This window comes from Melitaea cinxia, chromosome 16 (assembly GCF_905220565.1).
Source record: "Melitaea cinxia chromosome 16, ilMelCinx1.1, whole genome shotgun sequence".
Taxonomy (NCBI): domain Eukaryota; kingdom Metazoa; phylum Arthropoda; class Insecta; order Lepidoptera; family Nymphalidae; genus Melitaea; species Melitaea cinxia.
Genome location: NC_059409.1, coordinates 10,477,386 through 10,731,987, shown reverse-complemented (window position 1 = coordinate 10,731,987; position 254,602 = coordinate 10,477,386). Strand labels below are relative to the sequence as shown.

Genomic DNA, 254,602 nt, shown 5'->3' with positions numbered 1-254,602 from the left:
TATTGTGCATGCCCGCGCGAATGGGGTCTCCTCGCCCCATTCGAACAGTACGATAACCTTTTCTTGCAGCTGTACGCATCGATAGTCCAAGCCACTCACCATCCGCAAGTCCAGAGCATCAATCTTGTCACGCTTAATGCTCGTTTTTGCGGTACTCCCTTTTAAGAGCAGGGCGAGTCCCGGCGACACCGTCACCCGATCCGAACTCTCCGAGCGACAGAAACTGATACCTATTTTTTCTGCGGTGTCACTCATGAAAAGGGCTACACCCCGCGTCCTTATACTTGGGTCGCCACGTTCTCCTCTTTCTCTAATTAGCTCTTCAAACGTGGCGTATAGGGTGGTGTGTTGAGACGTTGTCGGTGTTTTTGCCCTCCCAAGAAGTCTCCGCAGCAGTTTAGGGACAGCCTGCAGTGACCTCGCAATTGGATTTTTTGGAATGCTGGATTGTGCAACTGCTGCATTCTGTAATGTGGGCTGTGTTGTATGGACGGCAGATAGTGCAGCGACCGAACCATTTGCTCTGGCAGCCATTTGAGCGACCGTTCTCGCGAATTTGAGAAAAGGCGATCTTGTAGTCTCTTTCTCCAAGATAGTGTTTAGAGAAATTTGGTCTAGTTTTATCTGTAGCTGGGTTTCCAACTCCAGTCTCCTTTGGCTAAACCGTGAACATTCTAAAAGAATATGGATCACCGTTTCCTCGCACTCCGAGTCGCACACACATGAGGGACTACTTTTAAGGCCGAAGCGATGCAGGTACGCCGAAAAGCCCCCGTGACCGGTTAGAATTTGGACATCGACTGGTGTTAGTGTCATATTCTTGATTATAGTCCTGGCGGTTTTTACGCACGGTAAAAACACCTTCGTGACCGAACCAGCCACAGACGACTCATAGCGCCGCTGCCATCTCCTCACCGTCTCCTCACGTATACGCCTCCTAACGTACGATATTGGGACTTGATCGTAGTCGGGGGCCAACTTATTCATTAGTGCTGCCTTCTTAGCTAGTTCGTCCGCTCGCTCATTGCCCGGCGTGCCTGCGTGGGCTCTGAGCCAGAAAAACCTCACAATTCTGCCGTCCTCTTGCATATCACGTATGCACTTTTTCATATCGAGAGCGAGGTGGTGGGTCACTGATGGGCTTCTTAATAGGTCGAGCGAGGATCTTGAGTCGCTTAGGATGTTGATCGAGGTCCAATTTGACCGCTTTGCCATAATTACCGCTCTGTAGAGTGCATACATTTCTGACTGAAAAACAGTATTGTGGGGCTCAAGTTGAAACATAGAATACCCGGACTCCCTATCCCCCTCCCACCATGTTAGGGCAGCTCCGACTCTTCCCTCTATCTTGCTGCCGTCTGTGAATATAAGGGGACCGATTATTCGGTGATCTTTAAGAGTTTGGTGATCCAGGCTCTCCAAGCACTCATACTCGGTTGTTATGAGTAGAGATGGGTGGGGATTTTGTAAATATCCCACCCTGCGCTCCATTTCTTTTCCTGGTGGAACGAAGTCCACGCAGTGCCCTTTTTTGATTTTAAATAGGGTAGCAGCCTCCTGGACTCGAAGATCAAGGGGTAATAGACCCGAGAGGACCAAGGCCGATGCCAGAGATACAGTTCTGTACGCTTTGCATAACTTTATAGCGAAACCTCTCTGAAGCGAGCCCAACTGTCTTATAGTCATCAGTTTTTCGGCTGCCGGAGACCATGCGCTTGCTGCATAGAGAACTATAGGCTCTATTACCGCCACATATATGGTCCTCACTATCTCACCATTCAAACCCCACGTAACCCTCACCGCGCGTGCTAGTTGTTTATATATATCTGCGGCTTTTTTACATATAGCAGACACATGCGCGTTAAAGGTCAATTTAGAGTCTATGACCAAGCCCAGCAATTTGATTTCGTTTACAAAGCCCAGCCGAGTGCCAGCCATATGAATTGTGGGGAGGTCATATTTGAGCTTTCTTGTAAGTAGCATCGCTTTGGTCTTGTGCGGTGCGAAGCTCAACTTATTAAGGGTGCCCCAATCATGAACGGCAGCAAGGATCGTATCAGCTTGGGATTGCAATACGCTAGTCTGGTGGTGAGAGAACACAAGGACCACGTCATCTGCAAATGCTTGACAATAAATCCCTGACATTGCCATTTTTTGGAGTAGCGGGTCCAGGATTAGGTTCCAGAAGGTTGGTCCACCAACTGATCCTTGGACGCAGCCTTTCGATGTACCCTTTTCACTTGTCGCTCTCGCATAGTTGATTCTGATCTTCCTGTCCGTTAAGTAGGACACTACTAGGGCATATAAGTTTCTGGGGCATTGTTTTTCTATCATCCGTTTCTTAAGGGCTGGCCACCATGCGTTGTCGAATGCGCCCTCTATATCAAGCGAGATTAGAAGAACTATCTTTTTCGACTTTATTTCCGCTCGTATATGTTCAACCAAGTCGTAGAGCGCGTCCTCAGTTCCACGCTGCGGCACAAATCCATACTGGCTTGGGTGAAGAGTTGGAAAGAAGCGCCACTGAAGTCTACCCACGAGGAGCTTTTCTACTATTTTTCCTAAGATTGACAGTAGGCCTATTGGTCTATATGATTTTGGGTGGGTGTAGTCTTCCTTTCCTGGCTTGCGGAGAATGCGCACGTGGGCGACCTTCCACTGTTTGGGAAAATATGACAATGATAGACATCTATTGGCTAATGCCAAGAATAATTCCCTGTCGCAGTTAATGGCCGCGGTGCAGATGTCCGATGTAAACCCATCTGGGCCCGGAGCTTTTTTAGGACTGAGATTCGTAAGAATCTTTTCCAATTCTGGTATTGTAAAGGGGGGGTCATCATCTGAAAGGTCTTGAATCTCCGCAGGAGCTATGCCTTCCGTAATCGCTCTAATCGCTTTATGTTGTTCGGTTTCGGCTTCCACAGAATCATCAGGATAAAACGACTCTGCCAGGAGGTTAGCCGACTGCTCCGGCGATAGTGTCTCACCATTTGCGTCTCTTAATAGCATATCGTCCTGCCTCCCCGAGGTCCCTCTAATGATTCTGTAAATTCCATCCCAAACGCTCTCGCGGTTTTGAGTTGTGCAAAACTCTTTCCAGTTTTGTGTGGCCGCTTCGTTCGCACTATTTTGGTATATTTCTCGAGCCCGTATATACTCTTCGACTGTGAATTGCCTCCTAGTGGGTGCAGCATTTCGTATTCGACGTTTCTTCCTCAGAACGTCCTTTTTTGCCTCGTAGATTACGTTAAGCTGTCTGTCCCGGCTGTTTTCATATACATCTGGTAGCGATCGTTACTATCTATCCCTTCATTCACCATATACAGAGTAAGTTTATATGTATATTTTTTTTGTGTCTGTTATATTTTTTATGTATTTAGGTATATTTATGTTTGGATGTTTTACTCATTCTAGCAGAACTATGCCACGAAAATATAAAAGAAAGGAAGAAATGTGAGCTCGAGTATGTTCTTGGACTATAGAAAACCTACAGTCAGCTTTCGATGAGAAAGTATGATTGTGCAATGTTGACACTTGATATGAATATTTTAGACCAACGATTAAGAATTTATACTTTTGTTGAATAAATGCTTGTAAAATTTAATTAAATATATATATATATATATATATATAGTATAATCTGTGTGATATAAAAATTATATTCTAATTATAACAATTAAAAGATATAAAAAAACACAAAATTTTTTTCATTGCTATGGCCCATGTTTCTTGGAGACAATCGATGTTTTAGGAGTAGCCTAACCTAACATTTGGTTTTTGTTTTTTCGTTTACACGGTTTAAAGGGCATCTATCCTACTCACTATTTTCATGGTGAGGCAACTATCCATATAGGTAGGCAACTATCCTCAAAAAAAAGGGTTCACGGAAAGCTAATTTCTGCTTAATCCGCATTGGCTAGGTTGAAAAAAAATAGTCATAATTCAACATGAAGGATTGAGCTAGCTACATTAATAAAAATTATTCGTATAAAAATCATATTTTTAAAATTAGGTGGCTATTTCAAAAAGTGAGGCATCTATCCCGGTTTTACCCTATACGTATCGTGTATACATCCATATTCATTTAGTAAAAAGCGTTATTTTAATATTAGAAACAGGCACTCCGATTTTATTTATTTGTATAGATTATGCGAAAATTAACCGCAATCTGCAGTCATAGTGATATTCTGATTAAATACTAGAAAATATTATTTTAAACACAATTATACATTTAGATTACGTATTTAAATGCTTTAACTAAGCTTATATTTTAGCGAGAAAAGAGTTACTTAATGCCTCTCTTGTGTCATCATTCAAAACTCGAAATTCTAATTTCAAGAGGTATAGTTATAGTTATACATATATACTAGGTTTCCCCATGTAGATCACAGCAAAATAATACTGTTTTCAAGCAGTATTGTGTTTCTGTTGGTGAGTAAGGTGACCAGAGCTCCTGGGGGGATTGGGGATTGGGTCGGCAACGCGCTTGCGATGCTTCTGGTGGTGCAGATGTCTATAAGCTACGGTAATCGCTTACCATCAGGTGAGCCGTACGCTTGTTTGCCGACCTAGTGACATAAAAAAAAAACTAGGTTTAGTTTGATAGGAAGGAGCGATTTTGATAAAATAATAATTGAATATTATCTTACAACTTTATGCTTTAAACTAGCTGTACTCGCGACTTTTTCCGCGTGGAATTTAGCAAAAAAGTTATTGTTCAGTTTGTAGAGCTATAAAATATGGCATAGGCGTTCTCCCCCATGTAGGAGAAGGATCAGAGCTTAATCCACCAAGTTTCTCCAATGCGGTTTGGCGGATATATTGCCTACTATGAGTAACGATCGCTATCAGGTGTACATGATGGCCAACATCTGTATGGCCAATATAAGTTTTACATGTGCGGGGATCGAATCCGCAACCGCTAGCGCAATAGCCACAAACCGCAGTGCTGTGACCGTTGCGCCAAAGCGTCAAAAATATGATCTGATATGTTTAAATTTTTGTTTCTTAATAAATACTTTGAAGTTGCTTTTTGTTGATAAAATATTATTAATCTTCGTTTAGACAGCATACGCCCACTGTTTTGAATACGAAATCAAAAACGATAGGAAAGAGAAACTAAATTTGTAAATGGATATTTATTCGTAATCGCGGAGATTGCGCAAACATCTTAAAATTAGTAAGCATTCAATCGGGCACTTATATGTTTACAAAAAACCGTATTTGTATGTATATGTGCATTGAATAATAGTTTCGGCTTAAAAATGTTATGTTACTACTTATGGAGCGGAATAAAATTTATTTGTCGTAACTGATTCGACCGCGAAAATTAGCAGACTACAAAAAAAAATGAATAAATAAATAAATTATAAATTGTTTATGTAAAAAAATATATATTTTAGGTGTTTTGTCTCAATTATTTCAGAAAATATTAATTTTATTTTTATTGGCTACCCTGGTGGTACAGTTTGTGGTGCCCTGCTTTCTGCAACGGGGATTGTCTATTCGATTCCTATTATGACTCTGGGTGTAAAATGTATATGTATGAAGTATTTATATATATGTTTATCGAAATACAAATGTAGGTTAATCATTCGTCTGTATAACACAAGTATTTTCACATTTAATTCCCACATTAAACAATATGCTCCATATTTTTTTCGGTTTCAAAGAAACTGAGATAGACATAATATGCCCTATTAGTTTATTTGTTGTACAATTTTAATATGTACATATTTATTCACTAGTACGTTAAATGTTTAATTCATATTTCTATTTTAAGCTTATCCCTTAATTTTCGTTAATTTGAAAAAAAAAAAGAAAAAATAATATCACTTACAAAACCTATCCCAAAATTGGCTTATCTTTTACCTTTTATATACTATCTATCTCGGCTACCTTGTAATTTATATGAGCTAACTTAAACTTATCAAAGTAGACTGTACATTAGGTACTTATAACAGAGCTGTGGACATAATTATTTTAAAGTCAAGTAAACTTACAACGACTTTACGTAATGTATTGGTTCACAAACTACGCATCGTGACTTTATCTAACAGAATATCAATTAGAGACAATCTATTGAGTATCGGTGAAATTATTGTGACTACCGACTTTCGCAATCCCCCCTTTCGCTGCACACTGACTCAGTTTATGCATTTCAAAATCAGTTATGTTCAAGGAAATTAAAACTAGATCATCCCCGATTACTCAAATTGTAATAAAATTTGATTTGTTTATATCTTAGGATAGAATATTTTTTTACATTCGATTCAAATTAAGATACGATCTCAAAGTGTTATATTGAAATAGTGGTCCAAATCCAACATTATGTAACAAGATTCATATTGTTAAGCTCGACAAGCCACGAACGTAACAGCGATGCTTGAATCACCGCATGTTATTTAACTGGACACCTACTTAATAGTTATTAACACAACATTGTTATGCAAATGTGTGCTCATTCTTGAAGATTTAGCAGCAAAGTTGTTGTAATAAAGTTTGACTACTAATAAAAAAGTGGGATGACAGCCAATGTTATTAAAACTAATAATGTTAAAGTTTTCGTAATTAAGGGGTTTAGTAAAAAAGTTTCGTATATTAAAAATTCAACATTTTATTAATATCACAATTTCACTGGGACTCATCATACGTCCTTAAATATAGTAATTAAAATAATATACAGAAACAAGCAAGGACGACACACTATAAAAGGGATACATTATACATATCATACATAATACAAGTGCCGACACACATTTGCCTCAACATTTACACCACTAAAAGAATTCACGGGTTACCATAATTTTATTTTTAACCTATGTATGTCAGGTACGTTTTTATTAACTTTTGAAGCATTATTAATCACAAAGCCTCTGATCAGCATAATTATCATATGTGTTGTTTATTATGCTAATAATATTTAACAGGCAAGAAGAACATCTTAAAGTAATTTGAGACGGTGGATTATTACCCACACTAAGCCCGTAAGGAATTAAGTTAAATGCGATTAATAGTGCTCAAATTTGTAGCCTTCTTCGCTGCCACCTGAAAGACCATGAGATTCAGGATAGAAATGTCCCTGGATTTCAGGCTGGGACTCAGCGTATGCCTTTAAGCCTTCACCGCCTTCGTAACTGCCAGCGTAATGTTCAAAACCGCCCTGCTGTTCAAAGCCACCGTGTTGAAGACCGGCATGTTCTAGGCTTCCTTGCTCTAAAGATCCGTGCTCGAGACCTCCATGTTCAAAATCTCCGTGACCATGGCTGGCAGCAAAATGTTCAGTGTCTAGTCTGTGGTCTTCCAACACGAGACCACCGCCATGGCTGTGCTGAGTTTCGGGGTGAATCTGTTTCAGGTTTTGTTCAGATTTACCCTTTTCGAGTGGGTGTTTAAGAAGATGGCTGTGCTCTTTCTTTACATATACTGGTACTGGGTGAAAATGTTCGAATTTGATGGATTGGTGTGACTTTGCGTGTTCATGTTGGACTTGGTGATGGTGTCCTGATTCGCCAATAGCGCCTTGATGGTCGAAGCCCTCTGCACTTTGTGAAGCCTCCTGGTGGATAATACCAGGGAAAGCTGCCGCAACGGCGAAGAGTCCCAAGAATATCTGCAAAACAAGAATAAAATTTGTTATGATTATATTATTTTAATTATTTTAATTCGGTATTTTATCAATTAAATAGAAAAATATTACAATCTTGTTAAAAAAAAATATTAAGGCTTACGCTGCTTTTTATAAAAAATAATAAAAATGCGATTTATATATTTTGAAATTAGCAATACTAGGAACACCACTTTCTTATATAAGAGAACGGCTTCCTATAATAAAGTTATTACAATAGCTAATCGATATACCAGGAAGAAATTATTCTGATTAGCGGTTCGTTAACTTTACGTAAATGAAAAAGATTTATACACTTAAAAATTTTACTAAACTACTAATATTTATGTAAATATTTTCATTTATCCAAATGCACCATAGATTTTTAATTAGAATCACAAGCACAATAAACACATTACGCACAGTGTACTTCATTGCTGTAGGTTTGAGTACTGGTCACAACTCCACGAAAGGGTGGTGGGTAATGCAAGCAATTGCTATTTGCATCGCTTATATACTCAATTTCACTGACATTCGCGTGTGTGAGTGCTCTGCTTTGATATTACGTGTACTTAGAACGGTACATTGGCATTTCGTCCGCGTCTTAAGAACAATAGATGGAAATTTATCTAGAGATAGTAGAAAAAGTCGATCGAAGTGAATAAAATATTTAAATATAATTGATGTCATTACTATGCAACTCCAAACTTTACAAAAGTTAACCACTTGAGATTTTATTGGATATTTAGATATTCTATTAAAAATGAACATATCATATGGTTCCTATAAATAAAATAAATAAATAAATATATATCTTATATCTTATAACACGGTCGTCTGTTCCTATGATAAGCAATTTAATGTTTGTGCTACAGGTGCTGACTGTTATAACTATACTTTTTTTGGATAAACATACCTAGAAATAATACATATATAAATACAAAATATTACACCCAGACTAAGGCGGGAATCGAACCCGCAACCCATCGAACAGAAAGCAGGGCCACTATAAACTGCGCCAACGGGCTAGTCAAAATATCTATAAACTTAATAAGTAAAAATATCATTAGTTAAAAATACATAATATCAATGATGTAGAAAATGTAAAATATATGTATCTAAGTAAGATTAGTGTAGACTTCTTTTTTGTCTGGCTCATTCCCCATTATTTGGGAACTATTGACTCTGAAAGTTTAATTTATTGAAGCATTCTAATAATTTCTACGGAATTAGAATATAAAGTAAAAATGTTATATAAATCTATTACACTGAAAATTTTGATGAAATTTATAATATAAAATTCTTAACTGCTTGTATAAGAATTATCATATTTTAAATGTAATGTTTTAAAAACTTGTTATTTTTATTACTAATTCAAAATAGAATTCATCGTGATTTCACCTGCAATAATGCAATTGTAGGCCAAATTTTCGTTGGCCAATGATTTTTTAAGACGAAACCGGAAATCAACAAAATTTACTTTAATCCATTTAATGAGCACTAACATTATTTAACGTTTAACATAACTTGTGCATGATTACATTTTTTTAAGATAAGATTTCTTTATATTATATGTATATATTATCGCAGTTAATAATTTATATAATTTAAAATATGGTTAAAAAACTCAAAAAAAAAAAAATTAAAAATATAAAGGAGTTATATTATGAATTTTAAAAATATTTTTCTATATCTTGTATTTCTGCTTGATTTAGACATTGTTTTTTTTTTATTTTAATTACCGCAGAGAACTGTGGTAGATTTTACGAGTTCAGAAACATGCAAACTGAATAAAATACTACTATTTATGTACTAAACTTATACTTTTTTTTTATGTACTACTCACTGATAAGGTTTTAAGTCGGTGCCAAGCCCTAACAAAATATTTTTTTTTAATAGCTTAAATTAACTATGGCGAGAATTACATTTGGCTTGGCACCGACTTCAAATCTCTCAGTAGGCACATAGAAACAACAGTATTTTATTAAAGGTGGTAGTTTGCATAAGACGACGTGTTTCAAATCGAATCTTTAGTTAAGTTAAGTTATGTTAAGTTATTATTTGCTTTCTAGTTTTTGAACTCGTTTTTATTAAAACTCGTTTTTTTAAGTATAATTTCTTTACGCACGCTTGACTTTGGGAGTAAGCAGGTGAATGCTAGACGAGAACGTCACCAAAAGTGTGATCAGGCGAGGCGAACAGAAGTCGAAGGGTAGGTATAAGTTAGTGAAGATAGAAAGAGAAAGAGTTAAGTTTCGTAAGTTTTAACTTCAGTCGTGTGTTCAAAAATACTAAGCCAAACTGAATTAAATGTTAATGGGAACAAATGGCAAATATTCCGCATCGAACAAAAACGGAATCACGTAAATCGGATGAAATCTCGTCGTAATCGGTGTACATACACAAAAACAAATATTAATCGAACTGATAACCTCCTCTTTTTTGAAGTCGATTAAAAAGTAAGCCTATACAAAAAACCGACAATTTCAATTATCTCGTGTACATTATCACTTACGACATTAGCGAAAGACTTAAGTAATATAAAAATAAAATCGTTGCGTTACACCGTTGTAAAATAATTACACCAAAAACAGAATTCTACTTATTCGAAGTTGTTTGTGCATTCTATCGGTTTTATTGTCTTAAAATATTGAACTTTAAGTGATGTGTCATTAATATAAATAATAAAAAATGTTATATTAATCTAGTCAACAAGTTCAAAACGTGTTAGATGAGATAAAGCTCCCAAAAATATAAGCCACAACTTATCCAATCCGGAATGACGTTTAGAAAAATGGGTCGGGAGGATTTTCTAGCACGCAGAAAAAATTGCAAAAGTACCTAGTTAAGAAATTAAGTTGCAAAAAAAAGGAATTTATTTTTTGTTAATAACTCCGAAACTATCAATACTTGAAGAATTAAAAAAAAAAAACTCCTTAAAGAAGAGGAAATTTCCAATGAAAAAGTCCTGACTTCCGAAGTTTGTCTATTAGGTATATAATTTCGTGTCATAAAAAAAATCCTTAAATAAGAAATACATAAAATCAACCATAAGTTGGGTAGAAATCATTCTCTTATTTATTTATTTATTCTAATATTCTAAGTACTTTTACCGAACCCTATACACATATACTATATACATTTTTTCTTTAAAATATATAAAAATAGAAAAAAATAATTTTGAAATTGCGAACGTGGGAATTTTGCTTAACGTCACATTCAATAAAATATTTTTCTCCACCTTACTTGTATATTTACTTGTAACTATTTTTTTATCATATGTAAATAAAAATTATGATTCTGTGCTTTGAAATTAACGGAATAGTCTTTGCAAAATGAAACTTCAATCGTTAATAACGCAAATGCAATTAGAGTAAGCTAAATAGATAATGTTATGTAATTAGAAAATACTCAAGAGGTTAATACCAGACGATGCAAATTATGCACTGCAATGCTTCCAGACTATAACAATACGAGTTACTGAATTAAATTTTGACGTTACAAAATAATGTGTCAATACTTAACAGTGTTTGTAATATAAGTAATTAAAAATATCACTATCTACTTTCATATTATTTCTTCCATTAACTTCATTATTAATATCCTTTTGTTTTTTTATTTATTTTTTACAGTTTATAAACGTTCCAAATATGCCCATGCCATTGTGTCCTATGCCCAATGGTTATCTGGAAGAAACCCATCAATCATATTTGTTTTTTATTAATATGTATGTTTGTATTTTGCTGTACAATACAGAATCGTACTATTATTCATAACATTGCCACACTAGTCGTTACTATTTTATTATTGAGTGAACAGCATGTCATAATATCTACTCTCAATTGAATACACAAGTAAGGAAAATTCTTGTTAAATAGAGCAATAGTTAATTATTCGGTATAGAACTAATCGTTAAAGACTTTTACACAGAATATGTTGGTCATTTCGCCATCGTCCACAAATAACTACCTAGTTTGACGACCATTCATATCTATCATATTAACAAGATTTGCAGAAATTTACTTACTAACCGACTTCAAAATTTTATATTTTACGTGTGTTACCTCGTAACTTTTAATGAGTGTACCGAATTTGATGATTCTTTTTTTAATCGAAATCCGGTGTTTGTCAATTTTTTCAACTATCTACGTATTATTTATATTTTTACTTGTCAATATAAATTGAAGTCGGTTTTTTTTGTTTGCAAGCAAACACAATCATTGCTACGTAATTGTTTTCTAATGTTTACGCGAATATCACTCATTATAATGAAACAACTATACTTTACAGCAACCATAGTCACGCGAGGACTCAGTCCTCGGTCCACCGTATCCGAAACGTCGGGTATCTAAAAAACTTAGAATACCTCGATAAAATCCGAAAAATTTGTTTCATTATAATTGCTACGTAATACAATCAATAATAAATCTTTATTTCCACAAATGAATAAGTACAAAAATACTTTTCAAAGAAGTTAAGTTTACTAACATTATAACATTAAATCAGTAACAAAAGCATTTACAGCTGAACTAGGAAAACCTGAGCATCAGCTGTCAGCGACTTAGCCATGGTGGTCCTATGATATATAGCTTGAATATTAAAGTTATACATCACGGAAAAACAAATTAAACAGATTTTAATCCGTAATCAATGGTAAGTTGTTGTATTTTTTTATTATTATTTTATTACGCCTGACGCAACAGTAGTAGATACCTTACCTTACATACCTTATTTTAATATAATATATATTTGTATACTATTATAAAATATTTTACTTAGCCAGCAAAGCAATTATCTATTAACTACTATTTACAGCAGAGTTGTTTGATTTATGAATGATGTTGCAAAATACATCTAAGTAATCACAAAAAATTGTTTTATTAGATACATATGAATTATTATTATTGAAATATAATTCAGTCAGTTCAGCCTATTGCAGTCCACTGCTGGACATAGGCCTCCCCAAGTTCGCGTCAGACATCCCGGTTTTTCGCAATCGTATCGATCGTATCATCTTACGTAGAAATATAATTACTATACAAATATTTCAATTAATACCGAAGAATTAATAAAAAAGAGAACGATAAGTACTTGTTACTTGTTAACGATATATTGAAATATCTGTAAGTGCGTCTTTAAGGAATGTCAGCATTACTGTGCACTATACTTAAAACATACACTGGAATTACGAGTAAAAGTAAAAAATTATATTATACAAAAAAAAAAAAAAAAATATCGCATATTAAAAATATCTGTAATAGTAGGCAGTATTTACTGAAAAATTTTATGATATTTTTTCTCAACTGAAAACATTATAATGCTATTTTTGTCATGTATACTGTTTTTCCTCTACAATTTCACCTCTTAACGTTTTGAAATTATATTCCTGTCCCTACGCCTTATTTGTTTTTAATTTTTTTTTCTAATAATTCATTTATGAAAGACCTCATCGCATAAAAATTCTTGGAAACGAAAATAAATACAAAATATGAAAATAAAAATTAAAATGATGTGTACTACATCTTTTGGAAACTTTTAGTAAAGGTGAAATAAATACATAAATATTAACGTATTAAAATTAATTTAACTGCCTTTCTAAAATAGACGATAACTTTATAAATGGAAACGTTAATTTATGTTTAAAATATTTTTAATGATCTATTCTACAATAAATTTATCTTTATATATTTTATGTTAAAAATTATTCTTATTGTTAGACAGTAAATATGTACTAAAATTTTAATCTTAATGCATTCCTCAATTATATTATATGCGAACTGTATAACAAAAACTATTTAGTTACTAACTGCTCGATTCTCTTCGGCGTGTTGCTTCTAACAAAAACTTATGTTAGAAGCAACATGCCGAAGAGAATCGAGCTGATGCAAACAATCTTTTCGAAACAGAAAATTGCAGTACTTTTTATTATTTACGCCTATTTTATATTCATAATTATCTAAGAACGAGAACGAGTAAAGCAGAAACTCGATATTACAGACGATATTACGTAAATCAAGCCTAAGGTTGACAAGGAAACCGTATCACACTCACTGTTTGAAATTTGAGTCCCAATATTGTACCTTGAGCAATATATATCGATTGCAAATTTATCATCTATGACATTTTTATTCAAATAAAAAGTAATAAACTTAAAATAGTATTCTATTATCATGAAAATAAATTGTGAAACAATTTACTAAATTGTCTTATTATAATTATATAATTGAAGCGGGCAATAAAACACCAATTAAATTCGAATATGCTGGAATGTAAATTAAAATAAATGTGTACACAAATTTATTTTTGAATTTATTGTTAATTTTTTCGTGTGAAATCCGTGAAATTTCATTATTAATTTATTTAGGTAAGTATTTAAGAATTCCAAATTTAAATAGTTAAGAATTATAAACATTAAAAATTAGCAATAGCATTCAGTTACAGATTTTGATAAGATATTATTACATTTGAGTAACCAGTCGTCGTTAAAAAACCTGATTTATGTAACAAAATAATAATAGGTTCTTAAGCCGAACATTTCGTGTAAATGCAATTTAAATTTCCTGGTTGATAACTAAATTTATGTATAAAATATAAAATGAGAACAGCCTTCATTCCTAGTAGCCTAAGGTATGAACTGGACGTGATCTTTACCCATCTGCCTAAAAGATAAAAATTAAATAATTATCTTTTTTCACTATGCTATAGATATATCGCGAAATATTTGGCTTGAAAATCCCTAAACAGGCTATTTTATTCTCGGCAACCGCCATTTGAACCAGACATAGCAGACAACCCTATATCATCGTATTCGCAATGAAACAGCGCTCATTTTGATGTAAGATTTATTTATTAAGCACGTGGGTGAAAGTAACTAGAACAATATATATATTAATATACGTATTTATATTACCACCCAGTAGTTATGCCAGTAAAATAATAGAGGACCTAACGTTTGTATTTTCTACGGGTTTCATACTGTCGGTAGGTCTTGATATTAAAGTTAGTCTTTAAACTCGAAGGTGCATTTGTAAATGAATAAAAAAATCAATTAAAAAGTTATGTGGTGTCATGGGACACCAGGTAGGAACGAAGTTCCTTTGGATAGTATAGAAGCAACACAAATTGAAAATAAATGTTGAATTTTATATATATTTTCTAGTTCTTGTTTTTTTTTTTTAATTTTGTTAGTTGGTTTTTAATTAAGTACATAAAAGTATTTAGGAAATTTAGTATTTTAGAAAATAACAAATACCGTAAAATAAAATAAATCGAACGAAATAATAATTATAATAATAATTCAAACTATTAAGTGAAATAAAAAAAACATGTCTTTATTTATTTTTGTCGACAGTATAAAATTACATAAATAATTTAAAAAAAAGTTTACTGGTAATATTTTAGTTTTACATACAGTCGTGTGACTGATATTACGTCACTTCCGTTATATATTTTTCTTACGGTTTTAGTATCACATTTTTTTCAGTTCGGTCGCCCAGCCAAATGTCAAGCCTGCCGTAAGGAACTTCGTTCCAATAATCGTGTTACGTTAAATAAAAGTTAATTGCATAAAATCAAAATCAAAATCAGCTTTATTCAAATAAGTCCCAAGAGTACTTTCATCGTCATTTTACAAATAAAAATATTAAAAACAAATTTTTATTTTTGTAAAAGTAAAGCTACCACCGATTCGGAATGTAGTTTCATAACATTTACTTCAACGAACGAAATAAGAATATAATTAAGAATTTTTATTAATTTAGAAAGAAAGGTATTGTAAAGTTAGTGTAACAGTTTTATGAGCGATTATCATATATTTTAAGACCAAGATGAGCAAACGGATATTTGTCTTAAGATCCAACAATAACCATTTCATTCTTATTAAACTACTAAAATAACAACAACATTCAAATATGCGTCGTTAGATTACACGTTGTTACAGAATGCGTTGAAGAAATAAAGATTCACTGCTCGTTCCCCGTAGGTGATAGCGTGATAATATGTAGCCTATTTATGTAATGTAAACCTTGACAAATATTTTTGAATTTTTTGAATTTGAGTTATTAATTATAAGCTATATTGACAATTATGAATGTAATATAAATACCTTGACAAATATTTTTTTATTTTTTTGAATTTGAGTTATTAATAAAATTATTAGCCTTATTGACAATTATGAGTGTAATGTAAAAAATACCTTGACAAATAGATATTATACAGTCAATCAGACAAAAATTATTCATAAATGTGATATTAAAAAAATCAATTATTAATTATTTTTTTACAACAATAGTTTTTTAATAATTTGTCATTATATCATAGTTTATTTATTTTCAGTCTGATAATGTTATTACATTTTTTCAACAATTTTAATGCAATATTTTTAGTCAAAAAATCTGTAATGAAATGACGCAAGAAATAAAAGGCTTTTTTATTTATTTATTTTATATGTTGACCCGACTTCTTAATAATATTCGTGCCCAATTTGAAGTAAATCCATGCAGTACTTTTTGAGTTTATCCCTGACATACATACACACAAACAGACAAACAGACAAAAATTGTAAAAACTATATTTTTAGCTTCGTTATCGATTGTAGATCACACCCCAAGTATTCTTTAAAAAAAATATTTAATGTACAGTTTTGACTTTCCTACCATTTTATTATATGTACATACATACTCATAATTCTATTAAGTAACAATGTTCGCACGTATTGTGATTTTCTAGCGTTACATTCAATAAGTGTGACGTGACGAGATTTTGATTCGTTGGGTAATGTAACCGCTCTGATCTCTAGTCATTTACATTTATAGTGATTATTATTATGTGATTTATATTAATGTGTGACTTTGTAGTGATTATAGTGTAATTAAGTTAATCTTATATACAAAATTCTCGTGTTACAATGTTAGTTAAAATACTCCTCCGAAAGGGCTGGACCGATTTTTATGAATTTTTTTTGTGAATATCGGGTAGGTCCGAGAATCACCCAACATCCATTTTTTACACCCCTAATTTATAAGAGAGGGAGGGCGGGGATTAAGGGGTTAATAACATATATAGCAAAACAACGCTTGCGGGGTCAGCTAGTATTATTTAAGTTGGTATAGTTTATACGAACATCATACACGTATATACGAACATCATACATATATATATATATATATATATATATATATATATATATATATATATATATATATATATATATATATATATATATGTATATATATGTATAATAGAACTGAAAAGAAAGTTTTTTATGAACAAATTATTTTGTCATTTGATTTTAGCGTGGCATAAGCCTCTCATTAAACATATCCTCAATTGAGAACATTTGTATAGGACTAATAGACAAGACTTATTACAAAAATTATCTTATTAACTGACTTCCAAAAAAGGAGGAGGTTGTCAATTCGACTGTATTTTTTTTAATGTATGTTACATCAGAACTTTTGACCGTGTGGACCGATTTCGACAATTTTTTTTTTAATCGAAAGGTGGTGTGTGTCAATTGGTCCCATTTAAATTTAATTGAGATCTAACAACTACTTTTCGAGCTATATCTAATGCGTTTTTACTTGACGCTTTTTTCGTCGACCTACGTTGTACCGCATAACTTTCTACTGGATGTACCGATTTTGATAATTCTTTTTTTGTTAGAAAGGAGATATCCCAAGTTTAGTACCATGATAAGGAAACCAGGATCTGATGATAGGATTCCAGAGAAATCGAGGGAGCTTCTTGAAAATCCGCAATAACTTTTTACTGGTTGTATTGATTTTGATAATTCTTTTTTTGTTGAAAAGAAGATATCCCTAGTTTAGTACCATGATAAGAAAACCAGGATCTGATAATGGGATTCCAGAGAAATCGAGGGAGCTTCTTGAAAATCCGCAATAAATTTTTACTGGGTGTACCGATTTTAATAATTTTTAATTTAATCGAAAGGTGATGTTTGTCACGTGGTCACATATAAATTTTATTGAGATCTGATAACTACTTTTTGAGTAATCTTTGATAACGCGTAGTTACTTGACTATTTTTTCGTCGATCTAGGTTGTATTACTCGTCGATGTAATTGAAGTCGGTTTTTTTTCGTTTGCGAGCAAACACAATTACTTTTAATTTTAGTTGTGGTAAGATTGTGTTAAAAAACGCATAGAAACTACTAATTTGTTTGTATTATTTTTGTGTAATACCCATACATGTGGAAATTACAAACATTTTTTTAAACTATCATATCATATAGAAATTATCATATAAAAACTATTAAGCAAAATACTTTTACTCTTACAGTAAGTGTAATTTAAAATATTTTTATATAATTTAAAGGTTTGTAGGTGGACGTAAATGGCGAAATTAGGTGTTAATAATAATAATAATAATACACTTTATTGTACAACAAAAACAGAAATAATACACATCAAAGAAAGAAAATAAATATTGACAATATATTCATTAGATACAAAGAGCGGCCTTATCGTTAAAAAGCGATCTCTTCCAGGCAACCTTAGGGCAAAGGAAATGGTCTAGCGTCAGCATAGGTAGGTAAATACAGAAGTACAGATATAAGCAAAATGCTAATCGCTAGCAAAAAAGTACTTAACTACATAGGTAATGCTATGTCACACCGTATCTTAAATATTGACAGAAAAATTTGTGACAATTATTTTATCCACTGACTCTATCTTATTTATTTATTTATTAATACTTTATTGCACAATACATTAAAGAATTGTATAAAAGGTGGGCTTAACGCTAAAAGCATTCTCTACCAGCCAACCTTAGGACGTACAAGAGCAGAGGTTTTTAGGTGTGCAAAATCGAGTATTAGTAAAATTCAGATAAAGAAGAAAAAAAGGGAGGAAGTATAAAGTAACGTTAGTGGCTTAGTATATACTTGAGCAAATAAATTCATATTACCATACAAATATAAACATACATAAACAGATACAACCTTGGATGGATACATACATATACATATAAATACATACTTACATACATACATACATACATACATACATACATACATACATACATACATACATACATACATACATACATACATACATACATACATACATACATACATACATGCATACATACATACATACATACATACCTACATACATAATACTTAATAAGCTGACGACAATAATAATCAAAACACAATTACCGTGTTTATTGAGTTCACTAAATTAAGTTAAGTTTTGGCTAAGAAGAACCCCTTAACTTGCCTCTTAAATGAATCACGTGAAGGAGCTTTACGGTTGGACTCAAGTAACGAATTGCAGAGACGAACAGCAGAAGCAGCAAATGAATCAGACAAAAAGCCAGACCGATGAATATGAGTAGAAAGAGATAGATTATTTGAAGAGCGGAGAGATCTTTCATGAGATTCGGAAAGGAAAGTGAACTAACATTTAAGGTAAGAAGGGGTAGTAGGATGAGATAGAATAGTGAAGAATAAACAAAGAATTCTCAAGTTCCTACGCTCACGGATTGGTAGCCATTTAAGGAGAGATCTGTAATGGGAAATATCATACTTCCGCAACCAGAAAATGAAACGAACGTAGGTGTTGAGCAATCGATCAAGTTTGTTCAAATGGACCTGATTGAGGTCCAGACAACACATATCGCCGTAGTAGAGTATCGATCAAAAATCAGGTTCGGTAAAGAATTTGTATCAATCAAGGCCAGTCCATCTTATAAGGATGATAGCATAAAAATCATTAAACCAATCAATCGATATCATAAAAAGTGCAGAACGTAGGTAGGTACCTGCTTAAGTTTTTTTTCTTTTCAAATTTTTGTTTTTAAAAATAATTTTACGACTTAAATTTAAAAAAAAATGTAGAGATAAAACATTATTTATAATTTTATTTTAATATAGCCTGTAGGAGCATATAGAAGGTTTCTACAGTCAGTCAGACATTTAGTAAACCAGTTCTACATTCAATCAAGAAGCTAATAAAAGTTATTTTATAAATTTAACAGGAACACAACACTGCTTGAAAGCAATCGATATAAATTAGCTACAATTTCCTATGAAGTTGAGAAAGTACCAAAGTTTGAGTAAGATATTTCCTGCTGTTCCCAATCTCAATAAAAATAAACGCGATAAGGACACCCAGACAAGAACATTCATTTAGATTAGAGACAAAGATTTGTACAAATAGCATCCCCACCACACAAATTGAACCCACGACAATCGGCTATAATGAATTTTTCGTCACCACTGTACCAGAACGAACGTTAAGATGGGCTAGAGGCTTAAAATTAGTGAGCGAATAATAAATAAAGGAGCATATTACTTATATGCTTTTAAAGGTACTTTTAAAGGTCACTTACAACATTAAATAATTCCTAAAGTGCCTATTAAAGATGTCAACAAAGGAAGTTTCTTCACGATTTCCACGTCGAGCATGTCTTAATAATGAATGTGCAAGCGAAATTAAGTAGTCTGAATAGTCTTTTGTCATTGTGTAAGAGAAAAAAGCCTAAACTGTGTTTGTTAGCAATTAAAACAGTATGCGATAATCCAATAGATATAAAATACGGGAAAGTTGTCATAGAAGAATTGGTTTTTTTATTATTAAAAAAAGTAACATTTACAGCTCGAAATCATCTGATATCACTGTTAATATGATTTTAATCAGCATAAGTGTTTTGAGCCTGGATATATGGATTCGAGACAAAAAATCTAGTCAATGAGGTTAATCGTCAAGTGTTTTATAGTAAAATACATTTGCTAAGCGAAAATATAACAACGACAAACAGAATTAATGATTATTTTCAAAGATATAATTTAATTTAAATGATAAAATTTTTATTTATAATTTTAGTTATAATTCCTTTATGTTTAAAAAATATATATTTTGATTGGTTCAAATAATAATAATTATGATAATAATAATATTTATAAATTTAATTTTAAATATTATGACTTTTTGTTTTTATTAGCAAGTTGAAGTGGCAGTGGGCTGGTCATCAGTGTCGCAGGACCGATGGCCGTTGGAGTAGACGGGTCCTGGAGTGGAGACCACGTCTTGACAAACGCAGTGTAGGACGTCCTCCGGCCCGTTGGACCGACGATCTACGTAAGATTGCTGGTGTAGGCTGGATGAGGATTGCGGAAAACCGGGATGTCTGGCGTGAACTTGCGGAGCCCTATGTCCAGCAGTAGACTGCCATAGGCTAAAGTGATGATGATGATGAAGTGACAATAGTAAGAACTTAGTATGACGACCTTAATTATAATCGTAAAAGGCCGAAACGTATTTACATTTACCACATAATGTTAAACTATTCTAAAATTGTTAAAATAATTATCCGTTTGGTGTAGGATAGAAATTATATCGACCCAAGTTCTATAGCATACAGGCTGTAATACCCCACAGCTGCGCATAAGCCTCTTTCTCTATGTAGGAGAAGAATTAGAGCTTAATCCACCACGCTGGTCCACTGCGGGTTGACTGATATATTCTCTACCACGAGTAACGATCGCTATCAGATATTTAAGATAACAACCGGGACCGACCGCTTAACGTGCTTTCCGAGGCACGAAGATCTATAGGTTATAAGGTAATCGTTATAATATTATTGGTAGGTATACCTAGAAATTTTCTTTAACTTTTTTAACAGTATAACATACAACTTCTTAATTCTGTATTATTTGTTCTAGAGAACACTAACGATTTCACTTGTTGTTAAATTATAGGTAATCAAAGTCATATCTATATAGTTTGACTTAAATGATTAGGTAATTATTATTACTCTGTTTCTATGAGATGTATTTATAATATTTTGAAGCGAACTATCTTCTTCAACGCACAAGGTTTTTAATGCAAAATAATTTTTAAAGGCATCACAACTTTTTTTACCACCACCCGCCATTACAGCCTATACAGTCCACTGCTGGACATAGGCCTCCACAAGTTTACGCCAAAAATAACGTGAACTTATGTGTTTTGCCCATAGTCACCACGCTGGGCAGGCGGATTGGTGACCGCAGGGCTGGCTTTGTCGCACCGAAGACGCTGCTGCCCGTCTTCGGCCTGTGTATTTCAAAGCCAGCAGTTGGATGGTTATCCCGCCACCGGTCGGCTTTTTAAGTTCCAAGGTGGTAGCGGAACTGTGTTATCCCTTAGTCGCCTCTTACGACACCCACGGGAAGAGAGGGGGTAGCTAAATTCTTTAGTACCGTAGCCACACAGTTGCACAACTTTTTTACCTTTCACAAATTCTCAAATTGCGGATTTAGCGAATCTCTTTTAATTATAACAATTTAAATTATTATAAACATACAGTTAAATGACTTTAATACTATACTGTGTTTGTCTATTGTCTGCTGTTTCAATCGATGAAAGTCTGTTTTATTGGATACTTACTCTCATAAAACAGTCATGTTATTAAGTACGTACTTACACAGGCAGTTGTTTCGCACGCTCTCGTATGTTAATAGAATTTAATTAACTTATGCATTATTTTTACTTGTTAATATTGGTTATTAAAAGATTTAGAAAAGTTAATCTCAAATAATTGTGTTTTTTTAAAGTAATATGAATTTTATTTTTAACTGAAAGACCCAATGAATAATTCATGATTGTACTTAAGTACCATTCATATGTAGTTTTCTTAATATTAAAAACGTAATAGGTATATCAAAAATCATGAGTTTAAATGGTGAAGCCACACCGGTCATTAAATATAATAAAAATACAAAATACAGTGAAAATTAGGACAAGTAGATTTTACTTTGATGTAAGTAGCTAATAAAAATATATATACCTAATATTGTTTGCTAGCAAACAATCTTCTTATATATAAAAATAAATCGCAAAATGTGTTGCTAAGCGCAAAACTCGAGAACGGTTGGACCGATTTCGCTAATTCTTTTTTTAAAATGTTCCTTGAAGTACGAGGATGGTTCTTACGGAGAGAAAAATTCAAAAAAAAATTTAAAATTTCCCGAAAAAGTCTAAAAACAACACTTTTCTATACTCCCATACAAAAGATTTGTGATAATACTTAAAAGTCAATTTGAACTTTAATACCATACGATAAAGTTTGTGTTAGGCGATACGAAGTTCGCCGGGTCAGCTAGTAATCAATACAAATAAATAAAATTGGAGTATCTGTTTTTAATATTAAAAAAACCGCTTTTAACTAAATGCATATGGTTATATACACGGTACATATACCAAAATAACATTTTTTACAATTTTTGACTCATACACAGATGTCTGTCTGTTTGTTCCGGCTAATCTAAAAACGGCTGGATCGTTTTTAACGGAACTTTCACTGGCAGATAGCTGATATAGTAAGAAGTAACTTAGACTACTTTTATTTTAGAAATTTATTTATTTTATAACTCTGCGAACTGAACAATAACTTTTTTGTTAAATTCGACGCGGACAAAGTCGCGGGCACATCTAGTCTATAATATAAAAATGAGTCGCTGAATGTGTTGCTAAGCGCAAAACTCGAGAACGGTTGGACCGATTTCGCTAATTCTTTTTTTAAAATATTCCTTGAAGTACGAGGATGGTTCTTACGGAGAGAAAAATTCTAAAAAAAAAAAATATTTCCTGAAAAAGTCTAAAAACAACACTTTTCTATACTCCCATACAAAAGATTTGTGATAATACTTAAAAGTCAATTTGAACTTTAATACCATACGATAAAGTTTGTGTTAGGCGATACGAAGTTCGCCGGGTCAGCTAGTATTAGGTATATATATTTTGTTAGCTGTGTTGCAGCTACGATTTGCGAGGGTTTCCCTTGATTTCTCTGGGATTTCATTATCAGATCCTGGTTTCCTTATCATGGTACTACACTTTAGATATCTCCTTTCCGACAAAAAAAGAATTATCAAAATCGGTTTTTAAACGACGAAGTTATCCCCAAACATACACGTAAAAAAAAATACATATACCGTCGAATTGAGTAACCTACTCCTTTTTTGAAGTCAGTTAAAAAATAGTTTCTGTAGTTTCAGGATTAGTCCCTACAAACAAACTCACAAATTTTACACTTTATAATATCAGTGAAGAGTATTAAAAAACTATAGCACGTACGAGTAGGTAAGCTCTTTACTTACTAAAGGTTTTATTCTTCATTGATTTTGACGATCGCTCTACTGTAATTGTGTATACTGCGTATACCGTGTCGGCGGGGTCTAAACATCGGCGGTTGCAAGTTTGATTCCTGCTCAGAGTGGATATTAGTGTCTATACAAATATTTATATTCAGTCTGAATTTCTCTCTTTGTGTTTATATTACAGAGCTCAAAAACTGGTAGATTATTTGTGTACACGTGCAACATTATTTGTTCAAATTTAATATGAATAATAGTGTAAATAAAATTTGTACAAAATGCGCCAACACTTAGAAAAGAAAGAAATAAAACAAAATATCGTAAAAATTACTTATGAAATAAAGTACATATAATTATATTTAATATAATGGTAGCATTTTTAGTCAAATATCATAAAAAAATACTTTTATAGAATGAAGTCTATGGTCTACAACACTACGGCATAGACAAGAAACGAATACGTCATTAACCGAATTTGTTATCTGTGCACAGAAAATATGCGATGGCCAATCATGTTGAAGCATTGGGACGTTTTGTTTGTAACGTATTGAATTTTGAAAACTTCAAACGATCGAGTCTCCTTCATGACTATTGTTGCATTATATTGTTGAAAATTCGGTTTATTTAGACATTAAAGTATTAAAACCAGTTAGGTTTGTTAGTCGTTATTCTGTGTAATAAGTGTCAATTATAAGACAGTGTTGTGAGTTAGTTGTAACAATGATTACATTATCCGAGGATGTCGGTAAACTCTTGTGAGTATTTCTGTATTTCATACTAACGTATTCGTTTAAAACTAAATGTATGTATTTTATATCATAATCATTATTTTTTTAAAGATTTAATTTTCAAAAGTTTAAATGTAATATGGTACCAGGTCTTAGGCTGGAGTCGTTACAAAAAAAAATTTAAATTGAGACCCGTTACTTTTTTACGACTTTGTACAGTTCTCATTACAAAAATCTTCTTACACTATTATAGCAATGAGGTTCTTCAAGAAATATCACAAAATATTCGTCATATGATGGAAGAGCTATGGCTCAACTGGTCACATTTGGGCGTGGACGACCATACTAAAGTTAACAATATAACTAAACTTGTACAAATTGAGAAAGAACTCCACCGAGATGTGATATCTGAGACCAGGCAGAAACTAAAAACTATGCAAGCGCAAGTTGACAGTAAGTATCAAGATTCTAAAATATACATTTATAAAAAGTAGTTTAAATATTTCATATGCTGATTTACACTGTGTATTGTACATAATCCTTCTCCTACATGGGGAATGAGGCCTATGCCCAGCAGTGGGATAATACAGACAGACATACATAACATTACAAATTTCTTCTAAATTAATTTGTAATTTTTGTAATAATTTAAAATTAGCATAAGAAAATCAGTGTTCTGTTATGCTAAAATGCTATATTGTTACAAAGAAAAGGTATCTATTATTTTATTTTTTTAAGAAACAAAACGACATATGCCTTAATTCTTTAATTTTCAATTTCTTATAATTGTTGTGTTATATGAACAACAACAATACTACTTGTTGATAATTTTATCAAGAAGCTTACTTATTTAGCATAAATCTTTTAGTATGTATTTTTTATAGTAGCTAAACAAATCAATGCTGACACATTAGCGCAACATTCACAGCACTGGTTTGTGGTAGTTGCAGGTTCGATCCCCACACACAACAAACATTTGTATTGTCCATACAGATGTTTGCCGTGATCTGGGTGTTTTTACAGTCCTTGTGGGTCTCCCCACCGTGCTTCGGAGAGCACTTTAAGTTATCGGTCCCGGTTGTTATCATGTACACCTGATAGCAATTGTTATTCGTAATAGGGAATATATCTGCCAAACTGCATTAGAGCAGCGTAATGGATTAAGCTCTGATCCTTCTACATGGGGAAAGAGACCTATCCCCAGCATATTACAGGCTGAAGCGAAACAAATCAAAGATATTAAACCATATGAGATAATTGTAGTACATTATTACTATTATTATTAATTTCACACACATAACTATTAATTTCAGAATTAAAAGAGGAAACAGAAGAACTAAGCCGATATCTATCGGTGGATATAACAATATTAGACTTTAAAGAAGATATGATGCTGGTTGAATATAAGAGAGAATTAGAAGAACAGATTGCTGGGTACTAATTATTTTGTTATTTTTATTAATATTTACTTTTTTTTTATACAATTAGGTCGCCAAATAAGCATATGGCTCACCTGATGGTAAGCAATTACCATAGCTTATAGACACCTGCAACATCAGAAGCATTTCAAGTGCAAGACAACCCTACCCCCACCCTCCCCAGGAGCTCCGATAACCTTACCACAGGAATACAACAATTTTAAAACAGTATTATTTAGATATGATCTTCTGTAAGGTGAAGGGACTTCCCCAGTCGACTTGCTCCAAATGATTCTTTGCATTGTAGTTTGTTTTATAGAATGAAATTATAAAATGTATATATTTCTAAGGTAATTAAGAATATTAGAATATTTAAAACATAAATTTTCCAATAATATATAAAACAATGTTTATTAATAATTCAATAATAACAAAATTCTAATAATCACTATGTGTGCATATAACATTTATTTGAAATTAATAATAAACAAATAGATCTTTCAATCATGCAACTCATATGTGCTTATGCAAGCATAATTCTACTCTGTATTAAAAAATAACTACTAATTAATATGATATAGGTATAGAGAGCAAATGGAACAGCGTAAAATGAAAATGGACAGGCTTCTTGAATGGCAGAGAGACCTTACGGAAAAGCTTGGCGTTACAATTCACGAGTTGCAAGAAATGCCGTTACCTTCTGAAGATGAGTTGGATAAACTAAAAGACCATTTGGAAGTCTTGCAAGCAGAGAGGGATAAGAGGGCTGAGTTGTTCCTGAATACTCAAGTTGAAATTAAAGATATAATGGGTACGTTTTATATTGATATTGTTAGATTATATAAAGGTAGTATTTAAAAATATGATTTTTTTACCCTTCCATTCATACCTTATGTAAAATGTGATGTAAAAGTGCAGTGGGGAAATTATACACATTTATTTTTAAAGCTAAGCTAAGCTAAAGTAGCAATTAATTTGTTGCATATTCTAAACTTCCTATTGTGAAACCTAACGATTTAAAGTAATTTATTTTTCTTGCAAAAATTTACTATGTTTATTAAGTAAAACAAATTATTTAAAATATTCCTTTCTTTTCAAACAATTGGCATAATGACTAACCATATCTTTCATTAATACTGTTCTTACTAACTTATAGTTGTTTCTTACCCTTTAGATAAGTTGCAAATAAAACCACAAAATAAATTTGAGCAGTCAGTTGTAACGTCTCTATCCGTAGACTTTAAAGTTACCGACCTAAACATGGATAGACTTGCTAAGTTAAAGCAAGACTTGCAAGAAAAATATGATCAAACTAATAATCGGGTAAGCCATTTTTTATTTATGACTTTTTTAAGTAAAAATCTTTTTAATTATATTTGTTCAACAGTTAAGTTCATTTTATAGTGAATATAAATTTTGAAAGAAGTTACATGATCTATATGTCGCTTTGATACTACTTTGATAAACTTTAAAAAAAAGTTAAAGCTATCAGTATAAAAGTATTACAAATTTTAATCTGCGTTATCTTTGTATCCATAGTACCTGTACAAGTATCCTATGAACAAAACCATTAAATATTGCTAAATAATAGGACACTATTTAGAAACTATTTTTAAATACTTAAAGGTTTTTTTAAATAATTCATTCATTGACAGGTTTTAGAGTTGAGAGAGAGATTAACAAAACTCTGGGATTGTTTGGAAGAAGATTATATCTATCGTGATAACTTCCTACAAGCACATCCTGGTTGCCATCCCGCCACTGAAGTTGCACTCAAGGAAGAAATTAAGAGATGTGATCAAATAAAAAGACAAAAGATTGCGGTAATTATTGATTATTTCCATTTGTAATAAACAATTTCCTTGCATTGTATTTAAAATTCCTATTTAATAATGGCACAATTGTAAACATGTAATGGAAATATTACCAGAAGTGTTTAGTGTGTTATTGTGGTTTAAGATTATATGTAATTTAAATATTTTATTAGAAGAGCAGTAAGTGAGAAAAAAATGATAAATTGTTGTGTAATAAATATAACAAAACACAAATCAAATTATATTTTAAAAATATGTTATAGCTTTGCTTTTGGGGTTTTACTTAGTCAACAACTTATTAAATGAGTATAATTTGTTTATAGATAAGACTATGATTTTGGTGAATACAATAAAAAAAACCTGTATTCTTAAAGATGAATATATTTTATGTTACTAGAATTATTAGGGCTATTGAGTTGGTGTATTATATTTATGGACATCCAAAACAAGAGTAAATCCTAATGAAGGCTATTGAGTATAAGACATTTACTTATTTCTTTACAATATACAAGTACAGAGTAACAATATATACAAGAGCCGGCCTTATAACTCAGGAAGCAGTCTAATCCATTTGTTTTTTCTGCTCTGGTAAATTTATTTTTAATTTGGTTTTCAGGTGTTTGTTGCAAACGTCCGTACAAAAATTAAGCTAATGTGGGACAATGTGATGTACTCGAGCCAAGAGAGAGAGGAGTTTGTACACTACTATCAAGACATATTTACTGAAGACACACTCACTTTACATGAACTTTATTTGGATAAAATAACCAAATTCTACAATGAAAATAAGTAAGTTACTTTTTTGTATATTATTTCATTCTTCATTTATATAATGTTAATATTAAAATATTCAACAAGCTTATCCTACAACCTACCTGAGTTGAAAATCAAAACATTAACTGTATAAGATATAGTTATTTAAATTCCATCACAAAAACTTTGTGTACCAGCTACTGTTTTGCTGAGGTTTTTATTAACTGTGTATTATATATGTGTATTTTGGTAAATGATTCTACAGCAAAAAAAAATTATCATTATTGCATATTGCAATTATTTTTCAAAATTTACAAATGTCGTCCTATTACAATTCTAAAGACATGGATGGACTCATGCCAAAAATTATAATAAGCAGTCCATATTTATTTTAATTTCATGATACATATAAATAATATTTTAAATTTTATGACTCAGACACATCTTTGAGTTGGTGGTTACTCGAAAGAATCTTTGGTTGAAAATGACGGAATTAGAAGCTCGTTCTACAGAACCAGGTCGCTATCACAACAGAGGAGGACAACTACTACGTGAAGAAAAGGAACGGAAATCCATAGCCAGCAATGTAAATATATTTTATTGTTTTCTCAAATTCTACATATACTTTAGAATTTTATTGTTTTTTCATACTTTTATTATAAAGTTACAAAAGTCACAGTCACCTGATAATAGTGGGATGAACTTATGTGGTTTATAACAGTTTGTAATTGTAACTAAACCTTTTTTGTATACAACCAAGTTGGCAAAAAAGCGTATCGCTTATCTAATGGCAACCGGCTACCGTAGCTTATAGACGTCTGCAGCACCTAAAGAACTGCAAGGGCATTGCGGTACTACCCCCCGAAGTAGGTACTTCCAATTCCTCTCAGGCGCTCTGGTCACCTTACTCACCACAGAAACACAAACCTGCTTGAGAGCAGTGTTATTTAGCTGTAAGGTCGAAGTACTACCCTAGTCTGGCTGCTCCAGATATTGAGCAAGATATTTCCTGCTGCGCTCTATCTAACTACCAAACCTATCAAAGTATTTTTAAAAACATCTAAATAGTTGCTCAGATTTACATGTAACACATTATGTGTTTCAAATGTCTGACATTAACTTTTTTTTTTTCAGCTACCTAAAATCGAAGCACAAATTCGAGACCTTGTAACAGAGTATGAGGCAAAGACGGGCAATACTTTTACTGTTGATGGAAAACCTTTATTGCAATTAATACAAGATGAGTGGGAGACACGCAAAGCGGTTTGTATAACTATTTAATAATTAACAAAAAATAAAATTATCATAAAACAATATAATAATAATAATAATAACACACATATCAACATTTTTTTTTTTATTGATAATTTACGCTTTTGTCGAATTTTACCATCAAAAAGTAAATCGATTATGTGTACATAAATAATTGTACGAATTTTAGAGAAAGAAACGCGCTCGAAGACCTATAAATTGTTTAAGGGTTCTCCTTCATAATAATTACTGCTATTATCCTTCTATATGTATAATCATTGTTAATATTTTATAAATTCTTACTCTTCGAATAATGAATCAGACTAGGTCTTAACATTAGCGTGTGAATAGACAAGTAAGCAAAATGAGCGCGTTTTTAGCTAATATTCAGCTAATAATATTAATATAGTTGTGTATGTCTTTCAGGAGCGTCATAACAAGCTGTCAGCTCGCAAACAGGCTCTAACACCCACCACCCCGCTCTTCAGATCGCTGGCCACCTCGCCACTGGGCAAGCGGAACCGTACCGCTGCCGGTCTAGCAGCCACTGCCGAGAGGAACAGGTAATAAATAAATGATGTGTTACAAACAATACATTTATCACGAATTGCTCAAATAAATAAAAAATGTGTCTTGTGAACTCTGTAGATCCTTACCGATATCCTATGTCAAACGAAGCGAGATTCTCATACTCTGTGGTGAAATCCTACCAACAATATATAGAGCAACTTTAGGAAATTCTTACTGACTGCGCATGGGGCTTCGCGACGTACAATATTAATTAACCCAACTGCATCGCTGGATGTCGTAGTTGGTACTTTCACCTCGGTATCAGTGAATCTAGTGACGCTGTCACACATAACCAGATAGACCACGTTCTTTTCATTCTCCGAGTACTACCGCAGTTAGTTGTTACATTTGTATCACTCACTCATGAGTTACCCAAGTCTATACTATACGGCATGCGTTTCTTTTTTTTTTTACAATATCTAGTGTTCCTAAGGTAGGCAACTTAATGCTTTTGTTATAGGAAACAGCTGACTGATATAGCTACATATTCATTTAGATAAATGTATGTACAAACAATACATATATAATATTACACCCAGACTAAGCCGGGAATTAAACCCACAACCCCTGGAGCATGAAGACACTACAAATGCCAACAGGCTAGTCATCTATATAATATATAAATCATGATTTGTATTCAAACAAAAGAAAAATCTACTTCAATTTACATAGAAAAGTAATAATGAGGACATCAACATAGTCGACATCAATTACATATGCATTATTAGGGATAACCCAAACAATATTATCAGATCTTGCTCAAATTTAAATGGGACATGTTAAACACCAGCTTCCGTATAACATAAGAAACATCAGTTTTTAGACTCAGTAAAAAGTTGAGGAAATTCACATAAAAAAAAGTTAATTTGAGAAACTCTTCCTTTTTGCAGTTTAGGAAAGAATCAATAAAAATTTGCAAAAGCTACGTCATTTGATATTTTTAAAGGCATTACAAAACTTCTCCTGCTTTGCTAGCTGAAAGCTAGTTTTTAAAAAATTAAAAAATACATTAGGACGATTGTAATAGTGAGTGTAAGCAGGTCATTTGATTTCTAGACCGCCGAGCAAACGACAATTGATCACCGGCAGTGCTGCTAAGGCTGTGTGTACACTGTCATCTAACTTGTCAGCACTTAAACGATCAGCTATGTCTACTGTTAAAAGGTTAGTTGTTCATATTATTTTTAATCAACTATAAGGGAAATGCAATTAAAAATTATACTAATTTAAAATGTTGAGAGAAAATGATAGCAAAAATTTCAAACTTATAATCTTATATATATCATAGTTAATTACACTATTATTAAATGCTGAAAAAAGATATTCCCCATGTTTTTATCATTTTAAGTTCAAAGTACTTGCACGTTTCAAGTCATAGTCACGAGTACACTAAAGTCAATTTGGTTGAACAAACATGGCAAATGTCTCTATACCTATTAACAACAAACTTCTAATAACTTCAAACACAGCTTAAACAACAGCTGAGTTTGATTTTTCTTTTTTTTTATAAATATAAATGAAACATGCATATGGCCAGTATTGATGAAGTTTTAACAATACTTAGTAGTACTTTTAAACAGTATATGAAGATGTTTATCAATTTTGTGCTCTTCATATTCATCAGTATTTTTTCATTAATAAGTAACAATTTTTATATTTTTAAAACATTAATATATGATCTAGTATAACACTTTAAAAATACTTGTCATCCCTTCTACTCTTTCAGCGCTCGCTTTTAACTAAATTAATGAAGTGAAAGTAAACGAGTAATGCAGGCAAGTTTTATTATTGACATGTAGCTAAAACTTAATTATTCGTTACATAGGTAGAGGGAATGAGAAGTGTTGTTTAAGTAGAACAAATATAAACTAGTGGCCGTCCAATTAAATTGATTAATTATAGCTTAATTAATACGTTGCTCTATGTTAACAATTATTGTAGCTATAATTTGTATTATGTAATTAGTGTGTAGGTAATAGCATTTATTATTGTTTTGATATGATTCAATTTATGAAAAATTAGTGTATATGATGGTATGATAAACTTTTAACAAGATATGTTTGTAATAGTGAGAAAGTGTAGTAGGTATTTAAAGTAAAATTTTATTGTATTTGATTATTGTATTCGATTACTGTTTCATTAGTATTTATTATAGTCTCAGTAATAAAAATGCAGTTACTTCTTTAATACAATAATAAAACAATGTCCGAAATGACGTATTCTCCTACAACATTAATTGTTAATTTCCTGCCATCAAATTATGACAAAATGTAGCCTATTTTCATGTTCGAAATAATGTCATATAGTTGCCAAATATTAGTCATCAGTTACGGTATAAAAACGCGCTTCGGGAGAAAGTACCATGTATAAGAAAAATATTTTGAATCTTAGACCGATATGTTGGTAATGTTGAGTCTATGTTTTAAGTTTAAAATATAGGACGTTAATTTAAGAATATACAGATATATCTAATATGGAAAAAAGCTAATATACTAATATTATACTTACATATACTTTATTGTATATCAGTGGGTGTAAATCAGTGGGAACTGTTGTGTAATCGACTTCAAAAAAGGAGGAGATTTCTCACTTCGACAGTATATAATATTTGTATATGTTCACGGATAATTTTGTCATTTATGGACCGACTTTGAAAATTCTTTTATTTTTGAGGAAACAAGATATCCTAAGGATGGTATAATGATAAGGAAACTAGGATCTGATGATGGCATTTCAGAGAAATCGAGGGGAACCTTCGAAAATCGTAGTGGCGACTAGTGTTAATTTTTGTTTGTCTACTTATGTTCTATTACTTCTCGATGTAATTGACTTTTTAGAAGTGTATAGAATTTATTAATAATATGAAATTAAATCAATAATATATGTATTGTAATATTTTTAGGCGTATCAGCGGTCGGCTGGCGGCGCGGGTGGTGGCGGAGGGTAAGGGCATTAGTGACCACGCTAAACGTAAACTCGACTACGGTGAAAGTAAGAGGACTCCGAAGGCCACCGTTAATGGCAGCATTCTGAAACACAAGCGAACCGTAAGTAAACAAATATAATCGTGTTCTCATGAAAAAAAGTACTTCAAATGCTTCAATTGTTAGGGATAACTCAAAACTACTTCTTGTCAGATATCGCTCAAATTTAAATGGGACACATGACAAGCACTAGCTTACGAATACAAAACAATCATTAAAATCAGTCCACACAGTAAAAGTTATGAGATAACACACAAACAAGACAATTAAATTGTGAACCTCCTTTTTAAGTCTGTTAATAAATAAAAGTGTATTAATAAAATATATAAATTGAGGATGGCTTAGTGCAATGGTCATAGCATCGGCTTATGCGTAAAAAATCGCAAGTTTGATCACCTCATACTTCTATAGACCATACAGATATGTGGGGAATGATGGTAAATAGGGGATGGCTTAAGGTTTTTTTTTTTTGTTTATTTCTGGAACAATGATGTTTATCCCAATGAGGCTCAATGCTATTACTATTACAACAAATATCTAGTCATGTACATAGCCTCGTGCCATTCTACAAAGAAAAACAGTAATTTATATAACGATGCATTGCAATTTAATAAATACATAATTAGTACAATAGATTTCATCATCAGTCATTATTATTTTTATGTATCAAAACTTAATAAGAGCGAAACTGCAATAGAAGCTTGATTATACAAGAAACTTTAATGTGTAGATCACCTCTTACAGCAATACTATCGCGTATATTTTACAGTTCCAAGAGGAAGGCAATGTAATTTTGTGCTAAGGAATGTGTAGTTAGTAGGACATTAGTTAATTTTGATGAAATGTAAAATGAAGCTACCAATGAAATTAAACTAAGTTTCATATTTTTAATTTCATTGTTTTTTTTTTTTTAATCGTATGTGTCGCCTATATAGCCTCAATCATCAATCAATCATTACAGCCTATACAGTCTACTGCTGGACATAGGCCTCCACAAGTTTACGCCCAAAATAACGTGAACTCATTTGGCTACGGCACTAAAGAATTTAGCCACCCCCTCTCTTCCCGTGGGTGTCGTAAGAGGCGAATAAGGGATAACAAGGTTCCACAATCATCTTGGAACTTAAGAAGCCGACCGATGGCGGAATAACCATCCAACTGCTGGCTTTGAATTACACAGGCCGAAGACGGGCAGCAGCGTCTTTGGTGCGACAAAGCCAGTACTGCGGTCACCAATCCGCCTGCCCAGCGTGGTGACTATGGGCAAAACACATGATTTCACGTTATATAGCCTAATGTTTATTAATAATATTTATTAGGGTTTGAATAACTTAGAATTTTAAATGGCAATTTCAGTCTGCGGGGCGGCGGCGCAGCGCGGGCCGGCGCTCCACCGGCGTGACGTCCGGCGAGTCGCGCGACCCGCTCATGGAGACCACGCTGCTCACCACCTACACAGACTTCAAGGTAAACCTGCGCCGGAGACCTATCATTCTGAGCTAGGGCACAGCAGGACATATCCTACTCAAAATCTGGAGCAGTCCAACTGGGGTAAAACTTCGATCTTACAGAAGATCACAGCTAAATAATACTGCTCTCAAGCAGTGTTGTGTTCCTCTAGGTGGTATGGTGGCCAGAGCTCGTGGATGGAATTGGGGGTAGGGTCGGCGACGCGCTTGCGGTGCTTCTGTTGTTGCAGGCTTCTATAGGCTCCGAAATTCGCTAACCATCATTTGAGCCGTATGAATGTTACCAACCTAGTTGTAGAAAAAAAAAATTGTTTCAAGATCAGTTCTTATATTCAAAAAAGTTTTCTGAATATAAGGACTGGCTATTAGGGTAAGAAGCTCTAACTATATGTAACTAATCATTTATTTACATATCTAATATACTAATTGAGTCAACTAATTTTGTCATGATCCTATTAATAGTGCGACGGACTTTAAATAAGAAGAGTTAGGGTTTTTCCTTCAATCTGTTTTGTGTAAAAGAATGAATATGTACTTAGCAAATTAGGTTATAGTAGAGGGACAGACTTATGTATAACTTGTGTATAATATATCCAAAGACTATTGACTAATATTGACTTTCAACAAAATACACTTATTTGAAACGAATATCAAAAAAAATCTATTTTTTATTATCAACAGGATGGTATAAACGAAAAGCAGATCAGCCGAAGCTCAATGGCAAACACGAAACCACAGGAAGTGAATATCCCAGCCATCGTCTGTCAGACATTTGAAGACAGACAGGAAACCCCAAAAAAATTTTTAAAGTCTAACCCCACTCCACTCACACCGAAAATCGGGAAAGAGAACATTCAACATGTGAATATGATGACACCTAAGAGTAATCTTCTATGCACACCCACAAGGCTAACTCGATCGGCCTTGAAATTAAACAACGATGGCTTCGCAACCCCCCGTGCACCCCTCAGCGCCAACAAAGTTAACCTACAAAGGCAAAATACAGCTACCAGTATGTCAGTAAAAACACCAAACAATGTTAGCAGGTCTAAGTCCCATACACATTTAGTTCGAGTCAAAAACCTCCCACCGTTAATATAAATTGTACATGATGTGTGTATACTATTATAATTATATCACTTTAATTTTAACATTTAGGCTGGCCGCATATTGTCTGGCTCTATCTCGCGAGCGTAGCACGCTTTTTTAATATTTATGTTACATGATTATAAGAAAATTATTAGTGTGCAGTGTCTAGTATAAAATGTATGCGCTACTGATTTCCGGTTCGCGTTAGAGTGTTCTTCTAATAGAAACTTCTGATAATATGTATTCAGCCATACATACGGCACAGTGATGTGCACACATTCAATGACAAGCTCAGATTTAAAAATAAAATCAAATGTAATTTATGACATACACCAATTAAAATATTTCAATACATTGATTCTCTATTATTGATTTTTTGATAGGTTTAATTGACATTATATTGAGGTAATTTAATATGTTAATAGATTATGTTATTACTAGTATATTTTTAAAGTAGTTTTATATATTTTTTTGAAGGTATTCAATTGGATATAATTTTCGTTTTAGTTATGTCGTAGTATTTCACGATTTAGAGTATTTTTGAATAAGACTATAAAATTTTTTGAATAGATGATTGAAGTGACAGAAATAATATTACAAATTTTTATTTTAGGTCATGTTTTTTGTTTTTGTAATTATTAATACTCAATAATTATTGTCTCTGGCAGCTTTAACTGCTCGTTTGTGTGATGTACTTAATACTGGTCAGTATTGAAAGATTGGAGGAAGGATGTCTTGCACGTGTGGTTCACTATTTTCACTCACTTTAAATATATTATAATTTTCGATATTATGTAATTGTACTAATTTCAATTTGTAAATTATGGTTGTAATATATTATTCATAGTTTTACTTCGTGTTTTATTGAAGTCATAACCTACTAGAATTTTCCTAAAACTTGTAATCAATAAAATCTTAGACATTTAATATTAGTCAGAATGTCTATATTTTTCGATTTTGAAACTGGACCAAAAGGTACAAGGTTTAGACGAGCAGTCGATGGTGATAAGCAAGACATTGAAGCGATAATAAACCTCCAATACACTGAACCACTTTTTGGTGATTTTAATGTCGCGAAATTGATGTAAGAAAAGGAAAAATTGAAATAGTATACTTTCTCGTAGCGTTCATAACCTAAAGCGTAGTTTTGTATTTTTTTTAAATATTAATTATCAAAATCAGTTTAGTTTCATTGCGTAAATTAATGTAAATAACCTTAGAGTAATTCTTTCTAGAACGAATTTTCCATGCTTTTGAAGTTCAGCCTGTATTGTGATTAGGTACTTAAAGAATAATAAATCTAACAATGGGCATATACGGCATTTCTGTTTTACAAATTTTTGTTTTTAGAGAAGTGTCAACCCTATCAATTTGTATGATAAATGATAACAAGGATGTAATTGGTTTCATGGCTCTATGCGACCATCCCAACATACCTGGCGTTGACCCTTCTGATTGGGAAATATGGATGAGAAATATGTTTCAGTTTGTTATTTTGCTTAAAATATTATATATTTTTTTTAGATAAACATGAGTTTTTAAGCTTTTATTAACATTATTGAGACTCATTTTGAGATTTCCGATGTTTCGGAGACTCATGCCTTGACCGCGTTGTCTTCGACAACGTCAGGGATAAGATTGGTTTTAAATTGAACTTAAAGTGCTGTATTTATTTGACAATTTTTTTTGTGCGTAGCTTATAAATGGTATGAGTAATATGTTTTAATTCAATGCCTCTTGACAGTACCTAGTCATGTATAAATATTTTAATTGCAGGAAGTATTATTTGTCAAGGAATACACTGTTCATACATTTCATGTGTTGCATCGATGCCGTCAAAGACAGTTTTATCGAAGAATCTTTCGTTTCGATCTTTCGTAATGATGTTTATCTTTTAAATATCATTTTGGTTTTTCCGCTTCGTTGTCCGGAAAGTATGTCACTGTTTTGTTAATATGGTAATAGGTACACGTGAGAAAAATGTGTATTGATTGACCTTTTTTATTCAAGATGATTATTACAATGTTCTGCTGTGTGGTTACGACAGTAAAGAATATAGTCATCCCCTTTCTTCTCGATGACGCGTTAGCGCAACGGTAATAGCTCTGGCTGTTGCACTGGCGGTCGCGGGTTCGATTCCCGCTCGCGACAAACATTTGTACGACCATATAGATGTTAGTCTTGGTCTGGGCGTTGTGTTTGTGTATTGTATGTGTTTCCGGACCCCTAAGACAGGAGAAAATCCTAGTAGGGGATCCGTTAAGTGTGAACCGTTTATTATTAAAAAAAAGTTTATTAATTCTTTTCGTGGGTGTCGTAAGAGGTGACTAAGGGATAACACAGTTCCACTACCACCTTGGAACTTAAAAACCGACCGATAGCAGGATAAACATCAAACTGCTGGCTTTCAAATACACAAGAAAGACGGGAAGCAGCGTATTCGGTGCTACAAAGCCAGTCCTGCGGTCACCAACCCACCTGCCTAACATAGTGACTATGGGCAAAACATGAGTTCACGCCGTTTTTGGAACGAACTTGTGGAGGCCTATGTCCAGCAGTGGACTGCGATAGGTTTATGTATGTATGTGTGTGTGTGTAGGTTAAAATTCTAATCGAACCTTCTGAACCGAGATAGGCATCTCCAGCAGTGGCTGAAGTATATAGCAAAAAATCAACGAGTAAGATTTTATCAAATTTAGGGATTTAAGTAAAATAACATGTTAAGTCGAAAGATTTTAAAATCGGTACCAGTTTGTTGCAATAATAATTTGGTAGTGGGATCGAGTAATACTAAACTAGTGTAGGTAGTGTACTTACGTGTTTGTATGTTTGTTATCTTACTGGCAAGTGTTAAAAATATATAAAGGTATTTTCGACGACTTGTTTCCATTAGTCTTTACTAATGGAAACTAAGACTTAAACAGATCTTTAACTTTAGTTTTTGAACCGACTAAAAAAGAGATTTCTAATTCGAGATTTTGTTTATAAAGTTCGACTTTATTTATGAATTGACTTGTAGAAACAATAATCTACACACTGCATATTACAGACTGCATGCTCAGATACCAAACATTTAAGAAACGTAATATTTACAAATTCAAGCCTAAAATAAATTGTGATTCCGAAGGCCTTATGTATCTATACGCCGCTATGCGCTCGGAATTCTGCCCAAAACTTAAAATTCGTCGAGCTGTGTTAGTTGATTTACAGTTCACAAATTGTTGTTTTAAATACTATATACCTATATGTATAATTTTTTTAACGTTAAAAATTATTAGATTTCGATTTAAATAATGATTAAAAGTCTGTTTGTTTATTTATAACATAGGAATAGGAATACTTACCGAATTTAAAAACGATTTTAAATATGATACAAAAAAATCTGCATTGTAAAATATATAATATGGTTTAGCAAAATAATTCGCAATCGTTATAGACTCTTAAATTAATTAATCTGCGCCTGGAACTTAAATATTACAAATACTCATAATGCGCACATAGTTATTACTATATTCTATAATTCTATATTAATATTTACTATTTTATTGAAAAGAGAGGAAGACAATGATGACATCGTACGTATTCTGGGCAAAAATTGTCCACGTTTACAAGAAATATATGGTGACTATTACATAAGTGAAATTATTGGACGTCATCTAGATATGGACAGAAAAATCGTTGTCGCTGATGTACGTTTAAACTAATAATACACAAGGAACATATGTTCCAAATCAATCATCTTATCATTATTTATTGTTCAGCATCGTGATGAAGCAGTCGGTGTTATGTGCTTGAACTCTGATATTAATTACGATAATTTGCAAAACACTTATGAACTTGACACTCTTCGTGGTCTACGAAAGGCAACGGCCTTAGAAAAAGAACAATATAAGCGATCTAATACACTCTTACATACATTTGGGTATCGTTATTTTACAAATTTCTTTTTTGTTCAATAACATTGCTGTAGTTGATTGTTTTACTCGATTGCTTGACTATCTTTATATTTTCGATATGTATGTAGTAAACAATTTAAATTGATTTTGATTATTTGTAGAGAGCCGATAATGATTGGAAAATGGAGTCCATTTCATGAACCGCAATATGAAACTGATAAAATAAATAATAATGTAAGTTGTTAAGAAGTGTATAAGTACCTATAAATACATATTTAGCTACTAAGGTAAAATATAATCCTATTTATCTTATACTATTAAACGAGCAATTCTTGTATATATATATATAATCTGAATCTCGGAAACGGCTCCAACGATTTTCATGAAATTTAGTATACAGGGGATTACGGGGGAGATAAATAAATCTAGCTAGGATTCATTTTTAGAAAATGTCGTTTTATCCCTGTTTTTAGGCAATGAAAAAATGGCTACAATATCGTTAGAATAAGAAGGTAAATTTCGCATCTGTCAATAAAGTTGTAATAGCTCAGGGGAAATCGGCCGATCGCGCTCGGCCGAAAAGATCATGGTTCGAATCCTCACGTATTCCAGATCGATTATCCTTTTTTTTTTCTTTTTTTTTCTAAAAAAAATAAAATTATTCATATTTTATCAATATGTAATTCGTATTTAAATATGATTTTCAAAAAACACGATTTACTAAAAATACCGAGCTAAGCTCGGTCACCCAGGTCCTGATATAATTATGTAACAATTAAACTTGTGTCCTTATATTTTTAGTCAAATGAAAAAACATCTAAAAAGAAGATCAAATCACAAAGTAAGGTTTATTTCGACCGTAAATCAGCTGTTAGGCAAAGTTTTGATCATTTTTATTACAATAATTCCGAAGACTATAGCGAAAGGGAGATACATTCGCCAACACCTTCGAATACGACCAATTTGTCGGTTGCAAATCTCCTAGACGACGATCCCTTTGACTACGAAATTGTTAATATTGATCACCGTCTGTTGACTGTACCGGAAGTGCTTTCTTGTGATTTTTTGTTGTAAGATTCAATGTTTGTTGTATGATAATTTTATAAATATCGTTTTTCATTTATTTTTATTTATTCTAGAGCCAAAATCTTAATTGCCATAAAATTTTCAAATTCTCATTAGAGAGATTTATTTTCGAATAAGTTTTTTTGTACCTACAAATCATTGTTTTATAGTATGTTGTTTCAATAAATGGAAGCTGTATCAAAAAGCTTATATGTAGGTAAATAGCCATATGGTTTATCATTTCATATTTTTCATTAAATGCAGACCTAACAAAACAAGCCAAGGACCACGGTATTCTCGCGCATATCAGATACAAGATAACTTTAAACGTAATTATAAAGAGATTCTTTAATAATGTTACCACTCGAATTTATGACAGTTTTTATTTACTGGATTAACATTACGTTGCAGGAAGACATTCTGTATGTAAACCTAAAAACATCGAAGATGACAATTCGCAGAAATATGCAGGCGAACCAAATGCCTTTATGATAGAATTGTTTGGACTTCGGGACGATATAGATGATAGGTGAAACGTAAAATAATATTTAAATCTTTAAGTATCACTTAATCAAAATCAGACTGAAGATGGGCAGCAGCGTCTTCGGTGCGACAAAGCCAACCCTGCGGTCACCAACCTGCCTGTTTATTTACCCAAAAATTTTGAGTATTCATTAAGCCCGCTAAAATAAATTTCATGGCTATTAAAATCATTTAGTTGCTTTGAATTTTATTTAATTTAAATAAATTAACTATAGTATATTCACTTCGAAGATTCCGCAATGCTTGAAGACAAAGGTCTTCGAGCAATGTTGACGAAGACACTGACGAAGGGACTGGTCTACAAGTTTAAAGTCGCTCAAAGTGCAGTGGAACGGGCTACACTTGGGGTTTCTCTCAGAGATAGGATTAGAAATGAGACTATCCGCGAGAGAACGAAAGTAACCGACATAGTCCACAGAATTAGCAACTTGAAGTGGCAGTGGGCTGGTCATCTGTGTCGCAGGACCGATGGTCGTTGGAGCAGACGGGTTCTGGAATGGAGACCGCGTCTTAGCAACCGCAGTGTGGGACGTTCTCCGGCCCGTTGGACCGACGTTCTTCATAAGATTACCGGTGTGGGCTACATGGGGATTGTGGAAAACCGGGATGTCTGGCGCAGACTTGGGGAGGCCTATGTCCAGCGGTGGACTGCAACAGGCTGAACTGACTGATAGTATACTTGAATAGTTTATAATTTCCCGTCAATCTCTATTATATTCAGCGTCAATATCACGTAAGGGGGGTGTCCAAGCAAATCTCACTATCTCACCTAAGGGGGAAGGGGGAGGGGTCAAACTGATCGAAAAATAGCTCACGTGATGTATGTCCTCTTATCAGGTGCATATTTGGATTTTCCAAACTTTGTTAAGTTTTAGACAGTCATATATTTTTTGTTTAATGAAACTCTTCAAAAATAAAGTTCTTAAACAAACAATCTAGGCTGTTTTATAATATCTAGGTATTACAATATTGCTTCAATTGAAAAACTCCTAATAAAACTTTAAGGTAGAGTATAGAGATAAGATAAAAGAAAAAATAATAAGATAGAGTATGTTGTTAATATGCCTACTATGCGATTATAGTAATAATAATAGCATTTTTCCAAAAAAGATTTACATTTGTACTTAGTTTATGTAGTTACAATGATTATACTTAGAATACCTCTGCTGCCATACCAGGAAAACCTGTGTATGCCGTATACCTACAGCGAATACCAAATAATAAGCTAAATTTAAATTTATGTAATATATTGTTTTCAGACAATCTTTCTACTTGTTAGAAGGAGCGTTCGATATAATGAAGGATTTTGATTATTGTATTATTCAGGTGCCTTGTAAAGAAAAAAGTTTTCATTTACTTCAGCATTTTTATGTACGTGTGTTTTTCATTTTCAGTTCACATTATTTATACATTACATTATTTATACTATAATAAAATAGTTTGCTTAATATGTTTCTGCGGTGTAGTAATTCGAGTTTTTGTCTAATTTATTTAATCAAATTAAAAATTATAAATGTTTTGTAGTTCGTTCCCGCCAAAGAAAATGTTTCAGCTGATCACGCTCTTTACGTTGCTCATCGAAGTTCTGTGCTGAGGTACTTTGATATTATTTTCATTAGTCAGTTTGTTTTTGGCCGAGCAACATACGTATTTTTAACTACTAATAATTTTTATTACGTGATAATTTTTAGCGTGCTTTGCTGTTTTTGTGTCATCACAGTTTTTGCATACTAATGATTAGGCAAGCTGCCTGAACTATTTACAAAACTAAGGCATCGATTTTCGCAAACCGCAACTTTAACGTTGTCATCGAAGTAGTAAACGTATGAAAGATAATTTATTATTTACAGTAAAATAAGGGTTCGAAGGGCGGAACTGATAGACGTACCTCAGATTGCACAACTTCTAGGAAACTTAGATGGGAAGGAAACATTATGGACTATAGAAAATACTATCTTAAAGAAAAGCCAGCTTCAGTGCTACGTATTTATGAGCAGTGTCACTCTTATTGGTGTTGGTATATTAGAGTAAGTTTTACCTAATACTGTATTGTAACACCTTGCATAAATATCTAATGGCAGAGTAAGGGCCCTCATCTTATATTACGTAAAAAGAAAAATACATACGGTTCAAAATTTCCCCATAGACATGCATTATTATTTATTTAGAATCCACGAGTAAAGGAATTTTGATTGCCCATCTTTTAAAGAACGAAAGAGAAGAAAGAAAAAGTATTTTATTCCAGTACCTGCGTATTGAGATTCATATATACCTATCTAATGCATGTCCATAAAGATAACACAAAGTAAGAGAAATACAAAACTTACGAGTATTGATTAAGGAATCGTCACTATTCGACAAATCATCATCATAATCCATTTATTAATTTTTAGACAACCCGAACAATTAGACTTCATACGTGCACAGTTCAATGTAGACTCATATAGGATTCATAAACACCACACCAGTCAAGGTCTGGATTGTGGTTTTGCGACACTTAAAACTGTTGTAATGTATCCCGTATTTGAAACACATTACAAATTCTTCGCTAGAGAAATGATGAGATTATCTGGTTCAAACGCACTTATGTGGCTGACTGCATATAGGAATAAATGGGTACATAAAATAGTTTTCAAAGTATTTCAAGGACCATTATCACTGGATTTCCATAAAGTTCAGATAGCTATGTAATGTTTTACAATATCCAAAAGATAGAATATTCTGTTTTTATCTTTATCTACATTTTGATGTACTCTACTTTGTCTGCTAGATATTTTTAATCTATCTGTGGTGTTAAGAGATATAGTTGATCTCGCAAGTACCACAGTTACTGAAAGGCTATCAGACACTTTATTGGAAAGTGAAACATGACCTAATAATTGTACTATCGGTAGTTTGATATAAGTTAGTGTTAATAATTTACTAAAAAAGACGATTACTTTTTTTGGTTTAGTTTCCACATTGTTCGAACATCGTAATTTTGATAATAAAATTCTAAAACATAAATGAAAATACCTATAATGTTTATGATAATTTTGTGTATATAGATATTACGAGATTTTTGAATTTTTATACAGATATGAAATATATATTTAAGGTAATTCATAAAGCCAATACGCTGGCAATTTCTATGATACCTCTAATGCCGAGAACTTCAGAAATCGATTGTATATCTGTACCAGAATTAAGAAGGATTCGAAAACTATCCAACACTGTGTGAGATGATTATTTTTAGTATCTCATGATTGATATAAATTTTTTTAATTGTAGTACCTAGATGTAGTAAAAATTAATTTATTTAATTTTATCCACAATATATCAATGCAACAGAAGTAGAAGAATTCTTTTTACACACAATACTTATATATCTGCTTACTGTTTAGTAAGCCTTATTATTTTAGCATACCTACTTTTTTAAAGTCGCTCCAAATATTAATTGATTAACCAAATGCCTAATAAATAACCCTTTCTAACAGAACGGCCTTTAGTACTTGGTTTATAAACAAGAAACTAACAAGTGTACCTAAAGTAAACGTCGACTCTAGAATTCTAGTTGTTGGCGCTTCAAGAACTGCGATGGCATTTCTCAACCAGTTGCTTTTTAGGTAAAAATTATTCGATATTTATTATTATTAATCTTTATGGAAACATACTTTTCAGAAAAAAAACATAATAACTTAAAAAACTTAAGTGTTTAACGCCGAGTTGCACGAAACAAAATTAAAATTTAAGTAGAGATTAAACTAATTTAATCACAAGAATTTCATACGATTCTTGCGATTAAATTAGTTTAATCACTACTTAAATTTTAATTTCTTTTCGTGCAACTCGGCGTTAGTCTATTAGATGACTCATACCTATTTATAAAACTGTAATATCGGTCGGTGACTTACTTATTACAAAGAAACTAGCTATACCCGTGCGAATAATTCGCACTAATAAGTTTAATAATACTTAAGTATAATAATTATCACTTTATAAATTTACAAAAAAGTATTTATACGTGATTTGATTTGAAATTGAACAGAAAACTTACAAACCGTCAATCTTGTTGACGTTGTTTTAAAATTAAAGCCGTCAGGTGGCAGCATTACTGTATTGTGTCTCAATGTATATATATATATATATACATTGAGACACACATATATATATATATGTATATATAATTTTAATAAATAATTAATTTACAAAAACAAAAGCAAATGTATATTTTTTGTTGTGGATGCCGTAGAGCAAGCAAATATCTATAAAATGATATATAATTTATGTGGAGTAATTGTGAGGTTTTTTCTAAAAAGGGAGGCAAACATCTTAACCTTAGCGTATTAATATACATAATATACTTTTTCAGCGACACAAGTTCCTACCTGTTCTTTACTAACGTTACCTTAGTATCTCCCCATGGTTTGCCATACACGAGACGATCGAAACCACTCTCTGAAATGATGTTTCAAAAATATCATACTAATTCTGATAAATATCTCAAAAGCATACCTTACACTTACTACGTGAATGTTATTCAAGATACTATGGTAGAAATTAATAAGTAAGATATAAATAATTGTGTTTCTTCTCTAACAAAAAAAAAAAAAAATGTTTTTTTATTGTCCCAATCAAACTCTATGTACTGTACTATAGAGGAGAGGTCACGTGAAAGGGACATTTTCGTTTTACATGCCCTAGAAACAGGGGCGTACCTACCGCCGTATCAGCCGTATCAATGATACGGGCCCCCTAGCGTGTTTAAGCAAAAAAACTTTATTTTAATGGGATTCCCAATTTCTAGGAGGAAGTGATAACTTATAGTTAATAATTATTTATTTTAATTTAATGTAAGCATTTTTGTTTCTTTTGTGAAAAATTTTTACCCTTCTTTTGGGCTCCCTAACTAAATGTGATACAGGGCCCCTCAAAAGCACGCCAATGCCTAAAAAATAAGTACGACGTCTTTTTATTTATTTAATATAATAAAACCATCCATTACCATTATAATAAAACCATCGTTATTTTTTATAGAAATAATAATGAAACCTCATTTCATGTTTTATATATTTGATAAAATATTTTTTGATAGATGAGAAAAGAATTCAAAAAACGAATTTTTGTATTCTTCTATATAATTGATATTTTACATTGTAATAATTCTGTTTTATATGTTACTACGTGCACGTTGTTTTGAAATTCTATATATATATATATTACAAGGAGTACCTACATCTATACAAATATATAAAAGTGGAGTGTCATTTTGTAATATTAAAATAACCACTTTTTACTACATGTATATGGATGTATAATCGGTACATATACTAAAATAACATTTTTTACAATTTTTATCTGACTGTTCCGCCTAATTTCTGAGACGGCTGGACCGATTTTGACGGAAGTTTCACGGGCAGATAGCTGATGTAATAAGGAGTAACTTAGGATACTTTTATTTTAGAAATTTATTCATTTTATAACTCTGCGAACAGACACAGCTTTTGCTAGTTAGTAACAGCTAGTTGCTTTATATTATTATTAAGCTTTAATAAAAAGTCGGTGGAGATAGCGAAGATCTTATCATTACTTCATCCGTAAAGTAGTTCATTCGCTAAATGTCCCTTTTATAAAGACACTATATTGAAAGGGACGCATGAATTTTTGAAAGGGACACAATTTAATATCACAAAAAAAAACTTTATAAATGAAATTACATCTAGATTTAGGGCATAATCAGTGTAATATTAAACTTTATGTACGATTTTATTTTTGTGTTACCCACACATTTAGGAATTCTAAACATTTTTGAATATCATATCAAAAATAGACCGCTCCAGCGCGGTACGAACCCGCGTCTCCGACTGACCGTGTCGGCGCTCTAGCTAATTAAGCTAGATCGAAATTTTTGATATGATGATTTTATTTTCGGTTTAAGCAAAATCCCCGCTGGAGTGGTCAATTTTTGATATGATATTTAAAAATGTTTAAACTTTATGTTTTAAAATCGCATGTGAATGGAACTTTAGATAGTTTTTTAAGCCTTGCTGCTGTTAATTTTTTTTTATAATTTTTTACGGCTTCTTATTGTTGTGTGCATCGATGGAATACATTAAATTAAAAGGTTAAAATCGGTTTCTAAAATGCGTTTTTAAGGTGTCAGGTATCTATTATGTCACATTTATAACCATTTCTTGTGTCTCTTTCATAAATATTATAACTAAATTCAAAACCCAGATATAAAATCTAAACTTGATCGAAACGTTATTGACGATTGTTGATCACAATAAATGATAATAAAAAGAAAACAACTTATAACATTTGAAAGAACACTTTACATTGGTAATAATAAACTTAAAGTGCAAAAACAATTGCAAGCTCAGTATCTTTGAATTGATAAAAGCGTGAAGTTAGGAGTGAAAGGGTATGCATCGGTGCAACTATATAACAAATGTTGATTCGAAATTGTTTTTATTTTGCAGGTAATTCGAATTGTCCCTTTCCTAACCTATCCCCTACTCTATCAGACATGTCTTTTCGTCACGTATAATTTTTTTTATACAATAATAAAATAATAATATAATTAGAATCGGCTGATAATTCTCTTAACTTATTTTATAGACGAGAAAAATACATATTATTATCAAATGGTCGCAGATGTCATTACGATATGTTGCTTTTGTTATTTGGAAAACAATACAAACATCCTGATTACTTGAAAAATATAAAGCAAAGAGAAAAGGATATAAGGTATAAGGATAATAAGTTCAATATTATCTATATACATAGAAATAGGAAATAGCAAGAAATATTCTGCTCAAAAACTGGAGCAGCTCGACCGCGGAAGTACCGCAACTCTACGGAAGATCGCAGCTAAATAACATTGTTCTCAAGTTGTGTTATGTTTCTCTAGTGACCAAGGTAGTCAGAACTCTAGTGGAATATCGGGAGTAGAGTCGGTAACTCACTTGTGATGCTTCTTGTGATTGATTATAACACAGAACTGGAACCAGAAACTCACAACTTGTGAGTGTCTGATTCTGTGTTTTTCATAATTTTCATTTATATACCAATTAGCAGTATTTAACCATATTTACAAAAACACAACAACGCTTGCTAATGTAATAATCTTACAGAAGCGGTAAAATTCCTCAATACATACGTCTCGACATACCCCAGCCTAGTTTGGAGCCAAGACTTACTAACATTACTCCGGCTAACGTTTTCATTGTAAACACGATAGCTGACGCTAACAAGGCACTTAACTTTGTGCAGACTTTTATGTGGCAGGACGTGGATTGTAAATACATTATTATTTTAATTGGTTATGTTAGAAATAATTAATTAACAGAGTTACCTAGTTCTTCATCTTGATATATAATCGTTTTATGTTAATCTCGTTAACTTGATTGATGAATGCACGGCTTGACTCCCGTCTTTAAAGGGAATCTAATGGTTTTTTTATTTATTTATTTTTTTTACAAAATATGATTAAGGTACAAAATTGGGACCATAGGAAGGTCTTAACATAAAAATAAATAAATTAAGGTAAACTACTGCTCATTTTTGTTAACGTTTAACTTAATATAGAAAATTTCAGATAAAATAATAGTTTATGGCGCTACAAGACATGCTTACTGCTGCTTAGCTACTTTATTAGAAATGCAAGTACCTCCAGAAAATATAGTTTTTATCGAACCATTTCCACCGCAAAATGAGAGAAAAGCAAGAGTATCGTTGTTTTGTAATGTATATGTAAGTTTAACTTTTATGAAATTGAGAGGTTGGTTTTATTTGTCTAATGTTTTAGTATGCCAAATAAATAAATAAATAAATAAATAAATAAATAAATAAATAAATATATAAATAAATAAATAAATAAATAAATAAATAAATAAATAAATAATTAAATAAATGCCATGTCTCATAAAAACTGAATGGTAATCGTTAACGTAGTTCTGAATTCCATTTTTACTCACTACATTGAAAATTATGACACATTTTATTCTTCAAAGGTATTAATTTTATATAAGTTAGCCCTGAAATATTACATTTTTACAGGTTGATAAGTCGGTGCGTGAAGTCCTCAAAAATCTTAAAATTAATGTATACCGTTCATACTATTTTCACCGCTGGAACGTGGATGCTGACAATTTGGTTACTCATGTCGATTTCCTCTCGAAGATTCATCTGTTACGACTGCAGTGCTCTGCCATGTTCTATTACGGCAGTAAAGGTGTAAACGAAGAGGCTTTTATTGGTATGTTTTAGTTTTAAATTTTACTAATGAGGCTTAAATTGACGTGACAAAATAATATTTGTTTTTTATTATTACTAATCTATAATAGAAGGTAAATACGAAACTAGACTTCTACTAAAGAAGGAGTCGTATATCATACATCGATCATGACAATATATATTTCTGTAGTAGCCATGTCTATAGTACTTTTGGATTGTATTATTATAATCGTCCAAGAAAAAATTTGAAAAGATTTCGTAGTTTCAAATTTATCACACATAAATAAACAAATCTTGATTTGACTTTTATGATTTCTTACGATTGTCCTTAAAAATTGTGTTTATTTTCAAGCAATTAATAAAAGCGGCATGGCGTATGATGGAGGAATATTGATAGATCATCAGTTTAGAACAAAAGATCCTTCGATTTATGCGGCTGGTCCAGCCACTAGATATTGTAGAAAACATTATGCCGATACAAAACAGCAAAAATATTTTGATGCTTTCGAAGTCGGAACTAAGGTAACTGTAAAAAGGCAAGACGACGAGAAGGTTCGATTAGAATTTTAACCTACACCCACACACTTATACAGACATCAGCCTATCTCTGTCCACTGCTGAACATAGGCCTCCATAAGTTCGCGCCAAAAATGGCGTTAAATCATGTGTTTTGCCCATAGTCACCACGCTGGGCAGGCGGGTTGGTGACCGCAGGGCTGGCTTTGTCGCACCGAAGACGCTGCTACCCGTCTTTGGTCTGTGTATTTCAAAGCCAGCGGTTAGATGGTTATCCCTTAGTCGTCTCTTTACGACACCTACGGGAAGAGAGAGGATGGCTATATTCTTTGTGGCCGTAACCACACAGCCATTACACACACAATGACATAGCCGTAATACAGTAATTTTTAAACTAATAAAAGTTAAAAAAATATGAGTTGTTCTTGTATAGTAGCAATAGGATATAGCAGCTAAAAACAATGTGTTTAAAATTAGTTAAGAGCAATAATGTTTTAATAAGAAAATGTTAAGGATAAGAAATTTTCTTAATGAATTAAAATTTATTTAATTACAGCTAGGAATCCAAATAAGTAATCAGTTAGATCCATTCTTCACGGAAACACAAAAAGGTTCTGTGAAGCCTCGAACACGTTCAATAAAAAGTGTTAGTTTTGATTTGTCGTTAACTTCAAGTAGAGACAGTTCCGTTACAACAGAATTTGCTACCCCTGGTCCTTCTGAATCAATTCATAGCAAAACATCGTAAGTTAATTTAAATACATAGAAATACGATCAACAGTTAAAATTCCTTTGATAATAAAATATTGTCTTATATGCCTTTAGTAAGCAATCGTATGATTTGGACGAATTTCAAAAAGTTCCTACATTTAAGAAACCTCATGTGGCATATTACTTACTGCCTGGTGGTCTACAGTACTTAGAGGTTCGACCTCCTGGGATGAGGGTACCTCATCACTATTTACAGTCTTTACAGTATAATGTGAGTTTATATGTCTCAGTCAATTACTAAAACTAGAATTTTTGAGAGCAGATATTATCTTGTATTATTAAGACTATTAAACCTTCTAACCTTTACGTATTTTGCCACAGTACCAAGTCACGTTAATACGAGTATAAGTAAAGGTTTAATTATTTGTTTTAATTTCAAAAATATACTTATATGATAGTTAAACATAATCTATATTTTATCTGTTCAATTTGTATACATAAATAGATAATAGATAAACGATTTTTATTTAAAATCATTATTTCAGGGTTTTGTAATGGAAACCTTTAAAAATGGGTATTTCAAACTTCATGTTACAAACGATTTAATTGTCGATGGAATAACGTGTTTGACTCCAGAAAAGTTTTCACTAGAAAACTTTAAAAATCTTTACGGACTTTCTGCAACCGTATTAAACAATGTCCACTTACGATATACTGTAAGAATAATTATTTTATGATGAACTATTTTGTTATTTTATGTGTTATAAAACCATCCTGGTGTAGAAGTACAAATGTTTTATTAACTGATAAGTAGATCGTTTACAGGCTTTGACTTCTCATTATGTTCACTTTAGCCTTTTACTTTATTTTACGTCTTAAGACGATGTAAAAATAGTTTTTTTTTAAACGAGTGATTATTTATTGTATTATCTAGCTATTTAAAAAACAACATCTGATTCATCAGTATGATCAGATCAGTAGATCTTAAGTATGTGTTATTCCCTTTTATACACAAAATACCTAAGTTTCGAAAAATTTTTGTACGCGCTGACAAATATTTGGTACTTTCAGGCTAAAAAATTAGACAATTTCTATACTTTTTTCCGAGAACCGTGGGCTTACTTCTTATATCATGATCAAAGTGATGAGTTATTTGCTATGGTCAAAGAAATACTTCCAAAGGTATATATTTATTTAGTAAATGATTGCTATGTTACTAAATAATTTTATGACTACATATTTTCTTAGGGACAACGACACGGAAAGACTTTGGCTGAAACTATGCGAGAAATTGGAGACAATTTGAGTAATGAGGTAGTTTATTATTTATTTCTATTAGTTACTTGGGTTCTTAAATAAAATAAACTAGTGTATTATATTAAAGTGATTATTACTCACGTAAATGCATGCATTGTAACGGCCACGAGCATGTTAGGACAAAAATTTGTTTGAGCCTCAGTCCAGATTTTATGTACAAAAAAAAACTGAATTCATTAAATTTAATAGGTAAAAGCAATAAACACATCTATCTGTCTATCCTCATAAACTATGGCACTTTTAGTATTTATACGAATGTCAACTTTACTTATAAATTTCAGCCATTTAATTTCCAAGCAAAAATGAAAATTCGATCAAGTTTTGAAAAGTCACCTCACGTGGAAGCCATTACGGACTATGTTTTAGAATGGCTATCGGAAAATGATATCCTACTGCCCATGTACTTGCAACCTTGGCAGACGACTCAATACCATTATGATTTAGATCACAATCCGGTATTCAGAAAAAGAAAAAATACGATCGCTAAAATGTTATCAAAGATCTTCTAATTTGTGATTTATTAATAAATTTCTAATTTTAACAAATATGTGTATTTTACTTCATAAACATTTTGATAAAATTAAAAAGTCTGGAAAGATCACCATCGGGGATCATATTAATGATTCTATTGCTACATCTATTATTAATATAATATTTGATAAAAAATTAATTTAACTTAGCGAAACAAATTTAACAAACTTAAATTGCAAGCATTTGTGTCTGATCAACAATTTTACATTGTAGCTAACATCTGAATTTTATAGAAAACAAAGTATATGACTAAACAACATAATAGTACATAACATTGTAAAGCTATTTATTTTTCTGAGTACCTACGCATAACTTTTAAAACAGTATCTATTGAATTTGTTCATTTTTTATTATTGCTATTGCTTGTCATTACAATCTGTCATTAAAATTAAAATTAAAACATTTTATTTACATTTTTGCAATAATATTTTATACTGTGATTATCTACATTGTTAAAATTTGTTTTATATTATACATATATACCTAATCATGGCAAAATCTAAGGCCAGCACTCCTCCAGTTCTCAATGATCTATTGATACAAAATGTGAACACTTGGGGAAACGTCCACTACAACATTCCTCTGCGACTATCCAACACTGAAACCAGAACGGGGACGAGTATTGCTCACCGTTACATACCTGCTATACCTCATAGCTTGGACTGTGTAAGTTTAAAACAAAGAATTATTATGAATGCGATCTTCTCTTCAGAAAACTATGCATATGTATGTAAATTTGAGAAATTTCATAGCCATCATCATCACTTACGATAATTTTCATCATTAGTTAGTTTAAAACACAGATTTCGCATTTTTAAACTCACTAGTTCAAACCTGCATTTAAACCCTCAATCTTTTTCGCTAAACGTTTTTTATTCAATGCAATTTGATGCTTGTGCTCATCATCAGATTCAAGGTACCAAATTAAAAAATTAATCATCTTAAACTGTTTGTAGAAAATTAATGATCCACTGCCCGAGCGAGTGACAGGACGAGACATGGTGGTAGAAAAGGAATCATACAAAACTACCACTGGAGAATATTGTGTTAAGCCAAATCCAAATAAAGCAATGGAGAGATCCGATTGCGCTATTAACTGTCGAAGAGTAATATTTATGACTGGAGTTGAAAAAAAGGTGTCTGCGTTTTCTAATTTTTGTGGTGTAGTCACAGTCATATATAGAGAATGATAGGCGACTGAAGTAATCGCCGTTCACCCAAGCTGCGAAATTATTGAGTATAATTCAAATACAAATTACTCTGCTGGATTAGTGCCATACTATTATTACAAATACTCGTAATGGGAGAGAACTATTCACTGTTTACTTACAGTTAGTAAGAGTACCGCAACCAAGACATCTTTTCATTTTCTTTTAATTTAGTCTCTGTCTTTTCGCTTGATGATCGATGATTGATCGCTTTAATGAAAGCGTCTTAATAAATACTCTTTATTGTAGGTAGACAAGAACAATCAACACAATAATTAAATAGTTTTAATTAATTGATAAATTTAATGTTACATATTGACATTGATTTTAATTTTATTAATATAAATGTACTAATTTGTATTATTATTATGTTTGTTTTTTATGAATTTTATGAATTTTTTAAGTGTGATTATTTATTGATTATTTTATATTTCTTGATTTATATTTATTATTTATACTATTGATTATTTTATATTTTTTGATTATTTTGTTTTTATTGAATTGTTTAAATTGTTTGTTAAATTTAATGTTACTTGTTGTGATAAACTTAACTAACGCATTGGGTTATCGTAATGTTAGTTCTAAGTTTTTTTTTAATGCATAAATAAATAAATAAATAAATAACACATTACAAATAAAGAACAATGTACAAAGGTGGTCTTATCGCTAGAAGAATAATCTATAATGTTAATAAACATATAATTCTTCTTTTCGTTTCCAGGCTGCATTTAGAAAAAATAGTTAAAATAAAATCCGACAGTAGCACTAAATTCAAGCATTTATTTTCAGTTACAAAGTAAAACCATCGTACAACCAGTTATGCTGTCCGAAATGAAAGAAAAGTTTAGAGGCGTCTCTGCACCGCCTACTGCACCTCCGGATATTACTGTTAAGCCACCAGATCCTGAATATATTTTTGATGTACGGCTTAAATGATTTACTATGATTTTATTATCAACAAATGTATTGTAAGGACAAATTAAAGTGGTTCTTGAAAAGGCAATATTTCATCATTTTTAATACCTTATATCCGTCGCACTAATATGGCAAATATAGTTATGGCAGATGGTTAAATCCGTCATTTTCTTTCAGAAAACAAGTCAAATTTAAGAGTTATATACTGATATATGCTCGTAAAACACATATTTCCTTTGGTGGATAGGTTACCTATTTACCAATACTTATTTATGATATTTTCCAGGTAGTTGCAGCTGGACGAAACGAAGCCCCTGTGATTTTAAATAGTGACGGTGGATTTCGTAAACTACTTGATCCTTACGTATCAACATACAGATCATGCCACAGGCCATTTAAAATAGATGAGCAGTACGGAATAGGGGCCAAGGATCAAATAACATTTTATTCTGAATTTAATTTACCTAAGGTAATAAATAGGTAATTGAGTAAAATTATTACAGGTAGACAATTCTGTGGTTGATTTCTTCTCTTCTATTTATATTTTTTCTTACAAGAGATAGTACTCTAGTTAGTCAGCAAAGTTAGACTTTAGGACCAGATCGTAGGTAAGTTTACTTTTAACAAGTTTTAGAATATGTATGAACCTAATTTGTAATTACTTATATTAAAGGTTCGTGGTTTTGGTCCAAGGCATAAAGAAATATGGATGCCCTTGACTGCTAAAGTACACAGAGGTGTATATGACAGAATTCACGTAAAGAAAGAATACAAAGAAGTGGCAGCTTGTCATAATCCTGTTAATAATATAAAAGGGTACATTCATGTCATTTTTAATTTTTTTAAGGATAAAAAGCAAAAAATATATGTATGAGGTGTTCTGTTACAGAGTTTTCGAATCAGAAATGAAAAAGAAGTACAAAGTGCCATTTGCATATTCGTCGCTGGCTTCATGGGACCACGGGGAAATGTTCGACTTAGCTCCCTTTCCTCCCAATCCTTATCAAACAAATATTGCCCCTTTTATGTATTGTAGTGATTACTGTCATATAACACAAGGTACATCACCGTATACTGTAATCGATCAACACAAACATGACCGAACACCTCATAAAAAATGTGTTAGAAATTTTATTGTGTCCAGAGATTTTGTACCGTGAATTATTTTTTCATTAATAAAAAAATATTATTTTTAAATTTTGTTTTCAAGTTGAAAAATAATTTGCATTTGTTATCAAATCATTGTGTTTGCTCGCAAAAGAAAAAAAATCGACTTCAATTCAACATTGACAAGTAATACAATGCAAGTAGACGAAAAAAATTAACAAAAGCACTAGTCGTCACTACGATTTTCGAGGGTTTACCTCGATTTCTCTGGTATTCTATCATCAGATCCTGGTTTCCTTATTATGGTACCACACTTGGGATATCTCCTTTCCAACAAAAAAAGAACTATCAAAATCGGTTCATAAGCGAGGAAGTTATCTCCGAACACACATAAAAAAGAATATATATATAGTTCGAATTGAGTTACCTCCTCTTTTTTTGAAGTCGGTTAATAAAAATACATCAATTTACATCGCTTCAGCCTGTAATATTCTACTGGGCATAGGCCTCTTTCCCCATATAGGAGAAGGTATACATCGATGAGTAATAAAATGAACAACGTCATCAACGTAAGTAGCCGACAAAAATGTCAAATAATTCATTCAAATTAACTCAACATTTAAATGGAACTACACGACAAGCACCAGCTTCAAGTCAAAAATAATAATCAAAATCACCCAGTAAAATGTTACGAGAACAAACAAAATATGGTATCGAAATCACTTAGAATATAGATTAAAGTGAAACAAAAACAATTTATCAATATTATTTATTGAGATACAAGATAAAATTGAGTATAATGTCGATAGTCTGTGGTTATGGGGTTACCTGAAATCAAATTCTTTATGAAAATATTTTTTTTTTTCACAAAACGAGGAAAATTATCCTTAGCCTATGGTATTCTAAGTGCTAGGTACGCGAGCCATAGACACTGTAAAGTTATTAAACAACGTGATGCTAAAAGTATCGAATATTTGTTAATATTAAGTTTTTCCAAATTACTGGGCCTTATTCAAGTATCTTAAGGCTTAATTTGATGACACCCGCATTATATTGTCGTATTATGTTACATTGCGTTATTTATGCACACTGACTAACATCAATTAACTAAACCTATGATTTAAGCTAGAAGTAAACTTATTTAATTCTGAGCTGGGTCGAAATTTAAAATATTGCTGAGCTAGCCAGGAATAAGTTAGTGTAAATAATTGCGTATGTGCTGATTTACAACCAAATTCGACAAACATAATTTACCACAACAATTTTCAAAATTAGATCATTCAATAGCGCATATACATAAATAAGTAAATTGACAGACTAACGAAGTAAGAGAACGTAAAAGTGATTGATCTACCGAACCAATTAATCTTCAGATATATTTTATATGTGCATACAGGTATGGATATTTAAAAGAATGATATAATATTTGTACATACCTCACAAATCTTTTGATAAGAGTGATCTCGAGGTCGGCGGTTAAAAAGTTAACGCACATGGTGGGAAATTGAACTACTGGGACGCTGATTCATTCGACTTTACGGCAGTAACCTGTATTATTTATATTATTGGTGGTGAGAAAAAATAACACAAATTATATTTATATTATTAACTACAACAATTACCGACGAAACATTAATATAAAGGCAAAACTATACATTAAATACATGATTTGTACTTCTTACTTTTCTGACTACACCATTCTGAAAGAGTTTGATTATTTTACAAAAAATCAAAAATTTAAGACAAAAAGAGAAAAAATCTAATAGCACACTTTTAAATTACTTTCCAATGAGTCGCATAGATAAGAATTATTAAAGTTCTTATTACCTTTGGTCTTTTAACGAAGCAATTTGAGCATTTAGGAGAGTCACATTCGCAAGTTGATAATTTCTTATTTTTCTACAAAAAAAAAAAGTTAAAAATTAGCGTAATACATTGTCAATTTATAATAAAGGCGTAAATTATATTTTATTTATTTATTTTATTATTTACAAAAAAAAAAAAAACATAAATCTTATTGTCTTGGGTATTATTATTATTATACAATTTCAAAAGTAAATAGTGCCTATATTTTCTTTTGGAATTATATAAATTTCCAATAATAAACATTAAATATTGCGACAAAGTCAGCCCTGCGGTCACCAACCCGCCTGCCCAGCGTGGTGACTATGGGCAAAAACCCCCATGAGTTCGAACCTAAAAATAAGGCCCTCAGTTCCCGGCAGCCCCACTATTCCCGGCTACGGCAGCGGCCGTGGTAACGGTGGGGTAGAGGGTGCTAAGAATCACCGGGGTACGGGAGGCTGCCATAGAAAAATATTCCTGGCTACGTATAATGGACGCACGCTACGGTTGGACCATCACCTCACCGAACTTGAGGTAGAACTTAGTCACATTAAGTGGAGCATACTGGGGTTGTCTGAAGTCCGAAGAGAGGGAGAGGACACGATGATCCTGGACTCCGGGCACTTGTTCTACTTCCGTGAAGGTGATGGGCTTTCCCAAGGTGGCGTCGGTTTTCTGGTTCACAAGACTCTCACTAACAACGTTGTGGAAGTCAGTAGTGTGTCGACCCGGGTAGCGTACCTTGTACTTAAGCTCACCGACAGGTACTCCCTGAAAGTGATACAGGTATATGCGCCGACCTCGGCACACTCTGACGATGAAGTCGAAGCCTTGTATGAAGATATTACAAGGGCCATACATGGCACTACTTCGACCTTCTACAGCGTTGTTATGGGAGACTTCAACGCTAAAGTGGGAGTACAAGGCCGCGACGGATCGAGCATCGGACCACACGGATTGGGGCACAGGAATCACAGGGGGCAGACGCTTGTCAACTTCCTCGAATCGGAGGGGCTCTTCTTGATGAACTCATTTTTTGAGAAGAAGCCCCAAAGGAGGTGGACATGGCAAAGCCCCGATACTGTGACGAGGAACGAGATAGATTTCATCATAGCGGATAAAAGGCATATATTCAGAGATGTCTCAGTGGTTAACAGGTTTAACACCGGCAGCGACCACCGGCTAGTACGGGGCACTCTGAATATATGTCTCCGAAAGGAGCGGACCCGCTTGATGAAATCTACTCTCCGACCTACGCTGCCCCAAATACTATGTGGCTCCGAGCAGTTTCAGTTGGAACTCCAAAACCGATTCGATTCGCTGGAAACTACTAGCGACGTGGACGAGATAACCGACAACGTGGTGAAGACGGTGTGTACACTGGGTCGCAGGCACTTTCCACCAACAAAGCCAACGAAGCAGTCCAAACTTTCTCCCGAAGCCTTGGATCTGATGCGGCAGAGGCGCGAGTTGCCGGCTGCTTCGCCAGAACAGAGGGCTCTTTCCAAGAGGGTACGGAAAATTATTCGCCGAGACCTCCGCTGCTCAAATACGAGAGAGGTTGCTACTCTGATTGAGCAGAATAGGGGGTCCAAAGTTTTCCAAAGACCATTGGGGAGAAGCCTTCTTGCGAAGCTTAAAACAGCAGATGGCAGAACCGTCTGCTCTCGCCCTCAGGTCCGAGAAGAGGTTGAGAATTTTTATGGACAGCTGTACTCGTCGAGCGCACGCAAGCCTGCGACTTGGGACACCGAAGATCCACGGGCACCATTGTTGCGCCATTATTCGGAGTGTATCCCGGACTTCGAAGAGGATGAGATTGGTGCAGCGCTCGGGCAGCTTAAAAACGGAAGGGCCCCGGGGGATGACGGAGTTACCACTGAACTCCTTAAAGCCGCAGGGCGACCTGTCCTGAAAGCCTTGGCAAGACTATTTAACGCCGTCATCCACCGAGGTACCACGCCGGAGGCGTGGTCCAGGAGTGTGGTGGTGCTGTTCTTTAAGAGAGGCGATAAGTCTCTGTTAAAGAATTACAGACCGATCTCACTTCTGAGCCACGTCTATAAGCTGTTTTCGAGGGTTGTTACGAATCGTCTCGCCAGAAGACTCGACGAATTCCAACCACCAGAGCAGGCTGGGTTTCGAAATGGCTACAGCACCGTGGACCACATCCATACTGTTCGGCAGATTATCCAAAAGACGGAAGAATATAATCAACCGCTGTGTATGGCATTTGTGGACTACGAGAAAGCCTTCGACTCCGTCGAGACCTGGGCTGTCCTGGACTCTCTGCAGAGATGTCATATCGACTGGCGATATATCGAAGTACTAAAATCTATGTACGACGCGGCGACGATGACCGTTCATGTCAATGACCAAAGAACAAGACCTATTTCCCTCCGGCGCGGGGTAAGACAGGGTGATGTAATATCACCGAAACTGTTTACCACTGCGCTAGAGGATGTTTTTAAGACCTTGGATTGGGGGGAACGGGGCATCAACGTCAACGGTGAATTCATCTCTCACCTTCGTTTCGCCGACGATATTGTCATCTTTGCGGAGACGCTGGATGAGTTAGGCCAAATGCTGGCCGGCCTAAACGAGTCCTCCCGACGTGTCGGTCTCTGTATGAACTTGGATAAGACGAAAGTTATGTTTAACAACCAAGTCATACCGATACCGGTATCGGTCGATGGTACCCTTCTCGAAGTTGTTCAGGATTATATTTACCTAGGCCATACTATCCAACTAGGCCGCAACAACTTCGAGAAGGAGGCCGATAGGAGGATTCGGTTGGGCTGGGCGGCGTTTGGCAGACTTCGTCGAGTCTTCACTTCGAAGATTCCGCAATGCTTGAAGACAAAAGTTTTCGAGCAATGCGTCCTGCCTGTGTTAACATACGGAGCCGAGACGTGGACACTGACCAAGGGACTGGTCCACAAGTTTAAAGTCGCTCAACGTGCAATGGAACGGGCTATGCTTGGGGTCTCTCTCAAAGACAGGATTAGAAATGAGACTATCCGCGAGAGAACGAAGGTAACCGACATAGCCCACAGAATTAGCAAGTTGAAGTGGCAGTGGGCTGGTCATCTGTGTCGCAGGACCGATGGCCGTTGGAGTAGACGGGTCCTAGAGTGGAGACCGCGTCTTGGCAAACGCAGTGTGGGACGTCCTCCGGCCCGTTGGACCGACGATCTACGTAAAATTGCCGGTGTAGGCTGGATGAGGATTGCGGAAGACCGGGATGTGTGGCGCGAACTGGGGGAGGCCTATGTCCAGCAGTGGACTGCGATAGGCTGAAGTGTTGTAAACATTAAATAATTGGTAATAACTACTATGAGTATCGATCGCTATCAGGTATTTATGATAAAAACCGGAGGGAGCTTAACGTGCTCTCTGAGGCACGGTGGAGAGACATCCAAACCGGAAAGGAATGTTTGTACAAATAGGAATTTCCATCCCGAGCAGTAATCGAACCTGCAAACCAGTGTTTTAGGCGACTACTCGCACCACAACAGCAGAGAATTGACCTTCTTCTCCTACATGGAAAAAGAAGCCTATGCCCAACAGTGGGATATTACAGGCTGAATGCTAATGCATGCTAAAGTGGTAAAAGGTGGTAAGATAATTCATAGTGTGTATTACCTTAGTTATGCCTTTCTTTTTCTTCTTTTCAATTGTAGATGTCTCTAATGTTTCTAATGAGTCAATTTTATTTGCCTAAAAATAGTTTTTAAAGTTAAAAAGTATTACAACATTGCAAAACATTTTTTGTTACAAAAAATATATTTATTTTAAGCAGTATATTATAGTACGGCAATGGCATTAGTTACTTGTAAATAATATGTAAATACCTCTGCGCAAGAACAAGAACGATGATAAGACATCGGCTTCACCATTATTTTTACTTTTTCCCTCCAAATCTACTTTCGATTGCAGCTTTCATAGATGGGTTTTTCTGGTAAATTATTGGATATCATTACTTTGTAATTTTAAAAAAAAATTGAAGTTTTTAAGATAAAATAGTTTAAAAATTTGGTATTACTTTTTAAATTTTTCAATGAATTTTTGAGGCGTTTAGAAATCTTATTATTGAAATTTTTAAAGTAGTTAATACTATATTAATATATAGATATTAAAATTTTCAAATAAAATTGTAAATAAGAAGACTAAAATACAAAAAACAGATGTTTATCATTTATCTTTTAAAGATTATCTTACCCCAGGACACGTCTGATTAGGACATTTAGTATTCTTCGATTCATCTTCACATTTACCAGACTGTAAAAAAAATATAAATATTACTGATAATAATAATATTACAAGTTAAAATAACACGTTAAATAAACATACATAAAAGAAACATGAAAACATAGCATACATTAAAACGTATTAAAATTTGACAAAATATAAAATATGAATAGGCAATAGGAAGTGGCTCAGCTTCAGCTGACACAGGACTAAAGTCCCATGCAGCACTGTTTTTCAGCCAATCCCTTCTCCCTGTGATACTGGGTGGGAATAAGCGGTGTGCTCCCCGGTTCCCGTACAACTTTGATAAATGTATCCAAAGCACCTGATCAACGAGAACCTAGGTATAATGAAATACAGTGATATTTAATCAAAATTAATATGTTGACAACTTACAGTAGCACATTTTTCATCAGGGGGTATTGGATACTTTCTTTTTCTTGGCGGTCTACAGGGTGGGTTATGGAAACACCGTGATGGGTGGCTACAAGGGGCCCCAGCTCGTGCTGGCCAGTAACACGGCATCAAATATGGAAAACAGGATGAGGGTGGTAGACAGTGAGGTAGATGATGACAGGACCGAGCAGCCATAGGCTGAAATAAGATTTAATGGAAAGTCAATAAGAATATTTCGGTAAGTTAAAATATTGCCTGATGTAGAGCTGAACATGTAAAATATATGATTTTTTGTTCCTAAGCAAAAGCTTCATTTTCCACTTGTCTGTTCTACTAAGGGTTAAATATGTTTCAGAAGTTCTCTCATGACATTCATGTTTCCTTTCGTTGTTTTAATTAACAACATGACATGAACTTTTAAAGAAATATTTAATTTCAAATCTTACCTTTTGTAGAATGCAACTAGACCGTGGAGTCACCTCGAGCTAAAATAGAAAAATATATCATAGTCATCATCACTTCAGCTGCAGTCCACTGCTAGACATAGAACTCCACAAGTTCGCGCCAAAAATGGCGTGAACTCATATGTGAAAAAAAAATATGAAAAATATATGGATTTTTTTTTTCAAAATTAATTAAAGACGAAAACACTATCTAAAATACTTGTATAATAAGGAGTTTCCTAAATTGCCGTAAATTCTTGAGGTATATCATTTACAACTCAAATGATTAAAATGAGGATTACTTGATTTCCATCAATTTGTAACAAAAATATACACTTGTTTAAAACTTTTAAACATTGAGTCGGCGGCTGCATTTTGTGGTAATTTTCCCTGGGCTTCTTCTATACCCTTTTATTTAAATAAATTTCTTGGTCGTACGCAATCAATAACTTATTAAGAGCTTTATCAGCAAATAAAAAATTATACGAAAACCCAAGGGCAATGACATAAAACGGCATTTTGTGAGACTAAGGCCTTTGACCATTGTAAGAAATATCGATGATGCTATGAAATACATTACCTAACGATAATGATAAAAAACTTACAGGCGATGGTTCGAATTTAGGTTTTCTTTTAAACGATACCTGTAAAAAATATTTTTATATTAGTATCATGCGATAATAATGCCCTTGTTTTCATTAATTCAGTTGCGGAAATGATTTAACAAAAACTTGTAATACAAAAATAAAATTTGAATTGTGGTTTGAAGCAATTATCTTGTTATTCTATAGGTATGTATTATACGCACTTACCCTCATACCATAATAGTTAGAACAATCTATTTTGCATTTGGAAGGTCTACATGACATCTAAAAACAATTGAAAATATATTGTTAAATTAGAATTCGAGTGCTCAAGTTGCTAGACACAGCAGTAGTATAAATTTGCACGTTTATTACCTTACAACTACATTTTCCTCTTGGACATTGATTACACTGAAACAAATGTATAACTTAGGTTCTCACATATTCGAAATTTTAAGTCACATATAAGAACTAAATGAAACTTACAAGGGATGGACACGGCGGATCCGCCTAAAAATAAAAGTAAAATTATTCGATGTTATTATTATTATTTAATAAGAGTTTATTTTTAGTATATACAAAATCACAAAATCAATAGCTCCTGGGGGGATTGAGGATTGGGTCGGCAACGCGTTTGCGATGCTTCTGGTGTTGCAGGTGTCTATAAGCTACGGTAATCGCTTACCATCAGGTGAGCCGTACGCTTGTTTGCCGACCTAGTGACATAAAGAAAAAAAAAACTTACACACGGAGGTCCACAAGGTCCAACGCAAATTGAACAATATGGATCGAAACAGCAACTGCGGCATCCACCACACTGGAAAAATTACTAAGTAAATATTTTATAAAAGAAAAAAATACTAGTATACTATAAACGATTTCACGGTCACCATTCATATATTTTTTTGTGCTGTGTGGCTACGGCACCAAAGAATATACCCACCCCCTCTCTTCCCGTGGGTGTCGTAAGAGGCGACTAAGGGATAAGAAGGTTCCACTACCACCTTGGAATTTAAGAAGCCGACAGATGTCGGGATAACCATCCAACTGCTGGCTTTCAAACACACAGACCGAAGACGGGCAGCAGTGTCTTCGGTGCGAGAAAGCCAGCCCTGCGGTCACCAACCCGCCTGCCCAGCGTGGTGACTACGGGCAAAACACATGAGTTCACGTTATTTTTGGCGTAAACTTGTGGAGGCCTATGTCCAGCAGTGGACTACAATAGGCTGGAATGATGATGATGAATAATGATGATGAATGATGATTCATATTTTTACTTTAGACTTATCGCAACTATCATTTTGGAAGTTATAGTTTATAATTAAGTATATAGTACATAATTATATTACCCAGTCTTACGTACCTTCAAAGAAGTTGGCAGGTCGGTATTACTCTGTAAAAAATATTTGAACATGTTATTATATATTTTGAAATATTTTATATAATATCTGAAAATTTGTTATGTTTAATATTGTCTTCTGTAAGACAAGAATGATCTTAAAATGCACTGGCACCGGAGATACCGAGAACTTAAATGACGAAAAAAACAAAAAAATACCTCGTATCACACATACATTTATTATTTCAGATTAAGTAATTTGAGCTGACTTTGCACTAAACTAGTTGTAAAATATATACATATACCATGCACAAATTATTTAAAGTTATTGATAAAAAAAAAACTTATAAATCGTAATAATCAAATTATTGAGAGACGACATTGTTGTATCAATGTCGTGTAGATGTCGTTTAGTCGTACATAATAAATTGGTTTTACTTACTAACCTTGTGTTTACAACACCCATTAGCGCAGCATATCTGAATTATAGCTGTTTGTGGAAACACAGGTTTAGCGTCTTCTTTGCGTATCTTTTTTGATGTCTTTTTTCCAACTATTGCGATGTTCGACATTCCAAACATATTGTGTTCTCGATCTAATTTAAGTATCGTCGATAGACACTTTTCGCCGAAACTGAGTCGAGGATCGATCACCTCGTAAGATTCTCGACTGCATATTGAGTTTGCTGAACTTGTTGTAGATATTGATGGTGAGCTGAAATGAATTTTTTTTCCATAAAACAAGTAGCTACTAAAATAAGAAAAAATGACATTTTTGATTTGGTTTTATTTAATTTATCAGAACTGTTTTACATAAGTGTTTTTTAAGTTACATATCGAATAAATACAGGACACAAGTACGTAGTATGGACAAAATTAATATACAGTCCAAGAAATAAAGCTTTATGTAAAAATAAGACGAACTTTCATACAAAATGTCAATTATTTTGATGTAAGCGATTTTACCTCCATTTCAAAAATGCTGAAATACGAAAGTTTCTAATTCTAGAAATGACAGAATTCCGTACAAATTTCATGCCCTATTTCACACATTTAAGGTTAGAATTTCCACAAAAGCTAAAATACGTCCTTACTTGTTAATAGACTTTAAAATAAGAAAGTACTTATTTTCAATCAATAGTCCAGAACTAAAATTTAATGTTTGCAGATTCAAAAATGACGAACTTTCCACTAAAACTTTAAACCTCTATTTCACCCATTCAAGCTTAGATTGGCCGCAAATGCTGAAATTCTTCTTTATTTCTTTTTAATAAGTTATTCAAAAATTAAATTTCATGCTTATTCTATGGAGTATAGAGGTATCATTTTTTAAAATATATTCTTAGTGGACGTCTATCAACTATAAACTTATAGTATTTGTAGCACAAAAACTGAAAAACTGGACCATCTTAATCCAGACTTGTTGCAAAATTCCGTAAATAAAATATCTTTTTGTGAAATTTCAATTCAGCAGCACAAAAAATTAAAGACTTTTATAAAATCTTTTAAAAGCTCTTAGAACTATTTATAGCGGACCTATCGCATATTCCGTTCTTAGTAGACGTCTGCTAACTATTAACTACCTCTCTGTCAAATTTACTGGTCGTAGCACAAAAAACTAAAAAGTTTAGTAGAAATTATCGTATCGTATCCAGTAATCGTTCATGTAATATTAATAAATATTACTCACTTTAGTCAATTTAATTTTTGTCACAGTATTTTCGTTTATTCCTTACTTTCGCGCCTGTTAAGGCATTAATCTTTCTGGAAGGACAGTAAATCTGAACACTAGAATATAAAATGAAATAACCTACCAAGGCAATATTCTTTACCTCGAATCTAGCGACCCTTCTCTTCCTTCAGACAACCACTTCATTTTTGTCAGCTTAAGCTTCTTTGGATTCGCGAGTTGATTGTATTCTTCACTATCAGATACATCGCTTTCTTTTTCATAATACGTCTATTAAAAATAATTATTAGTATTGATATGAATAAATTAATTATAAACAAATTTGAAAATATATATCTCACGCTAGGTTTTTGTTCATGTTCTAAAGCACGACTATTTCCGACGAGTTCATGAAGAGCTTTCGTCCTTTCTACTCGTATTGGCTGTTCTCGAACAACCTAAAAGCAATTTGTGAGATTATTATGAGTTATCGTTTGAAAAGGGATATTCCATGTTTGTTGTTGGTTATACCAGTGCCAAAGATATCAGAAACTTAAAACTACTAACAACAGATATAATAAATTGACGTGATAACGTCTTTTAAGTCGATGAACACCAGCTGCACGCAAGAAAAAGTGTTACGTTCCGCCTGAGCCTGAGCGCAAGCGAGTGCGCGGAACAAGCGATAGAGAGGCACGATCAGCGCAAGCGTTGGCTTGTACATACATACATACATACATATAATCATGCCTCTTTCCCGTAGGGGTAGGCAGAGACCACTTCTTTCCACTTGCTACGATCCTTACATACTTCTTTCGCTTCGTCCATTTTCATTCACATTAATTCATGCCCTTCATACATGCTCTTCGGTTCAGGGTACTCTTGACCTGGCCTTTTTTCAAGACTTCCCCTATTTGGTCTCGAAACGTCCGCCTAGATCTATCCTTTCCAACCCTTCCATTTAAACACGCCTTACACACTTTTTTCGTCAATCGTTCTTCACTCATTCTCTCGACATGGCCAAACCTCTGACCATAACTTTCGCAATTTTTGTCACTACATCTTCTTTCAGACCACAACGTTTCCTTGTCTCACTATTTCTTATCCTGTCACTCAGTTTAACTCCTATCATACTTCTTAACGCTCTTATCTCAACTGCATTTATTCTGATTTCATGTTTCTTCTGCCATCTTGCACAGCCAAAAGAGCCTTGGAGTGCAAAGTCATTCACCCTGTTTCCTACATTCACTCTTCTTTCAATATCACTCTCACATTTTCCATATCTTGTAAACTTTGTACACAGATACACAAACTCATTCACCTGTTCAAATTGTTCATCTCCAATCACGATATTGCAGTCTGTCACTGCCTCATCTCTTTCAAACACCATCACTTTTGTCTTCTTTACATTCATCTTCATTCCCTTTCTCACAAAATCTCCACTTATAGCAGTTACCATCTCCTGCAACTCCTCGCCCGAAGACGCAAGTAATACTTGGTCATCAGCATAGAGAAGACATTTAATGAGTAACTCATTTATTCGCAACCCACTTTCACTCTCTTTTAAATTTGTCAAACAATTGTCCATGAACAGATTAAACAGCCACGGTGGCGCTACACATCCCTGTCTAACACCTTTTTCGATATTAAACCATTCAGTGTATACCCCGTTTATCCTCACACAAGCACTAGAATCCTTATAAAGAGATTACAATGCTCGTATGAGGATACTGCTCACACCATTTACGGACAATGCTGATCACAATTCATTCCTCATCACTCTATACATTTCCCTCATTCCTTTTCTAAATCCCGCCCGTTGGCTTGTGACAAAAACTTATCTTTTTTTCTAGTGTGACGTCAGAGCTAGCAGCAGTTCGAAATAATTCAGTAATAATAATTTAATTCAATTCATAAAAGTATGCAATTTTTCATCAATGTTTCTTCATGACGTTATCATGTAAAACTATCGTCCGTAAGCCAACTTTACAGACAATCTTTTTTTTTATTATCGTTTATATTAAAATACAAAAATATATATCATGAATTAACTTTAGTTAGTATCTTAAATAAACAACATTTTTCTATAACACATGTTAACTTTCAAATAAATTTCTTTATTACGAAAATTATTCGAAAACGGGATATTTACCATGTTTTATTATTTTCGCTTTGCGATTTCTTGATCACGAGACAGAACATGGTAAATATCCCGTATTCGAATAATTTTCCTAATAAAAGTAACCACATTAATCTAAAATCTTAAATCTCTTTATGTTTTTTCCTTCAAGAAAAAAATAGAAAGTGGAAAAGTAATAAGTACTCGTGTTTTTTTTACTAACTTCATCGGAGTTTATGACATGTAACGATCTGCCTTGTCGGTCCATTGAGTTCACGTCATTATCATTTCCACTCGCTGATGGTCTTACTTCATTGACCAGGCATACATACGTGAAGAACACATTCTGGTCAGATGCGCTGCTTGTCAATTTCATTGGAGATATGAGAGTCATGTTTCTTTGTTGTAGGTTGATTAGGTGCATAATTATTATGTTTCGACTAAATTTTTTTATTAGTAAGCCATGCTATTGCTATTATTTGATTAAAGACTGATGATTTTGAGTTTACGCCATTTCAGTATGGTTCCATTACAAATTTTAAGAGAATATGATTAAATCTGTCCGTTTTATCGTTTTTCTTTATCTGTCAACAAAAAGTGGTGTGAAAAGAATTTCATGTTATAATTTTCTATACGACCTTTTTTGAATTTCCCCTGATAGTGGTAGTGTTCGACAGTATGATTATAAAATAAAACACCGTGGGATAAATTGTTGTGCATATAAAAATGACGTGCTTATGTTTTGTGATTTAAATAATTGGGTGTGTTTATCGGATTAGGAAGTAATTTATGTCATGCTAGTTAATTATTGTCACGCAATGAATAGGAAAATGAGGCTTTTGAACTTTAATCCGGATGTGAAGCTTTAATTTGAACATTTACATAATAATCACTAACAGTTTCATGTTTGGCATTTATATGTACTGAAAACTACCAAATTTATATCTATTATTATATCTAATTTAAATTATATCTAATATATAAATGTAACAATATGCTATTATTTCTACACAAACTAATAGAAATACAAGAAACAGGAGATACTGGTTTCCTAGTTGTTCGAGTCAAGCTTAGACGGTTATCCAGAAAAAAATACTAATTTAAAATGATCGGTAGATATATACCTGGTTCAGTGTCCAGTGACCGAATGTGAACGACACCGGGTCGCGCAAAAACAGACTTCAACAATGGAACAGCAAAAAAAATGATTTTCACTCAAGATTAGCGGCCACGCTCTGATCGTCGTGTTGAATTCAGAGCCTTTTTTTATTGAATAACAACTTCGGAGTAAATTAATACATAATATTTTATTAAATTAATATGCACTAGGTAAAGATATTATTATTATCAAAACTCTTTCTGTATTAAAATTAATACGTTAACATTAAAGGTGTCATAGCTATTTTAATTGTTACCATTGCACGTGTGCATCTACTTACAAATATGTGACTTTGAATTGTCTGACGAGACGAGGCAGTTGTGATCCAAACAATGTCTATTTTCATTGATCACTTTTACGAATATAATAAAAAAAAATGACCGTTTGATGCAGCGACTTGTTATTTTATTTTCAATTAATAATAATAATATATCGATATGTCTTATATGCACTTGGCTGTAACTATTATGCACTTGGCTGCAATACTTTAAACCTAAACCTAACTATTGCCAAATAAACGTAATGATAAACTTTAAAAACCTTAAAATTATGTATTTTAAAACGAGATGGAATGGGTACATTATACGTATTTAATTCTGTATACGATGTGAGGTAATAACACTTTTTAATTTTTGTAACATATGTATAAATTCTCTGCAGAACGCTACATGTATTGCAAAAAATATATTAAAGTACAATATCTTAATCTTATAAATATGTATAAAATACACACACACACACACACACACACACACACACATATACACGCACGCGCATGCACACACACACACACAAACAGAACAGAACAGAACAGAAACAGAGGCATACATAAATTAATTACAAAGATTCATTATAATACATAATCAAACTATATTTTATTAAATGTTTTACTATTAGTCTACAAAGTATTATGAAATAAAATCTTTTTATAATTGCTTTAATGTTCTTTGAATCGCATTAAGGCCTCTAGCGATATAAATTGATGTGCATGATGGTACTAAATAGTAGTTAATACTCGTTTGATAACTCTAAAACGCTACCTATGTAGAGGTGAGTCAGAATACAGGTGCTGTTAACTATTTGTAACGATTGTACTTTTATCAAATCGTATTCTTGTACGTTTGTTCATTATGATTAATTTTAAGAATATTTCAATGACAAGTTTGCTTTATACATAACTAGCTGTGCCCGCGGCTTCGCCCGCGTTGAAATCAGTGTGTCACAAAGTTTTCCCGGCAAACTTCAAGTGAAACTCTCATCAAAATCGGTTTAGCCTTTACGTAAACCTTCCTCTTAAACCGCATGAAAATCCGTTCAGTAGATTTTGAGGCAATCTATCACATACGCTTTTGGAGACTTTGTCTTATAATACACTAACTGTTGCCCGCGACTACATCCGCGTGGTTATAAAGATATGCATTACTATTAAGATGTTTAACGCAAATTATTGTTTTATTTCAGTTACTTGAAATGCTTATAACACTGAGTAACTTTTTAAAAGGCACAATTTAGTATAATTTAATAGTTGTTTTTATAAAACCTCTCTATACACCACATTCTTAGTTTTATTTTCAGGCAGCAGTATAAATAACCTATCAGGCGAACTTATATGTTTCATACAAACTATCAACCCCAATTAAGCCCCTTAGCGGTGGAATATCGCAAAATCCGTTCTTAGCGGACGTCTACTAACTATAATCTACCTCCCTGCCAAATTTCATCTTTGTCCATCCTGGATGGATGAACCCTCCAGCGGTTTTTGAGTTCTCGTGATGAGTGAGTCAGTGACCTTTCTCTTTTATATATAGATTACGATGCATTATTTGGACACCATCTCATCATCTATAGAGCACACATTTTACATTTCAAGTCTCTTACTTCAAAAATATAGAACTTTCATACAAACTTCCAACCCCTATCTTAGCAGATGTCTACACCCCATAAGGAAACTACCTGCCAAATTTCAAGTTTGTATCTGTTATAGTTTCGGAGATTTCGTTATGAGGGAGCCAACCTACCATCCCCCGGTTTAACCCCAAAAAGGAGTTGATTTCTAAAATACATTATTTGGACACCTTTTCACCATCTATAGAGTTTACATTTTAAATTTCAAGTCTCTTGCTTCAAAAACATAGGACTTTCATTCAAACTACCAACCCCCGTTAGGGGTCGAGTTTCGTAAAATCGGTTCTTAGCAAATGTCTACGTCCTATAAAAAACCTACTTGTCAAATTTCAAGTTTGTAGGTATTATAGTTTCGGAGATTTCGTAATGAGCGAGTCAACCTACCATCCTCCATTTTAACCCCAAAAGGGTGTTGATTTCTTAAGATACATTATTTGGACACCTTTTCACTATCTATAGAGCATACATTTTAAATTTCAAGTCTCTTACTTCAAAAACGTAGGACTTTCATACAAACTACCAACCCCCGTTTCACCCCCTTAGGGGTCGAGTTTCGTAAAATCCGTTCTTAGTAAATGTCTACGACCTATAAGGAGCCTACTTGCCAAATTTTAAGTTTTTAAGTGTTATAGTTTCGGAGATTTCGTGATGAGTGAGTCAACCTACCATCCCCCGTTTTAACCCCAAAAGGGAGTTGGTTTCTAAAGATAGATTATTTGGACACCTTTTTATCATCTATAGAGCATACATTTTAAATTTCAAGCCTCTTACTTCTTAAACATAGGACTTTCATACAAACTTCCAACCCCCGTTTTACCCCCTGAGGGATCGAGTTTCGTAAAATTCATTCTTAGCGGTAATTTACGCTATATAAGGAAACACCTTGCTAAATTTCAAGTTTGTAGGTGTTATAGTTTCGGAGATTTCGTGATCAGTGAGTCAACCTAAGATCCCCCGTTTTAACCCCAAAAAGGGGTTGATTTCTAAATATTCATTATTTGGTCACCTTTTCACCATCTATAGAGCTTACATTTTAAATTTTAAGTCTCTTATTTCAAAAACATAGGACTTTCATACAAACTTCCAACCCCCGTTTCAGCCCCTTAGGGGTCGAGTTTCGTAAAATCCGTTCTTAGCGGATGCCTACGTCTTATAAGGAGCCTACCTGCCAAATTTCAAGTTTGTAGGTGTTATAGTTTCGGAAATTTCGTGATGAATGAGTGACCTTTCGCTTTTATATATATTATAGATTACAGAGACGCCGCGTTGGCACAACGGTCACAGCCATGGATTGTACCTGTTGCGCTGGCGGTTGCGGGTTCGATCCCCGCATATGACAAACATTTGTATTAGCCATACAGTTGTTTGCCGTGGTCTGGGTGTTTGTGCAGCCCATGTGGATCTCCCCACCGTGCCTCGGAGAGCACGTTAAGCCGTCGGTCCCGGTTGTTATCATGTACACATGATAGCGATCGTTACTCATAGTAGGGAACATATCCGCCAACCCGCATTAGTGCAGCCTGGTGGATTAAGCTCTGATCCTTCTCCTACATGGGGAAAGAGGCCTATGCCCATTAGTGGCATGACAGGCTGAAGCGAAAATAATTACACACTGTCAGATTAAAATACACTCGTTCTTTACATTAATAAAGTTTTTTACTTTAATTAATGACATGATAAAAAAACATCATATTAATTATTTATATTTTATTTAAAAGTATGATCCCAGATACAAAAAGTAAAATTTATTTAATAACGTATTGATAACCTTGCTTGTTTTTCACTGACTTATTTATGTAATAGCTGTGCTTGTCGTGTAATAGTACTTTACATGTTCAACGTGATTCTTTAAATTGGCATAACTTTTTTATTTAGGAGCCGATTGACATGAAACAAACACTAAATGTTACGTTAGGCTTGCCACAATAGATTAATAAAAACCACATCTAAATTGAATAAGCTATATCTGAGATTAGCGTGCAAAAATGCACAGACAAACAGACAAAAATTCTGACAATCATTGTTTTGGCTGCTATTTGCGTAGATAAAGGTCTCAATAATATTTTTTCTCATATATCCCAAATGATACAACCCGACATAACAATACAGACAGCCACCCGTTACATTTTTTTTATATGTATGATTACTAGTGCATAAGGGCGAAACCGCGTTAGTCGTCTTGTTTATTTGAAATATACCTGAATATTGAGGAAAATTAGAGAGATAATGACAATATTTAGGAGAGGGGTAATAAACATAAATGTCAATGCAAGCTAAGATTAGTGCTTCAATTAACGAAGTCAAGAAATATTTATTTAAATAAAACCAGAAATAAATGTTTATAGCACCTGCGTCGCGTCCGTCGAAACAGAGGCTTTGTACCGTGTCATTTCTGTTGTGACCATGGTGTCGGTCTACAATGACAAACATATTATCAACCAATAGCTTTTTATAATTATATATTCTGTTACAATAATTAAAAATATAAAAAAAAATTGCGGTGAGATAAATAATTTACAAAATTGTGAATAACGGTGAATTATGAACACATGAATCATGACAAAAGTGAAAATGAATACCTGTATTGTATTATTTTTTGTGTTTTTAATTAAGTTAACAGTTAACGCGCAATTTGGAAGTAAGTTTTTTAAGAATTGTATTTTTTATTATTCAAAGATATGATTTGTTATTAATCTATTTATTATAATAAGATAGATGATTATTACATATGAGAGCTATATCAAACGGATATTTTTCAATAATTTGTATCAAAAAAAGATAAAAACTTACCTAAATCTTCCAATATTATTTTACTGTTATTAATTTAATTAAATATTGGTACACTAATATTAAAAAATAAACCATATTTTTTAATAATTACGAGTATATTAAAAGTATACGCTTTTATGGGTTGTTCAAGAAGTTTTGTTTATTTATAAAACTAACAATAATTACTATTTCACTGTAACCTTAAAAATGATCTCGAATACTTTATCTTATTAGAATTTTAGATGTTTGCGTGATGTTATGATGATTAAAATCAGTCATATCAATTACCGCGTGCAATATAAACGCATAAGCGCTACTGTAGCCTCGATGTTATGATTTCTATTATAGTCGATTTCAGGGTTATGCGAAAAGACAAGTGTTTGTTTACACATGCAATTTCAAAAAACGATCTTGATTTTTTAAAACTATTTTTTGTGTGTTGCTGATTGTTGATTATAGAAAAACAAATGACAAATCAGAAATAAAACATACACGTGTTTAACAGGCATTCATTAATTACGTAAGAACGATTTTGAACCTTTTGAGCCCCGTGTAAGGGTATTTAAGATTTTTCGACCCTCCCCTTCTTGCATAAGATTCCATTTCGTTTTTCAAAATAATAAAATGTTGTTAGAAAAGGACACTAAACATAAACATACATCAGTTCAACAGTTCTTTGCCAAATGTATACGAATCTTACATCACTGGAATAGTTTTTTGTTATTGAGTTCACTATTATGAAATTATAAAAAAAAAAAAAACTAAAGAAATATTTACTAAAAAGTTGGAATCAAGATCGAATGTTTTTTTTTTTTACTTTTTTTATGCGATACTAATTAAAAATACAACATATCGTACATAATGCGATTTTTTAATTATATTTTACACTATTCATTCTTTGTAAAACAATAAACAACAGTCCATCCTGATATGTTTTTGACCTTCCAGACGCAAGTGAAATATAAACCCTGACAAACCACTTGACCGCGTGATTTCTAATATAAAATATCGACTTAAAAATATGACACGAGAATCAGTTAAACCCCACCAAAAGTAAGGGTATCTACAGATTTTTCCAACCTCCCTTCTATTTTGGGACCCTTATGTAATTATTGAATATAGGGGGCCACCCTATGTATGTAGGTAGAGGTAGGAATATTGTATGTTTATGTACAGCTGCTTAAAAAAACAACTCAAAACTCATATCTAAGTGTATTTCATATATATTATATTTATTGTTATCTGTTGACTTTGTTTATTAAGGGGGCCATTGACGGTCAGTTGGACTGATCAGTTGGACTGATCAGTTGAACTGATCAGTCCAACTGATCAGTTTTTCGCGTCAGTTGAAATATTTGCCCATTGACTGGCGTCACTCCGGCCCTTCAGTTTTCGTCCGACCGGGCTGTTTAAAGGACGTGTAGGTATTACCTATTTTTGTCGAGAAAAAAAAATGGATTCTGATTAAGAAGAAGAAACATTAATTCTTAAACGGCTACTGTTTGTTGCCATATACTGGTCTACAATGATCTATAATTTTATATGAAAAGTTTTTATTATTAGTTGTACCTCATTTGTAATAAGTATGTCAATGGGCAATCGATCATGCACGGTGTCGTTAATGCCATTAATTATAAATGTATTTATTTATTTCTAAGTGTTATTTATATGTATTTATAAAAAAAGTATCTACATCAGCCGGCAGTTACCTATACCACAAGCATTACATTGATTACTGTAGGAAGAAACGACCATGTGTATATGTTATAAATATGTATTAAAAAAAATAGTAGGTGTAAAATAAAACTTTTTTTTTAAATGTTATAATTTTCGTCCGTTTTTCACAAACATTTTGAATTTTCATATTTTTCAATAAATTCTGTCGTTATGACTCGTCTAGGGGACACCGTCGCCGACGTTTTAAATACAAAAACTACACTAGTACACTCTCAATCACCGTGGACGCTGCGAGCAAAATGACGCGATTGGTTGGAATGACGATTACACACACACACGGGCAGTTGGGCGTCGGGTTGTTGATATTTTTTAAAATATCGATATATCGATATTTTTTCGATTTGATTTAATCGCCTTTGTTTAAAAAAATAAATAAACATAAGTCGGCTCAAAAATAATTTACACAGTTTATAATTCAGTATATTTGTAAAACAAATTAAATTATAAGTGTATTAAAATGTAAGCTTCTAAGTAATTATTGTTCAATTTTAATAAAACAATAATGTGTACCAATATTCAGTAAGAGTTTTTAAAAATAATCGTTGTTTTATATGCGCAGTTGTTTGACTATTACGATTATGAGGCACTAAAAGATTGATTAAAGAAGTAATTCGTTCAAATGCTACAGATGTAGCAAAAGAAATCGAATATTTAACAGCTTTATTTTTTGTTTTTTGATTAAATAATATTCAACAGCTATATCCGATAGCACCAGAGTAAAATGTTTACTATCAATCCAAATTTTTAGTGCATTTAATGACTTTGAAATATTTGGTTGATCTAAATACTGCTTTAATTCAGCAGGTATGTAGGTAACAAAAATTGTGACAAAAAGTCATTAGACCAATTTTTCAAGAGTAATATCATATTTTCATGTCTATCCCATGAGGATGAAGTTGTTTCTTTTTCTCTGCGTGGAGGATCGCCTACGAAAATTACATTTCGTTTAAGGACAATTACTTCTAATATTATAAATGTGAATGTATTTGTTTGTTACTCTTTCACGCAAAAACTACTTAACTGATCATCATGAAACTTTGTATATATATTCTTGGAGGTATCAGAGCAACATAGAATACTTTATATAAAAATATATATATTTTACGAAAAATAAGATCTCTCTACTTATTTAATGGGTTCAAAGCGAGCGAAACCGCAGGTAAAAGCTAGTATATAAATAACTAAACTAAAAAAAATAATAGTATTTGCTCGCAAACGAAAAAAAACCGACTTCAACTACATCGACAAGTAATACAACGTAGGTAGACAAAAAAATAGTCAAGTAAATACGCGTGATCAAAGATAACTCCAAAAGTTGTAATCAGATCTTGACGAAATTTAAATATAACCGCATAATAAACACCAGCTTTCGATTAAATTAAAAATCATCAAAATCGGTACACGCAGTAAAAAGTTATGCGGTATAATACAACGTAGGTCGACGAAAAAGTAGTCAAGTAAAAACGCATTATTAGATATAACTCCAAAAGCAGTTGTTAGATCTCAAATAAATTTTAGTGGGACCAAATGACACGCAACATCTTTCGATTAAAAAAAAATTGTCGAAATCGGTCCACCCAGTCAAAAGTTCTAAAGTAACATACATATTTAAAAAAAAATACAGTCGAATGCGAATCTCCTCTTTTTTTGGAAGTTGGTTAAAAAAATAATGTAGTGTAAATAAAGTTCAGTAGATTAGAAGAAGTTAGTGGATTAAATTAGAACATAATAAACTTATCATTATGTTCTAGTTTAAATAATTGACGAGAAAAAATAAAATAATAAAAATGTACTTAAAAAAAACAAAGCGTTACGAAACATAAGTCTGCCTCTCTTTCTACTTTCACTAACTAATGTGTCCCTCTCAACTTCCGTTTGCCTCGCCTGATCACACTTTTCGTAACACTCTCAGTACGTATTTACCAACTTACTTCCCAAGTCAAGTGTGCGTAAAGAAGTTTTACTTCAAAATATCGACTGTCGATATTAAAATTTCAATATCAAATTAATATTAGTAATAAATATCGATATTTCGATATATCGATATTTTATCAACAATCCTAGTTCGGCGCGACGCGCCGGGATGGATTTACGTGGCGCGTCGTCAGTTAAAACTCTGGAGCGATGGTTCTACACTCACGATCAAATTTCGGAGAGCGCGCAAAACTTATCAGTTAAACTGATCAGTTGAACTGACCGTCAATGGCCCCCTAGAGTTTTTTGAATTAAAATCACAAAAGTATGGATCTCCAATATTGTTATGTATCTCCCAATTTCGTACTCAACTTAAGTGGGTCTATAAACCAAAAACAAAATGATTTCAATTACATCGACAAGTAATACAACGGTAGACGAAAAATTTGTCAAGTAGATACGCTTTATCAAAGATTACTTAACAAACGTTTTACAGATCTTAATCAAATTGAAATGAACCCAAAAGACAATGATTAGCTTTCTATTGAAATAAAAGTTATCAAAATCGGCCCCTTTTGTTATCATGATAGGGAATATAACCGCCAACCCACAGTGGAGCAGCGTGGTGATTAAGCTCTGATCCTTCTCCTACATGGGAAAAGAGGCCTATGCCCATCAGTGGGATGTTACAGCATAAAGCGAAAATTAAAAAAAGAGTTTTGATTTTTTTTTACCCGGGAACGGATCTATATCATTTACAAACCCTCCATTTGAAGGAACGCAGTTAGGAGTCGAACACTTTATATATTATACAAAAGCATAAATAAATATGTAAAAATTTTCTGTAAAGATGAATAGACAACACATTAAATTAGCTCAACAAAATTATTCGCAACTTAATTTTTTTTCCAGCCATGTCTCTCAGTGTTGATATGAATCCACCTGCCGATGACATGATTTTAAACGTAAGTTAATTTTAGTATACTATTATTTATACATAAAAATATACGTTCAATTATAGGGTATAATTTATTATTTCGTAAAAGTTATTGTTAGTTAATATTGTAGGATCGTAGGCTTTGTTTAGTTGAACGTGCATAAAAGATAATTTAACGTCGGTTAGCGGTCGGTTTAGTCGGTTTATCGAGAAAGGCTAGACAGTATAACATCACGCTACGACGTTTTTATAAGATATATCTATTATACACTTTTCATTTTGTATTTTAGAGTCGGTGTCCCGCAAACATGTCGTGTGTACCGATAAGCTCGTGTCCATTACTAGAAGACCTTATGGACTTTTCATGCTTTTCTTCAGATAGGTAAAGTTCTTTTGTTACAATTTTTACTTTTACAATTGATTTTGAAATTAAATACCAGCCGAAGTCTTCGGAATCCTGTTTTTTGTGTCATATGTATTATTATCTTATATATTTTTAAATACGTCGTAATAATATAACTTATTTTATAGGTACTTTCATCGCTTAAATTCTTTAACTTGCGGTAATGTGAACAATGAAGACTATGTGTGCTGTCCCTCATGCGACTGCGGGCAAGTATACGCTCCGGGAACACGGCCCTGCGGTAAGAGCATGGTACGAGGCGTGGACAGCGGAATAGGTGCACATCCCTGGGTTGCGAGAATTGGTTTTACGAGTAAGTTTTATTTTGTAAATATTTGACCAAACAATAATCATATTTTCAGTACGCTTATACTCGTAACACTGCACTCTGTTGTATATCTATACAAATAAATAAAATTGGAGTGTCTGTTTATAATATTAAAATAACCGCTTTTTACTAAATGCATATGGATAAATACACGGTCATATACCAAAATAACATTGTTTACAATTTGTGTCTGTCTGTCTGACTGTCTATCTCTCTGTCTGTCTGGTTGATTCGGCTTATCTGTGAAATGGAATCACATCAGCCTATAACAGTCCACTACTGGACATAGTCCTCCACAAGTTCGAGCCAAAAATGGCGTGAACCCATGTGTTTTGCCCATAGTCACCACGCTGGGCAGGCGGGTTGGTGACCGCAGAGCTGGCTTGTCGCACCGAAGACGCTGCTGCCCGTCATCACGCTGCTGCCCGTCTTCTCTTCTCTGAAATGGAAATAAAAATTTAAATATATAATCGTTAACAAATTCGCCGGTAGAGTTTGTCCGATATATGTAGTTTTTTACAGATATCAAATGTTTGCTTGATAATAATAAGGAAAATATAAAAAACCCGACCCTTAGAGCTATTTTAACGCTTATTTAGCCTAGGACTTATAATTTACTGACAGCTAACTTCAAAATATTATAGTTACATTAAACTTGATAACATCTTTACTCATATCAAAACATTTTCCAGTGAATAGTCTCTAAGTTGGATGTACGTAATATATACTTATATATTTGATAAATAAATTATATACACTTTGATACTTGCAAATTATTGTAAATCTAAAATAATGAATTCCAACTAATAATACGTTTTTCTTTTTCAGATAAAGATACAGGCAACGTACGATTTGCTTGCAGCGGTTCCATCATAGCTAAACGCGTGGTCTTGACAGCTGCACATTGCGCTTTAGCTAAGCCTGAAGGATATAAATTGTGAGAATTACTCAATCACTTATGTGATAACTAATTAGCTATGTCCTAAACAAGAAACTCTATGAACTATTTGCCTCAGTGAATTTCTTATCGCCTTTTTTATGAATTTATCATAACTTTTTTCCAATGCAAACCTCCTCCTGACAACAACGAACACAGCAAAACGTGAATAACCAAATTTGGTGCAATTATTCGAAAGTTGTACGCGTACATAAATTTCAGTGATTCATTTTATTTATATAATAGGCAGTTATTAAAAGTTGTTTTTAATTATTAACTGTATCATTCATCAGATCAACAGTGGTGATCGGCGAATGGGATATTAGTCGCAGTGCCGATTGTAACGAATATTTCTGCGCCCCCGCAACTCAGGCGATAAAGGTGGAAAGCGTTTCCGTACACCCTGGATATGAGCAGAAAATATTCAGACACGATATAGCAATGATTATATTGAAAGAGGAAATTAAGTACTCAGGTAGGTTACGTTAGTTAATACTGTTTTATTGTACTTATAATAAAATATTACAAAATTTTGTTGTACATATATAGGTACATATAGATCATCTAAATTTTACGTAATCATTATTATCTAAATATTTGTAATGCATAATACGTCCTTGGACAAGGTCAACCCATTATGTTAGTTGATAGGAGATCTTGACATTAATTTGTACTGCTTTTATTTCAGTGACAGCTGCGCCGATCTGTTTGAACGATAAGCCGGAAATAGTGATCAACGAACGCGCTTCGCTGGTCGGCTGGGGAAAACTATCTGGACAAAATAATTTGGTATCATACAATTGTCTAGTTTTTATCGTCCGCAATTTCGTTTACCAATAATGTAAGAAATAGCTGATTTCCATTATCAAGAAACCATCAGTTGTATTATGTCAAATCACGTTTCGTAGAACCAAACGTTCGTTGAGTACTTTTGTCAAAATAGTCTTTTATATACAATGAGTGAGGAATGGAGTAGAAGCTAAATAATCGTGACGGTACTTAATTTTTGGGATTGAAGATAAGTATTATTGTATATATGATTTAATTTCAAATTGTACAGTTGTTTTGTGATCCAATAAACAAAATAAATTAGTGTCTTTAATGACGATACCATGCGAGGCGCTGGTATTAGGTTGGCTGGCAGGTAATTTGAGCTGTTTTATAATCATTAGCTTTTTGTATGTTTTTTTAAATGTCAGGCGTATATAAGATTTCAAAACACATATTCATATTTTTTCTTTTGTGATGTCTAAATACTGACTAGATACAGCTCAAAACAAATTTCTACTTTTTGGGTTCCTTACATTTCGAAAATATTTAAATCATACATTAGCGAAGTTGATAAACGTTCTGTTTTAGATTGGAAGTCAGCAGAAATTAGATGTACCATTAGTGTCGTTGGAGACTTGCGAGCGCATATTTGGTGAATCGGTACCTATTCACGAGGGTCAGTTATGCGCAGGCGGAGAGGAAGGGAAGGACGCTTGCTCCGGCTTTGGAGGAGCGCCTCTGATCCTGAATAGAGATGGACAATATGTGCAAGTATGCATCATTTCATTCTATAATATTGACTGCAAGTGCAAGCCTCCACAAGTTCGCGCCTAAAATGGCGTGAACTCATATGTGTTGCTCATAGTCACCACGCTAGGCAGGCGGGTTGGTGACCGCAGTGCTTGCTGGCTTTGTCGTACCGAAGACGCTACTGTCCGTCTTCGGCCTGTGTATTTCAAAGCCAGCAGTAGGATGGATAGATAGATAGATGGATGGATAGAGATAGCTTTATAAGTTCCAAGTTGGTAGTGGAACTGCGTTATCCCTTAGTCGCCTATTACGACACCCACGGCAAGAGAGGGAGTAGCTATATTCTTTACTGCCGTAGCCACACAGTTTAACTTAAGCAAGTTCTACCAGGTACTAAAAATAAGATATCAAGCCCTTTTGGGACGGGCAAGTCATATGTTAATCATATGCTCGGTGTAGGAAAAATTGAATTGTAACATCCAGGCTTCTTCTTTAGAAAGGATATGATTGTTCTTTAATTTAGATGGTTGGGTGGATTTTTATGCTTAAATTACTGAACTATTGAAACTGATACTATTTAATTTCAGGTCGGCATCGTGTCTTTTGGTTCAGAAAATTGCGGCAGTGAAGGAATCCCTAGTGTGTACACTAACATCGCGCACTACTATAATTGGATAGTTGATAATTTGCCATCTTGAATGTAATGATATTCTTATTTGCCAGTTTAAATCTAATAAATAGGAAACAAATCACATTTTCGTATTAAATTTACCTTAAATAGAATAAAAAGAATTGAACTTAGTAAAAAACGTAAGTATCACGATTTTAATAAAATTTATAAAACGAGGATAAATGAATACAAAAAATGAACTGAAGAAGAATTCATTTAATATTATCTTTTCGGTAAAGAAATAATTTAGTATTTTTATCTTAATGTATATTTCGAGTTTGTGTATTTAAAAGGTTGTTCAAGGCTAAATAGTTGTAGTACTGCGCGCATGGTTGAGAGTCTGTCAGTATTGAGCAAAGGGTGCCAATCAGATCTACTTGGGCGTAGTCCTGTATCTCCTGGTTGAATTCCTGAAAATATATATAATCGGTATAAAAATAATTGTCATAATTTGGAAGGATGGATGGTGGAACTGAACGGATTGTAATATAACTTGGTAATTTGATACGAGTTAAGGCCCAAATTAATACCTAATTTACATAATAAACTAGAATAAGAGAAGGTTTTAAGACTTCTGTGGGATAAAACATAAAATAATTATGTATTATAAGTGTGCGTAAGTACTTTACGACTAAACAAAGAATACTTTCGAATGTGAGTGTAGCAATAGGACACCAAAACTGTTTATTATTAAAAATATTGCAATAAAGTCGTCTATCTTTTTTACGCATATATGTAATATTAATTCCATTATTGCTAGGTACAGGCAAAGAGCCTTTTGCTCAGCGGTGAGGAAGTTAAGTGAGCCTTTGACCAACTATAGGTACATGTATAATTATATACACATAAAATCACTATTAGTGTTAAGGCCGCCCTTGTACTTTGTTAAGTTAGAATATTGTTATTTCCCTCATGTAATTTCAAATGAGCAATAAAATGTAAAATAATTAATTAAATAATACACGCTTTTTATATAAAAATTTAAATATTAAAAAGCCTAGCATAGTGACTGATAATTTTAAATGAAAGGATTAATGTTTCAATAAGATAGAAATTCGATACTTGGGACTTATACTTGTACCTACCCCATCAATCGTGACTGTTGGAACAAATGTTAGATTTAATAAACTAGTAAAGTATTCAGATTCGAGTTGCAATATTGTCCCTTGACCTGACGTGACACACTGTTCCACTTGTTCAGATGATAGACTTGACTTCTCTACACACTGTAAAATTAATAATTAATTATGAAATATGTATGGGGGTGGCTATATTCTTTAGTACTGTATGGCTACGGTACTAAAGAATATAGCCACCCCCTCTCTTCCCGTGGGTGTCGTAAGAGGCGACTAAGGGATAACACAGTTCCGCTACCACCTTGGAACTTAAAAAGCCGACCGGTGGCGGGATAACCATTCAACTGCTGGCTTTGAAATACACAGGCCGAAGACGAGCAGCAGCGTCTTCGGTACGACAAAGCCAGCCCTGCGGTCACCAACCCGCCTGCCCAGCGTGGTGACTATGGGCAAAACACATGAGTTCACGTTATTTTTGGCGTAAACTTGTGGAGGCCTATGTCCAGCAGTGGACTGTATAGACTATTATGATATTTAATATGTGCTTTGATAGATTTATTTCGAAATAAAATGTGTATATAAAATCAAAGTCAAATTTCTATGATTTGCATAATTATTACTTCAAAAATATATATTTAATATTTTCAACAGAATTCGTAATTAAATTAATATTTTGTAATTAAATAAAAATATGTTAGACAAAAACCGTAAAATAAACTAACTTTTACATAGCTTTAAAATTGTTTATTTAAATCTTTCTGTCGTAACACAACGGTGTGATGGTAAAACCAATTTAGAACAATAGTAATTGTTCTTTTTAGGGCAATGACAAAAATTTAGTTCTGTGTTCATTTGAAGAAAACGAAAGGAAATATTGTGTTTTAGTACTTAAATCAATGTCAACTTATTATTATAATTGATTAAAGGTGGATTTATATTTGACTGTCGTGTCGTGTCGTGTCGTGTCATGACGTAATGGCTAGCGTTTACATTATTATGTCATGTTCTGACTCAACACAACGATATTTTGAATCAATACAGCCGCAGCTCTAGAAAAGGTCAATCGTTTGAAATGTTTTTCTATGAGTCATTGGATTCTGATTCAGATTTTGTAGAAGATATTCAATTCTTAAATCATGCGACTCTTTTTAAAAAAGAAAAAAAGAGGAGGAGATTTTGGGTTCATCCAATCAACAGACAAATATATATTATATTGCTTCCGTTTTATATTATAAATAACATTATATTGTCGTACAATTTCAATTAAGTCATCCATTTTTAAGTGCCAAATAAACTATTATTTTAAAATTTACGTAAATAAACAAGCGACGCTGATGCGTCATAACACAACACTGTTCATATTCATCTGACGTGTCGTGATGGCGCCGTTTCAGCACCCCCCGCAACCCGCTTATCTGACGCGAATCGGGATCGGTTCTGATGCTACACATCAGAAGCTATCACGACATGATACAACACATTGTAACGTATATTTTTATTCTTCGTTCATTCTCTTAACAATTATTTCGTTTCGTCGAATTGCTATTCTTCATTGCTGGACGTTTCGCTATTAGCGTATTTCGTGTGAGTTCGTAGGGCTGCGTAAGCAACCATTGGTGGGGATCGCCGTGTAGAGTAGGACCAGCACTATTTAGGCGCTGGTGCTGTGCGGCTCCTTCCTTTTCCTTTGTCTTCAGCCTCGGTCAGGTTCAGGGTGCGATTTTGTTGGGTGAGTTGTTGTAATATTAAACACTTTTATTTAATTTTAATTACTAACTTAATTTTGTTTTAATTGCGAATATGTGAGTAGATTGTGTGTGTTAGATTAATTTTATTTGCTCTAAAGTTTATTGTTTTATTAAATTAAATTATTGTTAAATGTTAGGATGTGCTTGTCTTTGTGGGCCATTTCCGTGTCAACCCAGAGACGTTAGGGGTTGACTACGGAAGGGCTCACTTCCTGGTGTGACCTTCCAGGGTCCTTGGCGTGGCGGACACGTGTGGTGCCGTTGTTGTCGGTGATACCACGTGGCAGGATTTTGTGGGTTGGCTGCTAAGACCCCCAACATCTACGATAAAGAACTGCTCCACCTTTTCGATCCTTCTTGTGGCTCGTGCTGTGCTTGAGCACGGATCAGCATCGGGATTCTTCCCTCTGGCTGAGCAAAAATTTTTTTAACCCCGGCTGACATCGTGATGGAGATGGTGTCGTGGAGTTTGGACAACTGAACTACAGAGACTGGCGATCATCCAGGGAGTTTCTGCGGAGCCACGTGTCACGGAGACCCGCTATGATAAGTGACCAAAGTTAACCTTCATCCACGTGTCAGAAATAATTCGAACCCTCAGTGTAGTTTAAATTAATAGGTATTGGATTAATCAAAAATGTATTTCGATCCATATTGTAGATTTAAAATAATTTCGGGTTGTGTTAAACTCGTTCGTTTAATCCATAAAAGGAAGATAAAGTTGTTTGTTCATTCAAATTTGTATTAAGCTTAAAATTGTGATTCCTTGTATTATAGATTATATATATATGTTTGTTTATTAAAAAAGCTTGGATTTTCAGCCACTTTATATATTCGATATAAAAATATTATGAAAAGCTTGTTTGAAAATATGATACAAGCTTTGCCCATGTATAATTCTGCTAATAATAATCACAGCAGAACAGGATTTTTTTTAACTTACGTCAAATTGTCCCTGAGAACCAGCTTCAGAGTGCATCTCACATGCAACATAGGCCAGTTTCTTTTTATCACTTTCCTTCTTTAATTGGTCTAAAGCGCAGTCTTGAACCATATTGCCTAAACATTCTGCAGATCCATGCTGACATTCAAATCCCTCATCGCCATAGCTAATACTCTGAAATTGATCAATGTTTTCTGTTAAACATAATTTATTAACGTATTTAAGAATTAGATATATAAGTAAATTAAAAATAATGGCTAACAAGACTAACAAGAGTAATTTTTACATGAATTACACAACAAAAATAGAAAGAAAAAATTGCTGAAACTACTTATTCTTGCGAGACTACTATTCTACTTATTCTTATTATGGTGAGGGCGTGGATATTAATACTTAAGAGGAAAGGGTACCGAAGAGACTTTTCAAAAATAGGTATTTGAATAAAATGTTTCTGTCGCGCTGCATGCCGCTACCGCGCCCCGCGCCATCTCCGCCCCGTTTTTTCTATGTGTGACTGTCGTGTTGTTAGTGTGCGTGCGCCGGCTATTCAGCTATTAATTGTTGACGATATTTTAGTATTCGCATCTTTCGTTTGTGATTGACTACGAGTACATATAGCGCATAGTGCTATTTTTCTGAATTTGGCTTGTTTTATTGAATTTGTTCTGCATCGTATTGCTGTGACTCGGCATACTATTATTGAATTTCGTAAACTATTATTTTGAATTGGATACTCTTTGTGACTTGATACATGTCTATATTTTTGTGGGTAATTATCGAAATACTTATGTACTTTATTTATGAATTAGGTATGTAATTACATGGTTGAGGTGTGTGTAAGAATGGGTAATGAAATACATACATAATTATAGTGTATACATGTAGTACATAGTATAAGTGTAAGTATAGTATATATATGTAATATAGTACATACACAGTATAAAATGTTTGCCTTAGTACCTATATAATTTGTAATGTCTCATGTTTGTCGCAGTTATTAATACATGGGTATAGGTTATATACAGAGTGGGGATGACAATACGACAAAAATTGATAACACGGGTAATACTAGTTTATAGGAGTATTTCAAAACCATCAAAAAAGTTCTAACGTCAAAATCAAAAAAATGATTTTTTCAAACAAACTAAATAAGAAAAATATAATAAAATTATACTACAACATGTGTGACTATAGGTTCACTGACCTGTTATGACGCGCGGTGACACAACGAACTACTACTACGAACTAGGTACGTTGGTTTGTTTGGTCGGTCATAGTAGGTTATTCAATTTTTAAATTCTATCTAAAATAATTATCTTCTCATAATTTAATTCATTAATTTTGACATGATGTCGCCATTAGTGGCCATATTTTTTAATTTATTAAAAGGTCTAATAATTCTATTTTTTAACTCATCAACTGTATTTACGTCTGTTGAGTACAAGTCGCTTGTTACAAAACTTCACAGAAAATGCGGGATTAAGCATTGATCTTCCCGTATCCTCTGAAAAGCATTTGAAATAGTGCGGCCATCGGTTGGACAAATACGGGTGTTCCCATATCTCTCCCGGTACTTCTGTATTGCTAAATTAGCCTTGCCGTGGCATTCTCCGTAAACAAAAATCATGTACTCCGAAGCTGTGTAATTATAACGTGGCATTTTAAATAAAATAAAAACTATTCTTACTATTAACACTAGCGCCTAATTTCGCACAATTCACCCAATAACTATTAAACTAGGCATTTATTCTACGTTAATGTTCTTGTCACTATAAAAATAAAGCGTTAAAATATCGCACAAGCACTCCAAGTCTTTCGAGATAATCCAATAATTAATTAAAACGAACAAAACTCGTGCGCATATGTAGAAAATTGACAAATCAACGCGTATGACATCAAGAAACATGAGTACCTACCTAAATAAACGGCACAGAGACCACTGACCGCTTGTCGCGTACGCGGCAACTCAGGGAAAAACTAAAAACAGGTTATAACATGTTTTGTTTACGCTAGCCTACGCACCAGGGCTGACAGATGTACGATTTTAATCGATACGATTTTTTTTTTAATTTTTACACATGTACGATTGCTAGACTAAAATCATACGCAAAATGTACGATTTTTATATTCCTATTACCTGGAAGCATTTCATGATTAAAGAAACATCATTCACCGGCAAGCTTGAATTTCGTTAATTTCCCTTACTTGAATGAACCTACCACTTTTATATGAATGAGGACTCTTTGAAAAATCATATAAAGGCTGTATTTGTTTGCTTTCTAATGAAACTTATAATTTATCTTGTGGTAATAATTGCGACTTGAAAAAAGAATACATTTTGAAATAAAAAACAATTTGAAAATTATAAAACACTGGCTCAATTTGCTTTAAATTTGTTATGTTTTCCCCATTACAGTGCAATCTGTTATGTGAACAAGAATTCAGCGAAATTAATTTAATCAGAACAAAACTTAGAAACAGTTTATCCAATGATACCCTTAAGGGCACATTATTAGCCTAGCAATTAATAAGAAGAAACGAAAATGATACGAATTTTAAGCCAACAAATTCTTTTGTTAAAAAATATGACCACAGAAAATTTTGTATGAGTGTGACAAATTTTTCTAGCAGCCCTGGCACAGCCAGTTGTCCTTTACACCGTTAGACGTTCTCAGGGTCATTGCAACACACGTGCCACGTTGATTGTTTTTTTCAGCTGTTGCAAGATTTAATATTTTAATGTAATAACGTGGTATTTTATTATTAATAATTGTTGTTATTGTTATTTGTTGTCTTTATCGCATTTGTTGAACTGCTCGAGCAAAAGTTTCGCGAATATTTTGATCTCGAAATAAATATAGTCAATGAAATACTTAAATTTATTAAATATTGTTGATATGCCATGTCTGCTCCCCGTGATATTACCTACTTGCAAAAACTATGTTAGATTCAGAATTTAGATTTTCAGAATTTAAAATTCAAGCATTAAAAGAAACAATAAATTTTTAAAAAACAAAAATTATAAAAAGAAAATTATTAGAATCATACTGAATATTAAAACTATTTAACAAATGTTTTTAATATGTCTTAACACAACACTGACCTACCAAAATAGATAACAATTTTGCACGTTTTTAAATTACGCGTACGCCTAATATTATGTTTGTACCGATCGCGCTCAAAGGGTCGTTAACCTGCGGGTGACCGTTTATTAATGTTATACAACACGTAGTAATTTTAAAAAATGAAAAATCATATTTTTTGACTAAACTACTGGATGTATTTTATTGATTTTTTGTATGTGGGCTTGGAATATCATTACATATACGATGTCAAAGTTATTGTCGTATTGTCATCCCCACCCTGTATATTAATTAACATATAATTGCGGCGATATAACAATGGTTAAAAATAATATTATAAATAAAAAAAAAAAAAACAAGAAAAGCCGCCTGCGTGAAGAACAACTATTAGAAAGTCAATTGAAAAAGCTGGAACAAGATAAAAATTCAATAATTACACAAAGATAGCTAAATAAATTACACCAATTTCAAACATTATGTACTGTACACTTACAAAAATCATGAAGGCGACTTTTTCAATTATTATTTTATTTATGTTTTTTTAGTTAGGCAAATTACGTAATCGATTGAATTTTTTTAAAGAGTGGTTGATTAACATGACATAACATAACAATACACTTTATTGAACACCAACAGAAAATAATAATACGTATCAGATTGATTTTTAACCGACTTCCAAAAAAGGAGGAGGTTCTTAATTCAACTGTATTTTTCTTTTTCTTTTTTGTATATATGTTACTTCAGAACTTTTGACTGGGTGGACCGAGTTCGACTTGTACGCAAAGGAAAAAAAGCCGACTTCAATTACATCGACATGTAATACAACAAAGGTAGACGAAAATATAGTCAAGTATAGTTCGCGTCATGTAAAAAGAACGCTGGCCTTGAAGCTGCGCAGAAGCGATTTATCGGTCTATTTGGTGGTACGGGTAGGGGGACGGGAGTGTTTATCAGGTGTCGCATGCTTGCCGGTGTGCTATTGGTTAACAGCGGTTGACAGTTCGATGTCGACTCAAAATATTATCGTGCACAAAAGTTTTAAATTACAAAATTCTCCATTTACTATTTATTTCACTAAAAAACAATTATCAATTTATCATTTTAAACACATAAAAACTATTAAGATACGAATATCGGGAGTACAGATAATAATTATTTTTGAATACGACATTTCAATAACTAAAAAATTTGTTATTGCTTTTGTTTAAAAAAAAATTGTGATTTTGTAAAGTGATAATTATTATACTTATTTAGTCCGAATTATTCGCACTTGTATTTCTAGTATTTTTTAATGTACCTGCCAATAACCATTATACGAAGCCACGAGTAAAAGCCTAATTAAAAAATAAAACAGTAGTACTTGTGCGCGAGTATACCCATGCGCAAACGCACCCCCTCCAGTTTCTTTCAGCGTTCTTTTTACATGACGCGAACTATAAATACGCGTTATTAAAGATTACTCAAAATTTTTTTATCAGATCTCGATGAAATTTAAATATGACTACACGATAAACATCAGCTTTCGATTAAATTAAAAATCATCAAAATCGGTACACCTAGTAAAAAGTTATGCGGTATAATACAACGTAGGTCGACGAAAATAGTCAAGTAAAAACGTATTATTTATATTACTCGAAAAGTTGTTATTAGATCTCAAATAAACTCAAGTGAGACCAAATGACACACACCACCTTTCGATTAAAAAAAAATTTGTAGAAATCGGTCCACTCAGTCAAAAGTTCTGAAGTAACATACATAAAAAATACAGTTAAATTGAGAGCTTCCTCCTTTTTTGGAAGTGGGTTAAAAATAGAAACCGATTTTACACGTCTATAGAATTCTTAAGTCGACAAGCTTGAACAGTGAAAGATTTAGTATAAACGAAAGAGGAGTGAGAGCCTTCCTCAGAACGAAAACTGCGTTCATTGGAATCACTAAGAAACTTAAATCGTCGTTTTAGATAAGCAGGTACAACAGGATTAAAAAGAATAGAGTAAAGTAAGTTGAGAATATACGTATTCCCGAAGTAGGGAATTGGGTGCCACTCAGGGCGTAACTACTGCCGTATCAGCCGTATCAATGATACGGGGCCCCCTATTTACAGGGCCCCTAAGGTGTGTAAGCAAAAATTAGTAAAATGCTATCCACAATGTCACTTAATCTTGTGCTTCCTGGAAAAAAGAATAAAAAAACTGTCATACATACCTATAGAGTTTTAACTTCAGAAATGACTGAAGTCTGAAAAGCAGTCCCCTTTTATCCGAGTCAAGCGTGCGCCCAATTGTTGATAACATTCTGTATCGTTTATTTCGGGATTCAGTTAATCATTATGAACAATGAATTAATCTTTTTTATATAAGAATGGGGCACACAAGCAGACGAAGCCATCTGATTTATAACGGCTACCGTCGCCCATGGCCTTTAGAGAAAAGATGTAGACACTAGACGCTTTAAAACCCCCAAATTTTAGCAAGGTCATTCCACACTTTGAATGTACGCGGAAACATTGCGCACGAAGCTCGCACATTGGTTGCAAACCACTGGTGGATACAATTAGCACCACTAGACTTCTTGACATCGAAATAATGCAGAACACGACAAACGACACTGCTCATAGTGCACATTACGCATCGCGTGTTCGCACCGTGGAATGCTCGGTGGTGCTTTTCCCTCATCATCAAGAGTTTAATTCGACGCAAAAAGAGTGCAAAGAATTTCGCTTACTTTTTCGCATAATATGCCAGAGAGCCTTCAGGTTCGCGCAATGATGGAAGTGTAGACTAAAGAAAGTTACCTTCGACAGCTTTTGTAAGAAACAAAAGGCATGGGTTCCATTTGGAAAGCCTAATAGTCTCTCGCCAATTCTGCTGTGTTTGAACTTTGCCCTAGCGATTTACTACCTGTAAGACCTGAAGGCAGCGTTGAATCTCTTCTTCAGGTTATGCGCCTGTGAATCCCCCATATAGATGTGGAATGATTATTGAATGTGAATGATTTAAATAGTTAATCTGTGAAGTGTGAATGAAAGGAAGAATGAGTGAAAGGGATATAGTGTGTTCGGCCATTATAGATTTGAATAGAAGAGGGACGGTTAACGAGTGAGCGAGTGCACGGTGAATTAGGTATAATTTTATTAAAATAAACGTGTTAAGGTGATATTTCGTTTCATTGCTGGTAATCCGACATCCTCAATCCCACATTTTGGGGGCTCGTCCGGGATAAGGAGGATAAGGAGGATATTACCAGCAAACGAAGAAGCAAAATTTATAATTTAAAGACGTTAAGCGGCAACGTGGTCGGCGGCGAGTATCTGGTTGTAGTTGGCGAGGAACTATTTGCAAACGTGGAACTTGTTAAGCCCTGTAGTGTTTCTAAAGATGTCGAAACCATACGATGGACAGGACTTGGCAACGCAAAGTAGGATGCCTCGAGAACACAATTCTATGTTGCACATGGCGGAGGAGCTTATACCTAAATTTACCGGTCAAGACGATTGCTACCCGATAACAAAGTGGCTTCAAGAAATTGAAGATAACGGTGAAATATTTTCTTGGACAGAAATTCAAAAACTACTTGTGGCTAAACGTGCATTAGCTGGTACTGCGGCACTGTGGTTACGAGCTGAAAAAACACATAAGTCATGGTCTGAATTTCAAGCAGCTATTATCAAAGAATTTCCCGATATAATCGATCAAAAAAAGATACATGAAATGATGTCTACCCGCAAACAAAAAAGTAACGAAAGCTGTTTAGATTATGTATTCACAATGAAAGAAATGGGTAAAAGAGGTAAAATGGCTGATTATATTGCTATTAAATATATCATTGAAGGTATTCAAGACTTAGAGATTAATAAAATTATGCTTTATGGTGCAACGACGTACGCTGAACTTAAAGAAAAAATTAAAATATATGAAACTTATAAGAAAAAAGCAACATTTCAAAATAACTTAATAATTGATTCGCATAAGGCACATAAAAATCGTCGTAGTGTACATTGTTATAGCTGTGGGGAGAAAAATCATATTTCAGAAGAATGTCCAAACAGAACTCAAGGTAAAAAATGTTTCAATTGTAATGAGTACGGCCATATTTCATCAAATTGTGCGGCGTCATCGTTTCGGAAGCGCTCGGATATCGTCGGAGATCCCGCGCTTAGGCAAGTACAAAAACCAGCCACTTATACAACGAAGAAAGACATAGCGTCATCGTTTCGGAAGCGTTCGGATATCGTCGGAGATCCCGCGCTTAGGCAAGTATTATACAAGCATTGGCCACTCACACGACGAATAACGCTTGTTATAATTTAACGAAAGAGATGGAAGACGAACAGGAATGCAACATTGGCATTGTAAATGACGAAAACGTAAGCGAAATTTTAAGTAATAAATCACATCGAGAAAAGCCTTTAAAAACTGTAAGTTTGTGCGATAAAACGACAAGTGCATTGATAGATTCCGGTTGTGACGTGTGCTTAATATCTAATGATTTTTTCAACGAACTGAGTGCTCCCATAAATCAAAATATGAACATTGCTTTAACTGGTATAGGTTATGCTAAAGTTTATTCCCGTGGTGCGACTACCTTAGATATAGTGATAGATAATTATAAATATAAAAATGTTAATTTTTACATTGTTCCTAAAGATTGAATTCCTTGGAAAGTTATTCTAGGTAACACTTTTTTGCGTAATGTATTAACATGTATGAAAGATTGTGAAGTGTGGTTTGCCCCAACAGATGATAATTTTATGAGTTGTATGATGAGTAGTTATGATGAGTTGTGTGATTTCCCTGACATTAATCATATTCTAGATGAACGTGTAAAAAATGAAGTGCAAAGTTTAGTAACCAATTACCAACCTCAACAAATCAAAGAAGCGCCTATTCAAATGAAAATTATATTAAAAGATGACATCCCCATAAGGTCAAGTCCACGTCGTATATCACTAACAGAGCAAGGTGAGGTAGAAAAGCAGATAAAAGAATGGTTAGACAGAGGAATTATTCAAGTAAGTTATTCTGATTATTCAAGTCTCTTAGTTCTTGTAAGAAAGAAAGACTTATCACTTAGAATATGCATTGATTACCGCAGATTAAATCAGAAAATAATTAAAGATGAATTTCCTATTCCCTTAATTGAAGACTACATAGATAAATTATATTATGCACAGATATTCAGTACCTTGGATCTTAAAGACGGATTCTTTCATTTAAAAATATCAGAAGAGTCTGTTAAATACACAAGTTTTGTTTGTCACCTTGGACAATTTGAATTTCTTAGAGCTCCATTTGGTATGAGCATATGTCCGAATTACTTTATGAGATTTATAACTATTATTTTTCGTGACCTGATGTTAAGGGGTTGGGTGTTAATATACATGGATGATATTTTAATTCCAGCAAAAGATGAAATAGAAGCTTTAATAAGATTAAAAGTAGCGTCACAATATGGATTAATAATAAACTGGAAGAAAGCCAATTTGATAACAAAAAGTATTACATTCTTAGGACATGAGATTTGTAATGGTAAGGTGAGTCCCTCTGTTGATAAAATAGAAGCCATAACAAAGTTCCCAGAACCAAGCTCAACTAAACAAGTACAAAGTTTTGTTGGCCTAGCCTCGTACTTTAGAAAATATATTCAAAATTTTGCAGAGATAGCAAGTCCTTTAACAAACCTTTTGAAAAAAGACGTAAAGTTTAGTTTTTATCAAAAAGAAAGACAAGCATTTTATACATTAAAGGAAAAGTTAACTAGTAGCCCAGTTTTAAAGATTTTTAATCCAAAGTTACAGACTGAATTACATACAGATGCATCATGTTTTGCTATTGCAGCGATACTCATGCAACGTGATGAAAATAATGAACTACACCCTATTTATTACATGAGCCGTAAAAATAGTCCACAGGAAGAAAAATATTCAAGTTATGAATTAGAAGCTATGGCAGTTGTTGAAGGGGTAAAAAAATTTAGATGTTATTTATTTGGAGTTAAATTTAAAATAGTAACAGATTGCAAAGCATTTACAATGACAATTAAGAAAAGAGATTTAAAACCTAAAGTAGCACGGTGGGCAATGTTTTTACAGGAATTTGATTTTACAGTGGAACAACGGTGTGGAAGTTTAATGAGACAAGTTGAAAGAATACATCACATTATTACAGCGATACTTACCAAGATGTGCATAGAATCACCTGCCCTGTGGTATCGACATGTTAGCTCGGTACAAAGAGCACTTAATAGTACATACCAAAGAAGTGTAAGTTCTACACCATTTGAACTTTTAATAGGGGTAAAAATGAAAAATAAACAAGATTTAGAGATTTACGATTTAATTAAGCAAGCAGATATAGATAATTTTACACAGCAAAGAGAAGAATTGAGAATACGAGCAAAGGAACAAATATTAAAAACACAAGAAGAAAATATTAAAAATTTTAACAAAAATAGGAAAGAAAGTTTTAAATACAATGTTGGTGATAAGGTTGCTATCAAACGCACTCAATATGGAAGTTGTATGAAATGGAAACCAAAATGTTTAGGTCCATATATTGTAACTAATGTAAAAAACAATGATAGGTATGATGTTGAAAAAGTAGACTCTAATGTCGTAGGTCCTAGTAGAACCTCCACTTCATGTGACTTCATGAAGCCATGGCCTGATTTATGATTAAGCAATTAGTTTTTTTTTTTTTGTAACTTTTTGATTTGATTTATAGGGTAAACCAGAGAGTGATTGCCCACTGACAGTGATCGCCCACTTTAAGAAAAATATTCTCATGTGCTATCTTTGAATCATTCTAGTTCGATTAGAATTTACTAGGTGGCTCTGTGATTAGTGTATAGTATTTTTGAAATTGACTGCTGGCAACACTGAAAGAAAAAAAACAGTAATGACGGATTTTATCGAGACGGGTGAACGTGTTATTCAAAAAGGTTAGTAGTTTAACAGTTTTCATAAGGAATAACTTGCTTAAAGGCTCATTTTTTTGCATTTTATTTGATATTAAACTATTGGCGTATAGTTATCATGAACTTATATGTATTTTCTCAGTTTTAAATTAGTTATACCTGGTAATATTTAATTCTTAACGGTTATTTTAACGGTGGGCAATCACTGCATGTAAATCTGCATATTTTTAGTGATTGCCCACCATGATTTTAGTTATTGCCATATCATAATGACTATAGTTATTGCCCAGGGCAATTATTGTTATGGGCATTTCTTTTACCAAAGTGTCTTGTCATCACATGAAGTAGTGTCTAACTTGATCATTGCTTAAACTCGTTTCACAATTGCTATGCATGATTATCTAAATGGTTATTATTATTACATTTACAGTATGCCAAAGAGACCAAAAGTTAAATATAGCTAAGAGAATTTTCAGAAAGCCCTCGAAGCTGTACAAGATATTTCCAACAATTTATCTACAAGACAAACCTTCCTAGGTTTAGTCTCCGATACCACATTAAAAATCATACATACATAAAACTAGCTTAGGGCCATCACCTATATTAACTATAACTGAAGAAAATCGTTTAGACGATTGGATAATAATTTCGGCAAGAAGAGGATTTCCCGAAATAAAGAAGACATTTTAGATACCGTGCAAAAGTTCCTGGTGGAAAACTTGCGTCGTAATTCATTTTTAAATAATAGGCCAGGTGATGGTTGGAGGAAGGCATTTTTAAAAAGACATCCGAAGCTGACAGTCAGAACATCAGAAGGAGTGACAAAAGCAAGTTTAGCTTAGCCAGAAACGCCAATAAAGAAAGGAAAAGGGCAAACTGAACGACAGCCTTATGCCATTAGATCCCAAAATATTAAAGCAGCATTACATAGAAAACAAAAAGAAAAAGAAAATCTGTTAAAATTAAAAGAAGAGAAGAAGTTGATCAAAGAAAATAAAAAGACTGAAAATGAAAATAAATATACTAAGAATATTGATAAAAAAAATCAGAGGAAAATACAAAAAATAAAAATTTTACTCTGAATTCTAATATTGAGACTATTAGTTCTAAGGAAATAGATACAACTTTAGGGAATAATAGCCAACAACTGATTGATCATTCTGAGCCACAATTTGAACTTGTGGCTACCTACCACATCGAACTATTATTACTTAAGTAGTAATAGTAATTCAATGAGACTACAAGACAACTTACCTGATACCAATACCTTTACCATTTAACCTTACCGATACCTTTAACCATTTAACCTTACCGATACCTTTACCTTAAAAATACCTTCACCATTCATAACCTCAAACCATTACCTTACCAAGATACATTGACGTGTACGTGAAACAGAAAGCACATAGCTCTGAAAAGAGCTGTTTTGTTTCACGAACATTAAAACGGCTCTTTTCAGAGCTATTTGCTTTCTGTTTCACGAACACGTCAATGTATCTTGGTAAGGTAATGGTTTGAGGTTATGAATGGTGAAGGTATTTTTAAGGTAAAGGTATCGGTAAGGTTAAATGGTTAAAGGTATCGGTAAGGTTAAATGGTAAAGGTATTGGTATCAGGTAAGTTGTCTTGTAGTCTCATTGAATTACTATTACTACTTAAGTAATAATAGTTCGATGTGGTAGGTAGCCACAAACTGATACCAAAAAGTTAAAAAAAGAAATAAATATAGTAAATAAGGAAAAACGAGGAATCTCAGCATCAAAAAAGATCACTGTTTTAAATAATATTGTAATAAAACTTAGTAACATTGTACCAAAGCCTACTTGTGGAGTTTGTCATTTTAATGTGATAAAAAATGAATTGACTTGGCAGTTCTTGTTCAAAGATCTTTCATGTGCGTTGCATTCCACCAAAACATAAAGAAAATATACCCGACAGCTCCGATTCACATTTATTTTTATGCCATCTTTGTTTTAAAGTAGATGACTATGTCTCTGGCGATTCTGATTCATAAACATCAGCTAAAGAATTATTTGATAGAGTTATTAGAGCCAAACACAATTCATTTTGAAAGATTGAAGATTATCCTATTAGATCTATAAGTTTAATATTTTATTTTGATTATTTATTTACGTTTAAAGTTTATTTTATCATTTTGAGTTTCTGGGCAATTACTATGCTGTGATGTGGGCAATTAGTATAGGGAAGGGGCAATTACTGTACATTTTAGAAGATTTTAAGTTTATTTCATTATTTTCTATGTTATGTAAGTTTTAACTAAAAACTGTTAATATTCTATTGGAGAATTTATCAGGTAACAAGAAAAAAGTAATAAATGGTTAATTGTTATAATACTTTTTTATTTTTTTGATGCCAATGCATTAGAAGTCCTTAAGTGGGCAATAGCTATACGGTTTACCCTATTATTTTCAAAGATTTTATAGGATGTATGAAGAGTGTATAAATTAAGATGTTATAAAAGAGTGTATAAAGTTATAAAAGGGTTTCCTACTTTATAATAATTAAGTATGTAATGTAAGATTTTACTTATTTCATAATGTTTTTGTTTTTTTCAATTTAAGATGCTATTTATGTTGTCAGGTAATAAAGTATTGATTAAGTTTTTCTTGCAAGTTGTAGTTCTGTATTCCTTTTATTTATTGTTTAAAAAGTTTAGTATATAATGTTTAAAAAGTTTAGTATATAATGTTTAAAAGGTTTAGTATATAATGTTTAAAGATGTGTCTTAAGAGTGTCTGTAATATTTTTTATTATTATTGTTTACTTGAACTGTAAGATTTTTTTTTTTTTATTACTTTGGATGACTGAGGACAGCCATGTTGTCAGGAAGGGCCGAATGTGGAATGATTATTGAATGTGAATGATTTAAATAGTTAATCTGTGAAGTGTGAATGAAAGGAAGAATGAGTGAAAGGGATATAGTGTGTTCGGCCATTATAGATTTGAATAGAAGAGGGACGGTTAACGAGCGAGCGAGTGCACGGTGAATTAGGTATAATTTTATTAAAATAAACGTGTTAAGGTGATATTTCGTTTCATTGCTGGTAATCCGACATCCTCAATCCCACATAGATGCGGAAGATTCATAGGAATTCACTAATAGTATTGGCCTCACAGGCTGAAGCGAACGATCCCCCGCATCTATTGCTGCAGGTCAAGGCTAATAACTCTCCAGCTTGGAACTACAAGCTCTTTAAATTAGCTTAAAATCCGAAATTCAAAACATATTCATTCCATTAAAGAACTCATGGAATTATTACTGATAAAATTCAATAGCCTTGCATCCAATTTTCCGGAGGTATTAACTTGATGTTTTTCAAAACTAAAACTGATAAAAAATTACCTAAGGATTTCGATGGAACAGGAACAGCTACAGCAGACTACACTCACTATTGTCTATTCTAGGAGGAAGTTATAACTTATAATCAATAAACATTTATTTTAATTCAATGCAAGCATTTTTTGTGAGAAATCTTTACCCATCATTTGCCTGCCCCCCCACTAATTTTGATACAGGGTCCCAAGGTTCCCGGGGTTCCAAGGAATGCTACGCTAGTGGGGCCACTTGAGTTTTTTACGCAATTCAGAAATATGATTCTATTTGCGAAGTCCAAATACGAATCGCATAGGTACATAGATTCGACCAAATTTAATAATCTGCTCCTCAGTAATGTCAAGAAAACAACTAAGCTATTAGTATTACGGTAATAATAATCATAATATACTTTTTTGAAATCCTTGTATTGAACCCTTTTGATACCAAAAACAAACAACACAGTTATTTACCATAATTATCATTGTTATTTGTTAGCGAAACCCTTCGTTAGCCCAGGTTTGCACAGTGTTACAATAAAAACCGCATATACAAATACGGTTTTATTGTAGTTATGAAAAGAGAAATTATTTAATTTTGTTAATACGAATTTTAGAAAATATCGACTAAAAATAACATCACTAGTGTATCGATATAATTGTCGACTATGAGTCATCACTTCGCTGGCGTATATACGTATTGCTTTGACCCTTCCCTCCCCCAGACCTATCCCCCAAAAAGCAAGAAAGGGACAATTGCAGCTCAGACCGTTTTAGGTATATAATTTTTGACCAAAACAGTGTTTCGTAGTCGACTGTTTTCTCCTCAGAACATGGCCATTTTTTAAAAATTTTTTTTAGAAAATAAAAGAAAACTTCGGCTATGCCCCTATGTTTTCATTTTTTTGAAAATATGCATATATATTTTTTAATGAGTGTCTGAAAATGTACAAAAAATTATGCAATATTTCGAGTTTTTGAAGTCTCCTAATTCCTATGATAATAAGAATATGAAAAAAATCAAAACACAGGGGCATGGTCATGGCAGCAAAGAGTTCTATGTCACAAAAATATTTGATCTAGTGTCATTATCCAGGGAGAAAACAGTCGACTACGTTTGTATGGAGAAAGACCCGGTACCCTTTCCTCTTAATTTTATCGCGTTGAAGTAAAATTGTTTTAATAAGAGTAAATAATAGATAAATATTCAACCACTTAATTTTAAGGATTTATAACATGTATTTTTGTGATCAAATTCCAAACATTTAGTATCATAATAATATATCAAACTATTGATTTAGGGATTTAGAGATCTAAGTTTATCAAGTGGTAAAAAATTAGAAAATAGTCAATCAATAATAACATTTAAAAAATTAATAGACTGTTAAATTTGTTATGAAAACAATCTTATGCTTGCAAGAGATTAAAATACGTAAAATCAAAAGATTTTTACAAGCAGCTACATTCATTGTACTTACTATGACACAAATATTTTTTCTTAAATTGCAATTTGTTTCATTAGGTATGAGTAATATAGTGACATAGGATACGATAGGGAGAACAAATCACACTGTTATCTTAAACAAAGCTTACTGCGCTACTTTATTCATAGATACTTTGGCAGTATTTTATGTCTTTGATCGCACGATATTAAGGAAAAGAGGCCAGAAAACTCAAAGGTTCAACAAATTTCATTATATATTTCTATTACCCGTGATTTCCCAAATGGTATAAACTTTAGCTTCACATATTCATGCAGCAGATAGTAGGCTGGTTGTAACTGGTTCAGTATAAAAGATTTGCTATCTGGGCAGTTACTCTCATAGTAGACTGATAACAGAAGCTGAAAAGTATAGAAACAATTTTTAGATTGAATAATAGGGAAGTAGTTTTATTTTACGTCAAGATTGTTTAATGCATGGAACGTGTCAATCTTAATCGAAAGTCCTGGACTCTTGCGGCACTACTCGACGTTACTGAGAGTTGTTGTTTTAAAAATACATGTCGTAATCGCTAGTCGAGGATAACTTTGCGACATTATGTAAGACTTAAATTTAACTATCTATGGTTGGGCACAGCAGGATATTTCCTGGTCATAATATCGAGCAGCCCGACTGGGGTAGTACCTCGACCTTACAAAAGATCGCAGCTAAATAATACTTCTTTCAAGCAGTGTTGTACTCCTGTCGGTGAGTAAGGTGACCAGAGATCCTGGAGGGAATTGGGCATAGGGTCGGCAACGCGTGTGCAATAATTGTGGTGTTGCGATTACTGTAGCTTAGTTAGTCATAAGCTACGGTAATCGCTTATCATTAGGTCAGCAGTACGCTTGTTTGCCGAACTAGTTTTATAAAAAAAAAAGTGTATCGAAACATCTACTGTACCAAGATCGCAAAAGCGTAGTATATTGATAGAGCTAAGATAATAGAAGGCAAAGATCGTGTTCCTTAGATCTGGAAATGACATGTTGTTTGTTTTTTAAGGATAGTAAAACAGCAGGATGGAATGAAAAATAATGTATATATATATATATATATATATATATATATATATATGTGTGTGTGTGTGTGTGTGTGTATACATAGTATACTCAGTTTCAATTATAGCAAGATTACAAACTGTTCTAACTGTTTACAGATCTATTTAAAAATTTAAAGTATCGTTACTTTAAATTTATAATCCTTTTTTTCGCGGGAAAACGCTTTTCCTTGCCAACCCAGACTACCCACTAAAACCCAGCGGTGCCCTCATCGTCATGGCGGGGCACCACGGGATCGCTTTCGCATGCTACCGCGACGCCCCGACGATTGGCCCGCCATGTGCGGGCCGCCTTCTGCCATAGAGCGCCCACGGACACTATGAGCGCTCTATCACCCCGATGGCGAGTAGGAGGAATAGTGGTGCCCTTCTTCCACTTTATTGCGAAGGGTGAAGGAGTGCATAGTGGTGTCTCCTTCCCCCTGGTCGCCTCCTGCGGTGCGGTTGGCGTGAGCGTCAGCCTTGCGCTGTGGCTCCGCAGCCTCCTTTAACGCCATGACCTCCTCGCAGAAGGAGGTTACAGCCGACCAGCACCTCTTCCTACCGAGCATGCTGCGTTCCACGCTCGGCAGCGAAAGATCTTCGCCTATTACGGCCACCAGGGCGCAGCGCTGGGGCCCCTAAGCGACACAGTCCTCAATCGATCTGATGCAGGTAAATACCGTAATGAAATGCTACTTCATCCTACTCGGTTTATCTAGTCAACCTACTCCTTAAAATAAAAGCAAAATAATCTAAATGTTATGATCTTTACATATTATACGATATAGTAAATAAAAAAAATTAGTCACATAGTTACAGTACACTATCTCTACTTTGACAATCTTATTCAATTAAAGTGTAAAGATTAGCTCATTCGAAAAAAAAGCTTTTAAACTACGGAACTAAATTGAAATGAATCAGCCTATAACACTCACCGCTATACAAAGAACTCTTTCTTTATAAAAGAGAAGAATCAATCCACCATGTGGACCCTCTGTCACTGGTGTTTGGGTGATTACACGCAATAATACTTTTGAACGGTTGTCAGACTTCACTAGATTGTAATTATTAGTATGTTTTTATTACTAATATGAACATGTGACCGACTGTTATTGTTGCTAGCGATCGAGCCAGGACAACTTTTACTGCCCCACTTACCATATCATACATATACATCGACCTCGCCTGCGAGATTATAAGACATGCTTTGACATTGAATTTTAAAAGACATTTTGTTGCAATTTAGTTATATATGTATATGTTTATCTTGCTTAACACCGAAAAATAGGCAGAATAACAAAAGATATGATAATAAACAATAAGTTAAATAAAACAGTCTGTAAATGACCCAGTGTTTGATAAAAGCTTCTTTTTAGAGAAGAGCCAAACCCAGCCTAGGACGCAAAACTGACTTACTGCGGGATAGCTGATAATTATTACCCTACCAAGAGTATTGACCTTTACCATTAAGTTGTAAACCAGAAACATATATATGAAAACAGTTGAAACTGAGTACGAAAATTGGTTGTGAGTCGCTTAATGCCTATTATTGAAATATCTGCCATAAAACTGTAGCGCAGCATATCTCACAATCAACTGAAAAAAAAAATATTATGTTAAGTAAGATAAACATTATACTGAGCTTACTTTAAACAGGTTAAAATAATCTAGAGACAATATGAAAAAGTAATGAGAAAAACAATAATTTGTTGAATGTTATGACAACCTTTTTTCATAATCTCGGAAGAAATCTGATTCTGTCAGAAAAAAATCTGATTCAGTCAGAATAAAATAATAGAGTCTTAACTGCAAGTTTCAAAACATTCTAACATCAGCATTTGTATAATAGAGACAATACAGACTACGAATTGTTAACGATTTCACTGTCATATCAAATTTGCTATGGTTAAACGAAAAACCTTCACGGATAATTTGAATAATTGCGATCACTCATTTTCACTCTAGTGGCTCCGACACGGGAATTAGGAGCATTAGCCGTGCCGGTAATGATTGTCAATACTCCTCATATTGGTTCATACTTTGAATATACTTAACAATATAATTTTTTTCTTCTTTATGAGCATTATTATGGTGGCTAGTCTTATGTATAGCTATTTTTTTTAAAGGTCTATTACTACAATAAAAATTATTATTATTTTTTTTTTTATCTAAAGGAACCTTCCAGTTATAATGAACAATTTGATTGTTCTTAAATCCTTAAGTAGTATAATATAATATGGAGTAAAACTTAATTTGTTTGTTCAAATAAACAGGAGACATTTAATAATAATTTATGAATATATTATGACTGAGGAATGAATAATTTATGAATGAACGATAATTGTTAAAATATATTATTACGACATGATAAACTATAATATACAGCTTACCTTTCGTGGAGCACCGTAACTAAAGTGAAACATAATTAATAGCTGTAAAAACTGAAATTTTAAAGGCACCATTTCACACATAAAATAATCACTCACTACAAAATGACTGAACGTGTTAAAATTCGTACATAAATGTATTTATTTTCATTTGTGTAAACACGTGTGCATGGTTCAATAACTATGCTAGTTGTTAAGCGGGCGCAGCTGGCTGCTCCGTCTGATTACATACACGGTGTTAGAATTAAGGTAAAAGTAAATTATGCCTGTAATAAATGATAATCCTATAGTAACATTTTATAAGGAGGGTATGGGTAACATGTGAAAACACGATTTTGTATTAGATACAAATGTATTATAATAAAACTCTACATTACAAATACACATACATGTACGAATGTACATACACACAACTTGCCTTAGACGACGGACATATACCAATGAATAAACAAGACGTTTTTTATTTATTTAAGTAACATAAGCTGGTGACAATATTAAAAAAAAAATTAACAAAGACGTCATTATTGGAATCGTAAGTTTGTATTTCCTCAACTTATGAACACATCTAACTAACTAGCAGGTTAACCTATTCTAGAAGTATTAAAAGAACCACTTTGTTACGTATATATACTAATATTATAAAGTTGAAGAGTTTGTTTGTTTCTTTGAACGCGCTAATCTCAGGAACTACTGATACGATTTGAAAAATTATTTCAGTATTAGATAGTCCATTTATCGAGGAAAGCTAAAGGCTATATATCATCACGCTAAGACCAATAGGAGCGGAGCACCAATGAAGAATGTCTTGAAATCGGGATTTTTTCCTTTTGAGAGCTCCCGCTACGTGCGCTGCGTAAACAGTTAAAATTTCGCAAATTATTAAAGTTATCGTTAGTCCAAAGTAACTATTCCACCCGGGGCGAGGTGGTGCATGCTAGGGCGATCCCACTTAGGCGGAGGTCTGCTCAAACGTGGATGGTTTTTATTCAGTAAGAGAATGACTCCCCTCCGGTGCACTCTCGTTGGAGGGTGTCCATGAGGATTTTCCCCACGTTAAAAAAAAGATAACTATTCCACGCGGACGAAGTCGCGGGCAGAAGCTAGTTTAACAATAAAGTGGAGTTTGAGATAGTAAAAAATAAAAACGTGAGTGAGACTTACTATCATATCCACATTGCGATATTCTTTGAATGGGCAATATCCAGTTCCTATCAATAGAACTTGCTAATAATACTTAATGGTAATGACTAGGTGTTTATAATAATTTTACTCACTTGTAATTCCTTTCAAAAAATCATTCCTATTTGGGTATATAATGCATATATGAATGCAACTGACAGGATTAGAATCCAATAAGGCTGAATTAGGTATAATATATATAATACTAAACTTATTATAACAAGAAAATAAATGATTTCCATTTAATTTTTGACTTCATTTTGTTGACACAGAGATTTTGTAAATATTTACGTAGCACAAGAATTTTTTGACAATAATGTCAAAATATTATTCCTAGTAGGCTACGCATTAACTATTTTAATGAGTAGCTGGCACATTAACAATTTCAATGATTTCTAAGGCTGGATACAAACTGTGTTAAAATTTACTAACCTTTATACTGTGTAAATTAAAAATAGAAAACTTATGAAAAGCAAACCTAAGTTTTCACTAATGAAGGGCACATTAGGTAATATCCTGCTCATAATCTGGCGCAGCCCGACTGGGGAAGTACCTCAATCTTAGAAAAGATCATAGCTAATTAATACTACTTACAAGCATCGTTGTGTTCCTGTGGTGAGTAAGGTGACCAGAAATTCTGGGGAGGGTCAGAGGTAGGGTCGGCAACAAGCTTGCGATACTTCTGTTGTTGCAGGCGTCTACAAGCTACGGTAATTGTTAACCATCAGTTATATATTAAATGCGTGAATCGATTTTACTATAATTTGTTTTGATATTCCTAACCTCGTATAATTGTCAACGTGTTATAGTTTTGAAAATATTAATATTAACATTCCTAATATTCGAATCGATGCACTTTCAGTAAGCTAACACAAAGTTAAGTTATTTCGTTATTTACGCCAAAAAAAAAAATTGTAAGATAACCTAAACCATTTTGGGGTCCGCTTATTTAGTTTGGGTGTCTTTAAGAAAAATACTAGGAAAAGTCATTAACGACCGCTTTTAATAATCTATCTCTTGTATTGCCTACTAGCGATCATGGACGTAATATAGGTACATATTATGTCCATGCTAGCGATAGATTTTTGAGACGATTTGTATGGAGCTTACGTCAATATTCTATCTCTAGTAAGCAAATGCATAAATAGATAAAATATTGTAACTGGCCATGTATTATCAAAATTTCCTAATCTATCTCGTAAGATTATATTGTGAAGGAAGTTTATATATACCTAAGACACGTAAATTTTACGATGATAGACTATAAAAATTATTATAAGCTCATTAGGGCTTAAATTATTTTATCTCCCTCATCTCTAATTTCTTATTCTTTTGTAAATATTGATCTATGATCGAACATATCGGCTTTCCAGATCCAATGTGAGAGTTTTCTGTTGTATAAAAATGTTTGACAGAAGACTGTTCTTGTTGTGTGTTCGTTTGTAACTTTGCTATACAACGTTTGTATTGAGATCTAACTTCTCTTTCATTATCATAATATATTTGTGATATAGGTTGGGATGATTGCTGTGTATAGTTGTCCCTTGTTTCTGTACGAAATGTCCTGTGAATGACAGAAAAGTATAATGAACTTCAGTAGATTAAAAAAAATATATGAATTATAATATAGAGAAAGAGTGCACATTGATTTTGTTGAACAGTTCTTAATCTTACCTAGGTACCCAATTAATCTTATTATGAGTTCTTATCTCGCGAAAAGCCTCTTTAAACTTTTCTCTATCATATACCGATTTGGCCTTACTTAGAGGAAGACGCCACTGCGATGTGTCTGGTTTTGGAGAGCGAATCTGATCTTAAAAATATCTTTGTATTATCTTTTTTATTATTTATTATCAAAACAACTCTAAATTTGTCTAATGTTACAAGGAAATGATGTTAAAGATATTTTGGTATTTTGCGTAGAATAAACTTATTAACTTATCCATAAAAACAAATTGTAATGTAGATTAATGGGTCACAATGAGATAATGCTCTCACTAGCATGCTTACCCATGGCGTATTTGAATATGTATAATATGTTAGAATATCCCTTGTATTCGATGGTTTGCTTAACTGATCAGCGGTATATGGTCGATGATGTAATCTACTAGTAGTCAAGTAGGGATCTAAATATTTTTCAAAACCTTCATACGTCGTATCCCACTGTTCTATTTCTTTACGAAACGGTTCCACTTTAGGCTGAAATTGTCAGTATTGGATTTTATATTTATTTGTATTATTAAAAAAAAAAACACGTAAATTAAAATTAATGTTGGAGAAAAATATGAATTAGTCGGTGATTGTAATTTTTTCTTTTTTTTTTTTTGACTGTAAGACGTTCTTATCGTTTGTTCTTTTAATATTATAATAAACAATAAAATACGAAAAATGATTTTATGACAACAAGTTCCATAAGTAAAACAAAAAAAAAATATGCTCTTAGAAATTAAATTATTTTGTATGAAATTTTATACCTAAGCAAAGTTTGCTATTGTAACTTAAACTTTAATACGTTTTTTTTTACTACCTCTAAAAGCAAGGAAGCGGAATGCTTAAATTGATCCTTATCGGAAATCAATCTCCTTGGTGTTATTGGTTCTGTGTATGAACTCCTCATCTCTGATGTTCCGTGTACTGTTTGAGCAGGCGTTCTATCTTCCAGCTATTTTAAGTAACTTGAATTTAATATGAACAGTTAGGAAATTTGATGTGGTAATATTCGTTGTTGTCGATCACTTTTCAACGGAAACAGAAAAATTTATATCCTTCTAATATTATAAATGTGAATGTAAGGTAGTTTGTTACGCTTTCACGCGAAAACTACTTAACCGATCATCATGAAACTTTGTATACATAATATTAGATGTAACATAGTATACTTTTTATTTAAACAAAAATTCAATGCGAGCGAAGCCGCGGGTAAAAGCTAGTTTGGTATGTATAAGTAACGATCATTTTCGTAACATTTTTACTTAAACCTGTTAAAAATATTAAGGATTATAAAAGCATTTCCAAAGAATAAAATCAAAATCGCAAGAAAAACGTGAATAGTAGGTAACTTTTAGGTATATTACTTTGTCTCTGATTACATAAAAGAGATGAACTATCATCATAATCATCATCATCATCATCATCATGCGATATATAAGTATACTATTATATACTACTAGCTGTGCCCGTGACTTCGTCCGCGTGGAATTTATCAAAAAAAGTTATTGTTCAGTTCGCAGAACTATAAAATAAATAAATTTCTAAAATAGAAAAGCCTAAGTTACTCCTTATTACATCAGCTATCTGTCAGTGAAAGTCCTGTCAAAATCGGTCTAGCCGTTTCAGAGATTAGCCAGAACAAACAGACATACAAAAATTGTAAAAAAATGTTGTTTTGGTATATGTACCGTGAATTACACCATGCATTTAGTAAAAACCGGTTATTTTAAAATTACAAACAAACGCTGCAATTTTATTTATTTGTATAGATATATGATTACCTTCTTACTAGGAGGATAAATAAAAAAGTTTTTTGTACAAGAACTATGCTTGTTAAACCGACACGCTTCAGGTGATTTGTATGCATAGTCCAAATTAGTTTGAGTGCGTAAGAAATCAAGTGTTAAGGTATAATCCCTGTTATATTGTTTTCCTTCCTCAGATGGTGTTTTCTGTTGAATTGTGATATAACATTAATAACATTATAAGTATTCTAGATGCTCATCGCACGTCACCTACTTTTAAACTCAATAAAATTTATAATGGACGAAGTTTTATACATTATTTAACTGAAACTTTTTGGGCGCACGAGGGTAAAATTTTCACGGATGAAACGCAATAATAATAATATGAGCGCACGAAAATGTCAAACGTTTTTTGTCGAACAACAGAGCCATCTAGCGTGTACTATAGAAACTACAAAGGTTACATTAATATCGATAGTATTATATTGCAAACTAATTAGATGGCGTTGGAACGGAAATCTAAAGCTTTAGATTTGTATATATATAAACGAGACATAACAATTAGTGAGCCAAAGAAGTTTCACTTCTGACATGTGTACTTTGTACGCACGCACTTTTTTAAATTGTAGTGGTATACGTATACTTACTAGAGCCTTTAGTACATCCAAAGGAGGTCTCCACTCTCTAGCAATTGTTTCACTTGAAACACCTGTTTCCAGAAATTTATTAACAGGATAATTGATATTTACCGTATCCCAAAAAGTCGGGGGTAGTTTATCTGGGTAATTAGCTTGCATATTATTACAGATTTTAACTCTATAATAGTCAGTCTCGTATCGCATTAACAGTTTAAATCTAAGCAAACACACTTGTCCGAGGTCTGCTATATTAGTAATCACTTGGTAACCATGGCAGTAAGTATAAATATTTAAACCTTAAGACATATATTGATGAAACAATTGCAGGTAACGACTAGACATTTCATACCAAAATAACTTGAACATATATTTTTTCTCAAAATATTTTGCTTATTAGAGTACTCGCATTGTCTAACCGATTTTGAAAAAGCAGGAGGTTTCTCAATGCGACCGTATACATAATTATATATTTTTAATGTGTGTTCGCGGATAACTTCGTCGTTTATGTACCGATTTTGATTATTCTTTTTTTGTTGGAAATTAGATACCTCAAGGGTGGTACCATCATAAAGAAACTAGGATCAAGTGATGACATTTCAGAGAAATCGAGGGGAACTTTCGAAAATCGAAATGGCGACTAATGCGTTTGTTATTAATTCGCCTACTTACGTTGTATTGCTTGTCGATGTAATTGAAGTAGGTTTTTTTTCGTTTGCTAGAAAACACAATTATTTTTAATATTTTAGTTATATTCAAATACAATGGAAGGTTCCATTAAACTGGTATTTGAATACATTGACAATTGACAAAAATGACGAGTTTTAGGCTCAGAATATAGAAAAAACTTTTATTGAAAAAACGGCTGTATTCTGAGGTTTTAGGTTAACTTTATTAGAAATTAAAGAAAGTAAACTACAACTTTATTGTTTGGTAAAAATTGTTTTATTTTTCACAAATGACTGAAATTGTTATCAAAACACAATATACGTGTTAGCTAACTTTAAAATACAAAATTGCAATAAATACGAAATCGTTTTTGACTCAGAATTACCACAAACTGGAAAATCACTTTGTCTTAATTAAAGACATTAAGGGAAAATTTAAGTTTAACATTAGTCAACCTAATTCTCAAATGATAATAACAATTTGCAGTAATACTGAACATTTTTAAATATTCAGATATGTGGCACAGTGACTATTTAATGGTATTTAATGGTATTATCTGAAATATAATGATGTAAACAGTTAGGCCTTTATAACATATTAAATTTATTTAATAATAGTAATCATACTTCTCGTGAATATTAAGCTAGAATCAAGGGTAGTTAGCGAAATTCATATTTGGTAACACTTAATGGCTAAACATAATTAATTTCTCATATTTGTTTGTATTGTGGGTATTGTACACAAGCAATTTTAAATTTTAAAAGCTAATTATATAATTAATACAATAAATTTAGCATAAGTTAAATAAAACACGTTTTGTCTCATTCGTTTAAAGTGACATTAGGTGTTGTTAATGTTAAAATGGCAAAGACAAAACATATTTTTAGTTAAATATCGTTGTTTTATGAGCAAAAAACTCTAAAGCTATAATATTGGTAAAAATGTGGTATAATTAATTATTGTTATGTCTGAAGAAATATGCTAAATATAAGACCATAGATAGCTTATTTTTTAGTTTAAAAAAATCTATTGTAATTTTAAAATGTAACTGTCAAATCTGAATTGATAAACCTAACTTACATTTATAATATATAAGGATTCAATATATTTAGGAGTAGGTATATATCTAAAACGGTGAAATAATTTTTCTTTTAAAATACTTTAATGAAACACCAATGCTTATATACTAGCTGCTAATTATTTTATAACAGGTTTTCTATTTTCTCCATCCTCCCTAATATCATCAAAATCATCTTAACTATCTTGAAACTATTGACAAACATTAATTCTTATGATAGAATTTTTTCAAATAAAAACAAAAAGTGCTAGACCACTTAATGTGTTCAAAATATGATAATGTAAAAAAAAGCAATGACTAAAACCAATCACGGGTATTAAATTAAATAAAAGTTTATGTATGGACAACCAGTCACTTGGACAATCAGTCACTTGGACAACCAGTCACTTGGACAGCCAAAACCGTTGTCCGTGGGACATTTGGTTGTCCATATAGTACAATAATGAATTAAATAATTTTTAAACGACTTACAAAAAACCTTCTTTTTTGTGGAAAGGAGGAGGTTGTGAATTCGATTGTATTTTTTAATGTAAGGTGAGAAATTTTGATTGGGTGAACCGATTTTGAAGATTTTTGTTTTAGTCGTAAGGTGGCGCGTGGGTGGTCCCATTTAAATTTAATTGAGATCTAACAAGTACTTTTTGAGCCATATCTAATAATGCCTATTTACTTGACTACTTTTCGTCGACCTACATTGTATTATACCGTCTAACTTTTTACTGGATATACTGATTTTGATGATTCTTGTTTTCATCGAAAGCTGATGCTCGTCTTGTAGTCCCATTTAACTTGAGCTGATGACTATTTTTTGAGTAATCTTTGATAACGCGTATTTAGTTGACTATTTTTTTTTTGTCTTTACTACGTTGTATTACTTGTTGATGTAATTGAAGTCGGGTTTTTTTTGTTCGTGAGCAAACATAATTATTTTAATATAAACATAAGTTCAATTATAAAGAACAAATGTATTGTGGTCACTATAAGTTAGTTAAATAATTGATAAGTAAAAAAAAATCATTTGCGTTGTTTCTAACATAATATTATGTACATCTCTTGAATATCACAAAATTAATTTTTAAGTTCTTTGACTATTACGTAATAAATCTATTTCTCTTTACAGCTTTCTTCTCGAAATAATAATTTTGCATAATTATTATGTGCTACTCAAATAAAAAAAGCCTTTAAAAATTAATTTTTTTAGAACAATATTGTTATTACATTTTACGATATACTTTTGTTTGAAGACATTTCTTGTTTAAAATAAGAAATACCACTATATCTGAATATTTTTATTGATGAATAAATATTAGCTTAGTTGTTACATATAAAAGTTATTATTTAATATATTTAAGTCTAGATATTAAAGGTTTTAGTAGACTTTTTCTCACCATATTAAAGACAATCAATAGTTTTTAACTATTTGAGTGATGGTGACGATGGTGTATTAGTTGCCAAAATTTATTCATCAGTCCATTACTACTGAGTCGTATATCCTTAAGCTACGTATAAATAAATTATATTAAGAAAATCCTCTACGAATATACAAAATTATAACATACTTACATTACTAATACAAATTACATCACAGTTTAATAAACAAGTTAGTATTTTTAAAAGTTAAAATAGATATTCAAATGAAATTTAGAACAAGAAAAACTTTTAGATATACTAAAAACTAAAAACAACAATTTGGTGAGTTTTTCAGTGTACACTTTGTAATTTAGGAACATATACATACATACATACACCCGAATAAAAGTTCACCTTTTTAAGGTAACGATCGTCGGCTTAAATTAATAATAAAACTAAAACAACTTATAGTAAGACTAACAGCACACGAACTAATTAAAACACCCTCGTAATACAAATGTACAAAAACATTTTGAGTGATTAATTATTCAGTCGAAGTATACAAAATGTTAAACACTAACGGGGTAAAAAAGCTACATGATGAAGACATTAGTACACAAATACGAGAAGCGATAGCAAGGCTTGAAAAATACTGCCTAGGCGCGATGTACTTATATAAGACAATACGGTAGATGCAGTTGGCTAATATCGTAGAAAATATCACTTTCGGGTGACAAAAATATATTTTCTAATGTTCAATATAATATATTTGTTGGTAATGAGCACGGCGACAACCATAACGTTTATCGTCATACAGTTCTTCGTGGAATAATTGAGAAGTTTACTCCGTACCTTATGTTATTTAATGAGTGAGATTTCCGCTTACGTCACTAGTGAGAAAGTCATTTACGGATAAGACAACAGAGCCTGTTGAGGCCACGCAATTTTAGCGTCTATCCTCTTGTACGCCAGTATAAAGTTTTGTCCATTTTTTTCTGACATCACCTCTTGTGGGCAGTCATTTTCATTTAGCATGGTTTCTGTAGAGAACAAAAAAAAAAATATTAGAAAATTACTAGCTGACGCGACTACGCTGTCTTGCCGCTAAGCGCTTTTAAGAAATAGGGGCTGGAAGTAGAAGAGTGAAAATTTTGAGTTGTATGTATTTTGCAATGTCAAAGAAAAATATTTAGGACCAGCTTAATATTTGGTCGCTTTTCAAATCTATCCGATATGCACACAAAATTTCATAGAAATCGGTCCAGTCGTTTCGGAGGAGTTTGGTAACAAACACCGCGACACGAGAATTTTATATATTAGATATAGTTGTATAGAATGTAAATGGTGTGTATTTTACGCTTACATAATTCACTGGCTATAGCATATCGAAATATGACAAAAAAAACCGGTCAATTATTCTAGAATTAAAAAGAATTAAATCTTACTTGAAGGTACTTTATACCTATATATTTAATACATAATAATATTATATATATAACAGATATATGTACTATATATAGTCATAGATAAGAGTAGACATAATATATAATAATACTAACATAGAGAGATTGGTCAATCCTTGAATTTAATGGAACTTATTAATACTTTATCAAAGATGTCACATATGGCTTTATGTTGAATGTATTTGTAAAAATTATGCTTAATCTCTTGTAGATATAGTTATAAAGTAGACATTATACAAATTTTTAATTTTTTTTAACTCCGGTTGTGTGAGATTACAATTAAAGAAAAATGTTTACTCCACATAGGTATAGTAAAAAAATTGTAAAAAACAAGGAATCGTCATACTAAAAAATAGCGTTTCATGTCAAATAAAGCATCCCGCTCACCCTGGCCGCCGTGCAGCGCGAAGAGCGCGTAGTCCTGCGGGTTGGTGATGGCGGCGGCGTGCGCCAGCGCGCGGCACAGGTCGCGCGCGCGCGCGCCGGGCCGGCACGGCAGCGCCACGCGCCGGATGGAGCCGCGGCACTCGTCCGGCAGCGCCACGCGCACCACCGCCGCGCCGCCCTCGCGCGCGCCCTCCAGCGACCCGCGCCGCCACTGCGCGCACTCGCTGTACTTACACTTGCCCTTGGCGTACGCACACGCGCGCACACACACACACACACACATGCATACACACACACAATCATACACTGTGCACAAGGTTATACTCTACAACTGTCTACTACGTCTGACAATATCATACTAAGGATGTTTTTGGGTAAAATATCTCATCAAACTCTTCTTTTATGAAGCGAAAACGCTTGAAAAATTTAGTGCAACAGAATTGCATACACACACACAATCACACACTGTGTTTACAGTCGGCACACGCACACAAAGTTATACTCTACAACTGTCTACTACGTCTGACCAATATCATATTAAGGATGTTTTTGGGTAAAATATCTCATCAAATTCTGCTTTTATGAAGCGAAAACGCATGAAAAGTTTAGTGCAACACTACTGCATTGCGGGCAGCGAATCTGTCTCGATATTTTTAATAATATTTTTTCGACAGATTTTATACTAATGATTAGATTAACTAATGACCACTATCCTGCTCAAAATATGGAGCAGCCCGACTGGCCTAGGTGGCGAGTACTAGCGCGACCCCATCTCGCCCCACCCAGGCGGATGACTGCTAAATACGTGGTGGTTTTTAGTCAGTAGGAGTCTGACATAACTCTCTGACGCCCCCGCGCTGGAGGGTATCCATGATGGATTTTCCTCACGTAAACAAAAAAAAGCCCGACTGGCCTACCTCGACCTTATAGAAAATCATAGCTAAATAATACTGTTTTCAAGCAGTATTGTGTTCCTGTTGGTGAGTAAGGTGACCAGAACTCCTGAGGGGATTGGGAATTGGATCGGCAACGCGCTTGGGATGCTTCTGGTGTTGCAGACGTCTATAAGCTACGGTAATCACTTACCATCAGGTGAGCCGTACGCTTGTTTGTCGACCCTAGTGGTATAAAAAAAAAACCTAACATTTTCTCTCAATAATTTCATGATCAAACGTTCTTTCTCTCTAAATGTTCAACTTACAGGAGTAGAGCTGTCCGGGCCGGAGTCGGGGGCCAGCCTCTTGAGCACGGCGACGGCGGAGAACAGCGCCGTGAGGTAGTAGCCGCCCTCGCCCGCCAGCAGCGCGGCGGGCAGCAGCCCCGCCATGAGCTCGGCCTCCAGCTCCGCGCACACGAGGCGGCAGCGCGCCACCGTCCACGCCAGCACGGGCAGCAAGTCGTCCGCGCCGAGCGCGCGCTCTCCGCGAATCTAAGACGATCATCATCATCATCATTACAGCCTATACAGTCCACTGCTGGACATAGGCCTCCACAAGTTTACGCCAAAAATAACGTGAACTCATGTGTTTTGCTCATAGTCACCACGCTGGGCAGGCGGGTTGGTGACCGCAGTACTGGCTTTGTCGCACCGAAGACGCTGCTGCCCGTCTTCGGCCTGTGTATTTCAATGAATTGTAAGTTTACCCGAAAAAAAATGTAGCTATATCAGCCGACTGTTTCATATAACACAAGCATTAAGTTGCTTAGCTTAGGAACAGACGACCGTGTGAAAATAAAATTATTAATTCATAATTCATTATTCATTTATTCATTCTTTTCGAAACGGCATAAGGCCCTTGGTATTTGATATGTGGAGTGAAACCATATGAGAAATGCTAAGCATCATATATAATATCATTTATATAGGTAATATTGGGCTGATATATAAATAATACTTATATAATTAGATATATATATCACACCCAGACTCGAGGCGAGAATCGAACCCACCGGACCCGCCAGAGCAGAAAACAGGATCACCGCAAATTGCGCCAGCGGGTTAATCAATTAATGCTAAGATCTGTCCTGAGAGTTACGTTTTACTGCAAAACGACTCTTGTGTGTAAGAGATAAATAAATATAATTTTAAATATCACGGTAACCCTTAAGCAGTACTCTCCAGTTTCATGTCAAAACCGACAGAGACACTTTTTATTTAACCGACTTCAAAAAAAGGAGGAGGTTACTCAATTCAACCGTATATATATATATATATTTTTAATGTATGTTCGGGGATAACTCCGTCGTTTATGAACCGATTTTGATTATTCTTTTTTTGTTAGAAAGAATATATCCCTAGTTTGGTACCATGATAAGGAAATCAGGATCTGATGGTGGTATCCTAGAGAAATCGAGGAAAACTCTCGAAAATCCGCATAACATTTTATTGGGTGTACCGATTTTGATGATTTTTAATTTAATCGAAAGCCGATGTTTAACATGTGGTCACATTTAAGTTTCATCGAGATCTAATTACGACTTTTGGAGTAATCTTTGATACTGCGTATTTACTTGACTATTTTTTCGTCTACCTACGTTGTATTAACTTTTCGATATAATTGAAGTCGGTTTTTTTCGTTTTTATTTAATCTATACAAATATTATTATTAAGGCTTTATTGAGCAAAAATTAACAAAAGGAGTTGGAACAAAAGACGAACCTAATGCCTACTGATTGATATTCTCTACCATTTAACTAGGCGAACACAAAAAATAGAGCAAGTGTAGGAAAATGTAATATTTAGTTTGTGGTATTATTCATTTAAGTATTTTTATTTTACGTTTAAAGTCTGATGTCAGACACATTTGGATAGTTACAGAAGGTTATTAAGGGAGGTTACCTACTTCAAGGGAGTGAATTAGTCCGTGTCGCAGATTTAGTCTAAATGGGTTAGTATTCATTATGAAGTCAAGTAAAAAAAATATATTTACCGCATTAAACATAACCGAGATAGCAGCTAGAAGGTTTTCAAGTTTGTCCAACGGGGAATCAGCTTCTTGCATCTTCAGAAAATGTTTTGAGATCACTGATAAGACTGCTGATGATGGTACTTTTGTTGATTCCTGTTGTGCAATAAATTATATAATTAAATTAATGTTTTAATACGTCAACGTAGGTCAGCAAAGAAGACATTTCATTAATTTTAAAGTTATTTTAGAAAGAAAAGTTAAAGTTTTCAAAACTATTTTATTCACAAAACTAATAATTTTATTGTTTGTTATAAGAAAATAGCGCTGGAAAATTCGTTATATAATTTTTTCTTTATACAATACTTTATTACGTAATGACGTTTGATCATAATCTTGTTTGATGAAAAGCAAAGATATGACCTAGGCTAAAGAGCATTTTCTTAAACATGCCTTACTCTATTTTCTTCATTTTAAGGGAACACGAAGTTAGACAGTCTAACAAGCAAAATTAATCAAAACAATAAGTATAGTCCTTACTTTAATTCCTAGCTGCAAAGGTGTGGCATTTTGTGCTTTTTCAATAGCGGAGTGTAACTGTCGTACGTCAGAGGAGTGCCATGAAGCGAGTAATGAATACAGCTTCGACCGTAACGGACGTACTACGAGTCTGTGCATCACGCCTTCCAATATCGCATCTATGTTTAAGAACTCCGTTGGCTTCAACTGTAAATATAAATTTTTATATATTTAAACTTGTTATGTAAACAAGGTTTCGTATGAAATATTATTATTATTAGGTTATATTTTAGTTGCGTCAAGTGAAATTGCTCTTAAAGCATTTTTGACACTAAAAAACGCAAGACTTTTTGGCTAAGATCTAGACTAGGTAAAACCGAATTAGAAAAACCGAATTATGGGGTTTTTGGGTGTAGAGGGTGGAGGGTGTAGGGGAATCTATACAAGGTAACACTGTCACACCTCAAAACCCCATGGTTATGGAGATATCCATGGTTAAAGTTTTGAGGTTAGAAGAACAATTTAAAGCTATTATAATACCTTTGAGCTCGTACTGTTTGCATTGTGTGACAAATCGACACTTTTAAACAAAATAACGCATCAGACATAATATTCTAATAAAATTAGTAACATTGCGTGCTAGAATATAGGTTTAGAAATTCGAAAAATACCCAAAACCGAATCGGAGCACCCCACTGTCCACGTGGTCTTGGTCTGTTCTACCCCTAGAGTGTTTTTTTTGTGCCGCGGAGGCGCGGAGGGAGGGCAGCCCTCGCTCGCCGTGCGAAAGCGCGCGAACGAATGCGTAGAGGAGCGGCTGAGGCTGGTCGCCTTCGGCGACCAGCCTCCGCTGCGGAACGGAGCATGAGTGAGCGTGCTTTCGCACGCAAGGGCGGAAGGGCTGCACTTCCCGCAGCGCCGGAGCCAAGCGTTCCTCTAACTTTCGAAATTCTTCTTCTAACCTCAAAACTTTAACCATGGATATCTCCATAACCATGGGGTTCTGAGGTGTGACAGTGGTACCAGGGGTAGCGTTCCCCACCCTCTCCCCCCCTTCCGCCCACGGTCCCGAAATTCGGTTTTACCTAATCTAAAGCTTTACCGACTTTTTTGTATGTTTTTAACCGTACAAAATGATACTTTCGAAAATTCAAGTATATCATTTACTATTGTATACGTCGTAGATAGAAACCTAACCTTTAGTCTTTCTTTTTCTACCTCCTTTTCAAACTCCCTCTCACCGTGTTTCACAAGATAGTTCTTCATTCCGGACATAAATTGTCTCATATTACGCATCATTATCTGTAACGAATTCATAATTTAAGTTAGAGTTATTCGGTGCAAAAGAAAAAATTTAAATGGTTTAGTTACTAAAAAAAGTTCAGTCACAAAATAGTTAGACTAGTGTAATTATAGTGCCATTATCAGCAATTTCCTAAACATACTTTATATATATGTTACGTATGTTATCTTTATTTGTTTCGAACGATGCACGTGCATGCATATTTGCCCTTTGATGAGGGCTACTGAGATAAGTAATTGTAACATGAATTATCTAATTACAAAGACCACGTGTTACTGACGTGCTGAGGCCGTGTCTACTCAACTTTACTCACGAGTAACTAATCATGCTATCGTATTAAGGTTACAACGAATGAGCTATATTATTCTGTAGTATTCTATGTTTTGAGGATCAAGGATTTTTTTAATGATTTTTTTTTTTAACTTTTTAATTATTTTTTTACAGTAGAATATTAATTCGACTTCAGTCAAATAAAATTGATTTATAAAACTGATCACATTTCTTATTACTCCTATAAGCTAGCAATATGTAATAATATCATAATAATAATCGAGTATCGTATTTAGCACATAAATAAATTCTTTACTTTGACCAAATACTTTTACAATTTCTTAACTCGCCAAAGTCCGTGACAGTTTATCGGCGAAAACTTTATTACAATTTTTAGGCTGATTACTTGAGTACTGTGTGGCTACGGTACTAAATAATAAAGCCACCCCCTCTCTTCCCGTGGGTGTCGTAAGAGGCGACTAAGGGATAACACAGTTCCACTACCACCTTGAAACATATAAAGCCGACCGATGGCGGGATAACCATCCAACTGCTGGCTTTGAAATACACAGGCCGAAGACGGGCAGCAACGTCTTCGGTGTGACAAAGCCAGCCCTGCGGTCACCAACCCGCCTGCCCAGCGTGGTGATTATGGGCAAAACACATGAGTTCACGTTATTTTTGGCGTAAACTTGTGGAGGCCTATGTCCAGCAGTGGACTGTATAGGCTGTAATGATGATACCTGAGGGCACGTCTCTTTGGAGTCCAGCGTGCAGGCGATGAAGTTGTCAACGTTCTGCGCGAAAGTCGTGCTCTTATCCTGCGCGAGATGCAGCGCGTACGCCCGCAAGGCCGCGCCCGCGCCGCGCGAGCTCCGGCCACCTCGCAGTGCGCGCACCCGCCCCGCCGCTGCCACAGATAATGCGACATCTTTACTGACAAGCGGGCTATTGTGGACGTGAATCACGATGCTTAGCCTGCTTCTCTCCTTTTATGCGCTTCGAGTCGACTACTAGTGTATAGTGTATATATGGCATGGGTAAGTAGTACACACACATCTTAAAGCAAAGCGACTGTACTCATGGAATGTGTGCGGGTCGAACTGGAAAGGCAGACCTTTATTACTGTTAACGATATTAATCTGCTTGATATAGGTATGGTTAATGTAATATTAAGTCATCCACAATCGTCAGAAGCAAAAATTCTATATTATATTTATAACTTAGCGTGTAAGAGAAGGTAGTTTTAAAATGGTTGTATGAGGGTGTCATTTTCAACACTTGAACAAACCCTCTTTAAATATTAAAGAAAAAAAAAAGCAACTGTACATATTCACACTGTCGAGAACGAGACGCATGTTAAGTAATACCATACGAAATTATGTGAATCGAGTCTATAAATATTCTACTTTAAATTAGTAGGTAAGTAATCAAATTTTTAAGGTTTGTATTCGAAAATATAGATTTACTTTCGAGAAAGAGTCGAACCACATGACAAATTCGTTTAACTTTTCAGTATCAAAATCAAAAATATCTTTATTCAAACGGGCTTCAAAAGCATCTTCGAATCGCCGTTTTCCAAATTAAATTTTAATTATTTTTAAACCTGAATCTACCACCGGTTCGGAATGCAATGCATATATAAACTGTGTTTTTATACACATTTGGTAATATCTTGCATGAAATCCAACGTTACTAAGTCCACACATCTGTGTTATCCTGCTCCGGATAATAAACTTTAGCTATTAATTTATTTTTAATACAAACTTTAAATTTATTCTCCGACAATTTCAATATCATTTGTGCAATTTTGTTATACATGCGAATACCATAACCCAAAAAAGAGACGTTACTTTGCGCAGTCGGAAACGTGGAGTTAAAATTTTGTAACGTTTGTCCTTCTACACTGTGATTATTACTATTTATATAAATAAAATCGATATGCTTGTAAATATACATAATATAGTTATTAATATATTGTGACGCAATTGTTAATATGTCTACCTTATGAAAAATATCCCACAAGGAGACTCGAGCTGCAAGATCATAAATACTGAGAATAGCCCTTCTTTACAAAATAAATACAGTCTCAATCTGTAGCATTATCCTACACTGACAGACCGTAAGACCGACTATTAAAATAGCTAAAACATATTAAGCGCTCAGTAGCAACGACACGGTTAGTTGTCGAACTTTTCTAACTATGAATGCTGCGGAGCTGAGTCTATCATTCAAGGATGACAAATGGGAGCTCCACTGAAGTTTTAAAGTATGATATCGTGTATGTACATTTTATTTCCTTGTTTAAAACAGTTAAATAGAGTTACTGTTTGTAGCAAAAATAGATAATGCAAGTTATAATAAATGCAAAAAATATGGAAAAAATCATTACCTACACAGATACGAATTCGAGATATCCGTGTTATGTTCTCCATAAACAACGGAAGATTCAAGTTTTACTTTACAAAAGCAATTTTTAAATCTACTATAAATACGTTTCAATAAACCAGCGAAAGCAATTAACATCTTTTTAAAAGGGTTGATATATTGATCTTTCATTATATCGCCATCTCCCTTATTTAGATAACTACAATGACAAGCTGGCGGTCTCGCTGTAACTATCGCCTGTTTCGTGTGACCACTCCTTTCAGCTAAATTTTTACATAATTTCGTTAAAGCATCAGTTTTAGTTAAATGCTGCTGAAATTTGGGCTCCATTAATTTCTCGCGAGTCACAAACACCCATTCGCTTTCCAAAACGTATTCGTTTAACGAATCACAACGAAAGTTTCTTATCGTCGTTAACGCAAACACTTCTTCCTGAGCCGGCTCCGCGACGATCTGTACTTCGGGTAACTTATTCTTTGTATTTTTCGAAGTAAATATTCTGAATATGTTCTGAGCCTTGGTTGGTTTTGATTTTAGCTCAGACAGCTTCTCGAACTTTCCTCGGAACAACTTTTTGAACCACTTCATGACCGATCACTCTGCGGTTGCGTCCCGCTTGCACGAAAGACTTGAAACGATGATTTCTCATTCAAACAATGTTTTTCGCGTTACAAACACGAGTGCCGGCAAACGACTGCGCGTTTATTAGCGTCGTAAGTAATTCACGGCACGCGCAGACCTTTACCCTTTAATAATAATTAATTATTTACACAGCCAATATAATTATTGATAACAGATGTGCGCTGCGGCCTTATTGTTCGTCTATATGGTCTGATTGATTTTAAAATAATGATGCGTAATTAGTCATTAAAATGTTATCGTTGCGAAAGCATGAGCGGACAAAACGCGGTCACTGTTATCGTTAGTAGTATTCAATATAACGAGACATAAAATCTTTACTGCCGTGAAAATTTTCACGCTGATCGACGTTATCATTGTTGCAAAACTGATTCGTACCAGATTGTAAGTTATCGTTAAGTCTCGAAGACAAGTCGTAAAATTGTAATTAGCTCGTCACAGACAATTGTAATTTCGAATACAACGTAGTTAAATAATATTGATGTTATTCTGATAATTGTAATATTATTTTAAACGTAAAATATTTATCTATGTATTAGTTATTAGGTATTTATTATTTATTTATTTTATACTTTATTGTACACCACAAATATATTACAAACAAAGCATAAAGATAGTTACAGACAGTGAAGTACAATGGGCGGACTTATGGCTAATTAGCCATTTCTTCATTCTTCATTTCTTCATTCAGGTATTTTTTTTAATTACTTGTAAATACAAACAATTTAAAAAACCTTACTAAATACAATCATAAAACTAAAGTTTTCAAATAATTACTCTATAAATCAAGATCACATGTATTGGTTTAATAATAAGGCAAAATATTTGGTGATTAACCCGAAATAAATTGTTGTGGATATTGGATACAAATTCCATCTAATTTAGTTCTCGTAAGCAAGATGAAGGAGAAAAAGAAAGATTTATTGTTCTTTTACTTCAAATGTTCTTGTATTTCATTTGAAAATCCGCTGAAGGCTAAAATCGATATAATCAAATGGCAAACAAGTTCACATATTTGATTTTAAAAAATTAATCCATATTTGGTTTATTTAGTTTTTTAAGATCGTTTGAAATTGGGTATCGTTTACACAAGCATCCTTTAACTGATATGAAGTCTATATATACATCACTATATATTACCATTATCACAACTAATATCAAAATAATTTATTTCAATCTAAGACGATGGTAACGGGAATACTCATAAAGCACTAAGGTTTGTAAGTATTGCGTCTACGTTATTATCATAAACAACTTACGTTTATCTGTTATTAATTATGAGACAGGTACCTATTCAGACGATACACGAGTTTGCGTGTCATTGACTCAACCATGTAAAACGTGATTGAGTGAAGATTATAAATAATTATTTGAAATGTATTATTATAAGCTATTAATAAATAGTGTAGAATTTATGTACTTATTATTAAGAATTGGTTAAGAACTAATCAAAATTCTGGACGGTTTTCTTAAGTCGTGTATCACACATAATGAATTCTTATATTTCTTTGTACAATAAATGAATGTACAAGTTAGGTAGGTAGGTAGTTATGTAACGCAATTTAATGTCGCATACATATTTTTAATGTCACATACAATTTTTTTTCACATAATAAGCTGTTAATTGTTTTACTAATTTTAATCACTGTCATGTAATAGAAACTAAAATAATCACACTTTTGTAATTTATTCGTTTAAATGTTATTTGGGTAATAGATAAAAATGAGCAATATGTTATTGAACGTCATTCGATCTCCCACAAATAATAATAATAATATTTTTGCTCTCAATATGAATCAACTTTATGTTCCTGTAAATAAAAGACCACGACTATTATTATTTTTTATCATATTTATGTTTTATTCTTACCTAGCAAGGGGTCTAATCTGTCACGGAAGCTCTTAGCACGCGATACTGCCGCAGGTCCGCGGCGACTTATCGGTGACTCCCATTCACATGGTTCATCCTACGAGAAAAACAAGCAATATGATAAAAAAAATAAAACCAATTCCAATATCAATTATTATGTGTGTGAGTGGGTGAATAAAAAGTAAAAAAGTATTTTAGTATCGATTGAACAATATTTACATATATACATTGGGATTTGGGAGAGTATGAACTTATAGTAGGAATTAGATAAACTCTTGTTTATTTAAAAATATGTATTGATAGTAACATTTAATCATACAACTTTTATAGTAATGTTAAACGAAATGATTTTAGAACACATCTAAATCACAATATCACAAGATACCTTGCATTTTTTTAATATATAACTAGATCGGCAAACAAGCGTACGACTCATCTGATGGTAAGCAATTACCGTAGCTTATTACCGTAGCCTGCAACACCAGAAGCCGTTGCCGGCCCTATCCCCAATCCCCCCTCAGGAGCTCTGGTCACCTTACTCACCAACAGGAACACAATACTGCTTTAAAACAGTATTATTTAGCTGTGGTATTATTGGCCTGTGAGGTCGAGGTGCTACCCCAGTCGGGCTGCTCCATATTTTGAGCAGGTAATTTATTGCTGTGCCCTACCTCAGTTAAATTTAGTTCAATTTGATTGTAAAATAACAACGCAATATTTTAATTGTCTTTTAGGTAAAGGTAATAATTAAAACAAATTTTATTTTGTTACAAATTTTAGGCGAACAGTAAATATAACGTTGAAATGAATAATACACAAAGATGAATTTGCTTTGTGATTTTTACACTTACAAAAATACTTACTGCATCATAGTTCTGTTGAACGTTCGTGGGTGGTATGAGGCCATCCCACTGCGAACTATCCCACGGCTCGGAAAATACTGTGCCATCGTCACTTGCCTGTACAAAATAACACTCGTAAACACTTAGTTGTTTTATGTTATTAAGAAAATTTTATTCATAAAATTCAATTCATATTGAAGCATGAGATTTTAAGCCAGTTTAACATAAAAACAGTGTCACAAAACACCGACCTAAAATTTACAGGTATACAGGAAAATCTTAACCTTTCTTAAAAAAGTTATAGTTTTCTAACCTAAAGTCCCTCTTAGTCTTTTAAGGTACACTTTAAATTTTAAGAGAAAACAACAGAAAATCTAAGCCACGATCCCGAGTACAAATATTATATTATTTTTTTCTGATTGTGATCCTCTTTCTGTCAAATTTTGTACTTTTACCGAGAATTCTAAACATTTTTGGAACAGTGATTAGGTTAGGTTAGCTACCATATATAAATACATAACATTAAAATAATATACTTGTTCAGATAGAGGCCTCAAGTCGTGTACGTTGTCGTAGCAAGAGCCGCGCGGCGGCGAACGAACTTCTTCAGGCAACGCAACAGGCTCTGCGTTTAGATGAAGCTCTGGGAATCTAAACAATACGTGAAATGTTTGAAATCTCTAACATAAACATTTTTGAATATCATATCAAAAATTGACCGCTCCAGCGGGGTTCGAGCCCGCGTCTCCGAATGACCGTGTCGGCGCTCTAGGCAATTAAGCTATGGCACGATGTACCCGCTAGAGCTAAACTTTTGATATGATGATTTTTATATTCGGTTTAAGCGAACAATTTCGCTGAACGCTTGAACGCTTTCAATTTTTGATATGATATTCAAAAATGTTTAGAATTCCTAATGTGTGGGTAACACAAAAATAAAATCGTACATATCTCTATCATAAGTTGTAAACGAGCAGTAACACGCTAAACTATTACTGAGCAAAGAGCACTTTTCGTTATTGGAAAAAAAGTATAATCTTAGTGTGTGTTAAATCCAAAAAATATTATATTGTAATTGTTATGTGTAATTATATAGTAAGCGTAATCATAGTAGTCGTCGACGGAAAATATTTATGACTTCGTGTATTATGTGCTCCCACATGGCGAATACATAATGAAGAAATCTGTATAGTTATCTGTATAATAGAATAAGTTTTAGTTAGGTATGTGTTTATATTTTTTATCCCACAAGGCGTTTCTTGAGATATCGTTCGCTATGGTATCAGACTGACTGACATTTATGGCTAATGCTCTGCTACTGTAGGGCTTACATTTAGCGTGATGATCTTAGTCTAATAATATAGAAGTTTCTAATTGCAAAAGAACTATTAGGATTAGTTCATACATTACGTTGTAAACTATGTGGTGAAAGAAGACTTTCCCGAATCTTCCCCATATATTTTTGTTCTTAGCGAGAAATATACAATTGTACAATTGTTTCATATTTAATATATAATTGTTGTTCTTTTTGTCCTATATAAACAATCTATTTCTAAACTAATTTACACAATTACAAATAGCACAACTGTTCACTGTTATCAGACTTTTTCAATTGTTATATTAATGACATCGTTTCTAATCTTTAAGTGGCTACATGGCGATTCTTTAGTGCTTAATTGTACAAAAGCACACAAGTCTGGACAAATTTTATTGTTAAGAGACCTTCGCATCTAATGTTCCCAACAGTTGATTTATATATTTTGTTGTTTTGTTGCTTTATTGCCTAACATTTAAGTTTTATTACAATTTCAGAAGCAGTACAATATTTCTACTCGTAAAGTAGACAAAGAAAGAGTTTCACATTTGTGTATTTCAGTTAAGCAGAATTTTGTTCTAACGAAACATCTCAAATGATATTTTGATGATATACAGTTAATGAACGTTGTCACCAATAGATGGCGTTGAATGTACAAATTAAATGTTACCAGCTACTGCTTCAGTTACCTCTGAGCGACTACTTGGTGTACAGTCAAGTGCTGCGCACCGTCGTCCACTCCGCTCAAGCGACTCTCTTGTTCAGCGAGCGAAGGAAATGTTCCGCTCTCGCTATTCGCGCACTCGTCTTGTTTGTCTGGAAACATAAAAGACGTTTAAGTAAATATAAACGACTATATCTAGAAAATAATTATCTATATTGCGATTAGGAATAAAAGTAAGGAAATAAATATGATTAATCTCTTTTTGACAAATTTTATGTACATCTTAATTTTAACACGTTTTATAAAAAATAAAACACGGTTGAATAAGTATTAGATATTATTTGCTACCGTGCCTTTAATTTAAGAATAACTCTGAGTTATTTGATGTGCACAAGCAGAATACTGTTAGTGCACAGTAAACGGATAGATAGTGAGCGGGCGCGTACTGATGAACTGCCAGCTGGAGTCGACGGCCCACGTGCGGTCGCGCGCCACCCGCGGCGGCTGCACCGCCTTCACGCGCGGCGCGGCCCGGCGCGGCGCCAGGTTGTCCGCCGACGACGACGTGTTCGGGGACGACGCTGTGGTGCAAACACATTGTGCTCTTGAGAACACCTTTAACATATCTATTCAAAACCGTCGAACTGTTATCCTTCTCATAACGGTCAGTAACGGTTAGGTTATTCTTAGAGATTTTAAAACGCCAGAAGATGTATAGAATATCAAACAACCAGGTTTATTATCTTAATATAAGTTTGACACGCATTTTTTGCCATACGGTGTAACAAATACTTGTAACTTTATTTTTCGTTCTAAAGATCTACTCTTTTTATTAGATTCATAAACTGAAATGCGTAAAACTTAAACATTAATTTGAGTGCCTAGTGCGAGTTTTGTTTAATCCGTCTCGCAATAACGGGCGTAAATTTTAACTTCGTTTTGTATGGGAAATTCGGCATTTCAACCTAGTTCTCGCGTTTGCCGCTAGATGACTCTGTATCGATTGTATCGTATACTATTCTTTATCGTCTCGGCTGCAGTGTTTAAATTCCCATGCAAAATAATCTTCACGTATAAATGTTTCTGTGAATAAAACTCGCACTAGGCACTCTGTACAATTTATAAAACAAGGAAACTTACGTGAAAGTTCTTCAATACTATGCATGTCTCGCAGAGGGTGATATTGATGACTCTGGGTGGGTGGTTCAGAATATCTCTGCGATAAGTTAATACCAGATCTTAACAACTTCCGTCGTTGTACTGGAAGTAGAGCGGCCTAGAAATAAGAATATTATTGTTATCCAAAACTGCCACGTCAATTACAGAATCTGACGATAGCATAGATTTTTTTTAAATGTTTAAACAGCTAAAATCTTGAAATTTTAAGGGAAAATAAGTTTCTTTCTCAGACTGAGTTACCAAGATAAACACAAAGGAATAATTAGTAAACTGATAATATTATAAATTAATCAAACAAAATAAATAGGTTGAAACGTGTCTTACTTTTGTATAATTACTTTTAACAAATAAGATTAAAGCCAAATCTCCCTTACTTCTTTTATTGCATCTACAGGATCAGCATAGAATGGACTACCAGCGTGCTCTTTATCAGAATCTTCACATTTAACGCAGTCATCTTCTAATTTAACGGTTTCCATACTCTCAATGTTATGATTTTCCCTTATTTTTAACGCTGCTTCAATCTCTTCAGTCAACTTCTTGTTCATATTCATAGCGATATTAAGCTTGTCAGGTCTCTTTGCTACAACTTCACCCTTGCTGTTTGTAGTCGCTATAATTTCACTAGATCCGTTAAAGCTTTTCTTAATCGATTTATCTGAGAAATTTCGCTTCTCATTCAAACTTTCCATTGAATTCAGAACTATCATATTCTCTTTTTCTAATATTGACTGAGTGCTCTTCGCAGCATTTAGTTTTGCTGAAATTAAAATCAGAATCTTGAACATTTATTTATTTATTTCCATAAATATACTGCCATTACATGATTTAATAAAAAAGTAATATCTACCGAGATAATATAATTTAGTTTACTTACTTAAATATTGTATAGTAATAGCTTAAGGTAACTGCATAAAATTGTAAACATTACCTAAGCTTGTAATACCTAATGCTAAAATGTAGCAATTTATAAATTGTATATTGATCTTGCTACCATGACTTAATTGACTACATTGACTAGCGGAATAAATATTTTCATTTTGTTTTATTATAAAGTGAATGTAAAATAATTAAACTATACATATATTTGATAGAATAGTAATGTTGTTCTTTATTCAAATTTGTTATTATTATACAATTTTTACTCACGTAATGTATCTGGTAAAAGATCCGGTCTTTTGCTTTTCATAATGCCGCTACTTGAATTATTGTCATTTTCAGACTTAGGTGGTTTAAATGTTGAGCAATTATTACTTTCTGGTCCCCAAATATCTTCATAATCGCTAACTTTATCCATTAGTGAACTTCTGTAATATACTCCTGGTGACTCAAGGATATCTGATTCCTAAAATAAAATGATTCAGTGATAAATATTAAAAAACTAAATCGTTATTTTAAAACCAAATTGTTCATTTTTTCAAAGTATTTGTATGTATGTGCCATGCTGTTAACATAGTTTTGCAGTTTGAGTGTATGCGACATTATATGTATTTACTTAATACATGCTCATTGCTTTGAGAAAAGCAACAATAAATGGCAATTTTACAGCAAATGGAGCACCAATATAAAAGAATAATCCGATTACTCTACCTGATAATGCCTGGACTCCTTGCGCATAGAGTGTTTACTTCTCCTCGATCGACCAGAAGGGGTAGTACTTGTTGTATTAGTATTTGGAGTTAATACTTTTGCTCTATCTTTGCCGGTCATTGGAGACGTAATAGAATTATTAGAAATCGGAGAAAATACGTTTTTATTAGATGTTGGTGAGGTTCGTGAAGTGGGTGAAAATACCTCACTCTTATTAGTTTGACTTATTGGTGAAAACACCCCACTTTTAGATGAAATAGTATCGTTAGACACCGGTGAATTAATTTGACTTGTCGGAGAAAAAATTCCACTAGTGACAGAATTTGTCCCGTTCGGGGATACTAATTGATTAGAAGGAAAAGTATTACTTGATTTCGTCATAGTATTTACAATGGGATCGACCGATTCGGATGTATTTGTTTGAGATTGGGGTTCTAATGGTGATCCAGCGTCAGTGCTATTCTGTTCAATAATCTGCCTTTTAAAGCTGCCGTGTAAACTAGCTGACATTGTACTTATACATTCTCCTTCTGGTGTAAGACGGTGCATCATATTCTATATAAGAATAGTAACAATTTAGTGACAATTTTTACAATTTACATTTTTTTGTTTGTTAAATACAACAAAAACATGGAGCAATAGGCTATATATATTTACAACAAAAAAAAAAATACGTGCAAATTTTTGTATGCAAGCCATGCTATTATTCGAAATCTTCTCACCTGCAATTCTCCGTTAGACTCAGTTAAGCTTTTTGCTCCGTTCATTATGCTAAACCCAGCATCGGAGCTGTTATTATTTATGGTATTAGACGCAAGCGTTAGTTGCAACCGGTCGCTTTGTATGCTTTCATTAATTTGGTGATTGTGTATTTGTGTATTATTTACGCTAAATGTTACTGTCGTCGTGACTATTATATTCCCATTTGAACTTTTGTTAATTGGACTAAAAGCTTCTGATTTAGGAGATAATGATGGCTTTGGAAATGGCGGTTTGGCCCATCGGGGAGGAGGAGGCGGTGGAGTCGTTTTTGCGTTACTGAAATGCGTCGGGGAATGTTGGGTAATCGTTGTTGGAAATGTATGAGGGTGTGTTATATGCGCCTGAAAATATTTATGAAATTTGTTATTAATATCCAATTAATTATTAAATAAGCTTTAAAATTTGTATGCATGAAAGTTCACTTACGGTGCTCGATATTAGATTTAAAGTATTTGGTGGGGTTGGTCGTGGTGCTCTGACAAATGTTCCCGTAGGTTTTGCAGGTGGAGACGGGGGGACAACTCTGCCCTTAAACGTACTTAGGCTCTGGCTTTGACTCGGTGGGGAGCCTGAAGTGTCTACAGGTGACATCTTTAAAACTACATTTTGATCTTTATCAGGACTAAGAATTTGTTCTCGGGAATTTGCAACTGTACCTAAAAATATAACATTTTTTACGCTCACGTGCATTTTAGACTCTACTATAGTGAATTCAAAGTAATTTTAAATAAAACACTAACTTGCATTAAAACTGCTAAGACTAGATCCAGTGTCTGACGGTGTAACAGCCATGGGTAATACTCCATTTGCTAATTGACAAGGTGAAAGTGGGTTATTTGGATTATTTTTTGGGTTTGCCATTGGATAGCCCCAAAATTCCTGGCCGAGTAAGGCGAGGGAACTTAATTGATGACGACTCTTCGCCTCTCGAAGTGGTCTCGGTAATTGAAGTTGAACTGGTAACTCGTCGCTGTAAGATATAATTTCATAAATAAATATTTTACACGTACTATAAAACTTATATTTAATCTGAGTTGCACTAATTACGAAAATTAATCAAAGAAATGTTTAATACAATCAAAGAAACACGTAATTGACATTGTTTGGATCATAAGACTACTAACAGTAAATATTAGGTTAGTTTTAGTTTATTTAGGTAAAAAAAAGTATCTAATAATCGCTAAAAATTTTTGTTGCTGTAAGCATAGATCAAGTAAAAAAAATAGATAACGCACTTAGAACTAAAAAGTGAAGCCACTTTTTTAAATATGTGTGAGTGAGTGAAGTGTTGACACTTTTTAAAAAAAGTCCCTGAAAATTTTATTAAATGGGATTAAACACAATTAATTTAATATAGGTAAAATGGGTATGCGAAAATAAAAATCTGTTTATAGTTTTAAATATATTTACTCCTTTTTTTGCTTCAAATTGTTAAATAAATCTATTGCAGCCATGTTTTGATTTAATGAATTATATAAATCTGTGTCAATGAAAATTGCGTTTTTAAGTAATTGATGATTCCTCTAAGGGCAAGTTCCTGTTTTAAAGACGTCTAACTCTTTGCTGTAATGATTTCATTTTTTTACATTTTTTTTAAAAATAAAGTTCCTGTTTTTTTAACTTTTCTCTTAGTTTATGTTTTCTAGGTGTATCAAAGATTGAATCTTGTTTAACGACTAATTTTAGACTCATCCGGTAGGTCCTAGAACAAAAAATTCAACATTAAAATACCTAGTAGTAACTGTAACTGAGGTAGGGCACAGCAGGAATTTCCTGCTCAAAATATGGAGCAGCCCGACTGGGGTAGTACCTCGACCTTACAGAAGATCACAGCAAAATAATACTGTTTTCAAGCAGTATTGTGTTCCTGTTGGTGAGTAAGGTGACCAGAGCTCCTGGGGGGATTGGGGATTGGGTCGGCAACGCGCTTGCGATGCTTCTGGTGTCGCAGTTGTCTATAAGCTACGGTAATCGCTTACCATCAGGTGAGCCGTACGCTTGTTTGCCGACCTAATGATAAAAAAAAAAAGTAAGTAGTAGTATATACGTGATGGTACTTTGCGAAGTCCACGTTTTGTACCGTACATGTCAGCTTTATCAAAATGGTTTGAACAAACCACACTAGATGAGGATGGCTGTCGTTGTAGTTCATTTCAGCTCAGACGCACAGCCGCTACCTATTCTATCTATCTCCTATTAAAATATTCGTTGGAATCCTAAAAATCATGATATTTAGTAGTAAAATATGAGTAGTTAATTCACAAATTTAAACAGGCACAAACGAGTTAAAAATTCATATTGACTTCAATTTAGGTAAAACATAAAATCACACGATAAAAAAAAAAACACAATAATGATGTCCACTTTCTACTTAATTATTTTTCTATGATTGCCTACAATTTACTTACCCGCATTTTAGGCTAATGGAAATAAGAATTACAGGTAACTCCCTCGGTACGTCATTTCGGGGCATAGAAATTATAAGTTCCGAATAACCTCAATATTATTTTGGAATAACAAAAAATATAAAGTTTTGTACTTACGTGTGAAACGATATTTCTTCAGACTTTTTGTTCACTTTGGTTTTGTTTTTGCACCATTTAATTACATAAGAACGGCATTTTGTAGGCAAAGTTACTGTACGAGGTCCCGTGAGATACTAACGAAAATAATTGTGTTTGCTCGCAAACGAAAAAAAAAACCGACTTCAATTACATCGAAGAGTAATACAACGTAGATCGACGAAAAAATAGTAATACTTTGTTCGTATTCCATATAACGCGACATTATAAAATTGTAGAATTATATAATGTTCTACTGTTATTTCTAACATTTTGTTAGCGATTGTAGGCAGAAATTTCATAAAAGGCCCGTCGTCGATTCGCGCGAAGCGCTGAAATCGCTTATTACGGCGGGTTTTTTAGTTGAAGCGGATTTATATTGAATTACGGTTTATGTCTATTTTATTAAAAATATGTAATGTTCATGTTTTCACACAGCTCCGATGCACGACTGGAGTTTACCCCTTCAGATCAACTGTCTAAATAGGCACAAAAAGGCTTACTAGTCTAAGAAATATATTATTACTATATCAAATTGTAAATAAATGAATGCAATAACGCCATCTATCGGAACCTAATTGCGTTATTAGAAAACGTCTGAACGCCATCTCTAACAAGGTCATTCGTTCAGTAGATTTTACTGTTCAATTTTTTCATTCCGGGGCCTTAAATGAAAATCGATTCTTAAGGAGAAAACTCCAAAAACAGTCAAGTAAATACGCCATATCAGATATAGCTCAAAAAGTTCGAGTCAAATCTCAATTATATTTAAATGGGACCACATGACAAGCACCACCTATCGATTAAAAAAAGAATCATCGATATCGGTCCACCCAGTAAAATAGTAATGAGGTTAATATAACGTTGGTCGACGTAAAATAGCCAAGTAAATACCCAGTATTAGCGATAACTCAAAAATTAAAAGCTCAAATATATTTATAACGAATAAACTGCTACTCTCTACTCTAGTGGAATATTGTAATTTGATCGATAGTGAACGAAGTAATTTCATAACATTTTGATAGATGGCGTTGTGGCAAAGTATTGAACATGACCACAGTCGTCTTAACATCGTCATGTAAATACGTGTCATCAAAAATTGCTCATTATATCTCAATCATATTTAAAACGGACGACATGACAAGTATTAGCTTTTGATTTATACAAAAAAGATCAAAATCAGTGCACTCAGTAAAAAGATATAACGTATAATACAACGTAGGGTGACGAAAAAACCGTCAAGTAAATACGCAATATTAGATATAACTCATAAATTACGAATCAAATCTCAATTAAATTTGAATGGGACCACGTGACGAATAGTAGCTTTTAATTTATATAAGAAACGTCAAAATCGGTGCACTCAGTAAAAAGTTATGAGGTATAATACAACGTAAGGTGACGAAAATAATGTCAAGTAAATACGCGTTATCAAAGATTAATCAAAAAGTAGTTATCAGATCTCGATAAAATTTATATGTGACCACATGATAAACATCAGCTTTCGATTAAAGTAAAAATTATCAAAATCGATACACCCAGTAAAAAGTTATTGCGGATTTTCAAGAGTTTCTCTCGATTTCTCTGGGATCCCATCATCAGATCCTGGTTTCCTTATCATGGTACCAAACTAGGGATATCCTCTTTCCAACAAAAAAAGAATTATCAAAATCGGTACACCCAGTAGAAAGTTATGTGGTATAATACAACGTAGGTCGACGAAAAAAGCGTCAAGTAAAAATGCATTATTAGATATAATTCGAAAAGTAGTTGTTAGATCTCAAATAAATTTAAATGGGACCAATCGGCACACACCACCTTTCGATTAAAACAAAATTTGTCGAAATCGGTCTACTTGGTCAAAAGTTCTGATGTAACATACATAAAAAAAAAAAAAAAAAAAAAAAAAAAAATACAGTCGAATTGAGAACCTCCTCCTTTTTTGGAAGTCGGTTAATGAGCGTAGTTTGATGCATATGTGTGCATGAGCGCGTGTGTTTACTTGAAGGAGCCGAGTTTTGTGGCTTCAGTAATAACAAAGGCCGCGCATTATCTACTTTTTAACCGACTTCCAAAAAAGGAGGAGGTTCTCAATTCAACTGTATTTTTTTATTTTTTATTTTTTATGTATGTTACATCAGAACTTTTGACTGGGTGGAGCGATTTCGACAAATTTTCTTTTAATCGAAAGGTGGTGTGTGCCAATTGGTCCCGTTTCAATTTATTTGAGATCTAACAACTACTTTTCGAGCTATATCTAATAATGCGTTTTTACTTGACGCTTTTTTCGTCGACCTACGTCGTATTATACCGCATAACTTTCTACTGGATGTACCGATGTTGATAATTCTTTTTTTGTTGGAAAGGAGATATCCCAAGTTTAGTACCATGATAAGGAAAAAAAGGATCTGATGATGGGATCCCAGAGAAATTGATGGAAATTCTTGAAAATCCGCAATAACTTTTTACTGGGTGTACCAATTTTGATAATTCTTTTTTTTTTTGGAAAGAAGATATCCTTAGTTTAGTACCATGATAAGGAAACCAGGATCTGATGATGGGATCCCAGAGAAATCGAGGAAACTTCTTGAAAATCCGCAATAACTATTTACTGGGTGTACCGATTTTGATAATTTTTAATTTAATCCAAAGCTGATGTTTGTCATGTGGTCACATATAAATTTTATTGAGATCTGATAACTACTTTTTGAGTAATCTTTGATAACGCGCAGTTACTTGACTATTTTTTCGTCGATCTACGTTGTATTAGTCGTCGATGTAATTGAAGTCGGTTTTTTTTCGTTTGCGAGCAAACACAATTATTTTTACTTCATCTATGGCTGTAAGTAGTTTTTCTGGAAATTTATGGGAAGTATTTTTTCCCTATGGGCAATAAAAAATATGATATGATATGATATTAAAAAATGTTTAGAATTTCCTAATGTGTGAGTAACACAAAAATAAAATCGTACAAATTAAAAATAGCATGGCGTCGTCTCCTGTCAAAGATTTTCATTGTAATATAAAACTTTGAATAGTGACGGGTTTCTATAAAGAACTCACTATAGACGGCGCCACGGTCGCTTAGAACCGAATATAAAATCATCATGTCAAAAATTTCAATCTAGCGGGTACATCGTTCCATAGCTTAATTGGCTAAAGCACCGACACGGTCAGTCGGATATCCAGGTTCGATCGCCGCTGGAACGGTCGATTTTTGATATGATATTAAAAAATGCTTAGATATTCTACATTAATTAGGTCAATCATTTTATTAGATCTGTCAGTCTTTATTTTGTCTTATTTACACTATGAAAAATAGTAAGAGATAAAGATATTGAAATAGCTCACCAGCATTGCGAATAATGTGCGATCAGTTCAGGTATGTTGTCGAAGCGGTTGTGTGAAGTTTCGAGACCAATGCGGCCGCTCGCCGCTTGTATCAGATAATGCTCTATATACGGTCCTTTATCTGCGGGTAGTCGGACGCTGATCGCCATCGTGTCAGGTTGACTTGATTGGCGAACCACAAAATTCTGGAAAATTGTTTTCATATCGATCTTTTAATTTTAAGTTATGTATATATACAATTATCAGTTTCAGATTAGTATTTTGGGAGCTTGTTTCAATATTTCTTATACTTTTTAAAGTTTTATAATACTATTGAAAAGGCCAAAAATTAAACCAAACGTCCAGCTATATACATCTAAAATGTTCTTACTACGATACAGCCGTAGTTAAAATATTTTTAACAGTTTTCAACATGGAACAAAAGTGAATAATATATAATATGTTAAACTTACCCCTTCTTCTTTTCCTTGTAAAAGGTGAAAAGCACCAGCTCGCTGGATTCCGGGTAAAAACCATACTGGGTGGGTTCTGATTAGTCTTTCTAACAAACCGATGTCGCACGGCGGTTGCTCTTCTGAATCTGATCCTGAAGATCCAACTGAAGAACAATCTCCTTTGGCCCCTTCACCATCTGATGATAGACTCTCTCGACTCTGAAATTAAAGTGTAAAGATTTCTAACTTTTGATAGTAAAAAAACTGTCTCTCAATTATATACAAAAATAAAATGGTAGTGATGTAGAGAAACAACAAATAGAGTCACATAAAAATAGTCACTCCCTATGAAAAGACTATCTACTCATAAGTCTATTGGTTTCTTTACGGAGTATCATAACTTCAATTATTTTAGTTCTTGAAAGATTTTTATATCGTCGTAAAATACATTTATAGATCTAAGGTCAGTTATTATGTCAGTTATTTTATTACTTTAATGGCGATAAAGTAACAAAATATTTCAATGGATTTCTATAATCATAATGCCAAGTCACTGTAACATTATACGAATTTATAATGGATAAAGTAAAGGCAAACTTCGGTTATTATCCGCAAACATGAAGTTTAGTCTTTGTTTTTTGTATGAAAGTAAATAAGAAAGTGTCGTAAAAGTTTATGCTACTTATTTACTATCTTATGAAGAGATAACAAATATTTTCTCTCTGGATACGAAGGATATTTTTATACGAAAGACAGGCTTTACGTCTATTAAAGCAAGTCCTTGCTCCGTGACGCCGCATCCAAATACGCAATAATATTATCTCTTCTTGGCTAAAGCCTAAAGCAACACGATGAAAGAATAATCTTTTATTCTAATGTGTGGGCTTCATTAGTATCAGAGTGCAGAGGGAAACATTACGCTAATTGCTTTTGGTGCTTAACAATACAGACGTATAAGAAGGTCGTATATGCGTCTAATATTGTTTATTACGATGAAACACACAGTTGAAGTATATGACTGCCTTAACATATATTTTTGGAGTTTCTCACTCTAGATTTTGAATTTAATATGGCTTACAATAGAATGCTGATTATTGTTGTTTTGGCGAATAGGTACATATAAAGATTAATGGGGAACAAAGTTATTTATACTTTATAATTCCAATTCTTCCTTTCAGTTCTATACCTCAAATATTTTATGTGATTCTGATTAGCTATTTTCAGTACATATTTCCATTATTCACAATATACTCATTTAGGAAAAAATACATCTTATTAACAAAGCAAAAAAGTAATAAAGAATTTTATTTATTACGATTTATTTATTAAATTTAAGACTTTATGTAAAAATATAATTAGTAATAAACAAAGAATGAGATAAGACGTTCTTAATTACGGCTTGGGCAAAACGCCAAGTTCCCGGCATCCAGATAGTGTCGTAAGCTTGGAATTAGGTTCTACTCCGCAGACTTCCTACATTTTCTTTTGATACTTTACAGTTATATATAGGATCACAAAGGCAGATTAGAGTTATCCGCACGAATTGAATCCATGTTTATGGAACACCTACATATTACGAAGATAGGATAATATCGTTTTATTCATGTATTTCAAGTTACGAAAATATATAATTAAACACTACATGATCTAACTGAGTTTCTTTGAAATACGAGAAGGTAAGATATATCGAACCTCTCTCAGTAGATGAATGGATAAATTAAGTAATTAGTTTGTTTAGGTCTCAACGTTTCCATTTAAACTCAATTCATTTTTTAACTTTATAGAGATATTTAGCAAAACATCCAAAGCACTATATTTCATTACATTATGTAGCTCAAAATATTTTGTTAACATCCAGACGTTATTTTAAGAGTTTTATTTTTGTATCCGTTTTGGAAATACCCTTTGTTGTATGTTATATAACTTATTTCTCGATGCCTTCGCAAAATATATTACCTATTATCTTCATACCACAAATTCTAAAACCGATGAAAGCAATTTCATATATTTTTCGTTATTCTCGTATGTTACGAAGTTTACGTCTGAGTTACTCTTCTACCCCTTTTCGTAGTCGCTGTTCCGTAAGCGAGAAAATAATAAGGGTTATTCCTGTTACCCAGAGGGCTTATAAAATGACTTTAGCTACATTAAGTTGAAAAAGTTCGTAGCAAAAAATGTAACGATGCTAAAACAAATTTAAATCAGTACAGTGATTTCGAGAAGTTTTTCGTAAAAAATATCAGATGAAATGCAATTCCAATTTTTTAAAATATTAACGATATTCTATTATTGTTTACTTATTACCTAAAATAAGGTAACGGTCAACATCAAAATGTATTTAAATGAAAAAGAAATACATCTCATTTAAGGAAGACATATTTGTAGTTATATACATTTTTGTAGTTATTAGTACGTAGCCGTAAAACGTTTAATCATAAAGCCACAACCTAAACGGTAAAGGTTTCCCGTAATGAGAGGATTTGGAGCGAAACGCGACGCCAATTCAGTAGACTCATAATATATATACATATATTATATTTATAATTTTACATCTTTTTTAAAATTTGCTTTTAAAAAATTGTTATGATTTTTTACTACGTTTTTATCGTGATTGAGTTTTAAGGAAAACTGATATAAATATCCAAATTTTGTTATTCATATTATGTCAATCAATGTTTAAGCAAAATTATGGAAACTTTACACTTAAATGATTATACTTTAGCTATTAACGTATTTTTTTGCATGAATAACGTAATACGTCTTCTAATGCTATATCTAAAATATAATTCTATTGTATGGTACTTTGGTTTCATTTTTGTACTTATTTGTAAGTAATTATTTAACGAAATGTAAACAAAGTTTGAAAAATAAACACTAAAGCCAGTATCGACCACAGACTGAAATAAATAAAAATCGTATCAGCCGCTGTTATAGGTCTGTAAATTAATGGTCTGTGGCAAATAAACGATACATTTTCCGCATCTGCACACGGCAAACTGCAGGTTGCAAATCAAAATTAAATACAAAATGTTTTACAAAACTAGAAAAGGTAAATTGAAAATTTGAAGAAACGATTTATGTTATGATAATGTTAAAATATTCAAATCGAAAATCAATCGAATTTCACAGTACGACTAAGTAAGGTGAAGTAAATTATATGACAGGTAAATCTCATAATATCATCTAAGTAACTATAAAATGAAGAATATATAAAAAACACAGTCGTAGCCGAAATAAGTTTATAGAAACCTATAAAAGAAACATTTGTAGAAAACATAGCTAACGCCAAATGATATAACGTAAGGTAATTGAATCAAGACTACGATTGATTACTAAGTAATTAACGAGTGAACAAAAGCAAACACCCGAAAATTAATACGTATCATTTTGCGGCATTTAAATACCAATGTTACAGCCCAAACACGCGACAATCTGGCGGGAAAATTAATTTTGCAATCGGTAACAATAATGGCTTTCGCGATAGCGTTATGAATCATACAACAATATAACAATGCTCTCGGCAGTCGCGGAGATATATTAACAAAGGCATCGGCCTCGTCCAGGCTTATATTGCAGCTTCTCCAGTGTGATCATGGATTTATTAGAAAAGTTGGATACCAATTAGTTTTCTATGGTGCTAAATGACGGTAACCTTTAAATTAATTTTGTGGAAATGTAAGCTCGCTTTGTTAGATAATGGTCTGTTATGAGACAACTGGATTTATGGTGCTACTCGAATGCCTCTGAAGGGGGATAATGTTTTTCTTATATTAGTACGTAAAAATATTTATTATTATTTTATGCTTTTAAGGCTAATGGATTTAAAATAAGTTTTTATATGTAAATCTTTTCTGAGTGGTGTGCAATAAAGCATATTCTATCTATCCATCTAAAGTATTTATACGCCATCCTACAGTAGAGCAGCATGGTGGATTAGCTCTGATCCTTCTCCTAGATGGGGAAAAAGGCCAATGACGAGCAGAGGGATATTACAGGCTGAATCATAATAGTCTTTAAAGTACATAACTAATCGCTTATGTAATATTGATAGTATTCTGACTTTAAAGAAATATTATATACTAACGTCTACAAACGCTATCCTTAGAAGTACGTTTTAAATCAATATTATAAAACTTATGGTACTTCGTGTAAACATAATATGGACACAAACTTTCAAATCCATTTGTAAGCCCATCCCAATCTCTTAAGATACCTACAGCTGTGTCACAACACGAAAAGTCATAAAAATATACATCGCAGTCGCGTAACAGTTCACTTTTGCTCGACTTTGGCGGCTGCGAAGTGGTCACACGTGCTCTAACACTGAAAATGGGTATGTCATTTAAGGAGTGAACGTACAGCACCTGCTACCAAAGTTTTAGAATGGGGTACTTTTAATTAGGTTAATAGTTACCGTTACTGGCTGTTGATCTCTGAGGAACTTGAGGAATTCGTAATTCTTTGAAATTAGTTTGACCTATTAGTTGTACCTTATTTTTTGGTGGGAGATCTTGAGATAAAATTATACGTTTTCTGGCAAGAGAGAACAGTGTTAATAAAAAACCTGACTGATATTGTAGTGTTTTCAATTTATGAATGCATTTATTAATTTAGTTTAAAATAATAAAAGAATTATCGTTTCTTATTGGATAATGATTAGGATTCCTAATTATAAAAAAAAAAATGGATAAAATTTAATTATGGTAAGCCATTTCGAAATAAAAATTAATATCTTACTTCTTGTGAGTGAATTTTTCATTAATATAAATATTACTGATTCATAAGAGAATGCTTTAAAAAAATGATCTATAAATCTGGAACTTTGATATCAGAAAAAAAGTATAACGAGTTCCGCAAACCTATACAATAAATCCTGCTAGCGATATTTATTGGAACGTGCTGAGAAAATTGTCGAAGCGACCAACTTTTAACGAGCTGGAATCGAACACAGACGTCGCGAAAAAAAAACAAACATGATGCAAAACGCAGTGGGTCCGAATAAAAGAGTTATAACTTTACAAACAAACTTACAGCGACCCCTTAGTTTTCTTCAAGTTCAATCAAAGAGAGCAAACAGCGTTTGTGGTCCAGGCGGGGATGGGAGGCTTGTGGGGGAATTGCAGCGGCAGATGACTCACACGGGGTGGTTAAAATCAATAAGTCGACTCGTTGTGCGTATATGGAAATGTCAACTTTATGAACAAACTTATATTAATTAGTTCATTTTTCATTGCATTAATAATTTTATCCAAAAAACTTCATAATTTAAATGAGCAAAAAAACTGTTTCAGGTACGCTTGTTTACTATATTTGGATTGATAATGTGTAATTAAATTCGATTTTTCGGTTCAGTGGATCTGAAACGAGAGCATAGGTTTATTTTGTTTTGAAGCAAAAATAACAGTTTATTTATAGATCTTTTTATTATGATACGAAAGTATATTTCGTTTAAGAATTCTGCACATAGAATACTAGTTCTTATTAGTCTAGAGTACTTTTATTAGTGTGTCTAAAACAATAATTCAAAAATTTCTATTTATATTTGTATAATTGCCGTCTTTTATACTGAATATTTGCGTTATTATAGTTTAAGATGCTGGTCGGAATATAGTCATCTCGTAGGAACCATTAATATTAATATCGTTAGAACCGCGCAGTTCTAATAGTCATTAATAGCATAGTATATTTAAGCAGGTACCATATCGAAAAGTGATTGTTATATGTATACTATAAGTGGATCATTAGCCAACGGTGAACTGAATAGTAATATCACAATTAATGAGTAAGCCCAAATAAACTTGAATGAATAAGGTAGTGCAAAAGCAATACGGACTCAACAAAGCCGCATTTTAGATATGACTCACGATTTGTGGAACGACTTTATTAAATAAATTATTATTGTTACCAGTTCAAAAAACCTTGACATAATATTAATAATGATAATTCTTGATTTCCTCCTCACAAGGCGAAAAAAATGTACATATTTAATTCAAACAACAATTAAAAAAAAAAACAGTTGCGTATGTGTGTAGCTGGTGTCTAACTATATACCTATCTATACCTATATACATACAGGTACCTGTTCCGTCCAGTCGGTTTGTGTGTATGTGTGGGTATATGTAAGTACGCGTGATCTATATATATAGATGTGCTACATATATTATACACATTAAACTTATTTACCTAAGTAGATTCTTGGTAGTAACTTTTTTCCATTTAATATTTGAATGATTAAATTGACAAAACCCTATTTATTTTATTTCATAAGTTACACCCTTGATAATAGAAGAATCAATTGCAAAGGAGTTACTAAAATAATTGACAAACATTTTTTTTAAACTATCTTAATCTTATATCTCTATCTCATCTTAAAAAATTATAATGGAGAAAACGCAATTTGTAAAATACAACGCAGAAATATATATACATTTCATAAATATAAAATCATCATGTTTCTGCTGTCGCAATTTGTAACAAAATATCCGAACTCGATCACACGGAAAGTTTTCCAACTTTTTTCACCGCAATTAAAATTGCAGCGCCTACCGGAAGCTCTGAATCGACTTCACTGCAGTGGATGCAAATTATGGTGGGTTATTTTTTTCCCCGTCAAGTCAGCCAGGGGTGGCACACAGATGTGACGGAGCAGACCGATAATCGTCCCGGGTTGACAATGGTGCAAATTATACGCTTTTAACATTTCATCCGTCCGAAAAGTTTTGTTTTCCGGCACAATTTAGGGAATGAAACGATTTATCTATTTTTATTTTAATGTATCCATGAAACTTTTACTTGTAGTAAAAAGTTCTATAAAATACCGAGATGGGAAAAGTTCTTAGTGACATCCAGTTGTTGCAATATAATAAAGTTTTTAAGTTGATTTATATGCAATGTAAAAAGTTATCTCTCTGAATTGCCTGTAAGCATAGAGAGAAAAACTTAAAAAAAGAAATAAGGAAAATTCGATAGAATATAAATAATATTTAAATTTTAGATAGTAACTCGTTATAGATTTAGAATAGATTTTGATCTATAATATCATTACCTATTTCAATTTATGCGAATAAAAAAGACTGCGGTTAATTCTTGCGAATATTTATCTGCAATTCTAAGCAGTGAGTGTGTCATTTATGACCCACAAAACACAGCTAACTAAGGACAAGGGGCACTTATCCGAGGGTTAATTGTCTATCAAATGGTTCAGTAAGTGTGATCTAATGAATACCATTTCCTGTCCCAAAGTTCTTCAGTACTAAGTAGGGTCGGGAAAAACAAAAAAAAAAAACAAAACGAATATGTAAAGTATAAAATATTAGGTTTCGCGTATTATTTGTAAAAATGTATTGCGGAAATATATTTAAGTAATTTATTGAGAATATTGTTTTATTGTTTATTTTACCAGCATTTGTTAGTTTTATTTATGTCGGCAATTTAACAAAGACTCATGGGAATTTAGGGTCACGATTATTTATATAACATTAATAAAAGTATACTTTTATTTAATTAAAAAAGGTACAAAAATGCTTTATATTTATTTATTTAAAAAAATAATAATTCAGAAACATTAACTCTACGATTCCAGGTTTGGTTTAAGCAACATTTTAATTAATTTATAACTTTTGAGCCTGAGATTAGTCTTCGTCATATCAAATGTATAAAACAATACTTATGCTCATGTTTCAGAGGCAGTCGGAAGGGTCTAGTGGGCTTGAGTACAAAGCTACCTACAATTGACTGGAGTAACACCTCAAGTGCTTTTGTCGCGCGCTAAGTGCGGTGCAGGCACGTTTGTGCGTAAATATTGTCACGATGTATCTGCTCTCAAATGGTCATAATGTATGAGACTCGAAGGCTCGATTACTGAGTAATATCATGAAATGTTCCATTTGTTGCTTATAGAAATTTGATGCATTATGTGTCCCTTGTAAATAATTGTAAGAAAATTCAATACTTATGTAAGTCTTCAAAGGTAGATTAGATTAATGGATATAAGAGTGAAACTTAATGCTGACGATATTTCAGAAAGCCTTCACTTCTCATGTGAACAATTATTTTACGCGTAAAATATTTCCTTTATACACCTTTTCTTACAAAGCCAACTGTATGCTATACGTAAATTAAATTTCGTACGTTAAATTGAAGAGATGTAGCTACTATGTAACATAACGCTTTTAGCATTCAAATGGTAATGGAAACAAAATTGATAGAAAGCGAATACTCTGACAACTTATTCAATATTGCGTGTATTTGAACGTTATACAAATAGACGCAAATGTATTTCGGTATTTTGTACGCTGTGTAATAGAGTCGCAGGTAATTTTCCGTGTAGATGCAGACAGACGATGCAAAGTTAAATAAAAGTTTGTGAAACTGAAACATCGCCGTACGCTTCATTAGTAGTTTGGCTGCGTAGTATCCATCCAACTCGTTCGAACTCCAGCTCGTAAAGTATTTAAGCTACGTAGAATGGAAAGGGAATATATACACATACCTGACTTAGACTGTCTCCTAGACTGCCATCAGCGTCCAAAGGCCGAAATAGATGATTTGATTCCTTGATATCCCTTTTCTGTTTCCTGTCTTGGGCTTCTCTCATTGTTTGGCTTTGCAGTCTTTCGAAGAACTCTCGAGGCTTCATCGGCGGGGGCTCGTCGTCTGGCGGCGGGGGCGGGGGAGGCGGTAGCCTTGTTCGTGGTGAACTACGAATGAGCGATCGCTCGTCATCTTCAGTCGATCTCTCATCGTGTTCGGAGTCAGAGCTTCGACTATCACGCCGCCTCACACCTTGAAGGTGCGGTTCGAGGAATGTCGCATTTCTGAAAAAAAAAATTAGTATAAATAACAATGAAAATTTTCAAATTTACACCAAAACTGTTATCTCATGCGTAACGACCGAGCCGGAACTTGCGGCGAGATGTCAATACATTTTGTGCCACATGCTCTGAGCATTTACTGCAATTGCCGCCGGTTGGCACCATTACACAATCGATTCACGTGTCTATACCCGACCACCCACATGGGGTACCACTGACCAGACTAAAGGGACATTAAGTAAGATTTATTTCCCGAGTACGGCCGCCAGCGTATTAATTAAAAACCTCTACGGGGCGCGAGAATGTGAACAGGGTGCCGGATGTGCTGGACGTTTTCCCAATCGTTTATTAATAACATTTTTTTTGTTGTTTAACTGGGCTCAAAACACCTCGGTAAAGATTCTAGTCAAATTTACCTTCATAGTTGTATTTATAGTAGATGGATTAGTTTGCTAAAACGGTAATAAAATAATTAAGGAATAATTGTGTTTGCTCGGAAACGAAAAAAAAAAAACCGACTTCAATTGCATCGAACAGTAATACAACGTAGGTAGACGAAAAAATAGTCAAGCAAATACACATTATTAGAGTTAACTCAAAAAGTACCAGTCAGGTCACAAAACAAGCACCACCTTTTGATTAAAAAACGAATCATTGAAATCAGTCCACCCAGTAAAAACTTCTGAGGTCAAATCGAGTACCTCCTTCTTTTTTGGTAGTCGGTTAAAAAGCTATAAGCATAATAATTTTGTCCTCGGCCCATGCTGTCAAATTTACCTTCGTAATACCTTTATTATATTATATTATATTATTATTTACCTTCATAATTTATATGAATTTGTATACTGTGTTTAATTGTTTTGTTCACAAAATAATTAAGTAAAAAGGGATGAACATAAAGATAAGGCTTTGTCAACACGCTTCCGATATGTCATAATACAAAAGTAAGACCTAAAATCTCAACTATCAAGACACTTTATAACACTGATGACACAAACAACAACTTAGAGAGTAAAGTTAAGCAATCTTGTTAGCTTAGATCAAAAAGTGTAATGATGCGGCCCTGCGGTGACGTGGTAGTGACAGTCAATTTGTTTTTGACGTCCGACATACGATAACAAGTGTATCGGGTGATCCTCAATATTAATCGCTTAAGGGCATTGTGTAATTAAATGCAAAACCTGTTGCGAATAAAATCATTCGGCTTAAAAAGTTAACAAAGATTTTAAAATTATATAACAACAGATACCTATGTATACGTAATATTTCGTCATTAATTTTCGTTAATATTTTAATTTATTATAACATCTAATAAAATTTTAAAACATGTTGTAGTTATATTATCACAAATAAACCTCTAAATGAGCCTTAAAATAAAAGCCTTTCCCTCTGTGATGCTCGCAATCATTCTCCGTAATAATACCACCGACGCGAAGAATAAGATCGTCAACTTATAACTATTTTTTTTTAATCATATTTATAAAGCATCAATACTTATTACCTAAAACGTATACATCATATTTCATTATTCAAAACACTACAACTACCCGTTACGTGATATCGTTAGCGTCTGTAGCACGCGTCAAACTACCCCTGTTAAATATTCATCACACTGAAATGACACCGGTTGATGAGCTCCATCATTAATTACTAAAACGTCATAATTAGACGCCTAGTTTGCCCCAGGTGGGCTGACGAAAGCCGTAATTTATTTTATAGCGTCATAAATGATTTGTGTACTCTATTAGTTTTGTATGCGGTTCAGACGTAAACTTGACTCTAAATGATTACACCTATTAGTATTGTCATATAGAGCTCCGTCAAGGTTCGTCATTAGTAGGTACTGAGTTTTAAGAGACGATCGTGAAATAATAATTAATTTATAAGGAGATTGATAAGAGTCATCATCATCATCATCATTACAGCCTATACAGTCCACTGCTGGACATAGGCCTCCACAAGTTGACGCCAAAAATAACGTGAACTCAAGTGTTTTGCCCATAGTCACCACGCTGGGCAGGCGGGTTGGTGACCGCAGTACTGGCTTTGTCGCACCGAAGACGCTGCTGCCCGTCTTCGGCCTGTGTATTTCAAAGCCAGCAGTTGGATGGTTATCCCGCCATCGGTCGGCTTCTTAAGTTCCAAGGTGGTAGTGGAACCTTGTTATCCCTTAGTCGCCTCTTACGACACCCACGGGAAGAGAGGGGGTGGCTAAATTCTTTAGTGCCGTAGCCACACAGCACACAGATTGATAAGAGTGTTTTTCAAATTTGTCAATGCACTAATTAATTTAATTAAATTAAAGTGTTTTCTTTAAAGTGAACAGATATTTTGTCTAATTTTGTGTGTATACTTCAAAATCCATTAAACAATTGTATATAAAAAATTATAATTTCAATAATACAAAGAATCCACGGTACTTTGTTTTACAAGAATGTATTTATTATTTGCAATACACATAACAAGTTTACCACACACTAATTAAAGCGTAGTTTAAAAGAAAAAGAAACGCCACTTCTTTAGAGCCATATTGAGAGCTTTTAACTCAGAAAGTTTGCATTTTTTTAATAAAAAGTGTATTGATGTAAATCAAATCGTAATCAATAATTAGAACATTAACATTCTCAATATTTCATAAACGAATATTATACTTATAAATGCTGTTTTTAAAAGAGTAGTTAGAAATATTACTTAAGATTATTTTGTGTATAAATAGCAATAATTATATATATACAGAATTAGCCTACTTATTATTACAATTTGATAATGATAGATGGATTGGACAGGTATTAATAGAAGTGTCAATTCCACGCCTTGGGGTTCTCAGGTGTCGAGATGAAATTATCAATTAATGTCACTTAATTAATGACGAATTAGACGTCGTTGTTAGCGAAAATTGAGAAACAATAGCGACCAAATACTATCTACATAACGAAGTTTATACAATTTCAATACAATGAGTTCAATAATTAAAAATGAATATTTCATCTGCGGGTGAATAATAATAAAGTTATATTTATTTAAACGAAAATCCCTTTTAAGAAGAATAATAAAATAATAACCTACATTTCCCCTAACAAAATACGAAATCTGTGGTAATTAAGCTCATACTTGAGAGTCACATTTATTACCCGCTTAATTAGTTCTATGTTTGTTCTGTGGCATTATTTGTCATAGCCAGCGTTCGTAATGTACCCAATGTTTTTCTACCGCCCTAAGCCCTACTGTTTTGTTACAAATAAATTCGATTCCGAGTATAGCTTTTGGCTGTTTGTTAATGGTGGACTGTTTGTATTTTCATATTTATTTGCTTAGATATACAATTATTTGCAATATTTCTATAATAGATATATGTAGAAAGAAATATGTAAAAAATACATAAAAATTAACAATGTAATTAAAAAAAGCGATATCCCCATTTTAGCTCATATAGTGATCTTAATAGACGAGAATGTAAACAGACGATGTAAGTAAACAGAAGTTTTGAGAAGCCGTAGAGTATACATTCCTTTTATTTCTAACGTCCTTATATTGTTGAAAACTATAGTGCAGTGACGTGTGAACCATGCATGTCACAAAGAATGGACCCGAATGAGAAATCAATTCGTTCTTCGAAACGACTCTTCATATAAAAGGATGGAAACACACATTTTTACTTACGACTATCATTTATTTATACCTAACCAAAAATAAACTTAAAATTTGTGTTGATTTTTTTGAAAGTATTATTTATGTCAACAGAAAATCGATAACAAATTATATAAGCTTTTTAAGAATTATAACAATATTTTGAAAGAGTTATTTTATTTCAAATATTAAAAACAAGTCTGAAATAAATTGTTTTTCAAGGAAGCAGATTAGATCGACATATTGAGAAGTTACGAAGGAAGTCGTTATAACCACAGCCTTAAATCTTCAATACACTTTAGTCCTTTGTAAGAGTATAGTATGTGGTACGTGTGTGTATGTATGTCTCACACCCACCTCACTAGCGGCAGTGAATCATACAAAATGCTTTCACTTGAATCTGAGTATGAAATGCATTTCCGATGAAAGTATCAAATAGGGGTGCAGTTGACGAAGAAAAATTTTGTTCTATAGTAATTAAAATACGACGCATGTTGTCTGTTTCTATACGTCTTAACCTGATATATTTCAGGCTGCTTCCATCTTCAATAAATAGAGTTACTAAAGAAAAACTGATTTTCAAAATCCACAGATCTCGAAAATTACGCAAGCATATAGTCGTTTAAATGCTTCACAATTAAGTTAATTATGATATTTAATACTCATAACGAGTACATTTTGCTACCAATGTATATGTTAATTTCGCGAAAGCAAAATAATTACAGTTCGATAATCACTTTACGGCCGTTTTCAATAGTCTTAGACAGATTCTCTGGAAACCTTCTAGTGATAGATTTTTGACAAATTTTATCTCTAGTAAGCACATTGAGAGATAAATAGGAAATTGGTTGTTAATGATGAACAGTTCAAGTAATTTAAATATTTAAATCAAAATGCATAATACAAGGTCTAAGTTAGACTTTCAATAAATTACCTCCTACGCATGTGTTATATTTTCATTTCCTTTACCATTATAATTATTCATAAGTTTGCACGCGTTGATTTGTATTATAAATTCATTATTGTTTTATATATTGAAACCAATAGTTTATGTTGCATGGAATTTGAACCTGTTTTTTTTAAATTTAAAATATAAAATATATTTTTAATCAAAAATAAAGTTGAAAAACACAAAAAGGTTATGCTTATTCATTAAAAAATCAAAGAAAAAATGCAAACGTAAAATAAAAAAAGAACCTGTGAGTACCAAATGAAAATCAAAGACTAGATTGTCTGACAACTAGTTATCGAGTTGCAGAAAGGATTAAGATCGATTTCCAAAGAAAATTCAGAAGTCTATGCCTAAACATAACACGTTGCTCTGAGACATTTAAAAAAAAATACCATTAGTAGCGAAACGTATTTTTATATCTACACAAATATTATAAGGAAAAAAATATTAGGGTTATCTTGTTTATTGTTATTAGATCATCAGTCAAACATATATAGATTATATATATTTGCCATAAAATGTCATACCTTTTTATTCTATGGATCTAAGAACTGCGATATTATCCAGAAACCAAAAAGGTGATACGCGTGAAATCACAAAACAACGTGAAGTACATTATTTTTTTCAATGTTTCACAAGTCAGTTACAAATACTTCAATAAACTAAGGTAATACAAAATCAAGACGCAATCAATTTACTCAAAATGTCTCATTCACTGATATCTGCATTCGCTCAAGTAACCCACGCTTATGTAAATCTCGCATTGAATTACCATTCTGACGACTAAACTTCTGTTGGATTAATATAGCAAATTGAGTATGGAGGGTAATTTAATACGTTTCTGCAACTAAAATACATAAATACTGTCTATACAAATAAATAAAATTGGAGTGTCTGTTTGTAATATGAAAATAACCGCTTTTTGCTAAAACGCATATGGATGTATACAAGGTACTTATATAAGGTAATATATACCAAAGTAACATTTTTTACAATTTTTCTCTGTCTGTCTGTCTGTTTGTCTGTCTGTCTGTTTGTTACGGCTTATTTCTCTCTAAATGGCTGGACCGATTTTGACGGGACTTTCACTGGCAGACAGTTAATGTATTAAGGAGTAATTTAGGCTACTTTTATTTTAGAAATTTATGTATATTGATAACTCGGCAAACTCAACGATTACTTTTTTGTTAAATTCCACGCGGATGAAGTCGAGGGCACAGCTAGTTTAGGTATAAAATTAAAGATAAAGTAATCATAATAAAATATTCGTTTTGTTAGCCTTTATTAGAATGTATTTAAAAAATTTCGTGTGTATAAGAAAGTTGTAAGTTAAGAACCTGTTGAAGCACGATGTTTGTTTTGATAGAATAAACATTCATAAAACACTAGCTGTACCCGTGATTTCGTTCGCGTTGGAGATTCTATCTGGATACTCATTATTTTTTAATGGCGTTATCCTGATCCCATGCGAATTATAAGATAAAAAGTATATTATGTAATAATGTGACCTCCTTTATCTTATTTTAGCCGTTCCAGAGACAGACACAATAGTTTAAAAATAGTTATGTATTTTAGTATCGTGTAAATAACTATATGCATTTGAAAAAGCGATGTTATTTTAAAATCGCAGACAGACACTTTTATTTAATTTATATTATATGTATAGATGAAACAGTGGTACTTAAACTATTACAGTATTATTTTATTTGTACGTAGTTTGAAAAATATAAATTATTCGTATTGTTTAATAAACATAAAAAGCAATATTACATGTACATCGTCTTTTATTTGATTTTCTTAAGATTAATTACTCTGCGATTTCTTACACGCGCAATAAATCGTTCTGCTTTCCCTTTAATCTAACTTGTATCGTAAATAAAAAAGTACATAAACTACAACACTAATTACAATACTCGCACAAGAACCTTACAATTACATTTAATAATATTTAATTATATATATATATATATATATATATATATATATATATATATATATATATATATATATATATATATTATATTCCAAATTACTCTTTTTACATCTATTTATAAAACAATTTTAATACAAAAAACCTCAAGTATATTACTTACGGATAAGATGGGACTATTTTTAAAGTACTTCTGTTGGCTTTTTGTGTCTATTCTTACAGAATTATTAAAACTGAAAGATTTTCATTTATTTTCATAGCTAGTGAAACAGTGTTGCGACGTTGCAAGCGAACAATTTATACGGGCAACTAAAATTCTAGCAGCGAGAGCACTTGAAATATGAACGAGCAACTCGCAACTCAAACGAGACCAACAGTCCATTATCTTCAAAAATGAAACAACTAAGACGATATTAAATTTTCTTATACTTATTTTTTCTTGTGACTTATTATCACATCCAATAAATCAGTTTTGCAATATTCAGCAAAACAGCAACAAAACATTTATACGATGAAAATCTTAAAATTATGTTTGTCCATCGAAATTGTGTGTGTAAATATTTACTCATATCTATTCGTGATTTATAAAGATAGATGAAAATAATTTACTGAAATTGCAATTGAAAGTGCGACATAAATTACTGGAAGTAATAAAGCTTTATGATAAATTAACTATAAAATCTTTTATAGTGGAACCGGCAATTATTGTTTTATATTTATTTTAAATACGTAACTTAGCGCTTTAGTTATCTTTACATTTGGTAACAAATAGCACAAGTGACTGCTTTCACTATCATATTATCACAACTGTACATCCCACTCACTGTACCCTTTGAATGCATTATAATAACATATATGCACGTTAAGCAGATTTCACCGGGAACTTACATAACACACTTTACATAACATCTGTCAGGACACGACGCCTCCGCTAATAGGATTATAAGTGTACCTCCTGCTTAGGTACGATACACACCGCTAGACACCTTAGTCTGGACATTTTAGCGTTTTAGCGTTCTAACAAAATAAGTTGGAAAATTAAATTGCGCGGAAGACGTTTATATTTATAGGGGACGTCTGGAGAGCAGACTCGATCTTGGTTCATACTATTAGCGCAGCTTTTACGAGCAAATTAAAAAGCAATTTTCTATGAAACATTTAGATTGTTTTTGAGTAATTATTACTTGTTTCTTATTTCAAAACTTTATTAAAGAAGGCATCAATCCATTTAAATTGGTATTAATTTTAGATGTGTGGGAATTTGCAATTCAATTCTTTCTGATCTTACGTCGAAAGAAGCGATCAAAATGTATTGGATGTTTTTAAAATTGGTTACGTTAAGAGTACAGTGATCTTGTTATGCAGAACAATGGGGCTGACATAGTTGCTAAGCGACCAAAGCTTCTTCTACAAATAAAGAAAAAAAAAACAATCCATTTGCAATATTTTTCATTTGATATAAAATTTTATGGGTCAATATTTTCAAATTTTTCTTATTAATTTTTCATTTCATTCTGTATATGTAAACCGTTTAAATAGTAATGATTTATTCACATAAATGTGCACAAAACATGTGTGTTAGTTTATATAGAATATTTAGTTTCTCAAATATATGATAAATACACACGTAGGTATACAAATAAGAAGCTAATTATTGAATATAAAGTTATAAAGCCGAAAAGCGTTCGAAGCATTCGTTTAATAAAACCTCACAAATTTATTCGACAACAAAAGCATCATTTATTGTTAAACTCATTTCGTAAATACGCTTTGTCTATTACCGGGTATTATTTCATCAAGACTCAAGAATCGTTCTCTTATTTAATCTCGGCATTCTTGAGTAAATCCATTGGCTCCGACGTCGGCTAAATTAAGCTGATGCTCCTTATACCGTAGGAAAATTATATTATGAAGTCACTTTAGCAATTTTATATGTTTTCAATATGAATATATTCTAGAGAACTATGTTCATAGAACCGCTCTATTAAGTTTTAATTGTCGACAAAATGTTACATGTAACTACGTAGTAATTGCAGCTTTCCCACATAATGTTTGTACAAAACAACGGAGTTTAATTAAAATTTATAATACCTCATAGATAATTCTCCGAAGGATGAAAATGTTGATACATATTCTATATGAATATGTAATTGTAACATTACTTTCCTTTACTTATTCTTTGTCATTATTTCTTATAATAATAGCAACCTTAGTTATAACGTTAAAGCGACTGTTATTGAAATATATATACCTAGCAATATAAAATGTACAGTAGCAGGATGTGAATCGCCAAGATAATGTTCATAGTGACCTGTGAGAGACGATTTTAACCCTTTTAGCGCTGATGCCTGTGAGCGGAAGCTTTCAGAAAGTACGAGATGAAGATTAGGGCGATGGGCACTGCTCTACTTAATACATAGTTAAAAGGTAAGTTAAAAGGCCTTACACAGGTCAAGTTACTTTTTAAATGTAGTATTTTATTTGTTTTGAGGTCAGTGAATAAAAATGCTCGTACGTAAAAAAATGTTTTAGTTTATAATAATTTTTTAAATTACTATGATACAATCTATAAAAGCTAAGAAGAATCGCTGAAATGTATGGACGCACAAAACTTGAGAACGACTGCTTAGGATAATTTTTTTCTTAAAACAATTGAAAATTAAATTAAAAAAAAGTCGATATATTCACAAACTATAATAATTAGCGGTACAAAATTCGCCGAGTCGACTAGTTTAAAATAACCCTTACTGTATTGGATTTCGTAAACGCATTGAGTTATTAATTGAATGATATTTGTTAAAAGCCTTACCTTACTCTTACCGACGAGTTATCGTGAAACCTCGTTAACCTTTTGACAATTTAAAATGAACCTTTTTTATCTACAACGTTGAGCACATGTTTTGTCTGCCTCATATAGAGTTACACCTAATATATTTTTCGATACACGACCTCCTTCGCGGCTGTGTAGGTACATATAATACTGTAAACATATACATATATATGACAACATATATGTATATAATATTAATTGTAACAACACTGGCACAAAATTTAGCAATAAAGAAATTATTCAATTTTTTTTTTAAGTTACTACAAGTTGTTCCTTTAATTATACAGAATTATAAAGCAGGTATTTTTTTTTGTAAATATAATCTGTTTATTTTTTAAAGAAAATCACAACAATTTATTATGAGCAAATATTATATATATTTACAATTCGAAACTTAATAACTAAATATTTGCAGATAGTTATGGTACAAATCATGTCCGCGTGGAATAGTGCCAAGAATGCAGGCAGGATTGAATCGCTGTGCCGAATCTCTGAGTAAAAAAAAGGAATATGTAAAAAGTTAATAATTAATAATTTTATTATAAATAGGTATCTCAAAATAGTATCTGAACAAACTAAGTCTCCAAAACTTAGAAGCTCATAAGTACCTATTGAAAACATTACAACGATTTAATTTCAATGAATGTATACATAAAAGCTGTCAAAATACCTGAGCACATGAATGTGGCTTATCAATGTCGGACCTTCGCGGTTAATCTGCTTTAATGTGTCGCTTCGAGCGTAAATAATTACTTTCAGCGTGTCAGGTCATTGCGTAAATTACCTACACGAGGACATGTAAATGCGTTCACTTGTATGGAAATGTGTTAATCGTTTGACACTATTAGGAGTTGAATGAAGTCTAGACACACATACGTGTAGTTCAGTCATTTAGAAACGTAGAATTGAATCTTGTCTGTTATAATAAGAATTGATATTCTTTGTTTGTTTAAAGTAGTCCCAGAATGTGTTGCGGCATTTTAATAACATCTTTCATATTAGAAACCTATTTCGTTGAGAGAGTGAGCTCATAAATTGAGGGAAATTTTATCCCTGAGGAAAACATTGTCTTACTTTAGCTCCTAAAATTTCCAACCAAAACAAAATTAACTGAATATAAAAATAGATAAATTTTAAGATATCATTAATTTTATACTTGACGCTGCGTTGGTGCAATGGTCACAGCCATGGATTGTGCCGGCTGCGGGTTCGATCCCGGCACATGACAAACATTTGTTTTGGCCATACAGGTGTTTGTCGTGATCTGGGTGTTTCTGCAGTCCTTGTGGGTCTTCCCACTGCCTCGGAGAGCACGTTAAGCCGTCGGTCCCGGTTGTTTTCGTGTACACCTGATAGCGATCGTTACTCATAGTAGGGAATATATCCGCCAACCCGCATTGGAGCAGCTTGGTGGATTAAGCTCTGATCCTTCTCCTACATGGGAAAAAAGGCCTATGCCCAGTAGTGAGATATTACAGGTTGAAGCGTATTATGCTTGCCTTTAGTGTTGTATAATTTGACTAAGTAAATCAAATATCAAGATGAGTGGATTGGCAGTTGCATCTACATCAATTATTAATTAATATCAAATATATCTGTTCAGTGCATGAATTATGCATCTAGACGAATCCATTTAATAATTATTATCAATTTGGAATTCGACACTATCTACATACCACAAGCTTAAACCGCAAGGTAACAATTAGATAGGTACATACAAACAACATGTTAGTGAAAACAAAATGTTAGTGATAACGAAAATCGACAAATTAAGAGTATTAATGAACACACAAAAAAATAAAAATCGGTTCCGATGTAACTTGGTATGTAAGTACTTAACTGAAGATCTGTAGTATCACTTAAACAACCAAATGTCTTTTATGTCTAAGGAATCGTAATTTAAATATTATTATTTCCGACTTCAATTATAGCAAATACGCAAGTAAATACGCATTATCAATTGTATTCTGATATCGATGAAATTTTAATATGACAACATGATAAACATCGGCTTTCGATTAAATTAAAAATCATTAAAATCGGTACACCTAGCAAAAATTTATGCGGATTTTCGAGAGTTTCCCTCGATTTCTCTGGAACCCCATCATCAGATCCTGGTTTTCTTATCACGGTACTAAACTAGGGATATCTCCTTTCCAACAAAAAAAGAATTATCAAAATCGGTTCATAAACGACGGAGTTACCCCCGAACATACATAAAAAAACATATATACGGTCGAATTGAGTAACCTCCTCTTTTTTTGAAGTCGGTTAAAAACCCGATATTGTGACTCTCCGAACAAAATAAATTTAAATATATGTTTACACATAAATTAGTAATCAAAACTTGACAAAAGTTTAAAAGACTTGATGTTGGAATATGTAACACAGGGGAAATAAATAAATAAATAAATAATAACAAAATTCTTCACACTCAACGGCCCTCAGTGGGATTTTCTCCTGTGTCCGGGATCCGGAAACATACACAATATACAAGCATAAACGCCCAGACACCAGAGATCACAAACATCTATATGGCCAATAAATTATCTATCGTGAGCAGGGACCAAATCCGCGACCCACAGCGTATCAGCCAATGCTGAGACCGCTGCGCCATCGCGTCGTCAAAATGAAAAAAAAAACGATCAGATTTACTTTGTTTGTAAAAAGAAATTATAATACTACATAGGAATGAACAATGTCTAATAGATTGACTTGAATTCATACAGGTGACTAGATAAATTCTTACCAACATCCTTGTACTTTTGTTATATGCTAACACTTAAAATAAGGTTTCACCTAACAACTCTATTAATAAAAATAAACGTTAAATCAAGTCGAAACCTGTTCGTTTAATAGCAGAGCAACTTAATAGCGTCATAATTATTGTATAATTACTTCAACTTTTTCCTTCGACCTGAGATTATAACGTGCAAAATATGACTTGGAACAAAATGTTTTTAAAGTACATAAGCACTCATATTTCATGAGTATGTAGCAACATCTATCGCTCAACATACGAACTACGAACGAAGAACTGACGTATCCTACATCGCGATCAAAGTTATCAGAGCAATTGAACATATATAAGGGACCCGACAACAACCGTCGGGGAAGTAGCCCTACAGACACAACATCCGTCTGGTCGGAGGATCCTCCCTTTTCGATGGGGGATGAGGACCTTTACACCCTGTTCCTCGTATCACCAAAAGTACGATCTTTAATCGTTAATATGAAATGAAATAACAAAAATATCAATACGTCCTGTCTGTCTTAACATACGGAGCCGAGAAGTGAACACTGACGAAGGGTCCACAAGTTTCAAGTCACTCAACGTGCAACGTGTTATGCTTGGGATTTCTGTCAAAAATAGCGTTAGGAATGAGACTACCTGCGACTCGCGAGAAAACAAAAGTACCTATATAACCGACATAGCCCACAGAATTAGCAAGATCAAGTGGTAGTGGGCTAATCACTTGTGGCGCAGAACCGATGGCTGTTGGAGCAGACGTGTCCTGGAGTGGAGACCGCTTGTTAGCAAACACAGTGTAGGATGTCTTCCGGACTGCTGGACCGACGATCTACGTAATATTGCCGGTGTAGACTGGATGAGGATTGCGAAAAACCGGGATGTCTAGCACGAGCTCGGGGAGGCCCATAATAGCCTACTTAATATGTCTCCAGTAACGCCCCTGTGCCCGTGTCGCGTCCTGATGGGAACCCGATCCTGCTAGACACGTGGAATGCGCTAGAGGGATCTTGTTGCCTGCAGATCCAGGACCCTCCGATTAAAGCGGCTGAATGCTCCCGCAGGGGTTTGGTCGGTATTGCTGAGGCCGACACACGGTCTCCTGGATCTCACATGTAAATGGGTTCCCTTGCGATACAAAACAGGCCCATAGTAGGATAGAGAAATAGACTGCAATAGGCTGAACTGACTGACTGACTGACTCTATTAACTTATTATACTCTATGAACATATAACTTATTGAACGTATAGAAACCAATAATATGTAGTTATATATGCTTTATTTCACAATACAGTAATAAATTGTGCATTTGGAATAATTGTGCATTGGATACTAAGTAGCTAAATCTATGTTAAAAAAAGGCAGAAAAAGAAAAAAATAAGAAGCAATCATATATTAAAAACTTGGAACTCAGGTGTAATTGACACCTTGCAATTAACGACAAACGAATTCGATTGTCTACAAATCGTATTGTAGCGTAGTATTTAAAATATTTAAATGGTTTTTGTAGTTTAAGAAACAATTTGATATTCTCTAAGTTTTAGATATATTGAAAATGGGATTTAAACGGGGTTTTAAATGTTTGACACGCAATTGCCATGGTCAATAGTGCACCTGTCATAATAGCGTTTGAAGTGCCAAAAGACTGCGAAATCAAAATGACCAAAAAGAATCAAGGTAACAATTTTTTTTTTTTTAAATATAAATATCATTGACCAGAACATTTCAAATCCGGATAACATTAAGTAACTTTGTAAAACATCGCTGAATAGTAACCATATATATACGTGTTATTATAATGAAACAACTTTTTCGGATTTTATAGCGGTTTATTAAGTTTTTTAGATACGATAAAATCGAAAAAGTTGTTTCATTATAACGTGTATATTGAAATCTATATCTTCAAAATATTATATACCGTGTGAGAGCAGTCACGGTAAGCGAATAAGCCACTCATCGCAATAACCAACTATCTTAGATTTCTAGCCGTTAATAAGAAAATTTTCACTTTCTACAGGAAACGTGTAAGTTACAATGACAGGTTTCAATACACTGTAGTCTCTCAGATGCGAATTACAAGTGAGAGTTTACTCGCCAAGTGATAATCTTAGTCTGCCTTATAGATATGGTTAAAAAATTAAACAGCAAACTCTAAACGAATAGGAAATTCGATGTAAGTATTGTAATGCCGTATTATAAGAGACATAAGAAAAGAGAGAGAGAGTTATTTATATTTAAATAAGAAGTATAATTTGGAACCATTACTATATTTATAATTTAAGTCGGGAAAAGTCTTGGAAGCTAACCAGTTTTCTCAGCGTGCGATGAGTAAACTGATGTTATAGATAGGTAACTAGTTATTAAGAAGGTGGAACAGGTCGCTAGGTTCTTCTCAGAATCCTAATTTAGCTTAACTAAGATTTTTGATCACAGGAAAAATATAGTGTGTTGATTTTATTACAGTTGTAACGATAACATTACATTGAAGTCAAATAAGACATTATTATTTTCATGGAAATTAATAATTGATTCAATTTAAATTAATCAAGGACAAAGGACAAGTAATCTGATAATATTAATATTATCAGATTACTTGTCCGATTTTTACGCAAGATAAAAATAGCTCGAGCAACAGAAGTTAGGTAACAATACAATTTATTTTAATTTAAAACTCGCCTGTTATTTATAACACCATCCCAGTATCCAATTTAAATAATAAGTATTATCTTACAAATACAAATTGATTTTTTATACTAATAGACAGTATAATTATGCAAAACTGAGACTTCGTAGCCTCCTTAATCCTCGGCTTAGAGGGGTGAGGGGCGATCAAAGAGCGGTTACATCCCTCTGGTTAATACGTAATAGACTTTTACTTTGAACTGCGTGTTTACATTAATTTTGCGAGTGTTCAAATATTTCTTCTTAACTAAAATATCATTGATATTTGTTAAAATATATTTTATTTTAGTTAACGAGGTATCCCTATATTTATAAAAGGTAAAGAGTTGAAAGCGTTAATAACATAAAAGCCTTATTTGTAAGAGAAATGTATTTTAATCCAAAGTAAATTATGATTTGTCTGCTTTTAAAAAACAAATTTGAAAAATAACCACTAAAATGCGATTAAAAAATATTGAATAAAAAATTCGTCAATCTTATTTAATTTTTGATTCAAAGGACGCTAATATACTTATAAAAAATTGAGATAATTGTATAATATATTACAGTTTTGTATCATTTACACCTCAAACATTGAATAAATCGATAAACACTATTCGGTAAGTATCTAATAAATCGGACTACTCTGTTAATAAACTGATACAAAGTATGCGGTTCGAACTAATTACGTCAATCAATTCTAAATAAGGAAGTATTTTCAAGACTTTTGTCTTAACTCTACTCTCATTTTATAGATAAAGAAAGCTTAAAAGACAAGGGAGAACAAACCCGTTAGAAATCATCCGGGTGGCTTGATTACTGCAATTCGTCTGCCGTTCCGTGCTCAGTAACGGTTAACCACCGACTACTCTTGGACAGAAGCTCGTAGCTATACGTTGAAGCATACATTTTAGCATTTATTTAAACTAATATAAGAGAATAAAAGACTAAGTCGGGAAAGGCATAAAAATATTTACGAATAGTATTTAGTCTACATTTTATAATTGTACCTACTAAAAAGCAGACAAGCCTTGTAAAATATGGATACGGTATTTACTGTCTGTAACGAAAACATATGAATAAATAAATTTGATTTGTTTATTCGTCGATAAATAGTCAATGGAACTTTAAAACAGACTTAGATAGACAGGTTTAAAACAGGAGCATTCATTTAAGTTTCACAGTGTAGTAAAAAAGCCAGCCACCTTTCATATTAATATGATAATGTTAATTACTGTGAATATCATGTATTTTTTTAAAACATTACTTTTATGACTTAGTGTAAAACATAAATGACTTTAAATTATTTTTTATATAAAACGTAGATGTACGGGATGTAACATGTAAATAGGAACTGACGTTCGGTGGCTCGGGGTTGTGAGTCAGACGTTAGCACCGCTACGTTGTCAAACACTAAAGAAGAACGTTTATGTCGGTCTACCAAAATCTACCACCACGTAGGAAGAGAGTTTAACATAACGGGAATGTAAAAGGCAAATCATATTTATGTCTCAATTATATAATAAAATAGGCTGTGTGGTTACCGGCAGCAAAGAATATAGCCACCCCCTCTCTTCCTGTGGATGTCGTAACAGGCGACTAAGGGATAACACAGTTCCACTTCCACCTTGAAACTTAAAAAGCCGGCCGATGGTGTGATAACTATCCAACTGTTGGCTTTGAAATTGGCTGGCTTGGCGTGAAAAAGCCAGTTCTGCTGCCACCAACACACCTGCCCAGCGTGGTGACTATGGGCAAAACACATGAGTTCACGCCATTTTTGGCGCGAACATGTGGAGGCCTATGTCCAGCAGTGGTCTGTATTAGGCTGAACTGATGAAATTATAAGGTTCTGCTGGAGTGGACTGCGATAATCTGATGTGTGTGTGTGATATAATAAAACAAACAAAACAACAAAAACAATCTAATAATCACTTTAAATCTATTATAATCTATTATAATTTATTATAATTTCTGTACAAGCATAAAATGCATAACATTTGTTTTTTCATTTAAAACAATGAAAAAAAAGACAAAAGTATAATTTTCTGTATATTTCATTTATTTAAATTAAACCATCTCCAATAAGTATAAAACGGGTTCATAACTACCAATATATCTTAGAATTGATATTTCACAGGAGTTAATTCGAATGGATAAGAATATTCAAGACCTGAAGGAAAATTATTTTTCATATTCTTTACCTTTCAAGACATTAAAATCTATTTGAATCTTCCGAAGTTTTGGTTGAGAGAGTTCGTCGTATGCTACGTCTTCGAATTGAGATGTCGCTGGTTTACGGGTTTTTGAGACTTACTCCTTTGCAATTAGATTATATGATGTGTTAGTAAAAAGATTGTTTGATAGCAATTCTGAAGAATCGTTCTGAGATAGTGCTAGAAGCATTTACGGAACATTTTATTGATGCAATAAGCACTTGAGGACGATTTGGACGAGAGCATCCAGTTGTACAATCTTTTAACAAGGGAATTTAATTTAAGGGACACAATAATGATGTTCTTATCGTAGTTTTTTACTTTTATTTATTTTTATTGGAGGGAGTCAAAGGATCCCTTTTCTATTAAGGTATAAAATAGCCAATGCAGGTAAATAATGGGATATTCGATGTTACTATTCGTACTTACAATTGGATTTTGTTAACTCAATTGCCATAAATACAAATCATGTTTAACTATACTTAAACGTAATACCAAAAAAAAAAATTGTAAAAATTATAATCTGTATGATGATAACATTATTATTTTATGATTCTTACATTTAGTAATAACAAAACCTAATTAAATATAAAATACGACTATACTTTGGTAAAAACTATGCAAAAATAAGTCTATATTAAAGAATAATTGATTTTCAATCGATTCATTAAATAAACGGAATTGCAATTCAGACACAACTTGTACGGTGGAATTCATAAAATATCAGCGTTTCATCCATTATTCATCCAACAACACTTGTATACGATTTGTTGTCTCTTGATTAACCTAAAAACAGTCGACATTTGCATTATTCATTATCGTCCTACGGTAAATACGTACGGATATTGATAACGAGTCCTTTTTTGACATTAACACTATCCATTTCACTATTCCACTAGATTTCTTCTTTTTTAGGGACTCTGAACTTTAATTTATTGGAAGTGAGATATACGTAGGAGAAATACATTCAAATATCTTCATCGTGCAATATATTCTAGTAACGCTTGTCATTAAATTTCTTATGTAATCTATTTCTCTATGATTTCAAGCTTTCACGATCACTATTATTACTTTTATTAAAACGGGTGACTATGTTGTCCGAAATATCAGGAATCTCAAGATAATAATCGCTGTAAATCAATTTTAAATAGTGTTATTCTATTTCTTATATATAATATTTATGAGACCTAATAGAGTTATAAAAACTCCCATCTTATACTTCATCGGTCTGTGAACGCAACATAAGGATTTCATTAAATATATTTAAATGACATTGGTGAAATGCTGACAAGACGACGCCTCTGGTTACTCGAGTCCTTGTGAGAGAGCATTTTGTAGTAGGTTAATTATAATACATAGTTCTTAAATGCACTCACCGGGATAATTTAGCACAATTTAAATTTAGTTCATTGGGTAACACAACACTACAAATATACGAACACAGAAGGTGCACGGACGAAAGTACCAAACACAGATAAGGTTAGCGATTTTATTGTAACTAGAAAGCCAACAAAAATATAAGATAAACGAAAGCAAAAGATTTTTACATAGGCAAAAGCATAAGCGTCTCGCGTCAGCGAAGGATCGTGACTGGAGGGCGCGGGCGGCCGGCGCATACGCAATACTCGGGCCGGCCAAACCGGTTTTAAAACTAGTGCGGAGCGTGAAGGCTGTCGATACCCAATTCATCGATATATCGATATTATATCGATATAAGTACAAAAAAAAGTAGTAAATGTATATACTATATAATTATGTATATATATTTATATATTTAATAATGTAATGTGTAGGAGGATGCCTACACCACTCCCCTCCAGAGACCGTCATGGGTGATAAAAATCGGGGAATCTAACTTTACGCCCGTAACGCGTTACGTAATCTGGGCGTATTACGGGAGTAGGAGGTTCGCCAGCAGCGTGATCGGATAACGTAAATGCCGGTTTAAGACGGTCGATAGATACCGTTTTTTCTTTATTATTTAAAAGTATTTTAAATACTTTATCCCCTTGGCAAAGGACTTTGTACGGGCCAGAGTAGGCAGGCTGTAGGGATCCACGTGGTGCGTCTTCGCGTAGGAAAACGTGACTACACGTGGATAGCTCCTTAAAAACAAATATCCTTGGTTTGCCATGATTGGATGATGGAACGGGTCTTAAATTCCGCACAAAATTTCTGAGCCGTGCAGAAAAATCTGCTATGTCCGTGGTACCACCAGAAGTTGGCACGAAAAACTCGCCTGGGAGTCTGAGGGGTTCTCCATAAACTAACTCCGCTGAGGAGGCCTGCAGATCCTGCTTGAATGCAGATCGTACGCCTAGCAAGACCCAAGGCAGGGACTCTGTCCATCTGTCGTTTGCGTGGCACACTATGGCTGCTTTGAGCTGCCTATGGAAGCGCTCGACTAAGCCATTGCAGGCGGGATGGTAAGCTGTCGTCCTTTTATGCTCAAATCCGGTCAGTTGTGCCAGACATTTAAACAGAGCTGATTCGAATTGAGTGCCTCGGTCTGTAACGATGTCCACCGGACAACCAAACCGAGCTATCCAGGTGGACAGCAATGCCTTTGCAACCGTTTCAGCTGTGATATCGGCAATCGGTGTCACTTCAGGCCATCGCGTAAACCTATCGACAGCTGTCAGGCAGTAGCGATATCCACACGAAGAAGGTAGTGGTCCCACCAAATCGATGTGGATATGCTTAAAACGGGCGCGGGGTAAGTTAAAAGTGCCCAGCGGGGCAGTCACGTGACGGGTGACTTTGGCTCGCTGGCACTGTGTACATGCTCGTGTCCACTCCCTGCAGTCTTTACGGATTCCTGGCCAAACAAAACGCTCAGAAACCAACTTGGCTGAAGCGCTGGCACCAGGGTGGCTCAGGGAATGTAGACTGGTAAAAACCGATCTCCGGTGAATCTTTGGCACGTACGGCCTGGTAATCGGTGTACTGACGTCGCAGTACAGGGATACCGGACTACCAGGTACCTGCAATTTTTGCAGCTGCAGCGAAGAGCCCCCTTGTAAGAGGGTTTGCAACTCTGCATCGGAGGTTTGGCTTTCGGCTAATGACTCGAAGCTCGGTGGCGCTGCCAGTTCATCAATACGTGACAAGGTGTCAGCGACAACATTATCTTTCCCAGATATATGTCGAATGTCCGTAGTGAACTGGGAGATAAAATCTAGGTATCTATATTGCCTTGGCGAACAGTTTGCCTTTCGTTCGTGAAATGCGAAACTGATCGGCTTGTGGTCTGTATAGATAATAAAATGCCTAGCTTCAAGCATATGCCGGAAGTATTTGACGGCTTCATATACGGCCAGCAACTCTCTGTCATACGGCGAATATTTCGTCTGCGAAGGCGTAAGTTTTCGCGAAAAGAATGCCAGAGGTTCCCAAGCACCATCTCTAAATTGCTGTAGCACCGCTCCGATAGCTTTATCGGATGCGTCACTTACTACCGCGAGTTTAGCTGAACATTCTGGATGGGCTAGAAGCGCTGCGTTAGATAAGCTCTCTTTACAAGCTTTGAAAGCTGCCAAACTGTCACCAGTAAGTGTAACTGGCTGAGAACCCTTAGCTGAACCCGTGAGCAGAGCATGAAGTGGAGCCTGGATTTGAGCGGCTCGTGGCAGGAACCTCCTATAAAAATTTAACATACCCAGGAATCTTCGAAGCTGCCGGATGTTCGTGGGTAGAGGAAAGTCTCTTACTGCCTGCACCTTAGAGTCCAGTGGCTTGCATCCACTCGCAGAAATACGATAACCTAAAAATGTTACCTCCTCTTCGCCGAAAACACACTTTGAAGTATTTACTAACATACCGTATTCCTTGAGCCGTGTAAAGACGGCACGTAAATGCTCCTCGTGCTCACCCTGGCTGCGCGAATAAATGAGGAAATCGTCTAAATATGAATAGACGAAGTCGAGGCCCCTAGTAACTTCATCAACAAAACGCTGAAATGTCTGTCCTGCATTGCGAAGACCGAACGTCATATATGGAAATTCATACAACCCGAATGGGGTTGTAATAGCGGTCTTCGGAATGTCATCCGGACTGACCGGTATCTGGTTGTATGCCTTCTCCAAATCCAAGGTACTAAAAACTTTACAGCCTGCAACATTGTGGGTAAAGTCATGAATGTGCCTAATCGGATACCGGTCAGGTATGGTACGGGCATTCAATTTGCGATAATCACCGCATGGTCTCCAGCCGTTATTTTTCTTCGGCGCCAAATGAAGGGGTGATGACCAAGGACTCTCCGAGGGCCTAGCTATACCACTAGCTAGCATGGCATCGAACTCTCTTTTGGCGATTTTTAATTTGTCTGGGGCTAAGCGACGGGGGGGTGTAGCAACTGGCGGCCCTGGTGTGGTGCGGATGTGGTGTATTGTGTTGTGTGGTGTAATATGATGCTTACCAGCTGGTCGCGTTATCTCTGGGAATTCGTCAAGTATCTTATGATAACGAGTCTCACCAGTCACGACCTTCACTGACGACACATCTTTACATTTAGCAATAGTGGCTATAGCTGAAACAGATGTCAAATTATCTATAAGTCGCTTATTGCGACAATCTACAATAAGACCATAGAAGTTTAAAAAATCAACGCCAATAATTGGCTTTGTAACATCAGCTACTACAAAACGCCAAACAAAATTTCTACGTAAGCTTAGGTCTAAATTTAAAGTTATGTAGCCATATGTAGCAATATTAGAGCCATTTGCTGCACACAAGGTATAAGATGTCCGGGCACGGCGCTCTCGAAGCGTCGACCGCGGGTAGACACAGAGGTCGCTACCGGTGTCGACCAGAAACTGCATCTTGGAGGCGCGGTCGGTGACGAATAGGCGGCCAGTTGAAGACGTGGAAGGGCAATCGTCAGCCGCCATTATCGACTGCCCTTGGGGTTTCCCGACTTGTAGTCGCATGGTCGAATGCAGTCATGGGCCTTTTCACCAAATTTACTGTGGTACCAACAAAATGGGTGCTTCCTGTAGTTGGAGTCTGATCGCTGTCTAGAACGGCTACGGTTTCGCCTGGAGCCCCTACTGTTACGCTGCGGCTTCCTACTTCTCTCTGACGTCATCTGCTGGAACTGCTTCCTAAGTTCTGCGACTTCTCTAGTAAGGTCAGCAATAACAGAACTAGGAATGCCCTCTGCAACGGCTGCAACCCTCGGAACTGACGAAGCAAGCTCGTTCACACGGTCAGCTAAGTCTGACAAATCTTCCAGTGACGTTCTAGCTGGTTGACCTGCGAGAACTGTTTGAACACCGTGAGGCAGGCGACTTATCCAAATAGTCTGAAGTAGGTCGTCTGGGACGTTAGGGCCTGCTAGGTCACGCAGGTGTCGCAGGAACTGTGACGGCTTACGGTCCCCGAGCTCTTCATGCATTAGGAGCTGCTTCATCTTTTTTTCGTTGGATGCGCACAGTCTCTTTATAAGTTCGCACTTTAGCTTTTCGTATTTATCTGTCGCCGGTGGCTTGATAATGATATCTTTCACCTCCCTCGAATATTGGTTGTCGAGGTGGCCAATAACGTAATTAAATTTGGTCAGATCATTTGTTATACCGGAAATGGCAAATTGACCTTCGACCTGAGCGAACCAGATCTCCGGCTCTTCAGCCCAGAATGGTGGCACTCGTACTCCTACTTTAAAAACATCGATAGGTGTTTTCGATGCTTGCCCATCACTACGGCCGGGTGTCGACTCGCTTGCGTCACTGAATTCGTCCTTCATGTTCGTATTAGGGGTCACCAGTGTAGTAGGTTAATTATAATACATAGTTCTTAAATGCACTCACCGGGATAATTTAGCACAATTTAAATTTAGTTCATTGGGTAACACAACACTACAAATATACGAACACAGAAGGTGCACGGACGAAAGTACCAAACACAGATAAGGTTAGCGATTTTATTGTAACTAGAAAGCCAACAAAAATATAAGATAAACGAAAGCAAAAGATTTTTACATAGGCAAAAGCATAAGCGTCTCGCGTCAGCGAAGGATCGTGACTGGAGGGCGCGGGCGGCCGGCGCATACGCAATACTCGGGCCGGCCAAACCGGTTTTAAAACTAGTGCGGAGCGTGAAGGCTGTCGATACCCAATTCATCGATATATCGATATTATATCGATATAAGTACAAAAAAAAGTAGTAAATGTATATACTATATAATTATGTATATATATTTATATATTTAATAATGTAATGTGTAGGAGGATGCCTACAATTTTGATACTAGTCTGTGTTTTTATTCAAGGAAACATTAATAGATGCTCAATAAATTGCTCTTTCTAATTCTATAACTACATTAAGCAACACAAAGCATTATTATATATTGCTATAGTCAATGTCATAAGATTATAAAATTATTTAAAACAAACGTTTTTTTTTATCAAAATAATGTTACACAAATAGATCTTCTTCATGTTTCATAACGGTTATATTATTGATGAATAAAAAGTTCTGATATATCCCTAGTGTTTAAAATAAATTTCTATATAAGAGTCTATGAATAAATTCTGTTTTTTACGGAATAAGCACTTTAATCTAATACAGAAGATTAATTCTTGTACAAGCTGCTAGAATATCGTTAATATAATTTAAAACTAAATCCCAAGTGCACTCGGCTCCCTGCTTTAACTATATTAAAAAATTTCTAAAATCTTTTCGTTCTCAAGACGGAGCTTACTACAGTACATTTTAGTTAAAATAGGGAAGTACAACCACTAAAGGGAAAATGACAACTTCATTGATAGAACTATTCAAAGCTTTTTTGTGCTATATCATAGTAAAAGTTATAAAACAAAACAAATGAGTTTTCATGTGCTATATCATAGTAAAAGTTATAAAACAAAACAAATGAAGTTATAAAAAATGCTCTTGGCAGTTTAAATCATTAGAGCATTAAAAAAATTATTGAAGCTAAAGAAAAATCCACTACGTTTGAATTTAATATATTTAATGTCGTTGAAATATAGATTGTTCTACATATATTATTTCTATAATATACTTGTAGTGATAATAATTACATAAAAAAACATCCTTTTTCTAAATTTTGCCTGGAAAAGATTTCTTCTTTAGTGATAAGTGCGATATTACCGCCTTTTTAACCGACTTCCAAAAAAGGAGGAGGTTCTCAATTCGACTGTATTTTTTTTTATGTATGTTACCTCAGAACTTTTGACCGGGTGGACCGATTTCGACAAATTTTGTTTTAATCGAAAGGTGGTGTGTGCCAATTGGTCCCATTTAAATTTATTTGAGATCTAACAACTACTTTTTGAGTTATATCTTATAATGCGTTTTTACTTGACGCTTTTTTCGTCGACCTACGTTGTATTATACCGCATAACTTTCTACTGGATGTACCGATTTTGATAATTCTTTTTTTGTTGGAAAGGGGATATCCTTAGTTTGGTACCGTGATAAGGAAACCAGGATCTGATGATGGGATCCCAGAGAAATCGAGGGAAACTCTGGAAAATCCGTAATAACTTTTTACTGGGTGTACCGATTTTGATAATTTTTAGTTTAATCGAAAGCTGATGTTTATCATGTGGTCACATATAAATTTTATCGAGATCTGATAACTGCTTTTTGAGTAATCTTTGATAACGCGTAGTTGCTTGACTATTTTTTCGTCGATCTACGTTGTATTACTTGTCGATGTAATTGAAGTCGGTTTTTTTTTCGTTTGTGAGCAAACACAATTATATACATCTTTTTGTTTTCTGTTGCACACAATTTGTGTACAACAGTCGTATAAAATAATGACTAATAATATAAAATATGTACCAAATATGATATAAAGTAAATTATTAAAATAATAATAACTATTTTCCTAAAAATATTACTTAATGTTTTTAAAAATATAGCACAGTTTATAAAGTTTTACAGTGGATGTGTAACATTATAGCGTTGCATTATTCTAAGTACGTGTATGGTCAGACTTATGCATTAAACAACATGGTTTCCGCCATTATCCTGTATTAAAACGGTCCGCAGATTTTTATTCTAATTTCAGGCGGTGCACGAAGTTCATTGAAATTCTTTAGGCATTGTTTCTAGAGTCCACCAGGTTTTGGTTTATGTTATTACAAGCACGGACTGCGTTTAATTAAAAAACTTGCTTCCACTCTGTTTGTTTCTATTTTTTCGGTATTTTGATAAAGGATCTTTAGCATTATTGCGCTGTATCGGTTTTATTACTAATTTTTTTACACTCTACACGTGTGCGTGTACCTTGTTCAAATTTTAAATCATTAATAAAATACTTTTTATTCGTCACCTCAAGCTCAAATACTTTTTGACTTTTGATGGATGTCCACACTTGATTTTCATAGTTTTTTCGAATATTCGAAACATTATTTAAACAGTATTTTTTTTTGTTTGTATAAGGAATTGACTAAAAAGTAAACTACTAGTTGTACGTGACAGATATAATTTGGTAACTGTACTATTCAGTTTTATATTGTTGTGACCTACAAAACTTAATAGAGTAGAAAGTGTAATTTAAAATATAATTCTCTAGATTTCACTTCGCTTCTGTCATTCAGGATTAGGATTATGATTCTGTTCTATTGTCTTAGAAGTTACAAGAGAGAAAAAAAGCTGACATATGTTATTATATACATATGTCGTCATATAAAAGTAGACATAGGTACTCAAATATTTTCCGTATTTTTATGTTTACTTGAAAACTATTAAAAAAAATGCTTAATTGTTTACATAATTTTGCTAATGTAAGTAGCATTTGCAAAGCATATGTAGTCGTATGGGATGACTAAATAGGTTAGGTCAACGGTTTGTGTCTAAATTATGACCAGCTGTTTGCCAGCAAATTTAAACTGAAGAAATTTGTAATTGAAATTCCTTATTTTATGTCTTATAATTTTATCATTTATATAACTTTGTGATACGACGCTTTGTGAGGAGGGCGTTTAAGACTGCGACACAGTTTCATAGTAATGTAGTTATTATCATTACAAATTGTTTTTGCTATGTACCAAATATTTGAAATAAATAAATATTATTCCAAAAATGAATTTTAAAAATTGTAATAAATAAATGACAACACCTCATATTTTTACCTTCAGATTAATCTCGTTAATAAACTTGTACCTTTTTGTAATAATTGTTGAAATTAAATAGTTCAAAAATAGATGTATTATAACATTTATTTTGTATATGCAAAAGTTCCCGAACTCTTCTCAAAGAAATAAATCAATTTTGATTTTTTTACACATATAATATGAATAAATATCTCACATTCCATGGACCTTAAAGGACCTTATCCATACATTTAATAGTATGAAAACACAAAAAAATACAAAGACAAATGTTCAGACTACAACAAATATCTGGCCTGGCCTTTTACCTGCAAATATTTGTAACAAGTGGAGATCGAATCAGCCATAATCGGCGTAACAAACAGTAATATAACCACTACGCCAAAGAGTCTTCTGGTCTGGTTTGGTCTGACTTGCTTTGGTAGGACTTTTCAGACTTCGGTAGGTGCAATCGACTTTCGGATAGCGTCTTTCGGGTTCTTTAGTATATTTATATATTATACATAAGCTAAAAAAATCAAAGTATATGGAGCAATTATTTGCGCTAGAGTAACTAACTTTATTCAATTCCATTACAATTGTGTTACGTTAAGGTAAACAAAACAATTATTGCCGTTCACAATATCGATATCTCGTTAACACATCGTTAGATCAAACTTTGTCGAGTTTAGCAACCAAAGCCAATAAATAGCCGTATTCGCCAGCTTTATGACTCACTGTATTGATTTCGTATTGCGTTTACTGGTGAGTGTTGCTACAGTAAAATATAGCTATACGTTGAATTATACATAAATGTACACCTTGAGCGATTTGTTCAAAGTCTGACTAATATATAAAACTCACAAATATACACGTAGCTTTCAAGTGATTCGTAACTATTAAAACTTGAAATAAAACTAAAATTTAATTCCTTGAATCTATTAAGATGTGAGAAAACTTGCTTTATTATTAATTACCTACCTAAATTATAAGCAGTAACCAAGTAATTGTTTGGTACAGGGCTGTTTTCTACTTTTCACAATCATTGTACATATATTTTTTTCATACCTCTATCGCATTCAATCAAAGCAGTTAAAACTTATAATAAATACATATTTAAAATTATTGAAATAAATAACTATTTAATGAAGGACAGAGAACTCTTTGTTAACGTAATCATTCAATTTTCGTTAAATTCTCTAAGAAATGCAGAGTTAACAAACTCTTTACTGAATATACATGGTGTTATATTAATAATTAACAAAAGTGAGATTATGACACTAATTTGTGCATTCAAGCAAACATCTTAAATATATTTGCGTAGCTCCGAACTGTGTTCAGCAAAGAATTCCGTATTATACATATATCTTCCTCCACACTGTTTGCGCAGCTAACATCATAACAAACGCGTGGACAATCAGCTATTGTTTGTAACTGGGTCAGTGATAACGCACGGATTAACTTTACTATTTCGTTGATTAAATCTAATTGCAACATTGGCTTCCGAAATACTCTAATTATTTTTATCCCTCATCTTTGCGACTTTCAAAGTATGACACCTAAAATTATGTTTAAGGATGTGTATATAAATGAATAAGTGAACTTTACGATAGGCTTGTAATAAAAATAAAATGTAGGTACACAACTTCTTATGTTTTTGAGAATTTTATCTTTCAATAGGCGTAATGATGAACTTGAGTTCCTAAGAGGGCAAAGCTGCAGTCAGCAGCTTAGTATACTAAATATCAATTTCTACCTGATCTGCGTTATAAAATGCAGGAAATACAAATGGAAATTTAACGTAACTGTTAAAATTTTCTGTTAACTAGCATGTATACGCTAGGAAATGAAGGAAATTTAATCAGATAAGATATCTAGAAGACTAATTAAAATACAACCTAAGATTAAAACAGCAAATTGACCCAATTTCCTAACTAGACTGACAACAGCCTGCATAGTAATTTTCTTCAGTAAGCTTCAGTATACTGTTACAAGAATATTCTAGTTTAATATTAAGCATATTATTTATATCGTATCTGCCATCCTCTTGATACTTTGAATGACCTTTATAATAAGAATGTCCTACTAGACAGCATATAAATTATACAAAAGCAGTAGGTATTTATTGCAGTAGATAGGTAACTATTAGGTACTATTTTTTTGCTATAATGTTTTTCTTTTGTTTTGATTTCAATTTTCATAATATACCTACAATTATTATATTACCTGCTCGTATTTTAATTTGGTTTGTTATATATATATATATATATATATATATATATATATATATATATATTTATATATATACATATATATATATGTATGTTCGGGGATAACTTCGTCGTTTATGAATTAATTTTGATAATTCTTTTTTTGTTGGAAAGCAGATATTCCTGGTGTGGTACCATGATAAGGAAACCAGGATCTGATGATGAGATCCCAGAGAAATCAAGAGAAACTCGAAAATCCGCATAACTTTTTACTGGGTGTACCGATTTTGATAATTTTTAATTTAATCGAAATCCGATGTTAGTATGTGGTCACATTTAAATCGTATCGAGATCTGATTACAACTTTTGGAGTAATCTTTGATAATGCATATTTACTTGACTAATTTTTCGTCTATCTACGTTGTATTACTTGTCGATATAATTGAAGTCTGTTTTTTTTCGTTTGCCTGCAAACAAAATTATATCACTTTTAATTTTCACAATATATTTAAAGTAGGAGACAGAGAGTTCGGAATGAATTAATGAATTAATCATACAATGAAACAGAAGAAAAGTCTGTATCTGAAAGGTTATCCTAAAAATCCCTTTGGAACAGGATAAAGAGTTATAGAGTATCAACCCTACGTCGTAGTGTCAAATCTTTACAGTACATAAATCGTCAAGCCTCATTGATTCGACAGAATGTCTTAACTTCCTGCAGGGCCAACCTTTCTAGGGACGAAGAGATTTGCAACTGTCTCGGTAATTTAGCGTAACGGTGCCTTTACGCAACCTTCATTTGTCTATTTTGTGAAAGTTGTTATTGTTTAGACCTTTAAATTTTCGTTTTTTAGTTGAAGTTTTGTTTTGTAATTTTTCGATTGCGGTTTTGAAATAATCGATAGAAAATATAACGATATTCTATGCTCAACTTATAAATGGAAAAGAATAATTGTTTTTTAATTTGTCATGACATGTCAAACTAAAAAACTATTTGACCGATTTCAAAAATTCGTACACGAACAGTATACTCGTATATCATTCGTTTACTTAGGCTATATTTTAATTAGGAGAAAACGGAACAGTTAATATCATTACAATAACAACATAATATAAAGTTATATTAATAGGACAAGACAACATTTTTTTTCCTTGTTCATTCAACGATTTATTATAACGATAAGTACACTAATTAATATATAACAATATGATTGTTAAAGTATGCTGCATTCTTTTGGATATTGTAAAAAAAATATATTAATAACAACTCAGCACACTGACATTTCGTACCTACGCCCTCCCAATTCTAAGGGAATAGAATAACACTTTCGTACTCATTTCCTGCACAAGATGTACTGCGGGGGATTCATTATCCACCCCAACAAATCTCCGATTTGTTAAGAAGCCATTGAGTTACTAAAAAAATTAATATTTAATGAAAATAAATAGTGTACTATGAAATATATGTTTTGTCAAATAATATCATACTTTAACGTGTTTATGTACCTATGTTTGAAGGTTGAATTGTATATAAAAATAGGCATAAAGTTTATTACACCGAAGTCAATGTGAGTTGATCAGAAAACAAAAGTAACAAAAAATGGATTGCCAAACTTATGCTATTAAAATAAGCAAACACTCATATATTCGGAAGAAAAATATAAAGAATTGAGAAAATCTGGAACAGCAAAACAATATCGGGAACTGTCCTCACTATTATTTTTCAAAAGTACTATTCTAAAAAGTTTTATAACCTTAATATCGTTATATGGTAAAGTTCAAAACAGAAACATGCAAATTCATGACTACGTACCTAAGCGAAAAAATTCGTAAGACTGTTAACTATCACCTTTTTTAATTGAAAGTTTTCTCATAACCCTCGACCACTAAATTGCGTACCGGTTCTACTATCGCCAATATCTACGCTGTATAAGCTCATTATCATCCATTTATTGTTGAACTGCATAATGAAAATAAATAAGTGCTAGATTATCTTATGGCATAATAGCAAAAAACGGGATTGACGACTTATCATTCTCTCTATGGTATGAATGCCAATATTTAGAGCTAATAGAACCGGTTAGTCTCCTAAACTTTAGTAGACATTTAAGTCAATATTTAATGACCTACAACAAATAATGTTAGTTTGTAATGCTTTCTATATTACAAACTAACGTCTAGTTAGAGTTATGGCCTTTTATTTAACATTGACAGGAAGTTCACATCTAAACAATACTCATGATCTGATTTACTTACGTAGGTATATCATTAAAAACAGATCTATAGCCCACAACATTATTTCATGATACGCAAAATCGAAAAAGTCACAATCGCACGCAAGTGAAGCTGCGTGAAAATTCTAGCTTAGTATAAAAATATTAATATAAAAATATAAAGTTTATATTTACATTAAATTTGTTCAGTTAGTGATTGCTGAATGTCAATACTACGTACTGGTCATAAATGGTTCAAAGGGAATGTCGACGTCAAAAGGATTTTCAAATATGAATATTCACCTAAATGGAAACTAACGGAACGTTATGGGCACAAAGAATTGTATTAATACTATTAAAATAACGAAATAAAAGTCCATAAATTTTATTTGTGACGGACAGTTATTTCCAATATTTGTTGTTAATTGTATTAACAATAGCTGTATAATATTTCTTACCAGATAAAATTTAAATAAAGCATACGATTTTATTGTTATATACTATCTAGTCATTGCAAACTTACTGAGGTTTCAGAATGTATGATCTGGTTAAACTTAAATATTATTTCGTTGTAATGAATAATTATTAGGTTGTAATAATAGATTATTTACAATCAACTTAAAGTAAAAGAAAAAATATATAAAATAGAATTTAAAAAAAAAAAGTAAGCAATTAGATGGAATTCATCTTACGAAAAAAAGTTTCGTCTTCATAAGCTTCGTACATCTGTGTTCTTCAGAATGTAGGGTTTTAAAGGTGTACTGCGAACAGGCTTTTAAGTCAATAGGCGGTAACTGCGGTACAAATCTGTTTTCGGGTCCGTTGACTTAATGAAATGTTCTTGATGCTCGTTTTCAACTTGGTAGTAGCTTTGATGTTTTCTATGGACATTTACGGGTCAAAATCGATACTTCTAATACGTCTTATATGCTTTATGCAAGAAGTTACGTACGACCTGTTGCGATAAATGTAGTAATTAGACATAAATAGAAGAGCATCTAACTAATAAAATATCAGTAAAACAGAAATTATATTTTCGTATACGATTTTTTTATAACATTTATCTTCTCACGGTTTATGTATATTACAAAATCGTGAATATATGTAAATAAACTACTTTGTAAGCTAAATGTTATAAAAACCTGAAGTGGCAATTAAATCGTATAAAAGTTATAATGTACACAAACTTTGAAGTAGAGGATTTATTTGTAAATAGCTATCATGTAATAAAAACAACTATCGCTTACAACTAAAAAACTAAGTTTATAAATTCAATTACTTATAAAAAGCGCTTTGAAATAGCCTATAGCCAGTGCAGCAAAATCGACTCGATTCATTCAATATAAACCAACTTTTACCTCATAACATCAATACAGATAATTTATAGCACTATAAAGAAAGAAAATTTAATTTACTACAGATATAATAGTCATGTCGACGGCCAGTGGACCTAATTCTGCAGATATTATTAGCCTTCCTAGTACAAAATGTTGTTTCTCACAACTACAAGTCACGAGGTCATTAAACTTTAATGTAATCTTAGACATCATAAGCATCAATGTAATGGCTATTCCAAAATTTATTGACCAGTGCCACGTCCGGATCTCAATCGAGTTAGCTGTTATCAAATTTAATTTTGTTAACGTCTTTTTCATCCTAATCTCACATCTATATATTTCGTTTAAATAAAAAACAATAAAACTACATTTTCAATTCAAAATAAATATCTATACATATAATAAAATGGTAGGAAAGTCAAAACTGTACATTAAATATTTTTTTAAAGAATACTTGGGGTGTGATCTACAATCGATACCGAAGCCAAAAATATAGTTTTTAGAATTTTTGTCTGTTTGTCTGTATGTATGTCCGAGATAAACTCAAAAAGTACCGCATGGAATGGATTTACTTCAAATTTGCCACGAATATTATTAAGAAGTCGGTTCAACATATAGGCTACATATTATCATGCTATCACCTACCGGGAACGAACAGTGAACCCTTATTTCTTCAACGCATTCAGTAACAACGTGTAATCTAACGACGCATATCTGAATGATGTTGTTATTATGTTAATAACCATGCTATATAAGCTAGCTTTACACTATAAAAATCACGCAATATAAGTAACTAAGCCGATAAACATAATTAAATGAATATAAGTAGACAAGACAATTTTTAAGCAGCGCCATCTATGAGATTTTTCTGTAGATATGAAATGTAAAGAAGAAACGGGTAAATTAATGTTATTTTAAAAGGTATAATCGTAGATATTTTTGGTGCTGTATAGCGTTCACGCAGACGATGTCGCGGGCAGCAGCTAGTTGTGACATAAATCATGTCCGCGTGGAATGGTGTCGAGAATGCTGACAGCATGTCCCCGTTGAATCGTAATTTAGATTATCTGAATAAAAAATAAACCTCAATTAATAACATCAAAATTGATTTTAAAATAAGCAAGTGCTAAACAGCTTTCGTTTATCAGATCATAACTAAAACTCAAACTTAAAACTTAACTAAAAACAAAACATTGATCTTCTTAAAGATAAAAGAGAACACGAGACAACATTATAACGATCGAACGATAGCTAAATGTAAACAAATCGTAAATCTGTAGACAAAAGTAAATTTGTAGCAAAACATGCTTCTTTTGCTTCTTTAAGATAATGTTAAATTGATCAAAAGAAAACTAAAATGATTTAAAAAGTATATAAATGTAGTTCTTATTTTTAGTACCCACATTTCGTAAGCCAGTTAACACAAATGTGGTATTTCTATGATAGAAAAACTATGAAAATCTGCACTTCTTACTATGAATAGAGCCTAGTTGCTTTCTTTTTGCGAAATTCTATAGCTAAACGTAGTTTACAAGTTCAACTCAGGTTTGCGTTCATTCCCTTCGTTATATAGCTCCACTTGAATATCTAGGATTTACTCGTACTGACTATTAACAAAACGAAAAATAAAAGCAATGCTTGTTTTGAAAAGGTTTATTTTTTGCTCGTTTTAGTTTTTATAAAACATACATAAAAAGTATCGTATATTCAATTAAAACATAAACCGTTACTAAAGAAATATTTTAATTCATTAACCAACTAACCGATTTATATTTCCCTTAGACAAAAATAATATGTTTCTTTCAAAGGCGTTGATTTATATTAATTAAGATATGAAAGCAGTTTTTATTTCCGCGTCCTATTCCGTTATACAGTTTGAGCAGACTTGTAAGCAGCTTTGTAATAAAATATTTTAATATTCAAAACTCCTCAGCAATTTACTGTCGAAAATTTTATCATTCAGTTTAAAGTCAAAAGATTTTTTATAATACATCGTGCGATATAATTATTAAATGAACTAAAAAGATTTCATAATTACTGATATAATATTTCATAACGTGCGTGTTTTTGTTAAATAAATAGAACACAACCTACAATGTCGTTTTCTAATTGTCTATAGTGTATTACGATTACGGTACAAAAAAAAAAAAAAAAAAAAAAAACTAGCAACTGAGCGATAAATGGATCATTATTTTTTAACCGATTTAAAAAAAACCGTTTCGTTTATGAACCGATTTTGATAATTCTTTTTTTGTTAGAAAGGAGTGTAGTACCACGATGAGGAAATCAGGATTTGATGATGGAATACCAGAGAAATCGAGGGGAACCCTTGAAAATTGTAGTGACGACTAAGTGCATTTGTTAATTTTTTTCGTCTACTTACATACGTTGTATTAATTGTCGATGTAATTGAATTAGGTTTTTGTTTTCGTTTGCTCAAAACACAATTATTTATAAAAAAACTCAATTACTGTTAATGACGCCTAATCGTTAGAACAAATTATTTAGTTCAGGTATTTTTCAGAAAACCGCAAATATTAATAACAAACCTAAAGGAACTTTTCACAGGTTAAGGACTTAAGCTGAATCTGCCAAGCTACTATAATGCAGGTCAGCGGATAACTCTTCTACCAATAGTAACAATAATAACCGGATCAAACGACTTTGCGTGTTCTCTGAGGCAAGGCGGGATTCTCTCAAAAACAAACACATCATCAGACGTCACACGCTTTAGAAATAAATATTTATAGAAACTTAAATATCTGTTCCGGGCGATTTTGAACCAGAACTATGATCACTACACCTGACAGGGCGTCACATATTTTTAAATATGTTTAAAAACTTGTCATTGACTTTTTTACAAAAAAAGTATTTACAACTTTAGTCGTAACCACATCTTAGATCATTGTTGTGTTATAGAACTAAGAATATAAAGTCAGCAATAAACTAGAATTCATCGTAAGTAAGCCTTTGCGTAAATAGAACTAGAATAAATGGTGCATAGGACAAAATGAATTGGTCCCGAAATATTTGTCTGTCGTGATAGCCTTGGTCCTGGCGGAATGCCAGTGGGATCACTTTCGCTAAACTAAACGTTGATAAAATATTATGCAGATAGTAATAAAATATCCCGGGAAAAGGTATCACGCGCCGTTTGGGAATCATTAACTGGAGTAATGGTTTGTTTATTTGATAAACACTACTAAGTGGCGTTGTATTTTGTTGAAACAATGGTATACTTTATGAACTAAACACCTAAGTACGTTTGTTACATGAACATATTTCTTATCTAATGCAAAAATGTTTGTTTAAAATCGTATAGTCGATTCTATCAGTGCGTTCAAAGAAGTCTTCAATTGTAAAGTCCAGATCTCCTGGGAAGGGTCGGGGGTAAGGTCAACAGGGCGCTCGCAATGTTGCAGGCATTTATAAGGTATACATTCAGCCTGTAAAATCCCACTGCTGGGCAACGGCCTCTTTCTCCATATAGGAGAAAGATCTATAAGGTACGATAATCGCTTATCATCAGGTGAGCCGTAGGCTTGTTTGCCAACTTGGTCTAGAAAAACGAAAAAAAAACCGACTTCAATTATATCGACAAGTAATACAACGTAGGTAGACGAAAAATTATTCAAGTAGATATGCATTATCAAAGATTACTCCAAAAGTTGTAATCAGATCTCGATGAAATTTAAATGTGACCACATGATAATCGGCTTTCGATTAAATTAAAAATTATTAAAATTGGTACACCCAGTAAAAAGTTATGCGGATGTCTCGATTTCTCTGAGATCTCATCATCAGATCCTGGTTTCCTTATCATGGTACCATACCAGGGACATCTCCTTTCCAACAAAAAAAGAATTATCAAAATTGGTTCACAAACGACGAAGTTATCCTCGAACATACACACACACACACACATATATATACATAAACCTCCTCCTTTTTTGAAGTTGGTTAAAAAAAATAAATTAATAATAAATATAAATGAAAAGATGATTTTTTTTTGCAAATTTACAAACACCTCAGCTGTTGCTAGCAGTATATCTAGGAAACATCAATCAATCATAATATATCTGACCGCAAGTGTTGTATATCGTAGCCGCTGATCGACCTTGTCATACATTGTCTCACATGTTAATGTCTATTAAAATATGTAGAATGTGAACATTCCTTTTGATTTGGACCATTTTAGAAGAAGCTCGTATAAGCATAATAGTATTTGGATACATCATCCTAATACTATTTCGTAAAACTCTATTGCCTCTATGTTTTTTCAATAAAAACAAGCTTTATTTCAATAAAAAAAAATTTACAAGTGGCATCTATTTTAAAATTTACTTATGCTAAAGTCTTAATTACAAAAAAATATTTTGAGTTCAGACTGTTTTAAGGCATATACAAATATCAAAGGTTGTCTAATTTTACAATTTTTTTTTTCAATCACATCAGTTTACGTAGATGTCTATTGTGGTTTCACTCGCTTTAGTTTGTTACAATGTAGGCTTGCATATTGAAAAAATAATTGAAATTCGCTTAATAATTTTAAAGTTTACAGAACATCATAATTATACCTAAATAAATAAACAAATCTGACACTATGAAAATAGTATAGATGAAAATCATACAAACAGATGTTAAGATTTTTCGATAGAAACCTAAGGAAATCGGTCTGAATAGCGTTAGCCAACAAATCAGTCTATTCAGCAGACTTCCTGCAACACCCATTTGCAACTACATCCACACTTTACGACGCGGCGTCGCCGTTACTAGAGAAATAAGCACAATAAGACCGCGCTGAATCTGTTCATTCTTTGAACCGTACCCTGTGTGGGTAATATGCATACATTGTAATCATTTTATTTTTATTTAAAATAAAATTTTATTGAATTTTACTCGAATTTTATTGCTTTAAGACACAATTATTTTCAAGGTTTAAGTGTTAAAATTAAAAAAAAAAATTAAACTTTTATCTTATTTTTATAAAGTTAATTAAGGAAAAATTGTACTGTACTGTTACAAAAAAAAAAAAAATCTTTAAGAACTGTTTCTTATGCTGAAGTATACTAAATATGTACGGCAAAATAGACACATGTGTTTTAATAGTAACTGCGCTTGCAGTTTTTCTTTGTCAACACGCCCCGAGGCGGGCAGCTAGACAAAATGCGTTCTTCTTAAGCCTGACCGTCTGGAAAAATTCATGCATTTAAAAATTTTCTGTGAGCTTGCCTTCACGTATTCACTTTGGATATTTATAAACGAAAATCCCTGGAGTGATTAATACAAAATTCCGAGGGAGTGTTGAAGTATTAATGTTCTGTACTTCAAAATGTGAAAGATTTTAAAGACAATCGTGAGAGAGTCAATGACGTAACAGCTTATCGTTGGCGTAGTTCAATGACCTATCGATAATGAGGTAAACGATACACGGTCAGTTTGTCTTATCTCTTAGAATATTTGAGTCACGTTGACATTACGAGTCTTTAAGATTTCTCATAGTTCCAATATTTATGCAGACCCTGTATGTTATAATATATAATACTAGTTGTATCCTGCACGCGTTGCTACGTTTTTTTTTTTTTGGTCGTACCAACATATTTATCTTAAAACTATATTAATTATTCTTATTTGCTACCATATTTAATAATAAGAGACAGATTTTACCGCTTACCTATAGAATAATGATTATCGGATTTCATTTTATTTTTGAAACGTTACTTAATTATCATAAAATTCTTAATTATTCCGACATTTATACTCGTGATATTTAATTACCAACTTACATAATTATACTTCGAAATCAAATTATCGAGTGCTCATTACAACAAACTCTCGACGCACGACCCCGAGTATCTTGTATTAATTACCGATTTAAAAAAATAATAATTTTATAGACTCAAACCTAACTGAATATACTAAATTAACGTAAGAAAAAAATATTTTCCCCTCAATTTCTCATATACAAATTTTAAGTACACATTAATGAAAAGCGTTTCTCCAAATTGGGGCATTTCGAGATTCTTACGTTCCCCTACACTCAGCGAGATGTCGGCTCAACAAACTTTGAAGTACGATCTCGTACATACTTTATTTTGGCATTCCTATTAATTTGTAATGAATAAAACTTTTTGATAACGAAAAATATAGTAGAATATTTTTTTACATCCTTTTTTTTTATTTTTGTAGCTTTCTAAAAAGTTTAATGCTATAATTCTTACTAATACTCGTTAAATATAGGTCTACCTATTGAGCGAGATTTATTTAAAATATAACCGTATACAGAGTTCATAAGAAATGGTCATTAAAAACAATTCAGTGGCTTACGAATAACATAAATTATACACGTAATTAGTTATTATGTATATTTCGTTGATAATTTCACCTAACTGAAAGTTTTGTAGTACCTATTATAAAACCTGTATTTAATACGCAAGCAAACTGTTTAAAATGTATCAATTAATTAGAAGATAATTTAATTTAGACGTTGACAAATTCACACAGTCGACTAACTTTCTGCGAATAACTCAGCACGTGTTGAAATGTATGCGCGTGATTAGTATTACCACAGGAATTGTTCAAGAGTACCCTCTTCAAGGAGAAACTTTTGTCTTCGGAAGCCGCGAAGTCTCGCGGCATTAGCGAGGCATTCGAGGAGAATGCGTCGAAGGGGTTGCACGGGATACTAAATATGGGAAATAGTAAAGACGCGGTAAGGGAGTAACTGAAATCCTCAAGACGATGACGGGGGTGAACGAAATAGTCCTCCTGGCTACAATAAATAAGGATGCAAAGGACTACCATTGTTATTTCCTTAACGGGCCGTCTTATGGCCCTCTTAATTAATTTGGAACTTTCTGAGGTCTCCTGTGGTGTGCAATTTGAATAATAGCTAGGATAGGGCGTTGAAGCTTAATTTTAATTGCAAATATTTATGTTAAACGAGCCACCCGACGGAGTCGAATGTCCTTCCTCGATATTGCAAAGTATGATATATTGTTTGGAATTGTTGTAAGAAAGGCGTAACTTGATAAGCCTACTCTTTCTTTTTTGACACTCCTAAGTAAAATTAGTGACTTACTGTTTTGTCAAATGTTTCCAAGTACCTGAAATTTAAAAAGAATTTAATTAATACCGTGTTAAATGATTTTAATTATTTACACACACACACATACACACACACACACACACACACACACACACACACACACATACAATTTTGAGAATTTCCTGCTCAAAATATTACTTCGACCTTACAGAAGATCACAGCTAAATAATACTGTTTTCAAGCAGTATTGTGTTCCTGTTGGTGAGTAAGGTGACCAGAGCTCCTGGGTGGGATTGGGGATTTGGTCGGCAACGCGCTTGCGATGCTTCTGGTGTTGCAGGCGTCTATAAGCTACGGTAATCTCTTACCATCAGGTGAGCCGTACGCTTGTTTGCCGACGTAGTGATATAAAATAAAAGACATGAATGCAGTATTTACTATCATATCTTATCTTCAAACTTCTTCAGACAAAAGCGGAATCGATCGAAAAATATAAAACTTTAGATTTTAGCCATTACTAAAATAAATTTAGCGTCAAGGGGTTCACAACTCATTGCATGTGGCACGTCTCGTCGATCTATAACACTAGACCGCTCGTTAGGCAGTCGCTCTCTATAGGTAGGTCTGGTAGGTATAGGACGTGTGCCATGGCTTCGAGAATATAAGCAGAATTACTATGGTTTCATATTATTTTTAATCATGTCTGTGTAATGTCGTTGTTTGAAATATGAACTGCGCAAAATATGTACACGTATATAAAAACATTATATAAAATAATTGCGTTTTGTTAAATATTATAAAATTTTATATTTATTTTTAAGGAAAGACAATTGTGTTTTGTAAAAACAAGTCTAAAACAAAAATGTTTCTTAATTTCGATTTATTTATAAAGTTTTGGGTTTTTATTTTTAATTAAATATAATATCTACAAGCACTTACCATATTTAATTTTTACTTTTTACACAAGCACTAATCATAATTGCCAAGTAAAATTTAAAAATTCAACAAACATTGAATTTACACTTTATTTATTTTCAACATTTTTTTTTTTTGTTTTTTGTAATATCCGTAACTAATACAGTACAGGATGCAAAACATAGACTATATCACTGTAGTAACAATTACCGCTGACTGTAAAAGATTTCATAGGAATTTCGCAACACGCAGATTCTATTCGTCACTGTCGAGTAATTAAGCGAGTCGCACGAATAAACACACATGTACATACGATTATTGCCTTTATGTTGTAATGACAAGGCCGATAATTCCTTAAATAGGAAATATTTTTGTTTCGAATAGAAATAAAGGCGTACAAGCGATTCCCGGGACGGTCTCACGCAATGTCTGTTGTATAGTGAGGATTTCAAAATGTACATAAAAATACTTAATAGAAATATGTCCTATCATTCAAAAAGAACGCTTATAAACGTTTTTTGGACAGACAACGAACAGCTAAAGTCAGTCAGTATTACTTAACTAGTTCAAAATTGTACCCGAGATTTTCTTTAAATAACATACGCTTACGTTTCAGCCTGTAATATCCCACTACTGGGCATAGAATCGGCGGGAATCAAACTCGCGACTGTCGGTGTTTAGGCGCCGCTGACACGGCACACGCACCATTACCGCAGAGCGGTCGTCTTAAGTAACATACTGATATATATATAGTCCTAGACCGTTACAGATTTTTGTTCTTAGTTGGCTGGTTTCTTTCTTATGTTACTGTTTATTTCAAACTTTTACCGATAAAACCACAGGACTCAAGTAGTATTTAATAATCGACTTTCAAATTGCATTATACACATTGATACGGAAACAATAGAAACAGTACAAGTAGAGGAAGGCGCATCGATCACATCGCACATGGTGTATGAAGCAGCCATGTGCAAGACTGCGTTAACGCCAGGTGGCGGCCCCTATCGCCCGTAACCCGACCGTGACCACTGGCTTTCGAATACATTACATTCTAATATCACATTGCGCTCGATAATTGTGGTCGCACGTGGTCACTTCCGTACGGATTCGCTATGAATTAAGTGTATTAAATATTCATTTTACCTCAAAGTGTATTTTTTAACTTACCTATTCTACCTAGAAAGAGAAAATGCGTATGCATATAGAAGTATATAAATGTATATTTATATATTTCTATTTTGATCTCGTACATTGTTATTAATATCAGCTGATAAAAATGGATTCAATTTTGTTATATTGGGAAAAACCTAAAACATTCGCAACAAGTAATAAAAGAAATTATCCCTATGTTTTAAAATAGTTATTATTCAAATTCCTTTTCAAGTATCCGGTTTATGATTCACAAAAGACTTTGCAGGTTATGGTAAAATAAAAGAACGAAAGGATGCAATAATATTCAGAATTTTTCTTCGTTCGTAGCCTACATTTCCTCAGTCATTTCTGCGCTTCATAAAAGATCACGTTTTAATTACAACCAGACTTTGTGAGAAAAACTCGAGTAAGAACAAAAGCTCTACACTACTAATAACAGAAAAAACAATGGGTTACGAAACAGCTAGGTCAATGAACCAACACCATAATACTACGTGATGAAAATGCATGACCTGGATTAAAAATACAGAAGTTAAATTTTTAAACAATACCATTTTTGTAGAACACAAATTAAAATTTAACTACAGAATAGTGATTGAAAGCTTAAAAAACTATTCAATAGCTTACGAAGTATGTAGTTACTTGTTATTGTAAACACAGGTTTTTAAATCGTTGTAATTATTGTAAATTTCTCGAACAAAACTTTGGTTTCAGAAATAATAATAAAATCAATTAGCGCACTCATTAAAACAGCCACGCTTTTCCGTTATTATTACGACATGAAAATTTATGGATACTATTTAAACGGAACCTTAATAGTATTGCTTGCGTACAATTAAAATAAACCTACATAGATACATTTTATTTGCGTACTTAGTTACTAAACTTTAAAGTACTTACTTAGCTTACTTAACCTTTTCTGGGGCAGTTATATCAACTAAACATTTATTAGTCAAAGCATTTTAGGAAAAGAAAAAAAAGTTGAAATGGTTTCATATCCTAACTTTTTTTTAAATTGCAGCCGTGTATTGTAATGTAATGAAATGACGTGTGTATTTAAGTCATGGTTCGTTCTTATTAAGGACGAGATGTGTTGCCAACAAAATACGCCACACTTGTGTTTAATAATCCGGTATTGAATGAATGTTATTTGTATTATCTATTTTACTAATGAACAACAATAATGTTTTATATACAAGTAACGGCTTTTTACATGCCGGAGTATAAGTTATTGTTGCATCACTGTAGATTATCAAATGAAGGAGGGGTCTTACCAAGAACCAGGGTATTTATACTTGTATACCTATTATTATAAACTTTATACATAATATTGCTTTTGATAATCGATAACACGACCAGATTTATAGTTTCTGCGCTTGACAAGTGATATACCTATAGTTTTAAACGTGAAAATAGAGCTGACGCCGTAAGAGCGGAAGGTTTATTGACTCCCCGACGAATAAATTCGATTTAACGGTTTTTGTGAACATCGTTTATACGCAAATATTTACTTCATTTGTTCTTTCCTTTCATTTTCAGTGAAGCGAAAGTAACCAGAAAAACGCAGTAAATAAATATATCTAGACTAATCAATTATTTTAAACAATATTAGAAACTTTTTATTATAGTAACACCATCCTACAGTTACATTCAATAAAAGCTACAATGTCCAGTTAAAACATATTTACTACGAAAGAAAAAATATGTTTTCATCTGTTATTTTAAAACGGGTTTAAATTAACCTTTTTAATCCATATATCTACATCAGCTGTGGTATGTTATCAACATAATAGAGTGAAATGAAAAAAGGTCATGGTATTAAGAAGCTTTATATAAATCTCTAGAGAATATTAATTTATGAGCTGAGGAAAATAAGAGTGCAAGCGATGAAAACGTAGAGATACAAACGAGATTTTTAAAATTCATTTTACGTCTTGTATGAACATGCAAGGAAGTACATTGAAGATGAATTATGTATTTCATGACATATTCTTTCCTCGCTGAAATGGGAACAGTAAGATATGAATGTATATTTAATTTTTTTGTTAAAACGATATAAGTAGCAAGTTTTGAATTATCGATCTATTGATAGCTTACTTAATGCTCTCATTTTATTGAAAATAAAACTATTTCAAAAATTTGTTTTAATAAATTTTCGAAACCTTGGCGTTTAAAGAACGTAATCCCTGCAATAAAAATTTTAATGCCCCTATTTAAATTTATTTTATATATATATTGAATTAACTCCTAAAGAAATGATATAAGGTCCGTGGTATGATAAAAATGTGGGAATTCAAATCGTGTGAGTTTTGCGAGAAAAAAATAATTTTGTTTTAAATATTACGTTCTTAAGAACGAACGACTCCACTCGCGTGTCTGAGCTTGACATATATACTTTTTTTCAATTCAATATATTAAATTTACTTTCAAAATGATGTTATTAAATAACCGACATCAAAACTGCGCTTCGATGAACACAAAACAAACACTATCAAGTATCAACCGACGACGGCGACGTCGTATATGAATGAATTATTGTGTAAGTTATACGTTTTTTTTTTTCTTAAAGATTATGCAAGCTGTATAGCATTATCAATGTTTGCATGTTATCGACATTCACCTTGAAGATTATTAGAGCGCTTCGACCGCGGATTTGGCAACATTCGAGGTTGCCCATAAGCGTAACAAGCAACTAGCTCTGTATTCCCCACTGCGACGCAATTAAGAAGATTAATGTATTTTATAAGCAAGAGTTTAGACATCATTATACGCGAGTAGCGTTACTTTCCTATATTCCCTAATCAGAACTATATTAAGGAATGTCGTATGTTAGCCGATATCGTTTCTCAGGTCTGTTTCAAAGTGTCGATATATTAAATTTCATTACCAACTTATCTATCAAATAGACATACAAAGCAAATTTAACTTTTTTCCTCTGAATTTATAGGATGATTTCTTGGAAATTTGTTTTTCTACAAAGGCTACAAAAAATAAAAAGTTTTGTTCTCTCCTATGTACTTGGCTGGCTGCGACAATTTTTTCTTTATTGCCGCCAACCGTAGTGGAGCAGCGTGGTTGGTTAAGGTCCAACCAATACTTCTCCTACATGGAGAAAGAGACCTATGTCCACCAGTGGGATATTACAGGCTGAGTCCATATTTCTAACTTTTTATTTACTGAATTTGATGTTCACGTATTACTTTTTTTGATACTGCAACAGTATAATTTGATCTTAAGGTTAACGAAAAACAATTATATAGTATAAATATGTATCAATCGAACTTTTAGTTTTAACAGTGTGTCTTACTGAAACACAGATAGTATGCCTTTTATCAGACAGTGTGTCTTTTTATAGTAACACTGCATCATATAAGAAACTCAAGAGCTCACGACATGTAGGTGAAAAAAAGAAACCATACAACACCGCTAGACTAGCAAATACCACTTATTTACATACATACTACAGTTGGAATATTTTGATAGCACGCCAAGTGATCTCTGCAGCCATACTCAACATCTGCTATCATCGAGCAACGTTGCTCTACTCGTCTCACGGTTACTGCATTGTTTATTGTGAGAAACGTTTAAAATAATTATTGGAAAGATAATATTTACAATATACAAAATATAAATAGTTTGCTTACAATTTACAGATAAAAATAAATTAAATCATTTAAGGATATAATTATATCCTACTAAAAACCCGGAGCACCCCGACTGAGGAAGTACCTCTAACTTACAAAATATCACAGCTAAATAACACTGCTTTCAAGCAGTGTTGTGTTCTTATGGTAACTAGGGTGACCTGAGCTCCTGAGGGGGTTGGGGGAAAGGTCGGCAACGTGCTTACGATACGGTAGACGCTTACACCATTACACCAAAAAAAAATCATCGAATAAATAATCGTTCGAATCAATCTGACATTCATAAACAGCCTAAAAATTATAAATCTTTATCGTAAGACAGATCCTGTTTCAATTATATTTTTCAATTGGTATTTAATTAATTTGACTTTCGTATTATGAATAAAAAAAAAAATACAATCCCATTTGAAACTTAAATCATCTTAATCTTACACGGAAGGAAAAATTATTTCAATTCAAGAATTCATGTTACGAATACAAATGTTTGAAAATAATGGAAATAAATCAATCAAAGTTGTTTATTTTATTTAGTACGGAGTTCATCCCGCCATTAGGGAAGCATCAACATTACAAACCCATTGTGAAGCGTACCTAAATTGTTAAGTAGTTGTAATAACAATAAGACGTTTCAAATAAACAGAATATATCAAATATAATATCATTGTTGTCAACATTATTGTGGTGTTATTTTAATGATTTTGTTTAATATATTTAGTTATTACTCAATTTCAAGTTTGTGTCGACGTGTGTGGATGGAGCATGTGGATGTATGTCTTTAGAACTGTCTCAGACTATAAAAGCTAGTAAAGCTTTTGCCCGTAACTTCGGGTATTATAATTTACTACACTTCTAGAAAGTAAATCAAGACAAGAACGTTCGCATTTTGTGTTAGACATTGTGAATAATTTGTGCAGTGTGCTATATATTATTGTCACGGTAGAAACCGTATTGACAGATAGATTAAATTAAAAAACAATAATACTAACTTCGCTTTTACCTATTGCTTTAAGAAAAACAAATACCTACTGTTAAATTATCTTAAATACGTCTTTACGTACAGGCATCCAATGATTATAATTCCATATCATAAGTAGGTACTTAGATTTTACGTAAGCTTTTGTTATAGTGTCAAATAAAATTACATAAATATCTCTTTGGACAACCGTAATGTGTGTAAAAATAGCGTCCACGTGACCCACATATGCACGTGCGTAGTAATGGCGTACAATCGAATGTTTACACTGCAAAAAAGTTATCAATTTACATCGCGTTTTACATTTTTTGTCAAACATTACAATGCATGTAGTTTCACGGCGATAAATAAAATTTACTCACGTTTATTTTTGTGTATCTAGTTAAAATTATTTAATAATTTTACGAAAATAAAATATATTTAATGAAAACAAAGTATTATTAGCTCAACTTATGTATAACAAAAATTCAAATCATACAATTTGATTATGAGTGTAGAATCATTTCCTGTACAAATTTGGAATACTTAAAATCTATATGCATAATCTAATCTATATCTAATCTATAATATGCCACCCCCTTATGAAGGTTTAACTTCTAAATTAGTTTAAGAACGTCGCGAGTATAATTATAATTGTGTTTGCTAGCAACAAAAAAAAACCGACTTCAATTACATCGACAAGTAATACAACGTAAGTAGACGAAAAAAATTAACAAATACACTACTCGTCACTACGATTTTTGAAGGTCCCTCTCGATTTCTCTGGGATACCATCATCAGATCCTGATTTCCTTATCATGGTACCATCTTTGGGATATCTCCTTTCTAACATTTTTTTTTATCAAAATCGGTTCATTAACGACGAAGTTATCCACGAACATACATAAAAAATTATATATATACTTTCGAATTGAGAAACCTCCTCCTTTTTTGTCGGTTAAAAATATCGACGAACAATTAGACCAATAAACATCCAATACACAAATTAATAAAATATTTGAAAAAAAAGTGCGATAGTTCCTCTTCTCTGGCTTTTATTAAAATTTGAAAATAATATGATACCTACCTGTCACTTTAAAATACTGAATTTCACCAAAAATATTAAAGAAATACTTCACAAAGAACTATGATAAAAATGCGTAAATAAATGTGAGTAAACGTTGAAGGGATACAATCTGCCCGCGGGAATAAAAACCGCTGCGTCGCTACCGTAGAGGAAAATTACATATTCGTCGTCTTTCAAATAGATTCTAAAAGGTATCGGAATGTGTAACTTGTCAAACATGTACGAGGGGCACAAAGACCTTCGGGCTACGTGCACAAAGAAATCTGACGCTGTCTACTGTGCTTCAAAGTAAATGATGACATACTCGTATACAGTAGATACGTTTATAAATCAATACAAATAAATACAAATGAAGTATCTGCTACAAACGTTAATAGCTTTTTCACCGACTCCAAAAAAAGGAGCTCTCAATCCGACTGTATATTTTATATGTACGAGTTTACTACCTAAGTTTTGACTAAGTTTAACAGACTGGGTGGACCAATTTCGATGATTCTTTTTTTAATCGAAAGCTAGTGCTTGCCATGTAGTCCCATTTAAATTTGATTGAAATCGTTCTAATAGTTTTGAGTAATCTTTAATAATGCGGATTTACTTGACTATTTTTAGGGTTCCGTACGTCAAATGGAAAAAAAATGGAACTCTTATAGGATCTGTCAAGACCCTTTTTCTCAGGAACGCGTGGAGGTATCAAGCTGAAATTCATATCAAATACTTCAAATCTACTGTCCTTTAGAGCTTTGAAAATATCAAACTTCTAAGCCAACGCAATCAAACATACAACCGTTTATGCTGTAAATTTTCGACACTCGCAAGTGAATCTAAACATACCTGTTACCAGTGAACTTAGAATCTTGAAATCTAGTACGAAGCAACGTCTTATAGCACAGATAATGAAAAAATTGTGAAAAGTATAAATTTTTAGTAACATCATATAATGAAAATATTTTTAATTATTTTGTTTGTACGGAACCCTCGGTGCGCGAGTCCGACTCGCACTTGACCGGTTTTTTTTTACTGGTCCATGTAATTAAATTCGGTTTTGTTTTCGTTTGTAAGCAAACACAATTATTGTTAATTGCGTATAAACAGTGCTTTCGAAGCCTACTTAAATACAGTAATTATTATTATTTTTTTCATAAATTTTCTTACATTCCAAAGATTTTTGACAATGTTGGATATAATTGCTTTACGTAAAAATACAGGTGATTTATATGGCGGCTAACAGGTGAGTTTAAGTGTTTACACATCGTAATTAGTGACTATTACGTTGATATGCTGTGTGGTTACGGCATTAAGAATATAGCCACCCCCTCTCTTCCTGTGGGTGTGGTCTCTTCTGTGTGGTCGTAAGAAGCGACTAAGGGATAACACAGTTCCACTACCACCTTGGAACTTAAAAAGCAGACCGATGGCGGGATAACCATCCAACGGCTGGCTTTGAAATACACAAGTCGAAGACGGGCAGCAGCGTCTTCGGCGCGACAAAGCCAACCCTGCGGTCACCAACCCGCCTGCCCAGCGTGGTGACTATGGGCAAAACACATGATTTCACTCCATATTTGGCGCGAACTTGTGGAGGCCTGTGTCCAGCAGTGGACTGTAATAAGCTGAAATGATGATGATGATGATGATGACGTTGATAGACATTAGACCTATATACGCTGGTTCTATACTTATTGTAGACTAAAATTAATTTGTTGTTGGTCTATTTTCTCCCTTACATCATATTAATTAGATATTACTTTATACTCCTAAATGCAGTAATTAGTATTTAATACAAAATATAAATTGAAATATAAATAATACAATGTAAATTGACTTGCGTTATATTTATTATTGTAAGGCTTTAAAAGCGTTTAAATAAAAATGATAATAAAAGTTTTTGAAAAGAATGTAATTTTATATAACTTTTTTGCTTTTATGTTTGTTAATTCATATGAGTAAATATGTTAAGATGCGGGTCAAAAAACTACAGCTATATATTCTAAAAGTTACTCAATTTATAGCGACAGCAAAACGAATAAATAATGTAAATATTGGATGAAACCTCGGTAAGAGTTTGTCTCTCAATATGTTAACTGTCCAGTATGGAAGGAAAAATTTTGAACGAGGGCCTTTGAAAGGCCGGTACATCCCTCCGGATACAGCACAATATGTATTATCATAATAATGAGAGAGGCCCTTTTGACCCATTCTTACGCTAACCGACGGGATTGTACGACGTAATAATATCGTAGCAGTGACAGTGTTTTATTTTCAACCCTCAATTGTGTCATATAAACAGCAAAACATTTATATGAAATAAAAATTTAGCATAGACAGTATAATGAATTCTTCAGTTGGAGTCAAATTATAATACTTTGCCCTGCCCTACTTTGACTTTAAATAAACAGTTTAGTTAAAGATGTAGTCACATTTTAAGATTAAAAAATCCTATTATAAAATCGAAACCAAAATCAAAAATATCCTAATTCAAACAGGCTTCTAAAAGACCTCCGAATCGTCGTTTTACAAATTAAAATTTTAATTAATTATTTAAATAATTGTGTTTGCTCGCAAACGAAAAAAAAACCGACTTCAATTACATCGACGAGTAATACAACGTAGATCGACGAAAAAATAGTCAAGTAACTACGCGTTATCAAAGATTACTCAAAAAGTAGTTATCAGATCTCGATAAAATTTATATGTGACCACATGATAAACATCAGCTTTCGATTAAATCAAAAATTATCAAAATCGGTATACCTAGTAAAAAGTAATTGCGGATTTTCGAGAGTTTCCCTCGATTTCTCTGGGATCCCATCATCAGATCCTGGTTTCCTTATCACAGTACCAAACTAGGGATATCCTCTTTCCAACAAAGAAAGAATTATCAAAATCGGTACATCTAGTAGAAAGTTATACGGTATAATACAACGTAGGTCGACGAAAAAAGGGTCAAGTAAAAACGCATTATTAGATATAACTCGAAAAGTAGTTATTAGATCTCAAATAAATTTAAATGGGACCAATTGGCACACACCACCTCTCGATTAAGATAAAATTTGTCGAAATCGGTCTACCCGGTCAAAAGTTCTGATGTAACATACATAAAAAAAAAAAAAAAAAATACAGTCGAATTGAGAACCTCCTCCTTTTTTGGAAGTCGGTTAAAAAGTGAAGCTATCACCGCTTCGGAATGCAGATTCTGCAGAGAAGAATCGGCAAGAAAAAATATAAACTGTGTTTTCATACAAAATTTGGTAATATACGAGTATATTGCTTTATCTTTTAATTTACTTTCATATGATGCTTCCTGAAATTACTGTTTTGTAGTTGAGTCTTATTTAAATTAGCCATAATGTTGGAGCTTTGCAAAAATGAACGATTTCATTTTGTATCATAAAAAAAAGTACAACAAATGTATATCCTCTTTTCTAAAGATTTTCTGTGAAATGCCTTTTACCACTCGAAGTACACCAGAGTAATTACGTACCGGCCACAATTGCATATTTTGTTGTATTTTAAGCCTTATTATTAACGCAGAATGGACGATGTAGAAATGATGCGACAGTATTACGTGTACACGTACTATAATTTCATGGAACTCGAAGTGTAATTTGTTGACACAAATTCTTTTCTAAATATGTTGTTACACATTTCTTCCACTTTGATTGATAGTAAGTAATTCAAATTCTTGCCAGTTTCTTTTTCTTGTCAATTTACTTATCTTATCCCACAATAATATTTTATTATATACAAATAGTAGGTACCTATTATTAAATATTGTTTTTTTTATTCATAAAATTATTTTCAGCAGTATTTAACACAGTTAAATAATAAATAAAGACGTTTAATTAATATGAGACACAAAAATAACAAACATAAAAAATATATCAAATGAAAAGAAAATTCAATAATTCATTAAGTGAATTTTGAAACTAAAATATGCTGTCCCTTTGTATCCAATTAAAAATAGTCGGACATCAAAACAAGCGAATCAAGTTGCAGCATTGTACTCATTAAGAAAATAAGAATTGGAGTATCGTCTGTTTTTTTGTGTTGTCGGGACATTTTTAAATTACTCGAAGCGTCCTTAATTGGTTGATTAAGGAAATACTTTAGGAGAAAGTACAAATGGCCCTGCAATGGTCAGGAAAATCGAAACAAACCAATGAATTAGAATTGATCAATTTACTTGATGAAATAAAAAAAAAAAATATTTCTTTTTACAAAATAAATCTTTAATGTAATAATGAATTATTTATAATATTTCTTTAACCTTTATTAAACAAAACGATCTATAACTATGTATATAAACAAGTTTCAAATATAAAACCTGTAGACTATTCTTTTGTAAACTTTCCAACATTTTACAATTTGATACAGAGTTATTGTTGTACACAGGCAACGCATCACAGTCTACGAATTCCTCGCATGTTTGATCTAATAATATATTAATAACAAACGTTCCAAATGTATCGATCTCATAAAGTGCACTTCCTACATAACACTGGGACATCAGAGGGCTTATTTTAGGCACTTTATGTGAAGAGAGCCAGTCTGTGACATTAGATATGGCAAGTTGCGACACTTCCATTGCACACTGCTTAGTTCATACAAAACACAACCTTAATTTCACTGCTAGAAAGTTTATTATCGTATATATCTAAGATAATCAACGATAAATGTAAAATACATCTATAAAGTGTTTGAATTATAGTCTATTTTGCTTTGAAAAATGTCACTGATTATTATTGAAAACATTAAAATTTACTATCACCGACAAAATTTATTATTATTTATTATTAATTTATTATTATATTATAACGTAATATTTCATCGTTCCATATTCATATCGAGATGGAAGTTCAAATAAATCAGTTAGAATATAGATCTACAACGTTATAGCCTACTATTCCAACTAATATTATAAATGGGAAAAGTTGTTATAATAGATGGGTATTTGTTACACTATCATGCAAATACTATTAAAATGATTGAAACGAAACACATTAGCTACTTTTTGTCCCGACAATACCACGAGATCAGAAATTGCGTATGTGAAACCGCATAACGCTGCTCGTGCGTTTTATATGTAGATTTTGTTTATTTACTGATTACTAAATAACCTATATACACCGTAAAACGAGATTAAATAAGTTAAGGCGATTATAATTCGATATTTAATGTTTATAACGATAAACAACCTTGCGATACAAGGCTCGAAACCACTTTCAATAGTTTCAATCTCTTACCTTCAACGTTTGTGTCAAATTGCCGTGTCGCCAAAGATTATAAACTTAATCTTGATAATTACCTGTAAACAAAAAAAAAAAAAATTAATTAACATTTTAATATAACGAAACACTGATTAGGTTAACAAGGGCTTAAGAAATATGAATATGTTAGCCAAAGTAATAAAAATAAAAAGTACAGCGTTAGTGTTTCCCTATAATATTGATTACAATACTTGCAGTAAATACTCTCTTTAAAGATATAAACCCGTTATTTATAACATCCAAGCTTACCCTTATTAATTAACATCAGATTCATTTCAAAGGATTGATTTCTTTAACATAAAAGAAGACTTGAAAACATTTATAAATCGGAATAATAATAAATAGCCGATTATTTATACGTCTTAATAATAAACAGTTTAACTATATTAACTTTTGTATATACTAATAGTCCCAGGCCAAGTAAGGTCTGAGGGTTGGGATCTTGCTCATTAAAGAGCTTTCGCGCGCGAGCATTCGAGGATAGCAGTTTATCTAATTTGCCTGTACATTGAACAATTTATTTTTATTTATTATTTAAACTCATGCTACATAAAATATTACGATAAATCTAAAAATCGCGGAGATTTGTACGGAGTATTAAGTTTAAGTAAAGTTCATTTAGACAGTTAACAATAAGGTTAACTGTCTAAAACTAACATCCACTCGGAGCATTAAAAAAAATAAATAAATAATATACCCTTTGAAATTAAGAGTACAGAATTAAACGTTATTCTATTATTAGACTATTTTTTATAATACTACCAAATAGTCATTTATAGTAGCCAAAAAGGTTACTTTTACGGAATTTATTTCTTTCTACGCTCAAACTCTTTACATACTTCAGTAGTTGTACTTATTTACTGAAATATTTATATGATATTAATAATTTATCTTACTTACTACTAGGTACTATTAGTTCCAAGTACCGATAAAATATGTGTCACTAAGGAACTGTGAATCATTTCCGAGGTGCATTTATACAACAGGCTTAAGCACTTCAACTGTAGCATCTGTCTTTGATGTTGCTTTGTTTCACTTAAACTCGGGAATTTCATCTTTGACCTAAATCCTTCTTCTCCCAAATGACTGTCTTTCAACTGATACATTTCCTTAAATTATTACGGTCAAAGCAATTTGGGTAATTTAGACTTATCATACTATAATATCATTCTCGAAGAAAGGGAAAATCTAATTTCTATTGTTGAAGAAAATTTTATTCAACTTGGCTTTTATGTATTTTCCAACGGCTTAAAAGACATTTTGTGTTTATTTACGTCAGGTCTATTAGCTAATGTATTAAGTGTGTACGTTTTGTATAATTTCTTTTAATCCTGTCAACTTTTTACTACGATGGATGCAGCTTTATCGAATAATAAGACAAAAACATAATAAAAAAAAAAAAAAAATTATACTGATATGAGATTTTAAATTGTAATTTATTTACTGTTTGTAAGGACAAAAATGTTATTTTAATTTTGTGATGCAAAGCTACCTACCCTAAGGTTGAACTTGTATTAAGTTTCATTATATATATATGTTATTTTTTTTATTTTTGCCCACCTGTGTTTATTTGATATGACTATTATAAATATTAGTAAAAAATAATTTATCTTAACAAGCAATGTAAAACATTTCTACACAAATAGACATGTCGATAATGTCAATATTTATGTTTAAATAAATCCATTAATCGGTCATCAGGACCGTACAAGCATCTATAAATAAGTCATGATAACCATTATTTACACATGATGTACACTTATTTCATAACAACTGCACAAATAAAACGGACAACAACAGTTTAATGACTTTTTACAAACTATATACACATAATTTAATCTAGTAGGTAAGTACTTCATATCTATAGAAAAAATATAATATATAACGATATATAATATTATATATGATTCTTAATATGAAAAAAAAAAAATTTGTTTCAGACAGCCTGTTTCTATAGAAAATTATTGGTCTTAACCTCATAAGAGTGACCTCTGATAAAAATATTTACAGTGACGCAACTGTTTTTATTTTAAATAATCCCCCGTTTAAGCTTTAGTTGTCGTTGAGCTATGTCCGAATGTCTTTATTTATTAATCGAATTCGTGGAGATAAGCTCTTCCTTTTGAGTGCTGAGTGATTTAAGGTACATATACCTCAAAATTGACCTCTGTTTTTATGTTATGAGATACATACCTTCCTGGCGTATTTTTCACATGTGTTAAGGTTGGCTTTACAGCCTGATTCCGTAAGATGAGACATTTTGGCGTTTTTTATTTAAGAACTTCTTTAAAATTTTGTAACGATCGTCAATTGTTTGATCGCCAAATGTTTGTTACAAATTAAAACAATTGAATTTTTTTATAAGATAGATCAGATATCAGAAATTATGCCCGCTGTAGTTTTAGACATTTCTCTTTTCGTATATAAAAGAAGTAAGTCACTCAATGTTATTAAAAAACGAAAGAACTACGAGAGACCACAATCTATTTTTTTTTTTTTTATTAAAAATCCAATCTATTTTTATTATTGGTACAAACAAACTAACCACCCAGAATATAATATCGAACACAAAAACGTGTTTATAGCGATATTTTATTCGCTTCACCTACATTTACTTTTTTGTCGAGTATTACACATCAGAAAATGACGAAAACAAAACTTGGTAAGGCGTAACAGTGGCGATCAACCGTGAAACGTTGTTCAGAAGATTTATCTCCTCTCGCGTAACGTATTGTCGGGACTGGATACAAACTCAAGAAAACAGTTTATGTTTCGTAATACAGGACGGGCTATTTATTAACTAATCTGTTAGTATATATTTTATGAACACGAAAAATCTCTGTTAGAAATTGATAGTTATGATAAATAGAATCAACTATATAATATATATCGTCCAATAATTATAACACTCGTTTTTTAAATAATTGCTTCCATATAATTTGCCTTAATTTGTTTGAAAATTGTTATGACTCGGCAACAAATTGGCAATTTATAAAATTCTTCCTTCAGTAAGTTATTATATTTTATATGTTATTCCAGATGGAATTCTCAATACATTTTTTATTATTATTTAATAATGTATTCAATGTATGCATTAAAAATGTAATACAGTTAAATAATAAACGAGTAATGGTTTTGTAATTAAAGGTAACAAACAAGGAACCATTTCTTATCGAGGAAACATAAACATTTTAACTTTATTTGTAAGCACTTGTAAATTCTTCCACAAAAACACAATCAAGTAAGAAATCACATGAAACTTATTTACACGTAACCTGTTGATTAACATTTAAATATTATACTTTTTTTTTATATATGTTGCCAGGAACGTATCTACATTATGATAAATTATGATGTTAACGCACGTTTAGGTAAATTATACATATTGTTTATTAAAATTTGAAGAAAAGACTTTAGGCTATTTTTCAGAGTTTCACAAAACATCACTTTTTAAACAATCGCTTTTTCTTATAGCCACGAGCCATCTTTGTCCCTATTTTGGTACATCTTACCCCGATACTATTTTATTGAACACAATATACGGATACCCTTTCAAGTTCTTCGCAAAAGGTCACAAATAGTTCTCTGTTATTTACTTATAACGTGTTCCTTTACCCTTTTCGTCCCATCTTCGAAGTATCAAAGACAAGTGACGTCCGATTAATGTCCCCGACGGCTACCGAATTTGAAGCCCGCATCGCTTGGGGTCGCCGACCTCTGTATGCCGTGTGCACACCGTCTTAAAAATTCGGCGACGATTCGATACACATCATGGAGTTCGGATTAAGATCGCGTGATCAATATATAATTTGTTCTATTAGTCGATCTACCGTCTATAAATACCCGTGTTGTACACTTTATGGGAACACGTGTGAGGACAGCTTTACAATTTCATAAATGTATTTATTGCATTATGGATAGTTGTAACTTTAAATAATGTTCTTAGATTTTCTAAATTGATTTAACGTATAAAAAATTACTCATTAAAGCACACTTAAAAAAAACTTTTTTTTTTTAATTATGGTATCAGGCATAATAAGTATATTAAAATTAATAATATTGTAGATATAAATAAAATAAGACAACAGTATGCGTATAGTAGTACCTAGTAGTAGTAACCTAGTAGTAGAAAGTAACTATCATTGCATGATGTATGCATTTGTCATAAGTCCTAATAATACTAATTTGACCTACTCTTAAAGCTTAAATTGTCAAAAATTGTAATTAAAATTTGTAAAATTAATTTAAAGGTTAAATTTTGTGTTGTGTAATGAATTAATATTATATTATTATTAAACTGTAAGACGTGTACGTTTCGCCTAACACTCAACGTGTATCCACTATTTAGAAATACTTATAGCGGTGTGACATAAGAAGGTCGTTATTCGCATTTGACAGACGTGCTTTTTATAGAATGGATTCCGAAACTATTAGGTATGTGACACTTGACAAAAAGTAGACACAAATTTGCTTTGAGAAAAGTACTTACTTACCTCTTGTGTATTCTTGTCCACTTTTATGCTTTTTGAGAGAAAAACGTCGAACTTAATTGTTTTTGGTTTTAAGCGAAAGTAAAATATATTTTAAATTATTCTTTACTCGTAAAATAATTACATAAAAAATATATTGGTAATAATAATAAACATTTTATATCCTTATAAGAATATCTTCAAAGAACGTTCATGTTTTTAGTCATATTATGCTAATAAAGGAAACCGTGTCACATAAAACTAAAGACACAGGATGTACGTTATCGCAAGAAGAGCTAAACCAAATTAAACGATTTATAAGCACGAAGGAAACGGGCAATATAAAACCATCAAGTTTTGTTAAATATATATCAATGCCAAGTATTTAAAATTCAATGAAGCACTAAATATTTACTGAAAAAAACTCCGCCTAAAAGACGGGCAAAAAACGCTAAGCGCGAATTGAAATTCCCAAAACGTTTTGAGAGATTGAAGAGGCTTTTATGGAAATGGACTGCGTGCATCAAGCGATAGGCGCACGCCCCGCCGTATTACACTACCGATTTAAATATTAACGCCTCCACCCATAATTTAGATACACCTGTGCGTTTTGCGGTACAGCACGTACCGGCTATTGTTGGAAGGTTATTACTTTTTACAAACACTGATAACGTAAATTGTGAAACACGTAATGATATTAAAATAAATATTTAATAATATAATGCTATAAAATGATTATCGAAACTATTAGATTTATTATTATCATCACAAAGAATAATTATTATAAAATGAATCAAGCAAAAGAAGAATTAAATAGGTTGATATCCGGGTCCAATAAGGTACATTTGGCAATCAAATTTGTAATAGTAGTTTTAAAAATGTATCTTCAAATGTTTCTTATAATGTTGATCTGTGTTTGAATAGAAGTTTCAAAAACCTACACGTAACATAATGCGTCAAAATTATTCCTTGAATATCATTTGTATATGTTTAACAGAGTCGAATTATCAGACGATAGCGTTCGATTTCGAAATGTTCGAGCTAAATTCGATTAAATTGAAAGTGGACTCATATTACATCGGTTCATTAGTATGCACAATTTTTCACCAGCGCTGTCAATGGGTACATTAATTATTCATGAAAAGTAAACTGATTCTATTAAAGTTATAAAAGTGCTACATAAATTGATATAAGTAAACGAGGTTAAACAAAAGAAAAAACGTAAAAAGTTGACGAGGTAAATATTGACAGAATTTAGAAAAATCGATTTACTTTTTTTTTTCTTATTATTACTAACTAGTAAATGAAAATTGAAATATCGGTAAATTAATTAAACAACAATACCCTACTATCAACCTATACGAGTATAGTATAAGAAATCACTCGACTAATCTGATGGTTTGGAAAATGTAATAAATCGATACATAGAAACCAGGAAGGTACCAACAAAATACCTTTTTTAACAATACAGAATCAAAATGCGTAGTTAAAATTATAATTTATACAATTAGAATAGTATGTTTTGCTATTTTAAGACTGCTCAATACCAAATCTCTTGCTGTCCAAACTCTACCTTACTCTATTTTTTCTATTTATCTCAAACTTATCTCTACTACATACTAACGCCACTAATTCTCCGCTTAAATAAATACACTAAATCTCAAACGAATCCGCTTAGTTCCAATAATATTATAAATTAAAATATGCATTTTCCCCCGTATGGAAATCATAGGGATTGGCGCCATGTTTGATTTAGAATGGTGACTTCCGAAGGGATAAGAGTATAAATTAAGGATATCTGCTGCAGAAGGCTTGCTATTGAAACTTCGATCGCCATAGCAATAAATTTAGATTGTATTACCAGTTGAAAATTATAATCTACAGTATCTTAGCAAGGAATTACGATGGTATTAGCCGTACATACATATTAAAATATTATTTAATGTTAATGTTGGAAGATTCAGAAGAATTAAAAAGATGAAGTTACTGATATTATTACTTTAAGTACAAGAATTAAAAATAGTTTCTGTTATTATCTAGGCAAAATGTGTAAAAATGGACGAATACGACGATAATACTGACCTACACAGAGACAATGGGAGAGGAATAAAGCCAGTTGGAATGTCGAAAAATTTCGCACGGTCCAATATCCTGCGTGTCTCGGACCGATACGCGTTAGTTTAGGACTATTAATTAAATTACGATCATTTTCCAATAGAGAAGTCTTTATCTTATAGTGAGATCTTTAATGCCTCCTGCATTAAAAAATAATCTTATCTGAATAAATTAGAATAGAATAACAAAGAATGTGCAAGATGTTATATAAAGTAAAAGTATGAATATTACTCCTCACTGACGTTATATATATCTAATCATTTATTCATAGAATATATATTTTATGCAGCAAGCGCAAAAACGAAACAATTAATTACATAACAATAAAAATCAAATGACGCCGCGTTGGCGGAGCGGTCACAGCCTGTTGCGCTGGCGGTTGCGGGTTCGATCCCCGCACATGACAAACATTTGTATTGGCCATACAGGTGTTTGCCGTGGTCTGGGTTTTTGTGCAGTCCTAGTGGGTCTCCCCACCGTGCCTCGGAGAGCACGTTAAGCCGTCAGTCCCGGTTGTTATGTACACCTGATAGCGATTGTTACTCATAGTAGGGAATATATCCGCCAACCCGCATTGGAGCAGCGTGGTGGATTAAGCTCTGATCCTTCTCCTACATGGGGAAAGAGGCCTATGCCCAGTAGTGGGATATTACAGGCTGAAGCAAAAAATGAAATACCCTTCTAAGGCGTTTGTTACTTAAAAATAGTTATTATTTTTCATAACTTTAAAAATCAAATTTATTTTTATCGTATTATTGAAGGTAATTAATTAATTATATGTAAAGAATTCAGAAAATAAATAAATAAAGGACTGTTTCATCTGAAAATAAATATTGTTACCAACATGACATCTTGTTTACAGTAGGTATAACGTGTGTCTATAATAACTAGTTGGTTTGTAATAGATTTAACGTCGTAGGATATAATCAGGATTATTCGATAGCTAATTAATATTCTCACCGCAGCGGCACAATGGGCTCATAACAATAGCGATATCACTAGAAGGGCTTTATACGATATTGAGATAAAAATAATCTGTCATGAGTATAGTATACAAGCCAAACCGCACCGTTTCACTCTCGTTATGCACGCAACGTTATACTTTTTTTTTCAAATTTATTTGTATTAGTGGTTGCCTAGTGGTCGAAATTCGGCCATAATTAATTCAAATTATGAGTTTGAATATTATTGAGGTTTAAATTAATTTATTATGGTTTTTTGACATTTAGTTAAGACAAACAATATTAATCTATAATCTGTTCACAATTTGACGTCAGACTTTAGCAATAAACAAAAGAGTAGGTACATATGCGTATGGTAGTGTGTAATTTTTTTTTTTTTTTTTTATGGATTTGATGTATATTTTACGTATAATTTTATAAACATATTAGTATTCTACACTCCTCTATATAAACTATTAGTGTGCGAATTTTTGTAAAATTCTACAATGTTTTCATTGTGTCCAATATGTAATGTTTTCAATATGTTTTTTTATTTATTTATTGAACGAATTATACATTAAAATATTATCATTATGAGTTACTCGTAACTTATATATATATATATATATATATATATATTTATACACCTGTAATACTACCGACTAGAAATACAATAGCGAAATAAAATCTAATAAATTATTGAATCAATACATTTTTGTAATCTGTTGTGATGATTTATAAAATATAAATTAATTTAATACCAACCTATATTTACCTAGACCAAAAGCAAGTAAGTTTATGTGAAAAGCTGTCATGCGAAGTTCGTGATGTGTTCTCAACAAGTTATGATGCAAGGAACACACGTGTAACGGAACACGAGGACATATTTGATACTACATTGTTTAGCTTGTATTGTTAACAGAAATTCAAAATCGACACTTTGTTAGCGAGTAAACTAAGGAAAAGACTTGTTGAAAAAAATTAAAGTTATTAAATTAGTGCTATAGCCTTAAAAGAAATTATCGCTAATATTAGAACTTCATCTTTAAGTGTTACTGTATCAAAAGAGTTTTATATTAATTAAAAAAGACTACCACTTGCTTACAAAATAATAAATATAATTCGTATGTAAATAATAATTTGTCAGCACACCCCATAAAATTACTTAAGCGGCGTTTAATTAAGGCGGTAAAAAGTGTCGTCGTATTTTCTAATATAACATATATACATACAGTAAGTGTAACCCATAACTATCAGAATTAAAATAAATTATCGTTTTTAAAACATATTCGTGTGCGTTTCCTTTCAATAAAGATACAGCGAAATGCGATAGGAGAGCTCATACGTAGCCCAAGTGAGTGTGTTTCCTCCTGACATATCACATCCTGCACGATTGCTTAGCGTAAATGTGTACATTTGACCGTGATATTATGACAGATAGGGCAATGTAATGAAAAATAAAATACTTGAATTTTTAATAATTTAGATACGATACGTGTCAAAAAGCCCGCGGAAAAAAACAGAATACCCCACACTAATAAATCGTAACAAAACAAGGGATCAGGAAAACCGAATGATAATATCAATTTGCAAATATGAACCCATGATTTAATAATCAAAATCACTGCAGCATTCAAACTGCAATTTCGTTACGGGGGGCAGATATTGGATTTCTCTGCGGAATGTGTTTGGGAATACTCGAGGGATATAATACGGCAAACCGAATCAACTTTCCTCCCGTATCCATTGTGAAACGGAGTCAGCGTTGCGTTTTAGCTTTATTTCAATCACAAAGTTGATGCGTGATATGTCTAAAAGCATAGATATAACGACATATCAAAAATATACAAAAAAAAAAAAAATTCAATCAATGTAGTCTTCGTAATTCTTTGTAAGTTTTTAAACTTTCAGTCACTATCACCGTTGCCCATCGCATCTACAATGTAAAAAAATCAGGGAGTTTCAAAATGACAGTCACCGTAAGTTCCGTATAAGTTAACGTGCCAATGTTATTCTGAATATTGGAACAATTGATGTTCCGCGACTCTTTTTACACTTTAACTATAATTTCGATGTGTAACAATATCCAAGAATTAAAACATAATACTGAACTTAACTCAAAGCATAATACCGCGTAATTATTATTGTATTGACTGAGATTACATACATTTAAGCTCATATACACGGAAGCCTACGAAATAGTAGTATAATGCTAGCAAGTTCACACTTAATCGGCTTAACTTAATATTATTATTGTTCGTTCAATACTAATATACATACTGTATCATATTAACTATCCTAAAATAAATATTCATATAAACCCTCTGCGCAATTTCAATCAGTAAATACAAACAAATTGATAAAGTCTGTATATTGACGGACGTATGTGATTATTAAATTTACCTTAATATGAGGGTGGCCGGACAATTAGGGTTGTTGAGGGAATACAACTGTCAATCAGTGCCGTAGCGGTTATGTGATATGGCTAGTAAGGAGTTGGGTGAGGCAACTAGAACCTTTATTATTTAAAGGAGATGCGCAAGGTTCCAACTTAACACTTCCACATATGTATAACACTAAACGTATTCAGATAATATTGATTGCGCGGCAATTATTAAGAATTTTTAGGTGTTACATACGCACAACGATTAAAATCGATTAAATGCAAAAATAAAATGTTTGTACATATACATGCACAGCCACGCAAACAGCTAATAATAAAGATTATCGTTGATTTTGTAGCGATTATCATAATGAACAAAAACGTATTATATAACTGTTGGGCTTATTAATTAAAACACTTCACTTTTTAACCGACTTCCAAAAAAGGAGGAGGTTCTCAATTCGACTGTATTTTTTTTTATGTATGTTACATCAGAACTTTTGACTGGGTGGACCGATTTCGACAATTTTTTTTTAATCGAAAGGTGGTGTGTGTCAATTGGTCCCATTTAAATTTATTTGAGAACTAACAACTACTTTTCGAGCTATATCTAATAATGCGTTTTTACTTGACGCTTTTTTCGTCGACCTACGTTGTATTATACCACATAACTTTCTACTGGATGTACCGATTTTGATAATTCTTTTTTTGTTGGAAAGGAGATATCCCAAGTTTAGTACCATGATAAGGAAACCAGGATCTGATGATGGGATCCCAGAGAAATTGATGGAAATTATTGAAAATCCGCAATAACTTTTTAGTGGGTGTACCGATTTTGATAATTCTTTTTGTTGGAAAGAAGATATCCCTAGTTTAGTACCATGATAAGGAAACCAGGATCTGATGATGGGATCCCAGAGAAATCGAGGGAACTTCTTGAAAATCCGCAATAACTTTTTACTGGGTGTACCGATTTTAATAATTTTTAATTTAATCGAAAGCTGATGTTTGTCATGTGGTCACATATAAATTTTATTGAGATCTGATAACTACTTTTTGAGTAATCTTTGATAACGCGCAGTTACTTGATTATTTTTTCGTCGATTTACGTTGTACTACTCGTCGATGTAATTGAAGTCGGTTTTTTTTTCAACTTTTTCAACTTTTATCAGTCTGCCTGCGACCACGGCTGGTGTAACCTGGCCGAAACGTCAGGCCTCAAGGTAATATATTTTACCTTAAAAAATTTTGTTCGCGTTAATCCCCGTGTAAACATTAAAATATGGTTTTTTTTTTTTCGTTTGCGAGCAATCACAATTATTGTATACTATATTCATAAAGCCAACAATATCAAAATACCAATTAATGTGACCTTAATAATACTAAAATAGAAATCAAATAAATAGTTATTGCGATTTGCTTCTGAACAAACAAACAATTGGGATTCTCCAATTTTTTTAATTATAATTGCCTTTGAAAGCTTCAACCTAATAATATTTTTCCTACACTAAATTGATTAAAAGAACAAAATACCCTTCATTAAATAGATAACAATTACATTAATTTGTTTTTAATCGCCAATAATAAGATTATTTACAATATCATACAATTTAATATATATATATGTCTTCCGTTGAACTGCGCTATAGTCATCAATTAAGTGACAAACGATAAAAATAGACGAAATAAAACTTGTCTAGCCTTTAGCGATCGGAAACCTAATACTGAACTGTAGGAACTCGATCGTTAAAGCGCTACGATAGTGCCGCAAACTTGTTTATCGTAACAATACTAACAATCTCTATAAAGCGATGCTACAGCGCTACATTTGTACTAAGGCAGTTCAACTGCAAAGGTTTCTATAATAAACTAAACTTTAAGTTACGAGCGTTTACGGTGAATGGCGGGGGAGCCCTGATAGGCTTTGCATTCTACAAGTGTAATGCATTGATTTTGCCAGCATCATGTCATATGTAGTCATAGTTGTGAAGTGAAATACATTATATTGCATTTATTTTAAGCCTTTGATGGTTTTTTTTTTAAATATTGTTCGATGCTCACAAATAAAATACAAATGAAAAACTCTGTATTCACCTACGCAAGCCTAAATATATTGCGCAACTTCATTCAAAAAAATCTAATTACCTTTTCTATGTTTACGTGAATTTCACTCATTATAATGAAACAACTTTTTCGGATTCATGTAAACGACGTTTAGAAATGAAACACTGCATCGCAAAAGTTATCAATAAAATACAACTGTCAAGAGATCGAGGAAAATAAAGTATTTGGATGCTTTGATTTTAAACAAACAAATTTCGAATCCTTTGATAAAAAATGTCTTTTAAAACGAACTTGTTTTTGTCCAAGTAAAAAGAGGAACGGGGAAAAGGGCTTAAATTTCCACGATATAAACAAATCGGAAGCTTCGATTCTTTTAATAAATCACCCCGGTCCGTAAAAGGCTTCAAGGCAGTAATTTGATGGCCTCTTCAAATTAGCCCTTCAGGCGTTTGAACAACAAGGGATTGAATAACAGCGAAAGCGCGTTTCAATGGTAGCAAAAAAACAAAACATTAAGGAAGGCACAGATTAATTAGACAATATAATTATGTAGCCGTCTATATTCATTTTATTAAAATATACACACAATAGGTACTTGTAGTAGTTGTCTTCATTCAATATCTAAATTTAATATCATAACAATTTATTTTCCAAAGTATGATTGAGCATTTTCTTATTTTCTTCGGAATAAAATCAAACTTTTATTTCAGTAGGAATATGAAATTCACCTGTTTTCTAAACTTTTTTTGCCCAATGTTAAAACATTTACAAAACCCATGAAATAATAGAATCTATAAAAAGTCATAGCTTGGATAATACATTTAAAATATAAGTGCTGAAGTAATTTAGTTATTTAAGAAATAAAATTTTGCTAAATTAGTTTAATATCAAAACACTATTGGACTTTGTTTTGATATTAAACTAATAATAAAGTTGAATGCTATATTATTATTATAGTTTTTACGATTTATAACCGGCTACTCATGTTAACGCAATTCTCGTAAACACCTGGGAATGTGAACTTATCGTATTATCTATCTGTTTTGTTCGTATTATGCATTCAGAACGTTTTTTAAATATATGCATAATTCAAGGTCAAACACCTTAAGGTTTAACGCTTAAGAAGTAAAATCTATGTTATTATATACCCATTATTGTTCGGATTTTAATCGTTATACTGAAAAAAAATTTGGGTTTTATCGCATTTATTAGCCAAATTGTAACTTTATTTCGATTTCGAGCGCCAAGCTCTTTTTTTCAGTAAAGATCACGACACAACATTTAATTACGATTAAAATCGAATGAAGCTGGTTAAATTCAGTAATTAAGTAGCACTAGTGTTTAAAAAAAAGACTTAGAACGTAACTGTTTTTGAGACGTTTCGTAATAATTAGAAATTGCATGCTACTATAAAGTAAGCGCAAAAAGAACACTCCCAATATCATATTATTTAAGGCGCCAAAAAATATACGTATGTTTTAAAAACACTTTGTTATTAATAATTCTTTCATAGTTTCTTACAGTTTCGTACAAGTTACGTTCTAGGGTATTTGTCAGATGTCCAAACGGGCCTCTTATTTTGTGGCGACTATAGTCTTAGTTTATTGAAATAATACAAACTTAAGATGTAAAGAGAGAGAGAGCGCTGATTTTGAATGCGATTAATAAAAGGATGAAAGAAAGAGAATATGTATAAGAAAATAATGCAACGAATTAGATTATACTCGTTAAGAAATCGACGGGTGCAAAGTAAAAAAGTTAACTACAATTTTAAGATTTTTTTTTATTGCGGTAACTAACTAAAAACTTTATATTTTACAACATGGCAAAATAAAAAATACAAATATCACCTCATTTCTTGTACTTTTGTCAAGTAAAAGAAGACAACTACTGCTGTTTTGTAAAATTACACGACGTACATGCGTTCAACTACCACCTGGCCGCTTTTAAGCAGTCCGCGCGGGGGGCGCACGTTCATTCCTATTGTGTCATCAGTCAGATGTCATGTGCTTCGCCGGCCGGCAACAATGTTTGTTTGTTTTGGTTTTTTACGTATTAAGGTTTGTGTGAAAGTGTTATCATAATAATAAACCATTTGAATAGATCACAATAGACATCGAAAGACATTTTTGGAAATTTTTTGAATTGGAAAAGTCATACTTATAAATATATGAAACATCTTTATTAAACCCAGATTTATTAATTCCTATGTAGAAACGACCAAGTGGTAGTTAACTCAGTTGTCATATTTTTAAGCACAATGTAGAGGCAGACAACTGCAATTTCTCGTAAATTAAACATAATTAGAAGAAATGAAATATACAATTGTTTGTCTTTCTAAAAAATATAACAGTGATGAAAATTTCAACTAATTTGGTTTGAAATTGACAAAATGAGAGCACTTTTTCCTATTTTGCGCTCTCCTGAAAAGTAGCTGTTTTGTATATAACTCTTTTTACTTTGCACCCGTCGAAATATTAGACATTATTTAATTGCTCGCGCCCACGTAAACTAGATGCAATTGTGTCCACATTTTAACTAGAGTACGAGAAATACCAGTAGAACTAAGAGGCATGTTGCCAATTCTCTAACAAGATCGACTGTAAATTGAAGTGCATGCAAACAAGGAGCCGATTCAATAACGATGACGGACAGACGGGATTCGACAAATTGACGATTACATTAAAATAATAATGGTCGATTGAAGAAAAAACTTCCGTATTTCAAGATGCATTCAAATTTTTTATAAAGTTAAATAAATTTTGCCGGTTTTTTTTTTTTTCTACCACGCTGTCGTAATTATATTACACAGTGTTACAGGTTTTAATAAACAATTCGGGTACAAAGTTCACATAAAAAACTGAATGAAATAAAAAATTGAAAATAATAAATGTTGGAACTATTATTAAAAAAAAAATCTTTTTCTTTACTGACATATGCAAATAGATTCAACTAAATAATAAACCTAAGCAAGTAGCTACTACGAGTATACGATAAATAGATGAAACTCAGTTTTAGACAATAATTGCAAAATTCAGCATTATATTCATCATCATCATCATCATCATCATCATTTCAGCCTATCACAGTCCCCTGCTGGACACAGATCTCTATATTATAGAATTTTAATTCGACTTTAATCTAAATCCGTCTTTACACGATATTAAAATCAAAAGGAAAATAAACAAGAAAATTTTAAATATTTTAATAAGACGCAATTATTCATTGAGTAAAATATTCTTATCATTCTTATTTTATCATTGTTTTCTCGTCCAAAAACGTGCTATTATTAATTCGATAACATGGCCCTGATTTGATAAAGCGTTTAATTTATAGACAGTATAACAATAAATATGCTAGTTGTCGATTATTCTATTGAGCTAAAACAAGCTAAAAAAGACGTATTTTTTTCTCTTAAAGTATAAAAAAAATTACTGATTCCGTTTGTCTAATTATTTTTGGTCCAGTATATCTCACCCATTTACAAATTTTCATTTACGTTCCAAAAAAATATAATTCAAATTATCAATTCAAACTACAAGTATAAGAATATTTAAAAGATTATTAATTATATGTGTTATGCTTTTCTACATCATAAATTAATTATAAAATATGTTTAGGCTGTAGTCACTCAGCAAATATTGCTATTATAAAGTAGTTAGTTCCTAAGTATTTAATTGAAAAGACATAGGTTTTAGACATCAAGCGATATATAACAATTATCCTCTTACGCAAAAATTGGATTTTAATAGCCATCCAATAGACATAAACAAACTTAATTATGTAAAACGTCACTCAGGCAACAGTACGAAAGCAATGTTCTATTAATCTAGCATGGCGCCGATCCGCTTATATCGGTCTTAATTAATGCCTGCAGCGATTGAAGCTCCGGGCCTTTATCTTTTGATTGACCTGTCGTTCCATAAAATATATCAGTGAACAACAGCGAAATGTCTATTGGAAATGAAGCATGCAATTTTAGTTCTATTGTGCACTCAATAAACACTATATTCCCAACCATACATAGATAATGGAGTTATTCGTCGAGGTCGTACAGTTAAATTTTGGTGAGCGAAAATGTATAAATCGTTAGCTAGAAAACGCAATGCACACTATTTGATAGGAAATTGGCGGACGGTTCAAGTTCAAAGGTTCTTTTATGAACAGAACAAAACACAATAGAGTTCACCAAAATTGAAATTGGCTAACGTTTTGTTGCAACAATGCCGGTTGATACAAATGCCGCAACGAAAAACAGCAAAAAAAAAATCAATAGTCGAGTCATACTTTTTTACGAATTCATGAATCCTTGTGTACAACATGGAGTTAAGATGACTCATAATATTTCTATTTTGTTTCCGTGTTTTTCTTATCTGCATATAACATTTATAATACAATTTTGCCACATTAGAAAATTAAACTTAATGATTGTTACTCCTTCCATAAACCACAATTTAAAAGCTTGATGCATATTCTTGAGTTGCGCATGACGAAGCTTCTGTAGTCTATGGACGGTTGCAACACCAGAAGGATCGCAAGAGCATTGTCGACCCGCCCGACTCTGCCCAGGAGCTCACAGGAAAACAACACTAGTTGAGAACAGTATTTGTTGCGTTATATGTAACAGCTGGTTGGTATAGCTAAATATTTTTTATTAAAAACATACATGGAAATAATACATTTATAAATACAAATATTACACACCTAGACTGGACTGCATGCACTGGAGACTGCATGGCTACTACAGAATGCGCCAACGGGCTAGTTAATAAAAGCGATATTCTAAACAAGAATATACCACACATATCTGACAGTAGCTTACTATTTTATACTAATTCAACTACATTTTACGTCATGTAATACGAAAGAATAACGGGTTAAAAGATAAGTAACGCATACACTGCGTCATTGTACTTATAAGTAGCAAAATAAAAATGTAGTAATTACACTGTTCACTTGAAACGACGTGAATGTCAATGGTATTGTAACTTGCGAAATAGGGCAGCGGCATTAAACTCGTTAAGTGGCCATTCATACGTGCATTTAGCCACTTCGAGACAATTAGTGATGGCGCCAATTGTGTAGTCAATGAACACTTCGCAGACTAACAACACTTATATTCTTCAGACGGAAAAATAAAAAGCCGCCGCGAGCGCCACCTACATAGTTTGTATATTTGTTAAAAATCTTTGTTATTTTATGTATTACAGATAGAATGTTATCTATTAAAATCAATTAATTTAACGATCAATATAACCGAAGGAATGTTTGTTAAATACTTTGGTTATCAGAACAATTGAAGAAACAATAAAAGTAGCATAAAGTATTCCTAAGCTAAAAAAAAAAACAAAGCTTACTTCGTGATTATAATAAGATCATTCAAGCAGCGTGATGATGCAGCGTGTGATGTATTTGCTTCACATCGCAAAATGTGTTAATCTTGTTATATTTTATATTGTATTAGGTATACAATGTTGGTCAGGGACGGATGAAAATATCTAGTTCTTACAATATTCTCAACATAGATGTATTTTACGTTAACACTAAAATTATTTTATTGAAAAAAAAATACTCCTTTAACCAGTATATTTTTTTTCTGTCGGTCTCAAAAATTACAAAAAAAAATAAGAAATTAATTTCTTAAATAGTAATAAAAACCCCGTTTAAAAAAAATAAGTCTTTATCGTGAAATGTTATGACAGTAATATATGTATACTTTTACTTTAACTTGCAAAAAAACAAACTGGTTATCATCAACGTCAGGAAACAACTCGTTGTTATGTAATTACGGATACTTTACCTTACTAATTGGACGACATAAAATAAAATTTAAAATATAATTTCGTATTACATTACATTATTTAAAACTAGTATTTTACTGATAAAATGTCAGAGTTTTCATTAAGTAAATGTGAAATGTTATTACCATTTATTATTAACATTATATCGTATTAACTTATTAATACTGACATATATATCTTTAAAATGTTAAGTATTATTGAGAAACTTAAGTCAATTGTATTTTCGTTGATACAAAACTTTATTTAAAAGGTTAAGGATTAATCTGTATTGATCCGTGTCAAACACAAATTGAGCCTTTTAAGAATATATATAACATACTAGCTGACTCCGCAAACGTTGTTTTGCCATATATGTTATTAACCCCCGTATCCCCCCCCCATCCCCTTATAACTTGAGGTATGAAAAATAGACGTTGCTCGATTCACAGACCTACCCAATATGAACACAAAATTCATGAGAATCGGTCAAGCCGTTTCGGAGGAGCTTAACTACAAACACCGCGACACGAGAATTTTATATATTAGATTTTAAATATTATCTGATTTATGAAATGTAATAAATTTTCCTAATAATAAAATAGCAAGTACTTCTTAATCAAATATTTATAAGAACAATGTAATGGGAACAGTAACTCATAGTAAAATATGGAACAAAAATTTATCGCAGGCACGTAAACTTCATACACGGCATACATTTATCATACCCTGTGGTGTTGCAAGCTATCGCACATACTAACTCATATATTGCATACTATAGTAATAAATTGTGATAACGTAGGGGATGCGCTTGTACCATAAACGATTAATGCCCAAATGTTATAAAAATTCTGAATTTGACGTATATATCGTAAGAATAAAGCAAGCAATCTGATTCACAGCCTGTCACATATGGACCCACAGATGGACTTCTCCACAGCAGTTGGATGTGACAAGTTTCGTCGTTCGAGTTAAAATTATTTTCCTACCAAAAATAGTGATCGCTGTCAGGTATTTATAATAGCAACCGAAATCGTCAGTTTTAGAGGTAAAAACATACACCTAGAGTCTAGATTAGAAACAAATATGTGTATTGTTTTATGTATGTATTGTCTGTGCATAATTGAATTTTCTATATTTTACCAATACCAATATCTGCCCCGAGCAGCAACCAAACCTACGACCGTTAGCATATGACACGACGCCACTACATCAGAACGTTCGTCCCAGAATTTATTGCATCTAAGTTAAATAAGATTAAACTCCTGAGCCACGCATTATAAAATGAATCTCGCAACTGTCGAGCAAAAGAAGATCTTTAGTGCAAAACAGCGATGGTACATAATTGTTTCAATTCCAAACTAGTGAAGTCTCCGTATGTACTATGAGTAAATATGAACCATACGTAACGTACCGTTGCAGTGACGCTGTAACATTGACGCACTCTGGACCAGACTCGTGTACTAGCATGTCAATTTAATAGCTTTATACCTATGAGATGACTCATAGAAGACAAGCCTCCACAAACTTTTGTTACTCAATAAATATCAAATGTTTGTGGATAATAGATACATAAATAAAGCTTGTATGAGATGAGGTACTGTTGATGTCACTCTTGTTCGATAATGCTAGACTACTATAAAATGTTTACTATTAGAACACAAAAGACATAATTATAAAGAAAAGTTTATAGCACACTAGTTGACCTGACAAATTTCATACTTATATTTATTTTTTCGTGAACATGTCGAGCTTTTTATTATCTTTTGTTTTTTTTTTTTTATCGCAGGGGAATCCATTTACGGGTGATATCCAGGACGCCCGGTAGGCAGTCCTGGAACGTATGTCTGCCTCAGCATTTATGGGTGCAATACCGACCAAACCCCTGCGGGAGCCTTCAGCCACTTTAATTGAGGGTCCCGGATCTGCAGGCAACAGGATTTCTCCAGCGACAGGCTGGCCTCGGCGAAAAGACCAAACTTCTCCTCCATGGGGACTGACCGGCTCACCTCTGAACTATCCCGACGACGCATTTAGCAGGACCAGGTTCCCATCCCGGCCCGACATGAGCACAAGGGCGTTATTGGAGACGCATTAAGTAACGCCTCCCCCGTCCGCCGCCTGCGGAGGCAGGCCTCATCGGCGGCATTCTCTCTCACCCACTCGTCATTCTCGCAGAAGGAGATTATCGCCTTTCAGAACTCGTTGTCGCCTCATGGCATCGCGGTGATGACGCTCGGGAGTGACAAGTCTTTGTGTAAACTATGTCACAAACATGACTAACACAAAAAGAGAATTACCCAATTTGGTACCATCTTTAGAAAGTTATGCGTGTACATATTTATCATTTCGGCAATTCATTTTTATTAATATAATTTTTATTATTATAAATATCAGTCAGCTATAACGAAAACAAAGGTAAATTTTAACTATTTATTTTACTTCTTACGTAACAATCTACTGTAACGATTTCACATCAAATATGATTAATAACTAACAAACTAACTTGTCAGTTATTGGGTTACAACGGTAGTAACATACGCTTAAGTTATTATTTCAAAACAAGCATAATTATTATTAGCGTTTTGAAGCGGTCCCTATACAACACTTACCTATGTATTTGGTTAGTATTTCTACAACGATATTTAAAATTAGAATTATTACATTATTATACATAAAAAGTTTATAATATTTGTACCTACCGTTATTAAAAATGACGTGATTAATGGAGCTTCATCTATTTGTTAATTGTAATGCAAAAATATATTAAAATACCGAATAATATATTTGAATGACTTGTATCATATTTATATAAGTAAATAATATTTGTATTTTAATTTTTACTGATATTTCAAGTGATTAAAAAATAATATTATCTGCCGCAATTTCGTAATCCGAATTCATGGCATTGTAACCACTGTAATACGGAACAATTTACCCAATAACAGATTAACTGTCTACAGCTGTTCGAAATAGAAATTCTTCGCTACGTTGTTCCTGTGACAGAAGGCGAAATGAGTCACGTTTACGAATATAATGCAGACTTAGACAGCTTTAATATATTGTTTTATTAACTTACTTTAGACTATTTATGTTTGGTCAATACAAAAAACAAATCAATAAGGTTTCCTGAAATAGTTCTTTTACAAACTATACTAGAGATGAAACGGATAGCAGTTTAACCGGATACCTGATCTGAGGCTGACCTTATTTACAAAGACAAACTAAACCGATTGCTGCAAAGAAATTATTATTCTTTCACCATAATTTACCTTTTGTGCAATATGAATCCTAGGTAGGTTATTCCTTTTCTAAGTTGTAGAATTTTATTGTGATTACTAATCGTATTTCTTAACCAATAAAAAACCTGTTAAAGGGTAGCACGCAAAAGACAAGTATAAAGCGCACTAAAATCACAGCGCTATCGCAAGAACAGAAGGGCGACTCGACCTACCGTCTGGTGCGTTTGAATAACAAATCCATCGTGCTGTTCGAGTGGGGAGAGACGTCCCCCTTTACGCAGTCTAGTGTGTGGCTACGCCGGTTGAGCGAGACCCCCGGTGGAATCCCCAAAAGAATTAGCGTGGATTCGATGAGGGTCGGATATGATAGAGGTGACGTATCTGATAGGTACGGTTGCCTAATGGCCTCCAAGTACAGTGAGGTCATAGTCTACGAAGACAGGGGGGAGGATCTCGGATATCTAAGACCGAAATCCATAACACCAACACCTCCTGCATCTCCGGCCGACGACGAGTCCACGCTCTGCGGCTCGGAGCGCCTACAACAACGGATCGAGACCCAGAAGGCAGAGCGAATTAAGGCAAAAGCCACACCTGAACCTAAGCCGAGCTCGATGCCATTGGCGACCTTTATCCACGCAACCATCTCCCCAAAACCAGGCAAGCTCCCGCATCACCTCTCTCCCAAAAAGGCTGGACAGGGTGAGCGGCAATCGGCGGCGCTGAGCAGGTTCACCAGAGACAATAGTCCGAGGCACCCGGAGGCGTCACCGGCCGCTCGTACTAAGGCCGACATGGGACATGTAACACCGCCGAGACTTCGACCTGCCTCCACACCGCTACAACATGCGGAGAACGCCCTAATCGAGTTCCTGGCGATAATAAAGGCAAACCGCGAGGTAAGCCTGGCCACCTGCAAAAAGATCATGCAGGCCTACCAGTACGATCACCAAAGATTACTGGAGGTGGAACTCGAGGAAGCCGAAGCGGCCATATACAACAGTGAAACCCGACAAATACTCAAGGGCAAGATGTCGGGTAGGTATATGGCAGCATATAACAGCACAGCAGGCTTCGTGAGCGCAGTCGAGTCGGAGGGGAATGACGAGGAGCCACAAACCTTCGAAACACCTGAAGGGGACCCAGTGGTGGTAGTGGCCAGATGCACGAAAGTAATGCTGGGGGACCGGATGCTACGGATGGCGAAAACCATCTCGGGCGACCGGGACGGCTTACCGACCGAGCCCTGGGAACTACCATCACTGGAGTGGATAAACGGGGTACCGGGATGCGGCAAGACAACTCGCATAGTCGGGGACTTCGATGAGGACACGGAGGTCGTGATTACGACCACAGTCGAGGCGGCCAAAGACTTAAAAGAAAAACTGGCGCACCGCTACGGCAACAAAGCCAAGCAAAAGGTGCGCACTATGGCCTCCGTTCTAGTTAATGGGTTCAACGAGGGCTCAAAAATCAACCGCCTAACGGTGGACGAAGCCCTTATGAACCACTTCGGAGCCATAGTAATGGCCGCCCGACTATCGGGAGCTCAGAAGGTAGTCCTTATCGGAGACATAAACCAGCTGCCGTACATCGACAGGGACAACCTGTTCGAAATGCGGTACTGCAGACCAACCCGGATAACAACCATCTCGTGCGAGTTGTCATGCACGCATCGAAATCCCAAAGACGTAGCCCTTGCCATCAGCGAAGTTTATAAAGACGTATACAGCTCAAGCCCAAAGATCCGATCTTTGCGAGTGGAGAGCCTCACGGGCGCGCGTATTCCTGCAAGAAGAGACCGAACCTTATACCTGGTCTTTACGCAAGAGGAGAAGAGGTTGCTGACTGACCAGGGATACGGATCCGGGGAGGGATCGCGCGTCTTAACCATCCACGAGGCGCAGGGCCAGACCTACGAGGACGTCATTGTCCTCCAGACGAAGGCGAGGAGGCTCAGGATCCACGACAGCGTTTCGCACGCTGTAGTCGCGGTGACTAGACACACCAACACCTGTCTCTATTACACCGACGACCGTGACGACGCAATTGGTCGCTTTGTGGCGAGGGCAGCGGAGATCGCGGATAAGAAAATACTCGAGCACAGTCTCAAGATGGCGATTCATCACAGAGATGCCGCCGTCACTGAGAGTGTGCTCGACATGTTGAAAACTATTGACGTGTGAAGACACTTGTTGAATAAATAAATAGTGTGTATATAAACATAAGTACTAAGTGCTAAATTAAATACGATTAATTATATAAATATAAATAATAATTACTAAATTAAATAGGATTAATTACATATAACATAACGTGTACAAATTATTTATACTTAACATGTGTAACAAATTAATTAAGATTAATTATATAATATTAATTTAAAAAAAAATACATATATGGTGATAAATATATAAGAATATATATAAAAAAAAACAAAAAACGAAAAAAAAAAAAAAAAACTTACTAACAGTAACCTAGGCTAAGTGTATATTGTAAGTAGGCCAGTAGGCCATAAGTGTATATATAAGGTAACTAGGAAATAAGTGTACATATATGATAACTAGCATATAAGTGTAAATATAAACTTAGATAATAAAAATAACAGTATAAATACAAAAATTTCAAGAAATGTACACAGCTTCTACCCCTGGACAGTTGTAAGATAAAAGTGAAGAAAAGGAAAAAGTAATAATAAATAGTAGTAATTATATATATAAGTAAATTAAGATAGCATAACTTTAAATTTTGGTCGGTGGACTCACGTGGGATTAGTGATACTAAGCTTAGTTTAATTAGTCTCTAAGTTGCATATGTAGGTGCCAAGGTATCGAGAGTAACAAACAAATAATTGGAATAACAAGAGCACGGGCATTATAAGCCCGTGGATATATATCGTTATAAAAAAAAAAAAAAAAAAAAAAAAACCAATAAAAAACCTGATTATAACTATTTTTTTTAATCTAATATTCGGCCGGCTAGCATTCAGGCTGCCGTATATAGTCTAGATATAGCCGGATAGTTACCGGATTTTATCTCTAAACTATACAGTACCTACTGTAACACTGTGGTCTACCACGGATCTTTCTGATTGACCTTTTCTGAAGACACATATAATATCAGCAAATTTCTAATACAATGCTATGATAATTAACACTTTGTTTGTATGTAGTCGATCGTCGATACAGTTTGAAACGCATTTATTTACAATCAAATAAGTAAATGAGGAAGCGAATGGTTCAGTCATTAAATAGATTTTTACGTATCTAAAAAGAAATTCGTCTATCATTACATAACTATTATGATGCTAATAAATCTTGCAACTTATGCAAGATTATTCATTATAGTATTACATAATTTAGCTAATAATATTGTAACGGCTAATCAGAAGAGTGCCTTGAATCGCGAATATTTTGCGTCACTTGAGTGAAAGCGTTACAAGAAAAATAATGTCATTTTCGAATGTTATTTTGTTTCAGAAAGGCTTGTTTGTGAAGACAGATGTAATATAATTAAGTACCTGTCGCTGGTTATCAGATTTAAGAGAAGAAAAATTTCGGTAACTTTATTTGTGCGAATGTTTGTCCAGGTAGGCTTGACCTTTACATGATTTTGACATTAAATTAAATTACAAAATTGTATTGAGGACATACAATAAAAAGTTTGAGGTCAACATTAACAAATATTCGCTAAATATCATTAAAAAAAAAATTAAAATGTTGTAAAAAATAGTTTTCGCAACCATACTTACTTACTTGATTTTTTTTTTATTATTTTTTCGTCTATTTTTTTAAACGGTTATATAAGAATTGACATGTATAAAGTTGAAATCAAAACAATGAATACAATGTAAAAAAAAAATTTACGGGTATAGTACATATTAAAACTGTGCCGTGAATAAAAGACTAGTGAAAAATCATTTTCTTCCCCAGACGGGACAACTCACACCATTGTGAAAGGATTTGAAAGACCCTTTTCATGGAGGCTATTAAATTCCTTCACTGCCATAAAAGCCTTTGGAGTCTTTTATTTCTAGATGATATACTTTTTTCATTGCACCCAACTACATATGTATAATATTAGGTCGAGGGACACATTTTCTATCATTAATAATAAGCATCCACGATGTCTTTACATCTATTTAAATATATAAATTGAGAAATATAATTGTATATTTAAAAATATGGGCTAAAAGTGTAGCAAATCCTTATTGAATAACTATGTTATATGTAAGTTGTACTCCTTTTTATTAAGAAGTACACAAAACCAGTAAAACATATCGACATACATTGACGTGAAAGTAGATAGTAGATTGAAACGAAGTCCTTATAAAGCGTTCGAGGGTGGTCTATCAAAAAATTCAATCGACTAGTTTGTTGTTTAAGTTTCTGAGACCATTTATTGCGTACTCAAGACGCATGGCAAAGCATAAATATCCCTGTCGTGCTCATTACAATAACTCGGTCTCGAGAACGGACGTCCCTAGGAGACTGGAATGAATTCCTTATCCCGTGGGATTTACTTATTTAGGTAATGGATTTCAGAAATTCAGACTTTGTATTGCTTTTATGCGACAATAAATATTACTAGTACTCATATAAAATTAGAAATTTTCTAATCCATGTAGATACATAAAAGTGAATCGCTAATCGTGTTGCTAAGTACGAAACCCGAAAACCGCTTGACCCATTAGGCAAAAATTTTTTGAAGTCTTCTAATACTTTGTAGAAGGTTGAACAATTACGAACATTGACTCTGAAAATCGAAAAATTTTAGAAAACGCAAAAATAATTTTAAAATATTCAAGCGTTTAACAGCCTGCAAGACAAGACAGGAAAACGTCTGTTAAGTAACTAGCCTTAAATAAATATGATAACAGGACAAGTTAAATCGATCGAAAATAATTTTCTTTAGAAGCCTAAAATCAAAAACGGCAAACGCATTGGAAAGTCGAGTGCAACTGAAAGGCTACGGTCTGGCGAGCACGACGCGTACGGACGTGTGGCAGCTACCAAGCTACCCCGAGTGGGCCGGACCGGGCGAAACTGTCCGTGCATGTCTGTTTGTTATGCTAATTTTACGTGATGAATACCTACTGTCCATACTGTCAATTTTTAAAATAATGTGAAAATTATATTGAATTTAGAAAGAAAATATCGTACTTAAAAAATATAAAATCAGTTAAATAGCAAGTATTTTGGGAGCACTAATTTTTTAAATCGCTTTTTTTAATTAATATTAGTTGATCAATTAAATTTCGCTTGCAGACTACTTATTAGTTGTTAGGATGTGTTGATTGAAAAACTTTAGTTACCAAAAAATCCGCTTTGTAAAAACAATAATGAGCTCTAATATATCAAGGTAAGTTAAAACGTAATTTGTAAGAGCTCTAACGAGTGTGATACGTGAACGTGTAGTACATACAGAAGAAAGATGGGAATAGACAGGGCGGAACGGTTCGACTGTTCGCAACTGTTTGTTATGGTAATTTCACGTCATCTCATTAACGTTATTCATTGGAGAATAGTGTTCTGTGTTCAGTTTGACAATTTTCAGCTTAACGCCGTTATTCTATTTAATTAATTATTCATACTCTTGTTAGCATTTAGTACTTGTATTGCTATTATTTTATATATCGATATTAGGTACTCTTATTGCTATTTGTTTAATACCAGAACTGTACAAACATGGCGACTCCGTGTATCGTCGCCCTATAAATATTGTTATCATTTAAATTTATGATCCTAGTAATAATTAAAATATGTAATTTTATAAGGGTGTGTTGATCTTACTGTTATTATTATTTGTTTAAGTACTGGAAGAGGTCAAAGATGGCGACACCGCCTTCCTCCTTCCTGGGTAGTTGATGAGTTGCCTTATATGTATAATTTAAGAGTTATTTGTTACTTTAACTATTTACTGTGCAGCTATATATAATTATACTGGTCTATAAGAGATATAATTTACTGTGATAACTTATTCAACGTAATTTAAAGTGTGTATTGTGAATAAATAATATACATATATGTGCTGTGTGGCTACGGCACTAAAGAATTTAGCCACCCCCTCTCTTCCCGTGGGTGTCGTAAGAGGCGACTAAGGGATAACAAGATTCCACAACCACCTTGGAACTTAAGAAGCTGACCGATGGCGGGATAACCATCCAACTGCTGGCTTTGAAATACACAGGCCGAAGACGGGCAGCAGCGTCTTCGGTGCGACAAAGTCAGCCCTGCGGTCACAAACCCGCCTGCCCAGCGCGGTGACTATGGGCAAAACACATGCACGTTATTTTTGGCGTCAACTTGTGGAGGCCTATGTCCAGCAGTGGACTGTATAGGCTGTAATGATTGAATGATGTATAGAGAAATAAGTGTTTTATTGAATGTTTTAGTCGTTTTACACTCTAAATTACAGCCCTTTAAATATAATAACCGTTTATTAATGTTTGACTCCAACTAGCTTTATGTCAATCTATCAGAATATATTGTTAATACGATAAAGCTAATAAGTAATAGGACTACAATTAATGTTCATATAATCGTACAATAGAAATTGTTATAGGAAAAGTAAGCTTGTGCCTAACTTCAGCGACCATCACGTAACTATAAGTGATTTTTAATGCAATATATGTCAGCTCAATAAAAAAATCCATTTAAGGCAGTCTTCTTTCATATTATGGTATTTTTGTGCTAAAAACAAATTGCAATGATAAAAACTTGCAAAACTTTACTATAGTTTTCATTATCATTAACATCTAAGAATATAAAATATATAAAGTGAGTGACATCAGTGTTTAGAGTTTTCGCGAGTTTCAAAAGTATATACAGAGGTTTTAAGACGGCTAAGAAAGTATTTTCAAGTTAATGCACAACCGAATGCACTTCTAAATAACCTGTCTAACATTCCCATATTCTAAGTATCGCACTTACACATGTTTACACCAAAAACAATAAGGATTTATTTATTGTATGAGGGAATATATTAATATTCGATTGAGGTTTTTGCTTTAGAAAAAAAATAAGTGCAGATTTTAATTTTCTTAAATTTGACTAACAGCGTAGTGAAATATGAAGAAGCTTATTTATATTATTATATATAATAGGTCTTTGAAACAGTTTTAACTATTGCTCGTCCATCGTCATTGTTTAATCATTCGCTTACATGATAATTAATTGTGTTAATTATCTTGTATTAAACAGTTAACGGTTTGTTAATTAGAGCATTACTAACGACGAATAATTTATCTACTATTGATTTTATGTTTGTAATACTACTGATACCATTTTAGATATTACACCTTATCTTGAAATATCTTATTTTCATATATCTTACAAAACAACCAAATACACTCAAACTATAAGTTCCTAGTAATATTATTGACATGACTTTGTAACTACTTTTCTCTTCTATGAGACGAAGGGAGTAGCTTTATTGCGTAGGTATAAAAACATATATCTTAACGTAGTTTTTCTAACGACAAGGGAATATTTGCATAATCTTCATTCGATAGATATAAAATATTATACAACAAGGAAATTATATTTTTTTACGGTTAAAATTTTGAAATAATAATAATAATCTCAAAAACTTTATTTTACATAAAAAGCGTATCTTCATATCCTACTTTATTATAGACGAATTCTTCTACAATCTTCTAAATGGTATTCAAATTTAGTTTTATTTGTCATAAACCGTCATGAAATGCACTTTGCATCAGTCCCTGGAGATGAAATTGAGCACATAACGTCGTCTCGACGAATGATATCACAATTCTGAGTTTTATTTTGAGACTCCGTATATGTTTCCGACTTTTTTGTTTTATTACTTAAAACGTAAATTTACGTAAGTTTATGATGAATCGGAGTCATTTTGATACTTAATGATCTAAATTGTTAACATTTTGTTGATAGTTTTTATACAAGCGTCTTTTAATTAAAGAAAAAGTCGTTGATAATTATTATCGTTTGAAATTGTTTAATTTTTTACGTTTCAAACATAAAAAGAATAAAGTAATACGAAAATCCAAACACAACAATAATATAATATTTACAGCAGCAAATGAAAAAGCTGAAATTATAACATTACAATATAACACACACGATGTAGTAAATATTTTTTTCTGTACACAAAAACCAAGTATTGTTTTTGTAGTATACCCCTTATGACATTGTTTTAAAAACTAAATTAATATACGACTTTATGTATGTATCCTACTGTAATAGCATCTCGGTAGCACTCGTAATAGCATCTCAGTAATTATCACAATTTTTTCGTACTAATTAGGAAGGTACTTGTACCACCTACCTAACGTACTCATTTGGTCTACATAATTAACACCTCTTTTTTTTATAATTTCTATCAAAAAGTATAATATTTAACTTTCATATTTCTTTATCCACGTGTGGTATAAATTAGTTTTTTGTTTTTATATCAACAAATCAAATTACATACTTTACTGTTTTTGGTGGTAAACAATGGGTAGAAATCTAAATTAACCAACATTTTCAAGTGCATGTTAGACAATGAAATTGCATAACGATGGTATTCTTAAGGAAACTATCTATTAGATAATCTTGGCATAATGACAATGGCATATAATAATAATGAAAACAAATGGCTCAATGTGTTATATCTACTAAGCACTAGAGAGTTATCGTTTTACTAACAGTTTTAATAGTAACTTATAACGGTTATATTATTAATATTCATTTTATAATTATAAAGTATAATTTAACTATTATTAAATTTCTTGAAATTCTCATTTAAGAGTTTGTAAATCTTACTATATAAAATCGAGTCTCTTCTTTGATAGTGTTAAAAAATAAACTGGAATCAAACATTAATATGTATGTACACGTTCAACAAAGCGTGCAATTGCGTATGAATAACCTTGACTCGTTAATAGCTAGATGAATAATAACATACTGAGAACAACTTTTGTTATAATCACAGAAACTTAGGCAAATAAGATTAACAACGCTTAAATATAGCGAAATGAAAACAAAATGACAAACAACTAGAACTGAAGATCAGTACTTCCTGATATATAAAGAGATAAGAAAAAGAATATTATAAGAATGTTTGAGTCAGCTAGAGTTATAGACACGCTCTTTATCGTTATAATTAAAATAAACATAAACGGTAGAAAGGAAACCACAATGGGGGTGATAATGTCAGTGTTGGTGACGGCGAATCATGGAACGATAAAGTCAGCCCCTAATAAAAAGGCAAAGTATTAAGAATCAGATTATTGGACATAGTCTTATCGAGCTACTAACTTTGCCCCAAATTAAGTGGATGAGAATTATGGACGAACTTTCTACCCGCTACTAATAAAGATAATGAGGATTCTGATTAGATAAATACGGTGCCATTCGGCTGGGTTCCAACTATCGATTAATAACAAACTTACGTAAGATAATGATTCACACAAACTAGTTTACTGAAAAATTGACTGCATATTAGATTAGAGACCACAATCGAAAATAATATACTTAAATGTTTTAAAGCAAAAACAGGTAATATTTTACAAAAGGTCTTTATTGTGTTGCGAAATTGTACCTCTATTGAAATAAAATTCAATCTTTATTAGATTCTCAAACCAATGTTTGTTAAACGTTGTGAGCTAATAAAAGTAATATTACGGGAGCGGGATCCACCGAATGGAAGGAAATGAAAGCGACGAGAGAATGAAATTGGAAAACTTGTTACAAAATTACTTAAGATGAAAAAGAAAATAGATAAAGCCTGGTACTGACGAATACCTAAGTATATTTACAAATAACTGATATATCATATAGTCGGTAACATTACTTATTGTTGTACACATTGATTAAAATATTTTATAATTTACAATAAAAATAATTTTATACTTTGCATAACTAAGTTATATACAAATTAGATAAATCAGAATTTGAATATCATTGTAATATGAAACTTTGAATAGTTACGGGTTTCTGTAAAGAGCTCACTATAGACGGCGCCACGGTTCGCTTAAACCGAAAATAAAAATCATCATATTAAAAATTTCGCTCTGGCGGGTACGTCGTTCCATAGCTTAATTGGCTAGAGCGCCGACACGGTCAGTCGGAGACGCGGGTTCGAATCCTGCTGGAGCGGTCAATTTTTGATATGATATTCAAAAATGTTTAAATCAGAATTATAAGATTTATAGATTAAGATTTATAAGATTTGTTATAAGACATAAAAACTAATTTCAATAAATTTAAATATTTATAACGTACCTTTTACTCCAGTTTCCGATCTCAGCGTAGCGTCGGCCGTTAGAACATCCGCTCCTTCTCACTTCATTTCCTTTGAGCGTTTGCACTGAGTTCCCGTTAGGTGTTAATATTCCGTTGGAGGCACTGTTATTGTTCCGTTCCCGGTTTCTCGGAAAAGTTCCTGTCCCGGAGCGAAAGGTCCCGAGCTTCGGCGCCGGTTCATCCAGCGCATACTGTTGAAGGGGAAGAGTTACGTTTCCACTCCAACTCTTGCGATTAACTGAGAAAGTTTTAAACGTTCTGTTGCCGTTCGTCGGCGACGGAGTCACGCCGCAGAAACTGCTCCTGTTGTGACTGTTCTTAATAAACGCACTGTTCTGCAAGGTTATCTGAGGCTTTATGGGCACTAGTGGTGATGCCTGATCAATAGACATCGTACTTTTGAATAAAAGTAGACGTTACTTATTTTCATCTATCTACATTTTCGTCTGTAAAGGAAGGAAATTGGTTCTGTTAGAATCGAAATTATGAGTGTACTTGATCCGATGAAATCACCAAAAAAGTTGCTAAATCAACTAAACAAAAAATTGGAATACAAGGCGTGACAAAAACCGATAGATAACAAAATAAACTATTCACGATGAACATAAAACACCAATTACACTTAATTGCGCAACGTTCTGTTGACAAACTATTCCCAAATGACCGAAAACAATTGACAAGGTTTAATAAATTTATAGTTGAGTAACCAAGTTCAATGTAGGTTAATAGTAAAATATTCGGTGTGACCGTATAATTGTAAGAACGCGTGAAGTGTTTTAAAACGCCGATAAAATACCGATTGTTTAAAGATTTTTATTACTATTATATACATTTTACCCACAATATAAAATCATTAACCCTTTACGAGCAAGATCTTGAAGGATGTTTTATAATAACCGGACGTAGTTATTGCAACGGGTTGTTGCAAATCGTCAAACACCAGCGTCACTAACTACTAAGCACACGTTTGAACTTCCTCTTATCTTAAGAAACCACTATTCAATATAGTTGTGGCAGATACATAATAAAGTATAGTGTAAGGAGGTTTCACAGTTGAATGGCCATTACGTGTATCAAACACTTGACCTTGGTTGAGATTGCTGATGTTTATTATATTGTCGTCTTGAATTTCCAGCGTATCTAATTGTTAACATGTTACCTATAAGAAAAACTGTAACTAGTAAAAATTTTAAAAAGCAAAACGTAATTATGTAACATATTAAATAATATTTTATAATTATTTATAGAAAGTTAAACCGCATGACTTCATCACGTGTATATATTCAATGTCTATATTCTATTATTGAGTGTGGAGGTTTACAAAACGTTCTGTTGTTATTACAAGTCATCATTATAGCTCATTTGCACCTTCTGCTCCGCCGACCTACATTATACTATGACTTTCACATTCGCCATCTTTTTGTTAACGTTTTATTTGTAGTACTCTTTATATGGTCACGAAATATCAACAAGATCTGACTGCTGACCTAGTGCTGTCCGGACGTAAACGATTTGTGTACCAGTGACCGCTCATTCGTAATCATCTTTTGCATTATGTAAGCGTTGCGTAATTTAACTAGTAGTATTAAATCTCGTTTAATGAATTTCAGTTTTATTTATTAACTTTGTAGGTTTTATTAAGTTTTTTAACGGCTTTTAATGTAATATCTTTTCAGACAAAAAAAAAGCAATTCTGTAATAAAAAAAAATAAAAAACGATAACCGCACTTATGATCCTTAGTTTAAAAAAATACTGAGTAAGAATCTCAAAGGCTGTTTTTAAAGCTTATGTGGGTAGGCAGCTCCCTGGAAATATCTCCTATTGGTACGTACTCGTTTTGAATACAACGATTTACATATGGTCGGACATAAAAACTTTTTTTAAAGGTAGCATAAATTATAAAAAAAGAATTAATAAATTGTGAGACGAAATTTTAAAATTGATCGTGACATTCTTACAGTGCAATTTTTAGTATTCTAATAGGTCGCATATTTTATCCTACCTATGTTAAAAAACCCTTTGCCTACAAAAGTATAGACCTCATCTGCATAAACAATGTTTTCAAGCACCATCTTTTGAGCGGTTGCATACCTACTCTATACATGCAAGCTTGCAGTTTCTCAAACACAGTCTGAGTCTGCGAATAATGATTAAAACTTTTATGGTTGTAATATATTCATAAAACGAAGATTTTGCAACATATATCTTAAATATATGCATAAAAAGTACAAGTTATTTTATGTTTTCTTCAACCATAAATATAACTCTTATGCAAACACTACTTAACTAAGAACTCTTTAAGAACAAATATACATACTTAAAATTCAAAGGTGTGTTGAAGTCGAATGCAAAAAATGCGCTCGCTACCATCTGCCGCTCGATATATGCAAGCAGGTGATTCGATTTCATTTTCAATCCCAATAAAAACGCCACAGGTATCAATTAGAACATCGTATTGTTAAAAAATCTCGATATACTTTTTTTGCGTCGTATTAAATATCCGTTTTTTGCCAGTCTGCTTAATTTTCCTATTAACAATTAATAAAATATCGACAATCGTGAATGAATGTTTTTGTACTTTAAAATCGGGTACATCTATACATGTATATATATATATGTGTACCTATTGTATTTGAAATGATATTAATCTTATATGTATATAAAATTCTCGTGTCACAATGTTAGTTAGCATACTCCTCCGAAACGGCTGGATCGATTTTTATGAAATTTTGTGTGCATATTGGGTAGGTCTGAGAATCGGCCAACATCTATTTTTTACAACATAAAGTTTTAGGGGGGGGGGATTAAGGGAGTTAATTACATATATGGCAAAACAACGTTTGCGGGGTCAGCTAGTAATCTATAAATTTTTCATTACAGGTCAGAGACATTATACATTAATAAATTATTTTTATATACCGTTAGTTAATTTACCACATATATAAATCTAAATATATCATATAACTGATACATACATACGTAATTACATACATACCTATGTCATCTAACGATAAACAGAAATTGTATCAATTGGTTATGTCACTATTATTAAATATTTCATACAATTATGTTGATCTTGGCTACGATTCTGATACCTACCCCTTGTCAATGGATATGACTAATACAGCTCAGTGCAGATGTTTTACGAGGGAAAGAGATGGAAGTAAAGCAATATAACTGTATACTTTCGTTATTAAAAACTTTATTTATTATTTTTTAAATTCCTTGTAACTTTATTTGTATGATTAAACAAATAAGAGGAAACCACCTGATAATAAAATACAATGATGTAAATTCTTAAACACAAATGCAACCATATTCACAAAATTTTAAACCATATATTAATTAAAACTAAAATAAAATATAAATGATTATTCAATTTCATGTATCATATCAAGTCAAATAATTTACCCGACTAATTCAATACTGGGTACAAATAATCTAGTTGAAAACCTGCACGATTCTGATAACTATATGGAACTAGAAGAAACCACTTTACCTAAGTGTGGAATAACAAATAAGGGAGTTGAAGAAGCGATATGTATTCAAGACGCGGACCAGGCAGGAAGGCAAAAGCCACAATGTGTCTCGGAACATCCGACTCTTGTCCAATATTTCTATTATTGATACCGGTTACGTCGTAAACTTTGTTTATTGAGCCATTGACAAGAAAAGTAGATCCAACTGCAGAATCTTAAACATCTTAAGATTAATAATGAAGATAATTTCTTGTGAAGTTATAATTTAAAATCATGTAAAATCGTAATAGCTTGTCTTGTACATTATTAAATACACAGTAGCGGTAGATATGATGTATTAATTAATACGTGCATGGGAATAACTCAGATATTCATAGTCGAGTAACGGAATTTAATCAATTTAACTCTTCGCGAGAGTTAGTACTCGTAAGTTACGTAATTGGCAGCGGGATGCGGGTGACATGAACGATGGCTGAGATTGATGATGATGCAAATAGATCGGCAGATGACTGATGGCAAGGATCAATGCTGCTTACAGGATAAATGTATATAATTTCATACAAAGCTATTCGAATTCATTTGAATTGAAAAAATAGTATATTTTAATTTTAATTCTCGTAAGTTATTTATACAAAATAATTTGTCAAACAGTTTTTACGACTATGTCATATCTCATACGATATACTTAATAATAAGTAAGTACTAATATATGCAAATGGAAAGTTTTACATAATCATCGTGGCCTCGACAACTTTCATTGGTCGGTCAAATGACTGTAATTTCTAAAGGTGTTGTATAAAAAGCGTAATATGCTACTTTGAAGTGAAGTGAAAAGATCTATTCATTCATAATGCGCTTAATCGAGTTACTGTAGCCATCATTAATCATTTGACTGAAAATAAGTTCCAAGTATGAAAAGGAAAAATGAAATAATCGAAGAGTTATATTTAGTAGCTATTGAGTGTTACTGAGTTATAAAATTTGTTAGTGTTATAAAATTATAAAAATTACTGTTTATCTTTTAATATTTATTTTTTCATTTATAAGTGTGCAATCGAAATTTAATTGTTGTTTTATATTGTTCTTAAGTGAGTAAACTATGTATATAATTATGTATTTATTATATATTATATTTTTGTTCTCAATATGTTTAGATTGTACACGCTAATTTTGTGACTGTTTTATAATTTTCCTATGGCAGGACTACTGGAAGAGATTCCATCATGGGATAAGTAGTGCCGTTGTATATAATAAATAAATAACAAAATGTATTTTTATTTTTTATTCATTACTAAAAAATATTTGAAACAGGTATGCAAATTTTTATATCCCCAAATTATTCGAAACATCGAACATCGATGGTGCTTGAGTTGAGAGCCAATTCATTAAATTTAACCTATTTTATAACAAGATCGGCGATTTAGAAAAATAAGCAAAAAAAAAAACTTTTATACTTGCGAGATTTTAATTTTTAACAATTATTTATAGTTTAACATCAAATTAATCGTAAAATTAAATAATTATCTTCGTTAGTATGTTAAAGATCAATCGCGAAAGGGTTGGCTGGTAAATTCCTGTCCAGGTTATATTATATTCGGCAACCGCCATTCAAACCAGACTTTTAGCATATAGTCCTCTGTCATCGTATTCGCAATAAAACAGCACTCATTTTGATGTAAGATGTAATATATTTACTAAACATGGGAGTGAAATTAACTAGAACAATGTATATTGTTTTCTAATGTTTACGCGAATTTTACTCATTTAAATGAAACAACTTTTTCGGATTTTATCGCGGTCTTCGGACTATCGGTCTATCGGAGGTCTGACACCTCAGTCCTCCCGTGACCATGGTGACTGTAAAGTATCCGAAACGTCGGGAATCTAAACCGCGATAAAGTCCGAAAAAGTTGTTTTATTTAAATAGAACAATATATATATTAATATACCTATTTTTACCTGCCAACCATTGGGTTGGCCAGGATAAATAATAGACAAACCAACGTCTACATTTTCTACAAGTTTTATTTTGTCGATGGGTATTAAATTTACTATATGTACCAAAAACTTGAATTAAATATAGCCTGGCCAAGAATTTTTAGTCAACCCTTTTTCGATTTTATGACCTAATACTAAAATAAACTTAAAATAATTTTCATCCATTAAGCAGACGGGTGAATTCGGTCTTTAGCTACACTGCCAGACATTTTCTGAATAAGGTACAAAAATAAATTTTAAATAGCATTCAAAATAAAAGGAAGAAAAAGCACCGCCGTGATTCAAACTACCCATTAATAAAACAGAAGACCAAAGACGGATAATTAAATGCAATAGTCGTTCCGAGAATTTGGACACATCGAGTCTTGAGTATAGGCTATGAAGTCGACCGCTATACGCAATATAAGGAGCTGGTCGGAACAATGGGCTCCGTTGTATTTTCCGGACCGGCCGTTACAGCGAACATTTGCGAATGTTCTGCTACATACACAAAAGCAATTAAAAAGCCAAGAGCAACAAGCCAAAGGGAGCAAGAATCACAATTAAACAGAGCTCAGAATTAAACTCGTTGCTAATTATTTAATATTTACGTTTCAAAATAAATGAACCAAAAGCAGAGAGAACAAGTGTTTGAGTAAATAATATAATTGGTATTCGAGTGGAAGACACGATTGTCGATTACAAAGTCATGGCATTTCGTAACCACAATCGGACACATTCCATCGCGACACGGAGCAACGCCCTTCTGGATAGACCTGTGCCGTTTACCGATTATAGTAGAAGATCAATTCATAAGTAGGCGTATAAAGGTTAAATAAAACAAAAAAACTTGTATTTACAAAAAGCCCATAAAAACCTCGCAATAAGTAGATAGATCTTGTATCTAAACGATGTCGAATAAGATTACTTTATGACTTATTTGAAATAACCGTCGGCTGTTTCATAATACGAAGTAATTTATAAATAGCGTCGGATAGCTTCGATAGAATCACAAGTTTTATTTTCTGAAGAATGAGCAATAAAATCAATAAAATCACCGGAACCTGTTGCAAAACTATAACACGTGCAAAAAGTAGGACGCTTGCGCAATACTAGTAACCGGCAAGGTATCGAAGATTGTTGCCCTCACTAGTTAATACAAGTCAAATAACTATCTCGAGCGCCTCTCTCTAACGGTATAAGGCTTCTCAGCCACATTGTTTTTGCCAACATTCATTAGGAAAAATAACAATGGACTTCAATTCTTTATGGTGGCTTGATGATTGATATGACTACTAGGTACATAACGCTATAAAACGTAGACATAAGTAGATATTATCAGACTTCGATATTTATCTTTTGAAAGATACTAATATACCGAATTAGAAATACAAGAGATTCAAATATATGCAAATGTTTATCAATTGATGTAAATCAATTATACCATAGACATAGCCTAAACTAAAACAGTATTTGTATATTTGTTGAAGATTTATTACTTTTACATGTTGTGAATTATTTTTATTTTGCAATGAATATTATGATTTATTCTTTGACGATTAGCAGGAAAGTGGACATAGGGTGCCAATCAAACCACCAATTGCAAATTCATGCGACATGTTTTGTTGTTGTTGTGGATTAATTGTGTATACAGCTTTCTTCAATGTTTTGTATTTTGTAGATGCCTGATGATGGTCCAATAAAGGATCGAAACGTCGCATGAATTTGCAATTGGTGGTTTGATTGGCACCCTATGTCCACTTTCCTGCTAATCGTCAAAGAATACTTATAACAAATGGACACAACGATAAATAATGAATTATGATTTATCTCTAACAACTACTCGTAAAATCAATAAAAAGAAAATGTAAATTTGCGCCTTTTATATTATATAACAGTAAAATATACTTTAACTGAGTTTAAAACTAATTGTATAATTATCTCAGAAAAAGTAAAGACAACAATTAATGTAAATATCTAACACTACCGTCAGCATTTATTATAGTTTTTTAAATTCGTTGATGATCAATAGCCAGTAATAAGAATTCCTATAGAAAATAAAAATTGTCCTAATCGTCAGAAGACTATGCAAAATCCGTAGAGGTCATTTAAAATAATTTTGAATGTCATACTGTTGTCTCTAATTTTTACTAGAACATTGCATCTAGAAAAACTTTTACCTACTTAACTATATCATACAATTATAATGAGTACCTACATAAATCATTTCTTTCTCTTAAATTAATCGATCAATGATTTAATCATAATAGGTTGTAAAAAAAGGAGTTTCTTTAAAGCTCCTTGCAATCTTTCAACCAGCTTTTATGATAATTTATTCCAGTAGTTGAGGAAACGAAAAGTCTGTTTTTGAAGTAATTTTTCATCCTGTACGTGGTCGTTTAGTTATTGCTTACTACTACTACTACTGGTTTTGGTTTAACCACATTAACTTTATCTCATAAATTATATATGCTATTTTTTAAATTTTTTTTACACTTAGCTTGATTTATGGATAAATTTATAAGCTTGTATTATTTTGCATCAACATATCATATTACATATTTCTTGAAATTAGAGCGTTTGTAGAATCAGCCAAAATAAAGACGAAAACTCCGATAATTTACTACGGATCATAAATACCTTTTTATATGTACCAAAATAAAAAGGTAGAACAATTATTATTTAAAAAACCTATTTCAATTTAAATAATAAATACTTACTTAGTTCTTATTTTATTATAGAAAATTAATATTTATGTTAGTAATGAAACTAGTTATTAATCTAGATGGTTTCATCTGCAACTAATACAGAAAATAATACTGAGTAAATATTATTAACTTCAAGAGATAAAATAAAAAAATTATGTGGTGTCATGGGACACCAGGTAGGAACGAAGTTCTTTCGGATAGTACAGAAGCAACAAAATTTGAATTTTATATATATTTTCTAGTTCTTGTTTTTTCTTAATTTTGTTGATTGGTTTTTAATTAAGTACATAAAAGTATTTACTAAATTTAGTATTTTAAAAAATAACAAATACCGTAAAATAAAATAAATCAAACAAAATAATAATAATAATAATAATTCAAACTATTAAGTGAAATAAAAAAACATATGGCTTCATTTATTTTTGTCGACAGTATAAAATTACATAAATACTTAATTTAAAAAAAAGTTTACTAGTAATATTTTAGTTTTATAAACATCATATTATACAGTCGTGTGACTGATTTAGGTCACTTCCGTTTTATATTTTTCTTACGGTTTTAGTATCACATTTTTTTCAGTTCTCTCAGGCCAAATGTCAAGCCTGCCTTAAGGAGCTTCGTTCATTGGTCACTCTTTCATATATACTAGAAAAAACGTTCGCCAGCGTCCGTTCCAAGGATTAAAATATCCATAAAATTCATACAAACGAATTAGATAATAAATGACGTATTGTTAACACGACACGAGATGAAAAAGTATCGTGCAAATCCAAAACATGAAAGGGGAAGGCCAATGTCAACGACCCAACCGTGGGTGCAACAATGGTTAAAAAAAGGGGGTCTCAGTGCCATTATGGTACCGAATTATCGCTTCAATAGTCAACTATTCTATCGATGTAATATAAAATAGATGTGGCGCGTGCCCCATTCGTAATATCCTAGCTAAACTGGTTTGGTCAATAATTTTAAGTAGTGCGAAGTATAAAAAAAGACGCCATATTCAATTGCTTGATACCTATAACCCGCTGCTAACTACTAATCGTTGCTCTGTACTGGCACCAAATTTTAAAAGTTAAAATTGTGGGACATTTCACACTTTTTGCTATAATATGTTAAAAGATTAGTTAAACATTTTAAGTTTTATTAGATTTAAGCGTTGTTCGCAGTATTTTTATCATACGCAGTAATGAAAAATGTGTTTATTATGAAGATAATTTTTATTTTGTAGGGGAAGCAGGTACCTAATTAACTGACTGTTACAGAATAACTCAAACTCCTTTGTATATGGACAACAATGAGAAATCAACATCGTTATCTTCAGAGACATCATTACAGCCTATACAGTCCACTGCTGGACATAGGCCTCCACAAGTTTACGTCAAAAATAACGTGAACTCATGTGTTTTGCCCATAGTCACCACGCTGGGCAGGCGGGTTGGTGACCGCAGTACTGGCTTTGTCGCACCAAAGACGCTGCTGCCCGTCTTCGGCCTGTGTATTTCAAAGCCAGCAGTTGGATGGCTATCCCGCCATCGGTCGGCTTCTTAAGTTCCAAGATGGTTGTGGAACCTTGTTATCCCTTAGTCGCCTCTTACTACACCCACGGGAAGAGAGGGGGTGGCTAAATTCTTTAGTGCCGTAGCCACACAGCACCTTCAGAGACAATTGGATGTTAATTTACAATGATTATTTTGAAAATAATTAAAAGTAATAATAGCTACTCGGTCAAAATTATCAAATAAAAGGGATAATCTTGTCAATAAAACTTCATATAAAACGTTAAAAAAGTATCATATATTTAAGAATATAAATATAAATGATAAATTATGTATTCAAATACTAGTGAATATCAGGAAAGGGAGCCAAAATATATATCGTTTGCTCCGAAATCAAATTTGTTACCAATTAAGACTACCTCGATATTCTAAGGGTCGGTAAACCAGAGGCTGGGGACCAGGCGATCAATTTAAAGCCCCTTCGCCTCATATTCAAATCCCTTCTTTGTCTTTCAAATTCATGTGAATAGTTTAAAAATAAAATAGACCTACCCCCGTCACTTGTTCAACACAAAGTTTTGGAGTATTTTGGAAGACTAATTGGTATGAATTCATTATAGTATTAGAGAGGTCACGTGGACTTTGATTGAATACGTTGGCTATTTTAACTCCAACATGATATACGTTCATTCATATAACCTCGAGTAAACGTTTAAAGATAATACTGAGTAAAATAAATTATTTAGAATGCTTCAAAACTAAACTTAGTTTATGATATAATATGTTATTGTGATAGGTGTTTTATGTGCACTATTGCAAACGCATGGCCAACATTTTTAATTCTGATAAGGCTTATCGTTTGATAAAGCAGCTCTATTGATGATATCATAAAGGACACTTTAAGAATGTAACATAACAAACTATATAAAAATATAATATCGTAAAGTAAAATTAATAATTATAATAAAATAAATACAGACTATACGTACTACTAAAACGAAGGCCGTTAAAGAATCACTTGGCAAAACAAAAACACAATGGGCAAAAAAAAAATAAACAAAGCACAACAACCAAATTAAAAAAAGAAACGAGCGGTAGAACTTTTTTAAATTACCGGTAAACCCGCGAACTTTTAATCACTGGCACAAATCGACGACTATATCAAATTTTCGTTGTGAAATTTGATATGTGTACTGTATTGTATCTACGGTGCGGTTCACAAGGCGACGCGCGGCGCGACGACCGGGCACCAACTGACGTTCACCCACCACGGGTCCGCTATCTCCATCCCACTCGAATACGCGTGTCCGGATCTAGATCCCTTCATCGTTTTCATATTCACTTCTTTTTTAAAACGTTTTTCAATCACTGTTAATAACAAGGTAAGTTACTCGGGCCTGTAAAAACTAAATACGTTAGGAGGCAACCCCGCAAGGTCGAACGTGATTACGCCATTAGCTATACCCCTAACGGCCGTTCTGGTTTTACACCTGTCAAAGAGAACATCGGAACGAGAACCATTTTTTTTATAAGATTTGGAATTGTCTTTATCATAATCCGGATCAAAATAACATTTGATGTTTGCGATTATATTTGCATAAATGTTTGTTTATCGTAAGTTATTACAATTCAATAATTTAAGACGACTAACACAAAGAATATTTTGCTAGAGTAGTATAAATTATATCCTCTAATTTAACTTTTATAATTATAAGTAAAATAATATTATAATCTTATTCATATTGCTTATATTAAAAATTAAATATATTTTCTATATAATAAATATATTTACTGTACAATTAATGTCTGCGTTGAATAGTAATGAGAAAGCTAGTAGCATTTCCCGGTCGAATTATTTTCACCGATTTACCGGAAAAAAATCACTCTTTTAAATATTTCAGCACTGATACTTGGAGAGAGGTGATTGCAAAACATTGAGACTAGTTTCAATAAGTTCATTATGAGCAGGAAAGTCGGTAGTAGGGGAAGCTTTCATAATTGTTTCGTTAATGGAACCATATGGGTAAAGCCTACCTGTTAATTTAAAAGATCACAATAATCTCAATAGTCATTAATAAGAATATAATAACAGATATACACACATATACACAGATATACACAGACCTATAGAAAATAATAACAGATCGTCAAAAGATTATGCATAATCCGTAAACATGCAAATCGAAATAATTAAGAATGTCATATTGTTAATGTCTCTATTTTTACCAGAATATGATATCTTGAATAACTTTTACCTACTTAACAAAAATTTCCTAATTAACTATATTATACAATTAAAATGAGTACATGAGTTAAATCTTTCTCTTAAATCGATCAATAATTAATTTAATACACGATTTAAAGAATCAGTACTCGTAAAAATGTCTCGCAAAATTTCTTTACACTGTATTTGAAATTTTATTTATTATTATTGAAGTAAGAATATTTCACCTTAGGTCCAATGCATTATTTGGTAAAGCTTTAGATTAGGTAAAACCGAATTTCGGGACCGTGGGGGAAGGGGGGGGGGGAGGGGGGGAGGGGGGGGGAACGCTACCCCTGGTACCACTGTCACACCTCAGAACCCCATGGTTATGGAGATATCCATGGTTAAAGTTTTGAGGTTAGAAGAAGAATTTCGAAAGTTAGAGGAACGCTTGGCTCCGGCGCTGCGGGAAGTGCAGCCCTTCCGCCCTTGCGTGCGAAAGCGCGCGAACGAATGCGTAGAGGAGCGGCTGAGGCTGGTCGCCGAAGGCTGCGGAACGGAGCATGAGTGGGGGGCGAGGGCTGCCCTCCCTCCGCGCCTCCGAAAAACACACTATGGGTAGGACAGACCAAGACCACGTGGACAGTGGGGTGCTCCGATTCGGTTTTGGGTATTTTTCGAATTTCTAAACCTATATTCTAGCACGCAATGTTACTAATTTTATTAGAATATTATGTCTGACGCGTTATTTTGTTTAAAAGTGTCGATTTGTCACACAATGCAAACAGTACGAGCTCAAAGGTATTATAATAGCTTTAAATTCTTCTTCTAACCTCAAAACTTTAACCATGGATATCTCCATAACCATAGGGTTTTGAGGTGTGACAGTGTTACCTTGTATAGATTCCCCTACACCCTCCACCCTCCACACCCAAAAACCCCATAATTCGTTTTTCTAATTCGGTTTTACCTAGTCTAGATCTTAGCCCATTATTTTATTTAGAACTGCTTATAGCCGAATCAATAACTCAAAAGAAAAAAAATAACCTTAATTTTGGCTGGCTTATTAATTGTTATGAATTTGAATATAATTGTGATTGAAATTAGTTTAAACTTTTACCAGTTTGAACTGTAAAAAAACACTATATTTAGCCTTGATTTCTCATTTTCACTTTCATTGACACATATGAGATAGAAGCATTGTCAACGTCTCACAATGCACAATGGAGTTCTAAAGACATTTGAACCCTACTTTTGTATTAGTTACATTTCACAACCAACTTAAACTGTGCGTCCTTAGATACAAAATCTGTTACAAAGATTACGAGTTTGTTTGTTAGTTTAAATGCATTGCTTCTCTGTTCACTTAGATTTAAATACTTAATGCATTAAGAAGTGTTTAGTTGTCCTGTTTAAAAAGAAGATTTAAAATATGATAGATAAAAAACAATATACTGTTAGAATCGTGTTTAATTAATTATTAGAATCAAGTCAATATTGTTATGATTGAGTAATAATACCAATATTTAAAGTGAATGATATTTGTAGGGTAGATTGAAATAAGAGGTTAGATGTAAGAATAATCACTTTTGGAGAAAATTTAAATGTGAATAGATCAATTTTTGTGATCCAAGATTATTTAATTTAAAACTGAACTAATCCTACAATAAAAATTTAAAATTAAAAATAATACCAGAATCGCCAACCGATATAAATCTAATGTGATTTGAAGTGTCAAAACTCAAGGCGGGTCAAATTGAATGGTAGGCGTTGTATTGGTTCGTGAAAGAGTAATTGCTAAAACAGACACAAACAACTTTGTATGCGTTTAGACAAATATTTGCATGTAGGAGTTAAGTAGAGTAGGCACTTGAAATTTTTTTATAAAGCAATCTTATGTGTTTTACATAACTTTTCGGAATTCAATAATAATAACAATTCAAATTGTTTTTCGGAAGAAATGAAGTCTCAGTAAGAACTCGAAAAGACATAATTGTCGAGTAATAGCCGTATGATTAAAATAATCTTCCAGGAAATTTGAATTTCCTTATTGTGACTACTTACTCACCGTTTAAAAGTAAGAGATTTATGTCGATGATAACAAACCAAGAATGAAATATAAGGAAATGTCATTTGTAAAAACGTACAGGGTATATTTTAAGTAACGTAAAAGTAGGATTTGAATTTTCATTAAAAAAATTACAATTATTCACAACAATGGGGTAAGGTTTTAACACCTCTATTAGAACCCAAATCACAAAAAATAATTTCGAAACAGGCCTCTACGTAACAAAACTAGTCGTTAAAACTTAATTTGCAACTACCTATACTTTTGGCTGTATTATGTCGAATAAGTCGATAAAGGAGTACATAAAATTGATCAATCAGAAACAATAACACATTTTTTATTCCTGTAATTTACCAACACAAGAGATCACCATGAAGTCACCTTATAAGTAATTATTTACAGCATTTTACAGCATTTAATAACGCCTAGATTATTTATATTCGTATAAAACTTATTATCTAGAACCAGTGTTAAATCATAGAATATTTTTCATTACTACGGAATAAAGAGCCCAAGGGATAAATAAAATGTCCACGGAAACAAAGCGCATAGCGAGTTCATAATTAAAAAGATTTCGTCTACCAGCAACACAGACAAACATTGGGTGATTTGGGTGTACAATGCCTTTTTGCATTATTGAATTCAGGTTTCGCTATAATGTGAAATTGTTGAAATTACGTACGAAACGTACGTATCGTTTTATTATATTTTGAAAAGCAAACTTTATATAATTTTAACTTTATATTTTTTTTTTGTAATTTAAGGCAAATTTTAAAGGTACTACATTTCAAATAAATAATGTGGTAGGTAGTAATTTTTTACTAACGATCAATAAATTGTTTATACTTAATAAAGATTCAATAATGTTTGTTTAATGTTAATGTAATGTTGAAGCATTCGTCAATATCAAAATTAAAATTATGTCAATTATTAAAGTATTAAATTAACTTGATAGATTAATTTCCTTAAAATTATTCACAATTAATCTACGTAAGATTGCCGATGGAGGCTTGATGAGGGTTGTGGAAAACTGGGATGTCTGGCGCGAACTTGGGGAAGCCTATGTCCAGTAGTGGACTATGATAGGCTGAACTGACAGACTGAATGACTGCGTAGGTATATGTGTGTGACTGTGATTGTGAAAATTCTGAATTGATATTCAGAATTTATTATTAAAATCCAAAACAGTCTTGTAATATCAGTGTTACATCACTAAATTTTCCTTCAAACTAATTTATCTACAATAGTTATAATTTGTCGCTATGTAAATAAAGTTTTAGATCTCTAATTAAAATACCGACACACATATCAGTCTGCTGTATAAACAAAGGAATATAAATCCTTTGAAGTTTCGTCACGATTAAGCTGACATTGAAATGTAAGCATTATCTAAATAAACCGGCATTGTTTTTGTTAAGATTTTTTTTATATATAAAATATATACAGCTTGAAGCTTAAACACCATGACCTTCACGTGGAATGCGATGTAATTTTAATATCATACGACATTAATTTTTTAAATGACTTACAGAAAAAAAGTTTGTTTTTATACTGAGTAAAACATAAATAAAATAATCATTTAAATGTCCTTTAAAATATTCTGAAATTAATTATAAATTATCCCAATATTGTAATTAAAATGTATTATATAAATCTCAAATCTAAAGTTTATTTAAGTTGCCATTACATTTAACGTAACATTTACTTAAGTATATATTTAATATACGTGAGTAATAGTAATCGTAATCAATTTAATGACGCTGTAGAAGTCAGTCATCACCAAAAATTTTGTTTATGTAAGATTATTACGGTGCGGTAAACGTAAAACAATTTTTAAATATTATACTAAATATTAAAAGTATTCTTGCGAATGCTAATGTGTACTCTCATGACTTTTGATAATAAAATGAGATTAAAATTTTCTTAATGTTATTCGTTTTAGTATAAATATTTTATTAATATATAGCATATAAATAGATGATATTGTATTAAATAAGATATGTATGTACCTAAAATGCGAATCAGAATAAATGTTACTTATTGCATCATACCTAACTTTAAATATAGCCTTCATTTAGACTTAGACGAAACTTCATATTGTTAAAGTGGTAATAACACTTTAGTATCCAAACAGAAATACACAATATAGACATAAAGGCCTCCCGCATAGTAAAATCACTCATGTTTTCATTGGCTCGATAAACAGCGGGGTAAAGAGCGGAAACGTTATTACTTGTCTATTACTTGTCTAACCCTTATACAAAATTATTGTTATCAATAAACATGTGTATTACAATGCTTTTATGAATCTAAGATCGAAAGATTAAGTTGTATCTAAAGAAGCGTTGTATAATAAAAATAGGAAATAAGTCCTTATAAGGAAAGTTTAAGCAATTATATCTAGACGTTCCAGTTGTATTTAGTTCAAGTCCAAATTATTTAGAAGTAACATTATACATATAAGACAATTGCCAGGGTTTGATATTTATTATTATAACAATTAGGTTTATAGCAAAATAATCATAAGGATAAACTTATTTATAGACAATTCTCAATTTTTTAAGAAAACTTGCGTTTCACACTTCAATTTTACGATAAAACTTTCATTTTTTTTTCTGAATTACTCTAGCAATTTTCTCAGATGTACGTCGCATGAAAATTGTCATAAACTGCCCCCATTATACCATAAAACGATAAATATGTTGTAAAATCATAAACGAGGGCAGCGAGCCATCTCATAAATTGTACAAAATTGGCCCACTTTGCAACAACTATCATTCCGCTGTTATAAAAAGAGCAGTTTATTTTATTTAACGGAAAAAAATGCTTTTCATAATTTCACGGCCATAAACGTCTAAGGCTAGCCTTTTCACATTCCACGACCCGCCATAGCGTAGCAGAATTTTATTGTATCGCCTTGAATAAGTGCAAATAGCAAAACTTGTAACTTACTACATTTTGGGGTGACAAAATAAATGTTTTATAAAAAAAATACTGGGACATTTTATAAACCAGATAAATGGCGAAAAAAGTTACCCTCAGTTTAATAGAATTGAAAATATATATAATTACAGGTGTGCTGTGTGGCTACGGCACTAAAGAATTTAGCCACCCCCTCTCTTCCCGTGGGTGTCGTAAAAGGCGACTAAGGGATAACAAGGTTCCACAACCACCTTGGAACTTAAAAAGCCGACCGATGGCGGGATAACCATCCAACTGCTGGCTTTGAAATACACAGGCCAAAGACGGGCCGCAGCGTCTTCGGTGCGACAAAGCCAGTACTGCGGTCACCAACCCGCCTGCCCAGCGTGGTGACTATGGGCAAAACACATGAGTTCACGTTATTTTTGGCGTAAACTTGTGGAGGCCTATGTCTAGCACTGGACTGTATAGGCTGTAATGATGATGATGATGATAATTACAGGTAAAACCGTAAATGAACTATAAATGTAATCAAATATCAGCCAAAATAAACCTTCATGAGAGCCCCTTGGTTGAACCTTTCGGAGGCTACTCCTAATATTTGACTGAGTCCGAGTGCTTTATTTGATTCTGTAAACGTAAGGGTCCGGTTCATTCGAGGTTGTTTGTACGGTCAAGAATTTGTTCCGGTCAAAGGGTAGCTTTGCATGTGAATAAACAAGTAGCGAGTAAGATTATGTTAATATTATGATTACCGTGGTTAATTAATACATTAAAAATGAAAAACGGTGAAATCATTCATAATTTATTGTTCATTAGGACTAATGTGACACTGTTGCCGTTGCCTGCCGCTTTATTTGTAAAAAGAAGCTAATATGCATGTTAAATTATTTTTGTAGGCTTAATCGTTTAGTTAAAAAAATGCATACAGAATTCACGTACCTTTTCCTGTCAATCGACAAACGGCGTTACCTATTTACCTGCGGGCGCTAAAATGGATTATAAGTTATGTTAAATATCGTCACTTTCTCGATGTTGCCAAGAACTGGAAGCAGGCCTATTGATCTGTATGACGTAAAATGTATACAAGACTTTCGTAGTATAATGGTGACGTGGGTGGCTTTCCATTACATTCGGAGGTACCTATGTTAACAACAATCTATTGCTTGCTTTAGCCATAAATGAAGTATTTATTTTCGTTGCTTTTGTATTACCGCTTCATAGATATCGGCTGGCATTACATCGTCAACTGGTGGTTTGCTATTCTGTAAAATTGGAATTACTGAATTCTGCTACAGCATTTTTTATAAGTCCTCTAAAATTTTTGTTAACTTTTTATCTGTTGCTATGTTAGTTGTTAATCCAATATCAGTCAACATCGTTTGCATAAGAAATGATATCTTGACATTGACGATGTTCCTTATTCTTAGCATAACTATCGGTGATTTTACTTAAAAAAAAATTCTCTAGGTACTAGGTCGGCAAACAGGAGTACGGCTCACCTGATGGTAAGTTATTACTGTAGCTTATAGACACCTGCAACACCATAAGCATCGCAAACGCTTTGCTTTAGCCTACCTCCGGTCTCCCCCAAGAGCTCCGGTCAACTTACCCACCACAGGACACAACAATGCTTGAAAACAGTATTATTTAATTCTATAATTTAGATGTACTTCACCAGTCGAGCTGATCCAGATATTGAGCAGGATATCTCCTGCTGTACCCTACCTCAGTTAATACAGAATCACGACAATACACAAAAATATTACCATTTCATCGTATTTTGCATAATTAGAAGACTTATTTTATAATAAGAAGACTGAAATAAAGAAAAATTATAGGAATAAATATTTAATTACAATATTTATAAGTTAATTGCAACTAAGCAAATGAAGAGAAAATTATTTTTAAGCATGGTTTCGTCCCTCGACCTTTTTTTATATACCGTCCCTCGACCTTGCAGAATACAAGTTAAAGTTATAAACTAATTGTAAGTTAATTTATATTAAGACGAAAATTCAAAATCATATCAATACATGGGTATTTATTTATGTGTTTATAAGTGTTTAGCGGTCTGCCTGATCGTAGAAGTTCATTTGGTTTAAGTGGCATTTACAGTAAACTCAATCATCTACTAAATCACTCAATCATCTACTCAATCATCGCTACGAAATCCAATTACAAATCTTAAAGTATTTCGGTCCAAAAAAAATGAACTCGACAGTTTGTCTAGACTAGATTCAAATTCACGTCAAATTTAAAAGAAAATACAACATATAAAGTAAAAAATACTCTCCAGGAGAAAATTCTTTTTATTCTGTATCTCAACATTTAGTCCGTTTCTAGAACTAAGTTTAATTTTCACTAACAAGATAAAGCAGCCAGCCGAAAGAAAGTGACAATTAGCTATGCGCGGAGCTTGATTGTGCTAACGGTACCCGCGATAAATTGTATTATGACAGACACAGACATAATGCAGTCTCTGTTTAAAGAAATCGGAACTTGCTGTTTGTCTTGCCCTTATCACTGAAGGAGAGTAATTATTTCTTAATATAGTTGTGTTGACTTATCGCTCAGTAAAAATGAAATAAAAATATTTGTTAATATTTCAGGACCAGATAATTCTTACAATATTGAAAAAAAATGTGGTGCAGCGTGGTCGAATGTTATCTCTTCCTTTCCTCCCTTCCTTTTACATGGAGAATCAGGTATATGTCCAGCAGTGGGAAGTCTGGATGACAGGTATATCAATCAATCAGTTAATTAAAATATATATTTTAAGACGGTACCAGTTTCACATTTGCTATATTAATAACGACTCAACAGTACTTCAAAAATTTTAATTTTAATTTTAAATATGCTGTTCCGGCTGAATGTCTTATCTGTCATGTATTATGATTATAATATTATGTACCTCTCTTTTAAGCTTTTTCTGTTAATGTGTGTTATAAATATAAGTCACATTGAGTATAAAACTTCAAAGTGAAAAATCAAATTACAAAAAAACGTCATTCAGAATACTATGTATACAATAACATTTTCCTAAATGCCTATGTGTCTACAGTCTACTGATTTTAAAATACTTTGTCATTGTTAGAATAAAATACAATGACTGGAAGCTCCCACATTGGGTTACGGTCTTTTCTCAAGACAGTTTTCTCTTATTAGGTATACGGTTCGTGCTTCAATATAAAGTTTCTTTGTAAGCAAAGAAGGTACTTAGGTGTAACAAAAAATCGTCATTGGTACTTGCGATATATAACTGTCACGTCGTTTGTAATTTATAATTTTGTAATATTTCTGCTAATATATGCTTTAAAAAAATATTATTCCATCAGTTTTCTTCATGTGGTTTCAAGTAAGGACGACGCTTATAAACGTAGCATTAAAACCTAAAATTACGTAGAAGTCTTTTTGTGACAATTTATTTATTCAGACTTCATAAAAACACGGCAAAGCTTGAATAAAAACTTATAGTTGTTCAACTAAACTATTCACTACGGCAATGGATCCGTAAATGGTCTTTTGTTACCTGAGAGAAGAGAATTCATTAACAAAGCACCAGTTTTACATAAAATGTTTAAAACACATTTCTGACACTCAAATATTTACCTTAACACCATTGAATTAAAATATAAAGTTTTTATGATGTTATTTGGAGCCGTTGTACTACGTACGCTTCAAATATGACAATCTTAAATAGAAGTCTCATTTGCTTTAGCGCGTCTCTAGGGTTTCGTAATTATAATCATTAGAAACACTTACAGAAATTATACGTTTGGAGTAAGGTATAAACTAAGATAGCTTTTTAGTGTAACTCTCGTTAATCGAATTATTTACCTTATGTACAAATATGGGGTTATTTATTGTATTAATAAATATATTAATGCGAAGAATGCGTTGAAAACTTACCACTAATTATAAGTCGTCGGTCGTTTTTCTCGCAGAGTTCAAAATAATTGTGTATACTTTGTCTTACCTGAAAAACAAAATATGTAAAATAATAAAAGTTATAATATAAAATTAAAAATATCAATTACTTAATGAATGCGTAACAATTAATACAATAATAAAAAAAATTTTAAATTAAAATAACGCAAGCGCCTGATTTTTGTTCATAGCAAGCAGTCGCAAAGTATAAATATATTAAGGAACTATGGCTAGGCGTCTCTTGAGAACATAAACACTTCTAAATATAATCGTATACTTTTACCTAAGGGAAAAATCATACCAAATAATAATGAACTGTATATTGTGCTCTTAAGATCTAAAGTCATTTGGTAGATTGAGTCCATTACAATTTTCTAACTACGTAGGTTTGTAGACTTACTCAACATGGCATCTTGTTAAAGTTTGACTTTTTTAAGTACATTTCCTTTTGGAAACATACCCAGGCGCAAAATCCATGGGGAGTGATTTATACAAATTTCTCTATATAGAAGTTTAGAAATTATTTTGGATATTCCAAATTAATGCACAATTGAAAAACAACGAGACAGCCTTTATATTTTCTACGTTAACACATAGGTATCACACTTCATTTTTTAACGTACATATATAAGTAATATATAGATATATATAGATAGTATAAGTAAGTAGTAGTAGTTATTTGTAACATCAAAATAACAGTTTCATACTTAATGCGTTCAATTGTTTGTGCGAAACTTATATAAATTTTTTTTTTTTTTGGTCAGGTTTTTGATTCATAATTGGTTGATTAACATATAAAAGACTTCATTGACACTTAAATTATGTTATGTAAGTAGGAGTACTATTTTGTCAAAAGTTTTGTAAGTAAAGCTAAGGTAATGTTTACGTTTATTAAATTAAATGGAGACAAAATCGCGAACAGTAGGTATACGAATTTACATTAAAAATGAGCATCAAATTTATTTTTACCAAAAATGTCCCTCTTTTCTCATAAACATTACTTCTACGACCAGTTAAGATAAAGAAACCTCATCATGAGAACTTTCCAGACATTTCTTAATCCATTTATCCGCTAAAAACGTAGGCGTTTGAGAGTAATCTTCGCGAAGTCATTAAAGTGTTTAATTAAAGCCGTCGTAGGCTGGTCACGGGTCAAGAGGACTTTGCAGACAGAAAAAATAATAATGGCTGAAGTAGGGACTTGGGAGTCAATTTTTTCCGTTTCCTTGTTCCACCTGCAGCAATATTGACTATTATACATATATGGTCTACAAACTTTTTGTTTTTAACCGACTTCCAAAAAAGGAGGAGGTTCTCAATTCGACTGTATTTTTTTTTTTATGTATGTTACATCAGAACTTTTGACCGGGTGGACCGATTTCGACAAATTTTGTTTTAATCAAAAGGTGGTGTGTGCCAATTGGTCCCATTTAAATTTATTTGAGATCTAACAACTACTTTTCGAGTTATATCTAAAAATGCGTTTTTACTTGACGCTTTTTTCGTCGACCTACGTTGTATTATACCGCATAACTTTCTACTGGATGTACCGATTTTGATATTTCTTTTTTTGTTGGAAAGGTGATATCCCTATTTTGGTACCATGATAAGGAAACCAGGATCTGATGATAGGATCCTAGAGAAATCGAGGAAAACTCTCGAAAATCCGCAATAACTTTTTACTGGGTGTACCAATTTTGATAATTTTTAATTTTATCGAAAGCGGATGCTTATCATGTGGTCACATTTAAATTTTATCGAGATCTGATAACTACTTTTTGAGTAATCTTTGATAACGCGTAGTTACTTGACTATTTTTTCGTCGATCTACGTTGTATTACTCGTCGATGTATTTGAAGTCGGTTTTTTTTTTCGTTTGCGAGCAAACACAATTATTGTTAACTATATGAGCAAATACATTTTACTGATTTTAAGTAAAGCGTATAGTTTTAAAGAATATGAATAATGTAAATGATAAATAATTTGATAATAATTTTCTGTTTTGACTTTAAAATATAGACTCAAACTTAATGAATCCCAGCAAAATAAGAAACTTTATATAATACATTAAACTGACAAACACGTAATACAGACAATAACCAACCACATAAAAATGTTTACAGCTTAGGGAAATATTCACACGCACGAGAACATAACCCACAAACGCTAGTGCAACAGTCAGTTGCTATGACCACTGAGTAAACACATCTTGAAAAGAAATATACATATACATAGAGTTATGTAAATTCAAACCAGTCTAATTTAAATATCCATGTGTCAACATTATGTAGAAAGAGTCACTAACAGTGGAAAATGAAAAATAAAATTAAAGGTAAAAATGAAATGCCCATTGTAGTTCCGATGCTCGTTACAATGCTTGACTTTTGGGGTTACGGTTCCGCTCTTGTAAGAAATGTCATAGTGGTTTTATAACCTATTTTCCTTAAAAATAATATAGTTTTCTAATGTAGAAATTATTATAAAATAGTTTATAAATTAAAAGCAAAAAAATGACAAAGGTGAAATAATGATAGAAAATATGATGATCACTATAGAAGATATTATAACAATAACTACTTTTAAACTATAAAAGTTTATCAAAATAATCTTCTTCCTTACAAGTTTCGACATACAAAAGTTACATAAAACTGTTCTTTTTCTTACAACTAAATAAGACAATCCAAAAGTATATAAAAGCCAATTACTCTTATTTCTTCTCCAACGTCTTCTTATCTATAAAGTATACCTAAGTGTCAGTCCTGATAAAACGATCAACATTTGTTTGACAGGGAGAGAGGGGTCGTTGTGGATACTAATTGAAACAAATATTTGTGGAAGACTGCAGGCCGCAGCGTCTTAGGGGTTGAAATATATACATTCTATAGATAAAATGTACAAAAAAAAGGCAAAAATTGTAAGAATGAATAAATGTTTGTAAATATTATTTTTTTCTTCAGACATAGTAATAACGATAATGAATGTCATATTATTTCGTGTGTATAAACATATTTTATGAAATCGGGACTTACGGACATAAAATTATTAGGATAGTAGGCACTAGTTAAATATTAGTTAGATAAACTAAAGTAATAATGAATTAGTGAACGACTTAGCCTTTATTTAACAATATATTTACACATTACAATATAAGTTTTAAATTATGTTGTGTACAAAAATTGAAATTTGAAACATTAAGTAATAAGCGTATTAAAATTTGCTGTTTTTAGTATTAAGATCAGATATCTACTACAGTAATATCTGCCTACCCGGGCATCCTGGATATCACCCGTAAATGGGTTCCCCTGCGATAACAAAAAAAAAACTACAGTAATATCTAGTGTTTAGTGATATCTAGTGTTTAGTAATATCGTGTGTTTAGTGATATCTAGTGTTTAGTAATATCTAGTGTAATAGTGTTAGTTGTGCCTTCTTGTGTTGTTGCCAAATCGCAACTTATACAACTTGATTAGATTATTAATTTGTTTACTTAATGAAATTCTTGATACCTTTTGTGTTGGTATACAATAAAAGTATAAATAAACAATTAATAAATATCTTCTGTTGTTATAAATTGTGAATATAATATTCCGTTATACAGATTGTACAAAAAAGTGATAAATTTCAATCAAATTTTATAGTTTGCTATGCCTAGATATCTTATACTTTAACACAAAAGCGCCTTCGTTTCCAATCATCCTCAAGGCCGTACTTAGCGAGACTCTGAGATAAATCACAACCCAGATTCTAACCAAATTGGTTTTGATTGAGAACAATTACCCGCTATTGAGAGAATTGATAAAAATCATCTCTTGATATTTTGGCTAGCTGATATTTAAAAACCAGATTATATTTTGAAGAATTCACTGATTTATACGTCTGATACAACTAAAAAACTAATTTATAAAAAAAATGTAGGTATACGTTGTCTTTTACCTCTAAAACATTTTAAGTCAAGCCTATATACTACATAGCACGCATAAAAATTTTCGTAGTCCTTATGTAATAAGTATTATAGTAATAAAAACCTTAGGGTTGCTGTCGCGCATCACGCTTTACGTAATTAATTAATTTGCTTGTTTGGCGCCGATTCAAAACGATATAGGTACTTACATTATTTTAAGACCTTAGTTATTAAGTTTAAATAAAAAAGGTTTATTATTTTTTGCTTTTCAGTTTTTTCGGCTGTTTATATTTTTGTTAAAAAGTTATTTTATTTAAAAAGAAGAATTGAATTAAATACCATATTTTCCGAGTGAAGTAATATAAGAGAGCATAGCAGACATGCAAAATTCTTCGTAAATTACTTGTTTATAATTGGCCAAACTTGGCCGTCTGAGAACACCTG

At 32.9% G+C, this 254,602-nt stretch overlaps 9 protein-coding genes and 2 long non-coding RNA genes across 11 annotated transcripts; 6 read left to right on the top strand and 5 right to left on the bottom strand.

Moving 5' to 3' along the window:
• Window positions 1-6,596: 6,596 nt before the first annotated feature.
• LOC123661087 (cation channel sperm-associated protein 1) lies at window positions 6,597-8,094 on the bottom strand. The gene is made up of 2 exons (XM_045596091.1): window positions 8,030-8,094; window positions 6,597-7,612 (listed from the first exon to the last, which is right to left on the bottom strand). Exons 1-2 carry the CDS (start codon window positions 8,039-8,041, stop codon window positions 7,010-7,012), a joined length of 615 nt encoding a protein of 204 aa, XP_045452047.1. The 5' UTR covers window positions 8,042-8,094; the 3' UTR covers window positions 6,597-7,009.
• A 16,278-nt stretch (window positions 8,095-24,372) lies between these two features.
• LOC123661050 (protein regulator of cytokinesis 1-like) lies at window positions 24,373-36,138 on the top strand. The gene is made up of 14 exons (XM_045596063.1): window positions 24,373-24,463; window positions 24,690-24,889; window positions 25,750-25,870; window positions 26,436-26,665; window positions 27,029-27,177; window positions 27,510-27,677; window positions 28,285-28,457; window positions 28,860-29,007; window positions 29,556-29,684; window positions 30,099-30,235; window positions 31,299-31,406; window positions 33,145-33,289; window positions 34,583-34,693; window positions 35,377-36,138. The coding sequence occupies exons 1-14, from the start codon at window positions 24,429-24,431 to the stop codon at window positions 35,794-35,796; spliced, it is 2,274 nt and encodes a 757-aa protein (XP_045452019.1). The 5' UTR covers window positions 24,373-24,428; the 3' UTR covers window positions 35,797-36,138.
• A 584-nt stretch (window positions 36,139-36,722) lies between these two features.
• Window positions 36,723-52,594, top strand: LOC123660916 (cilia- and flagella-associated protein 61-like). Its single transcript, XM_045595935.1, has 28 exons — window positions 36,723-36,868; window positions 37,135-37,269; window positions 37,561-37,718; window positions 38,834-38,978; window positions 39,338-39,473; window positions 39,546-39,706; window positions 39,842-39,914; window positions 40,482-40,750; window positions 41,010-41,074; window positions 41,157-41,274; window positions 42,548-42,659; window positions 42,813-42,883; window positions 43,139-43,315; window positions 43,682-43,904; window positions 44,386-44,504; window positions 44,765-44,893; window positions 45,640-45,834; window positions 47,889-48,017; window positions 48,404-48,560; window positions 48,858-49,022; window positions 49,329-49,527; window positions 49,858-50,027; window positions 50,578-50,765; window positions 50,847-51,003; window positions 51,278-51,448; window positions 51,804-51,914; window positions 51,981-52,038; window positions 52,239-52,594. Exons 1-28 carry the CDS (start codon window positions 36,723-36,725, stop codon window positions 52,556-52,558), a joined length of 4,257 nt encoding a protein of 1,418 aa, XP_045451891.1. The 3' UTR covers window positions 52,559-52,594.
• A 441-nt stretch (window positions 52,595-53,035) lies between these two features.
• Window positions 53,036-55,900, top strand: LOC123660758. Its single transcript, XM_045595789.1, has 6 exons — window positions 53,036-53,246; window positions 53,537-53,716; window positions 54,578-54,709; window positions 54,990-55,172; window positions 55,377-55,519; window positions 55,593-55,900. The coding sequence occupies exons 1-6, from the start codon at window positions 53,070-53,072 to the stop codon at window positions 55,861-55,863; spliced, it is 1,086 nt and encodes a 361-aa protein (XP_045451745.1). The 5' UTR covers window positions 53,036-53,069; the 3' UTR covers window positions 55,864-55,900.
• Window positions 55,901-56,564: 664 nt separating this feature from the next.
• LOC123660915 lies at window positions 56,565-68,849 on the bottom strand. Its single transcript, XM_045595934.1, has 16 exons — window positions 68,679-68,849; window positions 66,699-66,794; window positions 66,500-66,627; window positions 65,115-65,382; window positions 64,693-64,722; window positions 63,705-63,740; window positions 63,558-63,614; window positions 63,351-63,389; window positions 62,749-62,787; window positions 62,303-62,500; window positions 61,877-61,936; window positions 61,510-61,613; window positions 61,301-61,375; window positions 57,638-57,709; window positions 57,247-57,358; window positions 56,565-56,638 (listed from the first exon to the last, which is right to left on the bottom strand). Exons 1-12 carry the CDS (start codon window positions 68,847-68,849, stop codon window positions 61,560-61,562), a joined length of 1,176 nt encoding a protein of 391 aa, XP_045451890.1. The 3' UTR covers window positions 56,565-56,638; window positions 57,247-57,358; window positions 57,638-57,709; window positions 61,301-61,375; window positions 61,510-61,559.
• Window positions 68,850-74,065: 5,216 nt separating this feature from the next.
• LOC123660872 (CLIP domain-containing serine protease 14D-like) lies at window positions 74,066-82,817 on the top strand. The gene is made up of 9 exons (XM_045595898.1): window positions 74,066-74,157; window positions 78,852-78,904; window positions 79,167-79,258; window positions 79,408-79,592; window positions 80,436-80,544; window positions 80,838-81,019; window positions 81,233-81,333; window positions 81,904-82,086; window positions 82,653-82,817. The coding sequence occupies exons 1-9, from the start codon at window positions 74,076-74,078 to the stop codon at window positions 82,761-82,763; spliced, it is 1,098 nt and encodes a 365-aa protein (XP_045451854.1). The 5' UTR covers window positions 74,066-74,075; the 3' UTR covers window positions 82,764-82,817.
• Window positions 82,818-82,985: 168 nt separating this feature from the next.
• On the bottom strand, window positions 82,986-104,928 carry LOC123660873 (GILT-like protein 1). The gene is made up of 5 exons (XM_045595899.1): window positions 104,744-104,928; window positions 101,545-101,676; window positions 86,503-86,676; window positions 83,821-83,961; window positions 82,986-83,145 (listed from the first exon to the last, which is right to left on the bottom strand). Exons 1-5 carry the CDS (start codon window positions 104,822-104,824, stop codon window positions 82,996-82,998), a joined length of 678 nt encoding a protein of 225 aa, XP_045451855.1. The 5' UTR covers window positions 104,825-104,928; the 3' UTR covers window positions 82,986-82,995.
• On the top strand, window positions 95,035-95,988 carry LOC123660874. The gene is made up of 3 exons (XR_006744264.1): window positions 95,035-95,118; window positions 95,423-95,547; window positions 95,693-95,988. It is a non-coding gene; the product is annotated as an uncharacterized LOC123660874 (long non-coding RNA).
• LOC123660875 lies at window positions 98,931-99,547 on the top strand. The gene is made up of 2 exons (XR_006744265.1): window positions 98,931-99,171; window positions 99,218-99,547. It is a non-coding gene; the product is annotated as an uncharacterized LOC123660875 (long non-coding RNA).
• Window positions 104,929-107,215: 2,287 nt separating the features above from the next.
• On the bottom strand, window positions 107,216-110,171 carry LOC123660914. Its single transcript, XM_045595933.1, has 5 exons — window positions 110,022-110,171; window positions 109,411-109,581; window positions 107,930-108,118; window positions 107,594-107,727; window positions 107,216-107,483 (listed from the first exon to the last, which is right to left on the bottom strand). The coding sequence occupies exons 1-5, from the start codon at window positions 110,169-110,171 to the stop codon at window positions 107,216-107,218; spliced, it is 912 nt and encodes a 303-aa protein (XP_045451889.1).
• Window positions 110,172-113,928: 3,757 nt separating this feature from the next.
• On the bottom strand, window positions 113,929-229,862 carry LOC123661156 (protein sprint). The gene is made up of 23 exons (XM_045596146.1): window positions 229,450-229,862; window positions 146,040-146,364; window positions 137,567-137,767; window positions 137,115-137,299; window positions 131,943-132,172; window positions 131,629-131,858; window positions 131,163-131,543; window positions 130,441-130,995; window positions 130,000-130,195; window positions 129,225-129,610; window positions 128,812-128,947; window positions 128,118-128,252; window positions 127,697-127,823; window positions 126,229-126,343; window positions 125,714-125,809; window positions 124,851-124,947; window positions 120,698-120,864; window positions 119,579-119,683; window positions 118,403-118,588; window positions 117,887-118,018; window positions 116,158-116,385; window positions 114,957-115,185; window positions 113,929-114,146 (listed from the first exon to the last, which is right to left on the bottom strand). Exons 1-23 carry the CDS (start codon window positions 229,860-229,862, stop codon window positions 114,013-114,015), a joined length of 4,989 nt encoding a protein of 1,662 aa, XP_045452102.1. The 3' UTR covers window positions 113,929-114,012.
• Between the last annotated feature and the right edge of the window lie 24,740 nt (window positions 229,863-254,602).

What these genes read in the sequence shown, in the direction of transcription:
- LOC123661050 (XM_045596063.1), top strand. Translation starts at nt 24,429, where the DNA reads ATGATTACATTATCCGAGGATGTCGGTAAACTCTT. An exon ending in GAGGATGTCGGTAAACTCTT is followed by an intron (nt 24,464 to 24,689) that starts GTGAGTATTTCT and finishes ACACTATTATAG; the next exon opens with CAATGAGGTTCTTCAAGAAA. An exon ending in TTCTGAAACACAAGCGAACC is followed by an intron (nt 33,290 to 34,582) that starts GTAAGTAAACAA and finishes TGGCAATTTCAG; the next exon opens with TCTGCGGGGCGGCGGCGCAG.
- LOC123660873 (XM_045595899.1), bottom strand. Translation starts at nt 104,824, where the DNA reads ATGTGTGAAATGGTGCCTTTAAAATTTCAGTTTTTACAGCTATTAATT. An exon ending in GTTACGGTGCTCCACGAAAG is followed by an intron (nt 101,677 to 104,743) that starts GTAAGCTGTATA and finishes TATACTTTTCAG; the next exon opens with CTTCTGTTATCAGTCTACTA. An exon ending in CAACAGTCACGATTGATGGG is followed by an intron (nt 83,146 to 83,820) that starts GTAGGTACAAGT and finishes ATATATTTTCAG; the next exon opens with GAATTCAACCAGGAGATACA.
- LOC123660758 (XM_045595789.1), top strand. Translation starts at nt 53,070, where the DNA reads ATGGCAAAATCTAAGGCCAGCACTCCTCCAGTTCTCAATGATCTATTG. An exon ending in TACCTCATAGCTTGGACTGT is followed by an intron (nt 53,247 to 53,536) that starts GTAAGTTTAAAA and finishes AACTGTTTGTAG; the next exon opens with AAAATTAATGATCCACTGCC. An exon ending in TGACTGGAGTTGAAAAAAAG is followed by an intron (nt 53,717 to 54,577) that starts GTGTCTGCGTTT and finishes ATTTATTTTCAG; the next exon opens with TTACAAAGTAAAACCATCGT.
- LOC123660914 (XM_045595933.1), bottom strand. Translation starts at nt 110,171, where the DNA reads ATGCAAGCTAATTACCCAGATAAACTACCCCCGACTTTTTGGGATACG. An exon ending in TGGATGTACTAAAGGCTCTA is followed by an intron (nt 109,582 to 110,021) that starts GTAAGTATACGT and finishes ACAATTCAACAG; the next exon opens with AAAACACCATCTGAGGAAGG. An exon ending in AAGATTAATTGGGTACCTAG is followed by an intron (nt 107,484 to 107,593) that starts GTAAGATTAAGA and finishes TGTCATTCACAG; the next exon opens with GACATTTCGTACAGAAACAA.
- LOC123660915 (XM_045595934.1), bottom strand. Translation starts at nt 68,849, where the DNA reads ATGACTCTCATATCTCCAATGAAATTGACAAGCAGCGCATCTGACCAG. An exon ending in ATGGGTGTTGTAAACACAAG is followed by an intron (nt 64,723 to 65,114) that starts GTTAGTAAGTAA and finishes TATTTTTTACAG; the next exon opens with AGTAATACCGACCTGCCAAC. An exon ending in CTAATCAGACGTGTCCTGGG is followed by an intron (nt 61,614 to 61,876) that starts GTAAGATAATCT and finishes ATAATTTACCAG; the next exon opens with AAAAACCCATCTATGAAAGC.
- LOC123660916 (XM_045595935.1), top strand. Translation starts at nt 36,723, where the DNA reads ATGTCTATATTTTTCGATTTTGAAACTGGACCAAAAGGTACAAGGTTT. An exon ending in CTGATAAAATAAATAATAAT is followed by an intron (nt 39,915 to 40,481) that starts GTAAGTTGTTAA and finishes TTATATTTTTAG; the next exon opens with TCAAATGAAAAAACATCTAA. An exon ending in AGAAATTGGAGACAATTTGA is followed by an intron (nt 52,039 to 52,238) that starts GTAATGAGGTAG and finishes TAAATTTAATAG; the next exon opens with GTAAAAGCAATAAACACATC.
- LOC123660872 (XM_045595898.1), top strand. Translation starts at nt 74,076, where the DNA reads ATGACAAAAGTGAAAATGAATACCTGTATTGTATTATTTTTTGTGTTT. An exon ending in TCATGCTTTTCTTCAGATAG is followed by an intron (nt 79,259 to 79,407) that starts GTAAAGTTCTTT and finishes CTTATTTTATAG; the next exon opens with GTACTTTCATCGCTTAAATT. An exon ending in TGCGAGAATTGGTTTTACGA is followed by an intron (nt 79,593 to 80,435) that starts GTAAGTTTTATT and finishes TTTCTTTTTCAG; the next exon opens with ATAAAGATACAGGCAACGTA.
- LOC123661156 (XM_045596146.1), bottom strand. Translation starts at nt 229,862, where the DNA reads ATGTCTATTGATCAGGCATCACCACTAGTGCCCATAAAGCCTCAGATA. An exon ending in ATCGGAAACTGGAGTAAAAG is followed by an intron (nt 146,365 to 229,449) that starts GTACGTTATAAA and finishes TTTTTTTTTCAG; the next exon opens with AAATGCGACATTCCTCGAAC. An exon ending in CACCAAGTAGTCGCTCAGAG is followed by an intron (nt 126,344 to 127,696) that starts GTAACTGAAGCA and finishes CGTATTGTTTAG; the next exon opens with ATTCCCAGAGCTTCATCTAA.